General features: G+C 56.3%; 16 protein-coding genes, 2 long non-coding RNA genes and 2 other non-coding genes across 60 annotated transcripts in view; 10 read left to right on the forward strand and 10 right to left on the reverse strand.

Annotated features, from left to right (window-relative positions):
* The first annotated feature begins 36,635 nt into the window (after positions 1-36,635).
* On the forward strand, positions 36,636-46,058 carry LOC132252126 (uncharacterized). The gene is made up of 2 exons (XR_009463905.1): positions 36,636-39,726; positions 45,350-46,058. It is a non-coding gene; the product is annotated as an uncharacterized LOC132252126 (long non-coding RNA).
* Positions 46,059-48,654: 2,596 nt separating this feature from the next.
* On the reverse strand, positions 48,655-68,017 carry MBD1 (methyl-CpG binding domain protein 1). 8 transcript variants are annotated; one of them, XM_059732511.1, is made up of 17 exons: positions 67,597-68,014; positions 63,230-63,360; positions 62,021-62,135; positions 60,997-61,283; positions 60,425-60,510; positions 58,582-58,622; positions 58,252-58,413; positions 57,896-58,030; positions 57,527-57,577; positions 56,575-56,631; positions 55,995-56,069; positions 54,651-54,815; positions 53,210-53,419; positions 51,431-51,637; positions 51,059-51,178; positions 50,639-50,734; positions 48,655-50,191 (listed from the first exon to the last, which is right to left on the reverse strand). In XM_059732511.1, exons 1-17 carry the CDS (start codon positions 67,642-67,644, stop codon positions 49,718-49,720), a joined length of 2,460 nt encoding a protein of 819 aa, XP_059588494.1. In that variant the 5' UTR covers positions 67,645-68,014; the 3' UTR covers positions 48,655-49,717. The 8 variants fall into 8 exon arrangements, with proteins under 8 accessions (XP_059588494.1, XP_059588497.1, XP_059588498.1 ...); XM_059732514.1 differs by having other exon boundaries at positions 63,230-63,363; XM_059732515.1 differs by having other exon boundaries at positions 63,230-63,433.
* Positions 68,018-68,217: 200 nt separating this feature from the next.
* On the reverse strand, positions 68,218-80,642 carry CXXC1 (CXXC finger protein 1). The gene is made up of 16 exons (XM_059732998.1): positions 80,626-80,642; positions 80,181-80,393; positions 79,606-79,706; positions 79,035-79,177; positions 77,203-77,364; positions 74,934-74,960; positions 74,551-74,700; positions 73,701-73,808; positions 72,904-73,088; positions 72,507-72,714; positions 72,180-72,290; positions 71,403-71,452; positions 71,033-71,129; positions 70,432-70,584; positions 69,596-69,744; positions 68,218-68,668 (listed from the first exon to the last, which is right to left on the reverse strand). The coding sequence occupies exons 1-15, from the start codon at positions 80,640-80,642 to the stop codon at positions 69,598-69,600; spliced, it is 1,872 nt and encodes a 623-aa protein (XP_059588981.1). The 3' UTR covers positions 68,218-68,668; positions 69,596-69,597.
* Positions 80,643-82,619: 1,977 nt separating this feature from the next.
* Positions 82,620-91,841, reverse strand: LOC102561901 (synaptonemal complex central element protein 1). Of its 4 annotated transcripts, none has more exons than XM_059732532.1 (11): positions 89,170-91,841; positions 88,559-88,612; positions 87,974-88,033; positions 87,243-87,317; positions 86,958-87,005; positions 86,257-86,311; positions 85,424-85,513; positions 84,281-84,344; positions 83,941-84,007; positions 83,652-83,770; positions 82,622-83,072 (listed from the first exon to the last, which is right to left on the reverse strand). In XM_059732532.1, the coding sequence occupies exons 1-10, from the start codon at positions 89,186-89,188 to the stop codon at positions 83,694-83,696; spliced, it is 609 nt and encodes a 202-aa protein (XP_059588515.1). In that variant the 5' UTR covers positions 89,189-91,841; the 3' UTR covers positions 82,622-83,072; positions 83,652-83,693. The 4 variants fall into 4 exon arrangements, with proteins under 4 accessions (XP_059588517.1, XP_059588515.1, XP_059588516.1 ...); XM_059732533.1 differs by having other exon boundaries at positions 82,623-83,076; positions 89,572-91,841; XM_059732531.1 differs by having other exon boundaries at positions 82,623-83,076.
* Positions 91,842-91,925: 84 nt separating this feature from the next.
* MON1B (MON1 homolog B, secretory trafficking associated) lies at positions 91,926-107,194 on the reverse strand. 7 transcript variants are annotated; one of them, XM_059732522.1, is made up of 6 exons: positions 107,109-107,194; positions 99,981-100,034; positions 98,831-99,097; positions 96,704-98,144; positions 94,256-94,403; positions 91,926-93,229 (listed from the first exon to the last, which is right to left on the reverse strand). In XM_059732522.1, exons 2-6 carry the CDS (start codon positions 100,018-100,020, stop codon positions 93,011-93,013), a joined length of 2,115 nt encoding a protein of 704 aa, XP_059588505.1. In that variant the 5' UTR covers positions 100,021-100,034; positions 107,109-107,194; the 3' UTR covers positions 91,926-93,010. The 7 variants fall into 7 exon arrangements, with proteins under 7 accessions (XP_059588505.1, XP_059588506.1, XP_059588509.1 ...); XM_059732523.1 differs by lacking the exon at positions 107,109-107,194 and adding an exon at positions 102,139-102,221; XM_059732526.1 differs by lacking the exon at positions 107,109-107,194 and adding an exon at positions 101,864-102,081.
* On the forward strand, positions 104,322-120,194 carry PTPN18 (protein tyrosine phosphatase non-receptor type 18). 8 transcript variants are annotated; one of them, XR_002092469.2, is made up of 17 exons: positions 104,325-104,496; positions 105,896-106,004; positions 107,130-107,206; positions 107,301-107,396; positions 107,515-107,553; positions 107,665-107,733; positions 108,234-108,296; positions 108,792-108,934; positions 109,212-109,278; positions 109,429-109,506; positions 109,664-109,753; positions 116,787-116,860; positions 117,933-118,011; positions 118,505-118,575; positions 118,812-118,839; positions 119,161-119,259; positions 119,787-119,876. XR_002092469.2 is itself a non-coding variant. In XM_014597843.3 (17 exons), the coding sequence occupies exons 1-17, from the start codon at positions 104,413-104,415 to the stop codon at positions 119,852-119,854; spliced, it is 1,482 nt and encodes a 493-aa protein (XP_014453329.1). In that variant the 5' UTR covers positions 104,327-104,412; the 3' UTR covers positions 119,855-119,935. The 8 variants fall into 8 exon arrangements, 6 of the variants coding, with proteins under 6 accessions (XP_059588513.1, XP_059588510.1, XP_019350063.1 ...); XM_014597843.3 differs by having other exon boundaries at positions 104,327-104,496; positions 117,933-118,159; positions 119,787-119,935; XR_002092468.2 differs by lacking the exon at positions 118,505-118,575 and having other exon boundaries at positions 104,323-104,496; positions 117,933-118,159.
* A 2-nt stretch (positions 120,195-120,196) lies between these two features.
* Positions 120,197-124,518, reverse strand: IMP4 (IMP U3 small nucleolar ribonucleoprotein 4). 2 transcript variants are annotated; one of them, XM_019494517.2, is made up of 9 exons: positions 124,444-124,518; positions 124,221-124,329; positions 123,988-124,071; positions 123,688-123,797; positions 123,173-123,305; positions 122,210-122,394; positions 121,975-122,069; positions 120,740-120,813; positions 120,197-120,649 (listed from the first exon to the last, which is right to left on the reverse strand). In XM_019494517.2, exons 1-9 carry the CDS (start codon positions 124,444-124,446, stop codon positions 120,537-120,539), a joined length of 906 nt encoding a protein of 301 aa, XP_019350062.1. In that variant the 5' UTR covers positions 124,447-124,518; the 3' UTR covers positions 120,197-120,536. The 2 variants fall into 2 exon arrangements, with proteins under 2 accessions (XP_019350062.1, XP_014453330.1); XM_014597844.3 differs by having other exon boundaries at positions 120,201-120,649; positions 122,240-122,394.
* Positions 124,519-124,835: 317 nt separating this feature from the next.
* On the forward strand, positions 124,836-140,578 carry LOC102559449 (adiponectin receptor protein 1). Of its 3 annotated transcripts, XM_019494515.2 has the most exons (8): positions 124,836-125,160; positions 125,248-125,351; positions 125,438-125,559; positions 125,670-125,822; positions 138,064-138,244; positions 138,625-138,812; positions 139,499-139,674; positions 139,796-140,578. In XM_019494515.2, the coding sequence occupies exons 1-8, from the start codon at positions 124,975-124,977 to the stop codon at positions 139,922-139,924; spliced, it is 1,239 nt and encodes a 412-aa protein (XP_019350060.1). In that variant the 5' UTR covers positions 124,836-124,974; the 3' UTR covers positions 139,925-140,578. The 3 variants fall into 3 exon arrangements, with proteins under 3 accessions (XP_019350060.1, XP_019350061.1, XP_019350059.1); XM_019494516.2 differs by lacking the exon at positions 139,499-139,674 and having other exon boundaries at positions 124,878-125,160; XM_019494514.2 differs by having other exon boundaries at positions 124,965-125,160; positions 139,499-140,578.
* TRNAE-UUC (transfer RNA glutamic acid (anticodon UUC)) lies at positions 134,300-134,371 on the reverse strand. The gene has a single exon. It is a non-coding gene; the product is annotated as a tRNA-Glu (tRNA).
* Positions 134,836-134,907, reverse strand: TRNAE-UUC (transfer RNA glutamic acid (anticodon UUC)). The gene has a single exon. It is a non-coding gene; the product is annotated as a tRNA-Glu (tRNA).
* Positions 140,579-142,195: 1,617 nt separating the features above from the next.
* RBM10 (RNA binding motif protein 10) lies at positions 142,196-165,318 on the reverse strand. 2 transcript variants are annotated; one of them, XM_059732520.1, is made up of 24 exons: positions 165,211-165,318; positions 164,855-164,971; positions 164,400-164,589; positions 162,291-162,479; positions 161,547-161,616; positions 159,692-159,765; positions 157,876-157,962; positions 157,476-157,536; positions 156,984-157,145; positions 155,998-156,158; positions 155,169-155,266; positions 154,933-155,020; positions 154,120-154,321; positions 152,103-152,251; positions 151,473-151,596; positions 150,349-150,440; positions 149,868-150,038; positions 148,785-148,934; positions 147,681-147,746; positions 147,283-147,468; positions 145,717-145,791; positions 145,529-145,632; positions 143,468-143,597; positions 142,196-142,385 (listed from the first exon to the last, which is right to left on the reverse strand). In XM_059732520.1, exons 2-24 carry the CDS (start codon positions 164,869-164,871, stop codon positions 142,260-142,262), a joined length of 2,772 nt encoding a protein of 923 aa, XP_059588503.1. In that variant the 5' UTR covers positions 164,872-164,971; positions 165,211-165,318; the 3' UTR covers positions 142,196-142,259. The 2 variants fall into 2 exon arrangements, with proteins under 2 accessions (XP_059588503.1, XP_059588502.1); XM_059732519.1 differs by having other exon boundaries at positions 145,529-145,635; positions 165,211-165,317.
* Positions 165,319-166,537: 1,219 nt separating this feature from the next.
* NDUFB11 (NADH:ubiquinone oxidoreductase subunit B11) lies at positions 166,538-169,380 on the forward strand. Its single transcript, XM_014604344.3, has 3 exons — positions 166,538-167,327; positions 168,878-169,008; positions 169,207-169,380. The coding sequence occupies exons 1-3, from the start codon at positions 167,115-167,117 to the stop codon at positions 169,334-169,336; spliced, it is 474 nt and encodes a 157-aa protein (XP_014459830.1). The 5' UTR covers positions 166,538-167,114; the 3' UTR covers positions 169,337-169,380.
* A 2,591-nt stretch (positions 169,381-171,971) lies between these two features.
* Positions 171,972-193,080, forward strand: UBA1 (ubiquitin like modifier activating enzyme 1). The gene is made up of 26 exons (XM_059732535.1): positions 171,972-172,079; positions 174,309-174,428; positions 175,558-175,616; positions 177,631-177,799; positions 178,262-178,396; positions 178,887-178,993; positions 179,077-179,167; positions 179,561-179,693; positions 180,189-180,286; positions 180,717-180,863; positions 181,538-181,708; positions 182,263-182,373; positions 182,482-182,562; positions 183,655-183,810; positions 184,192-184,357; positions 185,429-185,625; positions 185,877-185,941; positions 186,275-186,470; positions 186,856-186,930; positions 187,765-187,954; positions 188,262-188,350; positions 189,733-189,825; positions 189,927-190,118; positions 191,491-191,592; positions 191,964-192,064; positions 192,575-193,080. Exons 2-26 carry the CDS (start codon positions 174,309-174,311, stop codon positions 192,708-192,710), a joined length of 3,180 nt encoding a protein of 1,059 aa, XP_059588518.1. The 5' UTR covers positions 171,972-172,079; the 3' UTR covers positions 192,711-193,080.
* A 9,402-nt stretch (positions 193,081-202,482) lies between these two features.
* On the forward strand, positions 202,483-208,624 carry LOC102560127 (transforming protein RhoA). Of its 3 annotated transcripts, none has more exons than XM_059732540.1 (5): positions 202,483-202,574; positions 205,189-205,346; positions 205,856-205,976; positions 206,521-206,651; positions 207,786-208,624. In XM_059732540.1, the coding sequence occupies exons 2-5, from the start codon at positions 205,191-205,193 to the stop codon at positions 207,957-207,959; spliced, it is 582 nt and encodes a 193-aa protein (XP_059588523.1). In that variant the 5' UTR covers positions 202,483-202,574; positions 205,189-205,190; the 3' UTR covers positions 207,960-208,624. The 3 variants fall into 3 exon arrangements, with proteins under 3 accessions (XP_059588523.1, XP_059588522.1, XP_059588525.1); XM_059732539.1 differs by lacking the exon at positions 202,483-202,574 and adding an exon at positions 202,857-202,881; XM_059732542.1 differs by lacking the exon at positions 202,483-202,574 and adding an exon at positions 203,304-203,376.
* Positions 208,625-213,159: 4,535 nt separating this feature from the next.
* Positions 213,160-227,898, forward strand: CDK16 (cyclin dependent kinase 16). 6 transcript variants are annotated; one of them, XM_019485668.2, is made up of 17 exons: positions 213,160-213,393; positions 216,439-216,578; positions 218,610-218,723; positions 219,154-219,287; positions 219,571-219,696; positions 220,044-220,100; positions 220,439-220,553; positions 221,025-221,119; positions 221,431-221,538; positions 221,776-221,899; positions 222,432-222,552; positions 223,857-223,954; positions 224,150-224,255; positions 224,442-224,484; positions 224,884-224,974; positions 225,348-225,425; positions 226,483-227,898. In XM_019485668.2, the coding sequence occupies exons 2-17, from the start codon at positions 216,461-216,463 to the stop codon at positions 226,518-226,520; spliced, it is 1,566 nt and encodes a 521-aa protein (XP_019341213.1). In that variant the 5' UTR covers positions 213,160-213,393; positions 216,439-216,460; the 3' UTR covers positions 226,521-227,898. The 6 variants fall into 6 exon arrangements, with proteins under 6 accessions (XP_019341213.1, XP_019341215.1, XP_019341216.1 ...); XM_019485670.2 differs by having other exon boundaries at positions 221,449-221,538; XM_019485671.2 differs by having other exon boundaries at positions 221,452-221,538.
* Positions 227,899-228,925: 1,027 nt separating this feature from the next.
* On the reverse strand, positions 228,926-229,702 carry LOC109282739 (uncharacterized). The gene is made up of 2 exons (XR_002089761.2): positions 229,324-229,702; positions 228,926-229,023 (listed from the first exon to the last, which is right to left on the reverse strand). It is a non-coding gene; the product is annotated as an uncharacterized LOC109282739 (long non-coding RNA).
* A 136-nt stretch (positions 229,703-229,838) lies between these two features.
* Positions 229,839-233,623, forward strand: UXT (ubiquitously expressed prefoldin like chaperone). Of its 2 annotated transcripts, XM_059732544.1 has the most exons (6): positions 229,856-230,027; positions 230,326-230,407; positions 230,712-230,776; positions 230,849-230,956; positions 233,118-233,181; positions 233,333-233,623. In XM_059732544.1, exons 1-6 carry the CDS (start codon positions 229,960-229,962, stop codon positions 233,396-233,398), a joined length of 453 nt encoding a protein of 150 aa, XP_059588527.1. In that variant the 5' UTR covers positions 229,856-229,959; the 3' UTR covers positions 233,399-233,623. The 2 variants fall into 2 exon arrangements, with proteins under 2 accessions (XP_059588526.1, XP_059588527.1); XM_059732543.1 differs by lacking the exon at positions 233,118-233,181 and having other exon boundaries at positions 229,839-230,027.
* Positions 233,624-233,781: 158 nt separating this feature from the next.
* On the forward strand, positions 233,782-251,026 carry CFP (complement factor properdin). 4 transcript variants are annotated; one of them, XM_014606765.3, is made up of 11 exons: positions 244,989-245,173; positions 245,720-245,864; positions 246,611-246,774; positions 248,165-248,338; positions 248,502-248,699; positions 248,987-249,160; positions 249,589-249,786; positions 250,045-250,156; positions 250,406-250,557; positions 250,692-250,775; positions 250,853-251,026. In XM_014606765.3, the coding sequence occupies exons 1-11, from the start codon at positions 245,101-245,103 to the stop codon at positions 250,861-250,863; spliced, it is 1,485 nt and encodes a 494-aa protein (XP_014462251.1). In that variant the 5' UTR covers positions 244,989-245,100; the 3' UTR covers positions 250,864-251,026. The 4 variants fall into 4 exon arrangements, with proteins under 4 accessions (XP_019351118.1, XP_006278671.1, XP_014462252.1 ...); XM_019495573.2 differs by lacking the exons at positions 244,989-245,173; positions 246,611-246,774; positions 248,165-248,338; ... (5 more) ...; positions 250,692-250,775; positions 250,853-251,026 and adding exons at positions 233,782-234,690; positions 234,990-235,198; positions 235,515-235,898; positions 236,235-236,585; positions 237,091-237,192 and having other exon boundaries at positions 245,720-245,829; XM_014606766.3 differs by lacking the exons at positions 244,989-245,173; positions 245,720-245,864; positions 246,611-246,774; ... (6 more) ...; positions 250,692-250,775; positions 250,853-251,026 and adding exons at positions 233,783-234,690; positions 234,990-235,198; positions 235,515-235,898; ... (1 more) ...; positions 237,091-237,192; positions 237,419-241,495.
* SYN1 (synapsin I) overlaps positions 250,913-273,106 on the forward strand; it is a 22,282-nt gene continuing 88 nt past the window's right edge. The window contains exons 1-16 of one of the 3 annotated variants that reach the window (XM_059732536.1): positions 250,913-250,994; positions 251,582-251,702; positions 252,233-252,583; positions 254,093-254,150; positions 254,520-254,611; positions 256,009-256,165; positions 256,452-256,541; positions 261,843-261,998; positions 263,325-263,387; positions 264,316-264,458; positions 264,863-264,937; positions 265,400-265,502; positions 265,916-266,056; positions 270,074-270,134; positions 270,724-271,231; positions 271,498-273,106. The exon at positions 271,498-273,106 is cut by the window's right edge and continues 88 nt beyond it. In XM_059732536.1, the coding sequence (XP_059588519.1) occupies positions 252,252-252,583; positions 254,093-254,150; positions 254,520-254,611; positions 256,009-256,165; positions 256,452-256,541; positions 261,843-261,998; positions 263,325-263,387; positions 264,316-264,458; positions 264,863-264,937; positions 265,400-265,502; positions 265,916-266,056; positions 270,074-270,134; positions 270,724-271,231; positions 271,498-271,522 (2,004 nt within the window). In that variant the 5' untranslated portion in view covers positions 250,913-250,994; positions 251,582-251,702; positions 252,233-252,251 and the 3' untranslated portion in view covers positions 271,523-273,106. Of the gene's footprint in view, positions 250,995-251,581; positions 251,703-251,846; positions 252,584-254,092; positions 254,151-254,519; positions 254,612-256,008; positions 256,166-256,451; positions 256,542-261,842; positions 261,999-263,324; positions 263,388-264,315; positions 264,459-264,862; positions 264,938-265,399; positions 265,503-265,915; positions 266,057-270,073; positions 270,135-270,723; positions 271,232-271,497 lie in introns of those variants that run through there. The other 2 variants (XM_059732538.1, XM_059732537.1) reach the window with 2 other exon arrangements.
* On the reverse strand, positions 256,959-261,119 carry TIMP1 (TIMP metallopeptidase inhibitor 1). The gene is made up of 5 exons (XM_006278610.4): positions 260,822-261,119; positions 259,707-259,792; positions 258,911-259,028; positions 257,795-257,916; positions 256,959-257,229 (listed from the first exon to the last, which is right to left on the reverse strand). The coding sequence occupies exons 1-5, from the start codon at positions 260,955-260,957 to the stop codon at positions 257,017-257,019; spliced, it is 675 nt and encodes a 224-aa protein (XP_006278672.1). The 5' UTR covers positions 260,958-261,119; the 3' UTR covers positions 256,959-257,016.

A 273,106-nucleotide genomic window follows, 5' to 3' on the forward strand; every position in this document is an offset into this window, starting at 1 on the left:
GCAGATGCATGACAAATAGATCCAAAGAGGTGATACTTCCCCTCTATCGGGCGCTGGTCAGACCGCAGTTGGAGTACTGCGTGCAATTCTGGGCACCGCACTTCAAGAGAGATGCAGATAACCTGGAGAGGGTCCAGAGAAGGGCCACTCATATGGTTAAGGGCTTGCAGACCAAGCCCTATGAGGAGAGACTGGGGCACCTGGACCTCTTCAGCCTCCGCAAGAGAAGGTTGAGAGGCGACCTTGTGGCTGCCTATAAGTTCATCACGGGGGCACAGAAGGGAATTGGTGAGGTTTTATTCACCAAGGCGCCCCCAGGGGTTACAAGAAATAATGGCCACAAGCTAGCAGAGAGCAGATTTAGATTGGACATTAGGAATAACTTCTTCACAGTTAGAGTGGCCAAGGTCTGGAATGGGCTCCCAAGGGAGGTGGTGCTCTCCCCTACCCTGGGGGTCTTCAAGAGGAGGTTGGATATGCATCTAGCTGGGGTCATCTAGACCCAGCACTCTTTCCTGCTTATGCAGGGGGTCGGACTCGATGATCTATTGAGGTCCCTTCTGACCCTAACATCTATGAATCTATAAGCCTAGAAGGCACCTATACACAAGGACAGAAGTTGCTCCAACATGCTGGAATTCCAGCACATCAGAGCATACTCGATTAACTGAGTCTGCTAGAGTGTGGTAATTGCCACTCATGTATCAGCATCCCCGCACTTAAAAATGTCAAACGAGCTTGAGTTCAAGTGCGTCCTCCTCCATTTTTAAGCACAGAGACGCTGATAGAGGAGACACAGTGGTGTTTTAATTAGAGTGGCTCTCAGACCAGAGCACATGTAAAAGTGCCCCAGGGCATTTATACACATACTTTTTTGTTCAGCAATGTGCTGGAGATCCACCACTTCTGAGCAAATGCGATTAATCGTGTCTGCTCCACATGCAAGCTGATGCGCACTGTGCTGAGCCACCTGCAGTTGTAGAAGAGGCAAAATGCGTGTCAGTGCACAGAAAATGGCAGCAGTGCACTTTTGAACTAAAGCACTTCTGAGGTGTTTTAATTCAAAAGCACACACCCACCACTTTCTCAGCACTAACACGCATTTTGCCAACTGCATATGGCTCAGCATAGTGCTCATCAGCTTGCATGCACCGGGCGTTTTTAAAAGCACCTGGCGCTGTGGCACTTGCAAATGTAAAAATGCCCCTAGGTACTAGACTTAATGTGCATTAACTAAAGCATGTTAAGGCAAGTGTAGACGCACCCAGTGTCAGGTAGAATTGAGACCATAAGAACCTTTGCCCTCCCAGATGGGAACACAATGTTTTTGTGTGACCATCTTTGGCTCCCACACAGTAGCCATATGTCTATTTCCCTCCCTCCTTGCCCAGGATTTAGCTCCTGCTGGTAAGGTTTCACCCTGTTCTCCTCACAGCACATGTCATTAATTTTCCATGTAATTTTTTTTCATGCCCCCTCTGAGAGAAATGGTTTATTTTCCCTCCACACAATGGAAAATGCCTGTTTTTGTGCAAAAATGTTGGAGGTTGCATTTAAACCCTTCCCACCCTAGAAAATTGGCCGTATAGTGGAAACACTATAGGGCTTGTGTTTCCTCCCCTTCACCCCACCTACAGAGCTGCATGTGCTCCCCCAACCCCTATTTGTGGCTCTGTCTTATCCTTCCCTCTAGTGTTGCCTCATCCCCTTCCCTGCCTGAGGGGACAGCAAGCAAGGAACTCCCATTCTAGGTATGGGACAGGTAGGATGACCACCCATCCCTAAGTGGGCAGGATAGTACTATAATTGGAACCTCAAGTCCCAGTCTTGGGCTGCATGACTCCAGGACAGCATATGTCATAGATTCACAGCATCTCCAAGGATCAGGAAAGGACAAGTTTTCACCCCCCACCTCCCCATACTTCCCCCTCCCCACATATATCCCTAAAGGTATATACCTAAATCATAGTGAGACAAAGAGATTTTTGCAAGCCATGCGCAGAGCCTATTTCAGGGTCTTTTTGTGGAGAGCTGCACATGCCACTGATTGGCTGAGAGGCCCCAGAGGCCTCGCCCCTCACCACTGATTGGCAGAGAGGCAAAAACCACAACATTCTAATATAATAAAAGGCTTAGTCTGTCTGTGTGTCTGTCTGTCAATAACATTTTTAGCTGGCGATTGGCTGGGCTGCCCGAGCTGTGGGCCCAAGTTTGCACTACTGCCAGGAAAGTTTGGCAGCAGGGAACATGCCCCAGCTGCCCGAGCAGCAGGGCTTCTTCTCCCCCGCCCCTCCCTGCCAGAGGGCAAAGGGAGGGATCACGGTGGCGGCACCCCCCACCAGCCCCAATGCCTCCCAGAACAGCTGGCAGGGAGGGGGAGGCAGTGGCCAGAGAGGTAGGAAGGGGAGCAGGGAGGCAAGCAGATGTAGGCCAGGCAAACGCAAAGCAGTGGTGGGGGCACAACCCCTCCAAATTCACCTTAGCCCCCCATAGACACCCCTCCCAGCACTAGCACCTGCATGCAGAGGCACAGCATGGGGTTCCTGGCCTGAGCCAGCCCAGCCCCATGCACAGCCACAGGTACAGCGCAGCAGCAGCTCCCTACCAGTCAGTGCAACAGGGGCTGGGAGGGAGTGAGATGGAGCAGCAGACAGCTGGGGGGAAAGGGGGAGGGGCTGCCTCAGCATGATGGAGAGTGGGGGAGGGGAGAGGTTCTGTGAGGAGAAGGTATGTGGCTGGGGGGGTGCGCACACATGCACGTGCATCTCTATGCATGCATCTGTGTGTGCATGCACATGTCTGTGTGTGCCTGAGTACGTGTGTGCATCTCTGTGTGTGGGTGTATCTGCGTGTGCAGTGCATCTGTGCACATGGGCTCATCTGTGTGCGTGTGCACATATCTGCACTTGTGTGCATCTGTGTCTGCATCTGTGTGCATGCATCTGTGTCTGTGTGCACGTCTATGCACCTGTATGTCTGCTTCTGTGTGTGCACATCTGTGTGTGTGTTTGCACACGTCTGTGTGCGTGCATGCATCTCTGTTCATAGCAGGTAGAGTGTATTTATCTGTGTCCATGTGCAGACAATGAGTAGAGTGTGTGCCCGTCTGTGTATGTACTTGTGTGTCTGTGTGCATGTGTCTGTGCGTACGTGCATGTGTGCATGTGTCTGTGTTCATGGCAGGAAAAGTGTGTTTGTGTGTCCACATGCACAGAGTGGGTGAGTAGAGAGCGCACCTGTGTGTGTGTGTGTGCGTGTGTGTGCGCGCGCACGTGCACGCACGCGCCCTCATGATTGCATGTGTCTGTGTTCATGGCAGGAGGGAGAGTGTGTTTGTCTCTGTGCCCATGTGCAGAGAGTGAGTAAGTAGAGTGCTCGTCCATCTGCATGTCTGTGTGTGTTCATGCATGTGTCTGAGTGCATGCATAACTGTCTGTGTGTGCATGTGTCCATCTGTGCATGTGTTGGTGTCTGCATATGTGTCTGTGAGTGTGTGCATCTGTGAGTGCATGTGTCTCTGTTCATGGCAAGGAGAGTATGTTTGTATCTCTGTCCATGTGCAGAGAGTGAGTGAGAGTAGAGTGCGTGTCCATCTGTGCGCATGCCTGTGCGTATATATGTTTGGCCATAGCAGGGGAAGAGGGGTGGCTAGCAGGGAGAAGAGGGGGCCATGTACCCCCCCATCCCCAGCCCGGCAGGATCCACCCAGCCTCCCCCACCAGCACCAGGAGGGGAAGGGCCCCTCCCCCACCCCCCTGTAGCCCAGCTCCCATGGGGACACGAGGCCTCCAATTTTGTGTTTCTCCAAGGCCCCAGTACACATTAATCTGCCTCAGAATGGGGTGGGGGTGTGGAGCGGGGCTGGACCCAAAGCAGGGCCAGACCTAGAGCTGTTGCCACATTATTATAAATCTAAGTTTTAAATTTAAATCTAAATTAAAATATATTACTAGGTGTGTACCAATAAAGATTTTTGGAGCCTATACCGATAGCCAATTTTTAAGGAGGCATATCGGCTGATACCGATCTGATTTGTGATACACAGCATGACAGCTTGAAGAGCTGTGTCCAGTTGGTAAGTCTGTTGTGGTGGAAGGGGAGGGGGGCATTTATCGGTCACATTATTGGCCACATCAGGCCGATTTCTGATGCAGTCAATTTTCTTTATATCGATGCTGATCCAATATTGGACCAATGTATCAGTGCACCTCTATATAGTACAAATATAAATTTATACACAACATGAATTGTAATTTATATAATCATAATTTATTATTAGCATTCTACAAAAAGTTTAGTAATACTAAATAACGCTAACCTTTATATAAACAATTCATGTTAAACACTAGCATGTAGCATCCAATGGCAGTTGCAGCTGACATCTTGTCTCTGTCATGTGAACACTGAGATTAGCAGACAAGGTTCCTTGTGTGAATTTGATATCTTTTATTAGACCAACCCAAATAGTTGGAGCACAGTTATTAAGCAAGCTTTCGGGTTCAAAAACCCTTCGTCAGGCTAAGGAAGTTTCAGCAGTCGGTGTGTGCTCTTCCTGGATGGAATGAAAAGTAAAGAAGCCAGGGGCTGGGCTGGGGAGTCAGTTGCCAGGCAGATTATAATGTATCAAAAATCCAATGTCTATGTTTAGTCCATGATCTCTAGTACCCAGGAGGTTGATGAAATGGAGCTCATAGGCTCGTCTCTGGGAAGTGTTGTGTAAGTTTCCCTTGAGGATCAGGACTGAGAGATTGGAGAGAGAGTGGCCCTCCTGTGAGAAATGTGCCCCCACCGGTAATTGGGTATTTCTGTCTTTGATAGATTTCCGGTGTGCATTCATTCTGGTGCACAGTTGTTGTTTGGTCTCTCCTACGTATTTTCCATCAGGGCATTTGGTGCATTGGATGAGATATATTACATTTCTGGAGGTGCAGCTGTAAGATCCTGGGATGCTGATGGCTCTGTTGTGGGGTGTAGTAATAGTGGGGGTGGTGGAGATGTGTTGGCAGGTTTTGCATTTCTTGTCATGGCACGGTCTGGATCCTTTTGGTGTGTTCTGGGCTTGAGGAAGTTTGCTTCTAGTGATGAGGTTGGCGAGGTTCGGTGCTTGTTTCAAGGCTAGGATGGGTGGCTCTGGGAAGATCTTTTTAAGAATAGGGTTGTCGTGGGAGAAAACTCCCTGGAGTTCGTTATCTAGCCGCATAGGAACCAGGTAACATGGGTAAAGGCTTTGTTGCAGTTTATTTGCTTGAGCAAATGACCATAAACCAGCAAAGAGGCAAAACGGCCCCAACTGAAGGGTGGGGCATTCTTTTACACTTTTACAACAAGGCAAGATGACAGGGTTAACAAATAAGCAATACTTGTGGTGATCATTTCTTTATCAGCATTTTTTTTGTTTTAGCTGAATTAGTACTTTCTCAAAAGCAAAAGTTAAGCAACAGTTACATTATGATACGTTAGCAAAAACTGCACAGCAACAGACATTTCCTGAGTACGTGATCACTGTACTTTAGAACAATGGCTTCTTTGTCTTATGTGAACTATTTTATTTCAGGGTAATAGCTTCTTTTCCCATCACAGTCCCCCCCTTTGTTCCAAACTTCCAGAGGGAGTTTTGGAACACATTTTTAAGTATTCAAATTCCCGTGGGGTTAGGTTTTGATGATTGTTGCTGAATATTTGTACAAACTGACCATACATTTTTACTTGTCTTTGCATAAATTGTTGTCCTAAAGAACATAAACACTGGAAACAGCACAACAGGCAGACTACAGTTATAACAATTCCAATTATACTTAATACAAAAGGTTTAAGCCATCCCGTAGGGGAAGGGAACCAATCAGCAAGCCAGCTAAGAGAAGTGTCTTTGGGAATTTTAGCTATATCTTCGGCGTTTTGGATATGGACAGCCGCATCATTGAGGTGTGTTTGAACTATGGTAAAAGAGCTGTTAATCCATACACAACATTCTGGTCCGATGACTGCGCGTGCACCTCCTTGGGCGGCGAGGAGGAAATCAAGGGCTATACGATTTTGAGTTACCATTTGTCGGAGTTCTTCTTGGGTGTCAGCCAAGGCTGCGACGGCCTTTGAAAGTTCTTTGTGACCTTTGCTGAATTCGTTAGCCATGATTTCTATTATGGCTTGGAGGCATAATGTACATCTTCCAAGACACACAGTGCCTACTCCTGGGAGAATACCTGCAAGGGAACATCCAAGTAATACTTCTTTGGTAAGTGGAGTTGTTTGATATTTGTTTACTATATCACGGCTTCCTTGCAAATCCCTTTTGTTTCACCACCTGCCCCGTGGAAGGTGCGTGGCGAAGGACATAGAGGGCTTTAGCATTGCCAGATAGCAGATACCTTTTCCTTTAGCAGGGATTTTGTAGTAGGCGTAGGAGCCACAGACCCAGTATTGCCCTTCTAAAGCAGTGAGGTCTGAATACTTGGGAGGTATACGGCCACCATTTCCCAATCCTAGCACTCCTCACTTACCTTTTGATTTAAAGGAAGGGTTTGCAGTTCTGTTGAAGAAGCATTGTCCCAAGGAGGTATTATGGTACAAACAATACCACAGGGTATTCTTTAAATTGGGGGCAGGTTTGCATTCAGGATTAATGCCATTGGTTAAGTTTTCTTTGCTGTAAAAATCATTGTAAGAGTTGCAAAAAGTAGGAGTTCATGTATGATTATTACGCCAATCTCCCCCAGTAGAATCAGTATAATAATGAAGACATGTGCTCATACCTAAGTTTAGGCAGGAACTTTCTGAACAGTTTACGTAGAAGCACCAATCTCCAACGACTGGCACAACTAAGTAGTACTCTCGTTTATTTTGTTCCCAAGTTTTGTTAGGGAGATTGGGGTCACAAGATGGATTTAGGAGTGATTCTACTGGTCCCAAGGGGATAGGAATCATAGGGATCCTTCCTTGAGCATGGAGAGGGAGATGGCTACATGCCTAGCAGTTACTTCGGTTTTCTGCTTTAGCAGCTTGTGTGATATACTGAAGGTAAATGTTGTTATTACACTGGAGATAAAGGTTGCTTCTAGTTGTAGATAGGCTAGGGCTGGTAGGTGTAAAGGGTTGTGGGCTTAAAGGCCAGTCTTTGAGGAGCGCAGACCAGAGTTTGGGGTCCGGCTTTACACACATCTCTGCTATACCAGCACTGAGCCTATACTCTATTATAATTTCTTGATGCAAACAGCATAAAGAGGTGGGGTGCAGTTGGACATTGTTTACGGTGGATTTAGAGGCCTCGTAGCTAGTTTTCTCAAGGGTTGCGAGCTGGTTTTGGGGACAAATACAACAGGTGGATATAGCTGCTGAGCTTGATATGCTTAAAGGAGAAAGGAGCAAAAGTAATACTAATATAAGAGCCATAGTGACCATTTGTTAAGTATTTCGGGTAAGTTTAAGTTTTATGCCCGAAAGTGGTAAAAAAGCAGTAAAATGTGATCCTTGATTGCTTTCAATGATACGTGGTGGACCAAACCTGGGTATAATTTCGTTAAGGAGTATTTTTACTACTTGTTGTGCTGTAGCTCTTCTGGTGGGGAAGGCTTCTACCCACCCCGTGAGTTGGTCAACAATTACTAGGAGGTTTTTGTACCCATTGTCTTTAGGCATATTAGCAAAATCTATTTGTAGTCTTTCAAAGGGGGTATAAGCCCAGGGGCGGGCTCTGGGGGGTCCTGATTTTTCTCCTTTGATATTTGCATATACTGCAGTGTTCTAAAACCCTTTTTGCTTCCTGGTAGACTCCGGGTGCGTAGCACAGCCTATTAGTGATAGCAGCAAGTTTTTCGCACCCTAAATGCTCGCTTTGATGGAGTTGTTGTAGATAAGGTCTAAGGGCTGCTTTAGGTAGCACTATCCTTCCGTCCGGCAATCGCCATATTCCATCTTTTTCACAGGTGGCTCCCACCGCTTTCCATCTTTGTTGTTCTAAAGGCAGTGCAGACACGTACATTTTTGGCTCTAGCTATACTCCCAAATACGCCTTTGACCGAGGAATTTGAGTTTGGAAGGCTAGTGCGGATAATGGCTGTAGGGCCGCTACATCGGCCAGGGCATTGCCTTTTGAGACTTGATCTCCCTTTTTGGTGTGGGCTGGACAATCCATTACAGCTATGGCCTTGGGCGACATTATAGCGTGTAGGAGATCATGGATTTGTTTGGCATTTGGTATTTTAGTTCCAAAGGCTGTCATAAATCCTCTTTGTTTCCACAATTGTCCAGTGGCATGACAGATTCCGAAGGCATACTTAGAATCAGCCCAAATATTTACAGAGTGGCCCAATGCTAATTGACAAGCTCATGTAAGGGCACTAAGTTCGGCTGCCTGCGTGCTCAACTGCCCAGGCAGTGGTTCAGCTTCAAGTACTTCAAATGGAGTTACTACTGCATAACCCGTTTTTCTAACTCCATTGACTATTTTTGAAGAGCCATCTACATAAAAAATCAAGTCAGGGTTGTCTAAGGGTAAGTCACTGAGATCTGTCCTGGGTTTGTCTGAAAATGCTGCAACTTGAAGGCAATCGTGGGAGTCTGGTTCACCCTCGCTGGGTAGAGGTAATAGGGTAGCCGGATTCAGGGTATTAAATCTTTCTATGACCAGGTTTGTGGCCATTAAAAGTGTGGTTTCATATTTGTTCATTCTTTGATGAGAAAAATGTTGAGTATTTTTCTGGAGGAGGAGGAGGACCACCGAGTGTGGGGCTTTTAGGATAAGTGGGTATCCGAGGACTAATTCCTGGGCTTTCTCGACTATTGTTGCAGCTGTGGCCACTGCACGAAGGCATCCCACTCCCCCCTTTGCTACCAGATCCAACTGCGCGGAAAAGTAAGCTATTGGGCATTGGGTGGTGCCTAAGGGTTGAGTAAGTACCCCAGAGGCTACTCCTAGTCACTCATGGACAAAGAGTGTGAAGGGTTTTCAATAATCTGGTAGCCCTAGGGCAGGAGCAGAGACTAGAGCTGTTTTTATATTGCTGAAGCTGCGGGTGGCTTCATGATCCCAAAAGACTTGTTCTTCTGCATCTTTTGTGGTAAGCTGTACAAGTGGCTTGGGTTAACTCTCCAAAGGCTGGGATCCAAGAACGACAGAACCCTACCATTCCCAGCAGACCCCTAACCTGACGCTTTGTTATAGGTTTGGGAATATTTAGAATGGCTTGGATTCTGTCATCACTAAGGCGTCATTGGCCTGGCTCTAAAACGTGTCCTAAGTATTTAACAGTGGATTTACAGAACTGAAGCTTGTTTGGTGCCACCTTGTGACCCTTGGCGGCTAGTGCAGTGAGTAAGACGATGGTGTCCTGGGTAGATGCCTCGGATGAGGTAGAGCATAAGAGTAAATCATCCACGTATATTAGGAGGGATGAGGAGTTAGGAAAGGTAACATCTTGCAAATCTTTGTGGAGAATCTGAGAAAAAATGCTGGGAGATTCTACATATCCTTGGGGTAACCTTGTCCAGGTCAGTTGAGAAGAACCCCAGGTGAAGGCAAAAAGATATTGGGATTCAGGGTGGATGGGGATGCTGAAGAAAGCAGAACAGAGGTCTACTACTGTATAAACAGCAGTGTCAGGGGGTATTGCAGTTAAAATAGTATTGGGGTTAGGAACAACAGGGTGTCGAGGGATGACATACTTATTAATTTGTCTGAGGTCTTGAACAAAATGATAGACAGGTTTCCCATCCGGGCCAGGCTTAGGCTTTTTCACTGGAACTATAGGTGTGTTACAGGGGGACTGGCAGGGAATCAAAATTCCTTGTTTAGAAAAATCTTCAATTAAAGGCTTGAGTCCCTCAATTGCCTCGGCTTTTAAAGGGTATTGGGGTACTCTAGGTGGTTCGACAGTGGTGCGAATTAGAATTTTGACAGGATCTGCAGATTTTAGGAGTCCCACCGAGCTGGAGGTGAGGCCCCAAAGTTCTGGGGGTACCTTTTCTTTTAGAACAAGGGGAAGAGACTGCAAGCTCGAGTTTTCCGTAACTGCAAGCGCTGTGGCTAGCATTGGGATCAGGGAGGACGGAAATGTTAGAATAATTCCGTCAGGTGAGCACTGTATGGTGGCTTGTAGTTTGCAAAGAAGATCCCGTCCAAGAAGGTTTACAGGACCAGTTGCTAGAAGAAAAGAGTGTTCTGCTGAAAGGGGGCCAATTTTGACGTTCGTGGGTTGAGAAAATGAGCAATGGAAGGGTTTTCCTTCAATTCCCATAACTGTGACTTGTCTTTCACTTGGTGAAAGATGTCCTTTGGAGATACTGGAAAAAGTTGCCCCTGTGTCCAGCAGGCACTTGTAGATGTGTCCTCCTATTTCTAAGGGTATCAGGGGATCTTGAGCACTGCAGTTTAGGGTGACTTCTTTGGGTTGGACAGAGGATAGTTGCAAAAGATGGCATGCAGAATCTCCCTCATTGCATCAGTCATCTAATTGGTCTTGAGCAAGATCCAGGGTAACAGTGGTGAACAGAGGGTTCTTGAATTTTTGGTTTTCAGGGTTATCACTTGGAGATCTTTTTGGTCTTAATTTACACTCTCTCTTCCAGTGTCCTTCCTGTTTACAGTAATGGCATACGTTGGGCCCATACGGTTGCTGGGTACAGCCCGGTGGCCTAGGTGGAAAGGGCCTCAGGCCACGGGGCAGGCTGGTTCTATAGGGATTTGGCGGCTGAATTACCGCTGCCAACATGCGAATGTTGGATTGGTCTTCTCTTTGTTTTTCTTTTTTCTTTTTTTCTTCTCTTCCATTAAAGGTTTTGGTAGCAATAGCTAAGATTTCGGCCATGGATTTTCCCTCAATGCCCTCGGTGTCATGTTGTAGTTTCTTTCTAATATCTTCTCTAGCCTAACTTATAAATACAAGTCTTAACACAGGCAAAGTGGCAGGTGACTCGGGGTCCATGTTTCCATATTGGCATATAGCTTTACAGAGTCTTTCAAAGTAGTCTGAAGGGTGCTCTTCTGGACCCTGAACAGCAGCTATCACTTTGGACCAGTTTGATCTCCTGCCTTTTTTAGTCCTTCTAAGATACTTTCTTTCAGCATTTGTATTGCGTTTTGTCCCCCCTCCTGGTTGTAATTCCAATTTGGATCCTGCCTAGGTATGCCATTAGGCATGGGGTGGTTTTGATGCTGCTGATCGGCTAGAAATTGGTCAGCATGGCGTACTACTTGGGTTTTCTCATCTGAGGTTAAGAGGCTTTTGAGAAGTTGCATGATGTCTAACCACAAGGGATGATGGGTCATGAAGATAGTTTTAAAACGCCTTAGGACTATTTCTGGATCATCTCTAAGTCTGGGAGTATTTTCTTGCCAGTTTAAGAGGTCAGTGGTGGTGAATGGAGTATGTATCCAGTGACTGATAACTTCTCCACCCTCACCAGGCACAGGGTATTCTCTTAGAGGTAACTGAAGCCTAGGCTTGGGCATTTGTTGACGGGTGCGATTAGCTATCGGGGTGGAACTGGAATCTGGAGAGGGATCTCTGGATCCCTCTCCAGTTCCGGGACTCGGGGATTCCAAGAGAGACAATCGAGGTGATGCCTCTCGAAGATTTCCCAGTCCCTCGGCCGGCCCAGGGGCAACATTTTGGGGTTCAAGTATTTGAGGTGGAACTAGTGGTGGGTTAGGGGGCCTGGGCATGGGTCTATAATCATCTTCTGAATATGAAGGTGGCGCGGAAGGTTTTGGACATTGAAGGGGAGCTAATAAATTTGAGGAAAGTACAGGGGTCGGGGTGGCTAAAGGTTTTGATCGCTTACTAGCAACACTGTCCCATAAACACCAATAATTCATTTGGCCAGGGCAGAGGTCCTCCAAGATCTTTCATAAGGCAGTTAAGCGATTTGGGTCAAATGATCCATTCTCTGGCCATTGTCTCCCCAAATCTAACTGGGACGTATAAGACGTCCAATTAGTTAAACAGAACTCTGCCATACGAGACTTGGACAGTCCTGCCCGTCCCTCCAAATGTTTCCAATTCCTGATCATATAATCAAGGGGTAAATCGGGAATAGCTTTTCCTTGGCCGGAACCCATGATTATATCTAAGTACCAGCAGTCTTATTTCCCTAAGTTCTACCTGGCTAGAGGCTGTTTCATCTACATACAACAACCGGTGTTCTCGGACCCCACTGGCTTTCTCCGTCAGGAGGGGTGTCTTGAGTCCGACACCCTAGTTGTTGGCCGTTATAACAGCACTCCTACCTCATATCCGTGTCTTTCGCCTTTTGGCCAGGCTGCCGCTCTAACAGCTTTTAAAGTGGCAGACGGATACCCTCAAAGACTGCTTCCAGAGACCTCTAGAGGTTAAACCAGAAACCCAGAAAGTAGATAGAAACCAAAAACATACCTGACCTGAGGTACCCGCCGGTACCGTCCCTTTACCTGATTTGAGGATCCCGCCTTATTGGTCCCGAGGGGACCGTCCACCTCCCGAGACTAACCCAATAGGTGAACTCACCTGGTGCATGCTGGGGTGTCAGGGGATGGAGGTCTCCAAAGGCACCAAGCTAGACGGGTCCCATCTGGGTTGCCAAATTGTCATGGGAGAAAACTCCCTGGAGTTCGTTGTCTAGCCGCATAGGAACCAGGCAACACGGGTAAAGGCTTTGTTGCAGTTTATTTGCTCAAGCAAATGACCATAAGCCAGCAAAGAGGCAAAACGGCCCCGACTGAAGGGTGGGGCGTTCTTTTATACTTTTACAACAAGGCAAGATGACAGGGTTAACAAATAAGCAATACTTGTGGTGATCATTTCTTTATCAGCATTTTTTTTGTTTTAGCTGAATTAGTACTTTCTCAAAAGCAAAAGTTAAGCAACAGTTACATTATGATACATTAGCAAAAACTGCACAGCAACAGACATTTCCTGAGTACGTGATCACTGTACTTTAGAACAATGGCTTCTTTGTCTTATGTGAACTATTTTATTTCAGGGTAATAGCTTCTTTGCCCATCACAGGGTCTCTTTCTAGTATGGGTTGCAATTTTTTGAGGATTTTCTGTACAGGTTCAAGGGAGGGGTGATACGTCATAACCAGCGGTGTGCAATTTGTGGGGGGTTTTCTTCTGTACTGCAGCAGTTCTTCACGTGGTATCCGGGTGGCTCTTTCAAACATGCGATCTACCTCTCTGGAGCAGTGTCCTTGCTGGGTGAAAGCCTTTTTAAGATTGGTGAGGTGGCAATCCCGGGTGTTCTCTTCAGTACAAATGCAGTGGTATCTGAAGGCTTGGCTGTATATCACAGCTTTTTTGGTGTGTTTAGGGTGATTGCTGGTTCTGTGCAAATATGTATGTTGGTCTGTGGGTTTCTTGTATACTGTGGTCTGTATTTTACCCTTCTGGATACTGATCATTGTGTCTAAAAAGGAGATGTTGGTGCTGGAGTATTCTAAAGAAAGTCGGATGGAGGGATGGTGATTATTGAATTTCTAATGGAACTCAATCAGAGATTGTAGGTTTTCAGTCCAAATGATGAAGATGTCATCGATGTATCTTAAGTATAGCAAGGGTTTGATGGTGCAGTTCTTGAGGAAGTCTTCTTCCAGGTGGCTCATAAAAAGGTTAGCATACTGTGGGGCCATTTTAGTGCCCATAGCTGTTCCCATCATCTGGAGGAAGTGTTGATTATTAAAAGTGAAATTGTTGTGTGTGAGGATGAAGTGTATAAGGTCAGTAATATCTTTGGGCCTGTATTCTGAGTTGTAATCTTGCTCCTGTAGATATGTAAGGCAGGCCTGGATGCCATCCTGGTGTGGGATGTTGGTATATAGGCTGGTAATGTCCATGGTGGCTAGGAGTGTGTTGCTGGGCAGGTGGTCTATGTTTTTAAGTTTCCATAGAAAGTCTGTAGTGTCTTGTACAAAACTTGCTCTGTGGGTGACAAGCGGTTTTAGGATTGATTCAACGAAACCTGATATTTCCTCAGTTAGGGTCCCATGTTTGGATATGATAGGTCTGCCATGGACTAAACATAGACATTGGATTTTTGATACATTATAATCTGCCTGGCAACTGACTCCCCAGCCCAGCCCAGCCCCTGGCTTCTTTACTTTTCATTCCATCCAGGAAGAGCACACCCCAACTGCTGAAACTTCCTTAGCCTGACGAAGGGTTTTTGAACTCGAAAGCTTGCTTAATAACTATTCTCCAACTATTTAGGTTGGTCTAATAAAAGATATCAAATTCACCCAAGGAACCTTGTCTGCCTATGTCCTTAGACCAACACGGCTACAACCTACACCCCCTGCAACACTGAGATTGCACATTCTGCATCCACTGAATTGTTTGGAATGGTAAAGCAACATTTTGCCAAGTTGTAGAGATATGGAAACCAATCAGAAACAGACTCCCAAAACACAATCACAGGCATCTGGCACACTTTGACAAAGTTCATGTAAGCACCACATTCCTTGGCATGCTCTTTCTGCCATCCAGGGGTGGAATTCAGTAGCTGAGGATCAAAACTCAGAAAAGGCACCAGATTGGGGTAAAAAATCCAAACAGCACTGAAAAAGGAGGCAGATGGTTGTTTAAACCACAGTGGTAGTGATTGATCATACTTGTAGCAGTGAGTCAATTTTGCAGCTGCTACCTTAAAGTTCTTGTCTTTCTGTCACACTGACAGTTTGAACATTATTGTGACGCCAATGTCTTTGAGCCAGCTTATCAAATCCATCAGCTTGTTCTGTCCTTGGTGGGTCATGGCCTACCGACTTTCAAACCACATTAGAAGTTCCATGAACTGGATTTCATTTTCAGCCACAAACTTAACTTGATTTTCAATGCCACTCTGTCACATAGGGATCACATAGTTTAAGCATGTACTATGTGCCAGGTGTGATTTCAAGCTCCTTGCAAACAAATTGCTGGTAGTACTTCATATTCTTTACATCGCAACAAACTGTGTTAAATCATAAATTCCACCTTGTAAGCACTGGCTCTGGTGGAAGTGACAGTCTCATGTAGACCCCCTCTTTGTTTCATGATGGACTCATAGTTTCATAGTAGTTAGGGGTCAGAAGGGACCTAAATAGATCATCTAGTCTGACCCCCCGGCCACTGGCCAGAGCACATGCTGGGATCACATGACCCAGACAGGTGTTCATCCAACCTCTTTTTGAATTTACCCAAGGTAGGAGCGAGGACCACTTCCTTAGGAAGTTGGTTCCAGATCCTAGCCACCCTAACAGTGAAATAGTGCCTCCTAATCTCTAACCTGAACCTATTCTCCAGCAGCTTCTGGCCATTGCTCCTCGACACCCCAGGTGCTGCTGGGGGAAATAGGACCCTTCCTATTTGCTGCTAATCTCCCCAAACGAGTTTGTAGGCAGCCACCAAATCTCCCCTCAGCCTCCATTTGCTGAGGCTGAACTGGTTCAGGTCCCTCAGCCTCTCCTCATAGAGCCTGCCCCGTTGCCCATCAACCAAGCAGGTGGCCCTCCTCTGAAACCTCTCAAGGCAGGCCACATCCTTCTTAAAGTGTGGTGCCCAGAACTGGACACAGTACTCCAATTGAGGCCAGACCAATGTTGCGTAGACGGGGAGTATCACCTCTCTAGACCAGCTTGAGATGCATCTTTGGATGCACGACTAGGTGCAGTTGGCTTTGCCGGCTGTGGTCTGGCATTGGCGGCTCATGTTCATCTTGGAGTCAGTAATGACTCCAAGATCACTTTCCGCCTCTGTACTCTCAAGGGGGAAGCTCCCCAGCTTGTATGTATGCTGTGGATTCCTTCTCCCCAGGTGCAGCACCCTGCACTTACCCACATTGAAGCCCATCCTATTACCATCCTCCCACTTCTGTAGTCTGTCTAAATCTAATTGCAGCCTCTCTCTCCCTTCGAGGGTGCCTGCCTCTCCCCATATCTTGGTGTCATTGTTAAACTTGGACAATGTGTTTTCCACCCCCTTGTCCAAGTCGCTGATGAAGATGTTGAACAGTGTAGGCCCCAGGACCGAGCCCTGGGGGACCCCACTATTCACATCCCGCCAGGTCAAATACAACCTGTCCACCACCATTCTCTGGGTGCACTCCATCAGCCAATTTCTGACCCATCCAACTGTGTAGGCATCAATGCCACAGTTGCTCAATTTATTGAGAATGGGGTAAGAGACAGTGTCAAAGGCCTTCTTAAAGTCCAGAAAGACCATGTCCATGGCGACACCATCATCCAGGGATTTAGTTACCTGGTCATAAAAGACCATCAGGTTAGTCTGGCAGGACCTGTCTTTGATGAACCCATGTTGATTTCCCCTGGGCATGATCTCCCCTGCTGGCCCTTCACAGATGTGATCCTCGATAATTTTTTCAAGGATTTTCCCCAAGACCGATGTGAGGCTTATGGGCTTATAGTTTCCTGGGTCCTCCTTTCTCCCTTTCTTATAAATGGGGACCACATTAGCTAGTTTACAGACTCCCTGTATCGAAGCTTATGGCCTAGACAATATTTGAACACTTTTTTAAAAGAGGAAACCAGGTTATCCACATCAGAAAAATATGTGCAGCAGATGTAACTAAAGAACAGATATGTTAATTGCAAGTGACATGAATTGCATGGGCATCATTCCAGGGAGCACACGAAAGCAAGCTTTGCACATATACATTGCATTATCACCAGGGATCCTGGTTTTCTCTGATTAAAAATTGCAAATTCTCTGATTAAAAACCCAAAATCCGTGATAAAATTAAAGGCCCCCCACAGCCCCTCCCAGTGCTGCTGGTAGCCCTGCACTCCCCACCACAGTCTCAACAGCCCTCCTGATGCCCCTCGCAACAGCCCCCCAGACCTGCAGACATGGACACTGACATCCACCCCAGCAGGTAAGTGTGTGTGGAAGGAAGGGGCAAGCGAGGAGAAAGGGAAGGTGCTGGAGGGGGTAGGTCAAGAAGTGGGGGTGTGTGCCCCTGTGCCCACTCCCAGGAGCAGAGCCAGGGGCGAGGGCAGGGGTGCCTCTCTGTGGGCCACACACATGCTGCTCAGCCTGACAGGAGGTTCGCACAGAGAGGCTGCCACTGCAACTCTGCCATTGCGCCCTGTACTACCATCCCACAGCCACCTGCATGGCTTTGTGGGCAAGTGGCACAGGGCGTGGCAGCAGCAGCGTGGTGGCAGTCACCATGTGCAGACCACATAGGTGCTGCCCGGCCACGGGGTGAAACGGGGGGCTTGCATGCAGCGGTATGCCCTGCAACCAGCTGCACAGCGCCACAGCGGTGCAGGGTGGTGGCGGTTGCATTCAGGGTGGGGGGGTTTTGTGGGCAAGTGCTGCCACCGTGGAGCCATGCCCTTCACCCCTGGATCCTAGAAGTAAGTGGGGCTTGGGAGCTGTGGGGCAGGGCTGGGGAAGATGGTTGGGGGCTGAGGGAATGGAGGGTGCTGACGGCCCCAGGTAGCACATCACAACTGGAAGCAGGGCCAGGGGGTGAGGGCAAGGGTGCCCCTCTGCAGGGGAACTTTGCAGGCAAGCGATGTGGGGCACAGTGTGGTGGTGCCTGCCATGTGCAGGCTGTACACATGCTGCCTGGCTGCCTACCCAGAAGAGGAGGAGAGGGAGAATGGCATGCAGCCAGAGCACAGCTCCGTGGCCGATTCTGCAGCCACGGTGAGGGATGTGGGTGCGGGGGCTCACATGCAGCGGCTGCTGCCGCTTACCTGGAGGCCCATGACAGCAGTGATGGCCGCTGCCTACAAAACCTCCTGCTGCTGCCGTGGAGCCATACCTGGAGCTGTGCAGCTGGCTGCTGGGCAGCAGTGGCAGCATGGTGGTGACCAGGTGGCACACAGCCATCCCTAACACCACCCCACGCCACGCTGCATCGCTGCTGCCAGCCGCACAGCTCCAGGCATGGCTCTGCAGCAGCAGCAGGAGGTTTTGTAGGCAGCAGCCATCACTGCTGTCACGGGCCTCCAGGTAAGCAGCAGCAGCCACAGCATGCAAGCCCAAGCCCCTGCTCCCCACCCCCAATCCCTCGCTGTGGCTGCAATCGGCCACAGAGCTGTGCTCCAGCCGCATGTCAGCCTCCCTCTCCTGGGCAGCTGGCCAGGTTGCATGTGTGCGGCCCACATATGGCAGGCACCACCACACTGCACCCTGAATCGCTTTTCCGCAAACCCCCCCCACTGAGGGGTACCCTTGCCCTCACCCCCTGGCCCTGCTCCTAGCTGTGATGTGCTGCCTGGGGCCGGCAGCACCCCCCACTCCCTCAGCCCCCAACCATCTTCCCCAGACCTGCCCCACAGCCCCTCTTACCTCCATACTCCAGGGGCAAAGGGCAAGTCTGAGCCTGAGCCCAGCCTTAGCTGCCTCAGAGGCTCAGGCCCCGCCCTCCCCCTTCCCCCTCCCCCTCCAGCCAGGGCTAGGGGTTTCCCACCCTTTTTGTAATCAGCTCTTTCAGGCTGGAGCTGTGCCAGCCTGCAAGAGCTCTTTGCAAAAGCAGAGAATCCACGGATTTCTCTGCTAAAAAGAGAAATCCGTGTTTTCTCCGATAAAAACAAGGAATCCATGGTTTTCTCCATTTTTCCATGGGAAATGGAAAACTCAGATCCCTGATTATCGCTGATCAGGCAGAAATGCTGAGATCTTGCTAAATTCTAAGCTGTAGTCTACAACCTCCCTCACTAGAGCTTTTGCCACAGTAGAAAAATTGACAGACATGAGGTGAGCCAGCTCTGTTTGAAAAACAGGCAGGTTGCAGTCTGTCCATCTCCCAGGTACAAATAAAATGTGCAGAAAATAGTAATCTTAAGTATCTGTTGCTTCATCTGCTACACTCAAGATTGATTCATATTCTGCCAGTGCAGATTTTGAAGACTGAACATTTGAAGCAATTACTCCTGGTAGATAATCTTGGCGAAGCTTGTTTACACATGGGAAAGTGCTAGCATTTGGCACATGTTTGTTCAAGTAGTGCCTTAACTTAGGGTTATCAATCTTCTCCAGAAGAATGGTGGCGACTGTGAATGCCTCCAGTAGTAGAAATGTAACCTCTCTTCTTGTAAAACAGGTTTTAGTGGTCCTTTTAAAAATTGAGGACATAGTCGCTTGTTTCTCGCTCTGACCTTCAGCCTCTGCAGCAGCCTTTTGCTATGTGATTCAGACTCTAAATGTCGATCAATGCTGTTTTTCCTCAACACATCCAGGTCTGAAGGGCACCAGGTCTGTGGAGAGTGGCCTGAGAGAATCAAATCTAAGATGAGGCACCAGGTGTGGGAGACCTTTGAAACAAAAGGGGTTCCCCTTCATTGGATTCTGTCACCTCATGGGTTTAGATCAGGGACAGGCAATATATGGCCCACAGGCTAGATCTGGCCCACCAGGCCATTCTATCTGGCCTGCGGGGTCCCTAAAAAATTTAGAAAATATTTATCTGCTCCTGACTGCCTGTCAAAGATAACAGGACCCAGAGACAGTAGGACCCAGGGGGAGCCGGCAGCACGAGGCAGGCACCCAACCCCACCCATCCCCAGCCATTTCCCTGCTTCCTGCCCCAGCATTGCTCCAGCACCACGTGGCTCCCAGCTGCATGGCCAGATGGGGAGCACATGGCCCCACCAGTACATGTGTGTGCGCAGATAGGGGCAGTGTGTGTGTGCGAGCACACGCATATGTGCACATATATGCACGTGTGTGTGTATGTGTGTGCGCACGCGCGCACACACGCATGTGCGTATGTGTGTGTGTTTGTAGGGTGAGTCCCACAGGCACACTCCACCATACACATGCACCCACACCCACCTTGCACTGCCATACACACAGACCTCCACACCCACACCTCCTCACACACCCCAGCCACCCTTCCCCACAAAGCCCATACCCCCACACACACCCACATATCCATACCCACATGCTCCCTCATCCCACATACCCACATCCCCCCACAAACCTATACCCCCCACACAATATACAAGCATAAGACTCCATTTTAAGCTATTGTGCAATCACCTCTACATACACTACTGTCATGACCCAAAGGGTATGATTTTGTGTGTGCTTCGGCACTGCAGAATTATTTCCCGCCACGAGGAGCTTTCTTTGCACGGTGCAATTCTCAGTTACATAGAGAAAACCCCAGTGCAAAGGAGTTCCCGCCATTCGCATGCAAATTTGTTTCCCACTATTGGCTGTTTCTAAATTATTCCCACGTGGCGGCTAGCAATTGGCTTGCTAGCCGTATAAGAGGCTTGAGCAGTTTCCACCCAAGTTGGAGGAGGAGGACTCCACAACCATCTCGTGGAGGAGGAGAAGGAGGACTTCATATCTCGTGAAGAACTCTAAGCGCACTGTGGAGCTTAACAAACCCAGCGTGTGCCTTAAGAAGGATATAGGGGCCTGATCAACCTCTAGCCTCTCCCCGTCGCTGCCTGATCCCTCGACACACCCTTCCCTGCGTTCTCATGGAGAGTCACCTTTTGGACTCTCATCGTGGTATCCAGAGCTCTGTCCGGGTTTAAGAGGCTCGAGTTTTCTACGGGTCTTGATCGTGCGAGTTTTCTTTTCGTTTGTAACTGCAACGCAAGCAAGTTTTCCTGCCTGCACCGTGACCATCTACGGTGTAAGTAAAATAATCTTTAATCAACCACTACGCGTCCGTGCCTAATTCTAGTCCGCTGTGCAGACCCTTTTCCCCGGCCCACGTGCCAGAGCTGCTGGCCACAGCCCGCCGCGTGCCCCCGAAAGCCTCGGACCACTCCCGGCCCACACAACTACAAAAACACATGTAAACCAGGTCAAAATATTTTTTTTAATCACATTAATGAATGTTTTAGATGTTCACTTTTTAGAATATAATTTGGTATTTTTCTGGTTTGAAGATGTACCCCTTGCTGAAAGGAGTACTTCCGGGGACAGGGGGAGGGACTTCTGGTGGCAAAGGTCAGGGGTTTTGGGACAGGACCTCTGGTCACAAGATGATGGTCAGGGGGCGGGGGCACCCATGAAGCCCTCAACAGCTTGCCAAAACTCGGTAAGCAGTCCTCCACCCAAAATAATTGCCTGCGTCTGGTTTAGAGCAAATGTAATGAGGGGAAAGCCTGAGAATTGTTCTGAGAAAACACCTTCTCCAGGGAGCATGTGGAGAGATAGGGAACTCACTGAAATAGGGTGACCCAGAGGCCAAGAACTTCTTGAGAGCTAGAAAGAGTACTGATTCATAGATTCATAGATGTTAGGGTCGGAAGGGACCTCAATAGATCATCGAGTCCGACCCCCTGCATAGGCAGGAAAGAGTGCTGGGTCTAGATGACCCCAGCTAGATGCATATCTGTATGGACAACAATAGTCCCCAGTGGAACCTTCAAGCAAGAGAAAGATGCCATATTTTCTTGTATACCACATACCACCAAACGAGACCTTTGCCTTGCTTTTACAAAGCAGAAAGTAGAAAGATTTTTCCAGTCAGCGCCAACTTTTTCCATAGACACAAAGGTTCCACTCTGTGCAACATGAGGAGTCCTGACTCGCTTGTCCCAAGCCAAGAGCTTCCTCCAGGCCCTCCTAAGTACCACCATCACCTCCTTGTTCCTCAGACTGTAGATGAGGGGGTTCAGGACAGGGGCCACCACTGTGTACAAAAGAGCCACCTGTAGAAAAGCTCATGTCCACCAGGCCAGCTGGCTTAAGAGAAAGTACAGGGGCTGTGGAGCTGGGTGTCAAAGCATACCACTACCAGCAAGAGGGCATTGCTGACCACATTCACCCGTTATGTGGCCAGAAGCCCTGTGAAAAATCAGCGGCTGCAGGTCTTGGCACTCAGAGAGACCCAGGAGGAGAAACTTGAAGATAGATGTCCCACTGATTCCTTCCATGACAACAGAATCATGAACACCTGCATGGGGAAGAGAAGGGTGTCCACAATTGTAGGGAACATGGGAATTAGTGCAGGGTTTTTGTGAGCTGTAGGCATGACCACATTCATCCTCTCATCTTTCCCATAAAAGGAGCATTTTCTTCACCCAAAACAAGAGGATAAGGCATGGAGAATGGATATTGTGCCACTATTTAGGGTGGCAAGGATGTGCTACCAAGAGCCATCAACAACCGGACATATGAATAGGGTCAACCCGTGGCTGTCAGAACCACCAAACAGAAGTAGAACCAAGGTACTTGAATGGTGGGTATAATGTCGTGGTAGACCAGGAGCAGGCAATTATTTTGGGCAGAGGGTAGCTTACTGGTTTTTGGCAAGCCATCAAGGGCTGCATGACAGGTAGCCCAGGGCAGATAAATATAAATTTTCTAAATTTTTTAGGGGCCCCGCAGGCTGGATAGAATGGCCTGGCAGGCCACATCTGGCCCCCAGGCTGCATTTTGCCCATCCCTGTGGTAGACTGTTCCCTGTGGCCATAGGGGACAGGATAAGAAGTAATGGTCTTGCCATAATTGTGTACCATCCACATCCTTTTCCCAAAATAATAGATTCCAAAATTGGCAGGGGGGTTCTCAACCAGGGACACTAATTTTCTGCTCTGAAATAGAGGAATGAAAATATGGGTGGCAGCTAAAATGGCTGCCTTACTTCTCCTCCTGCTGCCCCTAAGGAGGCAGGGGTGAAGTTCCCTGTTTGGCATCAGACCTCAGAGATTTTGCCTGAGCAACCAAGAGCTGCTGTCAATTCAGCAGCATCTGAGAGAGAGGGAAAAAACTTGCTCTTGCAGACCTTGTGGTCTGAACCCAGCCATGACTTTGGAACAATCCTTTGTTCTCTATTCTTCCTTCCCAAAACAAGTTGCATGTCTTATCTGAGGGGGAGTGTGGTAGGTAAAAACAATATGGTAAATTACAGCCAGGGGCATTCAGATTGGATATTAAAAAGGAACTTTCTACCTAGGAGGATAGTCAAGCATGGGAACAGATTCTCTAGGGACAGGCTGAAATCTCCATCCTTGGAAATTCCAAGAGCAGGAGAGATAGAAACTAGACTGGCCTGGTATAGGCAAGAATGAGGGGTCCAAGGCATGGACCCTTGGCTTTATGAGACTGGGAAGATACCCTCAGAGAGCTGTTGAGACAAGATGGATGCCAGAAGAACATGTCACGTTGGTCACTAACTCTGGCATCTCCTAAAGCAGGGGTCAGCAACCCCCAGCACGTGTGCCGAGCATGGCACACAAGGCCATTTTGCTTGGCACACCACCACCAGCCCAGGCTCTAAGCAGCTGCTGCCATCCACGGAGCCCAGGCTGCTCCCAGCAGGCAGCTGGGAGGCTGGAAGCCCTGCTGCAAGGAGACTGGGCTCCATGGGCCAGCTGCAGCCGGGAGGCTGCAAACAACTGCTCCACACTCCAGCATGTCAGCACTCTGGAACCTTCCAAGATAAACATTACGGTTTTTTCGGCACTCTGGCCAAAAAACATTGCCTACCCCTGTCCTAAAGTCTGTGTCGGACCCTCCCTGCTGTGTCCTGATTGGCTCAGAAATGGTGACTCACAGTGGAAACACCAATGGCATTGCTTCCATTACCAAGGAAGGATCTGTGAGGAGCTGCAATACTGTGGGCTCAGCGGTGGGGCTGGAGGGGCCGTCCCAATCCCCACTGCTGTAGCCATTACACCCTACTCAACTCCTTGCCCAACAGCCATTACCTACAACCAGTCTTAAATACAACCACCACACGCCCATATCTAACAACCACAAGCCACAATCAGACCTAACTACAACCCTACCTAACTACCATCACTACACCCCCTACCCAACACCACTTTTTAGAGGCATACCTAACTACAACCATTCCACACCCCCACCCAACAACCAATTACTACAATGGGACCTAACTACAAGCAGTCCTAACTACAACCCCCATCTAACAACTACTAACCATAACCAGACCTAAGTACAATCAGTCCTAAGTAGAGCCACTACAGCCCACACCCAAAAACCACTAAGTACATCCCAACCTACTTACAACAATTACAATCTGCAGCCACACTAACTACAACCAGTAGTAACTAAACCAAGTCCTAACTATAACCACTATAACCCCCCCACCCAAAAACCACTACTTACATAGATTTCATAGACATTAGGGCTGGAAGGGACTTCGGAAGATCATCGAGTCCAGCCCCCTGCCCAAAGGGCAGGAAGTCAGCTGGGGTCATAGGATCCCAGCAAGATAAGCATCCAGTTTGCTCTTGAAGGTGTTCAATGCAGGCACTTGAACCACCTCTGGTGGCAGGCTGTTCCAGACCTTGGGGGCTCGGACAGTAAAGAAATTCTTCCTTATGTCCAGCCTGAAACCGTCTTGTAGTAGTTTATGACCGTTTGACCTAGTCGTCATCCCTTGGGGCGCTCTGGTGAACAAATGTTCCCCCAGATACTGGTGGTCACCCCTGATAAACTTATAGGTGGCCATCAGATCACCCCTGAGCCCGCGCTTTTCTGGGCTAAAGAGCCCCATGGCTCTCAGCCTGTCATCATAGGGTCTGCTTCCCTGACCTCTGGTCATGCGCGTGGCTCTTCTCTGGACTCTCTCAAGCTTCTCCACATCCTTTTTGAATTGTGGAGCCCAAAACTGGACGCAGTACTCCAGCTGCGGCCTCACCAAGGCCAAGTACAAGGGGAGAATGACGTCCCAGGATCTGCTTGAGAAGCATCTATGGATGCAAGCCAGCGTTTTGGTCACTTTACTAGCCACAGCATCGCATTGCAGTCTCATGTTCATCTTGTGGTCAATGATGACCCCCAAGTCTCTTTCTTCCATAGTGCTAGCCAGCGTAGCACTGCCGAGCCTATAAGGATGCTGCGGGTGTTTCTTCCCAAGGTGGAGAACCTTGCATTTATCGGCATTGAACACCATCAGATTCTCATCCGCCCACTTGCTGAGCCTGTCCAGGTCAGCCTGGATCACCCGCCTGTCTTCTGGTGTGGATGCTTTGCCCCAAAGTTTTGTGTCATCGGCGAACTTGGCCAGTCCGCTTCTGACTCCAGTGTCCACATCATTAATGAAGATGTTGAACAATATGGGTCCAAGGACAGAGCCTTGGGGGACCCCACTGGTCACAGGGCACCAGGATGAGTGACTTCCATCAATTACTACCCTCTGGGTCCAACCACGGAGCCAATTTTCCAGCCAGTGGATCGTGGTGGACCCAAGGCGACAATTGGCCAGTTTCACCAAGAGGTGATCATGGGATATAAACAGACCTAACTACAACCAATCCTAATTATAACTATAACCCCACACAACAACCACTAAATATGACCAGACTTTATCTACAAACAGTCCTACCTACAATCACTATAACTGCCACCCAACAACCACTAGCTACACCCAGTCCTAAGTACAACCACTACTACCCCCACATAAAAAATACTAACCACCAGCAGACTGACACATAACCAGGTCTCACTGTACCCACTACCACCCACATCCAACAACCACTAACAACCTGACCTAAATACAACTAGTCATAACTACCACTGCTACACCTGCCACAGCTCTGATCTGCACTATGGTCAGGCGACGATTGGCTGGACTGGAGACCAGAATGGTACATCATTTGTTTCCATTGCCTTCCTCCATCAGGTCACCTGGTGTCCTCTGGATACCATTTTCCCCCTCCATCCATAGACTTCTCTGCACCAGAGAACTGGAGGTAGAAATTCTACCTGGCCAGGATTAGGCCATATTACACCCAGGGAGAAATGACCGTGTCAGAAGTAACAAATACCCAGGCAGGATTTAGCATGCTCTAACTCTGTCCTCTTTGATAACATTACATGAAGGACTCCATCCTACAACTTCCTTTGTTATGAAACATTAGAGGATTTTGATCAAAAACAAAAACACAAAAGTGGTGGAAAACCTCCAAAAACAAAAGTTAATTTTCTTATCATAGGACAGTCAGTCTGGATGGGATCTCATGGGGTCATCTAGTCCAACTCATGGCTTAGAACAGGATCATCCCTGCCTAAACTATCCCAGCCAAGTGTCCATCCAGCTTGCTCTTGGACATTTTCAGGGATGGAGACTACACAGTGTCTACAGAAAGCCTGTTCCAATTCTTGACCAGCCTCAGAGTCAGAAAGTTCCTTCTCATCTCCAGCCTGTGTCCCCTAGAAAAGATATAAGAACAGCCATTCACTGGATCAGATCAAAGGCCATAGAATCATAGAAAATGAGGGTTGGAAGGCACCTCAGGATGTTATTTAGTCCAACTCCCTGCTCAAAGCAAGATGATCCCCAACTAGACCATCCCAGCCAAGGCTTTGTGTAGCCATTTCTTAAACCCCCAAGGATAGAGATTCCACAACCTCTTTGGGTAGCCTGTTCCAGTGCTTTACTACCCCCCTAGTGAGAAAGTTTTTTCCTAATATCTAAACTAAACTTCCCTTACTGCAACTTGAGACTATTGTTTCTTGTTCTGTCATCTGCCATCACTGAAAATACTCTAGCTCTATCTTCTTTGGAATGCCCCTTCAGATAATTAAAGGCTGCTATCAAATCCCCCCTCAGTCTTCTCTTCTCCAGACTAAGTAAGCCCAGTTTGCTCAGCCTCTCTTCACAAGTCATATGTCCCAGCCCCCTTACCATTTTTGTTGCCCTGCACTGGACTGTCTCCAATATGTCCACATCCTTTCTGTGTATAGGAACCCAAAACTGGACACAGTACTCTGGATGTGGCCTCAACAGTGCCAAATAGAGGGGAAGAATCACTTCCCTCAATCTGCTGGTAATGCTCCTATTAATGCAGCCAAGTATGTCGTTAGTCTTCTTGGCAATTAGAGCATGCTGTTGGCTCATCTTCAGCTTATTGTCCACTGTAACCCCCAAGTCCTTTTCTGAAGAACTGCTGCTTAGCCAGCTGTTCCCCTGGCTGTTCTGATGCATGGGATTTTTCTGCCCTAAGTGCAGAACTTTGCACTTGCTCTTACTGAACCTCATGAGATTTGTTTTAGTTCAATCCTCCAATTTCTCAAGGTCTCTCTGAATCTTAGCCCTCCCCCTCCAGCCTATCTACTACTCTGCCCTGTTTGATGTCATCTGCAAATCTGCTGAGGGTGCACTCCATCCCATTTTTCAGGTCATTGAAAAAAACGGCCCCAGAACTGGGGCACTCCACTTGATACTGGCTGCCAACTCGACTTTGAGCCATTGATTACTACCTTTTGAGCCTGATGACCTAAGCCAGTTTTCTATCCACCTCACATTCCATTCGTCCAACCCAGACTTCCTTATCTTACTTCATCCTAGAAGGCAATCAGGTTGGTCAGGCATGATGTGCCCTTGGTGAATCCATGCTATTTTTAACCACCACCTTCTCCTCCAAGTGTTTAGAAATGGATTCCTTGAAGACCTGCTCCATGATTTTTCCAGGGACTGATCAGTCTGTAGTTCCCTGGATCCTTCTTCTCCCCTATCTTAAAGATGAGCACTATATTTGCCCTTTTCCAATCATCTGGAACCTCCCAATCACCATGAGTTTTCCAAGATAATGGCCACTGGCTCTGCAATCACATCAGCCAACTCCCTCAGAATGCAGAGTCTATTACAGACCTCCCACCCAAAGTCCTGAGCTTGACCAGGAGTTTGCCCAGGAACTGGCTGAGGCAGCTTGCTCCAGGACCATGGTTGTCATGGGTGACTTCAATTACCCGGACATCTCGTGGGAGGATCGCTCAGCAAAACCTGAGCGGTCGCAGAGCTTCCTCTTGTGCGTGGATGACCTCTACCTGACTCAAGAAGTCTATGGGCCAATGAGAGGCAAAGCGCTGCTCGACCTGGTACTGGCTACTGGGGATGACCTAGTCGGCGACCTAGTGATTGATGGGAAGCTGGGTGACAGCGACCACGAGCTGATCACCTTCACCATCCACCGAAAAGCTGGCAAGTCGGTCAGCAACACGGAAGTCCTTGACTTCAGGAAAGCTGACTTTGACAAGCTCAGGAGGCTTGTCAGTGAGGCCCTAAGGGACTGTGACCACAGGGAGAGGGGAGTTCAAGAAGAGTGGTTGCTCCTCAAGGGAGCGATCCTCAATGCACAAACTAAGTCTATTCCATCTCAGAGGAAAGGCAGCAAGAGGGCACAGCAGCCCCCCTGGCTCTCCAGGGACCTAGCAGACCTCCTGAGGCTAAAAAGAAAGGCCTACAAAGGATGGAGGATGGGAGTCACCTCCAAGGAGGATTATTCTGCACTGGTCCGGTCCTGTAGGGAGCTGACCAGGAAAGCCAAGGCTGCAACTGAACTCCAGCTAGCTTTGAGCATCAAGGACAATAAAAAGTCCTTTTTCAGATATGTGGGGAGCCGGAGGAAAAGCAGGGGCAACGTTGGACCCCTGCTGAACCAGATGGGGCAACTGACAACTGACGCCCAGGAAAAAGCCAACCTATTAAATAGGTACTTTGCATCGGTCTTTCATCAGCCCCATGGGACGCCCATGCCCACTACAGGGCCGGGAAGTCTGGGTGAGGGTGATCCCCTGCCCTCCATTAATGCTGACTTCGTGAAGGAACATCTTGAGAAGCTGGATACCTTCAAGTCAGCTGGCTCTGACAATCTTCACCCCAGGGTACTCAAGGAGCTGGCAAGCATCATAGCCCAGCCTCTAGCGCGGATCTTTGAAAACTCTTGGTGCTCTGGTGTAGTGCCCAAAGACTGGAAGAAGGCCAATGTGGTGCCTATCTTCAAGAAAGGGAGGAAAGTGGATCCGGCTAACTATAGGCCCATCAGCCTGACTTCTATCCCGGGGAAGATCTTAGAAAAGTTTATTAAGGAGGCCATCCTTAATGGACTGGCCAACGCCAACATCTTAAGGGATAGCCAGCATGGGTTTGTTGCGGGTAGGTCTTGCTTAACCAATTTCATTTCCTTCTACGACCAGGTGACCTATCACCTGGACAAGGGAGATGAGATTGATGTCATATATCTTGACTTCAAAAAAGCCTTCGATCTGGTGTCCCACGATCGTCTCTTGGAGAAACTGGCCAACTGTCGCCTTGGGTCCTTCATGATCCACTGGCTGGAAAATTGGCTCCGGGGTCGGACCCAGAGGGTAGCAATTGATGGAAGTCACTCATCGTGGTGTCCTGTGACCAGTGGGGTCCCCCAGGGCTCTGTGCTTGGACCCATACTGTTCAACATCTTCATTAATGATGTGGACACTGGAGTCAGAAGCGGACTGGCCAAGTTCGCCGATGACACAAAACTTTGGGGCAAAGCATCCACACCAGAAGACAGGCAGATGATCCAGGCTGACCTGGACAGGCTCAGCAAGTGGGCGGACGAGAATCTGATGGTGTTCAACGCCGATAAATGCAAGGTTCTCCACCTTGGGAAGAAAAACCCGCAGCATCCTTATAGGCTCGGCAGTGCTATGTTGGCTAGCACTATGGAAGAAAGAGACTTGGGGGTCATCATTGACCACAAGATGAACATGAGCCTGCAGTGCAATGCTGCGGCTAGTAAAGTGACCAAAATGCTGGCTTGCATCCATAGATGCTTCTCAAGCAAATCCCGGAATGACATTCTCCCCCTGTACTCGGCCTTAGTGAGGCCGCAGCTGGAGTACTGCGTCCAGTTTTGGGCTCCACAATTCAAAAAGGATGTGGAGAAGCTTGAGAGAATCCAGAGAAGAGCCACGCGCATGATCAGAGGTCAGGGAAGCAGACCCTACAATGACAGGCTGAGAGCCCTGGGGCTCTTTAGCCTGGAAAAGCGCAGGCTCAGGGGTGATCTGATGGCCACCTACAAGTTTATCAGGGGTGACCACCAGTATCTGGGGGAACGTTTGTTCACCAGCGCGCCCCAAGGGATGACGAGGTCGAATGGTCACAAACTACTACAAGGTCGTTTCAGGCTGGACATAAGGAAGAATTTCTTTACTGTCCGAGCCCCCAAGGTCTGGAACAGCCTGCCACCGGAGGTTGTTCAAGTGCCTTCATTGAACACCTTCAAGATGAAACTGGATGCTTATCTTGCTGGGATCCTATGACCCCAGCTGACTTCCTGCCCTTTGGGCAGGGGGCTGGACTCGATGATCTTCCGAGGTCCCTTCCAGCCCTAATGTCTATGAAGTCTATGAAATCTATGAGATAGATTTACTGATCAAAGAAGGATAGGGTGAGGAAGGGATATAAAGCAAGAGAATATAGAAAGAAAGCCACCTTGAGCAAAACAGTATAAGCTGGTTAGCCTTTTGATACATGACTAGAACACTTAAATCTACGTTCCTAGCTAGATTTAAGGTAAGTTACTCACATCCACATCCAGAGAATTCTGGAGGCCCATAGCTTGATTCAGTAACCAGAAGATGTTGCTCCCTCCCAAGATGGAGGGACCCTTCAAATAACCTCTGATCTCATCACCTGGACCCAACCAAAATGAGGTACTGTCTGAGCACCTCTGGGGCTGACCAGTCAATTTGAAAAACATCAGCCCTCACCTTGAGGAGTGACCACTGCCTTAGGAATGCCCCCCAAAGCAGTGACAGGAAGTTTAACAAAAGGGGGCCTGAACAGAGGAGGAGTGGGTTCCCCCTCCCTCTGGAATGGGAGTGGCAAACTAGTGACAGAAGATGCAGAAAAGGCTGAAATGCTCAATGCCTTTTTCACCTCAGTCTTCACAGGCAAGGCCAGCACCCAGACTGGCAGCCCAGTCTGCCGAGGAGATGAGCAGCCAACCATGTCAAAATAACAGGTTAGGGACTGTTTAGAAAAACTGGATGTGTACAAATCCATGGACTGGTCCTCATCCTGGTGCTGTTCTTGGTAAGTTTTTTTAATGCAGATTTCACGGATTGTGCGGGCACTGCCAGATTTCAAAGAATCTGAAAAATCCATGATATTGCAAATTCAGTCCCTACTGATGAGGAGAGGTTGAGGGAACTGATTTTATTTAGTCTGGGGAAGAGAAGATTGAAAGGGGAATTAATAGCAGCCTTCAACTACCTGAAGGGAGGTTCTGAAGAGAATGGAGCTAGACTGATTTTAGTGGTGGCTAGGGTGGCCATCACTGAGGACATTCTGGTTTTCTGCTACTCTGTTGATATGGAACCCAATGCCTTTATGCCCTCTATTTTTCTCTTCAAGAAAAATACATTTTCATATCAATAGAGGATGGAGGACAACCGGACTGTCCTCTATGATGGACCTACATTTTCCTTGATCTTCCTCTTATTATTGGCATTGTAGCAAACTGGGTATCCCTGCTAGCCACAGCTAGCTCCTTACCTGCCTCTGGGCATGCTGCCCGCCTGTCTCACCCACCACACCTTGTTGGTAAATAATATGCTGTTAAATAAGGTGGGAGGTTGCCCATTACTGCACACCCATATTTGGGGGTGTCCACGGCTCCATACCACCCGTACATCACGGTCCAAGCCTTGCAGATGGCACCCAGATGTTACAGTGCCCCCAGCCAGAACATGCTTAGGCCACGCCATCAGGCCTCAGTCATACACCCATTCATACCGCCGACCTCTCACTCAGGCCTCACTCACTCCACCCTCTCTCACAGGGTCTCTTTCTCACATCAACAATTTATGCTACCTTGCTCCTTCTTGGACTGGGAACCCTTTGGCCATAGGCTAAGCTAGTCCATTCCTTGGGTGGCAGACGTACCATCTGTTGGGCCTCTCCTGCAACCCTCACCAGGGTAGTGGCCAGCCAATTACCTGACTGGGTCTAAGCACACTCAGACCCCTTTCAGGGTAACACTCAGGGTCTGTATGTGTACTGGGCCCTCAGCCCTCTATTTCTTCTCCTCCTCTACTCGGGGCTCTACACCGACCCCTCTACTCAGAGTCTCAGGGCTTCCCTCCTCAGGTGGGCTCAGGTGGCCATAGTCCCCTCTACCTCCTGTGTCACCTGACCCACCTGAAGGTGTGAGCTGGGGTTAAGGCACCCCAACCTGCCTTTCACTGGGGTGGTAACTGCTCTGGCATTTTCTGGGGGCTCCCACACCACTGAGAGCCCCATCAGGCCACCCATACCCAGCAGGGTGAAGTTTTAGGTCATGCCCAGGACCAGGAGCCTCCTAACCATCCCCTACAGCTCCTCCCTTACTTCTAGATGATACCAGCAGCCTTGCAGCCAGGCAATGTTGTTGCCTGGCCTTCCAGCAGCAAAATGCCCTGTTTATATGGGCAGCCCTAGATCCAAAATGGCTGCCCTCATCAGGCACCTGCCAGCTGCTGGCTTCAGGCCCTTAAAGTGGCCGGCACCAACATTGCCCTGCCATAGACATACTTGTAGAAACCCTTCCTGTTACCCTTCACATCCCTTGCGAACTGCAACTCCAGTTGCACTTTGGCCTTCCTGATTTCATCCCTGAATGCCTGAGCAATATAATTATACTCCTCCCTAGTTGCTTGCCCAAGTTTCCACTTATTAATTTACTTTTTGTGTTCTAGCTTACTTGAGTTCCCTGCTAAGCCAAGCTGGTTTTCCACCATATTTGCTTGTGTTCCTTCACATCCAGATGGTTTGTTCCCGCAGCCTCCATTTCTTTAAAGTACAGCCAACTCTCCTGGACTCCTCTCCCCCTCAAACTGGCCCCCCAGGGGATCCTGCCCACGAGTTCCCAGAATGAGTCAAAGTCTGGTTTTCTGAAGTCCCGGATCCTTACTCCACTACTCTCCTTCCTTTCTTTCCTCAGCACCCTGAACTCACTTATCTCATGGTCAAAGCTGCCCAAGTTGCCATCTACTACTACATTCCCCACCAATTCTTCCCTGTTTGTGAGCAGCAGGTCAAGAAGAGCACAGCCCCTAGTTGGCTGCTCCAACACTTGCACCAGGAAGTTGTGCCCAACACTCTCCAAAAACTTCCTGGATTACCTGTGAACTGCTCTATTGTCCTCCCAGAAGACATCAGGGTGATTGAAGTCCCCCGTGAGAACCAGGGCCTGTGATCAGGAAACTTCTCCTAGCTGTTTGAAGTCTCATCCACCACTTCCTCCTGATCTGGTGTTCTATAGCAGACCCCCATCACAGCATCACCCCTGTTGCTCTCCCCTCTGACCCTGACCCAGAGACTTTCAACAGGCCTATCTCCAGCTTCATACTGGAGCACTGAGCAATCATATAGATTTTTACATAAAGTGCAACTTTCTCCTCTTCTCTCCTGCCTGTCATTCCTGAATAGTTTGTACCCATCCATGACAGTGCTCCAGTCATGTGAGCTATCCCACCAAATCGTTATTATTCCAACCATGTCATAGTTCCATGACTGCGAGAACTTCCAATTCTTTCTGCTTGTTTGCCATGCTCTGTTCACTTGTGTACAGACACTGGAGGTAACTAGCCGATTGCCCTACTTTCTCAGAAAGAATAAGCAGGCCTCCCCTGTTGGCCCCTCCTGCTTGTGCTTCCTCCAGGTCACCCACTTCCCTGATTACCTCAGGGATTTGGTCTCCATCCCTCAGCAAACATAATTGAAAGCCCTCCTCACTAGGTTAGCAACCCTGTCTGTGAAATGCTCTTTCCTCTCTTCATTAGATGCATGCCATCTCTCCCTAGCAATCCTTCTTCTTGGAACTACATCCTGTTCTTGAAGAAGCCAAAGCCCTGCTAGTTCAGCCAGGCATTGATCTTCAGGATACAACCATTCCTGCCCAGTCCCTTCCCTTGACTGGAAGGATCAAAGAGAACAAACACCACCTGAGCCCCTCTCCCCTTCACCCTTGCACCCAGAGCCCTCTAGTCACATTTGGGAAGCCAGCATCTGGCAGGTGCCTGATGATTTGAATGAAACTTTCAGGGATGGTAGCCTCTGCTGAGATTATGAAACCTTTCAAGTTTCAAAAAGATTGGTGCAGGGGTTTGGGAGGAACTGTACCCCAAATTCTTGAAAGCCAAACTCATGTCACGGCTATGTGTTACTGCCCACGGCTGGGCAGTTCCCCCAACCCCTGCACTGATCTTCTTGAAACTTGGCAGGCTTTGTGGTCTCAGTACAAGCTACCAGACCTGCAGTTTTGACCCCACCCCACCATGTTGTAACACATAGATGTGACAGGAGCTTTGCTTTCAATAATTTGGGGTACAGTTGCCCCCAAACCCCTGTACCTATCTTCTTGAAATTTGGCAGGCTTTGTGGTCTCAGCATAGGCTACCACCCCTGCAGTTTTCACCCAGATATGTTGTACCGCCTAGACGTGACATGAGTTTTGCTTTCAAGAATTTGTGGTGCTGTTACCCCCAAACTCCTGCACTGATTTTCTTGAAATTTGGCACACTTCATCCTCTCTGCAGTCTACCATCCCTAAAAAATTCATACAAATAGAACAAAAAACAACAAAGTTATAGATATTTTATTTTTTCCCTATTATACCCTATGGCCAGAGCTCCAAAGCTCTTTGGAAGCTCTGAAACACTTCAGGAAGCCGAACGAGGCCAGCACTTTGACCCAGATGTGCTGAAGCTTCTCCGGATCTGAAGCTCTGTCCAAAGCCTCGCACAGCCCTACTGTTTACTGTCCTTCATCCTGAAAGTTTCCTTTATCCCTGCTTCCTCTCACCAAGCTTAAAGTCTCCCCTTCAAAGAGGGGGGCAGAAAACTGACCTGCAAACTGCTTCCCTGTTTGCTGCCCCTGTTCATTTGCCAAAAGAGATGATGTGCACTCAATGTGGGACTCAAACCCATGACACTGAGATTAAGTCTTATACTCACATTCATACTAGATGAGCAATCCAGGCCTGTGCTTTCTGTAGAGAGGCACTATCTCCACACATTTTTTTCCAGTTAAAAAGAAACTAGAGGCTTTCTTCATCTGCTAGGAGGGCCAAGGTAGGTTATCCAGTTTAAGATTAAAACAGAAACAAATATGTTATAGGAATGAGCATGAATCTGCTTTATCATCTGTTGTATATAAAAAACTGCAACCAAGTAGGCAAAAATAATCAAAATATGTGGGTTCCTTCCAGCCCAGCTTCTCTATGATTCTATGACAAGGGAGAGATGGACATTCACATCTATGAAGTAATGAGATTAACAGGAATCAGGTAGATGATAATGAGCCATGAAGCCAAGTGATTCCCTCACTGCAGCCTGAATAGAAATGCCAATGCCACTGCCAAGCAGTTGGTTTTAAACTTTGCATGGACAAAGAATCCAAGGGGAGGAGCCAATCACACCACTACACCACTCTGGATTTGCCCCACCTATGAATATTCATTAGAGGAATCACTCTTTGGAATGTTTCTGTATAGTTTGCTTTATTTAGGAAGCTTTGGGCTATTCTTGCCAAGTTAGAGTATAAAGAATAATCCAGGTTCATCTCACAGTCTTGGGGATCTGCCCCATCTATGATTATTCATGAAAGGAACTCCTATTTGGAATGCTTCTGAACATCTGGATTATTTTAGGCAAATAACAGAGTATAAACAAGTCTGGGCTCATCTCACAATCTTGGCTCTTCTGCCTTGAACTCTTGTTCTTCCTTAACAACCCAGAGCCATTTTCTTTAGAAACCTAGGTGAGAAATTCTTTCCCCTACTGGACTGCCTTACCAGGCTTTGAAGCCTGCTAGGCATAGAAACATGAAGTTGAAATTATGTTCAATTTGCAGTAAGATTATTTGGCATTTAGAGAACTGGGACCTTGACAAATGTTTAATCCAGGGATACAAGTGTGTCTGGGCCCACTGGCCAGATGAGATGTACAGTACTGTCCCATGAGCCAGAAGGGGCCCACAGCCCCTGTGACAGATGCAGCACCAGCCCTGTGGGGTCTGGGGCCTAGTGGAAAGGGGCCTGGCATTCAAGGTGCTTAGCTACAGCCATGGGAAGGTTCCCTCATGGCAGCTACAGCTTGGGCAAAAGTCTGTGGGTCAGATGTGGCCTGTGGGCCTGATGTTGAGCACCCCTGATTAATCAGCTATTTTCTAGACTTTACCTGTACCAGGTAGTCATCTATAGCTTTATTGTATTTCGGTACTTAATGTAGTAGCTTATTTGATGAATGTATTAGTGATGAATAGTAAATGAATTGAAGAATTATTGAATTATAATTCAATAATTATTGCATTTCATTAGGAATGTGTGCAATACATTATATATTATACATAATATATAATATAGTTACATATTACATTGCATCATATATTATAATGATATGATGCCATACAGGATTATATTATACACATATTATATAGTTATTAGGACTGTGCAAAGCTTTGGGTGGTGATTCGATTTGGAGGAGATTCAGCCTAATACAGTGGCAGAATCTCCAAATCCGAATCGAATCAGGGGACCAATTTAAAGGTTCGAATCGATTCAAAGCTCTCTGAATCTTGAGAAAAGATGATTCCTGGTGCTCACCGGGTGCTGCTGGGCGGGGGGGAGGCGATCCCCGCTGCCCCACGCTGCATAGAGGGCTCTGCATGAGCCCCCCCAAACCCCCCCGCCCCCCTCCCCCGCTCCTGCAGCCGCCCCGCCTACCGGTGCTCTGGCCCTTTAAGAAAAAACAGCACAGAAAAACCCCAGGACTCGCCGCTCCTGGTGCAGCCTCGGGGCTTTGGGGGTTTGTGCAGCGCCCCTCACATGGCGGCGGGCAGCGGGGATCACCCCCCCCGCCTGCAGAAGCGGTGAGTCCTGGGGTTTCTTCAGGTTTGTTTGTTTTTTTAAGGGCTGGAGCTGGCCTGTGCAGGGCACCCATGGGCGGCGGGGTTGGGGAAGCCGGGGGGGGGGAGCGGGAGTGAGGGCTCGTGCAGAGCCCCCCCACACAGCGTGGGGCAATGGTGGGCAGCGAGGAGCAGCAGGGATCGTCCCCTGCATGGCAGCACCTGCTGAGCCAGGGCTTTTTTTCCCCACAAGTGCTGGGAGCTGGGGCAGGCGGGGCAGCCATTACCGGGCTGGGAGAGGGGCGGGGGATGGGCCTGGCCTGGCTGATTCAGAGATTCAGATTCAGCTCCTGCTGAATTTCTGAATCAGATTTGGCCGAATCGAATCACTGTCCCCCGAATTGTCCAAATCCAAAGCGAATACTAGCCACTTCACACAGGCCTTATAGCTATAGCTGACTGCTTATTATTTTATGACTTTATTTACAGATAAAGTAATTGAACTATAATAATTTACTATTACAGTGCATTCGATTATGCTATATTCAACTATTAATAATTTATATTATATTATATAGTGATGTCTGCATATTTATTTACATATTGATATAATTTATTATATGGCTTACATATAGTTGTGTTTAATTGTATTCTATTTTTATATTAGATTGCTATCATAATGTATTAATTATTATTTGATGGATTTATTATTGATGAATAATAAATGAATTGATGAATTATTGAATTATTAAAACTCAGCATTATCATTGTATGCAATGATTATATTCAATTACAGTAAAAGTTCTGTTAACCAGAACCTTAAAAGCCAGCATGCTCAATTAACCAGAATGCCAGCTTGTAAGATAAAGTGAAGCCGGAAGTGCCCACTGTGGCACTTCTGGTTTCTCTGAGCCCCCACGGCCCAGTGGTATAACAAGCTGTGTGGGGCTGTGCGGGTCCCACCTTCCTGTCCCACAGTGCCTACATGAGGGGTGGTGATGCCATGGGAGGGGCGGCGGGGTTACCCAGATGTGGCAGGAGAAGCGGTGGCCCGGGCTGCTCAGTTAACTGGCATATTTTGTTATCCAGCATCCCCCATTCCTGGGGAATGTTGGATAATAGAGATTTTACTGTAATATAATGTATACAGAACATATAGAATATAAATGTACAATGTATTATATATACAGACAGACAGACAGACACATTATATTGTGCATCTTAATGATTCTCAATCAGGGTGCCACAGCACCCTACGATGCCTTGAGATCCTTTCCAGGGTGCCACACAATGTCAGCACTGTTAAATGTGCAGATATGATTCACAAGATAAACCCAGAGATTTCAAAGAGGAACCCACACTGTTAAAAAAATAATAATAAAAAACGCCAAACTATCTGCCCTGTTGTGATCTTCCTAAGTTCTCTGAAACAGAAAACCTGCTCTACTATGCGTTTCTATAGTCAAAAAATTAGTGGAAAACAGTTAAGGCACCCATCAGAAATGTCAGAAGTCTCAAGAGGTCAAGAACCATTAGTATACATATATTACAGTGTATGGTATATATATGTTGCATCATAAAAGTATATATGATTAGATATTATCGTTACAATTGCTGAATTATTATTTGATTAATGCATTTTTTTTATTTTATGTATGTATTCTAATAGGGGATAGATCACTCTAGATATATCCAGTGCAATGCTTCCCCTCTATAGTATCCACCCCGGCACTGTCAGGGACAGGATACTGGGCTAGATGGACCACTGGTCTAACCTAGTCTGGCCCTTTTTAACAGGTGTTGGTGCCACCCAGAAGCTACAGGGTTAAAAAACTTTTTTATTATCAAATTAAAGGGGGGGGGAGGGGAGTCAATGCATTAACCCAAGGAGAGAGGGAATGAGGCTAGGCTGTAGCAGGTAAGTGGTGAGAATTGTGTCAGTGGGGAGTAGGGAGAGAGGAAAGAGTGACCAAAGAGCAAGGAGAAGACAACCAAAGGATGAGAAACCAGTGAGTCGATTAAGAGGGATGAGGACAGGGTGAATAGGGAGTCAATACAGTTGAGAAGGGTCCAATCATAGTTAAGTCATGGCTGGGATGGAAGCCTAGAGCAAGGGGTGGAATAAGGCATGAGTAAGGGGTGAGGTTGAGTAGAGAATGAGGAAGGAGTGAGTAGGAGTAAAGAAAGGCTAGACTGGAGTTGGAAAATGGTGAGGTGGCAAACAAACAGGGAGGAGGGAACAAGGAAAGGACAAATGAGGAGAGGGTAGAAGACGACTAAAGGGTAAGTGGAAAGGGGTAGATGGAGAGCAACTTGTGGGAACAGGGCAAGGGAAAAAGAAAAAAAGGGGAGTGAGGAGTAATCATCCCTCATTTTGCAGACTTAGTGGTGCCTTTGACCAAAATAGTAAAGGCAGCAGCTCAAAAGGTGAGGGATGCACTATGTACGCAGCCACTACTATATACACCAGACTTCAATAAACCATTTGTGGTATTGACAGATGCGTCCAACTGGGCTATTGGTGTGCTGTTGTTCCAAATGGAGGAAGGAGAAGAATGTCCAATAGCATACATCAGTAGAAAGTTACACCCTCCGGAAAGAAATTATACTATAATAGAAAAGGACTGTTTGGCCATCAAATGGGCCATAGAAACACTCCGATATTATCTGTTAGGTCGGAAATTTACGTTAATCGTGGGCCACGCTCCGCTGTGATGGCTACAGGGTATGAAGACTGATAACGCTAGGCTGATGAGATGGGGCATTAGTCTCCAACCATACTGCTTTGAGGTGGAGCATTGTCCCAGGACTAAGAATGTAAGTGCTGATTTTTTGTCAAGACAATATGAAGAGGAAAAGGGTCCAGAGGAGAAGGGAAGACCCCAGACAAAAGAGAAGAGGGGGGGGTGTAACAGGGGACCCTAGCCCTGTCACCAGAAGGCATGTCTGCCCCTTTAAGGCCAGAACTTAAACTCTAACGGAGTGCTGGGAAAGAAGGGGTTAAATGATGAGCCTGGCCAGCTAGTCAGCTGACTAGAAGGGGTAGGACTATAAAAACCCTGGGCAGAGTGGCAGTTTGTGGGGAGTAGCTGAAGAGAAAGGAGTGGTCTAAAGACAGGAAGAGGGGAACCATGGAAGCCCCGGAGAGACAGCAGCCACATCACAGCAAGGATGTGAGCTGATGGCAGGGAGCTGAAGCACAGACCCTGTGAATGTAAGCTGACATGCTGCTTTTCTTTATCACATTAGCTGGTGGCAGTTATTACCCACGGACAGGACCTTTTATTTCTTTTTCGTTTTGATTAATGAATAAGAGCAGTGGTTTGAGTGAGGCTATTAGGGGAAGGAGAAGGCCTCATTTTGGGGACCCACTATGGAGTGGGGGCACCAGCGAGGGCGCAGCTTTTGGGGCACAGACCCCGGTGCCTGCAGGCACAATCTTAAAAAGTGTGGGGAGGTCTGGTACACCTGGGGTGCAGTTTTATTTGGGGGGGGGGTTGGACTGGGAGGGTGTGAATTTGGGGTCATCCCCTGGTTTTGAACTTGCAGCCCCCTAGCTATGGGGCCAGCACCTGGACCGCTGGGCCAGGGGGACCAGGTTCCAGATTAGGGAAGGAAAGGGGGCCATGAGCGTCAAGACACGGGAAAAGGCTAGAGCCTCAGAGTCAAACTCTGTTTAGTAGGTTTAGATGGGGAGGCCTAGCTAGAGAAAAACAGGGGTCAGGCCCACATAGGTGAAAGGCCCCAACATACACAATACAATAGGCAGTCTCCGGCTCGCAAGAACATCATCGTAATTTCCATCAAGACGTGGCAGGAAAGTATAGGGTAGGACATAAGAACTCCAAAGAAGACTCCAAGGGTGCCCCACTTAAGGTGCGGATTACCAGGAAGATGGTGCTGGGGAGGGCAACATGTTACACTTCCCCACTGGGATTCCAGATGGACTCAAGATTCCGGACGGACCGCCAGGCCTACAGTCAGGGAGGACCTAGTTAAGGAACTTCTGGTGGGGCTGGACATTTTTAAATCAGCAGGTCCAGATGATCTCCACCCCAGGATGCTGAGGGAATTGACAGGGGTCATTGCAGGACCCCTGGCATGGCTTTATGAGCGCTCATGGTGCTCTGACCACGTGCCTGAGGACTGGAAAAGGGCCAATGTGGTCCCCCCCTTTTCAAAAAAGGGAGGAAGGAGGACCCAGGAAATTATAGGCCCATTAGTCTTACCTCGGTCCTGGGGAAGCTCTTTGAGAAAATTATCCAGGAGCACATCTGTGAGGGCCCGGCAAGGGAGATTATGCTTAGGGGCAACCAACATGGGTTCATTAGGAGCCGGTCCTGTCAGACCAACCTGGTTGCCTTTTACGACCAAGTCACAAAATCCTTAGACAGGTGTTGTGGTAGACGTAGTCTTTCTGGACTTTAGGAAGGCCTTTGACACTGTTTCTCACCCCATTCTCATTAAAAAAATTAGGCGACTGTGGCACTGATGCTTACACAGTCAGATGGGTCGCAAATTGGCTAAAGGGCCACACCCAGAGAATGGTGGTGGACAGGTCATTTTTGACCTGGAGAGATGAGGGCAGTGGAGTCCCCCAGGGCTCAGTCCTTGGGCCACACTGTTCAACATCTTCATCAGTGACTTGGACGAGGAAGTGAAAAGCACCTTGTTCAAATTTCCGGATGACTAAGATGTGGGCAGAGGTGAGCACAATAGAAGGAAGGGACAAGCTACAACTAGATCTGGACAGGTTACAGGGGTGGCTGGATGAGAATAGGATGAGCTTCAATACTGACAAGTGCAAGGTGCTGCACCTAGGGAGAAAGAACCAGCAGCATACCTATAGTTTGGGGAACTCCCCTCTCGTCAGCACAGAGGCAGAAAAGGATCTTGGAGTCATTATTGATTCCAAGATGAACATGGGCCACCACTGTGAGGACATGGTCAGTAAAGCTAACCGCACTTTGTCATGCATCCGCAGATGCATCACAAGCAGGTCCAAGGAGGTGATCCTCCCCCTCTATGCGACATTGGTAAGGCCGCAGTTGGAGTACTGCGTCCAGTTCTGGGCGCCGCACTTCAGGAGGGATGTGGACAGCATTGAGAAGGTCCAAAGTAGGGCTACTCGCATGGTCAGGAGGCAGTAGGGCTGGGCCTATGAAGAGAGGCTACAGGACCTGAACCTGTTCAGCCTCTACAAGAGAAGGCTGAGAGGGGATCTGGTGGCCATCTATAAGCTTACCAGGGGGGACCAGTGGGGAATGGGAGAGTCCCTGTCCCCCCCCAAGCACTACCAGGAATAACTAGGAATAACAGCCACAAGTTGATTGAGAGTAGGTTCAGGCTAGACATCAGGAAGCACTGCTTCACAGTTAGGGTGGCTAGGATCTAGAACCAACTTCCAAGGGAAGTGGTACTCACTCCTATCCTGAGGGTCTTCAAAAGGAGGCTAGATAGACATCTAGCCAGGGTCGTTTGACCCCAGCATTCTTTCCTGCCCATGACAGGGGGCTGGACTTGATGATCTGCTCAGGTCCCTTCTGACCCTACCAACTATGAAACTATGAGGGGGTGGGGCTAGGGAAGCATAGAAACAGGAGTGCTTCCCTGCTGAAAATCTAGGCATCCAGGCTTCCAGTTCTTATTCACCAGCCTCTACTGCCCTTCCCAGACCTGGAAAGAACCCAGGTGTCTGGGCTCGCAGCTGCTGTGTTCTGACCCCGCAAGCCCCACTCTCTCCTCCCTGCTGAGGAGAGAGAACCCAGACTTCCAGAAGCCACCCTAGTGATAGTAGCCATGGGAGCTCTTTCTCTACCCATTTCCCTATAACCTTTGGTACCCAAGCCTAGCCAAAACTGTGGGGCAGAGAAAGGCATCCAACTCTGGGATAAGGCAACTGGGGAACAGTATAATTGGGGAACAGCATAACGTGGCCTGGGAGGCTTGGGTGACACCCAGCACCCCTGATCCCAGCCTGGGGGGGTTGTACAGCTCCCAGTGCCCCCATGGGGAATGGAGGGCAGATGGGGCAGGAGCATTTATGGACAAGTAATGTGGAGGGAGGTCCCCATTGAGAACCCAGGCATCTGGGCTCCCCCTCCCCTTTTACTCTAACCCACTAGCCTTCACTCCCTTCCCAGTGAACTCAGGCAGCCCAACTCCCAGCCCCTTCCTGCTTCAACCCCTTGAACTGGGGAAAGAACAAAGCAGACTCCCAGTTCTCCCCTTCTTTTAACTCACAAAACTCCATTCCCCTCCCACGAGCTGGGAAAAAACCCAGGCATCCAGGCTCCCAGTGCTCCTCTTCTAACCTATTTGATCCTCCTGCAGGACTGGCAGAGAACCCAGGCCTCCAGACTCCCCATTCTAACTTATCAGACCCTACCCTTATGGAGCAGGGCAAGAACCTAGGCAGTCAGGCCCCACCCCCCTACCTGAGCAGAGTCTGGCAGATGTTCAACTGTCTATTCGTCCTTAATTTGGGGAGTAGGGGTTTACAGCTTCTATTCAGGTTCCCCTAGGACCAGGGGGCAGGTGGTGGAGACAACAGCCCTATGGGAGCTCCCAGTCACCCCTTGTTCCCCTCACTCATTAACAACCTCATGCTAATTGCCCTTCCAGAAATCCACCCCCCACAGCTAATTACCCTAGTCAGTAACCAGGGGGAAATTTCCACCAGGAAACAATTCTTTTCACCCTGGTATTTGAGCCCTTAAAGGGAAGGGAGAAAGATCACTACCATATTTCCATGTATATAACGTGCTCACCAAAGCCCCATATCTTGCCACACTCCCTTCCCAGTGTTCACAGCTCCCTCCCAGTCCTGTCCTGCCCCTCCCCAGTGTCAAATTCCTGTCCATGCCGCCCCTCACCAGGGCCCTCCAACCCCAATCACATCTGAGCCCCTCCAACCTGGTAGCTGCCTTGTTCTGCCCAGGAACTTGTGACGTAGGGCAAGGAGAAGCAGGTGAGGGGGGGGTCAAGTGGAGTTGGAGGTCAAGGTTGGGTTAGGGTACAAGTCAGAGGTTAGTGCCACTGCCCTCCTTTCCCCTGCCCTATCAGTTGCTCTGCTTTCTGCCCGGTTGCCTGACCCACTGTTCTGTTATCTTCTCCCTGCCCCATCCATTGCTCCATGGGATGTTCTGCTTTCTGCTCCCTGTCCTGCTGCTCCATTTTCTTCTCCCTGTCCATCTTCTGTTCTGTTTTCCCTGCCCTGTGCCTCCTGCTCCATCAGATGCTCTGCTTTCTGCTCCCTGCCCTATACTCCCTGGCCAATCTGCCACATAACACAGGCAGTCTGTGTGAGTTATGTGCAGTGCACATACCACAGAGTTAGCATTAGAGGGATTGGGTTAGGTTGCGTTTCAGAGTGTGAATGGGAGTCAAGGCTCAGGTTAGAGGTTGGTTGGGGGGTAGGGGTTTGACTAGGGATTATGGTTCCTGTGGATTAGGAGTGGGGTTGAGGTTAAAATTAGTTAGGGTGGAGATTGGGTTGGGTGTAGTTTGGAGTTATGGCTTAAAGGTTTTTTTTATGGAGGTAGGAATTAGGATTAATGGCTCTGGTTGGGTCAGGTCCGAAGTTTGGGTTAAGGCTGGTTGGAGATCGGGGTAAGAATGAGTTGTGCTAGGATGAGGCTCCACGTGTGGATTGGGGTCGGCTTGGATTCAAATTCATGTTGGGAGTAGCGTCTGAGATTAGGGGTTTTAGTTTCCTTGGATTAGAGGTAGGGTTGAGGTTGGGATTAGAGTTTAGCATTAAAATTAGGAGTTAGGGTGGAGGTTGGGTTGGATTAAGGTAAAGTTCAGAGTGTGAACTGGGGTTAGAGTTTAGGATTAGGGGGAGATCATGGTTTGGGTATGTCCAAAAATTAGGATTAGTGTTGGTCGGGTATGGGGACCAGGCTGGCTTGTGTTAGGGTGAGGATCCAAGTGCAGACTGGGGTCATCTTAGATTTAGGGTTGGATTGGGGGGTAGGGGCTAGAATTAAGGAATATGGTGCCCGTGGATTAGGGGTGGGGTTGATGTTAGGATTAGGATCAAAGTTGATGTTGGGTTGGGTTAAGGGGAAACAACTTCTTGCATGTTTGGGGGTTAGGGTTAGGTTTTGATTTAGAGTTGGGATTGAGATTAAGGCCTTTGGTTGGGTCTGGTCATGTCCAAAAATCAGGATTAGGGGTGCTTGGGGATAGAGGTTACTTTAGGGGTTGAGTTGAAATTAGTGGTCAGATTGGGTTGTGTTAGGATGGGAGTGTGGATTGGAATTGGGTTGTATTTAGGGTTAAATTGGGGGTGAGTTAAATCCAAAATTAGGATTATGGTTGATTGGAGTTAGGTCAGGACAAGGGTCAGGGGTAAATTTGGATTTTAGTAGGGTGTGATAGGAATTGTGGACATGGGTTAGGGTTTAGGTTGCCCTTGGATTATGGGTGGGGCTGAGATTGGGATTAGGTTTGAGGTTGAATTGTGTTGGGGTAAGATTTTTAGGCTTTAGGATTAGGACCGAGTTGAGGGACAGGTATTGGGATTAGGATTAAGGGCTCTAGTTGACTCTGGTCCATATTTCTCTTTAGGGATTGGGGATGGGGGTGTGACAGCCAGAACCAGAGGGATTAATAAGCAATAAATATGTGCTTCTTGGAGGCATTTGGTATTTTGCCTAACAGGTAACATTAGCTAATATAAAGCTTGTAAATTCATAACCCGCAAATGTAACTTGTCTGTCATAAGTTTAACCAAAATGATAAAACTAACTTTGTATTAATCGTGGAACTGACTGGGCCCCAAAGGCGAAACTGTAGCTGCAAGATTAGCTGACCTAATGGTTTTTCCTCAGGGTTCAGCCTTGACGATAAAAACTGGATCCAACTGCCTGGCACACCCAACACATTCCAGGAAAGCACGTCCCAAGAAGCATATTCAGAGAAACCTAAAAGGGTTGGGTTTAGGTGGATTAATGTCAATTTCAAACCTAAAGGTGCTGCATTGTAATTTGCTTATTGGATAAACCCGAGTCTAGGTAGTAACCTTTTATAATAATTTTTAACACCTTTCAATCCCATAGGGTAACACCTATAGGGCAAGATTGTGAGTGGCTCCAAAACCAACAGATTAGCATAAAACTAGGTATAAAAAAAGTGCGTGCGTCAGGTGACTAGCAGGAAGGAGGGAACAGAACGGTCATTGCTGTTCCAAGCCCGGACTCCCGGCGTGAGTGAGGATCGGATCCTGATCAAGGGATCTTCCCCGGTAATCCCTCCCACAGCGTCGAGGGGGACTCCTGACTTTGCTGGAATCACTTGGTGCACACCTGGCATCAAGGGACTGTTGATAAATTGCCAACCCATGTCTGTCTATCTGTTGTTTTGAACAGCCCAGTGGCTGATACCTTCGCAGTGCCCAATTGGCCTGTGACAGAATTGATCCATCTATCTGTTGTTATTATTTACTATTGGCTCTTTAATACTGCATTATCTGCTTATCGCATTTATCTTTCTGTTAACTGTTGTGCGCGTGTAAGCTATAATAAATTTGCCTTCACTTCACTCCCAATTTTTGTTTCAGATCGAGGAGGCAACCAAGAAGCCCGGTGTCTGATAATCTCGCAGCACCCAGTTGGCTTGCGATAGAATTGATACGTTTACAGTGCCCAGCTAGTCTGTGACATGGGGGCTGGGTCAGGGGTTGGGTTGGGATCAGGGCTGAAACTGGGTTGTACCAGGGTGAGGTTCCAATTGTAGATTAAGGGTGACTTTGTGGGTTGGGATTAGGGGGTTATGGGTCCCTTGGATTAGGGGTAGGGTTGAAATTGGGATTAGTGTTGAGGTTGGGATTAAGACTACAGTTCAGGGTCAGGGTGGAAGTCAGGCTAGGATGAGGTTCAAAGGGTAGTTGGGGGTGAGTGTTTGGGTAGGGATGAGTTTGGCACAAGGACTAAAGGCTCTGGTTTGGTCAGGTCCAAAAATTGGGATTAGATCAAAAGTGAGATTAATTTGACTCTTTCCAATGTCCCCCCTCAGCACTGTCAAGGGGAAATCCTCCATTATCAACCAGGCCAGAAACATGCAACCACCAACCTCAAAGCCAAAGACATGAGGCCCAGCCCAAAACAAGGCCCCCAGACTCCAATAGCCACTGCCCCAGAGGAAGCAATTGCAGAGTTTCAACTCACTAGTGATGTCCCCTGTTCACCAGAAGCCTGAGAGGCTCCCATGGGGGGTGATGGGGTGGGGTAGGGTAGGAGTAGGAGTTAGGGTTGGGTTGGGTAGGGATTAGGAATGGGATTATAATTGGGTAAGGATTACAATCAGGATTTGGGTTGGGTTGGGGATTAAGTGTGGGAATGTGGGGCAGGCATTAGGGGTGGGTTAGACTGGTATTTTGGATTAGAATTAGGAAGGGAACTGGGATTAGGGATTAAGTGTGGGAATGGGGGGGTAGGGGTTAAGTGTGGGTTGGGTTGGGCTGGTATTAACGATCAAATGGGAGTTAGGGTCACTGGATCCAAGTGGTCTGGGATTGGGGTTGGGTGAGGGGTCGTGCCATTTAGTCTTTGTCAGGTTCAGATCTTGAATTAGGATTAGGGTCTGAAGGTAAAACTGGGTTGGGGGAGGAATCAATTCAGAATCATGATTGGGAGTGGTTGAGGATTAGGGTTTAATAGGGATTGTTTTGGGGTTAAAACTAGGTTTGGTTCAGAGTTAGCATTAGGGTCTGGATTGGGATAGTATTAGGTTTAGGCCTTGGATTGGGACTGGTTTGGGTTTAGGTTTAAAGTTAGGATTGGGTCCAAATTAGAACATCCTGTATTGTAATTAGGGTGAGGGGTAGAGCCAGGTTTGGATTGGGATTGGTTTGAGGTTAAGATTAGGATTAGGTTTTGGACAGGGACAGGGATGGGGATAGGCATGAGGGTTAGGATCAGGTTTGAGGTTAGGTTTAGGGTTAGGATTAGGACTTGGATTGGGATAGGTTTGGGGTGAGGGTTAGGGATTGCATTAGGGTAGTGTCGGGTTCAGATTAGGTTCAGGGTTTAGATTGCAACTGGTTATGGGTGATTGCTGGATTAGGGCTACATTCACCATTGAGATCAGTCATGGGCAAGCCCCGGGGTCCAGTTGGAGGTAAAAGGGAAACTGCAGCACTGGCCATACATAGAGACTGAAGAACCATGGTATCTGGGCACCAGAGAACCACAGAGGCTCAGACTGACCCTGCTTCCCCCTCCCCCCCTCAGTTCAGAGTTCTTGCTTAGCTCATCTTCCCCAACTTGAAGCCAATTAAACCACAGCCCCATCCCTGGAGCACCCTGCAGAGCTCCCTCATCCACCAGGGGCTTGTTAACAACTGTCTCACCTGGGGACCTGGTGGTTTTTGACAAGCAAAAAAGCAGGAGCCAGGGGGAGTGGTGATGCATGACAGGGCCCCAGAGAGGCCTGAGACCACCACCCTGGAAGGGCTGGGCTCAGCTGGCAGAGCCAAGGCCAGCCCCAGACCACTGTTTACCTCAGCCTAGTAGGCCTCAAAGCCTGCCTGGGCATTGCCCCCACAACTTGGCCATCTCTATGGAAGCACCCCAGATCGCAGCAGGCCTCAGAAGCCTACCTTGGAGCTGTCCACACAGCGTGAACGTCTCTGTGGAACCATCCCACACGTAGGGTGGCCTGTAGGCTTTAAAACTTGTCAGAGTTGTCCACACAGCTTGGATGCCCCCATGGAAATGCCCTATACCCAGCTTGACCCTATAGGCCTCAAAACCTGCTTAGAAGTTGTTTCCTCTAGCTGGGTTGTCTCCATGGAAACACCCCTCACCCAGTCAGGCTCAAAGCCTGCCTAGGAATCATCTTCCATAGCTTGGCCACATCCATAGAAACACTCCAGGACTAGCATAGTAGGCCTCAAAGCCAGCCAGGAAGTTCTCCCCACAGCTTGGCCACAGAAACACAGCCTGGGGAGAGAGATGGATAGAGGAACAACAGATGGGTGCCCTGCTCTGCCCCTGCCCTGATCCCCAGGCAGAGACAGTACACAATGGACAGCCCCACGTACCCACCCCCAACAGTCAATGGCTGGGCAGAGGTAAGACATAAAGCCCTGTGTTTCCACTTGGGGCTGGGCACAACACATGACACAAAACTCACCTACTCCTTAAAACTTTTAATACATAAAAAAAATAGAGACCAGTTTGTGGGGGGGGGGCAACCCCCCCCCCATTCTCATCTTTTGGGGGAAGGGCAAGGAACCAACAGAACCTGGGCAAGGGAGGGAGGGAAATCTGTGCTTGGTACCCCCCTGCCCCCTCCCCCATGAACCAGGGGGATACAAGGGGGGTGGGGGAGAGGGAAATGGGGGGGTTGGATATGGCTTCGGTGGGCAAAAAAAAACTCCCTGAATTACACACCCCAGGGAGGGGGGTGGGGCTTGGCTCCCCTCTCCCACACAGGCCCTGCCCCTCCCCTTCCCAGCCCCTCCCCAAACAGCCACCGAGATGCCAGGGATTCAAGTTTCAAACAAAGAATCACAAAACCCAAAGCAGGGAGGGGGGCCCAAGGGGGGTGGGGCCTATTGCTTTGCCATGGGGGCAGGCCTATCTGTCTGTCCAGCCCCACCCACCCAAGCCTAGGCCTGGAAGACAGGGGGAAGGGGCAGCTATGGGGGATGGGGGGCTGCTCCCCCCACTCAAAATAGGCCATGGGGGACAGGGCCAGACTGGGGGATGTGGGAGTGGCCAGTACAAACCTTGCCTTGCCCTGCCCTCCCCCTCCAGCCTAAAACAGGACAGGAAGTGGTGCTCCAAACCAGGAAGCAAGGCCTTCTGTACTCTTAGACCTTTCATGCCAATCCTACCAGCCAGAAAGATAAAGCACTGGACAGGGGGCTGCCCCTCCCCTAAGCACAGCAAAGGAGCAGGGCCACCCCAAGTCCCTCCCATACATTCAACAAGGGGTGGGGTCACCTCAAGCTCCTCCCATATGTCCAGCAAGGGGTAGGGCCACCCCACACCCCTCCCCACTTAAGCACAAGGGGTGGGAAGGGGAAGCAGGACCAGTACAAACAGAACCCTGCTCCCCTCCAACCACGACACAGGAAGTGGCACTGCCAAGACAGGATGTCCCTTCCCCCCCCCACCCCCTTTTATTCCAGTGTCACAAAAATAGAAAGCTCTGTTCGGGGTGGGGCTGACAAGGCAGAGGGCAGGGCAGGGCTAGCTGGGGGGAGGCCCAGCCCCTGAGGGCCAGGGCTCCAGGCTGCGGCAACGGGGGCAGGGCCCGGCATAGACCAGCACGGCGCAGGCCGGGGAGCGGGGACCGGCAGGGCAGCCGGGGCAGAGGCGATAGGCCTCCAGGTCACAGATGAGCTCCACCACCTCATCCACAGTGGTGAGGCGAGGCGGGTGCCCAGCATAGAGCTGGTGCTCAGGAGGCACAGGCAGGTCACACGCCACCACCTGGAAGAAGAGGCCTGGGCGAATACGGATGACAGCTGAAGCCACAGTAGAGCGAGCTGAACGCTGCACCAAGCGCAGGTCAGGCTCCCCACGAGGCGGCACCACCTCCCAGTGTGCTGGCAGTGGGATCTCCTGCAGCTCGGCCAGGAAGCGCCGCAGCGCTGCGTCCTCAGGCGGGGGCGGGCGCCGGGCCCCCAGTGCCAGCGTGCCCAGGCTCAGCACCTCCATGATCTAAGGAGGAGACAGATGGAGGCATGAGGGCAGAATGGGACCCCCCCATCCTGAACACAGATACCCCCACCCTCCCATGGGCTCAGGCTCAGCACCTTCACGATCTGATAAGAGAGAATACCTATGCCCCCCTCAAATACCCACTCACAGCCCCCCCTCACCCACCACCAGCCCCCATGGCCAGCCAACTCCCTCACCGCAACAGAAATCCACTGCTGTCCCCATCACAGTCAGACCTCCCCGGCCAAGTACCCCAGCACAGCCAGGCCCCCTGGTTCCCCCAACCACTGCTCCCATAGCCAAGCCCTGTCATACCGAGGCAGAGCCCTACAGCTGCCCCCTGCAAAGCCAGCTCCCCACCCTGTACACAGCCAGGCAACCCCCACCACATTTTTCCCTCCACCCCCAGGCCATACAAGCAACCCCCTCCAAGGCCCCAGCCCTCACCACAGGCGTGGGCTCCTCCTCCTCATCCTCCTCTGTTTCGTCCAACACCACCACGTCCCCGCCTGGCCCCCGGCCCTCGGCCTGCGGCGATGGCACCTGCAAAAGGCAGCACTCAGGCTCCGAATACTGAGGGGGCCAGACACCTGGGTTCTTTCTAGCTACTGGATGGGGAGCAGGGCCTGGGAGTCCAGACACCTGGGCTCACTCTTGGGTTTGGGAAAGGAGTAGGGGCTCAGTGGTGAAAACGAGGAGTCTGGACACCTGGGTCCTATCCCCGCTCTTGGAGAGGAGTGGGACTAGGGGTTTAGAACAGGGGGGCTGGAAGCCCGGATGCCACATCCTCTCCCCTCTCACAACAGAGCCCATGACTGTCAGACAGGGGACTCAGGCATCTGTCCAAGGGTGAAGGGGGAGACTTACCGAGACGAGGGTTGCCGGCGAGTGCTCCCCAGGGCTGGGCTCTACCTTCTCCTGCTTGACACGAGGTGCCGAGGCAATGAGGAAGCCCAGGTCGGGCAGGCTGGCACTGGGCTCTGGGACCTGGGGGGGGGGAGGGGGGGGGGGGGGGGCCGAGCAGCAGCCTGTGAGGGTCACCTCCTATACACACCTGGCAGCAAGGCAGGCCCCCTGCCTGCCTTATAAATCACCCCTCCCCCAAAAGGGCTAAGATCCCCTTCCTCCCACGGGAACTCAATGCCCCATGAGGCTCAGACCCTCTCCCACCCCCCCAGGGGGGCTCAGATTCCTTCTACCCCTTGTCAGGCATCCATCTCCCATGGGGGGTGGTCTCACCTCAGCAAGTGGGGGGGCTGGAGCAGGCTCCTCTTTGACACGCTGCAGCAGGAGGGGGAAGGCGCGGGGGGGCACAGGGGGGAGCAGCACCAGGTCGCGCCCCGGCCGCTCTGTCACCAGTGCCAGGGGCCCAGGCGGCTCTGCCCCCCCCGATCCCCGCTTCTCAGCCCCCAGTAGTACATCCACCCCTGCCGGGGCCTCCTTGTCCTGTGGAAGGAGGGGAGGGACAGGTTAGTGGGAGGGCACATTCAGCCCACTCCCCCGTCTCTTTAAAGTGGCACAGAACCCAGGCATCCACTGGGCTCCCAGTCCCCTGCTTTAACTCCCCAGCACCCACACCCCTCCCAGAGAACCCAGGCATCTGGGCTCCCAGCCACCCGACTCTGCTCTAAGCCCACTCCCGTCCTGGGACAACCCAGGCATTTGGGCTCTCAGCACCTTCTGTTCTGATCCACCATCTCCAACTCCCCTCCCAGAGCTGGAAAGGACCCAGGTGTCTGGGCTCCCAGCCTCACCCACTTTTCTTCCAGAGCTGGAGAGAACCTAGGCGTCCCAACAAATCAGATCAGGGCTGAGGCAGGTCACAGGGGGGCATGGCTGCCCTGGAATAAGTGGCATTAACCTGTCACCTCCCAGCCCTGGCCACAATCCAGCCCCCCACTCCAGAAGACCATGTGGGGGGGCAGAGACCCATGTGACTGGCACAGCCCCCCACACCCCACCCCTTCCAGCAACAGAATGGAAACTGAGGCATATGTGGCCCCTGTGAGTCACTACCACAGAGAACCCAAGAGTTCAGGCTGCAGCTTTAATCCCCCACATTCAACCCCACCAAGCAGCAAGGGAGAATCCAGAAACCTGAGCTCGCAGTACTAATCTGCCACACGCTACCACCCACCCAGGCACCCCTCCCTCTAACCACTACTCCCACTCCCCTCCCAGAGGCATCTGGACCCTTTAACATACAGACTCTCTGGCCACAGAACCCAGGCATCCAGAACTCCCAGCAATGTGCCAGTAACCTCCCCTCTCCTCAAAACAACCGCAGAACTGACCCCCTGCCCTCTAAATACAACTCGAGAATGCAGGTGTCTAGGCTTCTCGCCCCCTCCCTGCTCCCAACAACCAGCCCCCTGCCCTCTCAGTACAAGCATGGAACCAAGGCATCTGGGCTCTCAGCCCCCTCCCCTCTCAATACAGCCATGGAACCCAGGCATTCAAGCTCTTGTCCCTGCCCCTGCTACAAACAACCAGGAACCAGGCATCTGGGCTCCCAGCCCTTCCCCTCTCAAAATAAAGGGTGTCTAGGCAGGCTCCCCACCTCCCCCACTCCCACAACAACTAGGCAACCCAGGTGTCCAGGACCTTTTACGCCCCACAACACAAGGCCCGAAGTATGCAGAAGTCTGGCAGAAGGTGACAGAGAAAGGAGAAACAGGGGTGAGGCCAGAGCTGGCTGTAGTTGTGTGATGGGTGTGGGTGCAGGTAGTTGAGAGTAGAGGACAGCAGGGAACTGTCCAGGATGGAGTGATGTAGGAATCTGGCAGGGTAGAACCAAAGCTAGGAGACAGGGAGCTGCCCAAGGCAGTGAGGTAGGGGCAGGGCCAAAGGCAGATGTTGGGGGGGGGGGGGGGGGGGGCCGGCGGCGCAGCAGCACACAGGACAAGGTGCTGCTGGTGGAGGGGCAGGTCCAAGGTAGTTACCTGGGGTGGGGTGGGGTGGGGCAGGGTGGGCAGTGCCAGGGGGCAGGGTGGTGCTAAAGGGCGGGGCGGTAGTTACCTGGGGCGGGGTGGTGCCGGGGGCCCAGCGGCGCCGCCCGGGCTGCGCGATGGGGGCCGGCCTGCGCCCACAGGCGCTGCTCCTCCTCCGCCGCCGCCTCCTCCAGGCCCTGCGGGGCCCTGGGCCGCCCACGCCCCCGCTCCGCCCCGGCCCTGGCACCAGCCCTGGCACTGGCCCCGCCACCGCCACCGGCCCTGGCAGCAGCCGCTTCTGGGGAGGGAGAGACAAGAAGGGAGAGAGCGCGGGGGACCCCAACCCTACCCCAACCCCACACTACCCCATGACCCAGGGCCCTGCCAGTCCACAGCACATCCCAGCCCTGGCACTCACCATCAGGCCCCACTGCTCTCCTAAAGCAGAGAGAGAACACATGCGGCCAAGCTCCAGGCCCCACCATTCTAATCCCTCAGCCCCCACCCTCCACCCAGAGAACCTAGGCAACCAGGCTTCCAGTTCTACCCCCCAGGCCTCACTACCCTCCTGAAGAACCCAGGCATCCAGGCTCCCAGCAACCCCCCAATTCCAACCCCAAAAAGACTCACTGCCCTCCCAGAGCTGAAGAGAACCCAGGCCCCCACCCCTGCCAGATCAGAGAATGAACCCAGTTCATCTGGACTCCCAAATCCTCTCTTACTGCCCCAATCCCCTTCTCCCTCTCAAACTCAGGTGTCCAGGCTCCCAACTCACACCTGTTCCCTGCCTGCTCTCTCCCCACCACACACCCTGATCCCCCTCTAGGATATAACCCAGGCATCCGGGTCCCGAATCTCCCCACCCCCTGCAACACACAAGTAGCTCCAAGACTGGGAGGACAAGGCTGCTGCCTCCCTGACCCGGGGGGTTGGGGCCCTACTGGGCTCTACCCCCATGGCGGTGCCAGGAGCTGTACAGTGTGTCCAGCTCTGCCCTGTCTCCCTCATTACCAAGACGGAACGGCAGTCATAACAGGCAGTGCCCGCCCCCCCACCACGAAACCAAAGCAACTCCCAGTACAGGCCCAGCACCCAAATGGTTCCAACTGGGGCCTCAGTCCAGGACTGGGTTCCCTGCCAGCTCCTATCACATCCACCAGGCCCTGCGCTACCCTGCCTTAGCCCGCAGGGGGTGCCTGGCCCCAAGAGACCCCAGGGGGAGGGAGGGAAGGGGGGAGGGAGGGAGGGGGCTGGGGGACAGGGCTAGGTGCCCACCATGGGGAAGAACAAGACTGTCTCCTGTGGGGGCAGAGCCTGGCACCCAGCATGATGGAACACAGGCACGGTCTCCTGTGGGAGGAAGGGCTTCAGCAGGAGGTGGGTCCTGGGCTGAGGGTGTGGTAGATGGGGACTGGCACCCACCGCAGTGAGGTCCATGGACCACCTCCCATGGGGTGCAGGGTGAGGTGCAGGCACTGTCTCCTGCAGGAGGGGCAGGGCCGGGGCAGGGAACGGGGCCAGGCACCCACCATGGCAAGGCGCAGGCACTGTCTCCAGCGGCACTTCTGGCGCTTGAGGTTGTCGCCACCGAACTTGGGCTTGTCGCGGCAGAAGTCGCAGCACCCGCAGTCGACCCTGCGCACGCAGGCCTCGCACACCCCGCACCGCCGCCGCCGCCGCCGGCCCCCCGAGCCCTGCCCCAGAGATGCCCATCAGTGCCACCAGCCAGGGCAGGGGAGGCAGCATCAAGTGGCACACGCCAGGGCATCAAGCACCTGCCATCACCATGGGCTGAGGGGATCCTTCCACCAGGGAGGCTTGGCCCCGCTGCCTCCCACAGGGCTGTGACATCTGCACCACTGGAGGGCTTGGCCCTTCCTGCTTCCTATGGATTGGGGGGAGGGGGGAAAGAGTATCTTTGCACTAGGAAGGGTTTTGGCCCCCACTGCCACCGTGGAGTTAAAGTTATGTTTACACAAGAGGGTCTGGCCCCAATGCCTCATGAGGTTGCCACATCTTACAACACTTTGGAACTTGGCCTTTCCTGTTCCGTGTTGGCTGGATGGGGAAGGGGTCCTTTATTCCAGGGAGGGCTCTGGCCCAAGTACCTCCCACAAGACTGCAACACTTTACACGGCTGAAAGGTTAGGCCCCCTCCTGCCTCTTATGGGTGGGGAGGCAGTTCTTTACACCAGGGAAGGGTTTGGCTCCCACTGCCATCATGGGCTAAGGGGGATCTTTTCAGCAGGGAGGGGTTCAGCTCAGGAAGCCCCTTCCACAACAGAGGCATTTGTCCCAGCTACTTCCCATGGGACTGAAGCACTTGACACCAGTGCAGGTTTTGGCCCCTTCTGCCATAGAGGTTTGACCCTTAATGCCATCATGGGCTAAGTAAGCATATCTTTACACTAAAGAGGTCTGGCCCCTCCTGCCTCCTACAGGCTGTGGAGTTGTTACACCAAGGAGAGGTTTGGCCCAGGGAGCCACTTCTACCATGGAGGGATTTGGCACATCTCCCCCAGAAGGGGAACCTTTGTACCACAGATGCATTTGACCCCTGCTAGGGGGGGAGAATCTTTACACCAGGGAAGGGTGGGCCTCTGCTGTCTCTCATGGGCTGAGGGAATCTGCACCCACTCTGCCCGCCCCAACAGGGCAGAGGCTCAGCTACCTCATATGGGGCTGGAGACACGTTACGTCGCACACTGACTTGGCCCCATAGAATAGGAGATCACATCACAGAAAACAGGATACGGTGGTACCAGATCACAGATGCACTAGCCACAGGGAACCCAGGCCCCTGCTGCAACTCCCCGAGACCCCACCCCTGCCCAAGCTGGGGAGAAGCCTGGCATCTAGATGACCTCACTCACCGCACTGGCCCGGGCGCTGGGGTGCTTGGGGGGCCGGCCCAGCTTCTTCTTATCCTTCACCTTGTTGAGCTGCTTCTGGGATGGGGAGGAAGGTGTGAGGGTACCCTGATGTCCAGCTGCCCCCCGCCCACTCCCCCCGGTCTGAGGTGGGGACAATGGGGAAGGAGCCCAGACATCTGGGTTCCCATCCCCCTACCTCTAGAATCCCCATCTGGGGACAGAATCCAGCTGTCCTGGCCATCAGCTCCCCCAGTCTCTAACCCCACCTTGCAGATATTCCCAAACCCTATATAAAACCCAGGCATCTGGGCTCCTACCCTGCAGTCCCCTTCCAGAGAATCCAGGCACCCTGACTCCCAGCCCTGACCCACCAGATCCTATTCACCACTCAGGGGAGAAGATAAACCCATGTGTCTAGGCCAGGACCCCCAGCCCCAGGCTGGAACCCAGGTGACAGCCCCCTCCAGCTGACTAAACCCCATTAGCCTCCCAGAATCAGGAGAGAACCCAGGCCTGTCTGCTCCACCATCACCCCACCCCTTCAAGTGCCGAAACTCAGAGATCTGGCCCCGTCACTCACCATATGCCCCGCTGCAAAAGCGGTACTGGGGTCTCTCTCTAGCACTGGCTTCCACTTCTGCAGAGATTGGAGGAAGGGAGGTGAGGGGACAGAGGAGGAGCCAGGGGGACCCAGACCCAGGTCCCTCTCCTGAGTGCCAAGCCTCCTCCCAGTACCTCCCTGACAAGCAGCTTCAAAGGGGATGGCATAGGGTTTCAGCCCTAGCTCCTTTCCCAGAGCAGAGAGAACCCAGGCATCCAGGATCCCAGCACCCTGTTCTCACACCCCTGCCTGGCTGGGGTTAACCCTTTAGCTGCCATTGCACTGCGCCCTCCCAACCCCAAGTTGGCACTCACAGAGGTGGGCGTGGCCGGGGGCAGCCTCTTACGGCGCCGGGCCTCCTGGCAGGGGCGAACGGATAGAGCACATCCAGAGAGAGGTGAGAGCAGACAGATGGAAGGGCGGATAGGCAGCCAAACAAAGAGATCCCCAAGGCAGGGAGAGAGGTAGAAAAGTAGAGTGGGGAAACTAAGACACAGAGGCAAAAGGAACTGCAGAGGCAGGAGCCTGCACAGCATGGTAGACTGTGCCCAGGCATGAAGTGCTGGTGCTACCCTCATCTAATCTATGGGCACCCCCCACAGCCAGGAACAGAATCTAGGCACCCAGGCTCCCAGCTCTCCCCTTCAAACCTCCCACTGCTCTTTCCAAAAAACCCAGGTATCTGGGCTCCCAGCACTCCCTGCTCTTGCCCCCTAGCCCACAGAACCCAGGTGTCTGGGCTGCTCTCACCCCCCAGCCCCAGAGAACCCAGGTGTCCAGACTCCCAACCCCTATTGCTCTAACCCCCACCCCAGTTCCATTCCCCTCCCAGATGTTTGGCCTCCTAGCCCCTCTAACCTTTCTAGACATGGGGGGATGGAATCAAGCTAGGTTCCCCCCCCCGCCGCCTTCCCCCTACGGCTGCACTCACCACCATCAGTTTGCGGGAGCCATAGCCGCCCTTCTTGGCCACCACTGACTTCTGCAAGGGGAGAGTAGCAATTAGGGGTAGGCAAATGCCCAGAGGGGCAATAGGGGGGCACCTACTGGCTCCAGTACTCCCGAGAGGCACCTGCTGGCTGCAGTACCCCTAAGGTAGTGGTTTTCAACCTGTGGCCTGCAGACTATGTCTAAGGAGACCATGAAATATAACAAAGATCAATCAGAAGTATGCGAATACCCACTTAAAATTCAAAAGGATCCTCACCTCCATTCCAAATTTTTTAACAGTCCACAAAACAAAAAAGGCAGAATCCAGGAATCCAGGCTCCATAGCACACCCTCCCCCCCCCCAATTTACCTTTCTCTTGAGACAGCGACGCTGGAGACACCTCCACTGGCGCTTGAGCCCTGGCTTGAGGCGCCGCAGGCAGATGTAGCAGGTGCCACAGTCCTCTGTGTTCTGGCAGCCCTGGCATGCACCACAGCCAAAGCCCTGTGGACACATGGGGGTATGGGGTGGGAGTGAGAGGCCCCATGGGGTGATGGAAGAGGCTGAAGATCACGAGTGAGGGGCACAATATGGCGGGACTAAGGACTGGGAATCAAGGGCACTATGGATGGGAAGAACTGCGGGTTGGGAGGGAGCAGCATGGCAGGGGGATAGGGGGTCTATAGGTTGAGAGTAAGGGACACTGCTAGGAGGAACTCCAGTACCTTCTTGACAATCTTGAGGCAGCGGCGCAGCAGGCACTTGAGGCCAGGCCGGGTGGCAGGGCCTGAGGCAGGGCCAGGGCCACGGCCCCGCCCTGTGCAGGCAGTGCAGATCCCACAGTCCTCAGGAATCTGGCAGGCCTGGCACAGCCCGCATCCCACCCGCTGCAAGAGCAAGAGCATTAATACAAGCCTGCTCCCATCCCCAGGAACCCAGCATTCAGACCAGCTCCTGCCAGGAGAACCCTGGCATCCAGACCCCCTGACCTCCTGCTGCCCAACCCCCTAGTCCCATCCTGAATAGCCCCGGTGTCCAGGCTCCCCTGCACTCACCTTAAAGAACCGCTGCTCCCTGTTGAAGTCCCTTCTCTGGGCTGCAAGGAAAAAGAAACCATTTCAGTGCAGAGCGGGGCACCCAATGCAGCCAGCTCTGGGGGTAAATGGCTGGGAATGGCCACACTACATGGGGGGAAGATATGGGACCAAGATGGGCCCAGTGCAGAGGGATGGGCTGCCAGGGAACAGCCAAGTGTAACCTTAGATGGTGTTAATCTGTCCAGAGATGCAGTCACCTATGGGAGGGTGGGGAGGTGGTGAACAGTCACACAACATAAGGGAGGGGGGCATTGGGGCTGAGATGTGGCCTGCTCTGGGGAGAGGTGGCAGAGAATGGCCAAGCGTAACACCACACGGGATTAACCTGTCCAGAGATACAGCCAGCTCTGGGCAGGGCTGCTGAAGAACAGCTGCACAGAACACTGCTTAGGGAGAGTTCCCTTGGCACTGAAGCAAGCAGTCTAAGGAAGAGCAGCTGAGAAACAGATGAGTTTAATACCATGCTGGGGTTATCCGGAATATTAATCTAACCCAGAAATGCAGCCAGTTCTGAGACAAAACAGCTAAACAGTGCCAGTATGACACCAGGCAAAAACTGTCCTGGCTAGAAATGCAGCCAGCTCTGCAGTGGAGCAGCCAGAAAAAGGCTGAATATAACACTGCTCAAGGTTATCTGAGGCATTAATCTGACTCAAAAATGCAGCCAGTCTGGGGTGGAGTGACTGAGTACAACATTGGGCAGAAGGATGAAGCTGAGCTGGAAATGCAGCCGCTCTGGGGCAGAAAGGGGAATAATTGAGCACAAATCCACAAAGACCAGGAGTTCAAGCGAGATGCAGCCAGCTCCTCAGCTGAGCAGCATCTCACCTGAAGAGCAGCTGAGTAGAATGCCACATGGTGCAAGTCAGGCTGAGATTGCTCCACCCCAGAGTTGTTCCTCTGTTATACTCAGCCATCCCACTCCAGAGCTGGCCACATCTCAGTGCTCAATGAGCTGCCTCAAACATTGTGTTATACTCACCTGCTCCCCAGCTGTTCCACCCCAAAGCTGGCCACATTCAAGCTGAAAGAGCTGCTCCGAACATGGTATTATACTCAGCTGTCCTACCCCAGGCTTGACTGCTTTCTGGTGATGGAAGAGCCATTCTGAGCATGGTGGATCAGCTGAGTATAGTACCTGGAAGCAGAAAGCTCTGGGGTGTTAGATGATCTGTCTAAAGTGTGGTGTTATACTCAGTCATTCCACTCCAGAGATGGCCACAGCCCAGTGCTGAAGAAGCTGCCTCAAACATGGTGTTCTCAGCTGTTCCCTAGCTGTTCCACCCCAAAACTGGCTGCTTCCTGGTGCTATAAGAGCTGCCCCAAGCATGGTGGAACAGCTGAGAACAACACCCCAGAGCTGGCTGCATCCAAGTGTTAGGTGAGCAGTCCCAAGCATGATATTATACTGATCTGTTCCAACCCAGAACTAGCTGTATCCTCGCACTGGATGAGCTGCCTGGGGCATGGTGTTACACTCAGTTGTTTCAACAGCCATTTTGCTCCAGAATTGGCTGCAATGTGGTGCTAGATGAGCTGCCCCAAACATGGTATTATACTTGGCTGTTCCCCAGCTGTTTCACTCCAGAGCTGGATGCAACATAATGGTAAATGCACCACCACACATGTGCTGTTATACTCAGCCACTCTGCCAAAGAACTGGCCACATCCCAATGCTGGATGAGCTGCCCAGAGCATGGTGTTATACTCGGCCAGTCTCCAGCTGCTCCACCCCAGAGCAGGCCACATCTTAGAGCCAGACCAGCTGCTCCTAGCCCACCTGCCCCCCCAACTCACCCACCTCGGCAGTCGGGGCAGAGCCAGCGGCAGCGTCTCTGAGCGGGCAGTGTCACACCAGGGAAAACAGTCTGGCAGCTGGCACAGCACCTGTGGTAGTGGGGGGCAAGGTCAGGGGGGGTGGGGGAGGACACCGACGACAGACAGCCCCACCCTCTCCGAGACAGCTGGCCTTGGCCAAGCAGGAAGCCTCCCGCACAGCCCCTTATCTCAGCTCAGGCAAGCAGGGGAGGAGAGGAGGCTGGGCTGCCACTCCCCCTTCCCAGCAGGCCTCCCAAATCTGGAGAACCCAGGTGTTTGGGTTCCCAGCCCCCGCTGCTTTAACCCACCAGACTCCATGGCCCTTCCAGAGCAGGGAGAAAACCCAAGAGTCCAGGCTCCCAGCCCCCACTGCTCAAACTCCGCAGCCCATACTCCCCTCCCAAAGAAGGCATCAGGCACCCAGCTCCCCCTTCCCCACCACTCTAACCTCCAGCCCCCACTACCCTCTCAGAGAATGCAAACATCTGTGCTCACAGCCCCACCTCCACTCCCCTACCAGAGAACCCAAGTGTCCAGCTGCCCCCTTGCACTCACGCTACAACGCCATCCAGGGGGGGCTCCAAGGGCTCAGGGGGGACGGGTGGGCGCTTCCTGCTCCTGCGTTCTGGCAGGGGCCATTGCTCTGGCAGGGGCTGGAGCTCTGGCTCCTCATGGGGCTCTGGTGGAGGGGACTCCTGCTTTAAGGGTGGCAGCGGCTCAGGGGGCTCTGGCCCAGGGGGGCTGGGTTCAAGGGGCACCTCCTCTGGGTGGTTCTTGGGCTCTGGGACTGGGAGTTCTGGGGTGTCCGGCAGGGACAGGTGGCGCTTGGTGCCCTTCCGGACCTGTGTTGGGGGGAGAAGGGGGAAGGCAGTTAGCAGTCGGGGGGGGGGGGGGGGGGGGGCCGGCAGCATTTAGCAGTTGGGGGAAAATGAACCCACAAAGGGCAAGGAGGGCTGCAGGGTGCATTCAGGCCACCCCCACCCCCCCACTACCTCCCAAGAGCAGGGAGAAAACCCAAGTGTCTGAGCTTTCAGGCCCCCTGACTCTAACCCACCAACTCCCATCCCTGCCAGAGCTGAGGGACAGAACACAAGTGTCCAAGCTGTCAGCACACCCACCACCTCACATCCCTCACCACAACCCACTCCCCTCCCAGCAAACCCAGGCATCCTGACTCCCAGCCCCCTCTTCTAACTTCCCATTGCCCACTCCCTTCCCAAGGCAGATAAAGAACACAAGTGTCTGGGCTCCCTGGCCCCCACCCATATTCTAATCCACTAGACACCCCCTCCTCCTCCTTGATCTGGGAGAGAACTCAGGCGTTCGGGCTTACAACCTCCCCTGCTCTAGCCCATTATCCCCCACCATATTCTTGTGGCCTAGGAGAGAACCCAGACAGCCTGGCTCTGACCCCCTGCTCTAACCCCTCAGCCCCAACTCCCTTCCTGGTGGAAGGATAGGGGCAATAGGCAGCTCCTACCCCAGCCTGAGGGGAGACTGAGTTCAGAGTGAAAAATGTGGTGTTGGACCCACCCCCAGGCTAGGGTAGAAGCACCCCAACAGTGCCCCCCTGGGATACCTGGGGTGTGGGCTCCCAGATAATGCCCTTCTTGAAGTCAAAGTGGGTGAGGTCCTGAGATGTCCCCAAGAACTTGCTCAGCTCAATCTTGCTGCGGAACTTGGCTCCCGTGGGGCTGTGGGGGGGAGAGAAGAGGGGCAGGGTCAGACAAGGGGGTGGGGTTGCGGGAGGAGGGGAAGGGCCATAGGAGCCAGCAATGCTAAAGCTGCTGATCAATAAGGCACAGGAAGTTGGTAGGGCTGGCTCACTAGGGAGAACAAGGTAGGCAGGGTTCTGGGAAAGTGGGTGGAGTCTGTCGGGGACAAGGTAGAAGTTTATCCCACTTGGGCAGCACTATAGCTGATGGTTAATATGGCATAGGGGGGATGATTTTGCTCCACACTAGCACAGTAGTGACCCCCAGAGAGCTGGGGGTCAAAAGCTAGAGCTATCTTGAAAGGCTGGGGTAGAAGAGAAAGGCATATGGGTTGCAGTGGGTTGGGGACAGCATTTAAGGACTAGGTGGGGGCTGAAGCCTCTAAAAGAAGGAAGCTGCCAGGTGCCAGGCAGGTGGGGGGTAGGGCAGGGCAGGGCAGGGCAGGTGCAGGAACAGATTGCAGGGTACCCTGCTCCCAGCTGGGCTGGACTCCTGAGTTCTAAAGGGAATGCCTCCTAGCAGGGCAGGCCACAGGGTGAAAAGAACCCAGGCATCCAGTTTCCCAACATCCCCTCTCCACACCTAACCCACCAGAAGCCAGTACCTTCCCAGCACCAGGAGACACAAGCATCCCAGGTCCATTGTCTTTCCCAACCCCACCACATCCCTCACTGCTCTCCCAAAGTGGGAAAGCACTCAAATGTCTGAATTCCCAGCCCCTCCACCCTCCCCACTCCAACACATCAGCCTCTGCCCTTCTCCCAGAGCAGGAAAAGAACCCAGACATCTGGGCTCCCAGCCCCTCTCTACTATAACCCCTCAGCCCTGACTCACCTCCCAGAGAACCCAGGTGTCCAGGCTCCAGTCCCCTCTGCTCTAACCCTTCAGCCCCACTACCCTCTCAGAGCAAGGAGAGGGAACCCAGGTGACCCAACTGCCCTCTCCCCCATCCACACCAACCAAGACAAGTCTGCCAGTGGGGCAGGGCTTATCTTTGCCTCCAGACACAACTACAGGGGACCCCACCGCACCCCACATGGGAGGAACTCCCACCAGTTTCCCCCCACCCATACCTCTGGTAGTAGGTGTCCGTGCGGCCGCAGGTGGCACCTGACTTGCGGAAGGCTTCGCGCCGCTTCCAACCAGGCCCCAGAGCAGGGCAGTCCACCCAGTCCTGCGCCATGGCGCTGGAGGCACCGCACAGCTACTGCAGGCAGAGACAGTCCTTAGTGCCAGTCCCTGGGCATGGAACCCCAGCATCTGGGCTACCAGCCCCCCTGCACAGAGCAAGACAGACAACCCAGGCATGGTATGGCTGAGTATAACACTGAGCAGCCAGCTCAACAGGTATATCCAGCTCTGGGGTGGAACAGCTATAAAACAGCCAGGTATAATACCCAGCACTGAGATGCAGCTAACTCTGTGGTAGAAGGGCCTAATATAACCCTCAGCAGCGAGATGCAGCCAGCTCTGGAAACCAACATAATGCGCAGCACTGAAATGCAGCCAGCTCTGAGGTGGTATGAGTGAGTATAATACCCAGCACCAAAATACAACCACCTCCGATTTCAAATATAATACCTAACACCACAAGACAGCTAATACTGGAGTAGAACAGCAAGGCAAAACACCCAGAACAGGGATGCAGCCAGCTCTGGGGTGCAACAACCAAGCACAGCGCCCAGCACCAAAATGCAAGCAGCTCCGAGGCAGAAGAGAACACCCAGTACTGAGATGCAGCCAGCTCTGAGCTGGATCAGTGGAATACAATACTAATTACTGGGATGCAGCCAGCTGTGAGGTTAGATATAATGCCCAACATCAAAATGCAGCCAGCTCTGGGGTGGAACAAGTAGGAAACAGCAAAATATAATGCCCAGGATACAGCCAGATTTGGTGTGGAATGCCTGAGTATAACACCCAGCACAGGGCCAGGATGCAGCCAGCTGGAGAGGGTGAAGGTGGTGAGGGGAGTCCAGCCCAGCTCCTGGGGGCAAGGGAGAGGCTGGCTTGCAGCAGAGGGGAAGGATGAGTCATGCAGCTCTGCCCAATGCCAGCCTGTGGGTGGGGCTTCAGGTGCCCAAGGCCCTGGAGCAGGCTGGGGAAGGGAGGGGAATGAGGCACCAAGGTCAAGCTGCCTGCAAGGGATTGGGGAAATGGGGGGACTGGCCAGGTTCCAGCACCAGCCCAGCCCTTACGGCCCAGCTCCACATGGCGTCCACCCCAGAGCTGGCCACATGTCGCACAGATAGTGCTGGAGCCATGTCAAAGGCAGATGTCCCCAGGCAGCTCCACCCCATGGCTGGCTGCACTCCAGCACACAATGTGCCCATCAAGCCACATTCTAGATGCTCCCCAACAGATCCACCCCAGAGCTGGCCACATCCTAGCACACAATGTGACCCTCACCAGGCCGCCAACTCCTCAGCTGGTGAAATCTCAGCCACCCATTCGCTGCTGCAACCAGGGACCACCCCAGAACCTTCCCCCCCCCCCCCCAAAGTCAGGGCAGCTCCCCTCACAATCTGACAACCCCCTCCCAGTGTGGCCCACTCTGACTTGGGAGAGGGGGAAGAGCACCACAGCCAGGCCCAGCACCTTATACCCCCGTCCCAGAGCTGCTGCCCCCTGCTCCCCCTTTCCCTTCCAAAGCCAGCACCCCCCAGGCCCAAAGAGACTGCAGGAAAGCCTCAGGACCCCTTCCCCAGCACCCCTGGGTGCACCCAGCCAGTACACCAGGGCACCACTCTGGCCCAGCCAGCAACAGCAGCAGAAAGTGCCAGGAAGGAGCTGGGCCCCTCCCAGCAGGGGGCTAAAGCTCCCCCTCCAAGCAGCCCAAAGCATAGCCAGACCCTGCCCCTCCAACCCACCCACACCCAGGCAAAACCAGGACTCCAAGGCTCAAGCCCCACCCCTTCAGCAGGGAAGGGAGATAAACAAGGCGGGTAGGGTCACGGGGAAGGATCTGTGGGGGGGGGGGAAATCTGCAGCACTCCCCCATGGAGCCACCCACATACATACCCCCATGCCAGCCCACAGCAGTGCCCCCAGGCCCCAGCCCTTATTCACTGGACAGAAGACAGCCCTAGACAGACTCAGTGGCAGGCACTTCCTGGCCCAGATCAGGGCTGAGCCCAACCCCCCACCACCACCACCACCACCACCACCACCACCACCACGGTGTCCTGCCCCCGAACTCTGCCCTGCCCCCAGGCCCCGAACTGCCACCCCCCTCCCATCCACACACATACCCCACCTAGCACCCCTGGCCCTTGGGCAGACCCCCGCAGCTGTCTGGCCTCAATTCTCCCTCCTCTGTACCTCCCAAACCTTGGTCCCACACCCCACCTTTGTTCCCTCCTTTCTCCCAGGGGTACCAAACACCCTCCAGGCTACCCACTCCCTTCCCTCTTCACCCCAAGGGCTACATGTCCTTGCTCCCACAACCCTCCTGGGATGCCAAACACACACCCATCCCCACCAGGCAACTGCCAGAAACCTACTGCATCTCAGCCTCCGTCCACCCTGACAAGTCTGCACCCCACCCCCCACAACTCCCCACCTCTCACAGCCCCAATTGCCCCCTTCCCCCAGCACAATAGCTCTCCCTACAATTCCCCATGTACCCCCTCCATCCCCCCAAAGGCTCTCCCATAACTACCCCCAGTCCTGTTCCTCACAGCACCTGCCACCACCCCTCCCCCTCACACCCCCCAGCCCTCCCAAACATGCACCCCCTCCCCTAAAAGCCCTCCCCCCCAACCTGCTCCTCACAGCCCCCACCCCCCACACACACACACACACACACACAATTGTGCTTCACATCACATCCCTCCTTCAGGTCCCTCCTCTCCTTCAGGGCTGCCAAATATGAAGCCCCTCCCCCAAGTCCCTCAACCCCTTCACCCTCGGCTGCCCCCCACATCAGACCCCCCACCCCAAGGGCTGTCAAACACATGCTCCTCCTCCAACAGTCCCCCAAACAACTGCCCGTCCTCACAAGGGCTGCTGAACCTGTCCTCCTGCCCCACAGAGCCCTTCCCCGTCAGCCCCAGCCCTCCTCTCCACAGCCCCCCCCTCAGCCTTTCCTGCCCCAAATAACTGCCCTCCAACAGCTCCTCAAGCGACTGTTCCTGCTCTTCCCTCACACACACACACAAAGAGTACCCCCCACAAACCCCCCAGTAAAACTGCACCACCACACCTCTCCCACCAGGGCAGCTAAACCCCCACACACACACCCCCCTCAGCTCCCCAGGGCTGTCAAACCTGCCCTCTCCCCTGGCACTGCCCCCCATTCCTCTCAGCCTCCTTACAACTGCCCCCAAACCTCTCCCCCACACATACACACACACACACAACTGCCCCTTCCCCCTCCGCTGCCCCCCCTCTGCTGCCAAACACACCCCTCCCCTCCAACCAGCCCCCATCTACTTCTCAAGGCCCCCCCCCTTTCCCAGGTTGCCAAACATGCTCCCGCTACCCAAAACAGCCACCCCCACAGCTGCTCCTTACAGCTCCCCTCCCTACACACCTGTCCCCAACCCTCCCCCACACACACACCTGCAGCCCCTCAACCCCCCCCCAGGGCTGCTGAACCTGCCCCCCCCCCAACAACCCTCCAACTACTCCTAACTGCCCCCACCCCTCCCCCCTCATACACCAAGCCCCCAAGGACCAGGAGTGCTAGGAGGTGTGTGTAGGGGGGCAGGTCAGGGCCTGGGGGAGGGGAAGAGTTTAGACACCCTCACACACAGAACTGCCTCTGCTCACTCACAACTTCCCCCAGGCTGCCAGATGTTCACTGCCCCCCCCTCCCCAAGCTTCTCCTTACAGCACCCCCACACAGCAGTCCTGTTTCCCCTCACACCCCCCACATCTGCTGAACCTGCCCCCCTCCCAACAGCCCCTACCTCACTCCTCCCTCAGACAGCTGCCCCCATCATGTCTCCTCCAGAACTGCCAAACACACCCCCAGAGCTGCTCCCCCAGCCCACCAGGGCTGCCAAACATGCGCACCTCCCCCCAAACAGGCCCCCAGCACTGCTCACCAGCCCCCCACTGCCTGCACAGCCCCTAACCTGTCCTCCTTCACAATAACCCTCTATGTACACCTCACAGGTACCCACAACACCTCTTCCCCTGCCCACCCACAGCCCCCAGGGTAGCCAAGCAATTCTTGCCTCCCCCAGTTGCCCATCACACCCCACTCCACAAACAGCGACCCAAGGGCTTCCCCTCCCAGCGCCCCCTCGACATCCGCCTCCTCCATCCCCCTCACAGCCCCCCCCCCCGCTCAATAAGCCTCTATCGACTCTCCACAGGCCCCCACGCACCACCCCGCCCCCCACCTCCTCACGGTTCACAGTTCCCCGCGGCCGCCAGGCGCACCCCAACCGTCCGCCACAACTGCGCCTCCATTGCCCTCACACCCGCTCACCGCTCTGGGGGCCGTCGGCCCGAGCGGCCCCCGCCGCCTCCGCGCCATGGCCGTGCCCACTGTGGTTGAGCCGGGCAGTTAACGGCCGCCGCGCGCGAGCGTTCCCCGGGGAGGGGAGGGGCGGGGCGGGGGGAAGGGAGGGTGCAGAGGCGGCTGCGGAGGCTCGCGCCGGAAGCGGAAGCGGCGCCCGCGCAAGACCGAGGAAGGGGAGCAAGTGGGAAGAGGCGGGTGCGGCCACGTGACCCGCGGAGGAGGAGCCGAGCAAGTGACGTAACGAGAGGCTCAGCGTGAACACCTGACCCGGGGATATGGGGCACGTGACCCTTGGGAGAGGTGGGAATGCACACGGGCCCCGACGGGAAAGGGGCAGGGCTTTCCACCCAGGCCACGCCCACAGCAAAGAGGCGGGCTAGTGGGCGGTAGCAGTGGGCAGGCACCACAGTGCCTTTATGGGAGCATGGGGAGGGCAACCTCCCTTTCCATGTCCCCCTGCCCCCGCCCTCACCAGTGTCCCCTACTCCCCAGTATAATCCCCATACATTCCAGTGCTCCCCTACACACACCCCTCTCCCCAGGGGGTCACTACCCCCAGACCCCAACACACAGACCCAAGGCAGCTCGTTAACTGGCCAACTTTATTAACTAGGGTCACCCCCTGCCTCTCCCCCCCCCCCAATGCCAGGAGGAGGACAGGAGGGCACTTAGAAACAGCACGGACCCAGAGATCCACTCCCCCCAAAGTGCAGGTGATGGGGGCATATACCTGCCCCTGTCCCCTGGGCTAGGAATCAGCCCCCTCATAACAGGGGGGAACAGGGGCCCAGCTCAGGCTCTTCCTATGGCAGAGACAAGGATAGGGCTGCAGTAGTCATTCATGCCTCTCCCCAGTTAGGCCAGGGGTAGGGATGGGGGAAATACCTTGCTCCCCCCTCAGACCCCACCACCACTTCCTTTTTTTTATTATTCAAAATTTGTAAGAAAGAGGAAGAGAAAAAAAAGTATAAAGAAAAACTGAGTTAAAAAAATAAAGGATCAGAGCTGTTCGAGCACCCGGCATCACCTCACAGGGACCCTGAGGGGAGAAAGAAAGAGGGGTGTCAGAGGGGGCTTGGGACTGGAATACAGCCAGCTCTGGGGTGGAAGAGCTAGGAAACAGCCAAGTATAATACTGCATGGGGAGAACCGAGATGCAGGCAGCTCTGGAGTGCAGATGGGAATGGATGGGTTTAATGCCCCAGATGGAGGGCTGAGACACCACTGGCTCTGGGGTAAAACAGCTGGGGACTGGCAGAGCATAACACTGCATGGAGATGGACAGGATGCAGTGAAGCTCTAGGGTGCAGCATCTGAGGAATGCCTAGACATAATGCTGCATAGCAAGGGCCTAGATGCAGCTAGCCCCGGGGTGCAGCAATTTGCAAACGGCTCAGTACAACACTACATAGCAAGAACTGAGATGCGGCCAGCTTTGGGGTGGAGCAGCTTGGGAACAGTGGAGTATAACACTGTATAGCAAAGCTTGAGACGTGGCTGACTCTGAGGTTAAGCAGCCAAGTGTAACAACACGTGTGGGAAGGAAAGATGCAACCAGCTCTGGGGTAGGACAGCTGAGCGTAACACCAAAAGGGAAAGGTAAGTCACAGCTGGCTCTGGCATAAAACAGCCAAGAATGGCCAGGTAGAATGCTGCATAACAAGGGCCAAGATGTAGCCAAGCTCTGGGGAGGAACTGCTGGGAAATGGATGAATATAATACTGCATAGCAAGAGCCGAGATGCTGCCAGCTCTGGGGTGGAATGGCTAATTATAACACTGCATACAAAGGCCCCAGATCTGGGTTGGCAGTGGTGCATGGGGGGGGGGGCAGGGGCCTGTGGGGAGTTGGCAGAGGCTTATTGGTGGAGGGTGGGAGTGGGCAGCCCTGGGTAGCTATGAGGGGAATAGAGAAGGCAAGTTTTCAGTGCCCCCCCTCCTGTGCCCAGCCCCCGCCCCAAGCTCACAGTCAGCGGCGGGCAGCACTGCGCAGGTCAGTGGTGAGCGGGTCATGCTGGATGGTCTGGTGCAGCATGAGTGCCAGCAGCCCTGCCCGGTTCGTCATGGCTGCCCGCACATTGCGCTCCTGCTCAAACAGCTCGTCCAACTTGTACCACTGTGAGGGGAGGAGGGAGGGTGAATGCCCATGATCCTGCTCTCCTGCCCCATGGGCTGTACCAAGTGTGTATAGTCTAGCCCCTACTGTGGGATGTACCACCTAGTCGACATCCAGGCCCTGCCCCCCCAGCCAAGACAAAGTGGCTACACCAGACCTGACCCTCTGCGGGCTGTACCACATGCATGCCTCATATGGGCCATACCACATGGCCCTGGCCATACCAAGCAACCATAATCTGGGCCACACCCTCTGTTGGGCCCATAAACCAAAGCCCCATCCCCCCAGGCAGGCTGTACCCTGAGCACCCCCACCATGGGCAGTACCATATGGCTGTACCACATGACCATCCTCAGCCCCTGCCCTTAGGTGTGAACCATACCCCAAAGCTGTGCCCTTGGCCCCACCCTCCATGTAGGCCATACCATACAGACATCCCCACACCAGCCCTGCTAACCCTGTGGGCTGCACCACAAAGCCATATCCCAGGCCCACCCCATGGACTGTATCATAGATCTATCCCCCAGACCTCCCCGACCCCATGTGGGCTCTACCAAGTAGCCAATCCAAGGCCCCACCCCTCCATTTGGGCTATACCACCTGAATCTCAGGCCAGGCCCCGCAAGTGGTCCATACCACACAGTCACTCCCAAAGCCCTGCCCCTCCCCCACTCCAGTGGGCCGTACCACACGGACACGCTCCAGGTCAACTTCTGCGCGCCGCAGCTTCTCCCAGCAGTAGTGCCGGTTGCACTTGCGCTTGGGCACACGGCAGAAATCGCCTGTCAGCTCGAAGACGTCCCGCACCAGTGGGCACCCGCACACCTCGTCCGCGGGCACCTGGGGGGAGCAGGAAGGGGGACAAAGGAGAGGGTCAGGGAACTGCTGGCCCCACCTACCACCTCCAGGCCCCACCAATGATCCCCATCCCTCCCTCCTTCCCAGCCCACCTCAGGCCCTGCCTACAGGTTTGCAACAGCCCCACTCCTCTATACCCAATCTATTAAGCCCCACCCACACCCTTGGCCCCACCCACAACCCCTCCAGTGTCACCCCCTCCCCCCCAACCACAACTATAGTCTCTACTGCTCACCTTTCAACCAGTGCTGCACCCCACACAGGCCTCTACTGCCCCCAGCCCCATGGTGGCCACCTCACTCCTGACCCCCCCTCCAAGGCTCTGCAGTGGCCCTCACTACCAACCCACAGCACCCCCCACACACACACACTCACCACCCCCCCCCCCATGGTGCCCCTCACTTTCAACCTTCAGCTCCCCATCCTCTACCTTGGGGTCACGGGAGTGCTCGGGACACAACACCTGCAGCCGCTTGCAGTACGTCTTGCTTTGGGGGTTGTAGACGTCACAGAACAGGCGGGTGGCCCTAGGGACATGGAGAGAGGGGACAGATGGATGAGGGGTTCCATGGGACCAGCAAGCTCCCAGCTCATACCTCCCAGCCCCTGTTCCCCTCCCAGAGAACCCCCAGGCATCTGAAAGGAAATGAGAAGCAGTAGAGAGGGGAACACTGTAATGTAGGTAGGAACCAAAGTTTGGGCTTGGTGGGATGGGGGCAGTTGGGGAAGACAAACAACCAGAATTCACATAGCCCTTGGGAAAAGAATATGCTGGACACACCCCAGTGGTCCCAACTCACCCCTCGATGCGGGTGGGGTACATGGATCCAAAGGACGTCTGGCTCTCATACTGCAGAGAAGGGTGAGCAAAGAGTGGGGGTTACAGTGGAAGGGACACCTTACAGGGGCCTTGCCAAGTGCCAAGATGCAACCAGCTCTGGGGTGTAGGACAGCTAGGAAACAGCTGAGCATAACACCGTGTAGGGAGGGCTAAGATGCAACTGACTCTGGGGTGGAATGGCTGAGGATAGGCCGAATGCAGCACTACACAGGGATGGCTAAAATTTGGCCATCTCTGGGACTGGATGGCTGGGGAATAGCTGAATATAACAATGCACTGGGAAGGCCAAGTGCCCAGCTCTGGGCTGGAACACTTGCGTATAACACTGCATGGGAAGGGCTGAGATGTGCCCAGCTCTGGGCTGGGATGGCTAGGGAACAGCAGAGTTTAACACTGAACTGGCAAGGCTGAGATGCAGCCAGCTCTGGGATGGAACATCCAGAGAACAGCTAAGAATAATAATACTGTATACAGAGGGCTGAGATGCAGCCAACTCTGGGGTGGGACAGCTTGGGAACAACAGGAGTATAATGCTGTATAGGAAAGGCTGACATATGGCCAGCTGTGGGGTGGAACTGCTGAGAACACTGCATAGGGATGGCTGAGATGCTCCCAGGTCTGGGCTGGAATGGATGGGAAATGGCCAGGTATAACGCTGCACAGGGAGGGCCGAGATGCGGCCAGCTCTGGGGTGCAGCACCCGGACCAGCCAAGTATAATGCAGAAGACAGAGTACCTTGGCATAGCACCGCTCCATGTGACGCAGAGCCACCTTGGGGTTGATGGGGTGCCCACAGGAGACGCAAAAGATCTGCAGGTCCGTGTCCTCACTGTCCCCCTCGTTGCTCTGGGGGAGATGGGGAGGGAGGGAAAAATGGAAGGTGAACCCAAGCATCTGAGATCCCAGCCCCACCTGATCAAAGGTCCCAGGCTCCTCCTCCCTTCCCAGAGAACTCACATGTTTGGGCTCCCAGGACCTCCTGCTCTCACCCTACAGCCTCCACTCCCCCCCCACCCCCACCTATCCTGGGCAAGGGACCCTGGTGTCCAGGCATACACCCACCTCCTCATCCTCCTTGATAGCCTGCTGCTTAGCCCGAGCAATGACAGCCTCCAGCTCATGGAAGCGGCGCTCCATATCCTGCAACCGCAGCCGGGCGCCCTGCTGCTCCCGCCGGATGCGCTCCAGCAGCTTCTTGCCGTGCTCCTCAGCCACGCATGGGCTCTGCTGCCACTGCTGGATGCGCTGCGGCAAGATCTCATAGATTCGGCTGAGGGAGAAGGAGCAGGGGGAAGCATCAGGAGCTGGACACTGGGCTAGCTAATGGAGGGGGATCCAAGGGATCCTCAAAGCCAGGTGGACCCCCCACCTCCCCTACAGAGGGAAGGGGCAAGAGATAGACATAAAAAGGGGAGCCCAGGGGCGTGGGGACTTCTCTAAGGGGGGGGGCAGGGCTTACTTGGCAGCTAGCTTCATGCCACACTGGTCAGAGCAGTACTTGGAGGCAGGCCGGGCAGGCTGGACACAGCCAGGCCCCAAGCACTGAGCAAGGGCAGCTGGGTCTTTGGTGTCCGGACGTTCCAGGTGCCGTGCCCGGTCCCGGTGCTTTTGCTTCTGCTTGTGCCGCTTGTACTTCTCCTCCTTCTGTGGTGGGGATAGAGTCAGTATGAAGCCCCTCCCTCTGGCCTCACCCCCCCCCACCTCTGCCAAGACACTAGGGAACCTGGCATCCAGACTTCCCCCATAGCCCCAAACCCAAGCCAATGACCCTACAGCATATCCCAGAAGCAGGGAACCCAGGCACCTGGGTCCTTCCCATGCTCCAGCCCAATCCCAGAGTCGAGATAGAACCCAGGTGTCTGGGCTCTCCCAACTTTTCCTCCCACTTCAACTCACCAGCTCCTACTCCCCTCCCAAAGGTGGGAAAGAACACAGGAGTCTGGGCTCCCTCCCTCCTCTAACTCTGAGCCTCCACTCCCCTCTCCCCTCCCAGAGCAGGGAAAGAACCCAGGTGTCCAGCCTCCCAACCCCCCCTGCTCTAACCAGTCCCCCTCACTTTCCTACAGCTGAGATGAGACACAGTGTTTGGGCTCCCAGCCCCACCCTTGCTGTTCTAACTCTCCAGACTCTCCCCCGCACCATTCCCCTCTCAGAGATGGGAAAGAACCCAGGCTTCCAGTCCCCCTACTCTAACTACCCCCACAACCTCCATTCCCCCCCAGATAAGGGATGGGACCCAGGCATCTAGATCCCAACCTTTTTCTCCGACTTCTTCTCCCGCCGCTTGACATGCTTGACCTTCACTGCTCGTTTGCGCAGGACAGGGTCTAAGAAGGGGGCATCCTCAGGGTCGCTCAGCCATGGCTGGGGAGGGGCGGGGAGGGGCAGACAAAAGCAGGGATTCAGGCCTCCCAGCAGCCTAGAGAAGCCAATGGAGACTCTGGGAGGCAGTACTGGGGGGTTACAATAAAGTTAACTTCCAGCTGCCTAGAGAGGCCCATGGAGCCCTCAAGAGGAAGCAGTGGTAGCCCAACCACAGCACTGACTCTTCCCAGTGGCCTAGAAAAGCCCTTGTACCACAGAAGTGCTCGGGGGGGCAACCACAGTTACACCCCCCCCCCCCCCCCCAACAGCAGCCTAGAGGCCCACAATGTTCCTGGCAGGCAGAAATGGGGGTCCAACCAGGTCAAGATTCAGAAGCTCTGGGGTGGAACAGCTGAGAAACAGCCATATATAACACCACTCAGCCTGAAATGCAACCGGCTCTCTGGTAGAATACCTGAAAAACACCCAGACATGCCACTGCCCCAGCCAGTGGCAACTGTATTGGTGTGAAATTGGCCGTGGGGGGATTCCCCCTGGTCGCTGACTGGTTGCGGAGGGGACATGTGCCTGCCTCCCCCCCCACCAACTAAGGCAGCACCAGTTGCCCACAACCCCAGTCAAGATGCAGCCAGCTCTGGGGTGGAATGATACAGAAACAGCCATCACCTTGGCTCAAATGCAACCAGCTCTGGGGTAGAACAACTGAGAGCTAGCCACATATGCCACCACTCCGGGTGACAGCAACCAGCTTTGGAGTGGAACAGGGCAAAAGAGGACTCACCAGACCATGGTCATCGAAGGCACCGGCACACAGCTCCTGGTACAGCTCAGGGTCAATGGGCAGCTCCTCGTCTGACAGTGGCTCAGGGGTGGTGGCCGCCTCCAGCTGCTCCTTCAGCAGGTGCAGGTTGTCGTCCCGGCCCCGCAGTAGCTGCCGGCCCCGCGCGCGGGGAGAGCCAGGGAGCAGGCCACAGTCAGGGGCGGGACCCAGGCATCTGAGCTCCCAGGCCTTTTCATTACAACCCCCCCAGCTCCCACTCCCCTCTCAGAGAACCCAGACATCCAGGCTCCCAGCCCTACCTGCTCTCACCTCTACAGCCTCCACTCCCCTGACAGAGAACCCAGGTAACTGGGCCCCTTCAAAGAGTGGCGAGACAAACTTACCGATGCTGGAAAGTACTTGTAAGATTCCTGGGAAAAGAGAGAAAGGCCTGGATGAGAGATGCTACTGCTGGGATACAGCCAGCTGTGGGCAGAGCTCTGAGGAAAGGCTACATATAACACCCACAGCCAAAATACAGCCAGGTCTGGGGTGGAACAGCTGCATGTAATACCCAGATACAGCCAGATCGTGGGCGGAACCCTGATGAATGCATGCCTATAACACCTAGACCCCAGATGCAGCCAAGTCTGGGACAGGGGAATGACTAACTGTAACACCCCAATGCAGTTAGCTCTGGAACAAAGCCCTAAGAAATGGCCATATATAATGCTTGAGGCTGAGATGCAGCCAGCTTTGGGGCAGAGCCCTAAAAATGGCTGCATGCAACTCCCAGGGTCAAACTTAACAGGGAACCAGAAGGCTCCTGTTACTTTAAGAGGAAACTGTAGCAGACGGAGCTGGATGAAGGAGGGCTGGCAACCAGGAAGCGAGGTAGCTGCTAATGAGCTGGCTGCCAGGGGGACATCAACAAACCCAGGGAGTGAAGACAGAATAGCAAACTGTGCCAAGGTAGACAGGGAGGCAGCTCCTGAGTAAAGGGCTGCAGGCAGCTGGGCTAATCCCCATCAGGGAGAGCAGGAGATTCATTCAGCAGGGAAAGGGAACACCTGTGTCTGCAGAATCACATGACCAGAAGAGGCAAGGCTTAGGGAGCATATAAACTCAGGGCTTGAGGCCGGAGGTCAGTTTGGTACTGCAGGCTACCGAGGAAGGAGCTCTACACTGCAGTGATTGTGGCTGAGACTGCTGGGGACCCCACTACCAAGCAGACCATGAGTAAAGAATTAAGAGCTTGCAAAAAGCCAAACTTCGTTATGCAGCCAGGATGTTTCTAGTTTTAGCCTGAGGGCTTACCTTTTTCCATTACAGTTTATACCAGTGGCTTAACTTGGGCCCATCGAGGGAGGCTGGAGGTCCCAGTTGTGCCTGAGGGGCATGGGGTTGTGGTTGAGCCCCTGCCAGGGGCCAGGCTCAAACTGCAGGTAGACAGCAGCCAAGAGGGCCAAAGCTGAGTGCTGGTAATGGCCTGAAGCCAAGGGAGCTCATACCCAGTGCCTGAGCAGGCTGGAGTAAGGGCAAGAGGACCCAGTGCCCAAGCAGGATGGAGACATGGCCAGAGAACCCCATGCCTGAACAAGGTGAAGACTAGAGCCTAGGACCCACAGCCCTTGAGAAGCAGAACTGGAGCCAGGGGCCCATAGCCTCAAGGGCTGGAATCAGCACTCAAGAGGGGTGAGACCAGAGCCAGAGCCCAAGGTCATGAAGGACAACACAAGGGCTGGAGCCTAAAAGCCAGATTCAGCATGGCAGGCCCAGGCTAGAAGGCCCAGTAAGAACAAAAGGGGTAGGGGCCAGGCAGGCTGAGGCCCCAGAAAAGGAGAGCAACTAAGCTACAAACACCTGCAAGGTATGGGTATGGCTGTAGGGAAGGTCAGGGACCATAAAATGAGCTCTTAAGGCAATTAGTACACTAGTGTATAGACTGGTAGCAAGTAAGAGCCCATTCTAGGGCCCTGAGGCAGCTTCTTTTTCCCAGTTTAAATAATTACATCAAGGTGTGGCAGGCGAGAGGTAAAGGGAGACCCAGAGAGTCAGAGCAAAGCAGAAGCTGTACTGCCACCAGGGGCATCACAGCCACTCCCAGGGCCCAGACCTGCTATACTGACATATTTAGGGCTCCATCCCAGAGCTGGCTGTAAGTCACGTATGACACACAAATTAAGTCAGCTCTGGGGCAGAGCCCTCAAAATGGCCAATATAACACTTGGGACTGAGATGCAGTCAGCTCTGGTGCAGAGCTGTCACACATGGCAACCAGATGCAGCCAGCTCTGGGGTGAAACAGCTGCACGTAAAACCTAGATGCAGCCAGCTCTGGGGAAGACCCTTGAGCAACAGCCACATATAATACCCAGATGCAGCCAGCTGTGGAAAAAAGCCTTGAGAAAAAGCTGCATAACATCCACAGCCAAGACGCAGCCAGCTCTGGGGTGGAACAGCCACATATAACCCCTAGATGCAGCCAGCTCTAGAAAGGAGCCCTGAGCATCAGTCACACATAGCCCTCAGATACAGCTGGCTCTGGGGAAGAGCCCTGAGAAGCAGTGGTCTATAACACCTGGGGCCAACACGCAGCCAGCTCTGAGGTGGAACGGCCACACAATCCCCAGAATGTACCCCCTTCCCCCCCAACTGCCCCCATGATGCTCACCCGGGCACGCAACTGGCACTGGCGCAGTCGGCACTTTTGGCGGATCTTGTTGGGGCCCCCAAACTTCTTCATGTCACGGCAGAAGTCACAGTGGCCACAATCTTCGGGGCGCCGGCAGGCCTCGCATTCCCCGCACATGCGGGCTGACCGCTTGATTTGCTGCTGAAGGGCGGGGGAAGGAGAGGGGCCATATGTGGGAACCAAGGGCATCCCCCAACCACATCCCCTTCCCCCATCAGCTTGCAGGGGAGCTGGAATAGAGATCTGACATAACCCCAGGGCTTAGTCTTAACTCTGACCCATCATTTCACACCTGATTTGGTAGGCAATCAGAGAGGCTAGCCAAGGTTTGCCCTTAAATCCACCCACCAATTAGATGAGAGATAAGGGAGCCAATCAGAAAAGCTGGCCAAGGTTTATCCTTAACACTGCCCAATCTGATGCAAAATAAGGGAGCATGCAGAGACCCGACCCTAGGATTTACCCTTAACTCTGTCCACCAATCAAGTGAAAGAGAAGGGAGCCAATCAGAGATGCTGACCAAGGTCTGCCCTTAACGCTGCCTGCCAATTAGGAATGAGATAAGGGAGCCAGAGAAGCTGGCCAGGGTTTGCCCTTAACGCTGCCTGATGTTCAGATGTGAAATAAGGTACCAGAGACTGAAACCCCACAGTTTACCCTTAACTGTGCTGACCAATTACATGAGGAATAATGGGCCAGAGACACTGGCCAGGGCTTACCCTTAACTCCACCAATGGAGTGACACATAAGGGACCGTTTAAAGAGGCTGGCCAAGGCTTGCCCTTAACTTTGGCTTGTTATCTCACATCCGATTGGTGGGCAGAGTTAAAGGTAAATCCCAGGGTTGGCCGAGTGGTCCCTTATCTTGACTCTGATTGGGCTAAATTAAGGGTAAGCCCTGGACAGTGTTGTTGATTCCTTTATCTCACATCTGATTGGTGGCAGAGTTAAGGGAAAACCATGGGGGTGGCTCTCTGATTGTCCACCAACTGAACGAGATAATGAAACCAATCAATCAATTAGAGAGGCCAGCAAAGGTTTACCCTTACTCTACCCAGCAATCAGACATGAGATAAGGAAATTAGAGTCACTAGCCAGGGATTAACCATAACTGTCCAACCAATAACAAAATAAGGGCCCAAACAGAGAGCCATCCCCAAGGCTTACCCTTAACTCTGCCCACCAATATGATGCCAGACAAGAGGACCAATCAGAGACCCAAGCCCAGGATTTACCCTTAACGCTGGCCAATTACCGCATATCCACTCAGAAAGGCTGGCCAGAGCTTCTCCTTGACTCTGCCCACAAATTAGATGGGACCAGAGACCCAAGCCCAGGGTTTACCCTTAAATCCACTCAATCACATGACAGCTAAAGGGACCAATCGGAGGCTGACCAGGGCTCACTCTACCTCTGTCCACTAACCAGATGCCAGATAAGGCAGCCAATCAAGGACACAACCTCAGTTTCCCCCTTAACTCTGCCCACCAGTCCAATGCCAGATAAGGCAATGAATCAAAGAGTCAATGCCAGGGCTTACCCTTAGCTTTTATGTAGTTGAGGAGAGTGAAGTTAAGGGCTGGCCAGGGCTTACCCCCTTAACTCCACCCACCAACCAGGGCCTGGATGGCAGTTGGAGCCAGTTGTTGGTTCCTGTCCAGACATGGAACGGGGGGGGGGGGGGGGGGGGGGGGTGGGGGGGGGGGGGGGCAGAAAGTTCCATAGCAAGCACCTAGAAGATGCTGTGAGGTCATTCCCTGCCTGACCTCACCTCCACAGGCCAGGCTGCACCTCTAGCCCTGCCCCCTCACCTTGGATCCACGGGCCTGGTCTATGCCCAGCTCCTGGGCCTTCTTACGCAGATCATCCTTATCAGGTCGGTCACGCTCATGGTCCCTCTCCTTCTCCTTTGACTTCTTGTGACGGTACCGGATCTCCAGTGATGGATCCTTCTCTAGGGAGAAAAAGAGACCCAGCAGTCTGGGCCGGCCCTCGCTGCTCTGCTCCACCCAGCTCCCCCAGAGAGAGCCCAGGCATCAAGCTCCTAGCACCTCCTGCTCTAACACTCCCAGCCCTCACTCTCCTCTCAGAGAACAAAAAAGCATCTGGGCTTCCAGCAGCCAATATTCTCAAGGGCCAGGCCCAACTCTCCTCCTCTACCTGGGGAGAACCCAGGCCTCTGGCTTTCAGCCCTACCTACTCTCACCCTCCAGTTCCCAGTCACCTCCTAGAGAATCCAGGTGTCTAGGCGCCAAGGCCCCTTACCCCACTACTCTCACTCCCCCCGCCCAAAAGAATCCAGGCATCCAGTTCCCAACCCCCCTGGTCTAACCCACGAGCCCCCACTGCCCTCCCAACGAACCCAGGCATCCAGTCCCTCACCACGGCACTGTAGGCAGTACCACTCCCGAATGGCCTTGGCCATCTTCTCCGTGATATTGATGCAGTCACCATGGAACCACTCATTGCAGTTGTCACACCCACTATGGGGGGGCGGGGAAATAGAGGAGCAGGAGGTGAGACCCTGCCAAGGCCATGCCCCCCACCCCAAATCCCTGGCCCCATCCTAATCCTTGGTTTACACCCAACCCCACAGTCTTCCTGCAATGGCACAGACCCCAACCCCATAGTCTATCCTTGTGGAACAGGCTGACCCCCCCCCCGCCCATTTCCAACATCTCTGGCCCAATCCTATGGCTCCAGCCCTGCCCCCCACCCCCACCAGCCAAGGGCACAAGCCCCACCTCCATGGCTCAGGCCCCGCCCCCAAAGCCCACCTCTGGGCAACAGGCTCCCCTCAAAGCAGAGATTGCCCCCAATCCTCATGCTCCCCCCACACACAGGCTCAGACCCCGTCCCCACCCTCACGGCCCTCCTCCTTTCACTCAGACCCTGTCCCCAGGCTCAAGGTCCGCTCCCTACTGCCCCACGTGGCTCAGGCCCCGCCCCCCGCGCACATCATGAAGCAGTTGATGTCGGGCTTGCGGCAGATGCAGTAAACGGCGCGTTTCTCCCCATTTTCCGAGCGCGTCTCCTCGCTCGCCCCGGCCGGCTCCGCGTCCGAGAACTCGCTGTCCTGGGGGCGAGGCAGGGTCAGGGAACCCCGGTGTCCAGGATTCCCCTGCTCCGACCCCCCGCCCCCGAGAACCCAGATGTCCGACACACCCCTCCTCTCAAGAACTCAGGCGCACGGTCTCCTAGCGCCCCCCTTCACGGGAATCCAGGTGTCCGAGATGCCCCCCCAACTCCCAGAAAACCCAGGCATCCAAGCCCCAGCCCTTCCCCCCACCCACACAACACAGGTGTCCGGGACCCCTCACCATAGCTGCCGCTGAGGGTCCCTTGTTTTGCGAGGAACCAACAAAACAAGGGACTCGAAAGAATCTCTGACTTCCGCGGTACTTCCGCTTCCGGGTCATCCTGCCTGCCTCGAACCCCTCCACTGATCATCACCCAGCGCCTAGTCGCTCCTCTGCCCTCTTCAAACATGGCCGAGGTCTAAGAGCGGCGAAGGGACCGGACTCAAGGTGGCCGAGGGTGCCCGCCTTCAAAATGGCCCCTCCTTCCAGCAGAAGCGCTCCGCTTCTCCACCCGCACCAAACATGGCCGCCACCGCTTCTACTATGTGGCCGTCTGACTTATGACACTGCGGTGTGGCCATCTTTGATTGTGTCAAGTACCAGACACGTTGAATCGAACGCCACCCAACGGATTGGACGGATTGAGTCAAAGAAAGAATGATTTGAGGGAGAGATGGATTCAGAGGTGTCTACAGGGAAGGATAGATGGATGGGTAAATAGAGGGAGGGATAGAACGGGTGTAGCGATGGAGAGATGGATCGGGGTTGAGTATGGGAATGGATGGAGATATGGGGTATATATGGGGAAGGACAGATGGCTAGAGATGCAAAGGTATGGGGGGAGGGGCATGTTTAGGGATTGATGAAGAGATGGTTCCAGGCACGGCTGTCCTTAGGCAGCGGGCAAGCTGGGGCAGCCACCCCCAACCCGGCACTTTGGGACCCCCACAGAACTGGGCAGAGCGGCCACGGCAACTGAGTGCTGCTGCTGCCGGCTTCATGTCTGGCTGCTCGGAAATCCCCGACCCCCCAAATCCACCACCAGCTTCTTTGGGTCTAGGGCGTGCAGGGGCAGGGCCCTGCACAGGCTGCACCCTGCTTGGGTCATCTCTGGTTCCAGGGATATGATGTGGATGAAGGGAGGGATGGATATGGATCTAAAGGAGTGTATGGGGATGGATGCTCAACCCCCACTCCCCTCCCTAAGAACCCAGGTGTCCAAGCTCCCAACCCTGCCAGCTCTCCCTCCCCAGTACCACCACTCCCCTCCCAGAGCAGGAAGAGAACCCAGGTGTCAGGGCTATCCACCCTTCCCATTCCTGCCCCCAACAGCAGTGAGAAGATGCTGGGTGGGTGATGGCTTTATTGGTACCAAGCTGGAGGGAGGACGAATGCCCAGACAATAGGGGTTCACTCCAACATAGGGTGCCATCCTGGTGTCACGCAGCCACCTTCTGGTCCCTGGTGCCAGCTGTGGGCAGATTGGGGGGGGGGGGGGGGGGGGGGGGGGACAAGCAGGGTACAGGCACCCAGCTCAATGGGGGCCCAGCACTGGACTTGCCCTCCTTGGTGGTCTGCGACAGAGAAGGTCCTGCCCCCCACAGTTCCATCCACCTGCACCCTCATCCATCCATCCCTCCCTCCCTCCCTCCCCATGCACACCCGTGTCCAGGCATCCCCTCATCCCATACATACTCCTGTGTCCATCCCTCCCTGTCCATCCCTATACATACTCTTGTGTATCCATCCATCCATCCCTCTTCCTCCCTCCCCTCATCCCCCACTCATCCATACCTTCCAAACATCACCCCCCCACATCCATCCCTCTACACCCCATCCATCCCCATACACACCCTGTATCCATCCCTCCCTCTCTATATCCATATAAAACACCCCTATAGCCTTCTATCCATCAATCCCTATACACACACACACACCTGTATCCATCCATCTGTCCTTGTACACACACCTGTAACCATCCCTCTACCTGCCCTATAAACATCATTCCTCCATTCCCCCCCATACACACCCTTGTATCCTTCCCTCCATCACCTCATCCACCCATCCATCCCTATACACATCCCCCCACCCTATGCCTCCATCTCTCTGCCCATCCCCATACACATCTTGGATCTACTCTTCCATCCCCACCCTAATCCTCAGCCCACATGCCTGCTGGTGCTGCTCCTCCACCCCTGGCCCTCCAGCTCCACCTTCAGCCTGGAAGGAGGAGGGGGGCGAGTATTAGAGAATGCATCCACCTCTGGAGAGGAGCCAATCCCACCTCACCCCACCCTAGCTGGGATGCGGCAAGAGAGGCTGCCAGGCTTGGCCACCAGGGCTGCAGCCTGATCTTGCCAGGAGACCCCAGCTCTCACAGCTGGAAGGGAACCCAGGTGTCCAGCTGCCCAGGCCCCTCTGCTCTCCGACTCCCCTCCTAAAACTCAGACAGAACACCGGTGGCATCTGGGCTCCAGCCCCAGGTCTCCAACCCACCAAGCCTACACTCCTTTCCTGGAGCTAGGGAGAACCCAGGTGTCCCAGCTCCAAGTCCCCCTGCTCAAACCTACCAGGCTCAACTTCCCTCCCAGAGCTGAAAAGGACCCAGGCACCTTCCAGCCCCATTCTAACTTTCCAGGTCACACTCCCCTCCCAGAACTGGACAGAACCCAGGCATCCCTCACGGTTGCATCGCTGCAGCCCCTGGCAGTGGCGTTGGGTGGCAACCTCCAACTGGGAATGGGCACCTTGGTTCTCCTGCTGCAGCAGCTGTCTGGGGAAGGGCAGAGGGTGAGCACCAGACATCCTCCCACCCCACGCCAGGGTGCCACATCTGGCATTGTATATGGGGGGCCGGAACTGCCTTCTAGTCAAGCCACAGAGCAGAACCTAGGCATCCAGACCACCTGCTTTCAACCCCAAGCTCACACACCCATCCCAGAGAAGCCAGATGTCCTGGCTCCCAGTCCCCGCTGTTCTCACCCACAACCCCCACTCCCCTCCCAGAGAACCCAAGCATTCGGGCTCCTAGTCCCCCCTTCTCTCACTGCCCAGTGAACCTAGGCATCCAGGCTCCCATCCCCTGCCCATTCCCAGCCCCCACTTCTGCCTCCAAGATGCAGTGGGAATCAAGGAGTCCTGGCTCCTACCCTCCCTGTAAAACACAAGACTCCACACCCAGTCAAAGACAGAATCCAGGTGTCTGGGATCTAGGCTGGGGGGCAAAATGACCCTCAACCTTCCCACTTCTGATACCTATTGGGAGAGAACCCAAGCATCTGGGCTCCCAGACCCACCTGCTCTAATCCCGCCAGTCCCTCTTCTCTCCCAGGGAACCCAGGCACTCACAGGGCAGCACTGGCCTCCGGGCTCTTCAGGAACCTCCTCTCTTCACGGCGCCAGCCCCAGCCTGGGCCAGCACATACAACTTTGCTTCAACTGCATCAGCTTGGCCTGGATCAGTTCATCTGGGCCAGTGGGGAGGGTGTCACAGGACATGCCAGGTGCTGTACAGACCCCCCCCAGCTGGTATCAGGGGTACCATGCACTGTACAGACACCCCAGGCCAGGATCAGGAGGCATCAAGTGCTGTACAGACCCCTCAGGCCAACATCATGCCAAGTGCCCCTTTGCTCACCTTCTCTCAGCAGCCGCTCCCAGCTGTCTGACATGTTCTGGATCTCAACAGCTAGCTTATCCATGGTCTGAGGAGAGGGGGAATTAATTAACTCTGGGTTAATTACCCAGGGAACTCACGTGACTGACTCCCTGTCTTCTCAGAATGGGGAGAGAACCCAGGTGTCCAGGCTTCCAGCACCCTGTTCTAACCTACCAGACCCCACTCTATTCCCAAAGCTGTTAGAGAACCCAGGTGTCCTGGCTCCCAACCAACTAACTGGGCCTCACTCCCTTCCTGGTGCTGGGAGAAAATCCAGGCATCCGGGCTCCCCATGAGGAGACCCTCCCATGTCTCTTACATGCCCTTCCTGCAGGGTCTTGTGCTTCTCCATCAGTTCATCCAGCTGCTGCTCAAACTCCAGCCTGAAAGCAGAAGAGGGGGTGGCTGTGGGGTACAGGAATTGTACCCAGCCACGGCCAGAGATGCCCTGGAGTGTGTGGTATGGCAGGAAGTGAGGGGTCAGCTGGGTGGGGGCACACACATACATGCACATACACTCAGAACCTAGGTGTCTGGGTCACACACGTGTGCACATGCACAAAATGAGCCCAAGGCATCCAAGCATATCACATACACACACACTGACCCAGGTATCTGTGTCTCACATACACATGCAGAACCCAGGCATCTGGGTCACAAACACATACACAAATGAATCCAGGTCAAATACACACACAACTGAGGTGTCTGTGACACACAGAGAACCCAGGCATCTGGGTCACATGCACTCACACAGGACCCAAGGATCTGGGTGTCTCACACACACACACAAATGAACCCAGGTGTCCAGGTCTCTCTCTCTCTCCGTCTCATATACACACACGCATGATCCACATGTTCAGGTCACACACACACACACGCACGCACAGAACCCAGGCACCTGAGTCTCTCTCTCATGCACACACACTAGACTCAAGCACCTGCCACACGTGCGTGCGTGCGCGCACACACACACACACCCCCCGCCACTCATGCAGAAAAGACCCAGGCATCTGGGTCTCTCTCTCACATGCACACACAAATAAACCCAGTGTCCAGGTTTATCACACATACACATGCATGCACAAGCCAGGCATCCAGGTCACACACACACACACACACACACACCCACCCACCCCCAGGCATCTGGGACATACCCATGTGTGCACTCACACACTGAAGTGTGTGTAGGAATGCAAGACTGACTAGAGCTGGGACAGAACCCAGGCATCCAAGCTTCCAGCTCTAACCCACCCATCCCAAGTGCACTCCCAGAGCCGAATAGTACACGTGTCCTGGCTCCCAGCCCCTCTGCTCTAACCCACCAGGCTTCAAGCCAGGAAAGAACCCAGGCATCCGGGCTCCTGACCACCCCCCACACTAGCCCTCCCAGTGCTGGGGAGACAGATTTCTGCCCCTAGCTTCCTTGTTAGCTAATGACCCGTGCCTCCAGGGGTAGCACCTCTGCTTTCTCTGCTTGAGGGTCTCCTCCTGGATGCCCATGGTGAGGTCCTGGATGCGCTGCTGCACCTCCTGCAAGAGGCCATGCTGGCTGCAGTGTGGGGAAGGAAGGAAGATCAGAACCCAGAACAGGACCCTACCAAGGGTCTGAGCTGACCATGACGTGGGAAGAACCCAGGAGTCTGGGGCCCCAGTCAGCTGCTTTAATTTAGCAGGCCCTGTGCCTCTCCCAGAGTGGGGCTAGAACACAGAGTCCTGGCTCCTTCCATCACTCCTACTATTTATGCTCTGTTTGTAGAGCTGGGGAGAGAACCCAGGTGTACCAGTGCCCAGGCCCTCCTTGCACTGACCCACCAGACCCCTCCCTTCCCAGGGCAGGGAAAAAACCCAAGCTTCCAGGGAATCAGTACCCACACACCACTGGTAAAACACACTCCCATCTCAGAGATGAAGCAGAACCCAGGAGTCCTGGAGCCTACCATCCCTGTAAACACAAGACTCCACACCGAGTCAAGGACACAACTTACATGTCCTGGCACCAAGCGTGACAGCTATGTTTGACCCTCAAGCTTCCCCACTTCCAGTCCCTACTGGAAAAGTACCCAGGTGTCTAGGCTCCCAGACCTCCCTGCTCTCATCCCCCAGCCCCAACTCCCCTCCCACAGAACCCAGGCATCAAGGCTCCCAGCACCCCCCTGCTCTAACCTCCCATCTCCCTCCCCAAGAATCCAAGCATCTGGGCTCCCCCCTGCTCAAATTCCCCATTCCCCTAAAGGTCCCCCATCTGTCCATCCATCCATCAATCCATTCCTCTTTCCTCCCCTGCCAACTCACCGATGGGACTCTGACTCAGCCTCCTGGCACTGCACCTGTGCCACCCTCAAGGCCTCTGGAAGACAAACCCCCGGCTGCAGCACCTCACGCGCCTCAAAACGTGCTCTGAATCCCAAGCCATGGTGGGGGGGGGGGGGGTCCATGTTCTAACCCATCCCAACCACAGCTAGAGGACAGAACCCAGGTGTCCAGGCTCCCAGCCCACCTTGCTCTAACCCCAAGACCCCACTTACTTCCCAGACCAAGGAAAGTACCTAGGTGTCTGTGCTCACAGCTCCCCTGACTTCAACCCACCAGTTCCCATCCCTGCCAGAGCTTGGAAAGAGAACCCAGGCAGCATCAGGACTCCCAGCCTCCTGCTCCAAACCCCAGAATCCCCACCCACAGCTGGGGAAGAACCCAGGCAGGCAAGCTCTCATCACCTTGCTCTAACCCCAGGCCCAACTTGCCCACCCAGCACTGGGGGAGAACCCAGGTGTCTGGGCTCCCAGCTCCCCCTGTTCTAAACTATCAGCCCCCACTCCTTCCCAGGGAACCCAGGCATATGGGCTTCCAGCCTACATTACTCTAACCCCCAGATCCCACTTTCCTCACAGTGCTAGGGAAAAACCCAGGCATCCTAGCCCCCACTGCTGTAACACTTCCCCCCCGGCCCATACTTATCCCAGAGAACCCAGGCCAGGCATCTGGGCTGGTCTCACCTTCTTTCTGCCAGTGGATGTCCTCCAGGTTTGTCTGCTCCTTGGTCACTATAGGAGAGGACACAGAAATCCCTGTCCTGAGCCACTGGATCAGAAACTGGAGGGGCGGGGGGCACTGTGGGGGCAGGGGACAGCCCCAGGGGCATGGCTTGGAGCACTATGCAGGCAGGAGACAGCCCTGGGGCAGGGTGAAGAGCACTGTGGGGGGAGGGAGGGCACCATGAGGCTACCAGGGAGCCCCAGAGCAGGCCAGGGGGGCACTTTGGGGGCAGGGCAGGGGCTCACACTCCTCCAGCTCCATCCACAGGTCTTCACTGCGCTCCCGGGCTTCACCCAGCTCCGTGCTCAGTGTCTGCTTGGCTGGGGAAAGAGTGAAGGGTGAGGGGGTGGGGTGTAGGGTGAGGGGGAGTAAGAGAGGGATGGATGGAATGGCAGCGTGTGCACAGGGGTGGATGGATGGGTGAATGGATGGATGCAGAGAGAACAAGATGTGTATAAGGGTGGATAAATGGATGGGTGCAGAGAGAATGAGATGCATGATGGATGGATGATGTAATGTGTTATGGAAGGATGGACAGATGGATGGAGGGATGCAGAGAGAATGAAGTATGTGTAGAGGAGGAGGGCTGGAAGGAGAAAGAGAATGAAGGGAAGGAGGGAAGGAAGGAAGTGCAGGGGTGGATGGATGGAGATGGAGAGATGTGTGTGCAGAGCTAAATGAACAGATGCAGAAACAATGAGATGGAGGGAAGGAAGAAGGCAGAGAGGTGTGTGCATAAAGGTGGACAGATAAAGATGAGTGCAGCGGGACAGATCAACCCAAATGGGATGGATGAGAGGGGCTGCAGGGGGGTAGGATAGAGGGAGCATCTGGGGATGGACAGACAGACAGCTGGATGTGAAGGAAGGGGCACACATACGTGCCTGGGGATGGTCGTAAGCAAAAGGAAGAGGGAACATATGGGGATGAAGAGATGGATTGCGGGGTGGATGGACAGACAGACAGCCAAGCTCACCCTGCTGTAGTTTATTGATCCTGCTGACCAGGTCCTCGATCCTGGGCTCCAGGTCCCCTGCTGCAGAAAAGGAGGGGACAGTCAGTACGTGCCCCATGGGGCTCAAGCCATCCATCTCCCCTGAGGTCAACCATCCATCTGCCTCTCCGTCTAGGAACTCTCAGGAGTGGGGCCCATATGTCTGCCTCCACACTACATGCAGGAAGTAGCCACATCCCTCTACTCCATTTCACAGGACAGCATCCCTCTTCCAGAGCTGGGGGAGAACCCAGCATCAGGGTTCCCAGCTCCCTGCTCTGCCCCATCAGGCACTACCTCCATCCCAGAGCTAAGAAAGAACCCAGGCATCCTGGCTCCCCCCAGTTCTACCCCTACTCCTTTTCCAGAGCTGGAAGAGAACACAGGTACCTGGGCATCCAGGCCTCCCACTGTAACCTCTCAGACCACAGACCCCTCCCAGAATAGAGCCCAGGCATCCAGGCTCCCAGCCCCCCCACTACAATCACTCAGACCCTACTTCCATCCCAAACCTGGGAGAAAACCCAGGCACCCAGCCCCTCTAGCCCCCCCTCCCCCTTCTTGTACCTTTCTGCAGTTGCTTCACCAACAACAGCAGCTCCTCTGCCTTGGGCCCCAGGTCTTTGAGCAATGGAAAAAGAAAAAAACCCACTGGATGAGACTGGCTAGCAGGAGGCCCATAGCCACCCTCTGTGGCCTCTACCTACTCCACAGAAAAGTAGGAGGAAGGATGGGGTGGGGTGGGTGTAAATAGGATTTATCCATCCCCAAGCATAGGACACAGGGCATTGTGGGGTGGTCAGGGATGTGGTTAATCTCCAGGGTAAAAGGCACTGTGGTATAGCAATGGTTTTATAAGCCTGATTGGGTAATAGGCATTATGGAGTGCCCATTGGACGCATCTGGCTCATGAGATGAAGGGCATTATGGGAGTACTGTGGGTGTATCTGCCCTGTGAGGAGCAGGGCATTATGGGATTGACATGGGCATACTTGCCCCATGACCCAAGGGGGCATTATGGGATTGCCATGCATGTATCTGCCCCATGAGGTGAAAATGAGACTGTCATCTGTGTATCTGCCCTATGAGGTGAAGGGCACTATGCGATTGCCACGAGTGTATCTGCCCCATGAGCTGCATGGTATTATGGGACTGTGGTGGATGTATCTGCCCCTCACCCTCCCCCTTCTTCGCCATGGCCCTGCTGCCCCCTAGGCTGCTGTAGGGGAGTGGGCTTGAAGCTGCCTCCTCCTCAGCCCCTCCCCGCTCCAATTGCTTTTCCCGCCTTTTCCCAACAGCCGCTCTGGCCTCACTTCACCCCACACCCTGAGCATGTGGGGGCGGGTAGCCCTCTTAAGTGGACCAGGAGTCAGTGGAAGGGGGACTTGGGCCCAGGACTCCTGGGTTTCTTCCTTAGCTCTTGGGAGTGGGGGAGCCAGCTGGGAGCCAGGAGGCCTAGGTTCTGTCCCCAAGGCTGAGGGAAGAGGGGCCAGGACATTTGGGTTCCATCCTCAGGAGAGATTAGGGGATCAGGACAGATCTGTGGGGAGGGTGTTGTGGGGGAAAGGGAGTCAGGACACCTCGGTTCATGCTGGGAGCCAAGCGGGGTCTGGTGAATGGGAAGCCAGGATGCCTGGGCTCGGTCAGGGAGTGGGATGCCTATTGGTTGGAGTAGGGGGGCTGGGGCTGGGAGCCAGGATACCTAGGTTCCGTCCTCACTCTGGTAGTTGGGGCTGGCAGGTTATGGTAGGGGACAATGGGAGCCTAGACACCATCCCCACCTTCAGGGGTAGGTGGGGTACAGCCTTTTGCCCCTACTGAAATCAGAGCAAAGATTTGGACCTTTGCCTGGGTGTAAACAGCCCTTGAGGACAGCAATGTCTGGGCTCTGTGTTCTCATGATTTTCTGGAAGGTTGATTTGTTGTTAGTAGAATTCACAGTTAACACTCAACCCCTCAAAATGGATTCTTTGGCCTCTTTTCAAGGTTTCCTGTCAGGTCAGAGTTGTTATCGGTAGGCTTCAGAGTCAACATGCGTGCCCTCAAAAACAGGTTCTTTATGCCTTATCCCATGATTTCCCAGCAGGTCAGATTAGTTGTCAGTAGGTTTCAGAGTTAGCACATATCCCCCTTGAAACAGGTTCTTTGTAACTTTTTCCACAATCTCCTGGCAGGTTGGTTTTCTCATCAGCAAGTTTTAGTGTCAATGTCCACCCCCTCAAAACAGGGTTTCTTTCCATGATTTTCTGGCAGGTAAAGATTTGGTGTCAGTACCAGTCCCTGCCACCCTCATCTCCTAGCCAAAAAGATGCCCTTGCCTTTAGCTAGGCCTCTGCACAGCTAGAGCAGGGACTGGGTGTGCCTGAAAGGCAGCAGTTAGTATGAGGCAAGCGGGTTGCCTGGCTAATGGGTCCCCAGGCCTCTGCAAACCGAGGTGCTGCAACAGGTGGCCCCCGCAAACTAAAATAACCTGCTTCAGGGGCTAGCAAAGGCTGTCTCCATGCGTCTTACGCTTCTATTTCCAGCTCCTTGTAAGCCTGCTTGTGGCCAGCGACTTCCTTTCTTCATTCGCTCTATTGCCGACAAAGAGGTGCAACCCCTTTTTTGGGAGCACAGGCATCCAATCAGGGCCTGTAGAGCTGAGAAACCACAGCCAAAAAGGCACGAAAACTGCTTGCAAAATAGCTTTTTAACCTTGCAAACTACCCCACCCTCTCCATCCCCCCTTCCTCAAGAACAGCATAGCTTATTCTTCCCTCCAGGCCTCAAGTGATCTAAGCCCAAGCTAATCACGGGGCCCTGCTACACATTCCAATTAAAGCTAGATAGAAACCAGCTATACAGTCGTTACGCATTTTCAAGCACTAACTTCATAGCATGTTGGCTGTTTTTATACCTGGATAGACATGTGGCCAGACAAAATATATTGCATAATTAACCAGTTAAGTGTATAATGTATGTAATATATAGCAGGAGTAGTAGAAGGGACCCTGGCAGCTGCCAGGTTTATTAGTGCTGGGTTAATTTAGGATCAGCTAAGGCCAGGGAATCTTAAGGAGCCTTTGTGATCCCAGCCAGCAGAGGGAATCTCCCCTGGTCAGATGGGGGCAAAGAGGAGGTTGGCTTCCACTGTAGCAGGGGCAAGGCCTCTGCCTGAAGTCTGTCGAGCGTATATTAACAACCTTTTGCAGCAGCAAGACTCTGGGCTGCCATGGTCCCGCTGCTTTACCTGTGTCAAGGCTGACAGTTGTTTTACAAAGAGGTTTGATGATGTGTCTGGGATAGTTTGGACAAGGCTGATTCTGCCTCAGGCAGGGGGATGGACTAAATGTGACCTCTAGATCCAGCCCCACTTCTTTTACGATGTCCATGAAGGGGTCAAGTGATATCCGCTGATATTTGAACAGGAAGGAAAGTGACAGAAAAACATGTTGAAGAAGCCATTTTGGGGCCCAAATTCTCCCCAGGGAGAGGCAGCAGCAATGAGAGAAAGAGAGGGCAAGTGTGTGGGATAGAAGCAAGTCTCACCCAGGCACCCACCACTAACCCAGGAGAGAATTCAACTTCAGAGAGAATTCAAGCAAGTACAGACATTCGCTCTCCCATTCTCCTGGGAGAGATTTAAGTTTGGTTGTTCTAAGTTATTTTCCTCCTGGAGCCACCATTTTTACTCTGGGAGAAAAACCCTGAACATCTGCCACATTTGGGGTTTCTCCTGGGAGAGCGATGACTCACCCAGGAGAAACCGAACGTCTGTAATAAGGCCCTGGAGATAACTGAACCTGAGAGAGAATTAAAACTGGAGACTTCAACCCCAGGACAGAATTCAAAACTAGCAGAAAGTCGACATCAATCTAGGTCTAAATCTGGCTTTTCACCATACATGTCTCAAGCCATGGGTCTAGCACATGACGGCTACCTCAAAACAACTCAATTTGGATTTTTTTTTCCTTTTTAATAAGATATTTGGATTCTCAGTACACCAGTCTGACCCGAAGGAAACCCCAGCATGATATGCCATGCATGGAAATCCACTCCCCCCCTGCCCCACCCTACCCTACCAACGCCAACCCAAAGCAAGGGATAGGAGGAGGGGAAGGGCTGCCAGGGCTCCCAGGAGGGAGACATGAGCAATGGGAGTAAAAAGGGGGACAAAAAACACCCAAAGGAGACTGCCTCAGCCACGCTGGCAGTCCTTAGGGGATTCAAGTGCAGTTTAGAGGCCAGTAGTTTGCATGTGCAAAGGATTCTGGGCTGTCCAACATGCCCCCCCCCCCTCCCCCCCCCGGGACACAAGTGCAAAAGATGGACAGACACCTGGACGCCACAGAGGGGGGAGGGTAACAAACACAGGGAGGAGCCAGGGTGTGTTGGAGGAACCAATGTCATTCTAGTTTCTCCCAGGAGGTGGCTGCATTTCTGGCCTCAAAAGCAGCAGGGAACCCCAAACTCAACAGCAGGGTGGAGGCGGGGGTGACTGGCCTACCCACAGTGGGTGGGGGACACACCAAAACCACAGGCTCCACTGGTTAAACACCCATTTAGAAGGAACTGGAGAATGCTAGGAAGGGGGAGGAATGCCCCTGAATCCCTCTGAAGCAGAGGGAAAAATGCCTCATGGCCCCATGTTCAAGAAAGCCATGGCTAACTTGGTGCCCAAGGAAACATGGAAAGAAGACAAACTTGTTGCTCTCAGCACGCCCCCTCCCCCCCATCACCTTGAGAAGCAAGCTGGGGATTTATTGCCCCAGGCCAGGGCAAATAAACACCCTGCAAATGCCTGATACCCCCACCACCCTGATACCCTGGCTCCAGGCTTAGCCACTCCCCTCCCCCCAGCCCATACAATAAATAACACAGGTCACCGTGGCATGGAGATAATTTCTCCTCAAGACAAGTCCAAACCCCCTCTGGAAGAGGACAGGGGACCTAAAATTAGCTACTTGCCCCCAAAACACAGGGCGGAAGGGGGTGTTACTCTCCCCTAGCACCCCCTTCTTCCAAAGCTGTGGGAGAGGCCTAGAGCCCAGAGAAGAAGCCGTTTTCAGCCCCATCAGGCCGGGCTGCCTTAGTGCCCTTGGCAGAGTGAGGTGTGGTAGAGTACTTGGGCGGGTAGCGGATAAAGAGCCGGTCTTCCTCCTTCTTGATCCAGCGTAGCAGCTTGGTGAGGATGTTGATAGCACCAGCCTTGGTCACCAGTGGGCTGAAGCAGGTGTAGAGCTCGAACTTGCTGGTGACCTGCGGGATAGAAAGGATGGAGAATGAGTAGCTACGCCCATCTGCTTTGAAGTGAGGTGTGTTAACGCTTGAACCTACTGATTACGAACACAACCTCCCAGAACATCATAGGAAATGGCACAAAGAGCCTGCTTTGAGGGGGTGGGTGTTGATTCTGAAACCTACTGACAACTAATCCAACCTGCCAGAAAATCCTGAGGAAAGGCACAAAGAGCCTGTTTTGAGAGGATGAGCATTGACTCTGAAACCTACTGACAACAGACCTGACCTGCCAGGGAATTGTGGGAAGAGGCACCAATGGCAGTGGAATTTATTCTGGAACCTAATGACAACCTCAACTGGCAGGTAATCACAGAGGAAAGCACAAAACCCCCTTCAATGGGACAGGTGTTCACTCTAGAACCTACTAACAGAAACCCAGCCTGTCACGGAAAAAGGCACAACAAACACATTTCCATGGCTTTGAAACCTACTGGTAACAACCCAATATGTCAAGAAATAAGTGACAAAAGCAGAGAGAACTTATTTCAACAGGGCGTCTGTTGAATCTAAAACCTACTGACAGCAACCAGACTGATCAATCACACAGAACAGCACACAAAAACTCATCTCTATGAGGAGATGTATGTTTAACTTTGAAAACTACCAACATCAACAAGACAGAGAAATGCACAAGCAACCCTTCCATGGAACAGGTGTTTACTCTGAAACCTACTGACAACTGCCCGATCTGCCAGAAAAGTAATGAGAACCTGTTTCAAGGGGACACATGTCAACTCTGAAACCTACTGACAGCAACCAGCCCATCAGGAAATCAAAGAGAAAAGCAGGATCCACTTCAGTGAAAGACCTATTGACTCAGAAACCTACTGATAGCAATTAGGCTGCCAGGAAACCAGTGAAAAAGACAAAATGAATACACCTTCAGGAAGATGAGGGTTAACCCTGAGACCTACTAATAACCCCAGCCCCAAACAATTCTGCCCATTGCTTTCTCAGATGCCCTCCTAGACCTGCCCCACTCACCCAGGCCAACAGCGTTTCCCTCTCAGCCACATGGTAGATGAGGCGCAGGGGCCGTGAGGAGCTGTGGATGCGGCTGTGTAGGTAATGGTAGAGGTCAAACAGGCGGTACCGCTCCTCCTCGCTGGAGTAGGGCTCCTCTAGCTCTGGGCTGCAGGAGTCAAAGGGTGTCAGAGCCCCTGGGAGAAACCAACCCCGCAACCACACGATCCTCCCACATAAGGCCCCATCTGGAACCAGGTTAGAGCAGGGGAGGCCAGACACTGGAAGCCGGGACACCTGTGGTCCCCCCACAGGGCTGGCACTAGCCTGGGGCCTAAGAGGTAAGAGCAGGGGCTGGAACCCAGGATGCCTGGATTCCCTCTTAGTGCTGCTACAGGACTGGAACCTAGTGAGCGAGAGTGGAAGAAGAGGGCTGAAAGCCCCAACACCTAGGTTCTCCTTCAAAAGGGGAGTGGAGGCTGGGGGGGGTGAGAGCAGGGTGTTTGGAGACCAGATGCATGGGTTCTTCAGGAGGGAAGTGGAGGCTGGGAACCCAAATGCCTGGGTGAAAACATGCCAATCCCCTTCCAGCTCTGGGAGGGGATTGGCATCTCAGGGTAAGAAACAGGGGCCCAGATGCCTGGGTTCTCTGAGAGACAACAGGATCTAGAGAGGAGTAGAGGGGGAGGAGAGCCCAGACACTTGGGTTCTCTCCCAGCTCTCTCCAACTGGCATCTTGGGGTGGGGGTTAGAGCAGAGGGCACCACGAGCCCAGACACCTGGGTTCTCCGGAAGAAGAGTGTGGTCTGGAGAGAAGGAGCCCAGATACCTAGATTCCAAGCCTTCTAGACTCCCAAGTCACCATCCTAGGCCTCAGTTTTCCCAGTTCAAGGTCAAGGCTCATAACCCTGTCTTATTCAGAACTGTAATCAAATCAAGCTGGCTTAGTGCCAGGGCAGGGTGCATCTGTTTATTCAGCCAGCTGGCAGATCCCACATCCCACCAGAGCTGGGGGGAAAACAGGCATCCAGGCTTCCAGCACCTCCCTTTCTACTCCCCTCAGTGCCCTCCAAGAGCTGGAAGAGAACCCAGGTATCCAGGCTCCCCAACTCTAACCCACCAGGCCCCACAATCCTCCCAGAGCCAGGAGAGAATGCAGGCATCCAGGTTCCCCTGCTCTAACCCACCAGGTGCCACCACCCCCCACCCCTGCCACAGTCATCATTCTTAGGGAGCTGGTAGCCAGGAAACTTGGGTCCCTCCTACCCCCAGCTGCCATAAGTCTCCATACTGGGAGCTCCCCGATGCCACCCCCCGATCACCCCTGCAATCCCAGTTCCCTCATTCTCTGAAGAACTGGATTAGCTGGCAATAGCTCTTGGAATTATAGAGCTAGAAGCCAGGACATCTGGCTCACCCCATCCCCAGTTCATCAGGTAACAAGGGGGGGAGGATGGGGGGAAACTGAAGCAGCTGGAGGTAGTTCTTGGAGTAGGGAGCTAGGACTCCTGAGTCCTTCCCATCCCCAGCTTCCCCCTGACACCCATACTGCCAGCTCCCCAGTCCCCACCCCCAAACCTCGTTCCCTAGCAGCCAAGATACCTGGGTCCCTCCCACCCCCACCTCTCCCCAGCATCCATATTGGTATCTCCCCAGTGCCCCGCCCCTCCCCCAAACCCCAGTTTATCAGCAAACTGGGGAAACTGAGGCAGCAAGGCAGGCCCTACAAGGGGAGGCTACAGAACCTGAACCTGTTCAGCCTCCACAAGAGAAGGTTGAGAGGTGATCTAGTGGTCGTCTATAAACTGACCGAGGGGGACCAGCAGGCAATGGGAGAGTCCCTGTTTCCCCGAGCACTACCGGGAGTAACAAGGAATAATGGCCATAAATTGATGGAGAGTAGATTCAGGCTAGACATCAGGAGGCGCTACTTCACAGTTAGGGTGTCTAGGATCTGGAACCAACTTCCAAGACAAGTGGTGCTCACTCCTACCCTTGGCGTTTTCAAAAGGAGGCTAGGTAGACATCTATCTGGGAACCCAACATTCTTTCCTGCCCATGGCAGGGGGTCGGACTTGATGATCTGCTCAGGTCCCTTCCGACCCTACCTACTATGAAACTATGAGGCAGCTGAAGGTCATTCTTGGGGCCTAGGGAGCTAGAAGCCAGGACATCTAGGTCCCTCCCATCCCCAGCTACCCCCACTCTCCATACTGGGAGTTCCCCAGTGCCCCCCAAAACCCCAATTCAACAGGGAACAGGAAAAAATAAGGCAGCTGGTGGTAGATCCCAGTGGGCAGGGAGCCAGGACACTTGGGTCCCTCCCACCCCCAGCTGCCCCCAGCTTCCATGCTGGGAGCTTCCTAGTCTCCCTACAACCCCAGTACATCAGGGAACAAGGGTACTTCTTGAGGAATGGGAAGCTAGGAGCCAAGACACCTAGGTCTCCCCCCACCTCATCCTAGTTACCTGGTGAACTGGGGCAGCTGGCGGTAGTTGTCAGGGATGTCAAGGGGCTTGTAGATGAAGTGGCGCAACTCAGGCAGCCCTACGGCGCCCACCCCATAGGCAGGTGTCCGCAGTGCCCCCACTAGGCCGGGCAGGCAGCCGTGGGCCCGCAGCCCCTCCTCAATGCGGCGGCGGCAGGCAGCAGCCGCATAGAAGGCCTCACGGTCGGTGGACAGCAGAGTCAGGCAGACGCGGCCCTCAGCCTCCAGCCGTGCCACGTAGGCGTAGAAGTAGCCATCAGGGTTGAAGCGGGGCAGACACACAGGCGTCCACATCTCACCTGCCTGCCCACCCGCACTCGCCCCCACCAGGTTCAGCAGTAGCTGCAGGTCACTGGGGTGCAGGCGACACTCCTCTAGCACTGCTCGCTCCTGTGCTGCAGCCACCAGCTGCAGCTGCCCCGGCGGCGCCCCCCGACTACGAGGACCTTCCCTTGGCCGCCCCAGATGAGAATCTAGCCTCAGGGGTCCTGGCTGTAAGCCCTCCCTAGGAGCCCCTGGCTGAGGATCCTGCCTTGGGAGCCCTGGCTGAGAGCCCTCCTTAGGATCCCCCAGCTGAGAATCCTGCCTTTGTAGCCCAAGCTGAAAGCCCTCTCTAGGTACCCCCAGCTGAGAGCCCTCACTCACTTCCCCCTGCCTGGACACCTCCTGTTGACCCCCCTCTCTTTGCACAAGCTGAGGCTCCTCCCTCAGCACCCCCTGCTGGACCCTCTTCCCTAGGGCCCCCTGCTGAGTCCACTTGCTGAACCCCCCCTCCTGAACCCCCTCACTCAGCACTCCCACTTGGAGCCCTTCCCTAGCTACCCCCTGTTGAGGCTCCTCCTTCAGCTTCCCCTCCCTAGGTATCCCCTGTTGAGACTCCTCCCTAGACCCCTGTCGGACCCCCTCTCTCAGCTCCCCATCCCTAGACCCACCCTGTAGAACTGGCTCTCTATGCCCCTCCTGTTGAATCCCTCCCTCCTTGTCCTGCCCTGCCTGCCTCTCCATCACCCCCTGCCCCCCCTTGCCCTCTACCACCCCAGTCTCTCCCCAGCCAGGCCCAGCCAGCAGCAGCGAGAGGACGAGATTGGGGGCAGTGGCCTTTTGGAGCAGGGCACCAAGAGCATCACGGAGGCCGGGGGCCAGGGGCAGGCAGCGCACAGCACCTAGCAGGAAGCCAGCATCGCTTTCTAACTGACCCAGTAGCCCGTCCAGCAGGCGCTCTGAGCCAGCCAACAGGCGCCGCAAGTCATAGCCCTGGCGGCGCTGGAAGAGGCGGGCGATAGCACCACGTGTCAGCACACTCAGGATCTGCCCATGCACGGCCAGCAGCTCCCGGCGCAGCTGCCCCTCCGACTGTCGCGTGCGTGACACCGACACCAGCACCAGTGGGCCTTGCTGCTCAAACACCAGTTTCCGGTCCTCTGTGGAAAGGCAGAGACATAGATTTGCCCCAGCTGGATCAAGGCCTTTCACTGCCCCAAGAGCCATCCAGGGGACAGGATCGAGGCCCTTGAGTCTCAGGGACAGGATCAAGGCCCTCAGCTCCCTCCCCAAGAACCACCCAGGCAGGGTCCCAGGGGACAGGATTGGGGCCTCTCAGGTCTCTGGGGACAGGATCAGGGCCCTTAGCCCCCTCCCCAAGAGCCAGCCAGGGTCTAGAGGACAGGATTGGTTCCCCCAAGCTAGACACCCAGGGTTCTGGGGATGAGCTCAGGGTCTCTCAGGTTCCAGGGACAGGATTGGGGCCCTCAGTTTCCTCCTCCACCCTAGCCAGCCAGCCAGGGTCATAGGGACAAGATTGGGGCCTCTTCTTGTCCCCTGTCCCCTGTCCTGCTGGCTCCACCCTGCTTCCCTCTCCTACTCCCTCCATCAGTGCCCCTCCAGCCTCCCCACCTGTCACCACAGTTCCCCACCCTTCCCAGGGCCCCCCAGCCCATACCCTACCCCCACCTCAGCGCCCCCAGCCCAGTGCCTCCTACCCTGCTCCCCATCCCATACCCCACACCCCCAGTGCCCCCTGTCCCCCAGTCCATATACCACACACCACCCTAGTGCCCCCAGGCCAGACTCCAGTCCAGTGTCCTCTACCCTGCCCCCCAGCCAATACCAGAGCAGATGGAACGGATAGCATCATGGCCACTCTCCACGAAGGAGACGAGGGCCGTCATGACACCCATGGTGGCCGAGAGTGCCTCCTCGCTGCCATAGCGTGAGTAGATGGGCTTCCCTGCCTCACTCAACACAAACACGTGCTTGCGCCGTGCCCGCCAGCCCGGGCCCCCAGCCTCCTCCACCCCACGAGAGGCTCCAGGGCTGGGGCTGGGAATGGAGCCAGGAGCTGCTTCCTCCAGGCCAGCACTTAGTTCCTCAGGACCTGTGTGGGGGGAGAGAGAGACAGGTGAGGGGGGACCCAGGCATCCAGGCTTCCTACACACTGCTCTAAAAAACCAGGCCCCACTGCCATCTCAGGGCAGGGGAAGAAGCTAGGTGCCTGGGCTTCCAACCTCCACCTGCCCTAAGTAACCAGACCTGAGCCGAGAGAGAACTCGGGCATCCCGGCTCCCAGTCCCCCTGAGGCCCCACTTCCCTCCTAAAGAATCCAGGCTCCCAGCATCCTTCCCCGCCACTGTAAGTAGCCAGGCCCCATTCTCATCACAGATCCAGGACAGAACCTGGATAGCCATCCCACCAGGCTCCACTCCCCAGAGCGGAGAGAGAACCCAGGTATCCGGACTCCCAGTACCCCCTGCTCCAACTAACCAGGCCTCATTTCCCACTAGGAACAGGAAAGAGAACATAGAAGTCCAGGCTCCCAGGCCGCACAGGCAACCCAGGCCTCATTCCTATCACAGAACAGGGAGAGAACTCGGGCATTGGGGTTCCCAATCCCAGCTCTAGGTAGTTGGGCCCCATTTCCATCTCAGAGGAAGGAGGGAACCCAGGTGTCCAGGAAGCCAGCCCACCAGGCCCTGCTCCTTTCCCCAAGCGTAAACAGTACCCAGGTGTCTGGCCTCCCAACCCCCATGCTTGCTGGGACCCACCAAACCCAAACTGAAAAATAACCCAGGCATCCAGGCTCCCAGTCCCCTCTCCCCCAGAGAAGAAAGAGACCCCAGGTATCCAGGCTGGTAAAAGTCCCCCCCCACCAGAGTGTCTCCCCCAGACACCCCTGCCCCCCCACAGGGCAAGCTCCTGCCCCCACCACCACCCCAGAGTCCTGCTCCCTCCCCACACCTCCCATGGGAGCAGAGCCTCACCTAGGGTTGGGGCCATCTCCTCCCCGGTTGCCATCCCCATATGCCAGGCAGCACCTGTGGGAGAGACAGAGGGTGGTGCTTAGTCCCAGGCTCTGCAGAGCACCCATACATCCTGGCTCCCAGCACTCCCTACTCTCACCCCCTAGCTGTCCCTCCCTTCTCAGAGAAACCAGGCATCAGGATAGGGCAAAAAGAAGCTGGCTGGACCAGCCCGCCCACATGGCAGTGGTCCTAGTCACAGGGCAAATGCTGTCCCAGGGCCCAGAGCCACACTTCCTGTCCCAAACCACATCACCGCCCGGGGAGTTTATCAGGGATAGGTGGGCATTATATGTGGCTGTTCCCACCTCAGAGCTGACTGCATCTTGGCCTTCCCCCAGCAGGGTTGTATTCAGATGTTTGCCAGATACTGTGCCCCAGAGCTGGCTGCAACTCAGCCTTCCCTGCAGTGTTATATTCAGCTGTTCCCCAGATGCTCCACTCCAGAGCTGACTGCATCCTGACACTGGGTGCAGTCTCTGCATATAGTGTTACACTCAGCCTGTTCTACCCCAGAGCTGGCCACATCTCAGTCCTCCCATGCAGTACCATACTCAGACTTTCCCCAGATACAGAACCCCAGAGCTGGCTGCAACTCAGCTCTCCCTCTACAGCATGTCAGCTATTCCCCAGCAGCTCCACCTCAGAACTGATTACAACCTTACACTGGGTACAGCCTCTGTATAGTGTTATACTCGAGCGGTTCCACCCCAGAGCTAGCTGCATCTTGGCACAGCCTGCATCTGTGGCATTACACTCACCTGTTCCACCCAAGAGCTGAATGCATCTCTGTGCTGGGCAAGGCATTATACTCAGCTGCTCCATCCCAGAGATGGCCACATCTTAACACCAGAGAAGCCCTCCTGGTGCAAAGGCTAATCCAGGACTTTCCTCTGTTTTAGAGCCCCTAAAGGGAGCGCAGAGATGCGGCCAGCTCTGGGTTGGGGCAGTTACAGAATGGCCAAGTAGAACTGCACATAAGGGACCCCTCAACACCAAAATGCAGGCAGCTCTGGGATTGTGGTGGCTGCAGACTGCTGAGTATATGAGCACATGAGGAAGCTGAGATGTGGCAGGCTCTGGGATTCAGGAGCTGGGGAATGACCAAGTATAACATGGCATGGAGAAGACTGAGATGTGCCTAGCTCTGGGGTGGGAAGCCTGGGAATAGCCAAGTCTAACACTGCATAAGAAGGGACCCTTCGATGCCAGGATGCAGCCTGCTCTGGGGTTGTGGCGGTTGTGTGTAACAGTATATGGGGGAGGCAGACATGCAGCCAGCTCTGGGGTGGAATGGCCAAGTATAACACCCAGCACTGAGATACAGCCAGCTCTGGGGTGGGGCCCAGCTGACAGCCCTTACAGCCTAGCACCACCAGTCCCTGCCCCTCAAAAGATCAGGGGAGGGCAGGCCCCCTCCACTATAGGACCATATGGATATGCCCCACATCTACAGGTGTCCCTCTCCCATCCTGGGGGCACCACAGTTACCCTCCCCCCCCAGTAAGCCCCTCCCACACCATCATCGCTGGGATTCCCTCCCTGGGGTGGGTCCCCCATTATATCACCCCAGAGGTAACCACCAGCCCTTACACCTCTCTTCCTACCTAGGGCCTGGGATACCCCCATATCAGTCACTACCTGGGCTCTCCTTAAATTAGCAGTGTTTCCCTGCCCAGGAGGTCCCCCCCTTGCCTCACCCTCGCCCCCCCCAACCCCCACGTGACCCTCCCACAGAAGCGGCCCTCCCACCCCAACATGGCCCCGGGGTACCTTCCACGTGGGTCACCCCTTACGTCAGTCCCAGGTCCCCCCTCGCCACGTGACCCTGTCCCTCACCCTACCCCAACTCCAGCCTCCCAGGCAGCGCTTCCGGGTCCACTCACAGGCAGCAACAGCCAGCCAAGGGGGCGCGGTGCGGCGCCCAGAGCCAATCAGGCGCGCCGAACCAGAAGGGGGCGGGACTTGGGTAATGTTACGGCCAATGGAGGCGCGGAGGGCGTGGCGGACGGCGGCCAATGGTGGACGGCTCGGTCCCCTCAGCTCCCGCCAATCGGAAGTCTGGGCCTAGAGGAGGGAGCCAATGGGGAGGAGGTGGGGAGTGACTGCGCCAGCTGACCTCTGAGCGGTGCGGTGACGTCATCCAGTCACGGTGTTGCGTTGTCACTTGGGTTCCTAGCCCCCTGCAGTCTTGTCTCTGCCCTTCTTTGTGACGTCGCTGTGGCACGTGATGGCATCACTCGCCCCACCCCCCCATACGCTACCCTGTGACATCATCTGTGGCCCCGTGACATCACTCTCTGGGCTGTGCCCCCAACCCCCACGAGGCCCTCTTAACTACGTGGCCTTGTGGGGTCATCACCGCACACCGTGACAGCATGGGGACACCTTAGGGTGGGGCCGTAAGGTGGCCGCACGGTGACATCATTGCCTGACCCCCCACTGACTAGCAGGATCATGTCCCCACTGTTGCCATGACAACAACAGGCCTTGGTGGCCCTGGGTGGCTGCATCTCCCACATAAGAAGGCCCCCTCCTTTCTTGGAGAACCCAAGCATCCCAGTTTCCAGTGGCACCACTCCCCTTTCACATGTGTCACCCTCTCTCATTCATCTCTCATTCATCTTTCCAGTTCCTTCCTGTAGACTCAGGGCCCCGTGACCTCCCCACAGGCTGGGGTGGAGGGGCAGGTTCACCTTTTCCATCCTACCCTGACCCCCTCCCTCAGCACCTCAGGTTTCCCCAGCTGCCCCAGAGCTGGCTGCACTTGGCCTCCTGCAGGCACTGTTCAAGCAAGGAGAGGAGGTGGGGCAGCAAGGGAACCAAGTAGGGAGAGCTGCTCTGGGACCAAGATACACCCAGCTCTGTGGTGGGTTGGCTTGCACACAGCTGCATATAAGGCCATGTAGTCAGGGCTCATCTGGGACTGGGTTTCAGCCAGCTCTGAGGTGAGGTAGGTGGGAATGGCTGAGTGTAACAGTACAAAGGGAAAGAAGCAATGCAACTAGCTCTGGAGTGGAGCAGAAAAGAACAGCCAAGTATAACAGGGCACAGGGAAGGCCTAGATGCAGCCAGCTTTGAGGTCAAGTAGCTGGGGAGCAGCTCAGTATAAAAGGGTACAGAGGTGGTCTAGATGCAGCCAGCTCTGGGGCCAGGTAGCTGGGAATGGCTGTGTATAACAGTGCAAAGGGAAGGCTGAGTTGCACCCAACATTGGAGTGGAACAGCTGGGTAATGGCTGAGAACAAGAGGACACTGGGGAGGCTGCAATGTGGACAGCTCTGGGGTGGAGCAGATGAGAAACAGCTGAGTATAACATATAGGGAGATGCAGTCAGCTCTGGGGTGGCATGGCTGGGGAGCAGCTGAGTATAACAGGGCACAGGGAAGGCCAAGATGCAGCTAGTTCTGGAGTGAAGCAACTGGGAATAGCTGACTATAACAATGCAAAGGGAAGCCCAAGATGCAGCCTGCTCTGGGGTGGGGTGGCTGGGAAACGGCCAAGTATAACATTGCCTGGGCAGGGCCACCTACAGCCAAGATGCAACTAGCTCTGAAAGAGATCAGCCACAATGAACAGCATGCAGGGAGGGGTGGTCTGCTACTGAGATGCAGCCAGCTCTGGGGTGGAACAGTGGGAAAAACCTAAGTATAACAGGGAAGGCCGAGATGCAGCCAGCTCTGGGGTGGAATAGCTGAGGAATGGCTGTGTATAATGCATATGGAGATGCAGCCAGCTTGGGGTAGAGAAGCAGGAAAAGCAACTGATTATAACAGCACATATGGAGGCTTAGAGGCAGCCAGCTCTAGGGTGGACCAGATAAGAATGACTGAATATAACCCTGCATTGGGAAGGCTGAGATCATCCCAGGTCTGGGGTGGAACAGCTGGGGAACGGCCAAGTATAACCACACACAGAGAAGGCCTAGATGCAGCCAGCTCTGGGGTTGGGGCAGCTAGCCTTGCAGAGTATGACATATGGGGAGATGCAGCCAGCTCTGGGGTGGAACTGATGACAACAGCCAAATATAACACTACATGGTGAAGGCCAAGATGCAGCCAACTCTAGGTTGGAACAGCTGGGGAACAGTCGTATAAGGGGAAACTTAGCCAGCTCTGGGTGAGGGGTGGCTGGGACTGGTGCAGTATAACAGGGCACAGGGAAGGCTGAAATGCACCTAGCTCTAAGGTGGGGCAGCTTGATGGGGGGGAGGTGAGTGACACCCCCCTCCTCCCCCGCCCTGACACCAGGGTTCCCGCCCTCCTGGCAGGCTGCCAGGCCATGCTCGGGCCCATCCCAGCAGGGCGGGGAGCAGGACTTCCTCATCGCTGTGCTGGGCGTCTACCGGTCTGTCCATCTGTCCAGGCAGCCCCAGAGCCTCCCCAACTCCAGCCATGGCCTCCCCTGTGGGGCCCCTCCAGGCCTTCCTGCAGTGCCGGGTGTGCCCTAATCCTGGGCTGCTCGAAAAGGAGTTCCAGGTGAGGCAGAAGGGGTGGAGAGGGAAGAGGAGGGGCTGGGAACCTGGGACACCTGGGTTCCCAAGCTGCTCTAGGAGGCTCTGGGAGTGGGGTTGGGGGGAAGGATTAGAGTCTGGGGGAACTAACAGCCCATTCACCTGGGTTCTGTCTCTAGATGGGACTTCTGCTAGGTTAGAGCTAGGGGGTTGGGAGACCAGGCACCTGGGTTTCCTGGGAGATGATTGGGGGCTGGAGGGTACAAGCAGGGGGACTGGGAGCCCGGACATCTGGGTTCTCTCCCTGTTCTAAGGGGAGTGGGGTTTGGGGAGGTGAGAGCCATGCCCCACCTAAAGTGCAGCCCGGCAGAATACTAGAGGATGCTGGGTTGTGTGTATGGTGAGGGGGGCACTATACTCAGCTGTTGGCCCCACTGCCCCACACAAAGCACATATTAGCCTTCCCATTGGGGTGTTATATGCAGCTGTTCCACCCCAGCACTGGATGCATCTTGGCCTTCCCAGTGCCCTGTTACACTTGGCTGTTTCTCAGCCATGCCACCCCAGAGCTGGCTGCATCTCCAGGCGAGCACTGCCCCAGGGTCTCCCCCACCAAGCCAGGGCTTCAACACCAAGCCCGAGGCCCCAGCTGAAACCATTGCAGAGAGAACGCAGAACCCACAGCCCAGCCCCCCACTCTCAGTTCTGCATTCACAGCCTGCCAGGGACTCAGGCATCTGGGCACACAACCTCCACCCCCCATTCTTACGCCCTATCCCCCAGCCTTCTTCCCACCAAGAGAACCCAAGCATCTGAGTTCCCTGCCCATAGGTGGCAGAAGGCAGCAGAGGTTCCTACCCTTTATGCAAATATATAATCTGGCTCCTCCTATATGTAAAATAGTCCTCCAAGCCACACCCCCTTATACAGATACCTCCCTTATCATTACCTGCCCTGTAACCTGCAGAACAATGGCTGCCTTTGTGTCAGGGATGCAGCCATCTCTGGGGTAGAGCCCAGCGGTGGGGGAATGGACAAAGCCTGGGAGCCTGGATTTTTTTTCCTGCTCTGGGAGGGCAATGGGGCTGGGGAGGGGGGTGCTGTGTGGTGATATACACAACTTTTCCATCATAGAGCTGGTTGCATCTGCCCAGACATTATATTCAACCATTCCCCAGCTGTTCCACCCCAGAGCTGGGTGCATCTCACCTTATGTTCTACTCAGCTGTTCCCCACCCCAGAGCTGGCTGTATCTCCCCATGGATTATGCTCAGTTGTTCCAACTCAGAGCTGGGTGCTTCTACCCACATTATATACTCAGCCATTCCATTGCAGAGCTGGCTGCATCTTGAGCCTGGCTACCCTGCCCCATTAACCCCATCCACTCTAGGGCCCGCTAACTACTCCCCTTCTTCCCCCCACAGGAGATCAAGGAGCGGGCCTGGGCCTTCCGGCAGCAAGCAGGATACAGCACAGATGCCGGCGCTGCACGGGACAACATCAAAAAGAACCGCTACAAGGACATTCTGCCCTGTGAGTGGTAGGGGGACCCAAGCATCTGGGCTGGGGTCCAACCCCCCCCTCAGAGGAGGGGCTGTCTGTTATAAGTGGCTGTTCCCCAGGGTGCTGCCTCACAAAGCCAGGCCAGCTGTTCCACCTCAGTGCTGACAGCATTTCAGTCTTCCCCATGTTGCGCTATATGTACTCAGCCATTCCCATCTGTTCCACTCCAGAGCTGGCTACATCTTGGGCCTCCTAGTGCTATGTTTTACTCAGCCGGTTCTACTTGTCCCATCACAGAGCTGGCTGCCTCTCAGCTTCCCCATGTGTTGTTTTACTCGGCTGTCTGCAGTCACTCCACCCCAGGGCTGGCTGCATCTTGGCACCAAGCAAGCTTTTCCCATGGAGCATTATACTTAGCTGTTCCCCAGCCATCCCACCCCCAGAGCTGGCTTTCTTTTGTCCCTCCCAGTGTTGTTATACTCAGCTAGTTCCACCTGTCCCACCCCACAGCTAGCTGCAGCTCAGCCCTCCCAGTGCTGTGTTATACTCAGCCAGTTTCAGCTGCCCCACTCCAGAGCTGGTCACAGCTTGGCCTCTCCATGTGCTGTTGTACTCAGCTGTTACCCAGCTGCTCCACCCCAGATCTGGGCGCACATGGAGTGTTATACTCAGTTGTCCCAGGCCACCCCATCCCAGAGCCAGCCGCATCTTAATCTTCCCTGGGCTGTATTTTACTTGGCTGTTCCCATCAGTTCCACCCCAGAGCTGGCTGCCTCTCAGCCTCCCCATGTGTTGTTATACTGCATCTTGACACCAAGCGAGATCTTCCCATGCTACTCCCATCCCAGCGAGATCATTCCCAGCTACTCCCATCCCAGAGCTAGCTGTATCTCAGCCCTCCCAGTGCTGTTATACTAAGTCATTCCCATCTGCTCATACCCAGAGCTAGCTGCATTTTTGCCTCCCCCTGTACTATTATACTTGTCCATCCTCACCCGCCCCTCCCCAGAGCTGCCTGCATTTCAGTCTTTGCTGTGCTGTTATACTTGGCTGTTCCCAGCTGTGCCACCCCAGAGCAGCCACCTCTTGACCTCCCCATGTGCCTCACAGTGCCCCAGAAATGAGCACACTCACCCCTCTGTTCCTCACTCCCAGATGACCAGACACGGGTGGTGCTGACGCTGGTGACAGAGGAGGGGCAGGGCGACTACATCAACGCCAACTTCATCAAGGTACCCCTGGGGATGGGAGGGAGGCAGATGGGGGCAAGAGGGAGGGGCTGAAGAACAAGAGACACTCATTCTATCCCCCGTCTATCCCCAACAGGGGGCTGGGACCCAGAGGTGCTACATTGCTACACAGGGGCCACTACCTCACACCCTGCTGGACTTCTGGAGGATGGTGTGGCAGTACCGGGTGAAGGTAGTGGGACCGGGACACCTAGTTTCTCTGGGAGGCAAGTGGGGCCTAGTGGGTAAGAGAGTGAAGGCTGGAAGCCTAGATGCCTGGGTTCCACCCACTGCTGTTCCTTCCTCTCCAGGTGATCATCATGGCCTGCCGGGAGGTGGAGATGGGCCGGGTGAGTTGTGGGGCTCTGGGGAGATCCCCTTCCTCCCCCTGCTCTCCCTCTTCTCCAAGGGGTTGTGAGGGGCATCTCCCCTCTCCTGGTGACTGATGTTCCCCCCCACAGAAAAAGTGTGAGCGCTACTGGCCTCTGGAGAATGAGCCACTGCAGCTGGGGCCCTTCTGCATCACCCAGGTACTCCCCAGCCATTTCCTGCCCAAACAGTGCCCTTCCCCTGAGCCAGCCACCTCTCAGCCTTCTTGGAGTGGCCTTATACTCCGCTGCTCCCCAGTGCTTCACCCCAGGGCTGGCTACATCTCAGCACCATTAGGCCCTTGTTATACTCGGGCATTCCCCAGTGGTTGCACCCCAGAGCCAACTGCATCTTAGCCCTCCCTATGTACTGTTATATATCCCAACCACCCCCCTCAGAGCTGTCTGCATCTCAGCCCTCTTGGAGTGGCATTATGCTCAGCCATTCTCCAGCCTCTCTCCCCAGAACTGACTATATTTCAGCCCTCCAAATGCAATGTTACACTCAGCCATACCCCAGCTACCCCATCTTAGGGTTGGACACATCTTAGCCTTCTCTGAATGGCATTATACTCATCCATTCCCTAGTCGTTCCACCCCAGAGCTGGCTGCATCTCCCCATTTCCTCCCCCATCTCATACCTGCTCCTGTCTCCCCTCCAGACCCAGGAGCAGCAGTTGAATCCAGACATCATGACTCGGTTCCTCTGCATCACCTTCCAGAAGGTCCCTGCCCCTCCCTTCAGCCAGCATTCTTGTTGGGGGGCATTGTGATAGCTGTAATACCCCAGGGGGGCAGCAAGGGCCTTACAGGTCTGGGTAGAGGGGGGCCCGGTGGTGGGCACTAGTCTGGCTGTAATACCCACAGCAAGGAGGCACAGTATTACCAACTCTCATGATTTTTGGCATTGTTCTTCAAGTCTACACTTCAGGAATGTGAAAAACGAGCTCTTTCTTTATATAAGAGTTGGCAGTACTGGGGAGAGGGCAGCAGGGGAGGGGGCACTTGGGAGTTCAGGGCGGGTCACTGGCCTGGTAATGTCCCCGGGGGTGGCAGCAGGGCCCTACACAAGGCAGGTGGGACGCCGGCAGAGGACGCTTTACTCGCTGGCTACAGTACCCGTAGGCGCCACTGGGGGCGCTGTGGTGCCGAGAGTGCTCCAGCTACAGCACAGCCCGCTGCCGCCAGAGGCTGCTGAGCGTTCATCTTCCGTCCCGCAGGAGTCGCGGAGGGTGACGCATGCGCAGTACCTGGCATGGCCTGACCGCGGCATCCCCGACAGCTGCGGGCCGCTACTGGCGCTGGTGGAGCGCATGCGCAGTGAGCAGGGCGCGGACCCCTCCCCGCTCTGCGTCCACTGCAGGTAGGGGCGGGGCATCAGGAAGGGGTGGGGTTATTTTAGGAAGAGGGCGTGAGTGGGCGTGGCTTCAAAGCTTTGTGGGTGGGAGTTAGTAGAGCGGGACTTGGTACAAGGTGGGAGTGGGCGTGCCTTGGGGGCGGGGCCTCGAGTGACCAGGAGGGCAGGGCTAGACTGTGCAGGCGGGGCGGGGCTTGGTGGGGGCGGAGCACGTGGATGTTGTTTGCTGGAAGGGCGGGGCCTGGTGGAAGGGGCGGGGCTCAGGTGTCTCCGTGTGCCTTAGCGCGGGCTGCGGCCGGACCGGGGTGATCTGCGCGGCGGAACTGGTTCGAGACCTGCTGGTGCAACGGGTGAGTGCGCATGTCCGGGTGTGAGCACGTGTACACGTGACTGCCTGCCTGCCTGCGTGCGGGTGAACCACCGCACACGTGTGCACGTGTATGCCAGGCGCCTGGGTTCCCCTTCCTCTACCTTCACTCTCCCGTGCCTCCTTTCCCCAGAGAATCCCCCCGAATTTCAGCCTCTTCGACCTTGTCCTGGAGATACGGAAGCAGCGCCCGGCGGCCGTGCAGACCCTGGTGAGCTCCTGCCTCCACCCTGCCCCTACAGCCACCCCCTCCCCTGCCTGCCCCCCTCCAGCTCCCACAACCCCCCCAATCCTTCCTGCTTCTTAGCCCCCGCACCCTCTCCTGCCCCCCAACCTCACCTCCTAGCAGCACGTGTCCACCCGTGCAGGAGCAGTACGAATTCCTGCACCGCACCGTGGCCGAGATGTTCCAGGGAGCGCTGGCTGATGACCCGACTGGCTATGAGAACCTCAAGGAGGTGAGGCAGGGACCCGGGTGCCTGGGGAGAGGGGACAGGCCTAGGAGACACACATGTAAGGAACCCAGGCATCTGGGGGACACACACAGGAGGAACCCAGGCATCTAGGACACACGCATGCGTGTGACGAACCCAAGCATCCAGGGCACAGACACATGCGTGTGCAAGGAACCCAGGCTTCCAGGACACACACACACACACACACGCACACACAACTGTGCGTGTGAAGCCAGGCATCGGACATGCACACAGAAAACAAAACCCAAACATCTGGACACACACACACAGAGGAGAAACCCAGGCATCCAGGACGGACATACACACAAGGAACCCAGGCATCTAGGGGACACGTGCACACACACGCGAGGAACCCAGGCATCCAGGACACACACATGACAAACCCAGGCATCCAGGGGACGGAAATACACACAAGGAACCCAGGCTTCCAGGACATTTCCCCCTGCGCCGAACTCAGGCATATCCCGGACAGACATACACAAGGAACCTAGCCATCTGGGGGCACAGATGAGGAACCCAGGCATCCAGGACACACACACACACTTGCACACGCAAGGAACCCAGGCATGCAGGACACACACACACAGAATCCAGGCATCCGGGATACATACATACACACACGAGGAACCCAGGCATATCCAGGACATGGATACATGAGGAACCCAGGTGTATCCGCAGAACAGATACACACATGTACAAGGAATCCACGCAGCCAGGGGAAGGACACACACGCGCAAGGAACCTAGGCTTCCAGGACATATACACATGTGTGCGCAAGGTACCCAGGCATCGGGGACACACACACACACACACATATGAGGAACCAAATATCCAGGACACACGCACACAAAAAACAACCCAAGCATCCAAGACACACTCATGGAACCTGGGAATCCGGGACAGATACACATGCACAAGGAACCCGGGCATCTGAGGCGCATGCGCGCACACACACGAGGAACCCAGGCATCCAGGACGCACGCGCGCATACACGAGGAACCCAGGCATCCAGGACACGCGCGCACACACGAACCCAGGCATACAGGACGTGCGCGCACAAACAAGGAACCCAGGCATCCAGGATGCGACACACACAAGAGGAACCCAGGCATCCGCGATGCACGCACACACACACACACGAGCAACCCAGGCATCCAGGACGCGTGCACACACACGAGCAACCCAGGCATCCAGGACGCGCACACACACACACGAGGAATCCAGGCATCCAGGATGTGCGCACACACACGAGGAATCCAGGCATCCAGGATGTGCGCACACACGCAAGGAACCCAGGCATCCATGATGCGCGTGCGCACACACACGAAGCCAGGCATCCAGGATGCGCACACACACGCATGCACACACGAGGAAGCCAGGCATCCAGGATGCGCGCGCACACACACACGCGCACACACACAAAAGGAACCCAGGCATCCAGGATGCACGCACACACACACACAAAAGGAACCCGGGCATCCAGGATGTGCACACACACACACACGAGGAGCCCAGACATCCAGGATGCGCACACACACGAGGAACCCAGGCATCCAGGATGCGCACGCACACACACACACACACACACGAGCAACCCAGGCATCCAGGATGCGCGCGCGCACACACACGAGCAACCCAGGCATCCAGGACACGCGTGCACACACACACATGGAACCCAGGTATCTAGGATGCGTGCGCACACACACACGAGCCCAAGAATCCAGGATGCACACACATACACGCACGAGGAACCCAGGCATCCAGGATGCGCGCGCACGCACACACACAAACACACACGAGCAACCCAGGCATCCAGGATGTGCGCGCGCGTGCACACACACACACATGAGCAACCCAGGCATCCAGGATGCGCGCACACACACACACGAGCAACCCAGGCATCCAGGATGCGCGCACACACACACACACGAGCAACCCAGGCATCCAGGATGCGCGCACACACACACACAAGAGGAACCCAAGCATCCAGGATACGCACGCATACACACACACGAGGAACCCAGGTACCCAGGATGCGCGCGCGTGCACACACACACGAGGAACCCAGGCATCCAAGATGCGCGTGCACACGCCCGCACACACGAGAAACCCAGGCATCCAGGATGCGCGCACGCACACACACGAGAAACCCAGGCATCCAGGATGCACACATACACACACACACGCACGCACACACACACGAGGAACCCAGGCATCCAGGATGCGTGCACACACACGAGGAACCCAGGCATCCAGGATGCACACACACACGAGAAACCCAGGCATCTAGGATGCGCGCACACACACACGCGCGAGAAACCCAGGCATCCAGGATTCGCGCGTGCACACACACAAGAAACCCAGGCATCCAGGATGCGTGCGCGCGCACACACACACACACGACAAACCCAGGCATCCAGGATGCGTGCATGCACACACACACACGTGCGCGCGTGAGAAACCCAGGTATCCAGGATGCGCGTGCACACGCCCACACACACTAGGAACCCAGGCATCCAGGATGCGCGTGCACACGCCCACACACACTAGGAACCCAGGCATCCAGGATGCGCACACGCACGAGAAACCCAGGCATCCAGGATGCGCGCACGCACACACACACACGAGAAACCCAGGCATCCAGGATGCGCGCACGCACACACACGAGAAACCCAGGCATCCAGGATGTGCAGGAGCACACACACGCACACACACACACAAGGAACCCAGGCATCCAGGATGTGCGCACACACACACACGAAGAACCCAGGCATCTAGGACGCACACGCACGCACACACACGAGGAACCCAGGCATCCAGGATGCGCGCACGCACACACACGAGAAACCCAGGCATCCAGGATGTGCAGGAGCACACACACACACAAGGAACCCAGGCATCCAGGATGTGCAGGAGCACACACACACACAAGGAACCCAGGCATCCAGGATGCACACACACACACGAGGAACCCAGGCATCTAGGACGCGCACGCATGCACGCACACACACGAGGAACCCAGGCATCCAGGATGCTCACACACGAGGAACCCAGGCATCCAGGATGCGCGCGCACACACACACGAGGAACCCAGGAATCCAGGATGCGCACACACGAGGAACCCAGGCATCTAGGATGCGCGCACACACACACACACACACACACGCGATGAACCCAGGCATCCAGGATGCGCGCGCGCGCACACACACACGAGGAACCCAGGCATCCAGGATGCGCGCGCACACACACACACGAGGAACGCAGGCATCCAAGATGCGCGCGCGCGCACACACGAGAAACCCAGGCATCCAAGATGCGCGCGCGCGCACACACACACAAGAAACCGAGGCATCCAGGATGCGCGTGCACACACACACGAGGAATCCAGGATGCGTGCACACACATGCGCGCGCGCACACACACACGAGAAACCCAGGCATCCAGGATGTGCACGCGCACACACGAGAAACTCAGGCATCCAGGATGTGCATGCACACACACACACACACGAGGAACCCAGGCATCCAGGATGCGCGCATGCACACACACACGAGAAACGCAGGCATCCAGGATGTGCGCATGCACACATGAGAAACCCAGACATCCAGGATGCGCGCGCGCACACACACGCACACACACACGAGGAACCCAGGCATCCAGGATGCGCGCACGCACACACGACGAATCCAGGCATCCAGGATGCGTGCATGCACACACACGCGTGCGCGAGAAATCCAGGATGCGTGCGCACACACACACGAGAAACCCAGGCATCTAGGATGCACACGCCCACACACACTAGGAACCCAGGCATCCAGGATGTGCGCACGCACACACACGAGAAACCCAGGCATCCAGGATGCGCGCACACACACACACGAGGAATCCAGGCATCCAGGATGCGCACACAAACATGCGCGAGAAACCCAGGCATCCAGGATGCGCGTGCGCACACACACAAGAAACCCAGGCATCCAGGATGCGCGTGCACACAGAAACACACACGATGAACCCAGGCATCCAGGATGCGCGCATGCACACATGAGAAACCCAGGCATCCAGGATGCGCGCGCGCACACACACGAGAAACCCAGGCATCCAGGATGTGCATGCACACAGAAACACACACAACGAACCCAGGCATCCAGGATGCATGCGCACACGCACACACACATGACGAATGCAGGCATCCAGGATGCATGCACACACACACACACACAGATGACGAACCCAGGCATCCAGGATGCGTGCACACACACACACTACGAACCCAGGCATCCAGGATGCGCACGCACATACATGAGAAACCCAGGCATCCAGGATGCACACACGCACACACACACGACGAACCCAGGCATCCAGGATGCACACACACACACACACACACACACACACACACACACACACACACACACACAGACAAGGAACCCAGGCATCTAGGATGCGTGCGCACACACACACACACATGAACCCAAGCATCCAGGATGCGCACACACACACATGAGAAACCCAGGCATCCAGGATGCGCGCACACACACGAGAAACCCAGGCATCCAGGATGCACTCACACACAGACACACGAGGAACCCAGGCATCCAGGATGCGCGCGCGCACACACACACACACAAGGAACCCAGGCATCCAGGATGCGCACGCACACACACGAGAAACCCAGGCATCCAGGATGCACACATACACGCACACACACGAGAAACCCAGGCATCCAGGATGCACACACACACACGCGCGAGAAACCCAGGCATTCAGGATGCGCGCGCGCACACACACGAGAAACCCAGGCATCCAGGATGCGCGCACGCGCACACTCACATGACGAACCCAGGCATCCAGGATGCGTGCATGCACAGACGCACGCGCGTGAGAAACCCAGGCATCCAGGATGCGCGCGCACGCACACACACACACACGAGGAACCCAGGCATCCAGGATGCGCGTGCACACGCCCACACACATGAGGAACCCAGGCATCCAGGATGCGCGCGCGCACACACACACACACACACACAAGGAACCCAGGCATGCAGGATGCACATGCACACAGACACACACGATGAACCCAGGCATGCAGGATGCACACACACACACGAGGAACCCAGGCATCCAGGATGCGCACACACACACCCACCCACGAAGAACCCAGGCATCCAGGATGCGCGCGCACACACACACACACACGCACACGGAACCCAGGCATCCAGGATGCACACACACACACGAGGAACCCAGGCATCCAGGATGCACGCACACACACACACGAGGAACCCAGGCATCCAGGATGCACGCACACACACACACAGACACACACGGAACCCAGGCATCCAGGATACACACACACAAGGAACCCAGGCATCCAGGATGCACACACACACAAGGAACCCAGGCATTCAGGATGCATGCGCGCACACACACACGCGAGGAACCCAGGCATCCAGGATGCACACACACACATGCGTGAGGAACCCAGGCATCCAGGATGTGCGCACACACACACACGCAAGGAACCCAGGCATCCAGGATGCACACACACACAAGGAACCCAGGCTTCCGGGACACACGCACACACCTAAGGAACCCAGGCATATCCAGGGGACACACATACGTGTGCACACATAAGGAACCCAGGTATCTGGGACGTACATACTCTGGAACACACACACGAGGAACCCAGGCATTGGGGGAACGGACACACGCATGCAAGGAAACCAGGCATTGGGGACACACACACACATACGTGAGGAACCAAGCATCCAGGACACACACACACAAAACAGAACCCAAGCGTCTGGGTCACACACACATACATAGAACCCGGGCATGCTGGACGTGCACACACACACACACACGAGGAACCCAGGCATTTGAGGGACACACACACGAAGAACCCAGGCATGCAGGACACACATGCACACAAGGAACCCAGGTTTTGGGGCACACGCACACACATACACACATACAGAACCCAGGCATTTGTGGAACATGCAACAAACCCAGGCATCTGGGACACACATGCACACACGAGGAACCCAGGTGTCTGGGACCCAGGCATCTGGCGAACATGGCTACATACACATGCATGCATACACGTATGGGGTCTAGATGTCTCAGATGGACACATGACCCAGGTGTCTGGGTTTCTCCCCCCGGCCCCCCACCATGATCCCAGGCCCAGAGGCCCAGAACCAGTGGCACTCAGGCATCATGTGAGCAGGGCAGGAAACATGGGCTACAGATAGGGGGAGCACAACAAACAGACAGATGGGAGGCACAGGCAGTTGTGGGGGTGGGGATGGAGGGAGGTGCCCCACACCCTGTCCATCTGCCCCCTTCACCCCCACTCTTGTGTCTCATTCTCTGCATCTGTTCCCCCATCTATCAAGCTGTACATCAGTCCATCCCATCTAGTCCCATCCCCAAGCACCCTCTCTCACCATCTAGCTATTCTATCCCTCCATCGGGGGGCTGGACCCAATGATCTGCGAGGTCTCTTCCAGCCCCTAACAATCTATGAATCCCTCCACCACCATCTATCATCCAACCCCCATCCCCAACTCTCCTGTATTACTATCTATGCCTCCACCCCTTTCAATCCATCCCTCCTCCCTTCTGTCCAAATATCTATTCATTCCTCCATCTATCCATCCATGCCCACACCCCCAACCCTGATCCATCTCTATTTATTCCTCTGTTCCCAAGCCCCCTCTTTTCATCAGTCCATTCCCCCATCCATCCTCAGACGCATGGATGAATACAGAAGGAATGAGATGTGTATGTAAGAGTGGAGAGACTGACAGATGGAGTGATGGGATGGGTGGGGGGGGTGCCAGGTGCTCTGACCCAGGCCCTGCCCCCCACTCTGGGTTGAGACATCTCCTTGAGCAACTTCCTGGCAGAGGAAGTGAAACCAGGGCAGGGCTGGAGGTGGGGCTTCTGGGAGGAGGTGGGGCCCTGCCACCCCCGCCCCCACAGCCTCAGCTGCCACCACCGCTGCCCGCAGAATCAGCTGCCACTGTACGACGACGCTGTGGCCATTCGGCACCCCCCAGCTCCACCCCGCATCCACGTGCTCCGGTGAGTGCAGGATCCCTGCATCTGGCCCTGGGCACTGCACCTGCCTCTGCCCCTGCCCCACCCAGAGTACCCAGGCCCCACCCCTCTCATCACCAGCCCGTTCCCACCCAGAGAACCCAGGCATCCTGGCTCCCAGCTCATCATGCTCCCAGCCCATAGCCCCCACTCACCTTTCAGAGAACCCAAGTATTCTGGCCTAGCCCCTGACCCCACCCCTACCCTCAGACAACCCAGACGTCCGGGCTCCCAGCTCTCCCTGCTCTCACCACCCCCAGCCTCTGATTCCCCCCCCCCCCCCCCCCCCACACACACACACACACTGTCACCCTATAGGCTTCACTTCCCCTTTCAGAGCTGGGAGAGAACCCAGGCATCCGGGTACCTACCCCTCACCCTAGCATGGCTGATCTAACCTGATCAAGGATCAAATCCAGAGGGATCCCAAATTCCTTGGGGAGGGGGAAAAGGGATGGTATGTTTTACCCCAAAAGCAGGGGTTATCCCATGGGATCCTTCCTCTGTGGATGTGACCAGCTCTGAGGCAGAGTCAGTGGGGAATGGACAAGTATAGCAGCACAGGGTGGGCAGGATTAAATGCAGCCAGCTCTGGGGCAGAACAGCCGAGCCATCATGTAACATCATTAAAGGGCTGAAGTGCAGCCAGCTCTGGGCTGGAGCAGGTGGGAACGGCCAGCTAGAACTACACAAGGGTGGCTGAGGTGCATACAGATTTACTTAGCTCTGGTGTGGGATGAGTAGGTAACAGCCTAGTATAGCATTCAAGGAGATAAGCCCAGCTGGGAGGCAGAACAGCCGCACAGAACAGTATGACAAGCAGCTGAGCTACACCCAGCTCTGGGGTGGTGCTATTGAATAGAACAGCATAGGGGGGGAGGGTAAATGCAGTCAGCCAGCAGCACAGCTGAGTGTAACAGCACATGAGATGCACCCAGCTCTGGGGTGGAGCCACTGGGAAACAGCCAAGTAAAATGGCAAGGGAAATGTGCCCAGATCTGGGGTGCAGCAGCCCATTTCAATGCCCCCATCTCCCCCCTCCCCTCCCCTTCCACAGGAGCATCTCGGTGCCAGCTGAACCATCTCCCCCTGAGCAGCCACCCAAGATGAATGACACCTATGCTGTGGTCAATAAGGTGCGGGGGCGTGGGGCAGCCCCTGCCCGCCCGCCCCCAGCCCTAGAGTCCAGTGCCTTCCAGGCCAGCTGCTCCTTGCCGGGCAGCCCGGTGCGACGGTCCAGCCCCGCCCCTGAGTATGCCCAGCTCAGCCCCCTTCCTGCCGCAGGTAACAGACCCAGGCATTTGGGAAGAAGGGTGAGGGACCCAGAAGTCTCGTATTTGGGACCCAAGCATCTAGGTCAAGGAGGTGGGGTACCCAGGTGTCTATGGCAGGGGATGGGATGGGATGGGATGGACCCAGGCACCCAGTGTCAGGGACAGAGGTTGGGTAACTTGAGTGTCTAAGGTCAGGAGGCCTGGGAGAGACTGATGACCTAGGCATCCAAGGTCAAGACCCAGGTGTTCAGGAGAGGAATGGGGAACCCAGAAGGTGGGAGGTAGACCCACGTGTCTGGTGCTGGGATACAAGCCTCCAGGGACCAGGGAGTTCTGACCCACTGTCCCCTCACAGGCGACTCCAGCCCTCGTGGCTGTCCCTCCCCAGCATGTGGAGCCCTACCATCGCATGGCCTCAACCCCCTGGTGAGTGACCCCAAGGACCTCCCACCCCCAAGCATGACCCAGGCATCTGGGGTGGGCAGTCAGGGACCCAGGTGGCCAGGAAAAGGGTAGGGGAGAATCAGGGATCCCAGCAAACCCCACTGGGGACACCCCAGACACCCAGGTTCTTTCCCACCTCAGGAGGGGGAGTGAGGTGCTTTCTGGGGGCCTAGACTCCTGGGTTCTGTTGCTTAGCTTATCTTTCCTCGTCTCTCCAGGGCTTCAACTCATCTCCTGCATGGAGGGGTGAGTGTTTTGCGGAAAAGGAGACTTATTCCAGCAGGACCCAGACATCTGGGGTGGAAGGGGGGGGTAGCTGGGGACCCAGGCATATGGGGGGGGGGGGGTTGAATGGGGGACCCAGGCATTTGGGAGCAGAAATCAGTGACCCAAGTTTGCAGGGTTGGAAACCCAGGTGTCTAAGGGAGAGGGCTGGGACCCAGACAGCCAGAGTAGGGGTGTGGGGGTCAGAAATCAGGGACCTAGCTGTCCAAAGGTTGCAGCCAAGCACATGGGGTCAGCAACTGTACTCAATGCCAGCTCCTCCCACTTCACTCCCCCTTGCAGGCTCAGGCCCAACCCAGCCTGCCTCCACTGAGGACTACGAGGATCTGAGCAACGAGGGCCCCCAGAGGGGCTCGAGCCCTGCCCCTCCCCCCGCCCTCGGTAGGAACACAGCTGGGGGGTGAGGACAGGGACCCAGGCATCAAGGCCAGGATAGAACAGATGATTTGGGGGGGCGGGGGTGCTGGGGACCCTGGCACTCAGGCCTCTGGGAACAAGCTAGGGATCCAGGGGGCTGCAAGGCAGAAATTATGGGGGGGACCAGGGAACCAGGCCTCCAGGATGGGGGAGGGGGAAGTCAGGCACACAGGTGACCAAGGGGTGAGCTGGGGACCCAGGTATCCTGAGAAGAGGTCGGGACCCAGGTGGCGGGGGGGGGAAAGGTACAGAAATCGGGGCCCCAGGTGCCCAGGACAGAGAGAGTGGAGGGCAAAGATCAGGGCCCCAGGTGTCCCAGATGTAAAGGGGGGGGGGTAGAAGAGGGAGAATTCTGGGACCCAGCCATGGTGGGGGGGGGGGCAGGGAGAAATCAGGAACCCAGGCATCCAAGACAGCCTGAAGAGCAGGGACCCAGGTTTCTTTAAGGGGGACCTTTCCCCCCTTACCCCAACTTTCTCCCCCACCTCCAGGCTTTAACTTCCGTGTGGGGAAGCCAAGGGGGCCACGGCCACCCCCTGCTGAATGGACCCGGCTGTGAGGGGGAGGAGGGGACACCCCTGCAGGCCAGGAGTGAAGTTTCCCCTCACACACACAGTGCCCCCCCCCCCCCCCCCCCCCCCCCCCCCCCAGGATGTCTGGGTTCTCTTCAGCTCTGCAGGGGACCCAAATGCCTGGCTTCAAGGACAGGGTGGAGCTGCAGGAACCAAAAAGAGCCATTTATTGTACCAGGCCCTGTGGAAATAAAGGGCCAGATGTGCAGCTCTGAATCTCACCTGCGTCACTTCGGGTGGAGGGGAACCCAGGTGTCTGGGACCTTAATCCAGGCCCCAGGAACTCCCACACCTGGCAAGGGACCCAGGCATCCAGAAGCCTGATCCCAGACCCCCAAAATATCCCACACTGGACAGGGTACCCAGGCATCTGTGACCCTGATCCCAGGCCCGAAGCCCCACCCCCCCACGGGGCAAGAGACCCAGATCTCAGAATACCCCACACCAAGCAGGGAACTCGAGCATCCAAAAGCCTGATCCTAGAGCCAGAGCCCCCCCACACTGGGCAGGGAACCCAAGCATCCAGGCTCCAAATTGTGGATCCAGAACTACCACCATTAGGAAGGAACCCTGGTGTCCACTCATGGACCAAGCCCCACCATGGGGCAGCAAACCCAAGCATCCAAGCCCCCAGCAGCCCCCGGCAGGAGAGAACCTAGGTATCTGGGCCTAGGGAGCACTAAGCAGGCGGCGCTTGGGGGCAGTGCGGGTGTAGGGGTGCCAGCGCCACTCCACATCAGCCACTGGCTCCTGGTCCAGTGGTCCCAGCTTGATCATGTACGCTGCGGAGAGAAGGGCAAGTCAGGGGGGGCCCCCACAGTCTGGAACCACCCCCAGCCAGGGCAAGGAATCCAGATGGGCGCAGGGCTTACGCTTCATTTCAAACCGGGGCCCGATCTCAGTGAGCTCGATGTTGTGCTGGTCCAGCTTCTTGTACACATGATGCCTAAACGGGGGAGGGAGGGGAGGTTGAAAATCTAGGCATCTGGGCTCCCAGTCCCCTGCTCTCACGCTCAGCTCCCACTCCCCTCCAAGAGAACCCAGGCATTCAGGCTTGCATTCCCCCCCTGCTCTCACCCCCTAGCAAGCCCAGGTTCCTTTCTACACCTGCAGAGAGTACTGCATTGCTCCCATTACCAGCCGCATCCCCACCCCCTCCACCTGAGCTGGCTTCATCTCAAGCTCTCTAGAGCAGCACTTCCCAACAGGTGTGCCATGGCATTTTGGGCTGGAGCCACGCCCCCTGCCTGCTACCACTGTGGATATAGACAGACAAGGAGCATGGCTCCAGCACAAAATGCCGTCCAGCTAGCCACGCATGGCCCCCTGCCCCCCAATCGGTATCTAGCTAGCCATGTCCCTCCATGTCCAGCATGCCACAGTGCTTTTTTATTTAGGTAAGTATGCTGTGGGGCAAAAAAGTTGGGAAATGCTGCTTGAGTGTTATACCCAGCCATTCCCCAGCTGCTCTCTCTCAGAGCTGGCTGCCTCTTGAGCCCTCCCCCATATGCTGTTATACTCATCTATTCTACCCCAGAGCTGTCTGCATCTTACTTCCTCTCTACAGCACTATACTCGGCAGTTCCCCACCCCAGAGCTGGCTGCTTCTCAGCACCCCCCACACCATGTGCTGTTATATTTCGGTTCCACTCCAGAGCTAGCCACATCGTCACATTATACTCAGCCAATCCCAGCTACCCCACCCTAAAACTGGCTCCACCTCAGGCTTCCTCATGGGGCATCATAGTCAACCATTCCCCAACTGTTCCCCACAAGAGCTTGCTGCATCTCAGCTTCTTTCTGTGGTGTTATACTTGGCTGTTTGACATCCCAGACCTGGCTGCATCTCAGCCCTCACTGTGTGATGTTATACTTGGCTGTTCCCTAGTCGTTTCACTCCACAGCTGGCTGCAGCTCGGCCTCTCTCTAGTATTATGCTCAGCTGTTTTCCAGGCACCCCAGCCCAGATCTGGCCATATCTCAGTCTTCCCCGTACAGCATTATACTCAGCCATTCCTACAGGCTGCACCCTGGAGCTAGCCACATCCCAGCTCCCTTTCCCCATTACACTTGGCCGTTCCCAGCTGCCCCCCACAGCTGGACCCACCGGAAGGAGATGTAGTCATCCTGGTTGGCAAAGGTGACCACGCGCTTGCTGTCCTCTTTGGGCACTGGGAACAGGTACTTGAGGATGCTCGTCACCTGGGGAGGGGAGGGGAGGGACAGAGTGGGGGAATAATTTAGATATGGCAGCCCCCACAGGTGCATCCCACCATAAATCCCACCCCAAACCCAAGCTCTGCCCTTTCAGCTCAAGCCCCTTCCCTTCCCTTCGGCCACACCTGTTCCTCAGAGGCCCCACCCAAACTCACACGCTGGCCCAGGCGAGAGGTGAGGCCATGGAAGATGAGATGAGGGGCAGCTTGGGGCGCAGGGCCGATCCCAGGTACGTCATGGCGCATCACCACGTTGGCCAGTGTAAAGTAGGCTGTAGGGCCCAGTGGCAGGTGTGACACAATCAGCCCATCTGGGGAAAAAGCCAGGGGTTGGGGGTGGTGTCAGCAAGGAGGGAGGAGCGGGATCTTGCCAGCAGGCCGTATGCCCCCAGCATGCACTGCTTCCCACCCACAGCCCCCTCCCAACAGGCACTGCTCTGCATTAGCCCTGGCTATATCCTTGGCTCCACCCCTTCCTAGCCTGCCCTACTAGGCTCTGCCCACCACCCCTTCCCAGCATGCACTACACTGTGTCACCCCTTGCCAGATCAGTCTATCTGGGGATGGAGCCAGGGGAGATCAGAGGGGCCTTGCCAGCAAGCCCAATCCCTTCCAACAGGCACTGCCCTCCTCTTATCACCCCCTCAGCTCTGGAGGAGCGCCCACACACACACTCTGGTGTGCTCTGTGCCACACCTTGCAATCCTTGGCTCCACCCCATTCTCAGCATGCACCACTAGGCTCTATCCACCAGCCCTTCCCAACATGCATGTGAGAGAAGCATCTCCCAGCATCCCCTAGGGCAGGAGGCGGTCCAGGAGGATGGGGCTTGGCCAAGAGGGGCATGGTAAGGGACAGAAGAGGTGTAGCCAAGACAGTATGGCCAGAGCCAGGGGGGCCGGAGCATGGCCAGCAGGCAGAGGGGGTGTGGCCAAGCCACTGGCTAAGAGGGCAGGGCCAGGGAGCAGAAGGAGCAGAGCCAGGACAATGGGTGGGGCCAGAAGGGGCATGACCAAGCCAATGTCCAGGGAAGCAGGATATAGCTAAGAGAGCAGGGACATGGTGGGGGCAGAAGGGGTAAGGCCTCACCAGGGACACCACGATGCTCATGAAGCAGCAGCAGGTCAGTGAGGCCATTGGCGCGGCAGGCGTGGAGCAGTGTCCCCAGCTCTGCCCGGCCCCGGTTCATCCGCTGTGCTCCCGGGAACACCAGCTTCAGCTCCTGCGGAGGGGGAGGGATTATCCTTAAACCCCACCCCGTACTGCCCAAGCCTCGCCCCTCCCAGCTCCCAGGACCACCATGGCTACAGCTCTGCCCTGTCCCACTAGAGGGGCCTCCTGAAGCCCAGTCTCCAAAGCAGAAGCCCCGATTAGCCCAGCCAGCTCCATGCCCTTATATAGGTCGGGTCCCTGTAACCTTTGACAAGCTACAAACCCTGCTCCTTCTGCCCGTCCCCAGAAACACCCCGCCCCACCCCACCCGGCCGGGAGTATATACCCCACCCCCTCCATTTACAAACCATGCAGCCACTTGAAGCCCCATTCCCCTCCCTGGGATAGGCCCCTCTAAACCGCACCCCCTCCCCAGCACTCGCCCCTCGCACCTTCACAAACATTTTGAGGCGCGCGCTGGGGTCTCGCGAGGTTGTCACCATGACGCGGGGGTCTTCGGCCCCTGCCCAGCGGTACTCGTCATCCTCAGCCACCTGCAGGCCTGGACGGCAAGCACGGGTTAGCCTCGCCCCTAGCCACACCCCCTCCCGTATTCCGCCCCTACTGCCTGTCTGGTCCCGCCCCGCCCCTACCCTACCCCCTCTTAAGTCTAGGCCCGCTTAACCCCGCCCACACACACACACACGGGTTCGAGTCCTAGGGGGACAAGGACCCCACCCCACTCCACTCACCGTCAGCACCAGGCCCGTCAAACTCGAGGGCGCGCTGCAGGGTCAGGGCCTCGCGGCGGAGCTCGGTGGGCAGGAGCCGGTTTTCTGCGGGGGGAGACAGGACGTCACGGGGGGCGGGGGACGCAGGTCGGAAGGGAGAGGTACCACGGGCCAAGTGGGGTGCACTCCGAGCAGGGGGAAGGGGCATCAATTTGGCGGGAGTGAGGGGTAGTGTGGGGCCGTGGGGGTGGTACCGTCCAGCGCCGCCCGCAGCTGCTCCTTGCGCTCGCTGCTGGCCCGAACCCGCTCCTCCTGTGCTCGGCGCTGTAGGTATTCGCGGCGCTGTCGGGCCTCGCGACGCAGCTGGGGAAGCAAAGAACCAGGCGGGTGTCACCCGTGGACTGGGGGAGACAGATCATCCCCTGGCCCTGGCCCCCACCCTCAGGTGTGACCCTACAATAACCAACAGACCCTTACCATGGTGCTGGCTTTGCCTCTCCGGCTCTTTTCCTCCACGTGGGAGCCCAACACCGCTGCCTCCGATTGATCGAGCTCTTGGGACCAATCAGAGAGCAGAAGGCTACCTAGCGGCGCCAACAGCCAAGCAGGGCCATGGTGTGCCCTGAACAAAGATGGCGGATAGGAAATGTGAATGATGGAGAGGATTCAGGGCAGTGTGCCCTAAACAAAGATGGCAGAAAGGGAACAGACTGACGAACCCCTCACAAGAATGGTGGCCTTTGCCCTCGGCTAAGATGGTCGCCAACGGGGACCCAATTGGGCTCGTTTCGCTCCTCCTGGCCCGCCCCACCCCCAAGAAGGAGGCAGTGGATTCGAACCCGCCAAGAGCAACTGGCCAATGAGAGCTGGCAGTGCTACTCGCTATGCGCCTTGATTGGTGGGGCCCCGCTACAGCTGGTTTCTGGCTGGCTACAGCTGGGGAACCCCCAGTCCGACCTGAAGCCGTGCCGGGATGGATTTCCGGGATTCAGTCCGGGTGCGGGGACGATGTCGGAGGCGGCGGTGGAGGAGGGGCGATGCTCGGCGGGGCTGAGGCCTGGGCCTGGGCCGGGGCCTGGGCCTGGGCCTATCCTGGGTCTGCGGTGGGAGCTGGATGCGCTCGTGCTGGAGCTTCTGGACACTCTGGAGGCGCTTCGGGAGCGGCGGGAGGCGCTGAGCGGCCGCGTGGAGCAGGTAGGACCGAGACCACCCCTCCCCCCCCTTTCCGGTGCCTCTCACTCTCGACCTGCCCTTCCTCTAACCCCTATCTGTCCCCGTCAGGGCTGGTTCTCGCTGTCCAAGGCGCGGTTCTCCATGGGCTGCAAGTCGGTGTCGGCCCTGCAGTACGGAGCCCAGATGGAGCCGCACGTTCGCGTGTGTGTCAGGTGGGTCGGGAGCGAGGGGCACTGATGCCCGGGTTTTCTGCCAGGGTGCTGCTCCCTATCTCCCTCAACGCCCCCTCCCTCCCCAGCGAGGGGCCAGATGGGCACCTCAACTTCCAGATCGTTCGTGATGATTTGGGTGCCCCCAAAGTGGCTGCGGAGCCACGGCATGTGGAGGAGATTGGACCCCAGGATCAGGAGGAGGTGACAGGTAACGGGGGGGAGGGTTGTGGGTCAGGGGTGAGGAGCACCACGAGAGGATGGGGGGGTGCTGTGAGTTGGGAGTGAGGGGCACCATGATCCTGTCATATCCTTCCCCAGGGCTGCGGCACCGAGGGAGGCGACCAGCGGGGGAGGCTGAGGTCCTCCAAAGGCCGGGGCCAGTGAAGGGGCCTGGAGGCCGTGACCCCCTCACCTGGTTCGGGATCCTGGTGCCTCAGAGCTTGCGGCAGGCACAGCGCAGCTTCCAGGAGGGTGAGTGACCACCCCCAGCAGCATTCAGCCTCTCTTAGGACAGGATTAAGCCCCTCTTTCCCTCTGTGGGGTCAGGGTGCCCCCCCTGGCTTTAGCCTTCTGACTCCTGACATTTGCCTTGAGGACAGGATCAGGTGCCCTGGCAGAATCGGGGCTCCCTGGTCTCTGTACCACCTAGGGCAGGATTTGTCACCACTCAGAGTGGGTTCAGGACCCTCTCACACCTCTAGTGCAGGAAATTTTCCCCTGATCTTTACCCCAAGGGCCTTCTCTTTCCTCCCCCACCCCCAAGGGGCATGGCTGACCCCTCATCTTTGCCACCCCAACCTTTGGTCGGTCACCCTTGCCCCCGATCTCTACTACTGAAGACGGGTTTGGGACCCCTGCCTCCATCCCCACCCCCCCCGAATACCACCACTGACCCCTGACCTTAGCCTTCTAGTATTTGACTTATGCTCCTGAAGACAAGATGGAAACTGTACCCCGCCTCATGCACACCCACATGCTCACGCGCACACACGATTAGCCCAAATCCATGATCTTTCACCCTTTGACTTTTTCGCTCAATCCCCAGGGCTGGCACTAGCAGGGGAGGTAGCAGCGCTACAGAACCGGGTGAAGGCAATACGGACTCAGTATTGTGCCCTGCTGAACCAGGCCCATGTGGGCTGAGCCCTGCTTTCCCCTCTGTATTGCTGGGACAACGGCCCCTGGGGACAATAAATTAGGAGCTCTGCACAGCCAGTGTCCCAGATACCTGGGTTCCTTTGTGTGTGTGTTTTGAGGGGACCCAGATGCCTGCCTTCTCTGTATGTGTTGCCCGGGAGGCTCAGAAGCCGTGTGTGTGTGTGTGCGTGTGTGTGTGTGTGTGTGTGTGTGAGAGAGAGAGAGAGAGAGAGATCCTGAACACCTGGGTCATGTTGTTGGTGGGGGGGAGTCTTGGATGCCTCGGCTTCTTGTATGTTTGTATAGAAAGGATCCTGGGTGCCGGGTGTGTGTAGAGGGGGGGTCCCAGATGCCTAGTTCTCTGTATGGGGAGCGGCACGGAGCAGAGAGGCCTGGGTGCATGTGTTCTCTGTGCATGGGGGTCCAAGATACCTGGGTTCCCTGTGTGTGTTGGGGGAGGGGGGTAAGGCCTGGGTGCCTGGTCAATCTCATGTGGGGCACCCTGTAAATGTACTTATCTGGCAGGGGAGACACCATGATCACCCAGGTAGTTTTTCTACTGCCTGGGGAAAACCACAAATGTGGCAGGGGGCAATACCCTGACTGAGGTAATGCATAGTTAGCCTCTCACTTTCATGTCAAGTGGGAAGATCTCGGCTATTCGCCGACTTTATAGAAATGGGAGATTCCTCCCTAGCTTGCTCCTGCAACCATACCGCTGAGGGCAGGCAAAACTCAAGGGTATCCGAACCCCAGGTCTCTGGGCTTGGGCCTGCACGTAGGATGCCTGCCAAAGGATTTGGAAGTACCTGAAGCCCCAGCTGGCTGGGGTGGGATGCTTGACAGTAGCAGGGCCACATATGGTTCTTGAATGACACACGGATTTGGATTTGATTTGCCTGATTTGACTTGGGACATGGAAATTTTCCTTAAAAAAGTCTGTTGGAGGGGGAAGCCCGGCACCTAGGTGATTCTCTGTATGTACAGGGGATCCTCGTGGGACCATAAAAGCTACCTGTGCCTGCTCCCGCAAGGTGTTACATATGGGGTGTTACACAGCCCTCGACCTGGCCAGAAAACCACTTGTTTGTTAAAGCCAAGCAAAGCAGGTGCAGGTTTTGTCCCAGGAAAAAAAAACCTTGTCCCAGACAGTGAGAAGATGATGCTAGAAAGAGAGACAAAGTGATGAAAAAGATCTGCCAGGCTGGGGGTGCTTATCAATTATGCAAATAACCTCTAAATGGCCAGTAGCCATAGTGATAGTCATGGAGGGGGTGGAGAAATAACTATACGAGTCACAAAAGGCATAGAAAAAGTTGGAACTAAGGGATTGTTGGATGGCTAGACTATACCCCAGAGGCTCCTGACACGCATTACATTTACGCACTTGACCAGTGAATGGTGTGAGATAAGTAGATTGGCCACACAAGCAAAGGAATTATCATGCCATTCACTAGTCAATCACCCAATGCATTTAGGGAAGCCATAAATGAAAATAAATTGTCACACACTGAACTATTCAGTAACGCAATAACTAGATGGGCCAAACATGCAAAGAAGTTCTTGCAATCAACTGGTCAAGCATGCAATAAATGGAGACTGGCCACAAGCACAAAGTAATTACCACGTTATAAAAATCACCGTCCAGCTATGAAGAGAGCCAAGCAGGTACAAAGTTAGTGCTTGAAAATACGTCACAACTTTATGACTAGTTTCTAGCCAGCTTTCATTTGAATGTGTAGCAGGGCCCTGAATGTCTGAGTGAGACCCTGACCTGTCTGATCCACAAGATAGGGAGCAAGACTCACTTGCAAGGTAGCTAGTGCAGTTCTAGGTAGGGGAGTGTGCACTGTCTGCTGAATAAACTCATATGAGTAGAGGGGGAACTCCTGTCTCTCTAGCATCCTGTCTCTCAACAACCCGCTGGTACCCCAAACCCTTGGACTGAGGTAATAGAAGGTTTTGAAGGTTTTTGGGGGCACCATGGTGACCTGCACAACCACATAGCTGTGAATAACTGTGTGTTTTTGATTGTGTGTGTGTGTACACACAAAATTAATTAAATGTGTGTGTGTGTGTGTGTGTATATAAAATAGATGTATGTGTAGTGTGTGTCTGCATGGATATGTGCGCACATGCATATGTATAATATGTATATATAAAATGAGTGTGTATGTGTGTAAAGTGCATGTGCACATGTTGAGACATAAAATGAATATATGTGCATGTGTGCATACACAACATTAGTGTGTGTGTCTATCAGATGGATAGATAGATGCATAGATAGATATCCAAAGCCACAGTACTATAGTTAGCTTACGTAACTCCTCTGGTGATCAGAGACTGTAGTCCAACCTGGCCCCTAAGGCAGGATTAGCCCTACCCAAACCATCCCAGACAAAGCCATTGTCTGAGCTCTTTGTAAAACAACTGTCAGTCATGACACAACACCGGACTTCGCACCCAAACCTGCCATGGGAAAAGCCAGACCACCACAGGAGTCAACATCCTGCTGATGTTAAAGATGGTTAATAAATGCTTCAGACATTTCAGGCAGAGGCCATGCCCATGCTAGGAAGGCAGGAAAACCTACCTGGTCTGTATTAATCTGACCTTGGGGGCGGGGGGGAAGGGATTCCTTCCTTGCCCCAAATATGGCATCAGTCTGATCCTGACCAGAGGAGCAAGACCCTGCAGCCAGGCCCTTCCAGGGCTGAATCCCAGCAGAAGCATTGTTACAGCCCAGTCACATTCCCAGCTTGGGCTGCAGCCAACTCCCAATGTCTCTGAGAGGGGCTTAAAAACACCCTGACATGTAGCAGAAGGGGGCAGGGGCAACCAGTAAATCCCAGAAGCCTGGGAAATCCCCATAGCACAACATGGATAACACTATGCCTAGATCATCCCCAGCCAGTGGCTGTCTCCTTGAACCCCTACAGTGATGGAGACTCCATGCCTTCCCTAGGTGTCTATTCCCCTGCCTCCCTGCTCTAACAGTGAAGTTTTCCCCGAGATCTAACTGGAACCTCTGCTGCCACATCAAGGCATGGGGCCACATCCTGCTCTCTGCAGCAAGAGGAAATGTGCTTTCTTTCTAGTGATGAGGGGTAACACATCTGGATGGATATTTAATCCTTAGGGAACTTGCCCTGGGGCCCTGAAGTGGGCCTCAGTTTACCACTTTACCATCCAGCATGCCCAGCTGGCATCATTCTTGCCTCTATCCTTCCCTATAGCCATACTCATGGCATCACTCTGTCCTCATTTGCCTTCCTGTATAATCTGCCACTGCTTTGGCATTAGCCCACAGGGGACACTAGCACTTCTGCTACATATTACATACATTATACAATTGATAGACTTATTGCATGATTCATGTAGACTGGCCTCATATGAAAAGGAACTGTCCAGGCAAGAAACTGTCCAGTCATGCAATAAGTGTAGGCTGGCCATGCATGCAAAGTAATGATCATGCCATAATAATGGGCACCCAGCTACGAAGTTAGTGCTTGACAACGGATACCAACTCTATAGATGGTTTGTACCCAGCTTTAATTTGAACATCTGGCAGGGTCCTGGCTGTTGACATGTGGCCTGGGCCCATTTGTTCTGGCCCAGCTTCACCATCTCAGCCTTGCATCAGACTCAGCCTGTCTGTTTCACCCACACTGGGCTCTGGCCCTCTTGACCTCAACCCATCTAGGTTGTTACAGGTAGGATGTCAGCGGGGGTGGGGCTTTCATTTTATCTGGAAAGGGGCAAGAGACAACAAAACAAGTTCCTCTGAACTACCACTGGTTTACTGGGATGTTATTATCATTTAGGCAACATGAGCAAGACCAACTGTGTCCAGTAGAGAATACACAGACATGTTCACTGCAAGGTGGCAGGTCTCAGCCCCTTGGACTCCAGCTTCCTGGTTTCATAGTTTCATAGTACTTAGGGTGGGAAGGGACCTAAACGCATCATCAGATCCAACCCCCTGCCCCAGGCAGGAACGAGTACTGGGGTTATAACACCCCAGCCAAATATCTGTCCAGCCTCCTCTTGAAGACCCCCAAGGTAGGAGAGGGCACCACCTCCCTTGGGAGTCCATTCCACAGCCTGGCAGCCCTAACCATAAAATAATGTCTCCTAATGTCCAGTCTGAACCTTCTCTCTAACAATTTGTGGCCATTATTCCTAGTAATCCCCATTGGTGCCCGGGAGAACAGAGTCTCCCCCAATTCCCGCTGGTCCCTGCTAGTGAGTTTGTAAATAGCCACCAGATCCTGTCTCAGCCTTCTCTTGAGGAGGCTAAATAGATTCAGGCCCTTCAGCCTCTCTTCGTAGGGCCTGACCTGCTGCCCTTGACCATGCGAGTGGCCCTCCTCTGGACCCTCTCAATGCTGTCCACATCCCTCCTGAAGTGCGGTGCCCAGAACTGGACACAGTACTCCAACTGTGGCCTGACCAACGCTGCATAAAGGGGAAGGATCACCTCCCTGGACCTGCTTGTGATGCATCTGTAGATGCACGACAAGGTGTGGTTGGCCTTACTAACCACTTCCTCACATTGGTGGCTCATGTTCATCCTGGAGTCAACAGTGACTCCAAGATCCCTTTCTGCCACTGTTTTGACCAGAGCGGTGTTCCCAGCCTATAGGTGTGTTGCTGGTTCCTTCTCCCTAGATGCAGCACCCTGCACTTGTCTGTGTTGAATTCCATCCTATTCTCATCCACCCACCTCTGTAACCTGTCTAGATCTAGCTGGATTCTGTCCCTTCCCTCCAGCATGCCCACCTCGCCCCACATCTTGGTGTCATCAGTTAATCTGGACAGCGTGCTTTCCACACCCACATCCAGATTGCTGATAAAGATGTTGAACAGTACAGGCCCCAGGACCGAGCCCTGGGGGACTCCACTGCTCACATCCCTCCAGGTTGAAAACAACCCATCCACCACCACTCTCTGGGTGCGACCATTGAGCCAATATGCCACCCATCAATGCTGCAGACACCTAGTTTTTTAAAGAGAATTTGGTGGGAAACAGTGTCAAAGGCCTTCTTAAGGTCCAGGAAGACGACATCCACCTCAACGCCCTTGTCCAGGGACTTTGTGACCTGATCATAAAAGGACACCAGGTTAGTCAGGCAGCATCTGCCCTCAGTGAATCCATGTTGGTTGCCCCTGAGCATTACCTCCGCTGCTGGGCCCTTGCAGATGTGCTCCTTGATAATTTTCTCAAAGGTCTTCCCAAGGACCGAGGTGAAACTAACTGGTTTATAGTTACCCAGGTTTCCTTTCTCCCCTTCTTGTAAATGAGGACCACATTGGGCTTTTTCCAATCTTCAGGTATCTGCCCAGAGCCCCGCAACCACTTGTAAAGCCATGTTGGGGCACTGCTATGACCCCCACCAATTCCCTCAGCACCCTTGGGTTAAACCCTGCTGATTTAAACACATCCAGCACCTCCAAAAGTTCCCTAACTAGGTCATCCCTGACCCTAGGCATGGTGGTGCCTGCCCTGGGTCTGTCTGTAATCCTAGTGGGGGAAATGTCCCGGTCCCTGTTCAGAAATATGGAGGCAAAGAATTCGTTAAAGAGGTCAGCTTTTTTGTTTGCTGCAATCACCAGATTGCCAAACCTGTCCTGTAAGGGCCCCACGCTACCTGGTGCCTTCTTCTTACTCCCTATGTATTTGAAAAAGGACTTTTTGTTATCCCTAATTCTGGTCACTAGTCCTATCTCCATCACTGCCTTGGCCTTCCTAACCGCCTCCCTGCAGTCCTGAGCAACGGAGGTGTAATCCTCCTTGGTGATAGCCCCTTGCTTGCACTATTTGTACACCTCCTTTTTTTGAGGCAAGTTGCAGACTCCCACCCCTCTGCACTGGTGTGGGGGAAGATTGATACAGCACAAGTTCAAATCTCTGTATTCCCACCCATTTCTCTAAGACAACGATCCCTTGGCCAGTCAATCAGGGACACTGATGACCTGTGACCACTGCTTTTTCCTGGGGTTGCCCCTACAGCCCCGCCCCTTGGTCCAACTGGAAAAGAAATGGAGCAACTGCTTCTAACTAAAACCCCCAAAGCTCTCTGGGTCATCATCCTGTTGCCCAAGCCCCATCCTCACCCGTTGGCTCTCTTAGCTCCTGGGATATTTGGCTTAGGCTTCTCTTCCAGCCAGGTGTGCTCCTGACTGGCACAGGTATATCCTTTCGGCTTAATGCACAGTCTATTTCTTCTTTCTCTGGCCAAGCTTCAGTTGCTCCCTTGCTGCTTTCCCAGGGCTCTGACCTGACCCTAGTGTCTCATTGCTTGGCTGCTAACTGCAAAAAAGCACTTTTTGGTCCCTGGCTGCCTACTCCTCACAGCTGGCCCAGGTTCAGCTGGTCTGCCACCTGGGGACATATCTGTGGTACTTTCTCTTCAAACTAACAGGAACCCCTGGCTCCCTGATACACCTAGTGTCATTATGAATGTATGTTACCCCCTGTTGTAACAGCGTGAATAGTGATTACATTTGTTCTAAGCTTTAAGCAATCACATCAGTGTGTGTGTGTACACATGGACACATCAATACACATGACAATGATGCACATGTTAATATAGCCATGTCTATTAGCTTCTAATTACTATTTTATACAGGTATGGCATTCATATATTATAGAGCTATGTATAGATATACTGCCATTATATATGTGTGTGTATACATATACATATACCTATACCTATACATATACACATACATATATATATATATATGTCTGTGTGTGTACATGCATATACACACATATACACACACATATACACATTTGTCTATATCTACACGCATGATAAAATAAGAACATGGCTATATTGCACTACAGCAGATAACTGTATATTAGAATGTTATAATTGGGTATTATTTTAAAGACCATGAATGATATAATGATGTGAAATAACATGTTATTATATACACCATGCTTGTATCTATAGAGAGAAAGCAAGAGAGTGAGCATTCAAGCTATCTATACCTTGGTGTCTGTGTGAGAGAGAGTGGACTATAAATAGGATTAGCTATTCCAGTGCATAAATTATGCTCCTGAAACTGCTCCCCTTCTCTCTGAGAAGCAGAAACCAGGCCTCCGGATTCACAAGGCAACAACCAGCAAAGCATTGTTTGATCTTTCCCACATGGTCTAGCGGTTAGGATTTCTGGTTTTTCACCCAGGTGGCCTGGGTTTGACTCCCGGTGTGGAAACAACATCTCTTTTGGTCCTGGTGAAAGAACGAACCTCGGCTCTTTCCCCACTGACGGTGAGGGGGAGAACCTTGGGATCTAGTAGCCAAACCTCAACCCCCAGCCCCTGGTGGGAGGCAAAGCCTAGATTTCCCCCGCCCCCCCCCGCTGACAGAGAGAGCCTCCTCCCCATCCAGAGCTGGGGGGGGGGACATGGGCATCCAGGTACCCAGACCCCAGCACTCCTTCAGCACAGAGCAAAAGACCCCAGGTGTCCCCGCTTAGCTAAAATACAAGGGATTGCTACACTGGGAGTCAAACCCGGGCTGCTCAGGTGAAAAACAAGAATTCTCACCGCTAGACTATGTGAGAGTCACAAGGAAGCTCTCACCCTGGACACCTGAGTGCTTCAGGAGGGGAAGGGAGGCTGTGGGTTCAGGGAGGCTGAGAGGAGAGGGGGCTGGAACAGCTCTAAGCAAAGAAGGCATGCGACCAGGACCCAGAACCTCTGATCTGTCTGCCAGTGCCTGGGGGCAGGTCCCTGGAGTGAGAGCAAGGGATTCCAGCTCCCTTTTCTTACCCCCAGGACTAAAAGGGACTGTTTGTTCCCACACCGGGAGTCGAACCCGGGCCGCCTGGGTGAAAACCAGGAATCCTAACCGCTAGACCATGTGGGAGTGGGTGCCTACAGTCTCCGTGCTGCACATAGAAGGAGGGGACAGGGTGGAGACAGTGTTTGCAAAGTCTTTGGGCTCCGTGCTTTCCGGGTCAAAACTCCACCGCCCTCAGCCGAGGACAGCCCACTTCCTGGGTTCCCTGCGGGGAGGAGGGGATTTCTAGAGTGGGATAAGTGACCACCTGGCTCTTCATTTGGGGGGGTGGGAACGACGACACCGACACGCCTGGGTTCTCTGGGAGGAGGACGGGGTCTATAGTGGAGGCTGGGGAGGCTGGGTTCCTTGGGAAGGGGGAGCCCCAACACCTGGGTTTTCTAGTACGGGAGGGGTAGGTGTTACATTGGTGCAGCGGGGCAGGTGGATGCCTGGGTCCTCCAGGAGGGGAGTGGGGGCTGCAGCAGTTAAAAAGTTAAAGGGGTGCTGGCAACTGGGATTCGCCTAGCCCAGGGCCAAAACAGAAAGCATTCCCACACCGGGAGTCGAACCCGGGCCGCCTGGGTGAAAACCAGGAATCCTAACCGCTAGACCATGTGGGAACTACTCTAATGCTTCTTCTGGTGCTGGCCCCTCTGTTTCCTTTCCCGGCTTGGATTGATGATTCTATCACCTGCCCCTAGTGTTTTTTGCCAGGCTTTGTTTTTGTGCCCCACACCAACAATATCCTGAATGACTGAGTTCTCTCCCGCACTCCGCCCCCCGACTCCTGGGTCCCCTCCCTAGCTGTCTCCCTCCACCCCCTTGCCTTCCCAGATTCTTGGGTCCCCTCCCCTTGTCCCCAGCGCAATGTTCCTGACTCAGTTTCTGCACCACGGGGCAGGGCTGCGGCCTCGTTCTATCTCTTGCCCCTGTCGACCTCGGAGCAGATTCAGGGTGAAGAAGGCCCTTGGACCTCTTCATCCCCATCTTCTCCTTCTGGCCATTTCAGGTTGCCATGGAGATAGATGGGGAAGAATTAGGAGCCAGTGCCCAAAGTCCTCTTCGAGGCCTCACCAGCAGTGGGGCAACAGTCATCCTGCCCTGATGGGCAGGCATTGGGGCCAATTAGGGAGCGCAGCTGGGTGCAAGGGTGGGGCCTCGACGATGCTTATGGGGCTATTGCGATGCCTGGGTTCTCTCCAAGCTCTGGGAGGAGCTGGAGGTCCATGGGGCTAGAGGCACTTGGGAGGGGGGAGGGGGCTGAAGGAGGGGGGCGGTCTGGGGGGGTCCCTGGGGTATGAGGGCTGGGATGTGGGGCTGGAGTCTCTGGGGGAGATCTAGGGAGTATGGGGGCTGGGAGCGGGAGTGTGGGGAGATGGGGGTTCTGGGGGTCCCTGGGGAAGATCTCATGGGGGGGCTCTGGGGTATATGAAGGGGCTGGGAGATGGCATGGGGGTCTTTGGGGTGGGCCTGAGGTATGGAGGCTGGGATCTATGGGGGGCTGGGGTTTATGGGCCTTGGGGGGTCTGGATGAGGGTCTTTGGGATGCAGAGGGCTGGGATCAGGGGCTGGGCTGCGGTGCTTTCTGGTGCTGGGTTGAGATGCAGGGCCTGCTGGGAGATTCTGGGGTCAGAGGGGCTGGGGGGCACCAAACTGTGCCCAGCTCTGGGGTGCAGCTGGTGTCTCCATCTCTCTAGTCCCTGGGTTCCTTCTTGCTTTGGGAGGGGACTGGGGTCAGGTAGGGGGAGCAGGTGGGGCTGGGAGTCGGATGCCTGGGTTCTCTGGGAGTGGAGAGGGGGGCCTGTAGGGTTAAAGGAGACCAGATACCTGCATTCCCTCCCCACCCAGTGATGTCACAGTAGGACACTGTGATGTCAGCAGCCCTCTCTGCCCAGGCACCCTTTGCTGGCTGAGCAGGGAGTGGCGCTGGGCAGCAGGGAGGCCACACTCACGGGCAGGCAGGGATCAGGCCCACCCCCACCATGAGGCCCCCCGCCCACCAGGCCAATGTCACCAGCAATGAGGATGGGGGGCCCAGCAAGGCAAGGCCCTGGACCCCTGGGTTCTCTGGGGGGGGTCAGTGGGGGGCAGGGGGCTGAGAGCAGGGAAGCTAGGGGCACAGATACCCGGGTTCTGCAGGTGGGGATTGGAGTCTTGGGTGTTAGAGCAAGGGGCCCTGGCAGGCTGGACACCTTGGTTCTCTGGGAGGGGAATGGGGGCTGGGAGATGAGAGCAGGTGGTAGGGAGGCTGGTGCCCAGATGCCTGGGTTTGAGAGCAGAGTGGGTAGAAGTCCAGATGCCTGGGTCCCTGACCTCCCCCTTGCCTTCACAGTGGGAGGGGCGCTGGCGGGTGCTGCCCCATGCCAGACTGCCTGTGTGGCTGCAGGACAATGAGTTCCTGGTGCATGGGCACCGCCCACCCCTGCCCTCGGTAGGCGCTTGCCTGCGCAGTGTCTTCCGCCTGCACACTGAAACGGCCAACATCTGGACACACCTGCTCGGTCAGCCGGGGCGGGGGGGGGCGGGTGTTACACTGGTCTGGGGCTACTCATCTCATCCCAAAACTGCCTACATCTCAACCTTCTCCTGTGCAGTTATACTCAGCTATTCCCCAGACAGTTCCATCCCAGAGCTGGATGCATCTCTGCAGCCATTCTGCTCAGCCATTCTCACCCTGTTCTACCCCAGAGCTGGCTGCATTTTGTCCTTCTCCAGGGGGTGTTATTCCCTTCTGTTTCACCACAGAGTTGGCCATATCTCAGCCCTCCCATGGAGGTGGTATACCCAGTCCTTCCTTTGCTGCACCATCTAGAGCTGACTGCATCTCAAGCCCTCACTGGACCAGGTTATACTCAGCTGTTGCCGGCTCCTCTACCCCAGAACTAGCTACATCTTAGCTGTTCCACTCAGCCAGTCCCCAGCCACTCCACCCCAGAGCTTGGCACATCTCAGCCTTCCCCAGGGGATGTTATATGTGCCGGTACCCATGCATTCCACCTCAGAGCTGACTGAATCTCTGCAGCCATTATACTCAGCCATTCTCATCCTGTTCCACTCCAGAGCTGGCTCCATCCCAGCCTCCCGGTGAGATGTTATATTCAGCCATCCTCAGCTACTCCATCCCAGAACTGGCTACACCTCACCTTCCTCCAAGCTCTCTCTGTGTGGTATTATACTCAGCCTTTCTCTGACAGCCCCACCCCCAGAACTGTCTGCATCTCAACCATCACTGGACAGTTACACTCCACTATTGCTGGCTCCTCTACTCAGTCATTCCTCAGTCACCCCATGATAGAGTAGGATGCTTCCCAGATCCCCCATGGGGCATTATATTTGGCTGTTCCTGGCTTCCCTGCCTGAGACCTGATTGCTTCTCAGCCTCTCCCTGTGGTATTGAGCTCAGCCATTCCCCACCTACTCCACCCCAGAGCCTGCATCATCCCAGTCTTCCACAGTGGTGTTATGCATAGCCATTGTTGGTTCCTCCACCCCACAACTAGCTGCATCTCAGCCATTACACTCAGCCACGCCCAGCTGCCTCACCCCAGGGCTGAGTGAATCCCAGCCTCCTCAGAGGCATTCCCCACATGCACCATGCCAGAGCTACCAGCATCTTGGCTGTTACACTGAGCCATTCCCCAGATGTCCCACCCCAGAGCTGGCTGCATCCCAGCCTCCCGCAGCAGTATTATATTTGACTGTTTCCCCAGCTCTTCCACCCCAGAGCTGCCTGCATCTCTGCCTTTATACTCAACCATTCCCCACTGTGCCTGCAGGCTTCGTGCTGTTCGTGGTGCTGGGTCTGGGCTGGCTGGGGGGGGTCCCGGGTGCAGCCCCGCTACCTGAGCGCCTGGCCCTGACTGCCTTCTTCGTGGGTGCCCTGCTCTGTCTCGCCTTCTCTTGCCTCTTCCACATACTGCACTGCCACTCTGAGCGCCTGGCCCGGGCCTTCTCCAGGTACTAACCACACGCCAGGGTTCTTCCTGGGGAAGGGAGCCCAGACGCCTGGGTTCTCTGGGCAGGGAGTAAGGTCTCAGGGGTTAGAGCAGGGCAGGGGGGAATTGAAGTCTAGATACCTGGATTCCCTGGCAGCGGACAGGAGGGCGTCTAGGGTGTGAGAGCAGGAGGGGCTGAGCACCAGGACACCTGGGTTCTTTGGGAAGGAAATGGGGCCCTGGGAGCCCGGATGCCTGGGTTCTTTCTGGAGCCTGTTGAGTGGGGGGGAGTTGGGAGCCCAGAAATCTGAAGCTGGGTGGGAGGGTAGGATATGGCAGGTTGGGGGTGGAAGGGGTGGTCCCCCTGGACACCTGGGTTCACCCCCTCCCCTGCATTCCCAGGCTGGACTACTGGGGCATCACACTGCTGACAGTGGGCAGCCTAGTACCGTGGCTGCACTACGCCTTTGAGTGTGCCCCGTGCCCTCGTCGCCTCTATCAGGGGCTGGTCTGTGCTCTGGGCCTGGCTGCTGCCCGCACCGCCCATGGGCCCTGCTTCTCCACACCGCCATACCGCGCAGTGCGCACTGGTGAGTCAGGGCGAGGCCTGGGGGACAGGGTGGGTGTTGGGTGGGCCTGGGCTTGCGGGAATGAGGTGGGGGTTCAGGGACTGGAGGGGGGCCGAGATGGAGCTGCGGGCAGGGCCTGGTGAGGGGGTGGGGCCTGGTGAGGGGGGCAGGGCCTAGATGGGGTTGGGGTGGGGCCTGGTGGGATGAGGTTTGAGGGTCTGGGGGCGGGGCCTAAACGGCCATAGGGCGGGGTCTGCAAGAGGCAGGGCCTGGAATGGGGGGCAGGCCCTGGGGAGGGAGTGGAGCCTGATAGGAGGGGGCGGGGCCTAGGTGGGACAGACAGTGAAGCCTGAGGAGGCAGAGAGGACTTTACAGGTCAGGAATGGAGATGGGGCCTGGCTGGAACTGGAGGCAGCGCATCATAGCCCTGGGGGCAGTGGCTGGGCAGGGAGCAGAGACCCGGGGGCGGGGGCAGGGAACTGTAGGATGGGGGCGAGGCCTGGATGGGGATGGGGGCGCGGCTGGTGGGCTGGGCAGGCCTGTGGGCGTGGCAGGTGGCAGGGATTCAGGGTGGGGCGGGGCCTAAAGGGATGGAGCGGGGCAATGTACGTGGAGGGCAGGCGGGAGGGCGGAGCCGACGCAAGGGAGGGGGTGGGCGGAGCTAGTGGAACACGGGGGCGAGGCTAGCGCTGACCCCGCCCCCCCAGGTGTGTTCGCGGCGCTGGGGCTGAGCGCGCTGGCGCCGGCCCTGCACTTGGCAGCGGAGGGGGGCGCAGCGCGGCTGGGCGGGCTGGTGGCGCCGGCGCTGCTCTACGCATTGGGGGCGGCACTGTACGCGGCCCGCGTGCCCGAGCGCTTCTGCCCCGGCCGCTGCGACATTTGGGTGAGGCCCCTCCCCCCGGGCGCCTGGGTTCTTAATCCCGGGGGGCGGTGTGAACCCGGACACTTGACAGGGTTCCTGCCCCGGGGTGAGGGGAACCCTTTAACCCCGTCCCTTCCCCCAGTTCCACTCGCACCAGCTGTTCCACGTGCTCGTCGTGGCTGCCGCCGTGGCGCATCTGCAAGGCTTGTTCCACTTGCGCGGTCTCAGCGCCACGCCGGGGGGCACCTGCGCGCCGGACCCCGCCCGCTGATCACCCTCCCAGCCCCGCCTACCAGTGGTGGCGCGTAGGCCGCCACCGGGAGCCAGTAGTCCTGCGGGGGGGTGGGGCCTCTCTTAAAGGGGGCGCCCCTCCCTGTGATTACGGATTTACGGGGGTGTGATGTTGTTTAAAAGCTTTCTCGTTGAACCTCGCTGTCTAAGGTTCATTTTACACCACCCGACACCGAGTGACTGACCCTTCAAGAGGCCGGTTTCCTGACCCACCCACCAATTCTTGGGGTCCTGGTCCTTTAAGACCCGGTTTGAAATGACCCCCCCCTCCCCCCCCCAAGGACCTGAAGGAAGTGAGGGGGGTCCTGTTTTGGAAAGCTTACCTCCAACCCGGTCATTGTCTTTGGAGGACCTGGCCAGAGTGCATTTGTCTGTAGAAAGGACGTGCCCCCTTTAAGAGCCCAGTGTGAGGAGTTTAGATCCTCCTGTTAACTCCAGGATGCCTGTTTTCTTTTCCAGCTCCGAAAGAGCTCGGAGCCTGGACTCCTGGGTTCTCTGGAGGGGGTGGTGGTTGAGGGCTGAGAGCGGGGGCAGGGAGCCTAGACTCCCCCCTGCCCCCCGCCCGTTTTAATGGCTGTTGTATTTTTCCATTGCTTACTGTAATAAACGGGAAGCCAAAAGCTTCTGGTCTGTCTGCATGGCCCCATCCCTTGTCAGGCTCCACCTGTATGTGGGTGGGGTAGGAGGTCAGGGGTCAGAACTGGGGCTCTGCCACCCCTCCCCATGGAAAAAGGCTGATCCCCATCCCACCCACCCCTCACATACACCTGGCTTCCAACCCCACCAGCACTGGGAGGCAGCCAGGGCACCCCTACATAGCCTTCACTTCCCCTGCTGCCCAGATTCCTGGGCTCTGCACCTGCTGAAGGCCCACAGCTCTCTGCCCCATGGCTGAAGACTTACCCTACCCCCCCCCCCCCCCAAGATATCTTGGTTCCACACTGGAGCCAGCTGCAGGGGACTCCGTGTTGGGAGGGCAGGCCATTGAGCTACCCCTCAAGGCATCTATGGGAAGTTTTATGGTGTGCACAGAATTGTGCATCAAGATACGGTTGAAGTGTCTCTGGGGGAGGGAGTCTGGGTGTCTATGGGGGAGTCAGTCTGTCTAGTGGGGCCTGCCTGGGGGGGAGGGGGGGGGTTGGTCTATAGGGAAGGGTAGTGGTGTGTGTGGGGTCTGTCCAGTTGTGTAGCAATTTGTGTCTTGAGGGTTGGAGGCATTGCGGTTGAGCTCTGTAGGTAGGGTCTGGCTGTCTGGGGATGTGTGTGTCAGAGGGGGAGGTCTGTGGATGTGTGTGTGGGGGGGGTAGGTGGAATCTTTTTCCAGTGAAGGGAACATGGAGATGTGCTGGGGAGGTCTTGGCATCTGCAAGTGGGAAATCTGTGTGCATCTATGGGGTGGGAAGCTGCAGGGGGGCTGTCCGACACAAGGGGGGATTTGGGTGCGTGGTGTGTAGTGCAGTTGTGTGGTAAGGGGGGTGTTGATGTGTGTATGCATGGAGGGGTTGTATGAGGGGACAAGGTGATCCGCATGGATGTTGAGGGGGGGTGATCAGTTTGGGGGGGGAAATGTCCCTTGCAGCCCCCCCCACTGATTCCCTCCCAGCCCCCTATGTCCCCTCACTCCAATACTGCACCCCCCCCCAGGGGTTTGTGTCCTAGGGGGAGGTTCCAAGGTGGGAGGGCACATGGGGGGAGGAAGGGATTTGGAGACAGAGCTTAGGCTGTTCCCGACAAGCCTGGGGAGGGGCAGGGGGTGGGTCTCCGTGGCAACCATGGGGAATAAGGCTTAAAAGGATAGCTGGCTTAAGGGAAGGGTGAGGGGAATGCCTTCTGAGAAAAAAAAAAAAAAGTCTGGCAAAAGCAAAAGTCACCACTACCACCATTTAACTTAAAAGGCAGTCAGGGAACCAAGCCAGTATCCCTTTTACTCTTAAAGGCATCCTAAGAGGAGGCTTTTAAGGGAACCCCAGCCTTAAAGGAGCAGGGCAGGAATCTGCAAGGGAGCAACCACACCTTTAAGAATTAAAGGGGAGAAGAAACCTTGGCTTCCCTTAGGAGCAGGCAAGGAGCTTGCTCAAAAGTGGTTGTGGGGGTAAGTGGCTAGGGTGAGGGAGGGGTTTCAGCTGAGTAGCTTTTTTTTGTGGGGTGGGGGGCTAGAGTTCTCTGGGAGGGTTATGGGGAGCTTGGACAGGCAGGTTCTCTCCAGCTCTGGGGTGAGGAGAGCAGCACCTCTCACAGCCAACCATGCAGCTCATTTTTCCTGTTTTAATTATAAAAAAGAACATTGTAGGGAGCAGGGGAAGGGGGGTACGGTGTCACTCGGCCTCATGGAAGCGGGTCAGCATGGCCTTGTGCAAGGACTCACGGTACGACTCGGCTGCTGTTGCCCCATATGAACTGCCGCGGGCACCCAGGCCTGAGCCCCGCACCCGTGTCTGTGCCTAAGGTGGGGAGGGGGGAAGAGATGTAAGGGAGGGCCCAGGATATCCCCCAATTGCCTGGAGGGACCCACACAGCCCTGCCCAGACTCCTGAGTCCCTCACAACCACTTTGAACCCACCAACAAGCCCAGACTCCTGGTTCCCTCCCCTACTTGGACCTATCCCAACCTACTGCCCCTGCTAGGAACCCTCTTCCACCTGCCTTGATAGCCCTGCTCCACCCGCAGCGCCTCCCATCTGCCTCTGTTGTCCTAGATGCCTGGGGTACCCCGAGCCCCGCCTTCCCCTCAGTACCAATCCCACCCATTTCAACATCCCTCCCAAGACCCCTCCCCACCCCACCTAGACCTCCCTCCTGGATTCCTGGGTCCCTCCCCATTTGGAACTCCCCAACTCCCCCTCCCCACCCCCCAAAACATTTCCATCTGTCTCTGTAGTCCCAGATGCCTGGGTTCCTCTGAGGCATTTCCTGCCTGTTCAGAACCCCACTCCCCACAGCACCAATCCCACCCAGGCCCCCCTTCAGACTCCTGGGTCCCATCCCCTCTTGGGCCTGCCCAGCTGCCCCCACCCCCTTCTAACCACTCCCACCTGCCTCTGGCATCCTGAATGCCTGGGTTCCCCGAGACACCTCCTACCTGCACCTGGCCAGTACCCCCCCCCCCCAATCCCACCCACCTGAACTACCCTCATCTGCCTAGACCTTCCCCCCTCTACAAACTGCCTGGACTGCCCTGAACTCCTGGGTCCCTCTCCCAATTAGACCCCCCTATCCCCCCATGACCTTCTCCCAATTTCCTTGATATATTCCCCACCCCCAGCCCACACAGCCCTGGCAAATGCCCTTTGCTGGCCCAGACCCTGCTCCACCTCTCCAAGATCCCACACAACCCACCTTGACCCCCCCCCACCCATTCCCATTTGCCTCCCATTTTCCCAAATGCCTGGGTCCCCCCCAAGGTACCTCCCCACCTGCCCAGTATCAGTACTTCCTGCAGTACCAATCCCACCCACTTGGAGCAGATCCCCAGACCCCATGCAGCAGCCCAACTCTTCCAACCCACAGGGGGACATCAGCACACCTCAATGGGGGCAATGATGCCCTGTTTCTTGCGGCCCAGACCACTGCCCTCACGCCAGCCCATGGCCTGCAGCATGCGGCTGCCAATGTTGTCACTACCCAGGCCATCCCGTGTCGGCTGCTCAAAATCCCTGTAGGGAGCAAAGTGTTAAAAGGAGGCTCCTTTCACCCCCAAGATGTGCCCAGCTCTGGGGTAAAGCAGCTGGGGAACAGCTGAATATAATGTTGTACAGGGAAAGATTGGATGCAGCCAGCTCTGTGGTGAAGTGGCTGTGTATAACAGGCCAAAGCAAAGGCAGAGCTGCAGCCAGTTCTGGGGTGGGACACCTAGGGAACAGCTGAGTATATCCAGTGAAGGATCACATATGGCCAGCTCTGAGATGGAGCAGCTGGGAATGGCCGAGTATAAGAGGGCACAGGTAAAGGCCTAGATACAGTCAGCTCTAGGTGGAACAGCTGGGCAATATGCAAGTATAACAGGGTACAGGGAAGGCCAAAGTGCAGCCAGTTCTGGGGCAGGGCACCTAGGGAACAGCTGAGTATAACACTGTCCAGGGAAAGATCAGATGCAGCTAGCTCTGGGGTGATGCATCTGTGAGAATAACTGAGTATACCAGTGCACAGGTAGAGGCTTAGAGACAGCCAGCTCCAGGATGGAACAGCCGGGCAACCACCAAGTATAACTAGACACAGGGGGAGCAGCTACATGAGAGACTTTACTGTGCAGTTGACTAATCTACTGCACAGCAAAGCGTCACCACCTACATATGCTCACATTTACTGCACAATAAATTAGTCTACTGTGCAGTTAGTTACTACTCATAAATAATAGTAAAATAACTGTGCAGTAGATACTGTGCAAAAGCATATGTGTAGACACTAGCTAGGAGCAAATTTGTTCCTGGTCAGCCCCTACACTAGGGGACAAGAGACGGGGAACTCCCCAGGTCCTGGCACTACTCAGCTCCTAGCTCCCCACGGCAGCTGGGAGCTGAGCAGCACTAAGATCAAGTAGCTCTCTGCTGCTCCCCCCGTCCTACTGTTGCTCAGCTCCTGGCTCCCAGGGACAAACTTGGGAGCTCTGTGCTTCCCCACCCAACGTGGAGCTGTCCAGGAATTGTCCTGCTTCTAGGGCAGGTCCCAACCAGCTTCAGGCTGCACAAGGAGTTCCCTGCCCAGCCCAGAAACAGGACAGTTCCCAGCCAGCTCCAGGCTGGGCAGGGAACTCCTCATGCAGCCTGGAGCTAGCTGGGACCTGCCCAAGAACAGCACAGTTCCCAGCCAGCCCCGGGTTGCAGGAGAAAGCCCTGCTGGGCACAGAGCTTGTCCCCCCATATGCACAGGGTGGGAGAGCTCCAAGCCCCAATGCACATCAGGATCCCTTCCAATGCATACAGAGCCAGGAACCACAGCTGCTGCTGCAGGTGGCAGAGCTCTCCAGGCCCTCTGTGCATAGGGACCCACCCATGCTCCTTGACAGCCCATGGGACAGCACCCGGGGGAGCCTGCAGCTCCCCCTGGCTGCTGTGGGGGTGGGCAGAGCAGGGCAGAAGCAGCCCTGTACCAGGCTACTCCCACAGAGCAAATCTGCTTTCAAGAGGGAGCACCTGTAGTAAGCCTACTTCAAATTAATAGCATGTGTAGACCTACCCAGGAAAGGCCAGGTGCAGCCAGTTCTGGAGCAGGGTAGCTGGGGAAACAACTGATTATATAACTGTACAGACAAGGATCATATGCAGCCAGCTCTAGGGAGGGGCAGCTAAGGAACAACTGATATCATACATGGAAAGACTAGATGCAGCTAACTCTGGGTGGGCAGCAGAGTACAGTAGGGTACAGGGAAGGCTAAGATACAGCTAACCCTCAGTTAGGGCAGTTGGGGAACAGTCGAGTATAACACTGCACAGGGAAAGCTAAGATGCAGCCAGCACTGAACTGCAACAGCTGGAGAACAGCTATGTATACCAGAGCACAGGAAGACCGAGATGTGCTCAGCTCTGGAGCAGGACAGCTGGGCTGGCCACATGGAACACTATGGGAGCTGGTGGTAGGGGACACTCACACAGTGGCCGGGGCAATGCCCCCATACTTCCTCTTCTTGGGCTCCGGGGGTTCAGGGACCCCATACTTCTCCCTCCGCTCAGCTGCCCGGTCACGGTACTTCATCTGCTGTAGAGGGAGAAGGGGCAGGGGCTGAGCCCCAGCTCCTGGCTCTGCCCACAGCCCCAAGTGCCCTATGCCCTCACCCACCTCCATGTCTGTCTTCTCCAGTGCCTCCAGCTCTGACTCAGACAGATGGGCCCGGCGATGGATCTCCAAATTTTGCTGTGAGAGAGAAGGGACAGAGTGAGGCAGCAGGGAAGGCAAAGATGTGGCCAGCTCAAGGGAGGAGTGGCTGAATATAATGGCAAGAGGGTGGGGGTGTAGCCAGCTCTGGGATGGAGCAGCTGGAAAATGGCTGAATATAATAGTTGAGGGGCAGAGGGCAGGGGGGGACATGCAGCCAGCTCTGGGACACAGCTGATGCAAACGGCCACATTTAACACTGTGGAAGGACAGCGAAGATGCAGCCAGTTCTTGTAGGTAGGAAGAAAAATAGCTGGATATAATAGCCCATGAGGAGATCTTGCCCAGGGCAAACATGAGGCCAGCTCTGGGCACGGGCTACCTGGGAAATGGCCAAGTATAATGGAAGATGGGGAGGCCAAGATGCAGCCAGATCTGGGGTGAAAGGGCTGGGGATGGCTGTATATACTGCCACAGAGGGAAGGCCAAGATGTGCCCAGCTCTGGCATGGAACCACTGGAAAACCCCCAAGTTTAACACCATCCAAGGAGGGCCAAGATGCAGCCAACTCCAGGACAAGGCAGCTAGGAAACAACTGAGTATAATTAGCCCAGGGGAAAGGGAGATGCAACCATCTCAGAGGTGGACCAGATGGGAAAGGCTGAACATAACTCCACATAGTGAAGGCTCTTCTGGCCTCCATGTAGTGAGGGCAGAACAGCTGAGTATAACAGCCCATAAGGAGGTCTTGCCTGGGACCAAGATGTAGCCAGCTCTGGAGTGCAGCAGCTGGGGAAGGTGAAGTACAATGGCACATGAAAGCCACAATGCAGCAAGCTCTGCAGTGGAATACATGGAAAGGGCCAAGATGCAGTCAGCTCTGGAGTGGAGCATATAACACCACAGGAGGATGGCTCTTTTGGCAGAGATTAAGCCATTTCCAAAGCACAACAATAAGAGGTGCTGACTATGGTTATATATAAGGTCTTGCCCAGGCCAAAGATGCAGCTGGTTCTGGGGTGGGGCAATTATAAAGGCACAGGAGAAAGGGGAGATGCAACCAGCTCTGGGGTGGAGCAGATGGGAATGGTTGAGCCAAATGCTACCTCGGGAGGGTCGAGATGTGGCCAGCTCTGGGGAGAGCACCCAAGTATAACAGCAAATAAAGAGGTCTTGCCTAGGGCTGAAATGTGGCCAGCTCTGGGATGGGACAACTTGGAACCATCTGAGTCTAATGCTGCCCAAGGAGGACCAAGATGCAACTGATTCTGGTGGGGAACAGCTAAGTATAACAGCCCACAAGGAGGCCATTCCTGGGGCCAAAATGCAGCCAGCTTTGTGGAGGAAGAGATGGGCATGACTGTATACAACACCACAGAGAGGACAGAGATGCAGCCAGTTGGGAAGGCAGGAGGGAGCACAGCTTAACAGCCCATAAGGAGGTCTTGTCCAGGGCCAAGATGCAGCTGGCTCTGGGGTTGGGATGGTTAGATCCCGGGTGAATAGGATGGAATGGAATGGAATGCCCACCTTGTGCAGGCCTGAGAGCTGCTGGTGCCGGATGAGTGCCTCCTTGCTGGGGAACTGGCGGCGGCAGAGCAGGCAGGCCAGTTTATGCCAGTCTGTCAGCTTCTCCTCGCGCTCCACTGCCCGCTCTGGCTCCTCCTCACTGTCGCTCTCCCCACTGTATGCGGCCACCAGCCCCCGGGGTGGGCTCTGCAGGAGAGACCCAAGAGTCCAGAAGCAGGCACCCTTCCCCAGGAGCCCACTCCCCTCCCAGGTAACCCAGATGTCCAGGCTCCCAGCTCCACTGCTTTCACCCCCCAGCCCTCACTCTCCTCTCAGAGAACACAGGTGTCTGGACTCCCAGCACCAGGGTGCTTGGACCACCCAGTCCCCCCACCCTCCAGGCATCCAGGAGCTCTTACCAGCCGGTCTTCAGCAGACAGCTTGGGCAGGTCCATAGCCATGTGCTGCCTCTCAGCCAGTGCCCCCTGGGGCAGATATATGAGGGGAGTGTCAGTTGGGGCAGAGGCAACAGGGCTGGCTGGGTGGGACAGGAGGGATCCCAAAAGCCTGTCTGAGCTCCCAGCTCAGCCCCACTCTCCAAGCCCCACAGCACCCCCCACTAGAGAAAAAATAAAGGGAGATGTGATAAGGGAACCCAGGCATCCAGGCTGGAGGCAGAGAGGGGGCATGGAGCCGGCTGAGCCTGATGGGGGTCATGGCAGGGGGGGGAACGGACGGATGGACGGACGGACAGACAGAGTGGCTGAGTTCAGGGTAGGGGGCTGGGGAGAGGTCCTGGGACTAGCTGGGTCCAGGACAGAGTGAGGGGAACTGGACAGGGCATAGTAGAGGCTGAGGGGCAGCATGGGACAAACTGGAGTCAAGGGGAGGCAGTGGGGGTCAGAGGAGAGGGGAGAGGTATGGTTGAGGGGTGGTCCTGAGGTGGATAGGAAGTGAGAACTGGGGGGATAGAATGGGGGAATAAGAGGGGCAGAATGGAGCACGCTAGTATGGGGCGGAGGGGGGGGGGGGGCAGTGGGGCTAGCAGGTTCCTGGGATGTCCAGGGGGACTGAGAAGGGGGTCCTGGGGCTGTAGAAGGTTTAAGGGTTGGCTGGGCCTGGAGCAGGTGGGATAAGGTGGGCTGGGGCAAGGGGATGAAAACTGGCTAGGACCTGAGGCAGGTGGGTCCTGGGAGATCACCGGGGGGGAGTGGGGGGGTGCCGCGCACGCTGCGGCTAAGAGTGGTTGGAAGGTCCAGGAGTCCTGATGGGGTTCCGCAGGTGGTTGGAGTTCCTAGGGGGGATCCCAGAATAGGTTGTGAGAACCTGAGGGTATCCAGGGGTTCCAGGTATGAGGAGGTTAGGGGGCCTAGGGGATCTTGGGATGGGTTTAGAGGCCTGGGAGAGGTCCCAGGGATTTGGGTGAGAATTGCTGGGGGGTCTCAGGGGAGTTTGGCAGGTCCCAGGGAGTCTAGGCGTTCTTGGGGGGGTTCTGGCAGGGTCCCACAGGGGTCGGAGGACACCTTTTTCTCGAGGATGGCGTAGCCGGCATCGGCAGTGGCTGACTCGCGCCGCTCGTCCTCACGCAGGGCACTGACGGGCTGGAAGCTGTTTTTGAAGTTTTCCTTCTGCTTATTGAGGCTGCGTGCCCAGCGTTCCATGTCCTTGGCAATCTGCACCCATATTGGGGGGTGGGGAGTTGTACTCAGCTGGGTCTGCCCCAGAGCAGGGTGCATTACTGCCTTCCCCACATAACATTCTACCCAGCCGCTTCCTATCTGTTCCACCCCAGAGCTGGCTACATCTCATCTTCTTCACGCGTTCTACTCAGCTGTTCCCTAGCCACCCCACCCAAGCTGGACACATGGCAGCCTTCCCTGTGCAGCATTTTCCTTAGCCATTCCCTTGCTGTTCCACCCCAGAACTGGCTGTATCTTGTTTACTTCATGTAATGTTATATTCAGCCATTCCCCACACCCCAGAGCTGGCTGCATCTCAGCCTTCTCCATGCTGTTTTACTCAGCCATTCCCAAGCTGCCCCACCCCAGAGCTGACTACATTTCACCCCTCCCTGGGCAGTGTTATACTTTATACTTTACTGTTCCCACCGACTGTGTCCCAGAGCCAGCCACATCACAGTTCTTTAGGGTGGTGTTATACACAGCCATTCCCCAGCTGTCCACCCCAGAGCTGGCTGCATCCCAGTCCTTCTCAATTACTGTTATACTCAGCTGTTCCCCAGCTCACTCCAGAACTGGCTGTATCTTGAGTTCCCCATGCACTGTTACACTCAGCTGCTGCCAACCGCCCCACTCCAGAACTAGCTAAAGTCCACGCAGTGCTATACTCAGCCACCCCTAACAATTCCACCCTAGAGTTGGCCACATCTCAGCTCTGCCCATACAGTGCTCTAACTCAGCTATTCCTCAGCTGTTTGACCCCAGAATTGGCTGCATCTCCAGTTCCCCATGCAATGCACTGTTATATTCAGTCATTCTCCAGCCATCCCACACACAGCTGGCCACATCGTGGTCTTCTTCATGCCACATTATATACTCAGCTGCTCCCAAGCGGCCCCATCCCAGAGCTGGCTGCATCTCACCTACCTGCTGGGCTGTCTTCGTTTTGTGCTTCTCTTTCTTCTCTTTGCCCTCTTTGGTGCCTCCTGCACCTGCCCCATCCTTGTGGGCATCGGTGCCAGGCTCAGAGGCAGGTACATAGGTACGGCGCTCCCCATCCCAGTATAGGTACTGCTGTGTGCCAGGGTTGTAGTAGTACTGGGGGGAGGGGAGGAGGATCAGCCTGGCAGGGACCACACCTTCAAGACCCTAGCCCTGTCCTCAGCATCCCACCCCTGCCTGCTAGGACCCCCCCCAGAGATCCCAGGTATCTGGCATCTGCAGCCCAATCCCATCCTTTCCTCCCTGCCCCGCCCTCCCCCCCTCCTTAGCTCTAACCCCACAACCCTCAACTCCCCTGCCAGAGCTGGAGAGAAACCAGGCATCTGGGTTCCCACCCCCTTGCTCTCACCCCCCAGCCCCCACTCCCCTGACAGAGAACCCAGGCATCCAGGCACCCTGCCCTCACCTGGGAGTTGGGGTCATAGTAGAGACCAGTGAGGGGGTCGTAGTAATAGCCCGAGGTCTCATCGTACTGGTAGGTGGAGACATCAGGGATGGCTGAGCGGGGGGGAGAAGAGGGAGGGGGTGAAATGAGGGAGCAAGGGCAAAGGCCCCCAACCAACAGCCAGTCCTGGGTGGTATTATACTCTGCTATTCCCACCCCAGAGCTGGACACAGCTCAGCTCTTGCCCTGCTGTGTTATACCCAGCCATTCCACTCCAGAGCTGGCTGTATCTCAGCCCCAAGCAAAATCTTCTTATAAGCTGTTATACTCAGCTGTCCTTCCCCAGAGCTAGCTGTATTTCAGTGCCATAAGAGCCCTCCCTCTGTGGCACCATATGCAGCCATTCGCAAGTGTTCCACCCCAGAGCTGGCCACATCTCATCCCCAACCCTGGCTGTTGTACTCAGCCTACCCTAATGGATCCACTCCAAAGCTGACTGCATCTCGACCCCTCACTGTGGTATCATATATAGCCATCTCCATCATCCCAAAGCTAGCTGCATTTCAGCTTTGTGTGCTGTTATACTTGGCTGTTCCCTAGCTGGCCCACCCCAGAGCTGGCTGCATCTCAGCCTCAAGCAAGGTGCATCTTTGTCCCTCAGCCTTGCTTATTATGTTCAGCTGTTCTGCATCAGAGTTGGCTACATTATGGCCCCGGCTGGCCACATCTCAACCCTCCCTCTGTGGTGTTGTATGTAGCTGTCCCCCTCTCCCCAAGAGCTAGCTGTACCTTTGTCTTCTTGCGTGCTGTTATACTCAGGTGTTCCCCAGCCGCCCTACCCAGTACCGGCCAGATCTTGGCTCTAAGCAAGACTTCCTCATGGGATGTTATACTCAGCTGCTCACACCTCAGAGCTGGTAGCATCTCCCTGTCTGGTGTTATACTCAGCCATTCTGCTCCCCTATGCTAGAGCTGATCATATCACACCCTTCCCAATACCATGTTCAGCCATTCTACCTCAGAACTAGCTACGTTTCAGCCTTTTCTGTACAATGTTATACTCAGCCAAACCCATCTGTTCCATCCCAGAGTTGGGCATAGCTGGGATCCCCAACCCACTGCCCCAGCCCCACCCATGCACTCACGGTACTGGCCGTAGGGGTCGGGGCCACTAGGCAGGGTGCTAGGGGCGGAGGCAGGGGCTGGCTGGGCAGGGGCTGCAACCTCAGGCTTCAGCACTGCCGGGGAGACAATAGTGTAGGGCTGGGCCTGGGGTGAGGGGGGGAAAGGAGGTGCACAGTTGGGGTGGAGGAGAGAAAAATACCCCTGCCCCACACAGATCTCAGCCCCTGCCCCCCCAAGTCCCATGACAAGGACCCTCCAACCTCAACATTACAGCAGGAACCCCTGCTAATCCACCAGATCCATGGCAGGGCCTTCGCTGACCCCAGCTTCAGGTCAGAGACATCTCTCAACCCTAAGCATCCCCCAAAACTCCCAGCCCCATGGCAAGGACCACCCATAGCCCCTCACTGCCCTGCAATCCTATGACCAAGATCTCCCCACAGTCACACACCCTCCAACCTATGGTAAAGACCCTCTCAGATCTCAGCCCCATGGCAGGCACCTGCCCCAGCCCTGAGTAGGAGAGGAAGCACAACCCTCCCCCACCCTGTGGCACAGACCCTCAACCCCATGGCTGACACCCCCGTCCCATCAGCCCCATAGCAAGACCCTCCCACACCCCCCTCCTCCCCACAATGGCATAGGGGTACCTGGGTGGCAGCAGCAGTGGCACCAGGGGCCTCAGGGGGCTGCGGGTACAAGCCAGGCAGGGCTGGGGGTTGGCCAGGCCGGGTATAGGTCTGCAGAGCAGGCAGAGGCTCTACACCAGGCACTCCTGGCTCCAGCGATGTTTCTGCCCCTGCAGGCACAAGGCACTGTGGGTAGGACCTGGGCTCTAGCCATGGAAGGTGGGGGTTGGGGACCAGGGGCTACAGCTGAGATCCCAGGCACCTGGGTTTCATCTCTTTGAGAGAAAGTGAGGCTGGGAGACTAAAGCTGGGAGTCCAGATACCTGGATTCCATCCCCTCTTGGGAGAAAAGTGGGGGCTGGGAAGCTAGAGCTGGAGGCCTGGGTTCTCCACTTTGGCGGTGGAAGGGAAGGGGGCCTGGAGATGGGTACCCAATCACCTGGGTTCCAGCCACACTTGGGGAGATTGGGAATGGACAACTGGGAAGAAGGAGTTAGAGCTAGAAACCCAGATGCCTGCATTCTCCACCTGTTTGGGAGCTGCAGGGGGGGGGGGGGGGAGGCTAGGAGTAGGAGGGAATTCAAACACCTGGGTTCCACCTGCTTTTGAAGGAAAAAAGAGACAGCTAAGAGGCTGCAGCTGAGAGCCTGGATGATTGGTTCCCCATTCAAGGAGGAAAGAAAAAGGGAAATTAGAGCAGGAGGGGGGGCTGGAAGTCCTAGATGCCTGGGTTCCCACAATGAGGGCTGGGACCCTGGACATCTGGGTTCTCTCCTGTAGTGTAAGAAAACCGGGGTCTAGGTAGTCTTAAAGAAGAGCAGAGCAGAGGGGGCTGAGAGCCCAGACCCCTGGGTTCCAGTACTTCTTGGGTAAGGGTGCACCAATAAAGATTTTTTGGGCCGATACCAGTAGCCAATTTTTAAGGAGATATTTGGCTGATACCGATTCAATTTCCGATACACAGGTCAACAGCTTGAAAAGCAGCATCCAGCTGATAAGTCTGTTGTGGTGGAAGGGGAGGGGGAAGGGAAGGGAAAGGAAAAGAAGGGGCATGCAGGGTACAGATCGGGGGAAGGGAAGGGAAAGGAAAGGAAGGGGCATGCAGGGTGCAGATCGAGGCACTTGTGGTAAAGTAGGGAGTGGGAGTGAGGCTGGGCCTGCCCAGCCAGGGCAGGGCACAGGATGCAGCTGCAGCTTGTCTGGGGAGCGCAGAGAAGGAGTGGGGTGGGCTCCTGCCACTGTGCGCACTCCGGAAGGGCATGGGGGATGTGTGTCCCCAGATCTGCATGCAGGGCAAGGGCAGGCTACTGCTGGGCTCTTCCCATTGGGGACTGGGCTGGGCTGTGCTCAGGTCAGGCAGTGGCAGCAGTGCTGGGAGGGTTATGGGGGGAGGGGCTGCAGCCACCCCAAAATTCGCCGTAGCCCCCCACCCCCACCTGCCCCACCCCAAGTACAGCCCAGCCCCCTACCAGGAACAGCTCGGCACAGCCCTGGCCCCAGCCCACAACAGCAGCCCACCCCATCCCCATGCAGATCCAGGGACAAATGCCCCCCATCCCCTCCAGGGGTGCGCGCAGCAGCAGGAGCCGCCGCCTCGGCCCCCGCACCTTCCCCGGACAAGCCGCAGCTCGGTCCCATGCCCCACCCTGCCCCAGCTTGGCAATGCCTATCCCAGCCCCACACCCTTCCTCACCACGAGGACCTCAATTTGCACCCCACCCCATGCGCCTTCCCTCCTCCCTTGCCTTCCACCACAACAGACTTACCGGGCTATGCTCCTTGGCTGCGCGCATGCACGGGGTATTTATCAACCACGTTAGGCAAAAAAAGCCGATTTCCGATACAGTCAATTTTCTTTATATCGGTGCCAATCCAATAATCGGACCGATGTATCAGTGCACCTCTACTCTTGGACGCAGGGGGGAGCTGGGGCCTAAACACCTGGGTTCCCTCTGGCTGTGGGAAAGCAGCAGGACTGAGGGGTGGCAGTTTGGGTCCCAGATGCCTGGGTTCCCCCCTGCTCTGGGGAAGCACTTACCTGCAGGTGTGGCCTCACCCTTCGGGGTGGGGGCATGGGCAGGGCCAGGTGCCGGCGGGGCTGGGGCACCTTTCAGGTAGGTGTGGGGGTAGAGCGCAGCCTCAGCCCCGGGTGCTGTGTAGGCCTCATCCTGCTGGTAGTAACCGTAGTCCACAGCCGGCTCCTCAGCAGCAGCCCATGCCCCTTCCCCACCCTGCGACGCCTGTGAGGGAGCAAAGGAGTCAGGGAGAACAGCCCCCCCCCGTACCTCATACCTATCACACACAAGTCCTGCATGCCACATAGAGGCCCCACTCACCTTGTAACCATCAGAGCCAGGCCCTGCCCACTTCACGTCCGAAGGGACCAGGCCCTGCCCACCATGGGCCCCATGTGGCCAAACCACCCACCACCAGAGATCCCACCCACCTCATGCCTAAGGCGGCCAGGCCCTGCCCACCATACACAGACCTCACCCACTTTGTCCATCATAGCCAGGCCCTGCTTAGACAGGCCCACCCACCTCACCACCTTCAGGCCCACACCCCCTCCCACCTATTGCTCCTACAGAGTCAGACAAACCCCACATCATGATACTGGGGAGGTGGGGAAGACACTGGGAAAACATAAACCCCAACCCCTCCAGCCCACCCACATGCAGGCACCTCCCTCTGCCTCAACAGGCTCCACCCCTTGCAGGCTCAGGCACAAGCCCCACCCTCTCCTGCCTGCCTTTCTGACATAGGCCCCAACCCAACACCATGAAAAGCTCCCTTCCCTTACTCTAAAGGGCCTGCAGGTTACCCACAATGTCTGGCAATGGGTGGGACCTACCTGGGAGATGGCCCATTGGGCAGCAGCAATGGCAGTGCTGGCCACTGAGGCAGCGCTGATGCGGTTCCCATCTGATGAACCCATGTCACTGAAGGGGAAAGGAGGGGATTTAATAGAGGTCTCCCAGCTCCTCCCCAACAAATAGGGCAAGAACCCAGGCATCCAGGCTCCCAGACCCCCCTGCTCTCACCCCCAGTCCCACACCCCTCCCAGAGAATCCAGGTGTCTAGGCTCACCGCTTCGAACCCTTGGCAAACTCCACGTTGATGGTCTTGCCGTCGATGTGCAGTGGGGGGTGTAGGGCCTGCAGGATCTGCAGCAGCTGGGCTGCCTCCTGTAGGCACTATCCAGTGAGGGTGGCAGGGGCCATGGGACCCAGGTGTCCAGGTTCCCAACCCCCCTACCCTCCCAGAAAACCCAGGCATCCCAGAGCCCCCTGTTCTAACCCAGTATCCCTCAGGCCTCTTCCAAACATCAGGAAAAGCCCAGGAGCCTGAGCTCTCCCACTACTGTCCTCAAGTCCAGCATCTGGGCTCTCCCCGTCATCCCAAGGGGGGGCCCAAAAGCCAGGTGTCTGGGCCCCAACCATACCCCTGAGAAACCTGGCATCTGGGCCCCACCTTGCCCTACAGAGAACCCTGCATCTGGGCACCCCTAGACACTGGAAAATCCCAGTGCCTGGGCCCCCCTGCCCTGCAGAAAACCCTGGCATCTGGGGGCCCCCTGACCCTGGAAAACTTTGGTGCCTCGGCCCTGCCCTAAGGCCAACCCCCACCCCTTTCCCTACAGAGAACCTCAGGATCCAGACACCCATGAGACCCTGCAGAATCCTGGTGTCTGAGCACCCCTGGCCTTAACCTGCGGAGAATCCCAGCATCCTGGTGCCCCCTCCCCTACAAAGAACCCTGAAGTCCAGGCACACCTGACCCCAGAGAACCCTGGTATCTGGGCTCTCCCACCCTTGCCCTGCAAAGAACCCTCATGTCTTGGGTCCCCTGACCCTAGAGAAACCCAGCACCTGGACACCCCGCCCCGCCAGGGTCCGGGGCTTGGGGGGGCACTGACCACAATGGTGGCAAGCTGCACAAAGGCGAAGCCGCGATTGAGCTGCGTCTGCTTGTCCTTGATAACACGCACATTGGAAGCAGCTAGCACTGCGTAGGGAGCCAACGCTGCCAGGATGGACTCCAGTGTGGACTGCGGTGCCAGGTTGCGCAGGATGATGGCTGCCGGCATAGGGGACGGGGAGTCAGGGCATAGGTCCCAGAGCCCCCCTGAGATCCCCCCATGGCCCCCCACAACCCCAGCATGGACTGCAATGCCAGGATGATGGTTCCGGCGCGCCGGGGGGTGTCAGTGCACAGGGCTCATAGAAGCCCCAACAAGCTTTCCAAGATCCCCCACAGCCCCTGCCTGGGGACCCCAAAACCCCACCTCTCCCCTGAGGACCCCCCCCAACCTGACTCCTAGATCCTGCCTGGCCCCCCAAGATCCTGACAGCCAGCCACAAGCCCCTGGATGGATTCTGGTGTGCACTGGGCGACAAGCTGCACAGGATGATGGCTGCCAATAGGACAGTGGTAGGGAGCAACACATGGGCCTCACGGATCCCTAGAGCCCTGCTCAGATTCCCCACCAGCCCCTGCATGAGCACCCCAGATGACATCCACCCCCCTCCAGATTCCCCCAGCTCTGAGACCCCTACCCCATGCCCCCAAGATTCCCCTCAACCCCAACAGACCCCTACCTGTAGTCCCTTGAGATGCCCCCAGCTCCCACAGACCCATGCCTGACTCCCCCCTCAGGTCCCTGCCATCTCCCAGGCATGCACTGTCCCTGTAATGCATGCCCAACCCCAACCAAGATGCTCCAGCTCCAAAAGACCCCAACCTGGCCCCTTGAGATCTTCTAAATCCCACCCCCAGACTCTGGTATAGATTGTGGGGACAGGATGATAGCTGTTAAGGGGAGACAGGGATAGTTCATAACTATCCAGCCTCCTTCCCCTCCCTGGCCACAGCCCCAGCCCATGCTCCTCTACAGGCACTCACTGTCATTGGCATTGTCAGCACTGGGCTCAGGTGGTGCCAGGGGCTGGGCCAGCACAGCTGGGTAGGGCTGGGGCAAGGGCAGGAGCCCCCCCTGGCTAAGCTCCCGGCCCCCCAGTGCCAGCACCTCCAGCCGGCCCCCAGGGGGCAGCTTCTGTTCCGCCTCTAGAAGGGAGAGGGAGAACATGACATTAGACCCTAGGCCTTCCTTACTACTCCAACCCCCTAAAGCACATCCAAGCCCTGGCACCCCCAGCCCCCCTGGAATCCCATCCACAGGAATAGTCAGCCCAGGACCCTGTTCCCAGGGTCTGTTCCCCCACCCCAGCCCCCTTCTTGGGACCCTGCCAGCCCCCATAAATCCACAAGGGCCAGCCCACCCCCACACCCATCTATAGGATCCCTGAGGGCCCAGCAAGCCCAGGCCCCTCTGGAGCCTCCCCACAGACTCCCAGAAACCCACAGCCCCTGCAGAACCCCCAAGCCCCCACGCACCAGCCTTAGGCACACCGCATTTGAAGCACTTCTCCCGACGCTTGAAGTTCTGGACGCCGCACTGTGAGGGACATGAAGGGGAAAAGTTGTGAGACCTCATTTCCCCCCCACCTCATGACAATCCCCCACCATCCCTGAGCCAGCTCCATGCCCCCTTTCTTCTCCGCCAATGTCCCAGGCCAGCCCCCAAGCTTCTGGCCTCCCAGCCTCCTCTGCTCTCAACCCACCTCCTCCCTCCAGCCTCTCCTAAGCACTTTTCCCTGCCCCTTTCACTTCCCCTGCCCTCAGAGCAAACCATCCCTCCCCCCCAGTCGCCATAGTCCCACTCAGCCCCTACCTCCTGGCCCCAGAATCCTGCCTGCCTCCCCCATGTCCTCCCCCAACCCCCAGTCCCCCGCACCTTGCTGCAAAGCCAGTCCTCATTTATCTTGGGCTTGGGGTCACTGTAGTGCATGGAAACCTTGTGGCCCAGGATGGTGAGGGTACGCTGCAGGAGGGAAAGGGGTGTCAGGCTAGGGGGCTAGGGGGGGCACCCGTCACGGCCGCAGCTTGGAGAGAGAGAGGCAGGGACCCTTCTGCTGAGCGGAGAGCGGGAGGGGAGGATGGGGGGGCAGGGGGGGGCCAGGCCGGACCCCCAGGCGGCAGCGACGGAGGGAGAGAGAGAAAAAGGGAGAGAGACAGAGAGAGACAGAGAAGGCAGCCGCTGGGCTGCCCCCGATCGCCCCCCCAGCCCTGCTAAAAGCCCCCACCCCCCCGGCCCACCGGGGCCGGGCCCCCCTGTGGGGGGAGGGGGGCACCAGAGAGAGGCCTCCCCCTCCCTCCAACATGCCTCTGAGTGCTGATGAGTCCACTGGTGGGGGAAGGGGGCACTGCTGGGAGGAAGTTTACAGGGGGTGGGGGAACGGAGGAGGTGGGGATGCAGAGGACCCAGGTGTCCGGGCTCCTGCCTCCAAGTCCCTGGGCAAGGAGGGGACCCAGGCATCTGCCTCCGAGCCGCCAGGCACAGAGAACCCAGGTGTCCAAGGCGGGGAGGGAAGGAGGGGGGTCCTGCAGATTCTGCCTCCAAGCCCCTGGACATGGAGAGAACCCGGGTGTCTGGGCTCCTGTCTCCAAGCCCCTGGGCACAGAGGGGACCAAGGCATCCAGGCACCCACCTCTGATTCAGTGGGCACAGAGAACCCAAGCACCTGGGTGAGTGTGGTCCTACAGATCCTGCGTCTATGCCTCTAGGTGCGGAGAGAACCCAGGCATCAGGGCTCCCATCTCCAAGCTGCTGGGCACAGCAAATCCAGGTACTCGGGGGAGGGGGGCTATGGTTCCCACAGATCCTGTCTCTATGCTTCCAGATATTTAGGGAACCCAGGAGTCTGGGTGCCCAGTCCTCAGGTGCCAACTGCCTGAGAGTCAGCACTTGACCCCATCTGCTCTGACCCCCACCCCTCCCTGGGCTAGAAAGAGAACCCAAGTGTCCGAGACCTTGGTCCTCCTCCCCCATTCCTGCCTCTTCATGTTACGTACCAGTCCCTTGACAGAGCCACAGAGAGAACCCAGAGAGAACCCAGGAGTCCAGGCTCCCAGTATCCCATGCTCTGAGCACTGCCCCCTTCTTGCCCTGGAGCTGCAAAAAGAACACAAGCATCTGGGCTCCCAGCACCTTCATTCTAAAGCACTGGGCCTCCTGGAGCCAGGAACAGAACCCAAGCATCTGGGCTCCCTTTCCTACTCTCTGGCTCTTACACAAAGAGTCCAAGCATCTGGGCTCCTTACCACTCTCCTCTCAAAAGCCTAGGACCAAGCAAAGAACCCAGGCATCCAGCTCTCAAATAATGAACCCTGGTATCCAGGCTTCCCTGCCACCCTCTGACTTAGACAAAGAACCCAGGTATCCAGGCCCCTTGCCACTCTCCTACTCTTGAAAGTCTGGAACCAAGCAAAGAAGCCAGGAGTCAGGTTCTTAAATAATAGAATTCAGGCCTCCAGTCTCCCCTACCACCCTTAGACAAAGAACCCAGGCATCCAGGCTCCCCTGCCACCCTCAGACTCTTAGGTGAAGAACCCAAGTGTCCAGGCTCCCCGCTTCCTCCTCCAAGTGCTGGAACCGAACCTAGCCCCCCTCCCCTGGCGTCCGGGCTCGCTCTGCCCCTGCGGCGGAACCCAGGCGTCCTGGGGTGGGGGAGGGGGCAATATGTGGGGGGGTGCGAGGGCAGCAAAGCAACCTGATTGGCTTCCATCCATCGGGTAGCGTCCTGCAAGTGATTAAACTCGACGAAGGCGAAGCCGCGGCTCTGACCTGGAGACAGCAGCGACAGACGCAGGCGTTAGTCACGGCCCGGCCCCACCGCGCCACCGCTGGGCATGGGGGAGGGCAGCAAGGACCCAGATGTCTAGGCCCCCAGCCCCCCAATTCCTGCTCAGAGCCAGCAGGCCCCCCGTGACTTTCTAGGAGGGGACAGAACCCAGGTGTCTGGGGCCCCTGCTCTGAGCTACTGGGCCCTCAGTGTCCTTCTGAAGCTACAATAAAACCCAGGCATCCAGGCACCCAGATCCATTGACGCTTGCTCTGAATGTGAAGGGAGGACCCAGGCATCTGGGCCTCCAGCTGCCCAACCACTGCTTTGAGTCAACAGATCCCTGCTGGATTCTGGGAGTGAAAAGAGAACCCAGTCACTCGGGCTCCCATCCTCCCGACCCCTGCTTTGAACATGGAAGTAACAGGAAAGACCCAGGTGTCCAGGCACCTAACTAAGAACCAGCAGGGCCCCACAGCCTTCTGCAAGTGGAAATGGAATCCAGGCATCCAGGCTCCCAGATCCAGCTCTAAGCCTCCTGGGAATGGAGAAAGAACCCAGGGCTCCAGGTTCCCAGCCCCACCAACCCTACTCTAAGCTATCAGGCCCCCAATACACTAAGGCTAAAACAGAATCCATGTGTTCGGACTCTGAATTCCCCCGACCTGAGTCAACAGGCCCCGGTTGGCTTCTGGGAGTTGAAAGAGAACCCAGGCATTCAGGTTCTGAGCCCCACAACCCCTACTCTAAGCTATCAGGACCCTGTGGCTGCCCTGATGCTGAAGTAGAACCCAAGATTCCAAACTCCCAGCTGTGCCACCCCCACCCCACCCCTGCTGTATGCCATCAGGACCCCAAATGCCTTTCTGAAGCTAAAATAGTGTCCAAGTATCAAGGCACACAGCCCCCTGATCCCTGCTCTGAGCCAATAGGCCCCCACTGCCTTCTGAGAGTGGGGGAAAAACCCAGGCATCTGGGCTCTGAGCCACCTGACCCCCACTTTAATCCTCATGGAAGTAGAGAGAGGTGTCCAGGGTCTGCCCCCATCTCTGAGTCAGCAAGTCCCCATTCAATTAGGGGAGCAGAAAAAGAACCCAGGTGTCCAGACCTCAGTCCTGTGCTCTCCCAGACTCCTGGGGAAAGAACCCAGGTGTCCAGGCTCTATTTGCATATGGACGTACAGTCTCAGTAGCTAATGCCAGCGAGGCACTCCTGGGTTCCTAAATCCCCTGGGGTGCTATGGCAAATTGCTAAGGAGATGCTGTGACCCTGCCCCCCTTCCAACTCGCAGAATGCGTTGGGCCTTGCATGGCACGGTGGAAGATCCCACCCCACCCCCTGGGAACCTGTGAAAGCCAGTGGTCCCCTGCCCAAATGGAGGAGGGCGAGGGAGAGGGAAGGGGGACACAAGGCTAATGTAGCCCTTGTGCAAAGTTATACCCATGCGAGGTGGGGTGAGAAAAGCAGGTGCCTCCCTCCCCACCCCAGGAATTAGCCCCTCACATGAAGGAGGAGTGGAGATGAGCTAGACTTACCTGGGCAGTTCCGGCCTCGTGCCCCTGGCAGGGCAATAAGGACCCCCCATGGGGGGTAGAAAGCCCCCTCTATGGTGGAGGAGGGAGCAGAAATGTGTGTGCAAGGAGGCAGAGAGAGTCCAAGAGAGACGAAGAGAGACAGACAGGCCTCACACAGACCCACCAGGGCAGCCTCTGCACCCCTCCTCTAGCTGTGGGGGGCAGGAAGGGGGGGCAGAAGGGGGAGGGGGGGGCCACCGGGAGCTCACCTGAAGTTTTGTTGCGCATCAGCCGGACCTCGCGGGGCTGGATCCCATGTGACTGCAACTGGGCCCGGATCTGGGGGCAGGGAGGGAAAAATAAGACACGCGGCTGGAGGGAACCCAGGCTACCAGGGGCCCTGTGGTCTCCTGCTTGCCTCCTACTCCCCTCCCAAAGAACCCAGGTGCCCAGGCTCCCAGCAACACCTCCCCCGCAGCCCCCGCTCCTCTCCCAGATAACTCAGAGGTCCAAGCTCCCAATCAAGAAATCCCCAAGACAAGCCCTAAAGGATGGAGCAACCAATCAGAAAGGAGCAAGTCCAACTCTCCAAAGCAGCCAGGTCTCAACAGCACCAGGACAGCAGGAAGCAGATTGCCAATATTTAAAGGGACAGCAGCCATTTTTTTTCCCATGGCAACCTAGGGCTGCAAGAACAGGCCCAGGGCAGCTGTTGACCTTCTGGGGCAGAGCTTGTTTTTAAAGAGGTAGTGCCCGTCTTTCTCAATGACACACTATGAGCATGTCACTGCCCTCCTGAAGCTGGCATTGGGTGCGCCCTTCAACCCAGGTCAGGGTGGGAGGGGGAGACAGAAGGGGTGAAGCCTGCATTTAAAGAGACAGTGCGTCATTCTCCATGGTAAAGCATGAGGATGCTGTTGGCCTCCAGCACTAGGGCAGGAGATGGGACCTCTACCCCAGAAGAGGGGGGGCTGACAGAAGAGGCAGGGTCTGGATTTAAAGGGGCAACATACATCATTCTCTGTGGCAGCCTGGGGCAGCATGCGCAGCATAATAATGCTGCTGGCTTTCTGCTCATCCTCCTCAGGCTCAGGCCGGTAGTCCTGATCCCGGTAGTCACCGTCTCCAGGAAAGCCCAGCACCTCACTTGGGCTGTCCCGCTTCCGCGGTGGCTCTGAACCTGATGATGCCTCATAGGAGTCCTAGAAGGAGAGATTAGGGGGGTGGGGGGAGGAGTCAGAGATTCAGTGAGGGCAGGGCTTCTAATCCCCCCTCAGAACAAGGCAGGCTGGAGGCAGGCTTACATCCCAGGCAGAGAGTGGGATCTCACCCACAAAGAAGAGCTTCTGCCCTGAACTGGACAAGGGGGAAGAGGGCTCTGTCCCCAAGGGCAGGGTAGGCAGGAGGAGCCTATGGTGGAGGTAGGGCCAGGGGCAGCAAGAAGCAGTGGAGAAGCCTCTACCAGGGCAGGCAATTATTTCGGCTAGAGGGCCACTTAACGAGTTTTGCTGAGCTATCGAGGGCCACATGTATAGCCCCATCCCCTGAAAGTATATTTTTGCCTTGATTTGTGTGCGTTTGCACAGCATATCTAGAGACGATAGCATAACAGCTCAAAATACGCTCTTACTGTGTGTGGCATGTAAAGGGGTACATGTAGGGGGTTGTGTGGTTTGGGAGTGGGTGTGTAGGATAATATGGGTGTGGGTATGAAGGGGGGGGGAAACTGCGTGGGGGCTGTTGGAGGTTGTGGGTGGGAGGTGGAGAGCTAGCCCCACCCATCCCATTCTGGCTACAAGGCTGTGACCCACATGGCACAGAATGTGGCCAGCCCAGTCCAACACAGTTCTGTCTGCAAGGCCAGGGATCTCATGGTACAGCAGGGAGACAGCCCGGCCCCTCCACACCTCACTGCATGGGTCCTGGCCTTGCAGCCAGGAACAGCATGCCACAGCTGAGACAAGCCAGGCCAGGTTGGTTCCATGCTACACCATTCGGGTCCCAGCCTTGCAGTCATAACTGCATACTGCCCGGAGGGCACAGGACAGGCTGAACTGGCTCTGTGTTCTGCTGCATGGCTCCTGGCTGCAAGGCTGGGTCCCACACAGCACAGTATGGAGCCAGCCCAGCTTATTCTAGCTACAATGTGCAGTTCCCAGATACATGACTGGGACCACAGGACACAGCAGGAGCCAGCTGGGAACTGCTGGGCCCACACTGTGCAGTCCCGGCCTTGCAGCTGGGAACAGTAGGCGCCAGCCAGACTGGCGCCTGATGTGCATGCTGCCAGAGCCATCCCAGCCCCCATGATTCCTGGCTGCAAGGCCAGGACCACACAGTATGCCATGGAGCCAGCCCAGCTCGGCCCCTGGATGACTCCTGCTGCATCTTACAGTCCTGGCTATGCAGCTGGGAACCATGTGCTGCCAGGCTCAGTTGAGCCAGGACAGGCCAAGTTGGGCTGGGTCTGGCATCATGCAGCTCTCAGCTGCATGGCCAAGACAGCAGAGCGCAGCACTGTGCCAGCCCAACCCGGTGCCATGTTAGTGTGCCAGGAGCCACAAGAAGTCCTGTGTCATGAGGCTGGGCCCACTCCATGCCTCCATGTGGTGTTCCTGACGCTCTAGCCAGGACCCGCACATGGAGGCACGGAGCCAGAGTCCTGCGCGGCAATCACAGGCGGTCCTCTCCAATCCAAACCTGTTCTTACCTGAGTTTCCACTCTCAGACAGAAGGAGGCTGAGGACAGGGTCACAGGCCAGAAGCCACTACTAGCCAGAAGCTTTGGGTTGAGGGCTGGGGGTGAAGTGGGGCTGGGAGTGGAGCAGGGCCAGGTGGGCCTTGCTGCTGCTGCCAGCTCCTCCTGCCACTAGTGCCTCCTCAGTTTTTAGACAGGCAACCACTAGCAGGTAATAATTTTCTAAGTTTTAGAGGGGCCCCATGGGCCCAATAAAATTGCCTGAAGGACCAGATCCAGCCTGCAGGCCATATTTTGCCTGTCCCTGCTCTATCCCCAGAGATAAGGTGAAGAAGGGGACAGGGTCTGACCCCAGATATGGGAGGGAATACACAAGGGGACTAGGGCCTCCACTTGGCATGCTGGAGGGCACCCGAACACCCACCTCTGCACTGTGCTCCCCCGAAGAGTCGTCATAGTCTGTGGGGGGCTCGGGTCCCCCAAAATCCCGGGGATAGGAGCGGTAGTCCATGTCCCGATAATCGTGATCCCGCTGGCTGCGCCCCTCGCTGCCACCTTCGTCCAGGGGTCGCTCTGCTGTGCCGTAGCGCCCTGTCCGGTCACCACGCCCACCTCTGGGGAAATGGGACAGCGGTGGGAAGGATCAGGGGGCTTTCAGAACCATTCCCACACTCCAGTCTGGTGGCTTCCCCCCTCCCTCTAACCCAGCACTGGCTCTACCCCCACGCAGAGGCCAGTACCCACTGTGATCCCTCCAGGGTACTCCTGGGAAGCCTCCCATCCCCTGCAGACCTTGACCCTGCCAAGCCAGACCCCCAGGGCAAGTCCCTGGGCTAAGGGTGTGGGGAACAGTTTGCAAGGCTCTATGGGGCTGATTACCTTCTCTCGTACTCCATGTCCTCCAAAACAGGTGCAGTGCCTCTGAGCTCGCCGGGCCCCGGGGAGAGTGGGGCGTTGCCACGCACCTAGATGCCCCCAAAACTGCTGCCACGGGACCTGGGAACAGACAAGGAGAAAGGGCTCAGGGCAGGGTCTCCCCCAGCTCTGAGGGCAGCGGGGGCGACGCCTGTGTTCTCTGGGGTTGTGGGGAGGGAGCGCGGATGCCTCGACTCTCCGGGAGGGCCCCCTCCCTCAGGCCCCGCCCCCTCGCTGCCAGTGCCCCACTGCTGCCCCAAGCCCCGCCCCCTCCCGTGAAGCCCCGCCCTTCCCCTTCTGCGCGCCGTCCCGGCACTGACCTGTCCCGCGCGGCGCTGCGGGCGGCGCCTGCCGGGCTGGACGCACTCCCCGTGCACCCGCCGCCCGCCGCCCGCCTGCCCGACGCGCAAGATGGCGGCGCCAGCGGCCGAGTCCTGAAGGCAGCGGGAAGAGCGACCACGCCCCCCGGCCCCGTGCTTCCATTGGTCCGCAGGTCTCGCCGCGCCGGTAGACCACTGGCCCGTCGCGCCGCCGCTCAGGGGAAGGCCCACCCTTCCGCGCGGATTGGTTCGTCCGCGCCAGGCCTCGCCTCCTGCTTCCTGTGATTGGTTGAGGGGATTGAAGTGGTCGCCTCCTCCCGGCGAGTAGAGGGTGATGGGGCTCCTCGTGAAATTCCGCCTACGTTCTGTTGTCATTGGTGGAGCTCCTGGGCTGGGCGGGGATGGAAATGGATCCCGCCTCCCTCTGTTTGTGATTGGGTGGAAGCGGCCACAGCACCACCTCGGGTCCCCTGCATGCTGAGGGCTCCTCCCCCGGACGGAAAGCTGGTCTACGTTGGGACTGCAGCAGATAGGTCGCTCCGTATACTAGTCCCGCCTTCACTGCTACATGATTGGAGAAGTCAGCAGCCGCTCGCAGGTGATTGGTAGAGCTTTCCCATGGCCTCTACAGATCGCAATTGATTGGCAGGGACAACGCAGAGCTCGCTAGCACGTGAGGTGCTGCAGTGACTTTATGATCTAACGCCGCAGCCTGCGGGAGGTAGTCATCAGCGTTCTTTTACAACGTCATCAGAACCAGACCACCCGTTGGTGGAGAAGGACGATGATGCTCCCCGGTAGCAGCGATGTGCTTCGTCAGTGACACCATCAATCAGCGGTCTGGTTTAGTTACCGAGTGACGTCATTGCACTAAGATACCGAACTATTATGTCCCGTCGGGTCTTGCAGACACCGCACTCCTGGTCGTCCAGCCCCCGGTATCATCCATGTGTGTCAGTGTGTCACAGTGGGATCCGAGGGTCGGGCAGGGAGAAGTAGCTGGGAGACACGGAATGGATTCTAGGCAGAAAGGTGGGCTGGGAGGGAAGAGCCTGCTGAGTTGGTGTCGTGCGTCTGCCCTAGTTCAGCTTCCAGCTCCCGGAGGGGACACTCTCTGCACGTCCCCAGGCCCAGGGGAGGGAGAGAAACCCCAGGATGCAGGCCCAGCAGGGGCTGGGAATTAACCTGGGAGTCCCCTGGCTTGGGGTCTGTGCAAGGCTACGGCTCGGTCCTGGGGTACTTGGGAGGGTCCAGGAAACGAGCTGGGACGCGAGTATGGAAGGTGGGGAAGGTTGTAGAGGGCTGGGGTGGGAAGTACGAGGTACAGTCGGAGGGAGTACTATTTAAAAGGATAGAAGGAACAAACGTGGTACAGTCCAGGTGTACCGAGTAGACCCGGTCCAGGGGACGGGAAGAGAAAATATGGCACAGTCCAGGGGTACCAAATGCACAGTACAGTCCAGGGGGCAGGAAAGAGGGAAGATGAAAATCCAGGTGGGGGGAGAGCCGATGAGGATGAAGATTGTGCAGTCTCGGGGAAACAAAAAAATACGTGGTGCAGGCCGGAAGAGGTTATACAGGGAAGAAAGATAGTACGGTCTTGGGGGATGTTACTAAGACCCTGGAGGGGATATGGTACAGTCCTAGTGGGTAGATGGAAAAAACGGAACAGTCCAGGGAGGGGCATAAATAAAAAAGTACCTACATGATACAGTTCCATAGGACTGAGTAACAAAGGCAGCATTTGGATGCCCCTTTAAGGACCCCATTTTAAAGTCGGCAGTATTTAACTCCACCCCCACCGCCAGTTCTTTATTTAGTCCCACTATAGCCCACCTGCACGTAAGCAAACTCTCTGGAAGTGCTCCGCCTCTTCCGGCTCCGGCTAGGAGCCCGGGGTTGTTATGGCGGCGCTGAGGCGCGGCGGGCACACGTTACGTCTGGGTGGCCAGGCACTTCTGGCATTACGGGTGCCCGCGGGACCCCGCCGAGCCGTGGCCGCGGGCAGCGTGAGAGGCGACGCCGTCGTGACCCCGGGGGCTCCGCCACCGCCGCCCCCCACCCCCGTGCAGGCTCTCGAGGACAGGGAGGATCACATGACAGCAATGCTGCGCAAGGTGACGGCGAAGAGGCGGGGCCAAGGCTTGGGGGAGGACCAATGGTATAGAGGCGAGACAAAGCAATTGGGGAGAGGCCAAGGGGCAGTGGAGGGCAGAAAAGTGTTTGGGGGCAATGGGGGCGGGGCAGGCTCACAGAACAGTACAGGGAGGGAAAGGGTGGGGTCAAAGAATAAGGAGGGGCAATGGGGGCGGGGGCAGGGGCAGCTGGACCTAGGAGAACTGGGTTCAATTCCTCCCTCACCCAGGGGCTCCCTGGTCTGGCACATCCCCATAAGATGTGTGTGGGGGTCTGGGAACCTGAACCCCTGGGTTCTCCAGCCCTGTGAAGGGCTGGGGCCTAAGAACAGTGGGATGCCAGGTGCCTGGGTTCTCTTCCCTTCCTCTCTGCCCCTGTCCAGGGTTGGCAGAGGGCATTGCCAAGGTCAGCCAGACTTAGCCTCACCTCTTAAAGAAGCAGGCACAACTCTTCTCCCAGGACCTACCTCCCAGGGTGGGAACTCCTACTCCCTGCTGCCCTCTCAGACTGGGAAATGGAACCCAGGCATCTGGGCTCCCCCTACTCTCATACACTCCCCTCACTGAGAAAACAGGTGCCCAGGGTCCCAGCTTCCCCTGCTTGCACCTACACTGTTCTCCCAAAGCTCAGAGAATCCAGGTGTCTGGGCCCTAGGGCCTGGCAGTGGGTCTCTGTCTCTATCACCTTGGCTCCAGTTCCCAAGTGCTTGGTGGCAAGCTACTGCATCTGGTTTTTATTATACTCAGCTGCCTCCCAGCCCCCCCCACTCCACCCCAGAGCTGAGTGCATCCAGGCACTGTTTTGCTTTGTTATGTTCTGCTGCCCACTTGTTCAATACCCAGGTGTGCCCAGCTCTGGGGTGGGGCCAAGACATCTCCATACCCTATTAAATTCAGCCATCTTCCAGCCACACCACTGCAGAGCTGGATGCATCTGGGCACTGAACAACCTCTTTCCATACCCTGTTATATCAAGCTGTCCCCTTCTGTCCCAGCCCAGAACTGGACTCATCCAGGCACTGAACAAGGTGTCTCCATGCTTTGTTCAATGCAGTTGCCCCCTTTCCCCCAACCTCAGAATTGGGTGCACGTGCTTATTGAATAACCTGTCTCTCTGCCTCAGTCGGACTCACTCCAGAGCTGGGTGCATCTGGACACTGAACAAGCTGACTCCATACCCTGTTATATTCAGCCATCTCCCAGCCACTCCACCCCAGAGTTCAGTGAATCTGGACACCGAACAAGCTGTCTCCACGCTTTGTTCTATGCAGGCATCTCCCTTCCCCAAGCCCAAAGCTGGATGTACTTGGACACCGAATAAGCAGTCTCCAGGGTTTATTATACTCTGCCATCTCTTAGCCACCCCATCCCAGAGCTCAGCGCATCTGGGCATTAAACAAGTAGACTCCATGCCCTGTTATACTCAGCCACCCTGCCCCAAAGCTAGATGCAGACTGGGCACTGAGCAGGGAGCGGGGGGAGGAATGTGGTGCCCCCCAGCCACTGATGCCACCTCTCCCCTTGTGCCCCAGAACCCAGATTACCATGGCTTTCATGATGACCCAGTTGTGGACTTGTGGAACATGCGCATTGTCTTCTTCTTTAGCGTCTCCGTCTGCATCGTCATAGGCTTCACCCTGATGCACTACATGCCGGATAACGGGTTAGCAGGGTTGGGGGGGGAGGGAACTCAGGACATCTGGGTTATCTGGGAGAGAAGTGGGAGCTAGAGAGTGAGAACAGGGAGAGGTGGGAGCCCAGATGCTTGGGTTCTCTGCCAGAGGGTTGAGGGGGGTGAAGGCAGGGGGAGCTGGGAGCCTGGATCCTTTTTGACTTTCTCCCCTTCCCCTCCCTCCCACAGGATGCAGGAGTGGGCCCGGCGTGAGGCAGAGCGGCTGGTGCGGCAGCGAGAGGCACAGGGGCTGCCTGTGCTGGACCCCAATTACTACGACCCTAAGACACTGGTGTTCCCCCCTCAGGATGAGGACTGATAGCCCCCCCCCCGTTTCCCAATAAACCTGTGTGATCTGCCTGACTCCTAGCTGGCTGTGTTTGTGGGGGTGCCAAACATCAGGAAGGGGGTTGGGGGCCCAGATGCCTTGCTTCTGTGGGAGGTGGGGGGAGGGAGGTGGGAGCCTGGATGCCTGGGTTCTCTGGGAGGGGAGCGTGGTGTGTGGGGGTCAGAGTCAGGGAGGCTATGACCCTAGGGACCTGGGTTCCCTTGGAGGGGGTTAGCATGGAGAAAGAGTTAGTCACCCTCCATCCTACAGAATCTAGCTGCTTTGGGCTCTACAGCAGTCCTTTATGTACCGTATTGTCTCATATGACATGTCGTCCTCCCTGCACCCCAGAAGGCAATATGGCTACTGCTTAGCTGTTTCTGCTTCCTCTTCCCCTCCTCCCCACCCTTGCTAGGGGTTGGGACCTCACCTTGTATGCCATAGAGCAAGTGTTCCAGGAAATGCAATGTCCAGAAAGAAGGGAACTTCAGGAGACAGAAAGTTCCTGCCCCAGTGCTACTCTGTGTTTGGCACCCTGCCTGTGCCCCCTACCCCACCCACTGCTCTGGTCTCTGTTCCATGCCCCAATTGCTGTTCTACTTCCTACTCCCTGACCTATGCCCACTGCCCATCCGCTGCTCTGTTCTCTGCTTCCTGTCCTGCACCCCCTTCCCCTGAGCTCATGTCCTTGAACACCCTAGTTCCCCCAGGCAGTGCTTCTGTTTCCCCTGGGATCCAAAAAGCCCCTAGTCCCTCTGACAGAGGAGTGGGGGTGGGGGTTGGAGCTGGGAGCCCAGATGCTAGGGTTCAGAGTGAGGTGTGACTGGGAGGGTGGGAGCAGGGGGTGCTGGTAACCTGGAGTGCTAGAGGGGGCCCAGAAATGGGAGGTGGGAGTCTGGCCATCAGCTGTGGGGGGTGGCTGAGAGCCTGGATGAGATCAGAGTTACTGTCACTTACAGCTTTCCCAGAGACTGCCTGGGGCAGCAACTGCTGTGCTTCCTGGCCACTCTGTGCCCCACTGTATGACCCTGGCACATGGCTGGCTGTGATGCCCCACAACGGGGAGCTTCCAGGCTTAGTGTGCAGGGTCCAAGTGAGGAACATGTGGTAGGCGAGGAGTTATGGTAATGCCCAGAGCAGGTGGCTCAACTCCTCTGGCATCTGGAGGGTGGGGCTTCCCCCTTCCCCTCCCTCTTTTTCCCCTCCCCAAAGGCAGGAGGCTTCACCCTGCAACAGGATGGCAGCCCTGGATGCAAGTGAGTGGGAGACACCCCCACCTTGGACTTGGGGCCCAGAGAATCAGCAGCTGCACATGAAGAACCCAGGTCTCCAGAAGGTGCTGCACACTGGTGAAAGTCCTAAGTGTCAGGGAGGGGCTGCACTTACAGACAGGACCTAGCCAGTCAGGTGGCACTGCATGTACATGGGTGGGATCTATGCCAGGAACAAAGGCATCTGAGTGGGGCTACACACACCCTCCGTCGGGTGGTGGAGCAGATGCAGTGGGGTACTGGGGAGGCCTTGGGGTAGAAGTGGGGATTAGGGTGTCTGGGTCTGGGCTATGCCCCAGAGATGACTGTATTTCCCCCCCTGTCTCCAACCACAGGTGTTCTACTCAGTCCTTCCCTCTGCCCCCCCCCCCCCAGCTGGCTGTATCTCAAGAGCCAGACAACCCCCCACTGTACCACAGATGGCTGCATCTCAGTGCCATTCAAAGGGTATGTTATATTTGGCTTTCTGGTTTCACACCTCTCAGAGCTGGCTGCATTGGTTGACTCCTTCTCATGTTATACTCAGCCTTTCTCCAGGTCTGCCTGAATTCATCCCATCCCAGAGCTGGCTGCATCCCAATGCCACTGGCAGTCCTGTCCAGGAGGATGTTATACTGAACTGTCTAGGTTCTCCCCACCCCAGAACTGGCCGCATCTCAGAGCCATACAAATCCTGCAAGCCCTGTTCTACTCAGCTTTCCCAGTTGTCCCACCCCTGAGCTGGCTGCACTGTCACCCCGGGTGACCCCACCCATTATACTCGGCCCTTCACCACCCATGAGCTGGCTGCATCTTGGTGTCATGGGAGCCCTGCACACCCCTCAGCCCCCCCAGCTGGCTGCAGCGGCCCCTTTCCCGCCCCGCGTACACGTGCTTGGAAGGTCCGTGGTGCTGTGTCACGAGGCTCCGCCCGATCCTGCATTATTCACCACGGCGGTGGGTGGGGCCTATGTCCACCCGGGTCCTCCCCTCCCGCTTCCCTTTACAGCCGGGTCCTGCTGAGACATAAAAAGGGAGGAGGGCCTAGACGCTAGGAGGCCCCGCCCCTTCTAGCAACGCAACCCAATAGCGAAGTGCCTGGTGGGGCAGCGGGCCAATAGGATGGCAAGTAGGCGGGGCGGTCTGTATCCGGGTCCTTAGCGTCATCCGGGTCCGCTATGTGTCGTGGGGAAAGGGGTGGGCTCAGGGTCACTGAGAGGCGGGTCCGCTTCTAGCCCCGCCCCCTAGCGAGAGTGTGGACTAATGGGAGGCGGGTGGCGGGTGCGGCGGGCCATTGAGAGGGTGAGAGGAAGCTAGTCTGTGGCCAATGAACGCGCGGCGGGAGCGAGGGGGCGGGGCCGATAGGCGCCGTGAGCTGGGGGTTTTGTTCCGGGCCCGGCGGCCGCCGCCATCTTGTGCGGAGCGGAGCGGAGCGGAGCGGCGAGAGCGGCACCGACCCGGCCGCACCGGCCCCAGCCTCATTGGTATTAGTTTCGGATCGGGTCCCCTCCCCCGGGTCGCGCCCCTTCTGGTCAGGATCAGGACCCCATTCATCGGAGCTGGGATCGGGCCCTGCCCCCTCGACCCGGGGTCGCCCCAGAATCAGGCCCCTGGTCCCCAGGATCGCCTCCACCCCCCAAGCACCAGAACCCTCCAGACGTAGGGCCAGGGCCTTTCCCCCCTTACCCAGCACCGCGCTCTGTCCCCTCCCCGCCCTCCCTCCCCTTACCGCTCGTTTTAGGATTGGGACCCACCAGACCTGCGTCGGGGCCACCTCGCCAGGATTATGCCCTCCTGACGGCTAAGGTCGGGCCTCCTAGGATTGGGGCAGCAACCCCCACCCCCCCCTTCCTCCTCGGCATCGAAGGAGTCCCCAAGAACTTTCAGGATCAGGCCCAGCCTGCCCCTCCCTGTAACCTTTCCTTTGGTATTTTCCCCAAACTTCTCAGGATAAGGCCCCTTATGATCCAAAACAGACCTGCATCCCCCTCCCCACAGGAGTGGGTCTCTCTTCCTCCTCCATGTAACTGGGAAACAGGCTCCTCCACAGGATGCGCCCCCCCCATCCCAGAATTTGCCTTTTCCTTGGGTCTAGCTCCTTCCTCCCCTCCCCCCGGATATGGACCCCAGGATCAGGCCCTGCTTCCTCCCCAGTGGCACAGAATGATCCCCCTCAAAGGACCCAGCCCCTCCCCATCTCATCCTTGGGCCTGTCCATGGATCGCAAGACTTCCTAAGTTGGGATTCCCAGACCTGACTCAGCCCCACCCCTACCTTGGCAGCCTGGGGGAGAATCTGGGGGGCAGCAGACTAGGGGCTATGGGACAGGACCTAGTTCTTTAGGTTCACAGGGCAGCTGGCAGCCCAGATGCCAGGATACTCTGGGAGGAGATTAGGGGCTGGAAGTGAGAGCAGGAGGGGCTGGGAGCTGGATGCCTGGGTTCTCCCCCAGCTCAGGAAGAGAGCAAGGACCAGTGTGGTCCTGACTTGGGGTGGAAGAGGCCTGGGGTCTTGGATGGTTTGTTTCTGGTCTCTGCCTAGAAACCTGGGGGCCAGGGCAGGACCCCAGATACCTGGGTTTTATCTATGTTCCTGTCACTGCCTTCCCCAGTCCCTCAGGAGGTTCTCTGAATCCATGGCCCCAGCTGCTCCCCCCTCCCCCGCCAGGTGACTGGGGGGTTGGGGCCTGTGGATGCTGTCCCTTTCCTAAATACCAGGCAGAACCCAGGCATCTGCATTTCTAGTTTGCCGCCCTAGTCCAGTTCTAGAAACAAGTGTAGTCGGATGAGTCAGAACCCAGGCGTGCAGGCTCCAAGTTCCCCTCAGCACCCACCACGGTCCCAGAGAACCCAGGGGTCTGGGCTCCTAGCCCCCTCCCAGAATGGCCAGCAAACTCAGGCACCTGGGCAATCCCCCCTAATACCAGGTATTCTTCATGTGCAGATAGTCACCCCCCTGGGGAAATGCTGTTGTTACTCCCTGCCTCCACCCTGGGCTCCTCCTGCTCCCCCTGGGTCCTTCCTGCCCCTACCAGGCCCCAAATGCAGTGGGTTCTAGGTGGGGAGCATCAGTGCCAGCCTCCAAAAATACACACTCCCCTGTGGGTGTGGCCATAGAGAGGCCCCACCCCCTCAGTGCAGGTGGCCATAAATGAGACCTGCTTCCTGTGCTGGGTTTGGCCATCCCAGGATAAGCCCTGCCCCCCTCCTTGGGTGTGGCTTTACTGTCCTGGACAAGCCCTGCCCCCTGCAGTGGTTGTGGCTGCATTATCCTGGGATAAGCTCCACCCCTCAGTGGGTGTCTACCAGTGGTAGCCCAGTGGGTTGTAGAGGTCCAACTAGTTTAAGGCAGAACCTGGTACTGGGGTGCACTCTGTTGGTGGATGACAGCAAGGGAGGCTGGGTCCCCAGACTCCTGGGTTCTCTGGGAGGAAAGAAGGCTCAGGGGTGGAATCCACATGCCTGGGTTGTCTAGCTTTGGCAGGGGCCCTGGGCCCCACCCTGGTACCTGCCTGGGGGCAAGCTGCTTTGGCCTCATCCACTGGGACTGGGCTGAATCACTGGCCCTGACTCATGGGGGTGGGGACTGGACAGGACATACCCACCTCTGGGTAAAGCTTGGTGGAGGAGCAAGCCACGCACAGTACAGTTGGGGGAGTTGGGAGAGATGCCAGCTGCACTGATCCCCTATCCCTGCCGCCCCTCCCCCCCCAGATGTCCAGCTCGCCGCTGTCCAAGAAGCGCCGTGTGTCTGGGTCCGAGCCGAAGACGGGCAGCACTTGCGCCCCCGGCACTGACGCCCGCAGCCCCCCGTGCCCCCCTGCGCCCCCTAACGTGAGTATCACCCCCCTGTGCCCTGCAGTGTGAGTATGGTTCCGCTCCTGCCCTTCCTCATGCCATCAATGTCAGTGCAGCTCCCATGAACCCCCCCACCCCTCAGTGTGAGTACAAACCCCCCCAGCTCCTCCAAACCTCCTCAGTGTGAGTATTGTGCAGCCCTCACACATGACCCCTCCTTACACCCTACAGCCCCCCCCCCGCCCCAGACCTCCACATGGCTCCCCTAATATGAGTACAGCCTCCCCACAAACCCTCTGCAAGGCTCCCCCACATCCCCCAACATTAGTATAGCCTCCACAGGCCCCCCACCCACCTGGTATCCTCTCCCTGCCCCCCACATCCCCCAACATGATTACAGACTCCCCAAACCCCTTAATATGAATAGGGTTCCTCCAGACCCCCCATGACCCCCGTGTTTGTATGGTCCCCACTTCCCACCCAGTACCCAGCCCCCTGCAATTTAGGCATGGCACCTGGGGCTCCCCAGAAGTTGCCACAGCCTTCATTAGCCTGTCCCTCCCCGTGCCTAGGACTGGCATCAACATCTCCTGTGGTATGAGCCTGTCCCCCAAAGCTCTGCCACCCCCACACACCTGCAGCAGAGCCCTGTCCCCCAACAAGCCATCAGCATGGCTTTGCTCCCCACAGCTCCCTCACAGCCTCTACCAGTACAGTCAGGCCCCACACAGCTTTGCCATTCCCCACAGCCCCCAGCATGCCTGTGTCCCCCCACAGTTCTGCACTTGTCACAGCTCTTTCTCCCACCACAAAGCCCCCCAGCAGAACCCTGCCCCCCACAGCCTCCCCAGCACAGCCCTGCACCCCAAAGCTTTGCCATCTCTATAGCACTCCAGCATGCCATGTCCCACAGCTGCTGCCCACAGCTTTGTGCCCTCTCCACAGCTCCTACCACCCCCTTAGTCCCCCCCAGTCCAGCCCCTCCCCAAGCCCCTTACCATTGGGATTTATGCCAGTAGGCCTCCAGTGTCCTTTCCCCATAATTTCTGATATCTGCCTCTGCACATGTGGGCCCCCCCCATGCTCCTGCTACCCCCCATGTGTGTCCCCCTCCACTGCCCAGATCTTGGCCCCCAGCTCAGTTCCCTCTTCTGTCCTCCCCCAGGGAATGGCCAGGAATGGAAGTGATGCGGATATCGACGAGGGCCTTTACTCCAGGCAGCTGTGAGTGCCTGATGCGGCCAGCTCTTGGGTGGGGCGGGGAGGGGGCAGCCCGATACAACAGCACGCAGGAAGGCCTGGGACATAGCCAGCTTTGGGGTGGGTTACAACTGAGTATGATGTTGTCAAGGGAGGGCTCAGATGCAGCCAGCTGTGGTTCAGGAGGCAGCTGAGTATAACAGTGTGTAGGGAGGTCTGGGATGTGGCTAGCTCTGTGGTAGGGCAGCAAAAGAGTATCTGAGTATAGCACAGCACATGGGGAGCTGAGATGCAGCCAGCTCTGGAGTAGAGTGCCAGGGGAGAACTGCTGAGTATGACGCCACCTGAGCATAGCTCTACAGCCAGCTCTGGGGTAGAGCATAAGGAAAATGACTGAGAATAATGCCACACAGGGGGAGGGCCAAGATGCAGCCAGCACTGGGGTAGAACAGACCAGACCGCAGCCATACAGAACATCTTCCAGGAAAGATGCCCCATTGTAGCCACATTACACTGCAAAGGGAAGATTTCCTGGGCTTGGAGAGGCAGCCAGCTCTGGGGTGCAGCAGTGGGGGATGGCTGAGTATAACACTCTAGTGGGAGGGCTGCAATGCAACCAGATCTGGGGTGGAACAGCAGGAGAGAAGGTGAGTACAACAGCATGGGGCAGGGGGGGAGGTTGAAATGTAGCTAGCTGTGGAGTGGAACAGCCACATATAGTACAGTGTGGGAAGGGTTGGGATGCACCTAGTTTTGGGTCCAGGATAGTGGGACAGAGCCAAATAGACATCCCTGGGAGGATGAATTCGTTGCCACAACGTGGCCAGCTATGGGGTGGGACAGCAGGGTATGGCTGAGTGTAATGCTGTGCTAGGGAAGGCTGAGATGCAGCCAGCTCTAGGGTGGAGCAGCCCAGACCACAGCTGCATATAACAGTCCTCAGGAAACAGACCCCCAAAGCAGCAACCTTGGGCAGAGTGGCTGTGAAACAGCGAGGGAAGGCCTGAAGGGCCTTGAGGAAGGCTGGGGAAGGCTTTCTGGGCCTTGAGACACAGTCAGCTCTGGGGTGGGACAGCAGAGAAAAAGTCCAGTATAACACGCCACGAGGAAGCCTGAAATGTGGCCAGCTGTGGGGAGGAGTAGTTGGGGGATGGCTGAGTGTAACAGCTCAGGGAGGGCTGAGATGCTCCTAGTTTTTGTGAGGGAACTTGGAACCAGCCGAGTATAATGCCAGACAAAAAAGCCCGTGATGCAGCCAGCTGTGGGTGGAGCAGCTGACTATAATACTGCATGGGGCCTGAGATGCACCCAGCTCTGGGGTGGATCAGCATAGCATAATGCCACATGGGGAGAGCTGAGATGCAGCCAGCTCTGTGGGGAAGGAGTGGGCACTACCTGAGTATATCACCACACAAGGAAACCTGAGATGTGGCCAGCTTTGGGGTGGAACAGCCCAGCATAACACTGCGTGGGGAGGGCTGAGTTGTGACCAGCTCTCAGGCGGAGCTGGCGTAGTTGAGTATAACACTACACAAGTAAACATAAGATGCACCTAGTTCTGTGGTGGAATTTCCTAGTATAACATTGAATGGGAAGAGTTGAGATGCAGTCAGCTGGAGGGGAGGGGGCAGGGCAGTGGAGACTGGCCAGGTATAATGCCACACAAGGAAGCTTTAGGCATAGCCATTCTGGGGTGGAATGGCCCAATAGAATGATACATGGGTAGGGCTAACATGCATCCAGTTCTGGAGTCAAACAGCCCAGTATAACTCTGCTTGGGAAATGTAGAGCTACACCTAGCTTTGGAGCGGAGCTGGCCTGGCCGAGCATAACACTCCACAAATAAGCCTGAGATGCAGCTGCTCTGGGGTGGAATGGCCCTGTAGAACACTGCCTGAGGTGGGCTGAGATGCACCCAGCTCTGGGGTGGAACAGCCCAGTCTAACACTGCCTGGGGAGGGTCCAAGATGCATCCAGCTCTGGGGCAGAGCTGCCCAGGCCATGTATAATGGCATCCCCTCCCTCCCCATATACACAGGTATGTACTGGGCCATGAGGCCATGCGACGGATGCAGGGTGCAGCTGTGCTGGTTTCCGGGCTCCGTGGCCTGGGGCTGGAGGTGGCCAAGAACCTGGTGCTGGGTGGAGTCAAGGCTGTGACCCTGCATGACCCTGAGCCTGCCCAATGGGCTGACCTCTCTGCGCAGGTAGGGCCCGTCCCCCATGTGGGGTAGGGTGGGGTGTGAGAGAGACCCTGGGCTTTGTGGGGTGGGGGGTGCCAGTTGCCTGGCTTGTTTGTGTTTCTGTTTGTGTGTGTGTGTGTCCCCTATATTCCTTGGTTCTGGTGTGTGTCCTAAATGCCGTGATTGTGTGTGCCTTGGATGCCTAGGTTATATGCTCATGTGCATGTCTCTGTGTGCGCATTTGTGTGTCCTGGATGCCTATGTTCCATGTGTGTCTCCTTCCAGCCCATGTCTGTGTCGTCCCCATTCCCCCCTTTGTCTGTTACTCCCACCCCTATAGTGCACCCAGCTCTGGGATGGGGCCATTGGGGGAGTGGTGAAACAGAACACCACCTGGACAGTTGCCCTGAGCCCCACAATCCTGCCTTGGGGCTGCCCCCCCACCCTTGGACCAGGCCCCTGACTCTTGTCTTCCCTCTCCACAAGTTCTACCTGCATGAAGAAGATGTGGGGCGGAACCGGGCAGAGGTGTCACTGCCACGTCTGGCCGAGCTCAACTCCTACGTGGCCGTCAGCGCCAACACGGGGCCCCTCACTGAGGACCTACTGGCTGCCTTTCAGGTGCACTTGAGTGCCAGGGTTCTTGCGGGGGGGAGCCTGGACACCTGAGTTCCTTGGTAGGGGATGTGGAGTTTGGGGGGGGGGGGGTGTTAGACCAGGGATGGCTGGAAGCTCAGACACCTGTGTTCTCGCAGGGTTGGGGAGCTAGAAGCCTTTGCTCTCTGGGAGAGGGGTGGGGCTGGGAATCCAGACACTTGGGTCCTCTCTCACCCCAGGTGACCAGGGGTGACTGGCAGCCCAGACACCTGGGTTCTCTCTCAGCTGTGGGAAAACAGTGGGGACTGGAGAGTTAGAGTGAGGGTGGCTGGGGACCCTGCCATTCTCTATAGTGTTCTTGGGAAAGGGTGCCTTTGGAGTTATATCAGTGGAGCTCAGGAAGTGGGATGCCTGGAACTGGGATGCCTAGGTTCTCTCCCACTCCTGGAAGGCACTGGGCAGCTGGGAACGGTGATGGGTTCTCACATTTCCTGGATGCCTGGGTTCTTGGCAGATAGTGGTTCTGACCAACTCCCCCCTGGAGGAGCAGCTGTGGGTGGGTGACTTCTGCCATACCCGGGGCATCAAGCTGGTGGTGGCCGACACCCGGGGACTCTTTGGGTGAGTACAGCCCCCCCCACCCCTGCCATGGGACCCAGGCATTAGGACTGGCCTCACCCCCCCTCCCCCCCTTTTCCCCACAGGCAGCTTTTCTGTGACTTTGGGGATGAGATGATCGTGACAGACACCAATGGCGAGCAGCCTCTGAGCACCATGGTCTCTATGGTGACCAAGGTACTGAGTACCAGGGTTCTTAGGGGCAGGGGGTAGGAGCCTGGATTGGATGCCCATGTTCTTTTGGATGGGCGTGAGGGCTGGAAGGTGAGAGCAAGGGAGGCTGGAAGCCCAGATGCCTGGGTTCTCTCCTGGCTCTCAAGGTGAGGGGTTAGGGGCCCAGACAGTTGGAGTTTCTCCTTATCTCTTGGGGTGGGGACCTAGATGCCTGGTTTGTGTCCTGGCTGTGGGGGTCGGGGCCCAGATGCCTGGATTTTCTCTTATTTCTCGGGGTGGGGGCCCAGATGCCTAGGTTCCCCCCTAGCCTCTTAGAGTGTGGGCAGGGGCCCAGATTCCTGGGTCTCGATGCTAGCATCACCCCCCCCTCCCACCCCCCACCCCCCATTCCCTCAGGGCTGCCCTGGGGAGGTAACATGCCTGGACGAGGCTCGCCACGGGTTCGAGAGTGGGGACTTCGTCACCTTCACTGAGGTGGAAGGCATGGAGGAGCTCAACCACTGCCCCCCCATGGAGATCCAGGTCCTTGGTGAGCTGGGAGCAGGGTCGAGGGCAGGAAGTGGGACATGGGTGGGGTATGGGGGCAGGGATTGGTCCAAAGTGGGTTGTGGAAGTGGGTTTTGAGACAGGAAGTGGGATGCAGAGGTGGAGCTTGGAACAGGAAGTAAGTTGCAGGGCTGGGGCTTAAAACAGAAAGTGGGAGCAGGGGTAAGGCCTGGGCAGGAAGTAGGATATAGATGTGGGACCTAAGGCAGGAAGTGGGATGCAGGGTGGGTATAGGGCCAGGGCCTGGGAAAGAAAGTGGGGTATAGGGGTACAGCTTTGGGTTGGGGGCACCTCCGGCTTGTGACATCTCAAGTCCAGGGGCATCCTGGGGGGCTTGGTGGGGGAATCCCTGGGCATTGGGGCCTGGGTTCCATTGGGGGAGGGGGGGTGTCTGTTGTTGGCAGCCCTGGTGTGGGATGGGGGGTGATCTCTGTGGCTTGCCCCTGCCCTGATTCTACACCCCCCCCCCCCCCCCCAGGCCCTTACACTTTCAGTATCGGGGACACAAGCGGATTTGGGGACTATGTGCGTGGTGGCATTGTTGCTCAGGTCAAGATGCCCAAGAAGATCAGTTTTGTGAGTGCTGGGCTAGAGGGGGCATAACTGCCTCAGGAGGGGAGATTGCTGCCCTGAGGGGAGTCGGGGATGAGATTACTGGCCCAAGGGATGGGAAGGAAGAATGATTGCCTTTTGGGCGAAGGATAATGCTCCAAGGGGTTGGGATTTTCTGCTCGGAGGGCGAATTACTGCCCCAGAGAATGGGGGCAGGCCTAGGAGTTTCCTCTGCCCTGGGGGTGGGGCTAGAGAGGCCCTTGGGGGTGAGGACCTGGCTCAAGGGCACAGTTAAGGAGCCCTGGGGCAGGGGCAGAAGGTGTTTGGGGGTAAAGTTAAAGATACCTGGGTACAGGTGGGTGGGGCCCTGGCATTGGGGCAGGACTAAAGGTGTCTGAGGGTGTGGGTGGGGCCCTGAAACCTAACCCCCACCCCCTTCTGGCTGCGCCCATAGAAGCGGCTGAGGGAGTCACTGGCAACGCCCGAGTTTGTGGTGACTGACTTTGGGAAATGGGAGCGCCCAGCCCAGCTGCACCTTGGCTTCCAGGCATTGCATGGCTTCCAGCAGCGCCACTCCCGCCTGCCCCGTCCCCGCAGCCAGGTAAAGTGGGCTTACCGTTGGGGGCAGGGTTATGAGGGGAGAGCTTGTGGTATGGGCAGGTGCAGCTGGGGGCAGCGTTTGAGAGTGGGGGGCCAAAGGTACTAGGGAAGAGGTGGGGCTTGGGGAAATGGTTGTCAGGCAAGAAATGCAGCTTAGAGAATGGGCAGGGCTATCAGGGAAGGGGCGTGGCCCAGGGTAGTCCGCAGGTACTGATAAAGATGCGGCCTGGGACAGGAGCTCTGGCTACCACAAAATGGGGCAGGACTTAGGGTAGAGGCATTTCTATCAGGAGTGGAGCAGGGCTTAATGTGGGATGGGGTTATTGGAGAGGGGGTGGAGCTTTGGGGCAGGGGTGGGGCTTGGGATAGGGGCAGGGCTGTTTGCAAAGGGGTGGGGCTTGGGGTTGGGTGTTGGATATCAAGGGAGGAGTGGGGCTTAGAGGGGCAGCACCACAGATGGGGAACTTGGCTGTGGGTGTGGTCATGGGGTCAGTCAGATGGGGCTTGAAGCTGGGGGTGGGGCCTTAGCTGTATGGCAAGGCATTGGTGGGGCCTGTGGCTAAGCGTGTGAGGCCTCAGCCTTAAGACTGGGGAAGTTGGGCGCTGGTGGGGGGCAGAGCATGGGCCACACAGGGCAGGGCTGACCTCTGGGACCCTCCCAATCCCTGCTGGCAGGAGGACGCGGCTGAGGTGTTGGGGCTAGCACAGGAACTGCTGGAGGCACAGGCAGGGCCGCGCCCAGAGCTGGATGAGGGGCTGATCCGGGAGCTGGCCTGCCAGTCTGCTGGACACCTGGCCCCTCTGGCTGCCTTCATTGGGGGGCTGGCTGCCCAGGAGGTCATGAAGGTACCACCATCACCTGGGTCTCTTCTACATGGGGGGTGGAACACCCTGATGCCTGGGTTCCACCCTGGGTGGTATGGAGGACCCAAACACCTGTATTCCACTGTGGCTGGAAAGGGGGCACTTAAACACCTGGGTTCCATTCTGAGCTGAGGGCAGAAATGGGGGACTGGACCTGGGTGCCTGGGTTTCAGCCTGGGCTGGGGGGCGGGGGCCCAGATACCTAGGTTTTACCTCATTGCAGGGAGGGGAGAGGGTCAGGTTAGCAGGACGCATGGAATCAACTCCGGCTCTTGGCAAGGGAAGGGCAGGAGACTTGGACAGCTGAGTTCCATCCCAGTGCCATGAAGAAAACTGGATGCTGGATTCCCAGCCCAGCACTTGGAAAGGAGAGGGTCTGGACAACTAAGTTCTCTGGAAGGGGAGTAGGGACTGGGGGCTGAAAGTGGGGGCTGGGTGTGTGGGGATTTGGGCAGACAGTGAATTATGGGGGGCAAGAGAAGGTGGAGTTGGAGCCTGGACACTAGGGCTCCCTACTAATCTTCCCCCTCCCCCAGGCCTGCTCAGGGAAGTTTATGCCCATCACACAGTGGCTCTACTTTGATGCATTAGAGTGTCTGCCTGAGGAGGGCAAAGAGGAGCAGCTCACCGAAGAGCAGTGCCGCCCTGTGAGTCTGGGTCAGGAGTGAGGGGCATCATGGATAGATTTGCGGGGCTCCGGATTGGGAGTGAGGAGCTCTGCAGGGCAGGTGCTGATGGGTGTTTACCTCCCCCAGAGGAACTGCCGCTACGACGGGCAGATTGCTGTGTTTGGGGCTGACCTGCAGGAGAAACTTGGCCGGCAAAAGTACTTTGTGGTGAGTGACAGCTGCCGAGCCTGCCCTCTCCCCCACTGAAATGAGTCTCTTGCCCCAGCCCCACTAATATGTCTGCAGCTCCTTCCCTAGTGTGCATGGGGCAAAGTAGAAGGCAGGGTCTGGTCTTTATTACAGAGGAAGTCACTGATAACATAACAATTGATTCTTTAGGATAAATAAAAGAAAAATGGAGAAAGGAGTGGGGGTTATAGATTTGTAATAAGTGTACTGAGTGGGGAAAACAAGCAGAGCATACTGGACAGCACCCACTGGTCTTCAAATGAGTGTAAGGAGTCAGTGGACACTGCCCAGTGAAACTTCCCAGAGATGTAAATGGAGAAAGAACAGGAAAACAGTCCTGCAGTCACTTGGGGTCCTCCCGGCCAGAGCCGCCGCCTTGGTCAGATAGATAACAAGCTTAGCCAGGAGCAGGTTGACCAGGAGGTCCCAGGACCCTGGTGGGGCTGTGGGTGGGGAGTGCAAAAATGAAAATCTGGGGGGAGAAGCGCAGCCAGGACCTCAGCAGGAGGTTCTGCAGGAGGCAGTGAAGGGGCTGCAGCCTGGTGTACTCCAGGTAGATGTGTGCCAGGGTCTCCCTTTGCTCACAGAAGGGGCAGGTATTTGTGATGTGAGCCAGATACACACCCCTGGCAATGGCTCCATGGAGGAGCTGCCAGCTGAGGTCTCCAGTGGCTTGCAGAATCAAGGTGGAACATAATGCTTGTCCACCTGGGACTGGGAATAGAACAGGAAGTGATGTGGGGCCTGGCACCAGGGGAAATGGGGGTGGGGAATTGGAATAGGATAGGAAACGGGGGTAGGGATTGGGGTAGAACAGAAAGTGAGGAGTAAGTCTTGGGGTGAGGCCTGGGAACAGGACAGGAAGTGGGTGGGTGAGTCCTTGGAACCAGTAGGGGCCACACCTGGAACTAGGCAGAAAGTAGATGGGGAGACTTCGTTGCAGACAGCAAGGAAGAGCAGGGCCTTGGAGCCTGACGGGAAGCCCTGGGAACAGGACTGGAAGCAGCAGGGGCAGGGCTTGCCTTGGCCCTGCCCCGCTGAGGTGGCCCCTCCCTCCCCTATGTGTGGCAGGTGGGGGCTGGGGCCATTGGCTGCGAGCTGCTCAAGAACTTTGCAGTGCTGGGGCTGGGCTGCGGTGCAGGTGGTGGCATCACTGTCACCGACATGGACACCATTGAGAAATCCAACCTCAACCGCCAGTTCCTCTTCCGGCCCTGGGATGTCTCGGTGAGCTGGGAGTGGGAACTGGGCACCGGGTGGGGTGTGGGGCCTGGGAGTCGGATAGGAAGTTGGGGCAGAGCCTGGGAGCTGAGCAGGAAGTGAGGGGGTGGGGCATTGGGCAAGAAGTGACTGGAGCTCAGGGTTAGTCTGGAGGGTGGGGAAAGGGCCTGTAAACAGGGAATGGGATGAGCCTGGGAGGGGAGGGGTCAAGGGTGGGCTTTCCCCCACTTAGTGGGTGCCGCCAGTCTTTCAGGCAAAGCAATTTGAGCTGTTCTTGGGGGGGAGGGGTATGCTGGCTAGGATTCTGGACTCCTTGGTCCTCTGGGAAGGAAGTGGGGTGGGGGCCCAGACCCTTCCGTTTCAATTGGCCTGTCCTGGCCCCTGCAGAAAATGAAGTCGGAGACAGCAGCAGTAGCTGTGCGAGAGATGAACCCGCAGCTACACATCACGAGCCAGCAGGAGCGCGTGGGACCTGACACAGAGCGTGTCTACGACGACGACTTCTTTGAGGCACTGGATGGGGTTGCCAATGCCCTTGACAATGTTGATGCCCGTGCGTGTCCTGCGTTTCTCCCTCTTCCTTCCCACCCCAAGCGGGCTGCATCCTAGCCTCTCTGATATGTTATACTCAGCCATTCCCCAGCTGTCCCATCCCAGAGCTGGGTATGTCTTGGTTGTTATACCTGGCCATTTCCTAGGTGCTCTTTCCCAGAGCTGGTTGCATCCTATATAGTGTTATAGTCAGCTGTGCCCCACCCCAGAAGTAACTGCATTCTGTGCAGTATTATGCTTGGCCATTCCACCTCAGAACTAGCTGCAGCCTGTGTGTTACATTCAGTCGCCCACCTCAGAGCTGGCTGAATTCCATATAGTGTTATACTTAGCTGTTTTCTAGCACGTACCCCAGAATTAGCTGCATTCTGCAGAATGTTAATACTGCGCTCTCCCACCCCAGAACTGTGGCTGAATCTCAGGTAGCATTATATTCAACTCCCCCCCCCCCCCCCCATCCTGCCCCAGACCTAGTTTTATTTTGTACGACATTACATTCAGAGACGCTCCACCCCAGAGCTGGCTACATCACTTGCACTGTTATGCTTGACCATGCCTCACTGTAAAACTAGCAGCATTCTCTATAGTGTTATACTCAAATCTGCTGCACCTCAGAACTTCCTGCCTCCTGTGCAGCACTATACTCTGTATTCCATATAGTTACACTCAGCTGCACGTAACTCCAGAACCAGCCGCATCCCATGCAGTGTTATGTTTACTTGTGCCCACCCCTGAACTAGCTGCAACTTGTGGAGTCTCAGTCATGCCTCACCCTAGAACTAGTCGCATCCTGTGCAGTGTTACACTCAGCTGTGTCATGCCCCAAAGTTAGCTGCATTCTGTCCAGTATCAATCATATTTAGCTCCCTCACCTCAGAATTAGTTGCATCCCATATGGCATGTTAACTTGCCCCACCCCAAAGTTAACTGCATCCTGTGGAGTGTTACACTTAGCCGTGCCCCACCCCAGAACCAGCCACATCCTCTGCAGTCTTAGACAGCCACCCCACAGCAGACCTAACTACATCCTGTGCAGCATTATATTCCATTTTCTCTCTCCCCGCTCGTGCAGGCATGTACATGGACCGGCGCTGTGTGTACTACCGGAAGCCCCTGCTGGAGTCGGGCACACTGGGTACCAAGGGCAATGTGCAGGTGGTGATCCCCTTTCTCACAGAGTCCTACAGCTCCAGCCAGGACCCGCCTGAGAAGTCCATCCCCATCTGCACCCTCAAAAACTTCCCCAATGCCATTGAGCACACACTGCAGGTGCCCTGGGGGATGCCTGGGTTCTCTGGGGGGGAGGGGCTGGGAGCCTGAGGTTCTACTTCAGTCTAGGGAGGGGAGTGGGGTCTAGTAGGTGGGAACAAGAAGGTTTGGTAATCTGGATTGACTGGGTTCTCTGGCTGAGGAGTACGGGATGAGAGCCCAGATACTTGGGTTCCTTGCCTGCCTAGGCCTGGGGTGGGGGGGGCCTGGACTCCTGGCTTCTTTAGTGACTGTGCCATGGGTCCCTGCAGTGGGCGCGTGATGAATTCGAAGGCCTCTTCAAGCAGCCAGCAGAGAACGTCAACCAGTATATCACGTGAGTGGGGGCAGTTTTGGCAACAGGGCGGCTTGGCAGAGGGCAGGGATTGTGCACTCTTGTGGTGGAGTGCTTGGGGACAGAGCCTGGCTCCTGGTAAGCAGTGATGTCTCTGGGGCTTGGTTACAGGTGGGGTAGGGTAGGTGTACCTGGGAATGGGGGTAGGGTTTGGGTACAGTTGAGGGCAGGGCTTGGCTGCATATGGGGGTGGGGCTTTGGTGAGGGTGGGCCAGGCCAGGGTCAGGGTCAAGAGCTTGGGTCCAGCCAGGCCAGCAGTAAGGGGTGTGGCTGCAGGCTGAGGGCAGGTCCTGGCTAACAGGCAGGTCCCCACAGAGACCCCAAGTTCCTGGAGCGGACACTGCGGCTGCCGGGTACGCAGCCACTGGAGGTGCTGGAGGCCGTGCACCGCAGCCTGGTGAGCGAGCGCCCGCGCTCCTGGGCAGACTGTGTGGCTTGGGCCTGCCACCACTGGCATGCGCAATACCGCAATGGCATCCGCCAGCTGCTGCACAACTTCCCACCCAACCAGGTGAGAGCCCTGCCCCGCTCCCTTAGGACCTAGCCCCACCTCCGGGTACACCCAGTACCGCAGTGATAGATGCTGCAGGACTTCCTACCCAAACAGATGAGCCCTGGCCCTGCCCCTGCCCCTTTAGGTCCTAGCCCCATTCCCCACTGTATAGCCCTGCTTATGAGAACATCTAGTACAATGAAGTTCACCTGCTCTGTATTTGCATAGTCTTAGCTCCTGGACACGGGCCACTCCCCAAGCATGGGCAGTGCCACCATGGAATTTACCAGCCAATTCCAGCCGTTATACAAACCCCACTCCCCCTGGGCACATGCAAGTACTACAGCAGGTGGGAGAGGGTGGAACCATCAGGTTTAACTCTTCCCTGCTCTGGACATTGCAGAAGACCAACTCGGGGACACTGTTCTGGTCGGGACCCAAGCGTTGTCCCCACCCCCTCACCTTTGACGTGGACAATGTGAGTGTCCTGGAGATACTTGGGGGCACTGATGGTACTAGTGGGACACCGGGAATACTGGGGGTGGGACTGGGGTGCACCGGGGATACTGGAAGGGCATTGGGAGGGTATTGGTGAGGCACTGAGGATTCTGGGTAGGCACATGTACTGGGGGGAGATGTAAGGGGTGGGGGGTCACTGGGGATCCTGGCTGGTCTGCAGAGGTTCTGAGGGATTCATTGTGGGGGGCTGTTGAAATGCCCTGGGCTGCTGAAGGCCTGGGTTCTGGAGAGTGGGGTTGGCTGTAGGGGTTCAGGGACTCTACAAGGGGTGCTGGGGGCTTGGGGGGAGTCTTGGGAGGTCCCTGGGGGGTGTGGACTGCCCTGGAATCTGTTGGGGAGTCCTGGGGGATCCATGGGGTGCTGAGCATCTGTGGAGCAGTCCTTAGGGCTCCATGGGAAGTGTTGGGGGTCTGTAGAGGTCCCTGGGGGTCTGTGTGGGTTGATGGGAGGGCCTGTGATTGGACTGCCCTGAGTTCCATAAGTAGGTGAGGATCTTGGGGCTGTGGGGGCTGGGGGTATATTGGGCAGTGGGGGCAGGTGCTGGAGGCTTGTGGGAGGACCCAGGGGCCTGTAGGGGTCCATGAAGGGTGCTGGGAGGTCTGTGTGGAGTGATGTGGCGCATACCAGGCAAGCTATGGGGGGGAGGGTCTGTAGGGGTCCTGGGTTGGTTATTGGGTCTGTGTGGGGTGCTCTGGGTCATAGAGGGTCTGTGGGGGGGTGGAGGTAGTGCTGGTGCTCCATGGGGCTGTCTGCCTCCCCCAGTGACACCCCCCGCCTTTCCCTCCTGCTGCAGCTGCTGCACCTGTCCTATGTGGTGGCAGCAGCCAACCTGCTGGCACAGAGCTATGGACTGACTGGGTCACAGGATACGGGGGCTGTGGCCACACTATTGCGCCAGGTGCAGGTGCCCGACTTCACCCCCAAGGCCGGTGTCCGCATTCACGTCTCCGACCAGGAGCTGCAGAGTGCCAGCCCCGCCCTCGGTACTGCCCAATAGGGGGCTGTGGCAGGAGGGTATGGAGCGGGGGGAAGGGGCAACAGGCAAGAGCAGGAAGATTTGGGGGAGGGGGGAGGCTGGGGCAGGAGTGTAGGTGGGGTTACGGGGTGGGGGCTGGGACCAAAGCATGGATCTGGGGATTGGACAGGAGTGGAGGAGTAGGGATGGCTGGGGCAGGAGCAGAGGGGTACATCAGGGGTCTGGGGACAGTACCAGAGGGTGCGGGATAGGAGGAAGGGTATATAGTGGGTTGGAGAGCAGGTAGGCCCCACTTACTTCTTCCCTGGTTCCAGATGACAGCCGGCTGGAGGAGCTGAAGGCAGCACTGCCCAGCCCTGAGGAGCTGCAAGGCTTCCGCATGTTCCCCATCGACTTCGAGAAGGTGAGTGCCCCCAGAGCCAGCCACCAGCTAACCTCCTCCATTCCACTTGGCTGTCTGCTTGTGCTAGCAAACTGCATCCCGGCCCTCTCAGGGCAACGCTATACTCAGCTGTCCCCCAGCCATTCCATCTGAGAGCTGGCTGCTTTCCTGTGTCTGAGGATACCTCCCACCACTGTGTGGTGTTGTACTCAGTTGTTTCACTCCACTTCAGACCTAGCCTCTGCCCCACCCCAGAGCTGGTTACATCCCTATGCCAGCTGCAGCCTCCCTACATGGCATTTTACTCAGGTGTTCCCTCTGCCCCACCCCAGATCTGGTTGCATCTTGGTGTGAGCTGTATCCTTCTCTTGGGGCATTATATTTGGGCCATCCCTAGCTGCTCCACCCCAGAGCTGGCAGTGCCTCAGCCCTCCCTAGGGAGCATTATGCTTAGCCATTCCATAGCCACCTCACTCTAGAGTTGGCTGCATCTTGGCCATCCTGGGTCAGTGTTATACTCAGCTGTTTCCTAGCTGCCTCACCTCAGAGCTGGGTGCATCTCAGCCCTCCCCATCCAGTGTTATAGTCAGCTGTTCCCCAGTTGTTCCACCCCAGAGCTGGCCAGATCTCAGTCCTCCCTGTGCAGCCTTATACTCAGCTGGTCCCCTGGGTGATCCAACCCAAAGCTAGCCACATTTCAGCCCTCCCTTTCCAGTGTTATACTTAGCTATTACACACGAGAGCTGGCTGCATCTCCGCTTTCTTGAGTTGAGCACTACATTCAGCTGTTACTCAGGTACCTCACCCCAGAGCTAGCTGCATAGAATCGTAAAAAACGAGGGCTGGAACGGACCTCAGGAGGTCATCTAGTCCAAACCCCTGCTGTCAAAGCAGGACCATCCCCAATTATCTCATCCCAGCTGAGGCTTTGTCTAGTTAGGCCTTAAATACCTTCAAGGATGGAGATTCCACAACCTTTCTGGGGAGTTTCACTTCCATTATTTTACTGTTCCACTATTTTACTACCCTCCTGGTAAGAGTTTTCCTGGTATCTAACCTAAATTTCCCTTGCTGAAACTTGAAACCACTGCTCCTTGTTGTGTCATCTGCCATCACTGAGACCAGTCTAGCTCCATCATCTTTGGAACACCCCCCACCCCCACCTCCCCTCAGTCTTCTCTGACTGAGACTAAATAATCCCAGTTCCCTCAGCCTCTCCTCAGGAGTTGTATGCCCCTGCTCCCTAGAGGACATTTCAGCCCTCCTGTAGCATTATACTATCCCAGAGCCGACCCACATCTCGGCCCTCCTAGTTCAACATTACACTTAACTGTTCTCTGCTGCTCTGCCCCAGAGCTGACCGCATTCTGGCTGCCCCTCTCTGACCTCCTCCCTTCTCTCAGGACGATGACACCAACTTCCACATGGATTTCATCGTGGCTGCCTCCAACTTGCGGGCCGAGAACTACGACATCCCCCCGGCCGACCGGCACAAGGTGAGTTTGGAGCCAGTGGAGGGGGGGGTAGTATCAGGGTGGGAGGTAGAGGGCGGTTTCCAAGCACTGACCCCCTTCCCTTCTCACTTCCCCTGCCCCAGAGCAAGCTGATTGCAGGGAAGATCATTCCAGCTATTGCCACAACAACAGCAGCTGTGGTGGGACTGGCATGCCTGGAGCTGTACAAGGTGGTACAGGGGCACCGGCTCCTGGCCTCATACAAAAATGGCTTCCTTAACCTGGCCCTGCCCTTCGTTGGCTTCTCTGAGCCCGTTGCCTGCCCCCGCAACAAGGTGGGTGTCTCCCCCAGAGCTTGGGTGCATTTTGGGCCCTCTTTGGGATGTATTATACTCAGTTGTTCCAGCCCAGAACTAGGTGCATCCCAGCCCTCTCTGGGACGTGTTATACTTGGCTGTTCCTTAGTTGGGTTGTTATATACCAGAGCTGGGCACATCTCACCTCTGTGATGCATTATATTTAGCTGTTCCACCCCAGAGCTGGGTGCATTTCAGCCCTTTTTGGACGTGTTGCACTCATTTATTCCCCAGCTATTAACTATACCAGAGCTGGGTGCATATCAGTCCTCTTTGCCACATGGTATACTTAGCTGTCCCCAGCTGCTCCACCCCAAAAACTGTCTGTATATTGGCCCTCCCTAGGCGGTGTTGTACTCAGCCATTTCCTGGCTGTTCCACCATAGATATGGCTGCATCTTGGCTCTCTCTTCAGTGTGTTGTCCCCAGAGCTGGCTGCATCTCGGCCCTCCCCAGGCAGCATTATACTCAGCTGTTCCCCAGCTGTTCTACCCCAGAGCTGGCTGCATCTCAGCACAGCTTCCCCACTTCATCCCCTGCTATCACTTGCCCACAGTCAGGGGCCTGCCTCCTTCCAAGCCCCCATGACTCCACAGCCCAGCCAACCCCACCCTCTTTCCTTCTCTCTCTCTTCCCCCACCTCCCCCCATTCTTCCAGGCTGGTGGTGGCCTGTCCAGGTACAGCATTACCTGGAAATAGCATGTTGGCAGTTTGGAGGACCAGAGGCCTGGGGAAGGGGGGGGTGCTGACTAGGTTGGGGAAGGGAGGGGCTGACTGGACTGTGGCAGGAGGGGGGCGAACTGGATTCGGGGTGGGGGAGCCCTGTCTGGGTCAGGGATTTTTATCTGGGCTCTTGGGTGGGCGTCACAGCCAGGCATGGAGGCAGGGTTCTGGTTGAGCCTGGGGATTTCAGCCAGGCTATGGTCTGGCTGTGTTGGAGGGGTCCCAGCTGGGCTGTGGTGGGGTCTAACTGGGTTGAGAGTCACAGCTGGGTCACAGGGGGTCCTGGCCAGGCCACTGGTGAAGGGGTCCATCTGTTGGGGGGTCATGGCCCAGCCATTGAGAGGGCATCTCAGCCAGGTACAAGCGGGTCTCGGCTAATGTGTGGGGGTCCCCAGCCAGGTTTCCTGGGGTGGGGAGGTCTAGAAGAGGTGGGAGATCTTGACTAGGCCATAGGGGTCTGTCTGGGTTGTGGGGCTCTGGGTCAGGTGCTGGGTGTGTCTGACCAAGATAAGTGTCCTGGCTTGGTTATGGGGATTCTGATTAAGCAGGTGAGTGGGTCACAGCTGGGCTGTGTGGGGGTCTTAGCTGTCCCCTGACCTCCCCTCCCCCTGCTGCTTCCTTTCCCAGTACTATGATGTGGAGTGGACACTGTGGGACCGGTTTGAGGTGCAGGGGGTGCAACCTAATGGCGAGGAGATGACTCTGCGGCAGTTCCTCAACTACTTCAAGGTGTGCCGTGGCACGGAGCAGGGGGGTATGGGATGTGGGTTGCAATGCAGGGGGCTGGGAGCCCAGACACCTGGGTTCTCTGGGAGGGGAGTGGGGGTCAGGAGATGGAGGGGGCTGGGAGCCTGGATGTCTAGGCTTTCTGGGAAGGGAGTTTTGGGCTAGGGTATGAGAGCAGGGGAGATCTGGGAGGGAGCCTGGATGCCTGGGCCCTCTCCCCAGGTCTGGGAAGGCAGTGGGGCTTGGGACAGTGGGTAGAGGCTTGGGTATAAGTGGAGTTTCAGCCTGTCCAGGATGGTGGGGGTTGAAACCAGGTCTAGGGGTCACCCTGGCCATGGCTGACCCTCTCTACCCCTTCCGTTTGCTGCCCCCAGACGGAGCACAGGCTGGAGATTACGATGCTGTCACAGGGTGTCTCCATGCTCTACTCCTTCTTCATGCCAGCCGCCAAGCTACGGGAGCGCCAGGACCAGTCGTCAGTTCGGGGGGGGGGCCCCATTTCCCTTGGGGGAGGGGCTGATGTGGCGGAGGGGCTCTCCTTGGGGGCTGGGGAGTGTCCCCCTTTCCCAATTGTGAGTCCCCAGGGCTAGTCAGGCAGGGACACCCCTGTGGCTCTAGGGATCTGGCATGTCTTGAACTGGGGGTCCCCGGGGTGCGGGACCCAGGTGGGGGCCAGGGCCAGGTGGGTTTCCACAGGGCGTGGAGTCGTATAGAGATTGAGGGTCGGGGTCAGGTGGAGGTGGTGGTTGGGCTCATGGGTCAGGTCACGTGAAGGTCCCCGTAAGGGTGGGGTCAGGTGAAGTTGGGGTGGGGGTTGCTGGGTGGGCAGGGCCAGATGAGGGTCTTTGGTGGGGAGGGCCAGGCAGAGGTGGGGGGGGGTCAAGTGGAGTTTCCCCTAGGGGGTGGGAACAGGTGTAGGGTGTCCCTGAGGGCCAGAGCCAGGGGTTCCTGGCTGGGCACTGACCTGGCCCCACCCCCTCTGCAGAATGACGGAGATCGTGGCCAAGGTGTCTAAGAAGCGGGTGGGTCGCCATGTCAAGGCCCTCGTCTTCGAGCTCTGCTGCAACGACGAGAACGACTGCGACATTGAAGTCCCCTATGTTCGTTATACCATTCGCTAGGGTGGGGCTGAGCCCCCTGGCCCCACCTCCTCCCTGGGGCCCCATTGCATTGTGTTCTCATTTTGTGAGGGGGTGGGGCCTTGTGCGGCCCTGCTCTCTGCCCTGTCCCCGCCAACATGGTGATGTCACATCCTCCAGGCGCCTTAACCCCCCCTCCATCACCGTTTAGTCGTGTTGTGTCTTGGCTCTGCCCCCCCTCTCCAGTGGGGGAGGGGACGCTGTTGTTCCTGGGGGCCCAGGGGGTGCTGCTCCCACCCCCCTTATCTCCTTCACAGAGCCCCTCCCACACCCCTGGGGCACAGGCTGGGTAGGGGACGTAGTTCAGAACTGTTACTGGGAGTTAACGAATAAATAGACGTTTGCAAAAGGCGCCTGCGCCCTTCCCCCACTGCCTGGTCTGTTTCGGGGGGCACTTGGCAAAGTGGTGTGTTGGTGTAACCAAGATGGCCACTGCTAAGGGGGAGGGGGCTCCAAAATGGCTGCCAGTGGGAGGAAAAGCACTCCAAGATGGCACCTGCTGAGGAAGAACAGGTTCCAAGATGGCCACTACTGAGGAAGAAGGGGTTCCAAGGTAGCTGCTGCTGAGGGTTTCAGGCTCCAAGATGGCTGCAAGGGAAGTGAAAGGTGTTCCAACATGGTTATTCCTGAGGGGAAAGGGGATCCAAGATGGCTACTGGGCAATGCTGGGGTGGTGGGGCATGATGACCACCAGTTTACTTCAGTTTTATCTCTGCACGAGGTGCCTCACAAACTTGGGAACCCTGAAAAAGAAGTAGTTTGGGTTAATCTGAAGATGACGTTTTTAGAGCTGGGGGAGGGGTAAGAACCTTTTTTTTTTTAGTGGGGTCTTAGGTTTTTCAGGGTATTTGGGGGTTGTTTGGTGTATTTTATGAGCATTTGAGGGTTTTTCAGGGTACTTTTGGGGTTTTTAAAGTTTTTGCTTGTTTGGGTTTTCTCAGGATTATATGAAGTTTTATTTAAAGGGCATTTTGGAGTCAGGCTTTTAAGGGTATTTTAGAGTATAGCATTTTTATGGTATTTGGGAGTTGTTAGATGTTTTTGGTTGTTTTGTGTTTTTCCAGGGTACTTGGTTATTTGGGGGGTTTTAAAGGGCCTTTTTCGGTTATTTTGGGGCTTTTCAGGGCATTTTGGGTTTACAGCTTTGAGGTTTCCAGGGTGTTTTTAAAAGTAGTTTAGGGTTTTCTGGGGTGTTTTAGAGTCAGTTCAGGGGGTTTTAAGGGTGTCTTGGAGTTATTTGGGGAGGGTTAATGGTGCTTTTTGGTGTATTTTATGTGGGATGGAGGGTATTTTGTGTTGTGTTTTAGAGTTTGCACACATGCACCACAGCCCCATACATGTGTTACATTTAACTGATTAATTGCACCTTAAGGTGTGACCCAGCTACATGTTCAACCAGTAAATGGCTTTGATAAACCAAGCAATAAGCTACCACAGTTATTACACATTTTTTGTGGAATAACATTGTAGGTTGTCTTAATCACACCATAAATTGAAGGTGTGGTCAGGGGCTCCCCTGTGGCTGGGAACCTCAACTGAGGGGCTCCCAACCACAGGGGTGCACCACTCACTGCCAGCCCTGCAGCTTACCAGGCTCTCAATGATGGGTGTTCCCGGCGCTGCCCCTGCCCTGAGCTGTATCAGCTGCAGGGCTCACAGAGGAGAGAACTCTGCCACCCTTGCAAGCCTTGATCCCAGACTGCCCCTGCACTGGCAGTAAAACACAGTAGGATCTAACACGAGACCCCAGAATCACGGAGGCATGATTGTATGAATCGCACATTAGATCCCATTGTACTGTGTGTGTACACACACACAGATTTTTCTTCTTTTATTTTCTTTGAAGTTGTTTCATTGAAAAATATGTCCTTTTTATTTGATTTTTATTGAGTTTTGCAAGTTTTCTGGGTTGAGATTCAGGTTTCACACTTTGAGAGGGGTTTTTTTTGTTTTGTTTTTCTGGGTTTTAATGAATGTTTAGGCTTTTTAGATTGCATTACTTTAGTAACTACTTATTAATAATTTGTTTAGATGCCAGTTATGCAGTTATACATACAGTTTAGGCATTATTGATTACTTTTATACATATAATTTGGGCATTGTTGATTATTTTAATGGAAACAGTAAGCGAATTGAAAGTATTAATGGTTTTTGTTAACTCATTTAGATCTCTTATTTAATTTAGTACTCTTGAGGTTCTTTTTTGTTCTTTATTTGGCAAGGGATTTGGAAAATCCTTTGCAAGAGTATGATAGTCTGCAAATATGCTATGGTTGTGTTCAAGCATATGCAAAGCAATTGGGTAGCCACAGCAGAATAACGTATTTAATCACATAGCAGCCACCCCTAAATTGGACCAGTGCCCTGGCAAAGGAAGGGGGGAAACAATGATATTTTCCTTAAAAATAAGGCGTTTCAATAAGTTAGAAAATCCAAACAACCATACTTTTTCACTCATAACCAGGTGTAAACCAAGCTCAGCCAATGAGGAGGTATAATGGCATAGGCATGCCACTAGGCATTATGATACCCCTAATTCAGTCTCCTCTCAATATGCCCAAACCTATTTTAACAAAATCATTTGGAAATCTTCTCAATTTTTGAGTGCTGATTTAGGAGGAAAAGAGGGGTGTGATATACAGATAAATACATTATTTAGCAAGATGTACAGTAGTCCGACCACAGCTGCTACCAAGAACAAGAAACCATCCCTGGGCTGGTTGTAACCAGCTCTGGGGCTGAATGGCTGGGAAATGACCACTTAGAACAGCCCAGAGGGGGCCTACATGTGCCTGCAGCAGCCAGCTTTGGGGGGAGCAGCTGAGAAACAGTTGCGAAACAGCTGCATATAACACCTCACAAATGCCATCACTTTTCTGGAGGAAGAAACTAAATGGTTTCTTCCAAGAAGCCAATTCCTTGTGATTTGAACCTATTTGGATATTTAAAGACCATTATTAGTTATGGTTTTTAAATTTTAATTTGCATTGAAATTGAGCAAGAAATGTTTGAAATGATACTCATTTTAATTTTCCCTTGGGCCACTTTGAGGTGGTAGATGTGGAATCAGAGCAGTCCAGCAGAAATAAACAGTTGATCTCAGTCCTGACATGACACCAGACATCACACATTACCCTGCCACAGGGAAAGCAGGAAGACAACAGCAGCCAACATCCTGCTGTCATAAAAGGTTAATATATGCTCTAGAGATCCCAAGTAGAGGCCATGTCCCTACTACAGGGGAAGAGGCAAACAGCACTGCTTCCCACTCCCCACCAGTCCATACCAATTTGGCCCTGAGTGGAGGGGCACAGGTCTGTAGCCAGTAATCTGCAGGGTTGAGGACCAGCAGGAATGTTAGCACAGCCCATTTGCCACCCCCAGGCTTGGCCACAGCCATCACCCAATGCCTCTAAGGAAGGCTTCAAAACACCCTGACCTAGCAGAAAGGTGAGGAGGGGGCAATCAGTAAAACCCAAAAGCCTAGGAAAAGACATTGCTACACCTAGATCATCCCAAAGTAGTGCTCATCCAGCCTCTTGAACATCTTCAGTGATAAAGACTCCCCACATTCCCTACGCATCTATTCCACTGCCTCCTGGCTCTAAGTGAAAAAGGTTTCCCTAAGATCCAACTGAAATTTCCTTTGCTGCTACTTCAAAGCATTGGTCCACATCCTACTCTGCAATGAGAGGAAACGGGTTCTCCCTCCTTTATTGCAGCCCTATTTCAATGGGTTTCCACTGGTTCCTGCATCTTGGTGAACATCAGTTCCTAGTCACTTGGTCTGCACCCTCCATTCCTATATAGACCTCCACATGGACGGATCTAGGTTTCTGAAAAGAGGGGGTTGCAGATGATGTGTTGATTCATCACATCTAACACAGCACAGTTTTATTCTGGTAAAAAGAAACTAGAGGTGTCACTAGTAAGGTAGAAGCCTAGAGCTATAGTGATCAATTTAAGGTTCACAGAATCATAGAGGAGTAGGGATGGAAGGGAGGTCATCTAGTTCAGTGATTCTCAACCTTTTTTGTACCAGGACCCATTTGTGTAAACATTGCTAGCCAGTTTCAACTCAGAGCTCCTAACTCCCAATCCATTGCCCCCAGGTCCCAGCCCCCACAGTGTGTGGGGCAGGGGGGGCTCCAAGCAGCCCTCTGCAGATTGGAATTCTGCCAACGTGCAAGGGAAGAACCATGGTTTCCCATGGTTTTTTTCCTTTAAATTTGTTCATGATCCCTTCATATATTTTTGTGACCCACAAGTTGAGAGATGTCAATCTAGTCCAACCCCTTGCTTGAGGTGGGATCATCTCTATCCAAACCATCCCAGACATCATCTAAACCCTACATAAGATAGTGAAAAACCCCAGACCTTTATTGGAATGTGAACTGATTTGCATTATCTTCTATAAAAACCCAATGCACTGGGCAAAAAATAATTGCAGATATTGTTTCATTAGTCCTGAATGGTTGGGCTCAAATGGTAGTAATCATCAATGATTTGTTTTGTTCAATATTTTCATCAATGACCTGGCAAATGGGATGGAGAGCACCCTCAGCAAGTTTGCAGATGCCACTGAGTGGAGCGGAGCAGCAGATAAGCTTGATGGTAAGGCAAGGATTCAAAAAGGCCCAGATACATTGGAGGATTTGGACCAAAAGAAATCTCATGAACTTCAATAAGGACAAGTGCAAAGTCCTGTACTTAGGATGGAATAATCCAAAGCACTGGCAGAGGCTGAGGACTGGCTGACTTAACAACAGCTATGTAGAAAAAGGGGGGGGGGGGGGGGGGGGGCAGCTACAGTAGTCCAGTCAGTAACCTGAATATGAGCCAACGGTGTGACCTTGTGAAGAAGGCTAACAGCATACTGGGCTGCATTAGTAAGAATGTTGCTGGCAGAATTAGGGAAGGATTCTTCTCTATTTGGCACTGGTAAGGCTACATGTGGAGTATTGTGTCCTGTTTTGGCTCCCCCCACTGCAGAAAGCATGTCAATAAATTGGAGAGAGTCCAGTAGAGGACAACAAAAATGGTTTGAGGGCTGGGGAACATATGTTGACTGATAAGGAAAGGCTGAGGGAACAGCTTATTTAATCTGGAGAAGAGAAGATTGAGGGAGGGAGGATTTAATAACAACCTTCAACTACCTGAAGAGTGGTTTCGAAGAGGATGGAAATAGACTTCTCAATGAGATAACAGAACAAGAAGCAATGGTCTCCAGTTTCAACAAGGGAAGTTTAGGTTGGATATGAGGAAATATTTTCACACTAGGAGGGCAGTAAAACACGAACAGGTTACCCAGAGTGGTTGTGGAATCTCCATCCTTACAGATGTTTAAGGCCTGGCTAGACAAAGCCTTGGTTGGGATGTCAATTTGGGGATGGTCCTGCTTTGAAACGGAGGTTGGACTAGATGACCTGAGGTCCCTTCCAAGCCTCATTTTCTGTTGTTCTAGTTAAATGTACATTTCTTTCAGATTTGTAAAGCAAAAATTAGTTTGCTTGAGTATCTTGACAGTGTCTCCAGTGCTTCATGGAAAGTGATTTCCACCCCTGAGTTAAATGCATTTCCCCACCTCAGTTAATGTTTCTAGCTAGTGTTAAAAACCAGCCTGCAGTGCTGTGAAATGTGAGCTATGTTACCAGGAGCAAATAACAGACTCAGAGAAGGATAGCTGGCATAGTAGAACCATTTAAATACCATTTCAAAGGGAAGAGGGTCATTAAGACCTATGGAATGAGTTTAGGAAGAATCAAGTGAGATGATAATGAGCCATGAAGTCAAGCAACTCTCTCACTGCTGCCTGACTAAATGCTTTTGTGGCTGCCAGGCAGTTGGCTTTAAACTTTGGATGGATGAGGAGGAATCACTAGTGAATCCCACCCTGGATCTGCACCTGGACTTCCACCCTTTCCTCCCTCAGCCTTTTCCTCTCCAGACTGAAGTGTCTTAGCCTTTATAGTTGTCTTCTGGCCTGGCCACTGCTCCAGGCCCCTTGATCATCTGGGATGTCCTTCTCTGCACCTTTTCTAATTTGACTCCATCCTTTTAGAAACACGGGGAGCAGACCTGTACACAGGATTCAAGCTTTGGCACCCTGTGGCTTTGCATCATGGCACAATGATGTTCCCTCATTTGGTTTTCAATTCTGTTCTTAATGGTGCCTAATATTTGATTGGCCCTTTTGGTGGCTATCGCACACAGAGTTAGCATTTGAAGTCTAGGAAGTTCTAATTCAGAGGCTATGTCCCTAACTCTCATGCTGTATTTATGCCCCTTTCCTTCAAGCATGTGTCCAATCCCTTTTTGGATCTGGCTAAACTCTCAGCTTCTGCAACTGGTGGCAATGAGTCCAGTCTTTAATGACACACTCAGGAGAGAGAACTTCCTTGTGTGCATTTTAAAGTGGCTACCTACCTGGCAGCTTCATGTGGTGACCCCTACTTCTTGTTTGGTGAGAGACAGTCAATAATAAATTCCCATTGACTTTCTCTTTGCCATTTTAGGGCACTGACAGACACAAGGGTAGGGGGCAACGGCATTTTACCAGAGGAGGAAGCATTGTTAGTTTGACCCAGCTTCCCAGCATCTGTAGCGGCAGCATCGGGTGCTTCAGGGGGGGATTTTGTCACTTTTATCTAATAGCTGATTCAATCAGCTAGTAGTTAAAAGTGCCAAAAAGCCTTGCTGAAGCACCTGATCTATGCAGATGTTGGGCAAGCTGGGTCAATCTAATGCAATGCCTCTTCTGGACAAGTGCTGCACTTGGTGTGGGGGTGCGTCAAGCTGGAAGGAAAGCCCCCTTAGTGTTTTGTAAACCATCGTGGAAAGATCTAGGATTCTGACTAGGCAAGTGCACGTAGTGAGATGCACTATCCCATATGAAATGCAGATGAATTGTCATCCCAAATGAACACAGTTTATTTTTAAATAGAAGCTGTACTAGTACGCTAAGGGCCTAGGGCTGTATTATTCAGGTTAACACTGAAGCACGAACAAATATAACTTAATTGGAATGAGTCAAAACAATCTAGGAGCTACATTACCAAGAGCAGCTAACAGACAGCAGTGTTGCAGAAGAAAGGATAGCTTGATTGGTGGAAAAATGAGTGTGAGATAGCCGCACCTGCAGAATTAAGAGTTTAGAAGGGATCAGGTAAATTGGCCTTCAACCTTTTTTAACAAGTGTACCCTTTCTGTCTCAAAGTTTCAGCTCATATACCCCTCTATATCTTTTTAAATTGTTTTTAATGTTACCAATTATGTGATATAAGACAGGCTACACTAATTAACATTAAATGCATTATTAATATATAAATTACTAATAAGGGGGGGTGGCCTGCAGCCACCTTAGAATTCCAGCACTGCTTCTGCCTTCCCTGAGCACAGCTCCAGCCTACCCCCACCCCCTCCGCTGGAAAGAGCCTGGCACTTCCCTGGCCCCAGCCTGCTGCAGCAGCCCGCCCTCGCCTTGTGCACAGATCCAGGGGCATGTGCCCCCATGTCCTCCTGGGGTGTGTGCAGTGGTAGGAGTTGCCCCCCCCAGCCACACAAGCCACTCATGGTTCTGTCCCCTGCTCTGCCCCACTCCTTCCCTCACCATGGGGGCTTTCATCTGCTCCCTCCCCCGCCCCTTCCCTCACAACAGACTTACCAGTTGGACCCTGCTGCTCACTGCAGTGCTGTGCTCTTGGCCGCCTATGCCTATGCGCTGTGCCTGCGTGCATGCAACAGGGCATTTATCAGCCACATTATTAGCCACATCAGCCAAAAAGAGCCGATTGCAGAATACAGTAAATTTTCCTTATATCGGTGTTGATCCGCTATGGGACTGGTGTATCAGTGCACCCCTAGTAATTTTTCTCATTCATTCTGCATACCCCTTCCAATCTTTTAAAGGATCCCTAGGGGTACGTGTACCCCTGGTTGACATCCACTGAGGTAGATGATAACAAGCCATGTAGTTAAGTGATTCCCTCAGCACTGTCCGACTAGAAATGCTACTGCCACTGCCAGACAGTTGGTTTTAAAAGTTGGGTGGAGCAGGGAGCAAGTGCACCCCTCTGGATCTGCCTCTTACACTTATGTACCTCCTCAAGCATTTTTCTCAACTGAATAGGCCTGTTTATCTCTCCACACCCATTCTATCCATCTATTCACCCCATACTCTGTTCATCCAGCTGTCCACCCCACACACTCTCGTCTCTTTAGTTTCTCCTCTGAAAGCCCCTCCATACCACCCCATCATCCTTTATCCTTCTCTGCATCTTTAGTCCTTCTCTTTCCTTTTGGAGGTGTAGGGACTAGAACTGGGTAGTCTTCAAGGTCTGGATGCTTGTAGAGAATAGTCTCCAATGACCCCAAGCTCTGTTTTCCAAGTGGTAACAGTTCATCACACAGTGCAATATAGCTAGAGTTGAGATTATTTTTCCCCCTGGGTGGGTCACCTTGGTTATTTATGTTGAAATCTATCTGCCACATCTTTGCCTCGCTCAGCTTGGTGAGATTTTTCTCTAGTTCCTTTATCTGCTTGGGTTGTGACTATCCTCCCCTTTGACATCTCACTTTGGAGAAATTAGGTCAAATTCAGGTAGATATGGTGGTGTTTTTTCTCCCTTTATTGAAGGGGCTGGGTAGACTCCTGGGAAAGCCTGGCTTGAGTGTAGTTGGGAGGGCAGGTCCAGGGGTCTGTCCTGGGCTATTATGATTTGGAGTTGAGGACAAAGTGATTGGGGTGAGATGAGACAGGGCCTGGATCTAGGAGGACAAGGAGACATGGCAAGGTGCTGCACAAATTTAGCCTGGGGAAGGGGTGAGGCAGAGCATGGAAGAGGGGCTGAGTTTAGAAGTGCCCTGAAGAGGGACACCTTTGGATTGAGGTCAGCCAGTGGCTGCTCTGTAACCGATGGGCTATAACTGTTTGTGATGATGCTCCCTGTCTCCGAGGGTTCCAACATGGCCGTAAAGGGTCGCTGCGAGTCGATGCAAGCATGGCCGCTACAGGGCAAGTTCTACTGACTTAGAAACCATGAGTCCCGCATAGGCGGGAGACCAGCCCACTGGCTCTGGAAACTGTAAATCATCTACGGAGGTGTGACCTAGAGTGGCGTTGGCCTCGCCCACCTTGAGGGAGTGCTCCTGTGGCTCCCTCTTTAATGCTAATTGGTCGCGTCTCGACCAAGCACCTCTCTGATTCGTGCACTGCAGCTGCCAGATAACCCCACATCTTCGCCCCGCCCCAAAGTGCGAATTGGCTTGGAAGTGCTACGCCTCTCTCCGATTGGCTGCGGCCCGCCGTCAGTCAGAATCGACGCGCGGCTTCTTGACTTGTTAACCCCGCTTCTCCAGGCTTCTTTTCCATTGAGCAAGTTCCCCTGTCACTCAGCGCTTGATGTGGGCCTTCGGAGAGTATTCCGCTTTGGGGCAACGCTCTTTGGCTCAAACCTACGGTAGAAAACTCCATTGGACAGACTGCTGCCTGTCAGGAAGCGGGTGTCGCGGCCTAGCCTTTCCTGTACACCACTTTGAGTGGACCGCCGACCCTATCAATCAAGGAGCGTGGGCAGGGCATCACTTGTCCCGCGACCCCGCTCTCCGACGGCGATTGGACAAAGAGGGCAGAACCCTATGTGGCTATTGGCGGTTCGTCGCGGAGGTGGGCGAGCTCAACTGCTGGTCCGGGCCCCGCCCTCCGACGGGGATTGGCCGAGGCTCCTCTATATAGCCTCCTCCATTAGATATTTTGTCTTGTCTGTCAAGGTGGATGGGTGGAGCTTCCTTGAGGAGGCGGCTGGAGTGTTCGGGCGGAGCCGGCAGCGGAGGTGGCCGAGGGACTCGGTGAGCTGCAGGAGCGGGTCCGGGCTGGGGAGGGAACTGCTCGGAGCTAGTGGCGGCTCTCTGCTGAGAGAACTGGGCAGCTCCTGGCACAGGGAGGCGTTAGGGCGGGTGTGCTCTGCGCACGCGCCGCGGAGGGTCGCTGGGCGGCTGTCTGGAGGGGAGGCCGGCCAGGGGGCTGGGGCGGGTCACGTGGCTCCCGGGGCGCGCGGCGGGCAAGGGAGCGGCCGTGGATTGGCTGGTGCGGGCCGGGAGGGGGCGGGGGCGCTGCTTGGGTGTGGTCTCCGCGGCCTCGCGCGCATGCTCGAAGGTGGGGGTTAGGCCGACTCCCTTCCGGGCTGGGCCAGCGGGGGGAGGGGGGCGGGTCTATGTGGCAGTGCGCGGGGGGGAACGACATAAAACTATGGGGGGGATTAGTGCTGCTGGGGTGGGGTGGGATCTGGCTGTGAGGAGTAGCAGGTCCAGGGGGGCAAGCTTAGTTCAGCCTTGGGAAGAGGGGGGCACTCTAGGGTGGCTTGGTGCTTCCCTGAGAGGCTGAGCTGGTTTGGGAGAGAGACTATTTAGTTCTGTCCTGGCTGGGGCGGGGCTGTGGAGGAGGCTTGGTTCTAACCTGGGGGGAGGAGACACTTGAGGCTAGGGGGCTGCCCTGGGGGGACTGGAACAAGTTATGGGGTGAGGGAGAGCAGGCATTTGCTTACTTCCAGTGGGGAAGCTTGGTTCTGTCCTTTGTAGGTGGGCATAATTTTGCGGGGGAGTGAGTGGACTTGGTGCTGCCCAGGTGACCACAAGATGGGCCATTGAGGGGGTGAGGTACTTGGTTCTTTCTGTCTGAGTGGGCGGGGGGCCTTCTTGGTTCTGCCTAGGATGGGTTGGGCAACGCACAGGGAGACTTGGCACTAAACTATTGCAGCCAGAATGTGGGGGGGGGGGGGAGAATGGGACCTTGGTTCTGCCTTGAGGGCAAGCTGAATCATGGAGGGGTCATAAACTGGAGGGTTTTGGTTTTCCCATTGGGCTGTGAGGAGGGGAAATCTGGGGGCTGGAGCTTGATTCAGTTGTCAGGATGGCAGGGGACTAATTCTGACTAGGGGAGTCAAGGGAGGAGTAAGGGCAGTTCCTGGTGGGGTGGGGTCCAGCGCAGCTTAGCCCTAGCTTGAGCTGGGTGGTGTCATGCCTGGGAAGTATCAGGGAAGAGTCGGAGGGGAGGGGGTGTAAAGGAGAAGTGCAGGGGTGGGGGGGCAGCATCTGTTGCTAAAGGAGGCATTGTGAGTTGGAGCCTGTTGAGAAGGTTTGTCTGGCTCACTTGCAGGGCAGAAAGGTGGCTTCTGGCTAGTTGGCATGGAGGGGGTGGCATTCAGTGGCAATGTGCTTCTGGCTGGGGACAATTCCTGGTTTGAGAGAGCTGGTGTGGGGGCCAATGCAAGAGCGCTTGCCTCAGGATAAAGCTGCTCCAGGCCAAGTTGGCAGGGGAAGTGGGTGGCATGGCTGTCCTGGAGGGGGGTGGAAACAGGCCACTGCTGTGTTCTTCCCTGTCCTGGTTTCCCTACATGGCTCCCTTCAGAGCTGGGAGAGAAGCCAGGTGTCCAGATTCCCAGCCCCTGCTGCTCTAGAGCCTTAACCCACAGGTTGAGAAATGGTGGTCTGTGACCCACTTTTGGGTCACAACAGTATATTAAAGGGTTGTGAACAAACTTAAAAAATGAATCAACAAAGTTAAAAAATGAATTCTTCTTTAAAGGAGAGACATGGAGAACTGTGTCTTTTCCCTTGCAGGTTGGAGTTCCAATCTGTGAGCCCCTACCCCATGTACTGGGAGGCTGGGGCCTGGGAGTGGGGCACAACAGGTTGGGAGTGAGGGGCACTGAATTGGGACTGGCCATTGATGTTTACAAGTGGGTCCTGATACGAAAAAGGCTGAGAACCAAAGCCCTAGAGCTAGGAGAGAACCCAAGTGTCTGGGCCCCCAGCTTCTTCTGCTCTTAATTTCACCCACCCCTGGCTGGAGAGAGCCTGGGTATCCAGCTTCTCAAATCCCTCTGCTTTAACCCACCAGCCCCTGGAGCTGGGAGAGAACCCAAGGTTCATTAATCTCAGCCCCACTCTTAACTCCTGAGTCTGGAGCTTGATGGCCCTGGTGTTACTTGTATGGCTGGAGAGAGGAGGGTGGCTGCTATTAACCCAACTGTCCCTTATTGGTGCCCTCCCAACCCCTAGCTGGAGGCTTGGTCTGTGAGCCACAGACTGCTGGTTCAGATCCTGGTTCAAATCCTGATCTGGGTGGTAAATAGAGGCATGGGGCAGGGCCCAGGGAGGGTTTAGTCTCCCTAGAGTTATTCAGAAGCCATGGTAGTATGGCCTTCCCCTTCCTGGCAGTGGCTGGTACTTTAAACCCTGACCCAGGGCAGGACTGGGGGGTGAGATTCTGGGAGCTCCCCCTCCCCCTCTGCTGGCCATGGGCGTGACAAACCCAGGGTAGTGACTTCCTCTGGCTCTTGGCCCCAGGTGGTTAGTCAGCCAGTGCCTTGCCCCTCCCCTTCCCTCCCTTCTCCTGGTGCTCCTGGGCACTGCCTCTCCAGGCCAGGGCCCTGATGGGCACATTCCACTCCCTCCTTCCCAGACATGGCCGCTATACGGAAGAAGCTGGTGATTGTGGGGGATGGGGCCTGTGGCAAGACCTGCCTTCTTATAGTCTTCAGCAAGGACCAGTTTCCTGAGGTCTATGTCCCCACTGTCTTTGAGAACTATGTGGCTGACATTGAAGTCGATGGCAAGCAGGTATGTTTTTGGGGGGGAAGGCGGGGCAGGAGGGGAGGGTGGCAAATGGGTGTGAGGGGGGGCAAGGGGTGGCAAGCGGGTCATGGGAGAAGGTGAAGGCCATTGGCTTTTTCTAGCCACTGGAGGGCAGGGATGCTCTGACATATGTCCAACTAATTGAACCATGTTGTGGCGGTGTCCTGTTCCTGGGTTGGGACCCTATTGGCTGAGTTTTTTTGTTTTTTGGTGGGTTGGGAGCTCTCAACTATGAAGGTGACTGGGGGTTAGAGGTACAGTGCATTATTGACATGGTCCTGGCATGGGAGACTTTGGGGGGCATATGGGCTTGGGAGAAGCTAACTGGTATCGGGTTGTGATGTTCATGCTGAAGCCTAATGATGACTGAGTGGCTGCACTGTTTGACTGCATGGCAATCTGGGGTGGGCAGGCAGCTGTTGGTTCCAGGGTGCTGCAGCTGCCTCCTGACACCGAGGGGTGGTTGTGCACTGAGCTCAAACCCTCACTTGAAGGTGGAGCTGGCACTGTGGGACACAGCTGGGCAGGAGGACTACGACCGCCTGAGACCGCTGTCTTACCCAGACACAGATGTCATCCTCATGTGCTTTTCTATTGACAGCCCTGACAGCCTGGGTAAGTCCCACCCTTGCCTACCTCACAAATCCCTTGGGCTGTAGGGGCACCAGGCCCAAGCAATACCTACTCCAGGGTTCTGGTCAGGATGGATAGCCAGAATGCCAACTTCCCCTCAGGTGGGACAGGACCCAAGAGTCTGGGCTCCACCCCACTGGACCCCAGTCCCATTCCAGACCTGGAAGAGCACCCAGGTGTCTGGTGGGTTGAAACAAGGACCCTAGGCCTTGCCAAAGCTGGGAGTAACCCCAGGTGTCCTAGTTTGGCCCTCTAACTACTCTGTAAGCTGGGTGAGAATCCCTAAGTTCTGGCTCCCAAACTTAGGGGAGAACCCAGGTGTCCTGGCATCCACACCAAACCTACTCCCCTCCCAAGCCTAGGGGAGAACCCAGGCATCTATGTACCCAACTTCTCGTCTTTTTACCTGGATTTCAGCCTTGCTCAGGAGTCTGAACTACCCCCAAACTCTTTCCCCCAGCTGTGTGGAACCCGAGTGTCCTGATACTCTTTTTTTTTTTTTCTCCACCCCCCCCCCCCCCCGCAGAGAACATCCCTGAGAAGTGGACCCCTGAGGTAAAGCACTTCTGCCCCAATGTGCCCATCATCCTGGTGGGCAACAAGAAGGACCTGCGCAATGATGACCACACACGCCGTGAACTTGCCAAGATGAAGCAGGTGAACTCGGGCATCTGGGCCAGGCCACCCCCTGTCCCCACCCAGCAGGGGACATGTAACCCAAATGCTCAGGGCTGTCCCCTGTTCCCATCTGGCACAGGGCAGCCTCTCCCACTCTACTGTCCCTGCCCAGTGTTGGGTAACGAACTGGGGTTGCCCACTACCACCTCTTTTCTTTTTTCTTCCCCCTTCCTGGATCGTGTCCAGGCTCCCTCTGCCCTAACCCACTAGTCACCAGAGCAGGAATAGAACCCAGGCATTCAGGTTCCCACCTACCACTATCTTTCCAGAGCTGGGGGAGAACCCAGGCATCTGCATTTCCCACTTCCTACTTTCTAACCCCACCCTGTCCAAACCCCAAGAACAGGACTAGAACCCAAGGGTCTTGGCTCACTGCTCTATACTTTAGCTTTCCTACCCACCCAAAGAATAGAGCCCAGATGTCCAGGCTCTCAGCCCCCAGTCTCCTTCTTTGCCACCTCCTAGAACCCAAGCATCCAGGCCTCTAACTCCTTTCTCTCTGCTTTTAATATGTGTCCCCACCCCCCAAATGGGAATAGAACCCAGGCTCCTTGTTCCCAGTCCCTGCTTCCTCCAGATTGGGAATAGAAGTCAGGTGTCTGGGCTCCCAGCTCCTACTTTTTCTTTTCCTCTTCCAGAGCTGGGAGAGAACCCATGTTAGGACTCCAAGCTTTTAAGGGTTTTGATGTTTGTGTTGTGTTGTTTTTGTTCTTGTTGGGGTTTTTTTTTTCCCTGCTGCCTGCCTTCCCCCACCAGCAAAGGAGGAGGAATAGAATCCAGGCTACCAGTTCCCACTTTAACTGCCCAGAACAGGAAGCCCAGAGACCTTGGTTCTATTCCTGCTTTAACAACAGTTTGTCCATCTACCCCCTGCCCCACCCCAAACCGAAATAGAACCCAAGTGTCTGGGTTCCCAGCTCCCACTGCCTGCTTTAACCCAACCCTCAAACCCCAAGAATGGGAGTAGTACCCACGTGTCTGGGCTCCCTGCTTTAACCCACCCCACCTCTGGGCCCCCTCCCTGGAATGGAAATAGAACCTAGATGTCTGGGGTCCCTCTCCATGTGAGTGGAGAACATGGGTGTCCTGATGTGCCCTTCCCCTGCCCTGCAGGAGCCAGTGAAGCCAGAGGAGGGCCGGGACATGGCAAACCGCATTGGAGCCTTCGGCTACCTGGAGTGTTCGGCCAAGACCAAGGATGGTGTGCGGGAGGTCTTCGAGATGGCCACACGTGCTGCCCTGCAGGCCAAGCGAGGCCGCAAGAAGGCCTCCTGTGGGCTCCTGTAGCCCTGCCCCCAGGCCTCAGTGTGGGCCTGGGCCCTGCTGGCCCTGGCCCTGCCCCCAGCCCTACCTGCTGGGGCTCAGGGCAGGGCATGGCCCTTCCTCTCTCTTACCATGGCTCAAGGCCTTTTGGCCCTGTCCCCTTCTCCCCCTATAATGCCTCAGAGTGGGGTGTGGCCTTAGCACCACAAACTGTGGCCTAAGGCTGGGTGTGGCAACACCCCTGCTTGCCATGCCTCAGGCTGGGGGTACACTGGCCCCACCCACCATGGCTCTGGGCTGAGTAAAGCCCTGCTGGCCCTGTCCCTCTTCCATTCATTTTGCCTCAGGGTGGGACCTGGCCTTGGCCCCACCCACCATGGCTGGGTGCAGGCCCCACCCCTGCTGGCATCAGGCCTTAACCCCTTTCCCCCCCATGCCATGCCCTGCCCCTGCTGTACAGACCCCCCTGCCCCCCTTATTTATCTCTTGCCAAGTGGGGGTGGGGGGCTGCCCTGCCCCCACCCAGAGAGCTCTATATTTTTAAGCCAGGGCCCCTCCTTTTTTGGCCCTGGGCGGGGGGCACTTGCTGGCCCCTTCTCCCATGGCAGGGCCAGACCCCCTCTACCCACCCCTTCACATGTACTTGAACAACACGCGCGTATGTAATAAATTTGTAGCCATGTTTAGTAGTGGGGGCTCCTGTCTCTTCCTGGCCCCCTGTGATTAGTGCCTCTGACTACTGGTTAAACATGTGCCTGCCCCTCAACAAACCCCTTGTGTCCCCAGGGCCTAGGGCTGTACTTGTGATTTAGTGTTCCTGGTTGTCAGTAATGCAGGCATCTACCCCACCACTCTGGGTACCCCCTGTTATCCCTAAGCCCTAGTGTTATATTTGATCTGTGACTTATGCCTCTGGTTGCCTTCACTGGCTATGCCTTCCTCACCCTTTGGGCTGAGACTCTATCCTGCAACTGGTGGCTGTGGCTGTCAGTTAAGTAAATCCCCCTGGGTGCCCCCAGTCCTGGTGCTGGGTCCCTGTTATGTGATTTAGGGTGTTTTCTAAGCTGTTAGTCAAACAAGAACTATACCCCCTACACTTGACACTTGCTTTGGGTCTGTGCTTTGCAATTTGGTGCTTCTGGCTGTCTGTACAGCTTTCTCCCACCCCTCCACTGCCAGTAGGCCACAGCTCTGTGCTTCTGTGTGGGGAAACTAGAAAGGGGAGTTAGAGGCAGGAAGGGGCTAGTTTGTCCTGCCTTTGCTGAGTGGATGCTACCATGACTTCGTTGCTGCAGTGCAGCCAGCTCGGGTGGAGCAGCTAGGGAACAGCCATATATAATGACCCTATGAGGGCAGCCAGCTCCGAGGTGCAGCATTTGGGAGGGCCTATTGCCCTTGTCTGCCACTCAAAAGCTGGCTGCATAAGCAGGGACATGGAACACCACCTGGACTGGACTCACAGTGAACAGATGCAGCCATTTCTGGGGTGTAGTATCCAGGAAATTGCTATATCAGTATCTAGGAGAGTTCATTGGCTGTTAAGCTGCAGCCAGCTCTGGGGTGTGTAGCAGCATGGGACTGGCCACATCAAACACCATCCTAGCAAGGCTCATTGGACACCAAGATGGGGCCAGCTCTGGGATGCAGCAGTGGGGAAACAGTCACATATAGTGCTGCCCTGCCAGGGCTCACTCCTGCCATGCAGCGTGCCCCACTCGGGCTAGTTAGCTAGGGAATGGCTACATGTAGCACCGCAGGTTGAGGGCTGGCTGATGTGTCAGCTGGGCAGGGACAGCCAGGGAACAGCCATATGCAACAGCTTAGGGCAGGCTTCCTCAGGCCTTGAGAAGCAGGCAGGTCTGAGGTGAAGCACTGGGGCATAGCCAAATACAGTTCCCTGCTGGGTACTGTACAGACCTCCCCAGATGTACAGTGCTCAGTGCCCCATGATCCAGACCCACCAGGCTGGGATTGGGGTGTGCTGGGGCTAGATGGATCCCCCAATCTAGGGGCTGAGTGGGCTAGTAGGGGATATACCCTCAGCCAGCATTGAAGGAGTTGGTAGCTGCCTCCTTGGCTCTCTCTTGAATCCAGGTGTCCAGACTCATTGCCTAGCTGGCAGCTCCTACATGGCCTAGTGATTAGGATTTCTGGTCTTTGCCCAGGTGGCCTGGTATGGGAAGAGCTCAGTTCTTTTAGGCCCAGGGACCTGGGGGGAGAACCCCCCACCCCTTCCACCAGCATTCCTACACTCCCCACAGCTGGAGAGGACCAAGGCTTTGGGGCTCCCAGCCCCTCCCATTCCAGCAGTGTGCAACATGAATCCCTGTGTTATACTGGGCTGTTCCCACTCCAGAGCTGGCTGCATTGCAGGTTGAGTGGGGCAGCAGCTAGGTGCCAGTGGGACCCAGCCTGATGCCCACTCAGAGCTAGGGGCTGGCAGGGACTGCTACTGTGGGGATGGAAGGGTAGGGGAGAAGGGGGTGGGAGGCAGCCCTGGCTAAGAACCCAGGAATTGCATTCACCCACACATGCACAGAGAACATGCATAGAACCTGGGCATCCAAGACATGCATAGAACTGCAGGATGTTTATACATGGGGTGGGGGGGTGGAGGCTTTAATTAGAGCGGCTTTGAGAGCTACTGTAATTAAAACACCTGAAGCATCGCATGTATCAGTATCCTGGGGCTGAAAATGGCAGTGGGGGCGCTTTATTTAAAGGTGATCGAATGAGCTTCAATTAAAGTGTCCCTGCTGCCATTTTTCAGCACGGGGATGCTGATACACAAGACCCAGGAGTTGACTAACAGTCTACTCTGACATGCTGTAATTACAGCACATTGAAATAGCCTCACTACACATCTATAAGCTTACATCACCCTTCCCCTGCCAGCATTGAGGACATACACATGGAATCCAGTTGCCCAGGACACACACACAACCCAAATCATCTTGGCCCAGTGTGCCTTTGGCAGGAGCTGGAGGGAGAAGGAAGGGAATATTTGTGCTGGCAACTTGCTCCCTCAGAACTGGGGCTTTTTGAGCCCAGCCATTTTCCCCTGCTCTACCCTGGTGGCTCCCACTTCCAGGTTCCTTTTTCACATCCCACCCCGCTCTCTCCCTGCCCTGCTCCTCCAGCAGAGGGTGCTCTGGGTCCTCAGTTGACCCCAGACCCCTTACCCTGGGCTGGTCAGGGGGTGCAAGGTGCTGTCTAGACCCGAGGCCCCCTCCCCTGGGCCCATCTACCCACAACAGACTGCCCTGGGTGGGGGGGCGCTTCTTCCTCATCTGCCCCAGGGAGGGCAGGGGGAAGGAGCAGGTACTGCCTGGGTTGTGCCAGTCCCCTGCAAGCAACCAGGCTCCAGGTCCAGCCGGTGGCAGATGGCTCAGGGGCTGCTCTGGGGCAGGGCCAGCGAGAGCAGAGGGCTCCATAGCCACGGAGCAGGCATGGAGGAGGCCAACTGTAGGTAAGTGCTAGGGGAGGCAGGGGCAGGATGCCTGGATTCTTCTCACAGGGGCAGATGTAGCTGTGGCAGGCACTGTGGGGATCCAGGCAGGGATCGGGGTGACTCCAGGTGCTGTACAGACCCTGCCAAAGCCAGGTTCAAGGGGTGCCAGGTGCTACCTAGAGATTCTAGACTGGGATTGGGAAGTGCCAGGTACTGTAGAGACCCCGCAGACCGAGACTGAGAGGTGCCAGGCGCTGTGCAAACCTCCCAGGCTAAGCAATAGGTGGGTGGATAGGTGTTAGGCTGGAGATACAAATGAGAACTACAATGTGGGGCCGGTGCGGGGGGGAGGCTCATCCTCCCCGGTCCTAACTGTGAGCCAAACCATTACTCAGCCCTTCAGGGGGGGCAGGGAGCTATTCCCCTCCTCTCTCCCTTCCCCCATTCTCACTCTGCCTCGCAGTGGTTCGGGAGCTCAAACATACTCTCCCCTTCTTCCCTTTCCTCCCAGGTTCTGTTCCTTCTAGTTCGAAGTTATGTCGCTTACTAATTACGGTTTCCTACCCCCGTTTTGGGACGTGGTTGCGCCCAAGAATGGCAGGGCCCTGCCTGTGAATCAAACCATTCCCCATCTCTTGGGGGGGGGCGTGTTTTCCACCCCCCCCCACACCATCCCTGATGGTTACTTAACGGCATTTATTATTTAACCTTCTCAAAACATGACGTCAGATTTTATTTTTGTTTGTCTGGTTAGAAATACAGGTGTTCAGCTCCATCCCTCCCCCAAGGAGCTTGCTCTGTGGTAGCGCCTAACGGCTCTTGGCCCCCTCGGTGGTCCAAACCATTTAACTCTCTCCCTTAGCATGAAGAAAGGAGCCCCCCCCTCACATCTGTAAGCCTTTATTAACGACATAAAAAAATTCTCAGACCCTAATTACTACGTGGGGTTAATTGACTGACGTGTTGCAGTCGAAATTCCTTCGGAGTTATGGCCTTTTAGAATGAGATGGAGACTCACCCCTACTTGTAACGATATAACCCACCCCGTTCGCTTGGAAAGAGCGTAGTCGGGCGAGTTTACTCTAGATTGCGGGAGGGAGAGTGAATGGAGCCGCCGGGGTTGTGGTTTCGCCCCATTTCCCGCACTATATTGGGCGTGTCGTGGCCCACAGACGGGGCTATGACGAGAAATCATGGCTCGGCCTCTCTGCGGAGGGCGCCCGCAGCCAAATGCTCATTTCATTTCCCCCCCCCCCCCCTTCCCCTGCGGGTGACGACGGTACCTTCCGCGCCGGGGTGGGAGAGGCGGGCCGTTGGAGCCGTTCCATTGAGGCGACTGTTTGGAACATACTGTTATCAGAATCGGCTCGGAGCTGGGAGTTTAAGGCCCCGAGACATAAGGAGGCCTTTATTTCCATGATCATGACGAAATAATCCCGTCATTAATGACATCTCCTGTGAATCAGGGAAATGAAAGCTACCCCCCCCCCAGTGAGCTCAGCAATGGACGCGCTCGGGCGCTTCCATCTTGGACCGCACTAAGTCCCCTAAAGGGGAGCATTATTCTGTCTTTTTTAGAGGCGAAGTAACCATATCAACAGTACCTTCTTTAGTCTATGAAGACAATGTGTTCCTACCCCTTTAAAACACGGTGGAAAGGGGTAGAGAGATGCTTGGGCGGGGTTCCAGATAGGGGAACCTGGCAGTGTCCCCCCGCTTGGGGGCCGGAATGGTACGTTCCGCCAGGGGCCGGGTGGAAAGGCCCGGCCGGGGGCTGGTGCTGGGCAGTCGTTGGGTGGGAGGTAGTGGGGTTGTGGGGGGTGGTGTTACTCGTTCGCTGCCCGCAGGGAGGAGTCGTGCGGACCCCGCCGTTCCCTGGGGTGCCCATGGGCTGTTGAGCGGAGCCGAACTCGGGGCGGCCAAGCCGGGGGCCATGGCTGAGGATTATTGGGACCAGCCGCGTTGAACCACCCCCCCCCCCAGCCCCCTGCAGCCGCCGCCGCCGGGGTAAGCGCGAGGGGTCCGGCCCACCGTGACCTTTGATCCCTGACCCCATATTCTGGGGGTGGTCTGACTCCACTGTGACCTCTGATCCATCTCCTATGCTGTGAACATTGATCTTTGGGGGTCCCTCCTCCTTGGGGGGCCTCTGACCCTGGGTGGCCCCGCTCCTCTTGGGCTGGTGGTGACCTCTGCTCTTTAGGGGCCTGCCCCTTGTTGAGCCTAGATGGGGAGAATCTGCTGTGATGTTTGATCCCTGGAGAATTCTCCCTCCCCCCCAGCCCCTGGGTGGGGAAATGCCTCTTGACTTCTAATCCCTGGGGACTCCAGTATGATCTCAGGGCCTAGGGGGTCCTTTCTCTGCAACTGGGATCTCCCTCAGTGCCTGGGATTGGCTGGTTGTGATGCACTCTTCATCCTGGTGATCCCTGTAGCTGAAGTAGATCCTCAAGGGATTTCCTCCCTTCCCTGCTGGGATCTAGTGGATCTCCTTCCCAGGACAGGGATCTGTGCTGACACATGCTTCCCCCCTCCACCCTGCCTGGGCTTTGCCTTTTCCTGGATTCCCCTCTCCCTTGCATGGAGCCATGCTGGCCTATGGGATCCTGAATTGATGGGACTTAGTGTGGCCCAGCCCTGGTTGCATCCCCTTTCTCCCTCCCCATTGGTCTGGGCCTTGGCTGACATCTGCCCCTGGGAATCCAGTTCAGAAAGATGGAACCATTCCCCCCTGCCTGTGCCCCCCCCCCCCCCCCCCCCCCATATTCCCTGCAGTGGTGACTGGCTGGATCTTGCTATGTCACTAGATTTCTTCCACACACACGTACCCCTTCTGAGATCCAGGGTTGCCTGGGCGAGTTACCCAGGAGTGTATGGGGGAGCTTTCTGTTCTCCCAGGAAGTAGGTGGGGGGTGGATCTCTGTTGTTTGGGCCCCTCTCCCTCCCCATCTCTGAAGAGGCCAGGTCTCATCTACAGGCCCAACAAGCTAATGGAGGGAGGAACCTTGGGGCTGGGGGAGGGCAATGTTGCATGGCAGATCTGTGTGGGGAGGTTGTGTGGAGTTTGGGGGGTAGACAGCACCTGGTTGGGGGCTTCTGGGGTCCCGCCTTCTCTGGCACTGGGTGTGGGGAAGGGTCCATGCCTCTGGACCTGGAGGATAGCAGCCTGGCTGCAGGGAGTGGGTAAGTTTCTCCCATTCTTGCTCTGTTCCTTCTTGACCCCTCTCTATCCCAAACCCCAGGTATGGGATTGCTTCATGAGGAGGGCAGTGAAAAGGACTGCAGGGGGGGACAGGACGGGGTTCCCCATCACTTCAGGCAGCACCTGGGGACCTTATAGCCTCCATCTAGACTAGCTGTATTAGCTAGGGGGAGGCTTTTGGGGACCCCACCCCCATTCTGTGGGGCTGTGTGGGATCCCCAGATCCCTCCCCCCAGCTATGAGATGTGGGTTGTCCCCTCAACCCTTACCCTCCCACCATGTGTTCCCTGAGGTATTAATAAATCTATGAGTCTGTTATGGGTAAAAGTGGGCCCTGCAGGTTGGGAGTGATAGGCAGCTAGGGGTGGCTGGGGAGGCTGCAGGTTAGGCATGAGGGGAACAACAGGGCTGTAGTGGGTGGCTACAGGCCAGGAATGACCCAGCACAAGGATGTGCCTGACTCTGGGGTAGAGCAGCTGGAGATCTGCTGAATATCAGGCCTCTGGGACAGCATCCCCTGGAGGGGGAAGACCCTGCCTCTTCCTGAGACCTGGGCTCTAACCCTGAGCCTTGGCCTCTTATTCTGTCAGAGCAGTTGGACCTTTCCCAGCCACTCACAATGGGCAGCTGTGCTGGGGAGGCAGAGGGAGTGGGGAGCTGCTGCTCTGTCATCTCTCCCACCCACATGCTTTACCCTACCAGTCTCTGTTCTGCCCCTCTTCCCCACCAGAGTAACCAAGTGAGTGGGCTCCCAGCTCCCTCTGCTCTAACCCCCAGCCTCCACTCCCCTTCCAGAGAACCCAGGTGTCCAGCCCCCATCCACAACTTGCTGCTCAGATCCATCACCTCCTGCTTCCCTCCAAGAGAACCTGGGTTCCCAACACCCTTGCCTCCAGGCTGGTGCCCTGCTGTCCCCTATCCCACACCGCAGGGTCCCCATGGGAGAGGAGGGCAGGAGCTGTCCTTGATGTTGACCGGTCCCTACTGATCCCCCTTGCCTTGCTCCTGGGGGAGGCATAATAGGGCTGTGGGAAGAGGTCTCTCAAGGGGGCAGAGCAGAGCACTATGGGATGCTGGAGGACCTGTAGGCATGGCCCAGACTCACAGGCTTCTCCCACTGATTCCTGCAACCCCACATTTCTGCCCACTAGTTCCTCTCCCTGCCCGCTCTCCCCCACAACCCTTTGGCCTCTCCCCTAATCTCCTAGAGACTCCCCCAGGTACAGCTTTTCCCACAAGTCCTTGTCCCTGCTCCCACCTCCATTGCCCCCCTCTCACCAGCTGAGGCTCCATCCACTTGCCTGAACCCAGGACCTTCCTTCAAGCCCTGCTTACATTTTTGGGGGTGCAGCATGTAGGGAGTATGTCATGGGCTTATAGATCAGACTGGGCTCTCACCTGCATCTCCTGTCCCAGAGCTGGAGAGAAGCCAGGCATCTGGGCCCCAAGCCCAACTCGGGCATCCAGGCTCCCAGTCCCCCCCCAGCCTGCTCTCACCTGCCAGGCTCCACTTGCCTCCCAGAGCGGAGCCAGGTGCTCTTCTATATGCAGCTGCTGTCCACCTGTCCCACCCCAGAGCCAGCTGCACCTGTCCCTAAGTGAGTTCTGCCCTTGCAGTATTATACTCTGCCCTTTCCCACTGCCATACCCCAGAACTGGGTGCATCCTGCCCCTGACTGAGCCTCCCTTTTGGTGTTATATGCGACTGCTCCCCCTCCACTTGTACCACCCCAGAGTTGGGTGCCTCCGGGCCATGCCTGAGCTTCCATTTCAGTTTTATATTTGTACCACCCCAGAGGTGAACGCATCCCAGACCAGCACAGTTTAACCCTCCCTATCTCTCCCTTCAGCGGCCCCTGTCCCGGCCCCACCATGGATCGCATGAAGAAGATCAAGAGGCAGCTGTCAATGACGCTGCGGGGCAGCCGGACAGCTGAGAAGAGCCTCAGCGACCAGATCAACACTGAGGAAAACAACAGCAGTGACAGTGGTGAGGGGGGTGGGGTCTGCTGCAGGACCCCAGTGTCTGGGTGGGAGGCGTTCCCCAGCCTGTATTTTCCAGGTCCCTGCCATCCCTGTGTTAGAGCGGTGGGGACATGGAATCTGGGCTGAGATTATTTTAAAGGAGTTGTCTGGGGATGTTGCTGCCCTTTTAAAAATGAGAACACTCATTTAAGGCTGTGGCTGTTTTTGTCAGGTAGTTTATGGTCATAGTTGCCCCTTTAGGAATGTGGGTGTGTCTTCAAGGTTGTGGCTGTGTGTGTTGGGCAACTTATGGCTGTGGCCACTCTCTTAAGAGGGAATACTCTTTTAGGGTTGTGGGTGTGCTTTTCTTGTGCAATTTATGGCCATGGATGCCCCTTTTAAGAATGTGGGTGTCCTATAAAGTTTTGGTGGATTTCTCTCAGGCAGTTTAGACCTGTGGCTGCCCCTTTAAACGTGCTAGTTCCCCTTTAAGGTGGTCTGTGGTTATGGCTTTCCCTTTAAAGGACCCCCATTTTATAGGCATAAGTTTGAGGTCCTGGGCCACCCCTTTAAAATAATGTGTGGCCATGATCCTCCTTTCAGGCAGGGATTAGTATAGCCATGCCTTTAAAGGGTCCCTGGCTGCCCCTTTGAGACTGCACTGGGTGGAGCCACCCTTCTGTGAAGCCACCCATGGTCACAAATGTCCCTATATGGGCCTCCCCTTAAAGGCATGCAGCCCTTAAAGGGAAGGCCTGTAAAGGCCTCTGTGCCTTAAAGGAGTGGCTGAGGTCCCCTTGAAAGACTGCCTGGAGCTTTGGCTGCCCTCTTAAGGGTTTATGTTTATGTGGTTATGCCTCTAAAATGCTCCTGGCCACCACTTTGTCAGTCTGGGAAAGTGGCTGCCCCTTTAAGCTGGTCCCCCTGTTGGGGGAGGGGTGGTCATTGGAGGTGGAGCTGGCTAGTGGTTGGCTGGGTTCTCTGGACAGCTGCCAGTGGCCAGGTGGGGCATACCATTGGGGGGGGGGGTGTCATATCAGTGTGCCAGAACCAACCATTGCAGAGGGGGTGGGGGGTAAGGAGTCCTCCATTTAGGGGGCAGGCTCGCAGGTCTGTGTGGGGAGCAGGGCCTGGAGGGGTTGGAGCAAGGGGCCTGGATGCCTGGGTTCTCTTTTTGCCCCAGGAGCTGCTGCCCCCACCCCCCCAGGGCATATTTTATTTCTGTTCTGGCTTTATTTTTCTTTTTTCATTTTTTTTTTTTTTGTCTGTGTTTTAATTTTCTCCCCTGCCCCACCCCTTGTCCCTCCCTGTGTATGACCCTGCCCCCTCCCCATGTAACCTTGTCCCCATGTTACTGCCCTCTCCCCTGTGACCCTGCCCCACCTCTTTGCACTTGGTCTCACCCCCACATGTGGCCCTGCCACTTGTCCCTCCCTGTGGCCATCCCCCCTCTTCCATGTGACCCCATGCCCTACCCCTTCTCCATGTAACCCTGTCCCTCTCTGCACATGATCCTACCCCCACATGTGGCCTTGCCCCTTCTCCCTCCCCTGTGTGTGGCCTTGCCCCCTGCCCCCATGTGTGACCCTGCCCTGCCCCCATGGTTGTGACTCCATCCACTCCCCCTCTTTCACATGTGGTCCTGCCCCTTGTCCTTCTTCCACATGTGGCCTCACCCCCTGCCTCATTCCTATGCACTTGACTCTGCCCTATGCCTCCCACACGTGACCTTGCCCCACCCCTTCTCCATCTCCTGCATGTGACACCAAACCCTGCCCTTCTACATGTGACCCTGCCCAATGCATTGGACCCCACATGTGACCCTACCCCTGCACCACCCCTATGGCCCCACCCCTACCACTTGACCCCTCCCCTTGCCTGTCCCTCCACATGTGTCCCTGCCTCTGGTCTTTCCCTTTGCGATCCCACTTCTGGCCCCACTCTTACTCATTTGACCCTGCCCCACATATGTGACCTGACCCAATCCCCTTCTCCTCCATGTGAACTCCTCCCTCCCCCCCCCAACCCCCATGTCTGTGCCGCTCCCCCCCACCAGGCCCCGGGCGGCCCTGGGGCTCCTCCCGCAGCCTCCACTCGCTCCTGCCGCGCCGGCCCCGTCTGGGCATCACTCGCAGCCTCAGCGCCCATGGCCCCCGCAGCGCTCCCCTAGGTGACCCTGGATGCTTGGGCTCCCCCCCCCCCCCCCCCCATGTGGCAGAGCAAGTGGGGCTGGGGGGCAGAGCAAGTGGGGCTGGGGGGCAGAGCAGGTGGGGCTGGGAGCCTGGATTTCCTGGGTGGGGAGTAAGGGCTGGTGGGATTAGAGCAAGGGGAGGTTGGAAGAAACCAGGACACCTGGGAGGAGGGGCAGGGAGTGGTGTCTGGTGCTTATAGCCAGGAGCCGGAACACCTGGGTTCTCCTCCAGCCCTGGGAGAGGGGTGGGGATTGAGGACTAAGAGGAACCTGGACACCTGGGTTCTAATGCTGCATGCCACTGTGGCTGCTGAGGGGGGGTGGCAGGGCTGCCAGCACAGGGTCCTGGAGCCAGGGCTGTGACAGTGTGTCTGTGTGCCTGGTGTGTCTGTGGTGTGTGGCCCCACAGAGATGGTGCAGGAGGACCTGAAGATGGGCTCGGATGGGGAGAGCGACCAGGCCTCAGGAACATCTTCCGACGAGGTGCAGTCGCCTGTACGGCTCCGCCTACGGCCCAGCACTGCCCGCAAGATCTCCACTGAGGTGGGGGTGGGAACAGTGGAGGGGAGGAGAGGTTTGTGGGCAGAATGGGGCATTGGGGTGCCAGGTGAAAGTTGGGGGTAGTGGGGGGCATAGGGGAGGTTGGGGAGCAGCATGGGGGTAGGATGGGGGCACTGAGGGGCTGGAGAGGGTTGGGGATAGGAGAGGGGAAACAGGAGGTTAGGGGTAGGGGTATAGGATGGGGTTGGGATAGGAGGGGGTCCCGGGCACTGGGGTGTTACTGGGGGTTCGAGAACCATCTCCAGTTCCCTTTGTCCTGCCCCAGGACATCAACAAGCGGCTGTCACTGCCGGCTGACATCCGCCTGCCTGAGGGCTACCTGGAGAAGCTGTCGCTCAACAGTCCCCTCTTTGACAAGCCACTCAGCCGGCGACTGCGCCGCGTCTCCCTGGTAACCCCTCCCCCCGACCCTCCTTGGACCCTCCCACAGGGCTGCCCTGCAGACCCCCCTCACCCCTCATGGGGCTTCTTTCTGTGGGACCCCACCAGCCTCCTAATTGGGAACCTCCTGTGGGCAACCCCCTTCAAGAACCCTCTCAGATCCCCTTCCCTCACCTCCCTTTCCCAGGAAACTCGCTCAGTACATCAGACATCTCCTACCCCCCACATCCCAGTAGCAGGGGATCTCTGCTACTGCCCTGACCCTCCCCCAGAGCCCCCCATTGGCCATTGAAACAGTCCCAGGGGCCATGGCCTGCCCCCTTCCCCTCACAGTGTCACTGTCTCTCCCTCCCTCAGTCAGAGATTGGGTTCGGGAAACTGGAGACCTACGTGAAACTGGACAAGCTGGGAGAGGTGAGAGCATGGAGGGGCACTGGGTGGAGAGCATGACTGAAGAGTGACCCCAGGTTAGGAGGGCATGAGCCTGTGCTGACCCCAACTGCAGGAGGGGCATTGCCCCAGATGGGGGCACAACCCTAGGTTGTGGGGGAGATGAGCATAACCCCATGAGGACCCCAGATTGAGGAGCATGACCCAGGATGGGGGAACAGGACTTCAGATTGGGGGGGTGGGATATGCCTTGGGGTGACACCCAGCTAGCAGGGGGGATAGGTGTGACATTGCCTTCCCCACAACCTGTGTATGTTGGGGGTTCCCTGCACCTGACCCCGTCCTCCTTTTTCTCACCCCAGGGCACATATGCCACAGTGTACAAGGGCCGCAGCAAACTGACTGACAACCTGGTGGCACTGAAGGAGATTCGGCTGGAGCACGAGGAAGGGGCACCATGCACTGCGATCCGCGAGGGTATAGGGGGTCCACTGGGGAAATGGGGGATTGGTAGAGTTCTTAAGGGCAGAAGGGGGAAGGTTCCTGAGGGGTGGGGCTGTTCCCAGGGCCTTGGGCAGGTGGGGGCCCAGGGGTGGAGGGAAGGTTCTAGGGGTTTATGAGCGAGTCACAGGCAGAGTGGGGGCATCTTGTGTCCTGGGGAGGTGGGGGGCCCTTGAGGGTACCAGAGGTGGAGGGGGTATTTCTGTGAGGGTCCCAAGGGTGGGGGGGCTTCCTGGGGGGCCAGGCACCTGTGGAGGTGGGGTGGGCAACCTTTGGTATGCCCCAGGGATTTTTGGGGGGGGCTCTGAGAGGTGGGGGTCCCAGGTTTGGAGAGGGCTCTGGGGGCATGGGAGGGGCACAGTAGGTGGGGACTAGGTTTGGGCCTTGGGGAAGTGGGCTGGCAGTGGAGGGAGCCCCTCCAGTGATTCTTCCCATCCTCCTGTGCAGTGTCCCTGCTGAAGGACCTGAAACATGCCAACATTGTGACGCTGCATGACATCATCCACACTGACACCGCCCTCACCCTTGTCTTCGAGTACCTGGTGAGATCCCTCCCAACCCCCTGGGACCCCCAGAAGCCCTTCATCTACCCCTGGAATCCCTAGCCCCATCTGTGACCTTCAGACCTCCCCAAGAAACCTCTGGGATCCCTATAGCTGCCCCGACAATTCTCAGGCCAGTGTGCATTCATGGCTGCTGGGGCCCACCACAAACTACAAAGACCCCCCCCCTTCCCTCCCCCGTCTCAATCTGCCATGGGATGCCTTAGACCCTGGGACCCACAAGTTCTCCCCTGCCTTCCCTCCCCCCCCCAAAAAAAACAAACAAAACAAAACAAAACACATGACCCTAGGCTTGGCCCTGCCCCCAGCAGATGACTTCCTTCCCTCCACCCCAGGACAAGGACCTGAAGCAGTACCTGGATGACTGTGGCAACATCATCAACATGCATAATGTCAAGGTATGGGGGGGAAATGGGCAGCTCTGAGGGGGTCCCTAAGGCTTTGGGGGGAGGGAGTGAATGGAGGGAGGCAAGCCTTGGTGGAGGCTTGGGAGTGGAGCTCCTGAGGCATTCCCAAGTACTGGAGTGCACCCACTCTGGAAAGCCTGAGCACAGCTGTAGCTTGGTGGGAGCAGCAAGAAGAGGGGGAAGGATGCTCCCCCCCCCCAGTCCTGATGCTTGCCTGTCTGGGCACAGCTGTTCCTGTTCCAGCTGCTGCGGGGCCTGGCCTACTGCCACCGCTTGAAGGTGCTGCACCGTGACCTGAAGCCCCAGAATCTGCTCATCAATGAGCGTGGGGAGCTCAAGCTGGCTGACTTTGGTGAGAGCCCCCCCCCCCCCCCCAACCCCTATGGCCCCCAAAAGCCTGCTTTATCAGGGAGCACGGCAAGCTCAAGCTGGCCTGCTTCAGCAGGAGCTCCCCACACTGTCCCCAGCTCCCAACTGCCCCCCAGAACTTGCTCATCAATGAGTACACTAAGCTGAAACTGGCTGACTTCAGTAAGAGCCCCTCTTTGGCCCCCCCACCCTGCCTCTTGGCCCTCATAGCACCCCAGAACCCACCCAGGACCTGTGCACCAATGTGTGTGGCAAGCTCAAGCTGGCCAACTTTTGAGAGGCTTCTCCCAAGCAGTTCATCAGGGAAGGCAGTGAGCTCCAGGTGAGCAACTCTGGGGAGACCCCTCCCGCCCACCATCCTCAGCCTCCCACACCCTGCCCAAACCTGGGTGGGGCTCCCCCAGCTCACCCACAGGCCCCCCCAGGCACTGCAGCCACCCTGCCCCCAGGTTCTTGCCCCAGTAGGCCCCTTGCCTTGGCCTGGCCCTGCTCACACATTCATCTCTGTCCATCAGGCCTGGCACGGGCCAAGTCGATTCCCACCAAGACGTACTCCAACGAGGTGGTGACACTGTGGTACCGGCCCCCGGACATCCTGCTGGGCTCAACTGACTACTCCACTCCCATCGACATGTGGTGAGTACACAGTGTGGGACAAGACCTCCTCATTTCCCCAGACCACCCCCCCCCCATTCTCCTGGGTTCTACCACCTACCCCACCCCATTCCCACACTGAGGATGGGTCAGAGCCCTGGGGGGCTTCCCCCCTTCCCCTCACAACACCACAATGACTCCCTGCAGGGCCCTTACATGCTGCTGAGCTCCACAGAGTGCTCAGCCCCCATCCATGTGTTAGTTGTCGCCCATCCTCCAAAGACCCCTCTGGGAACATCCCCCCCTCCCCCCAACCCATAGCTGCTGTATTTAAGGTTTCCCCCACAGCCTCCTGGAGACCCCATTTTCCCCCTGGACTGTCCATAATCCCCCCCCCCCCCCCCAGTATTGGACTAACATGGCCGGGTGGTGACTGCCCTGGGGGAGGCAGGGATCTGCCCCCCAAGCTCCTGCTGAACACAGTTCCTGTACGGCAAGGGTGGGCAAAATGTGGCCCACCAAGCCATTCTGTCTGGCCCGTGGGGCCCCTAAAAAATTTAGAAAATTAATATTTATCTGCCCCTGGCTGCCTGTCCTGCGGCCCTTGATGGCTTACCAAAACTCAGTAAGTGGCCCTCCACCTGAAATAATTGCCCACCCCTGCTGTCTGGCCTCTGGGCTGGGGGCTAGAGCACAGACCACCCCTCCCCCCAGGAACATGGGGCCTGGCTTCCTTAGTAAGAGACTAGGGGAGCGGTGGGCTGCGATGGGGTGGGGTGCATATACACATGCAGCAAGGCTGCTCTGATGTGTTGAAATTACAATGCATTGGAGCAGACTCAGTGAATTACCACGCTCCAGCAAACTCTAGCACCACCTTGTATCAGTGTCCCTGCGCTGAAAAATGGCAACAGGGATGCTTTAACTAAAGCTCTCGAAGCCACTCTAATTGGAGTGCCCCCGGGCACGTGTATAAATGCTTTTGGGTTCCATGTAGCATGTTGCATCTGTCTCTGTGTACATATGCACATGTGTATGTGTGGGTGTACCTGGGTCCTTCATGTGCATGCCTCTGCCTTCTGAATGCCTTGGTCCTGTGTGTGTGGGTGGGTATTTGAAGGTGTATCCTGGATCCTGCATGGATGTGTGGTGTGTGTCCTGCAATGGGGGTGGGGGCCAGGGTATGTCCCAGATGCCTTGGTTCCCCTGGGGTGTGGGGAGTGCATCTCAGACACCTGTGTCCTGCGTGGGCACATATGGCCTGGATATCTGGTGCTCTGTGGGTGTGTCTCTGCATCCCAGATGCCTGGGTCCCCACAGTGTGCCCTGACCCCAGTGTCCCACAGGGGTGTGGGCTGCATCTTCTATGAGATGTCCACAGGCCGCCCGCTCTTTCCTGGCTCCACTGTTGAGGAGCAGCTGCACTTCATCTTCCGAATGCTCGGTACTGCAGGATGGCAGGGGGTAGGGAATTGTGGGGGCTGTGGAGCGCAGAGTTGGGGAGCTGAGGGAATCTGGGTTGTGGAGGTAGGGGCTGGGGGAATTGGAAGCGGGGCACTGTGAAAGCACAGAAGGGAGGGGCAGGGGGAGTATAGTGGGGGGGGTTGTTCCCTCCCTCCCTCTGACCCTTTCCTCCCAGGGACCCCCACGGAGGAGACATGGCCAGGCATCCTGTCCAATGAGGAGTTCAGGGCCTACAATTACCCCAAGTACCGCCCAGAAGCCCTGCTCAGCCACTCCCCCCGGTGAGTGGGAGCAGAGCCAGGGGGCTGGGAGGAAAGGGGTGGGGCCAGGAGGTGGCAGACTTATTGTGAGGTAGGACCCTATCTCTGGGAGCTGGGGGGGAGGGGAGGGGGGCAGAAAGATGACAGCAGGGGTGGTAGTCTTACCTTTTTCTCCTGCCCTTTGCACTCTGCTCCCTACCCCCCAAGGCTGGACAGTGACGGGGCTGACTTGCTGGGGAAGCTGCTGCAGGTGAGTGGGGGGAGGGCTGGGGGGGTGGCTTGTCTCCCAGAGGATAGGACTTGACCTTGGCTCCCCCTACTTCCAGCAAGCCCATTGGTCTGCCCCTGCCATCAGGGGTGTGGGGGCTGCCCCCTTTTCCCCCATCCCTCAGTAAGTGGGTGTGCCCCAATGACCTGGCTCTGCTCCTTTGACCCCAGAGGCCAGGGCTTGGACCTGGGCCTGCTGGCTCCCCACCTCACATGGCTGTATCAACACCCATAGGCCCTCCTGTAAGGGCTAGAACAAGGGGGAGTAGACTCTGGCCTCTGATCCTGTCCGGTGGGTTGTGTGATATCCTGCCTGGCCCTGCCTCTTCAAAGGGACACCTTTCTTGGCTCCTGATGGCTGGGGTGGGGTTATGTCTTGCAGTTTGAGGGGCGCAAGCGGGTCTCAGCCGATGATGCTATGCGGCACCCCTTCTTCCAGAGCCTGGGCGAGCGTGTCACCAAGCTCCCAGACAGTGAGTGGGGGCAGGGCCTAGGGCAGGGGTTGTGGCTTGGCCTGGGGGGGTACAGCCTAGGGCAGCAGGTAGGGTCTGGGCTAGGGGGGAGGCAGGATGTAGGCCTGGGGGTGAGGTTAATGGGGGTAGAAAGGCCTGGGGCCAGGGCCTAGGATAGTGGGTTGGGTTTCAGCCTGGGGGATGTAGGCCTTGGGGGCAGGATGACCAGAAGGCATGGCCTGGTGGCTGCAGAAGCAGGGCTTAAAGGGGAAGGGGTGTGGCTTGGGGTTAAGGGGTGGGGTTTCAGGCAGGGGCAGGGCTTGGCTGAAGTCAGTGTGTAACAGATGGGGGGTGGGAGTTGCAGTTTCAACCTCTGATGTCTCCTCCCCTGCAGCGACATCAATATTTGCACTAAAAGAGATCCAGCTGCAGAAAGAGACAGGGCTGCGCTCGGCCTCCCTCCCCGACTCCGGTGAGGGCTCGGGGACTGTAGGACCCCCCCTGGACCCCCAGTGATCAGCTAGGACACCCTGGACCCTGTCTTATACCACCTAGCTGGAACACTTTTTATCCCAGCCACATGACCCTGTTAGGCCTCCCCTGCCCAGAAGGGGGACGCCTTTCTGAGGTGGGGCTGTCTCTGTCCCCCTTGCCCCCCTCAGCAAGGAACTTCCTGATTCCCCTCCCATTTAGCCATGTCCACCCCCCCCCGGCCTCGATCAGCTAGGACCCCCTGTACCTCTTCTATGCAGCTGGGACCTGACCCCCTTGCACAAGCCTTCCTAGACCCCTACCCTGCCCCTTAGACTCCACTCCTCCCTCCCCCTCCTCTTTTAGCTTAGCTTCTCAGTACCTCCTAGATGCTCCCTTCCCTGCCTAGGGGGGCACCTGCAGCTAAACAAATTTCCTGCTACCTCCCCTGTCACGTGGGAGCTCCTTGCCACCCCCCTCAGCAGCAGCCCTGCCAAAACCTCCCAGACACCCCCTGACAAAGCTAGGACCCCTGGACAACCCAGCCTCTCTGAGGCCTCTAAACCCCTGCCCTATCCATTTCCTCTTCTCCCCGCCCCCCCCTCCCCCCCCCCCCGGTCTTGTTACCCCAGGGGCCTGGGGGGGGGGGGGGGGGGGCGTGGAATCCATCTAATGTACTGCCTGCAGTGCCCTAACTCCCTACTGCCCCTCCCTCCCTTTGGCCTGGCCTTGCCCCCCTGTAGCCCCAAAGGGTCCGCCCCCTCAGCATAGTCCTGCGCCCCCCCCCAGACCCACAGTGTCTCCTCTCCTGCAGGGGGGGCTGCCCTTCACATGGTGGATACTGAATTTTAGCTGCTGGGTCAGGTACTTGTCGTCATCCCCCATGTACCTGGCATGTCCCCACCGCTCCCACGGCTCTACCTACTCTGGCATGGCTCTGCCCTTTCCCCAGGCAGTTGTGATGGCCCTGTATGACCCCACCCCCTCCAGGGGGGGCACAAGGTGAGGAGCCTGAGGGCGCCCCGCCACTTTTGTGTAACCCCTTGCTCTCCCCGCAGTGAATGGGCAGAACCGCCGGCCCAGCCTGCTGCTGTGACCTTGCCCCCTGGACACTGAGGGAGTGGAGCTGGAATAAAGCCCTCCCCCAGCCTGGCTTTCTCCCCAGCCTGAAGCCTGATCCTTCACACAGGACACTGCATGTACATGGGGCAGGGAAGGGGGTGCAGGGGCTGGTCGGGGGGGGGGGGGGCAGGCTCTGCCCTCCCCCTTGTTCCTTCTCCTAGGTCTTATTTGTTCATGGCAATATTATAAATAGAGACTCCCCCCACATCTGGAAGTGGGCAGGGGCAAATGCAGGTGTCTGGGGTGAAGAGAGGGGCCAGCTGCTGCCCCCCCAACCTGAGGGGGGACCTAGGTGTGGGGGAGGGGCCAGCTGACCCACTCCCAGACACGAAGCCCAGTTGTCTGGGTGAGGGATGGGGCTGTCAGGGGGCTGCTTCCACCCCCAACCCTCATGGGGGAACCCAGGTCCCAGGGGTGTCTTGCTCCTCCAGCTACCTCCTCATCCACAACACCCCCCCCCCCCCAATCAATAGATCCAGGGCTGCTAAGGGATCCCCTGTCTTACGCGGGGTGGGGGGACGTTACTCAGGCTACATAGCTCAGGATCGAGCCCCTCTCCTCCCCCCCTCACACACTTCTAGGCCCTGCCTCCTACTCCAGTACACCCTTTCTGAGGTGGGGGGTCAGCTGCTGCAGGGGATGCCCTACCATATATCTATCTATCTGTATGTATGTAGGTATGGACATGTGTGCGTGTGTATATATGTACATAGGCGCCTTTTTATATGCTGCATGAGCCATTAGCAGGTCCAGAAGTATTTGCCCTATGCCAGAGCCATAAGCGCAGGTGTTCTTGAGAAGAAGCCCCCTCCTCCCATAACAGGCTGTCACCTCTGGGACACCACAGTGGCCTGGCCAATGCAAAAACTGCAGGCCTGGCCCGGAGGTGCCCAGCTCTGGGTGCAGTGGGGCCCAGGGTACATGCAACCAGCTCTTGGGTGGATCAGCAGTGCTGGGAGTGGGTAGAGCAGGGGCTGCCTTGTGCCAAGATGATCCCAGCCCCGGGTGGGGGGGGGCAGCTAAGTATAACACCAATAAAGGCTGCTCTGAGCTGTACCCTGAAGGGGAAGAGCCTCCATTCACCCTCTGTGCTGGGGCCCTGTGTGGGTTAGGGAAGGGGGAAGACTGGAAGGGGCGGGGGGGGGGGGGCACAGTTCTGCCTGGCACAGGAAAAGTTAACTCTTCTTCATTTACATATCCTGCTGGGAGGTTCTAGTCTATGGCTCAGCAGAGCCACCCCCCTCCTCCCACAGCACCTGGGTTCCCCCCAGCCCCACTTCCCCATGCCAGGTATGTCTGGGTGGGAACATGCCGTATCTAATGTATGGACATGAATAAAAGTCTCCACAGAAGCCAGGTAGTGGTGTGGTCATTGGGGTCAGTGCTGTAAACCCACGCTCCTCCCCCCCCAATGCAAACCCTTGCAGCTGCGCTCCCTCCCCCCCTTTCCTGCCACACAAAGCATAGCTGGCTCTAGCTTTGCCCTACCACACTCAAGATGGCAGCCCACCATGGGGGCCAGCCAGCATGCCATGATCCACACCCTACTCAAAATGGTCTCCAGCAGGACCTGCTTTGTTGCACAAGATGCTGGCTCCTGGCACATGTCCATCCCTTAAACACTTTACCCCTGTACTGTCTTTGTGGTTCTGGAAACAACCCTGACTGTGCAGCTTTGGGGCTGACCAGGGTCCCTGCCTCCATCAATCTGGTTGTGGGCAGGAAAGGACAAAGCTCCGCCCCACAAATCTCAAACCTGCCACTGCCCCCAGCTCAGCCAGGTTCTCAAGGCAGTCCCCTCAGGCCTTTACCTGACCACCCCACTCAAGGCAGGGATTCCTTCTACCTTCTTACCCAGAATTACTGTAGGCACAAGCCAAGATGATGCAACTGCCACACCCATCATGGCAGCGTGGAAGACAGCGGCGTGGAGCTTCCCTTAAGGTCCTTAAGCTTCCCTTGAGGACACAGCTTACCATAACCAAGATGGTGCGTCCTTGTGGGAATCATAGGTTGCCACAACCAAGATGGCGCCCGCTGCTGAAGGGCGGGGAGGACCACACCAAATATGGCGTTCCAAGATTGCAGTTGGTTGTAGCCCTGACACAACATCAGGGGTGGACAAAATGTAGCCCGGGGGCTGGATGCGACCCGCCAGGCCATTCTATCTGGCCTGCGGGGCCCCTAAAAATTTTAGGAAATTAATATTCATCTGCCCTGGGGTGCCTGTCATGCAGCCCTCGATTGCTTGCCAAAACTCAGTAAGCAGCCCTCTGACCAAAATAATTGCCTGCCCCTGACCAACATGGCCACTTTCTTTCCCCGCCTCTGAAATCCAACACGGTAGTAGTGCAATGCCACACCCAACACGGCGGCGCCCTCCGTCAAATATTACTTTTATTTCCGCCATGCCACAGTGGAGACGGAAGTACACCCATTATGGATCGGAAGTGTCGCAAGGTGCTTCCTGTTCCCTGCTGGGGAGAGCGGAGGGGGCACATTAGTAATTATCAACTTTTTCTCATCACAGGCGCGCCCTCGGGCCCTCTTCCTTTACCTCAGCTTGACCCCGTGCTGCCCCTGCAAACCCGGTGGCCGGGGGCTGCGCCGTGGTGGATCTGTGATACCTGCCTGTTCCTTAGCTGTTCCACCCCATAGCTGGCTACATATGAGCTCTCTCTAGACACCCTTGTACTCGGCCGCCCCCCGCTCTGCCACCCCAGTGGGTGGCTGCATCTTGTCCCGCCCCATCCGGTGCTGTACCGGCCTCTTCTTACTCTTCCCGCTCCGGAGCTGGTGCCTTGCGGTCCTTTCCAAACAGTCTTATACTCTGCAGCTCTGTATCATTCCTCCCCAGAGCTGGCATTTCGGTCTTGCTCATGTTACGCCGCAGTTCCCCAGCTGCCCGCCCGCAGAGCTGGCTGCGCCTTGGCCGATTGGGAGAGAGGCTTGGCCGGGTTAGGGCAAGGTCTCGGTCTGCTCACACCCAAATTATCCGTGACTAGAAGACAGAGGCCGAGGTGAGGCCCCTGCCACACACGGGGACTCCCAAAAGTCTGGGGGGCAGATCTGAGGACCCTCCTTGGTGACTCACAAGTGCAGGCCTGCTGGGAGGGGACGGGGCCAAGTTCCAAGGGAACGGGCGAGTGCCAGGCCCCACCCTTCACGTCTCCCTCAGCCCTATCGGCACAGTCCGGGGGAGGGAGGGAATAATCGCTTCTTGCCCGGATGTGACGCATAGGAGTTGTACCTGAGGGGAGGTTCCCCCCAAAGCGGAAGTACCCTCCTCTTAATTTCTGGTAGCGGCCCGAAACCGGGCCGCGGTGTCCTCCCTGTGCCGGAAGAGCTGCTCTGAGGGGAAAGGGGGCGTGGCTTGGCAATGACCTTTGATCCCGGGCGATCCCGGAGGAGTGATGGCGCCGGCGGAGAAAGTGCAGCGTTACGAGGCTTTCGTGAGCGACGTCCTGCAGCGAGATCTGCAGTGAGCGCTGGCCCCTTCCCCTGGTGCCCCTCACTCACTCCCGACCCGCAGCCCTCATCCCCACCCCCCCTAGCCTCTCACTCACTCCCGACCCGCAGCCCCCATCGCCCCCCGGTGCCCCTCACTCACTCCTGACCCGCAGCCCTCATCCCCCCCCCCCCCCGTGCCTCTCTCTCACTCCTGACCTGCAGCCCCCTCCCAGTACCCCTCACTCACTCCTGACCCGCAGCCCCCATCCTCCCCCATGCCCCTCACTCACTCCTGACCTACAGCCCCCCTCACTGCCTTGTCTCCCCAGGCACGTCCTGAGGCACCGTGATGCCGTGTTCGAGCAGTTGGCACAGCTGCTGCAGCTCCGCAATGTCCTCGAGCGGCTCCAGGTTGAGGGGAGAACCCAGGCATCTGGGGCTCGTGGGGTGGGGCTTGAGGCAGAACCCATGTGTCTGGGTGCCACGGGTGGGGGGTAGACGGAGAACCCAGGCCTCCGGGAGCTGGGAGGAGGGGAGGGAGAGAAGTTGGGATCCGGGAGCTGGGGTGGGGGGCTCTGGAAGAGCCCAGGAGTCTGGGGGGCAGGGGGGTGTGGAAAAACCCAGGTATCTGGGAGCTGGACCTCAGCCATCCTTGGGGGAGGGGACTGCAGGGTCCCCAAGAGGTCCTGGCCCCGCTGATCCCTCCTCCCTGCAGGATTTATCAGGCCCTCTCCAGACGCAGGTCGACCTGGGCTGCAACGTCTACGTCAGCGCTGAGGTGTGAGTGTCTTCCCTTCCCCTGTCCCCTCAGCACCCTCTGAACTCTGACCCCTGCCCTTTGCTTCCCCCTAGGCCAGACCCATCGCGGGTGTGTGTGGCGCTGGGCTATGGGTTCTTCGCGGAGCTGACGCTGCCTGAGGCTCTGCATTTCATCCACCGCCGCAGCCTCCTGCTCAGCCAGTGAGTGCCTTCCTGGCTGCCCCAGAGCTGGACACCGGCACACCAGGGGGCCCCTGTAGGCTACATTCTTCTCAGCTGGTGCCCAGCTACTCTGTCCCAGAGCAGAGCACATTGTGGCACCAGCAAGCCCCCTTTGTGCTATGTTATGCTTGGCCAGTTCTCAGCCCTCCTACCCCAGAGCTGGGTGCAGCAAAGCACTAGCAAGTCCCCCCACCCTCCAGCTGGGTTCTGCCCAGCTTGTGCCTAGCTGCTCCACTCCAGAACTGGGCACATCACAGCACCAGGGAGCCCCCTCTATGCTCTATTATACTTGGCCAGTGACCAGCTGTTCCACCCCAGTGCTGGGCGCATCATGGCACGGGTAAGCCCCCTTTGTGCTGTGTTTATACTGGGCTGGTGCCTAACCACTCTGCCCCAGAGCTAACTGGAGCTTAGCATCAGTAAGCCTCCACCCTGCAGAGTTGTACTCAGTGTGTTCCATCCCAGAGCTGGCTGTATCCTGGCCCCAGGGAGCCATTTCTGTGAGCTGTTATGCTCAGTCAGTCTTCAGCACTCTCCCAAAGACCTGGCTGCATCATGTTACCAGTGAGCCACCTCTGTGCTGTTACACACAGCTGTTCCACCGTGGATTTGGCTGCATCATGCCACTGACAAGCCTGCCTCCCCCCACCATGTTTGCAGAGTTATACAACGCAGTGTGTTCCACCCCAGAGTTGGTCACAGTGCCACCCTGAGGAGCTTTTTCTCTGGGCTGTTATACTTGGCTGGTCCCCATCTGTTGTATCCCAGATCTGGGCGCATCTTGACATAGACATGCCCCCTGCCTGCAAAGTTATATTCTGGCAGTTCCACCTTGGAGCTGGCTGCATCCTGATGCCAGCAAACCCACTTGCCCACTCATGGTGTGTTTATACTCAGCTGGTGCCCAGCTGCAGCATCTCAGAGCTGGCTGTGTTATAGCACTAAGACCCTCTTTGGAGGGTTCTACTCATCCATATGTTCTGCTCCAGGGCTGGCTGTAGTGGGGCACTGACAAGCCCCCTTATGCTGTATTATATTTGGCCAGTACCCAGTCTTTCTATTCCAGAGTTGGTTGCAACATGGCACCAGCAACTGCCCTCTGCAGGGTTATGCTTGGCCAGTATGTTCTGTCCCAGAGCTGGCTGCAGCACCACCCTGGGGCATCCGGTCCTTGGGCTGTTGTACTTAGCTGGTCCCTAGTGCTCTCCTACATCGTTGGCTGCATTGAGGCACCAAAAGTCAACTCTCCCCTGTAGTGTTACACTCAGTCCTTTTTCATCCGTTCCACCCCAGAACTGACTGCATGATGGCCCTGTTAAGCCCTATCCCTAGGTTGTTATAGTTGGCTAGTGCCTAGCTTCCACACCCCAGACCTGGCTTCAGTGCGGCACCAGCAAGCCTCCCCCACCACCCCTGTAGGGTTATACTTGGCCAGGATGTGCCACCCCAGAGCTGGTTGCATCCTGGACCCAGGGAGCCCTGTTCCTGGGCTGTTCCATCCTAGAGCTGGTTCCATGATGGCAGTGACAAACCCACTCCCTCAGGGTTATACACAACCAGTCCGTGTCTTTTCCACCCCAGAACTAGCTGCATTGTGGCATCAGGGACACCACGCCCCCCCCTTGTCCCCTATAGTGTTATACTTAGTCCACCCTCATCTGGTTCCCCACCCCACAGCTGGCTGCATCTAGGCCTGTGAGGTGTTATACTTGGCTGTTTTCCAGTCATTCCACCCCAAAGCCAGCTAGCTGCATTATGGGAGCAACAAGGCAACACCCCCTCCCCCCACTGTTACATTCAACTAGTTCCTATCTGTTACACCTCAAGAGCTGGCCATGCAGTGTTACACTCAGCTGTTCTCAGCCACTGCTGCATCAGAGCTGGCTGCATCTCAGGGCCCTTATGATCACTGGCCCCTTTGAGGTGTTATATTTGGCAATTCCCACCTCAGAGCTGGGTGTGTTGTGGTGCTAGCTGCCCCCCTCCTGGGGTATTAGACTTGAGTTGTCCAAGCCACCCCCACCAAGAGCTAGCTGTACCCCTTCCCCTGGGCTGTTATACTCATCCGTCCTCAGCCGCTACCCTCCAGAGCTGTGCACATCCCTGATCCGGTGACAGGCACTCTCTCTCTCCCCACCAGGCTCAGTGAGACCCTGACCAAGGACAGCGCAAAGATCAAAGCCAACATCCGCCTAGTGCTGGAAGTGAGGGCAATCAGATGCCTGGGTTCTCTGGGAGGGGATTGGAGCCTGGGGGGTGAGGCCAGAGGGGGTGCAGCTGGTAAAGGGAGCCATTTGAAGGGAGGTTGGCACCCAGACACCTGGTTTCCTGCCTGATGTCTTCTCTCCTGCCCAGGGTCTGCGGGAGCTTCAGGGGCTCAAGGACCTGCCTGAGGAGCTGTGGGGCAATGTCTTGCTCTAGCCCCCCCCACTCCCCCCATGGATGGGGTGCCAGATGCCTGGGTTCTCTTGGAGACGGGTGGGGGGGGGCTGGGAGTGAGGTGGGGAGGGGGCTGGGAGCCCAGATGTCTGGGTTCTCTCCATGCTCTGGATGGGATGGGGGTTGCAACCCAGACGCCTGGGTTCTTTGTCCGGGCTAGAAGCTGATCTCATCTCCGCCCAACTGTGAATAAAGTAATTACTGTCAGCCCCTGTGTCAGTCCCTGTGGGGCTGGGAGCCCGGACTCCTGGGTTCTCTCCAGACGTGAAGGTGGGGGGATGTCCTGGGAGCCCGGCTCCCTGGGTTCCCCAGGAGGCGAGTGTGTTAAGTTGTGGCGGGCGGGCGGGGGGGGGGACGGACGGACGGACTTGCCGGTGGTGCCCTGTGATACACAGCCCCGCCCCCACCCTAGCTGTTTCCATGGAGACGGGGCGCGGCGCGGCTGGTGCGTTCTCTCGCCCCGTCCCCGGGGGAGGAGCCAGGCCTTTGGGCCCCGCCCCTCCCCACGTGATCATCATCATCGCCGCGTCGCCCCCGGAGCTGCCAATGGGAGTAGTGCGGGGGGGGGGGGGGGGGAGTGGGGCTAGTGGGGTCTGGGGACACCAGTGGGACCAGTGGCTGGCTGCTACTGAGACTCGTGAGGGCCTGGATATACCAGTGAAACCAGCAACCAGCTACTATTGGGACTAGTAAGGACCTGGGAAGACCAGTGACACCAGCATCTGGGTGCTATTGGGACCAGTAAGGGGAAGAGCAATGGGACCAGCATCCAACTGCTGCTGGTGCCAGTAAGACCTTGGAAATGCCAATGAGACCCATAACCAGAAGATACTGGGACCAGTAAGAGGCCTATGAAGACCAACAAGACTAATAACCATCAGCTCCTGAGAGCAATAAAAGGCCTGGGAAGACCAATGAGACCAGCAACTGACAGATAATGGGACCAGTGACCAGAAGATATCGGGACCAGTAAGAGCCTGGGGACACCGATAAGACCTGTAATCAGCAGCTACTGGAAGCAGTAAGAGTCCTGGAAATACCAGTGAAACCAGTTACCAGGTGCTGCTGGGACCAGTGACCAGAAGATACTGGGTCCAGTAAGGGGCCTGGGAGAGCTGCTGGGACCTGTGACCTACTCCCACTCTGCCCCCCAGCAGCCCCCAGTCCTTCCAGTCTCCGCCTGGCACTGGGACCAGTCTGGGGCTGCGGGTCTGGTGGCGGGGGGCCCATGGAGACACCTGCACCCGGCACGGAGCCCCCCATTCTGCCAGCAGGTGAGGGGCTGCAGGTTGGGAGCGGCATTGCAGGGTGATGCGGGCTGCAGGTCAGGAGTGAGGGGCACCGTGGGTGTACAGGAGGGTCTATGAGTTGGGAGTGAGGGGCACCACAAGGCTGGGAGGGCTGCAGGTCAGTCGTTAGGGACATTGTGGGGAGATGGGGGGGTTGTGGGCCAGGAATGATGGACATTGTGGGGTGATAGGAGAGGACTGGGGGTTGGGAGTGTGGGGCCTGGGGAGCTGTACTGACGCCACCATGTATTCCCCCCCCCCCCCCCCCCCCCCCCCCCCCCGAGGCTCGGACCCATCAGTGCCACTGTGGCAGTTCTTGCTGCAGCTGCTGGGCCAGCGTGGTGCTGGGCACCTCATTGCCTGGACGTCGCCGGATGGGGAATTCAAGCTATTGGATGCCGAGGAGGTTGCCCGACTCTGGGGGCAGCGGAAGAACAAGCCCAACATGAATTATGACAAGCTTAGCCGTGCCCTGCGCTACTACTACGACAAGGTGGGACCCAGGTGTCCAGGACAGGCCACCTCAAACCCCAAATTGCTGGGAGATCCAGGCATCTGATCAAGGCCTCACCACCCTCCCATCCCTTCAAAGCTGCTGTGGGACCCTGGTGTCTGGGCCAGGCAGGGCCTCCCCCCCCCCCCTCAAAATACTGCCCTCAGACCCAGGAATCCAGGCAGGGTCCCTTCCTACCCTGTGGGACCCAGGTGTCTGGGCCCCAGCCCTGTGGTGGGAACCCAGGGGTCCAAGCCCTGGTCCTGCAGTGGGAGCCCAGGCATCCAGGTACTGATCCCTCCCCATGCTCCCCTAGAACATCATCCGGAAGGTCAGCGGCCAGAAGTTCGTCTACAAGTTCGTCTCGTTCCCAGAACTGGAGGGAGGCGGGGCCGAGGAGGGGGCAGGGCTACGGAGGGTGGAGCTGGAGGCCCAGGGGGTGGGGTCAGGGGAGGTGCCGCCCCCTGGCTCCACCCCTGGTTCCACCCCACTGCCTCGCAGCAGCCGCAACGAGTACATGCGCTCGGGGCTGTACTCAACCTTCACACTCCAGTCGCTGCAGGCCCCACCCCTGCTCCGTGGCCCTGCCCGCCTTGGAACCACACCCACCTCAGCACCACCCCCACCTGCCCGTCCGGCCACCGGTGAAGAGGAACCTCCTGCCCCTGACGCAACAGTCACTGAGACCCTGGAAGTGCAGGTGAGGTTGGGGTAGGGGGACAACCCTATGGTTTGCAGGCCCTGACCCTGCAATGGGAACACAGGTGTCTGGGCCCCGGCCATATGGTGGGACCCAGGTGTATGGGATCAGCCTCTGGTGGGAACCCAGGTGTCCCAGCCCTGATCATATGATAGGAGCCCAGGTGTCTCCCTCAGCCTGTTGTGGAAATCCAGGCATCCAGGGTCAGCCTGACATGGGAACTCGGTTGTCTGGGCCCAGCCCTTGATGGGAGCCTGGGCATCTGATCATGGCCTGCGGTAGGAACCCAGGAGTCTAAGTCCCTCCTGAGCTGGCTGCATCCCCCTCTCCCCACAGGTGGTCGTGGCCCCACCCCCAGCCCTAGAGAGCCCCCTGGAGGAGCTGCTACAACTGGGGCAGGTGGAGCCCAAGCTCGAGGGGGCAGAGCCTATCGTGGCTCTGCTGGACCACACAGCCCCCCCAGAGCTGCTGGAGCCCCTTGGGCGAGGAGAGGAGGAGCCTGAGGAGGCCCCACCCCCTGAACCTGGCCCTGTCTCCGCCCCTGCTGAGGGACAGCCCCCCAAGGGCCGGAAGCCTCGGGACCTGGAGCTGCCAGGGCAGGACAAGGGGGGCAGTGGGGCTCTGCTGGCACCTGGGGGGGCTGGCCCTGCCCTCACTCCCAGCCCTGCTCTCTCTGGACACACCTTGGTGAGCCGGGGAGTGAATGGAGCCTGACTGGAGAGGGGGTGGGGCCAAATACAGGAAGGAGAAGATTGGGGGCCAAGGCCTGCATGGCATGGGTGGGGCCAAAGAGCAGCGGATTGAGCCAGAGAGGGGAGGCTGGGGGTTGGACTGCAAGGATGGATGAGCATAGCTGGGAAGGGGTGGGTGGAGCCTAATGGGTTCAGGGTGAGATGATGGGTGGGGCCAGAGAGGGGAAGGCAGGGCCAGAAGGGGTGGGTGGCGTCAAGGAGGGGAGAGTGGAGCCAGAGATAGGGGTGTGGCCAGAAGATGAGGGTAGAGCCAGAGAGGAGCTGGGTGTGGCAGTGACAGGTTAGGCAGAGCCATGGAAATCACAGGGTGGGGCTCTGACTGGCATGGGGAGGGCTTATGTGGGTTGGAGGGGCAGGGCTAGTGTGGGTTCTGATGGGTAGGGCTGGAAGCCAGGGCATGGGGCTGAGCTGGGCAGAGCCTGACCCCTCTCCCCCTGCAGACCCCGGTGCTGCTGACCCCAAGCTCCCTGCCTCCGACCATCCACTTCTGGAGCACCCTGAGCCCCATCGCACCACGGAGCCCGGCCAGGCTGAGCTTCCAGGTGGGCTGCGGGTCGGAAGTGAGGGGCACCATGGGTAAATGGTGGGACTATGGGTCAGGAGTGGTGAGTGGCACCACTGAGGGGATGGTATGGGGTGCAGGTCAGGAACGAAAGGTGGCATGGGGCTATGGGGAAGCTGTGGGTTGGGAGTGAGGGGCACCACAGAGGTATGGTGGGGCTGCGGGTCAGGAGTGACGGCCATTGGCTGAACCCCTTCCCTCAACAGTTCCCAACCAGTGCAGGGGCCTCGGCACCCACCCCGTCCCTCAGCGTGGACGGCCTCTCCACTCCTGTCGTCCTCTCGCCCGGGCCTCAGAAGCCATGACACCAACATCCGTCCACATATCCATCCACCAGATCTGCTTCCTCAAGGCGCTCCACTACTGCCTCAGGGTCCACCCCTTCCATTTTTGGGGGGGCCTCTGGGACTCCCCCCTTTGGGAGAAGGGGTCTATTTTTCACAGCGTTGGGAAATGTCCTCCCCTTGGCGCCCTGTTAGGGGGCCCCTGGGTGTTTACATGTGGGGAGGGGGCTGGTTTCAGGGGCTCTCCTAGCCCTGTCACCCACAATTGGCCTGGCTGCTAGGCAGCCATCTTTGTTTTTGAGGGTGCAGGGAGTAGCAATGGCAGCCATCTTTGTTTGGACATGGCTAAGGTGGTAGTCATTTTGGTTCGAACCAGACTGAGGCTGCCATCTTGGTTCAGAAATGGCCAGAGTGGTGGCCATTTTGGTTTTGCCAAGGCTGATGCAGCCATCTTGCTTTGGACATGGCTAGGGTGGCCCTTTTGACTTGATGAAAGCCAAAGTATTGGCCATCTTTAGCTCAATATTTGAGGGTAGGGGGAGGATTTTAGTGGGGCATTGACCATTTTTATCATGACTGGATTCGACCTGTCAGCCATCTTGGTTTTGGTTTGGCAGAGGTTGGGGTTGGAGGGGATGGAATCACAGCCATATTTGTTCAGCCAGGGTCAAGGGGAGAGGGGGATTGTTGGCCATGTTGGTTTTGGTCGAAATTTTCAGGCTGGCCCCTTGTTAGCCACGTTGATTTGGGCTGGTATTGGTGGCAGCCATGTTGGTCATGGCTCAACACTGCAGTGGCCATATTTGTTTTGGCTGACATTTCTATTGGCCATGATTTTTGGTTTTGGGAAGAGGTCAGCCATGTTTATTTTGGCTTTGAAGGGTATTGGCTTTGTTTGCTTTGGGTGGTGGCCTCGGCCGTGTTTTTTTTGGCTTGAGGGATGGTGTTGGCCATGTTTGTTTTGGCTTGGGGGGGGTAGCATCAGCCATATTTGTTTTGGCTGGGGAAGATGTCAGCTATGTTTATGGTCAGCATTGACATAAGCCATATTTATTATGGCTGGCCGTTGTGTGTGGCGGCCATGTTTTTTTGATGTGTGTCTGGGGAGAGGGACCTGTTGGCCATGTTTGTTTTGGCTGGGTCAGATGTGCAGCAGCATGTCAGCCATGTTTGTTTTGGCTTTGGAGGGGGCGTCAGCCATGTTTGTTTTGGCTAGGGCCAGGTTGGTCATGTTTTGTTTTGGCTTCAGGAGGGTGTGTCGGTCATGTTTGTTTTGGCTGGCATCGCTATCAACTGTTTATTTTGGGTGGGCAGGTCATGGGCCACCCTTGACTGGAGAGGCTACATAGCATTAGCATCAGCCATGTTGGGAGCAGGGGCGCCTGCCATGTTTCTTTGTGCCCCTGTCCATTGCCGTGTTTACAGCAGATGGAGACATCCAGATCTCCCTATTTTGTCCCTTGATTTCCTTCCTGGGGGGTCAGAAGTTGTCAGGGTGGAAGTCCCACCTCCCCTTACTTTTTTTATTCCTGGAGGTCACCATGGAAACTTTCTATTCCCTGCTTGTCGCTATAGAAACCGTGGAGGAGGAAGCCCCACCCCTTTTTATTGCAAGGGGACCTCTGTGCCAGTGGTTTTGTTGATTTATTTCTTGACAATCAGTTGTTACCATGGAGATGGCCCACCAGGAAATCCTGCCCCCTCCAGCCCCACCTCTTGCCTCCTGGCACCTTTTAGAGCTTGGGTCCCTGTTACTGGCTTCCTGTCTGTTACTGGAGAAACAGCTGAGGCAGAAGTCCTGCCTCAAGGACTCTCGTGCTTCCCACTTGCTTCATTGCTGTGGTAATGGTGAAAGAGGAAGCCTTGCTTTGTTTCCCCCACATTGTCCCCTGCCTGCGGTTTAGGGCAATGCTTTCTGTCACCACAGAAATGGCAAATGAGGAAGTCCTGCCCTCACAAAAGAGGAAGTCTTGCCTTTTCTCCTTCCCCCTTACAGCCTCCCAGGATTGCCCTGAGACTGCAAGATTTATAATACATGAGGATTAGTGGGGAAGAATTTGCCTTGGCTGACTTTCACAACTCTTGGGTAGGTGTCATTCAGGCTTTTCTTTTCCTCCGGCAGACATGCTGAGACTTTCTTCACAGCTCTCACCAGACCAGGAGCTCCTTCTGCCTTTCCAGCAATGGTCAGGGATGCGGCTAACCAAAGCATCAGCCTTTTTCCAGCCTCTCTGGGAATCGCTTTCACCACCTTCACATGGCTCTTGGGATGTCTTTTGGTCCCCACTACTTGTCCTCAGGCTCTTTGCTGGGTGCCTGTGCCAGCTGCGAATCTGCCTCCGATGCCTTTAGCTTCCCTTTTCAATATGCTATGTTTTCTCATTTTGAAGAGAAACTTCCCGCTATCTCTCCTTTTCTCACTCCAAGTTGCTTGATCTTTTCCCTTTCACTTAGAAGGCACCTGGGCCCTTTATGGGGACAGGCTTTGACTTCAATTTCTTTTGCTTTCTCTTGAGGTCAGTAATCCCAGCATTTCTTTTTTCTGGTCTTGCTGCTTTCCCCCTCTTTCTTCTGTCCCACTACTTTTTCTTCTCCATTTTAAGGAGGAAAATCTCCTTGCTTTGAAAGCCTCCGTCCCCTCCTGGCACCGTGGCCCTGCCGGCTTCAGGACCCCACACCTGTCTTGGGTAGAGTGGAGAGATTGTAATCTGTGTTCTCAGCCCAGAGTCACCCGGGGTGCACGTGTGTTGCTCTGTCACCCTTTCGCGGTCTCCTTTCTGTGCTAGACCTGTCCTGGGAAAGGGCTGGAAACCCTTTATTTATTGCTGCCTGTTCCCAGAGTCCTTTTTATTGTGGGGTGGGGGTCCTTGAAGACCCAGCCCCTTAGGCAGCTGCTGGCTGCCTGACTTTTTTGGGCTTTTATATGATATAATATCCATCTATTTTTTAACAAGGGGGGTGGAGCTTAGCCCGGATTAACCCAGCCACTGGCTGGGGGTGTCTTACCCCAGGGTAAGTTGGGGGGAGCAGAGAAAGGTATTTTTCAGTCATAAGAAACTTTGCACTGCCCCATGGGGGCTTTGTTTCTTCTTTTCTGATGCATCAAGCACTTTGGGGGGGGGGGGTTCATATGTGTTCCCAAGGGTCACATGTGTGCCCAAGAGTCACAAGGAGAAATGGAGGGGCAGGGTGGGGGGGGATACATGCGTGGTGCTGGGCTGAGACAGTCCAGGGCGTGCACCATGGGTAAGGCATGGGAGGGGAGCTTTCTCCCTGCATGGGAACTATGTGTCAGCTGCGGACAGGGCATGGTAAAGTGCATCTGACCCGTGGGTGATGGACATGTAAGCTGGGGGGGGAGGGGGACTGCATGGCCCACCCATGTGAGGTGCGGGTAAGATCTGTGTAGCAATCATGGACATGATACGTGTGAGTAAAATACATTTGAGCCTACCTGCTTTGTCAACTGTGAGGAAAACATGAGGCAGACATGTGAGGGGTAAGGAAAATGTTTGTGAAGTGGGGGTATCACATGTGTGAGCCATATATAAGTTGTGGGTACAATGCATGTGAATCATGGGTAAAACACACGCAAACTGTGTTGTAAAACACACATGATCTGTGTATACACTATGGGCAAAATGTATATCAATTGGGAAACATGTCAAACACATGTGAGGGATGGGTGACGCACACACCTGAGCTGTGTGTCAACTGTAGGCATGAAGCTTGAGTAAGATGTGTAAATTGTGTGTGAGCCGTGAGGCCATGTATACATGTAAGCCATGTATAAACTGTGGGTTAAACCCATGTCCATTGTGGGTTTAACATGTAAGCCATGGTTAAACCATGGGGAATGTGTGTGATTTGTGAGGAAAACGTGTCAAACACGCGTGAGCTGTGTGTAACACATGGGTTCAACACATGGGTTGTGGTTAAAACCCATGTCAGTTGTGGGTATGACATGGAAGCCATGAATAAACCATGGGTTAACGTGTGTGTCATGAGTTGAACATGAAGCCATGTGGAAAGCTTGGGTCAAACGCATGTAAGCTGGAAGGTGAATGCATGTTGCCACGTGTTAAAAAGACCCTTCCTCAGACAACTGCAACAAATTCTGAAGCACATGGAAGCCATGAGCAAATATGCCAAGCCATGGGGATATCATGTGTTCTCTGGGAGGAGAACACACTTGGAGCCCAGCTGAAGAACACATGGAGCCCATGTGTGGGCATGAGAAACATGTCACTTCTCTGTGGAGCACACATGTGAACAGTGAGCAGAAACCACATGGGGAACAGTGAGTAAAGAAAGGCATGTAATGTATATACAACCAGGTCACGCCACACACACTACATGGAAACGATTTGCCAGAAACGTGTAGAAACCATGCAGAACCCAGGAGGGTGAAGCACGTGGTGAATAATGAGTAGCATACATGGAACGTGTACAGAATGGATCAAAACATGACAGACAACCCATGGAAACCATGAGGTAAAACGTGTGATACAGAGCATTGCATGCGTCATGAAGCAGAAGACCTGTAACATACATGTGAAATGTGTCATATCCACTTAACCAGGTGTGTGACCCAGGCACAGGGCCTAGTTCGGTTTCCATTGCCATGACAACAGACTAGGCTGCAGCTCCAACCTAGTGGATTTGTGGGCATGGGTGGGGGGAGGGGCTGAAGGGTATCAATGCAGCTGCGGGGGGGCAGTAGGTCTGGGGGGCAATCAGTGGCAACATTGGAACAGAGCCAGGGAGGGGGGCACAGTCAGTCAACACTGCCACCAGGTTGCTAGGGAGGAATCTGTTGTTGCCATGAACACCATGGATGGGCCATTTGCTATGGTGGGCTCCATGCTTGCTACAAAGAGGCTGTTACTGTGGAGACTGGTGGGGCTACATGGTTGCCAGGGAGGAGGATGGGGTTGCCAGGGGGAATTCCATGGTTGCCCCAGAGAAGGTTGATATTGCTAGGGAGAATTCCAAGGGGTTGCTAGCAGGATATGGCTGCTATGCAGCCCGGGGGGGGGAGTTGGGGGGTAGACGCACGAAATTCTGCTGTTAACCGGCATGACGTGATTGTCATGGGATCCCATGGCTGCTGGGGAGGATATAGTTCCTCCGCCCCTGCCCAACCCTCCCTCCAGCTAGCTCTAGGGCTCCTCCCCTTCCTCCCTCTCCCGGCTCCAGATATGGGCAGCTGAACCCAGGCATCCATCTAGGGGCAGCTTTTTCTACTCTTCCCAAGGGCCTAAGGGGAACCTAGAGCAGGGTGCACTGGGTGCCCATACTCCTGGGTTTTCTGGGAGGGGAGTTGGGGGCTGTGGGGTATGGGAACAGGGCTCTGGGAGCCCAGAGACCTGGGTTATATTGTCTGCAGCGCAGCTGCTGAGGAAGGACCCTGTGTGGGGAACCTTTAAGGGGATGAAATCTGATGCCTCCATTTAGGGGAGGAGCGAGTCAATGACATTGTAGGCCTCAAAGTAATATCATAGGGCCTGGGAATGGGAAACCCCCAACCTGGAATCTTACAGCTGGGGGTAGCCCTGGGATGGGGCCCTGGTGGGGGCTGTCAGTTGGAAGTGAGGGGCACCACAGGAAGTGGGGGGTGCAGGTCAGGAGTGAGGGTCACAGTGGAGTTATGAGGGGTCTGCAGGTCCAGAGTGAGGGGCACCACAGAGTTGGGAGGAGGGGTTGTAGGTCAGGAGTGAGGGGCACTGCAGGGCTGGGGGTCAAACACAAAGGACAGTAGGAGGGGATGTGGGTCAGACGTGAGGGGTACTGGGGGGGCTGCAAGTCAAGATTGAGGGGAATGGGGGGGGCTTCAGGACTGGAGTAAGGGACAGTACAGAGTTGAGAGCAGGGCTCCGTGGGACTATGGGGGCAGGCTTCGGGTCAGGCATGAGGGGCTGCATGGGATTTTGGGAGGGCTGTGGGTTGGGAGTGAGGGGCACTGGAGGGGGGCCTGTGGGTCATGATTGAGTCATAATTTACCCCCCATTCACTGTTCCCTTTTCATGGGGGGGCAGTGAATCTCATGCTGGGAGAGGGCAGGGGGTCCCCTAGAACACCAGGGTCCTCAGGGCCTTTGAACATAGATTTGAGACCCCCTCCACCCCCTCCAAGAAGTGCCCATGTCACTAGGTGGCAGGCCCCACACCATTTAACCCCCCTGGCCTGGGGGTCAGTGAGGAACTCCCCTGGGCCTTGCCCCCACCCCATCTCAGCCACAGGAACCCTATCCCCCCAGCCAGATTTGGGCCCAGCTGGTCTGGTACTAGGCTGAACTCAAGCCTGGTCCTGGTGCCATGACAACTCAAGCCTGATGCCCCTGCCATTGCTCCTGTTCAAGGGAGGCACAGCCCAGTCAGACCAGTTGGGGTCCTCTCAGCTTGGCCTAGTCAGACCAGTTTGGCTCCCAGTCCAACCCAGTCTGACCAGTTCAGCCCCCAGCAACCCCCCCTCCCCCACCCAGGTCAGATTTGGGTCTGAGTGGGGACACTAAACTAGACTGAACTTGGACCTGGTCCTGTTGCTATGGAAACTCAAATCTGTTGCACCTAATATTGCTCCCATTGTGGGGAGAAAGGGAGGCAGGGCACAGTCCAGTCAGGCCAGTTTGGCCCACTCCCAACTTGGCCCAGTCACATCAGTTTGGACCCTAGCCTGGCCCAGTCACATCAGTTCACCCTCCCTCACCCACCCACTTGGCGCCTCTCAGCCTGGCCCAGTCAGACCCGTTCACCCACTTCCCCACCCCCGCTTTGGCTGCTGGCACCACAAGATCAAGTTTCTTTTCCTTGGAAGTCACCAACTTCCTCATTTCTGCACCCACCCTCCCCCTCTTGCCCCCACAGTTCCTGTCCCCCTTCCCTTCCCCCCCTCCCAGCTCTTTCTTTCCTCCTTGGGACCACCAGGGGCCTCGCCCTTCCAAGAAAATCATCCCTGCTTCCCTCTCCTTCCTGGGCCTGGCAGGGACAGACATGGGGCTGCCCTGAAACCAACCCCACACCACCCCCTATCCAGCCTGGGCACTGGGACTAGCAAAACTGGATCTGTGGTGCCCCTCACTCCTGACCTGCAGCTCCTCTCCATGGTGCTTCGCACTCCCAACCTACAGCCCCTTCCACAGGCCTACAGTGACCCTTACCCCTGACCCACAAGCCTCATTCCCCCGCTTAATTGTGCCCCTCACTCCTGACCTGCTGCCTTCTCTGTGGTGCCCCTCACTCTTGAGGCACAGCCCCCACTCCACAATGGTGCTTCACTCCCAACCTATAGCACCCACCCTGCAATACCCCTTACTCCCAACCTGCAGCTTCCCCTTGTGGTGCCCCTCACCTGCAGCCCACCCATCACCCCATGGTGCCTCTTACCCCCGCCCTCCCCGTCACCCCATGCTGCCCTTCACTGTTGCCCTTCATGCTCGACCAACAGTTTCCCACATCATGCTGAGTCAGGCTCTTGGCGACGTCCTGGGTGGGGCGGGGCTGGTGCACATTGCCCTTCTCCTCCTCCCCTGACCAGCTCAGAGGCTGTCTTGGGAGTTGTCTGTGTAGCTGCAGCGTTGGCCTGTTGTCTGTCCATCTGGGTCCATGGATGGTCCATGGACCATGCCCCTGCTCCTGACAGCCGCCTGCTTGGCCTGGGGCCTGCTGCCCCCAGCAGGTACCTGCCTGGTTCCTGGGTTCTTTGTTTCTGTGTCTCCCAGATGCCTGGGTTTTGTGTGTGTGTCCCTCCAGACACCTAGGTTCTGTGTTCTCTGGACACCTGGGTTCTCTGTGCCTGTGTCCACCTGGACTCTGGGGTTCTTTGTATCCCTTCAACTTCTGGGTTCTCTGTCTCTCTGTCCCCTGAAGCCTGGCTTCTCTGTGTCTATGTCGTCCGTCCGTCCCCCCGTCCCCCCCCCCCCACCTTGGTTCTCAGGGAGTCTGTTAACCACCCTCCCACCTTCACCCATCCCCAGACACCTGGGTTCTCTGCATGCCTGTGCCCTACCCGAGATGCCTGGGTTTTCAGTGTGCTCACAGCCCACCTGGAGGCTTGGTTTTCCTGTATGTCCACTACCCCCCAGACACCTGGGTTCCCTGCATGTCAGTGGCCCACCTGGACACCTGGGTTTCCCATGTGCCTCCCCACTCTGCCCCCCCCCCCCCCAGGGAACCTGGGTCCCATGCCTCTCTCTCTTCACCCCCGCCAACTGTGTTCCCTCAGGTGCACAGATCGGGCGGTGCTATGTAGACTTTGCGGATGGTGCCTGCCGAGACCTACTGGGCGAGGGGGTGGCTGAGGTCGACTGCTGCCTCAACCCACACTTTGGCTACCGGACCCAGCCTGACGCACCCTGCCAGGCCTGCGGGTTAGTGACCCCTCCCCTGCCAGGAACCCTCACCACCAGAGCTTTGAGGGGGTCCTTTGTTGGGACTCCACAAAGGACCCCCTCACCCCTGAGACCCCCAAAAGCTACCTTGAGACCCCAAGAGACCTCTGGTCCTGGACCCCCCTGAGAGATACCCCTGACCCCAGAGCCCCCTCCCCCCCCGGTATTCCCCCTGAGGCCCCCTACAGAACCCATCCTTGAGGGCCCCCCCACGTAAGTCTCCCAGCCCCAGAGCCCTCAAGACTCCCCCCTGAGGGAACCCAATCCCCAAGTTCCCTCCAAAGTGACCCTCACAGGATCCCCCCATACAGGACCCCCAGATCCCCCCTTGGAGTCCCCCCTGGACTCCCACAAGATGCTTTTCTGAGAGACCCCCATCCCTATGCCTCCCCCTGAGCCCCATGCCCTTGAGAACCCCCACAGCTCCTCCTATGTTACACCCTGAGGGACCCCCCCAGGACACCAGAAACACCCCACACAGAGCCATCCCTGTGGCCCTAGACCCTCCCAGAGCCCTTTCCAGCCTGGAACCCCCTGAGGGATCTCCCCAACCCCCCCAGGGGCCCTTGATCCCCCATGAGATCCTTCCCCCAAGACACCCCACCCAGAGCTTGCCCCACCCTGTGCTCCCCCCCCCGAAGGGCCTCCACCCCTTTGAGACCCCAGGGGGAGGCCCCCTGTCCTGAGGGCCCTAAACCCCCCTGAGGGGAGTGTGGTGCCCGCAGGCCAGCTGTGTGGGGGGCCTGGTCACCATGGGGTGCCTGCTCAGTATCATGTGGGGAAGGGGCCCAACGCCGCCAGCGCATGTGCCAAGGCCGGGAGGGCTGTGCCAGAGGGCTGCGGCGCCAGCGTGAGGTCCAGGCCTGCACCCCCAGCCCCTGCTGCCCTGGTGAGTTTCTGCATCCCACATGGTACCCCCTATATCACCCCGTACTTTCACTCCCTGTAGAACCTCTATAGCCCCCGCCACCTGCACCCCCTGTAACACTCCCCTACCTTCACACCTATAGCACCACGTAACACCCCATAGTATCCCCTCTCATTATAGCACTCCTACAGCACCCCCCTACCTGCACCCCTTATAGCTCCCCCCTACTTACACCCCTGTAGCACCCCCTGTAAGTCTCTGTAACACCCCCTATAGCACCCTCTGTACCACACCCTGTAGCACCCCTATAGCACCCCACATACCTGCACACCCTAGAGCACCCCCAGCCCCTGCTGCCCCAGGAATTCTGTGCACCTAGCATGGCACTCCCAACCCTGGCACCCCATATAGCACCTCTCCAGTAACTGCTGCCCCGGTAACTGTATACACCCCATATAGGACCTCCCCATAGCACCCCTACAGCCCCCCCCTTGCTGCCCCTAAATCACTGGGGAGTGGGGCAGAGGGAGTGGAAGTGGGTGTCTGGGCAGGGAGTGGCTGGGAGGGTCTTAGAGGGCTGAGGGGTCCATGGGGAGTCTCAGGGCTGAGGGCATCTGTGGAGGTGGAGGGGGCCAGTCAGGGGCTGTGTCTCAGGGCTTTGCAAGACTGTGGGAGAACATGGGGGGGGGGGCTGTGGGGGTCCATGGGAGTGGGTGGGGGTCCAGGGCAGTCTCAGGGCTAGGATGTGGTGAGGGAGTCTGGGGAGGGTCATCCCGGAGATTGTCATGGCTGTGGAGTAGGGGAGACCATGGCAGGATTGGGGCTGTGGGAGGTCCATGGGGGGGCCTCAGGGCTTGGAGCAGGGGCCATAGGGGATCTGGGAACATTTTTGAGGGGGATGTTTGGAGGTGGGAGGGAGTGTGGGAGGAGGCCCATGGGAATGGGGAGGGGCCATAGGGGGCCCTGTGGGAGGGTCTCAGGGCTGGGGGGGGGTCTGTGGGGGTGGTGTCGTGGTGGGAGGGGCTGGGACATCTGCAGGGGTGGGGGACTGTGGGGGGCACTAGGGGGAGTTTGGGAGGGGTTGGGGTGTCCTTGTGGGTTGTCTGGGGGGTGGGAGAGTCTTAAAGGTGTAAGGGGGTGGGAGGTTGGAGGGATCTATGAAGGTGGTCACTGGGGATGGAGGGCCATGGGGAGGGTCCATAGTGTGGGGGGTAATGGGGGTCTGGTGGGGGGGTTCAAAGCTGGGAGAGGGTGGGGGTTTCTGTGGGGTCAGGGTATCTGTGTAGGGTCTGTTGGGGGCTTTTGTGGGGGTCTCAGGGCTGGGAGGGTCTGGGGGATCTATGGGGATGGGCGCCTTGTGAGGGTGGTCTCAGGGGTCTGTGCACCAGCGCTGACCCCCAGTCATGGGCAGTGGTGGGGGGTTGGTCACCATGGTCGCCATGGGGCCCCTGCTCGGTGACGTGTGAGAGTGGGGAGCAGCGCCGCACCCGGACCTGTACGGAGCCCCCACCAGCCTGTGGCGGCGTCTGCCCTCCTGGGTCATCCAGCGAGAGCCGCCCCTGCCGTGACCCCCGGCCCTGCCCCAGTGAGTGACCTTTGTGCTGGGAGCTGGGGATAGAGGGATAGATGGGGGATTGGAGGGATGGATAGACCTATGAATGGATGGATGGGGGGATGTGTTGGGGGCTGGGACCAGGTTTGGGGCATGTGGGGCTGCCCCCTCTCCCCTGACCTCTCTTACCCCCCAGCACATGGATCATGGGGCCCCTGGGGGCCGTGGGGCCCCTGTTCCACCACGTGTGCCCCTGACGGCCCTGGCCCACGGCCCAGTCAGCACCGCCAGCGCCTGTGCAACAGCCCTGCACCCTCCCAGGACCCCCCTGGCCAGGCCTGCCCTGGCCCCAGCACCCAGGACCAGTCCTGCACCAACCTGCCCTTCTGCCCAGGTATGGTGCCCCCAGCTCAGGGCAATTACTGAATAGAACACTACTGGGGGAGGCTGGAAGTTGACCAGCTCTGAGGTGGAATGGCGAAGTGTAACTACCCAGGCAGGGCTGAGATGCAGCCAGCTCTGAGGTGGAAGAGTCAGGGAATGGCTGAGTATAATGCTGCATGGGGAGGCCTGGGAGGTGCCCAGCTCTGAGGTACAACAGTCATATATAACAGCCCGCAGAGAGGCCAGGATGCAGCAGACTCTGGGTGGGGGCAGCATGTGATGCCTATGTCTCCACAGTGGATGGTGCGTGGGGTGCATGGACAGCAGCTGCCCCATGCCCCGTGACCTGCGGGCTGGGGAAGGTGACACAACGCCGGGCATGTGACAGCCCTGCACCCCAGCATGGCGGGACCCCTTGCTCTGGCCCCAATACACAGACAAACATCTGCAACACACACCAGCCCTGTCCAGGTACCACATGTGGGCTGGTCCATACGTGAGCCTGAGAGACCCGGTGTGTATGTTCCCTGGATGTCTGGGTTCTACATATGTGCATGAGAGACCCAGACACCTTGGTCGTGTGTGAGACTGGGACAACTGGGCTGTGTGCGCGCGCCCTGGATATGTGGATTTCCTGTGGGTGTTCCTTAAATGCCTGGGGGAAGGGAAGGAACCTGGACACCTGGGTTCTGTATTGGGGGGGGCACCAAATTAACTCCTCAGGTGCTGAATGTGGGGCTGCCCTTACTGAACACCCATTGGGCCCACAGCAGAGGGTGGGGGTATGTGTGTGGGGAAGCCCCCTCTGCCCCCATTAACTCCTCACTGCCTGCCCAGAGGGGCAATGGGGGGGTCCCTCCCCCCCACCCCAGCCCCCATTAACCCTATGCCACCTGCAGTGGATGGGCACTGGTCAGAATGGTCAGCTTGGACACGGTGCTCCCGCCCGGGCTTCACAAGCCGCATCAACTGCCAGGAGATCATAGGGCAGCAGAAGCGCACTCGAGTGTGCGAGGGGCGTGCACACAATGGGCAGCGCTGCCCGGGCTCCACTACCCAGGAGATCCGCTTCTGCTACAATATGCAGCTCTGCAGCTGTGAGCTGGGAGTGGGGACGAGGCCTGAACCCAGGGTCGATGGTCCCAGGGAGGAACTGGGCCTGAGGCTCGGGGAGATGGGCCTGGTGGGGCAGGAGGCTTGAAGCCAGCGTGGGGAGCTAGGGGTTGGGGCAGGAGATGGGTCTGGGGGCAGCAGGACTGAGGCCGGGATAGATGGGCCCAGAGTGGGGTGGGCTTGAGGCTGGGGGAGATGGGGCCGGGTACCTCGGCCCACGCTAACCCCGCCCTCCTCCCCAGTGCCGGGGGCCTGGTCCGACTGGAGCCCCTGGGGGCTCTGTCTCCCGCCCTGCGGCCCCTCCCCCACCCGCACCCGCCTGCGCCAGTGTCTTCCCGTCCTGCCCAAGTACCCGTGAGTGTGGGGTGAAGCCAGGGGGCGGGGCTGCACACCGGGGTGTGGCCTGAGGTGGAGGCGGAGCCGGAAGTGGGAGGGAGGGGGTCTAAAAGGGGTGGGGCCTGAGGTGGGAGGCGAGGTCTAGTGCCTGGGGGCGGGGCCTGACTTTGAGGGGAGGGCCCCATCTATGGGGGTGGGGCCTGGCCTAGCACAGCCTGGGCCTGGCTGCAGGTGTTCTGACCATGGCCCTGTGGCTTCTTCCCCCAGGTTGGTGACGCAAGGGGTGGGCGGGGCTGGCATCGTGAACATCACGTTCTGGGGTCGGACGCTTGCAGCCTGTGAGCCCTTGCAGGGACAGCGCCTGCAACTGGAGGAGGCGGTGCCTTGCAAGCATGTGCCACCCTGCGACGAGGACGCCGGTGAGCGCCCGGATGCCTGGGTTCTCGGAGGTGTTCTTTGGTGGGCAGTGGGGGGCCTTTACCTCGGGCACCAGGGTTCTCTGGAAAGGGCGCTTGGGTTCCGTGGGTCTCAGGTTCCCACCTTCCCCTGCCAGAGGAAGATGAGGGGATCTTGAAGCCGCGGTCGCCTGGCGCCTACGACCCCAATGAGGGGGCCGAGGACCTGGACTTGGGCGTAGGTAAGGGGCTGTGGGGCCTGATTTGGGGTTGGGGGCGACTGGGCCTTGTTTAACCTTTTCCTGGTCTGTCCTTGCAGCCGAACCGTGAAGCCAGCTCTGAACACCCCCCCACCCCGCCCCCCAGTATTAGTGCGGAGGGCGACCAGAGGAGCCCTCGGCCTGGGCCTACTCCTAGCCCCGGCCCCCACCTCGCTGCAGCTCTCAAGCCTCCCCCCTTCTGTGAGCATCACCCCAATAAAGATATCCTCGAACTCTGGTTGCAGTGGGGCTGTGCGGGGGGAATCAGGACGCCTGTGTCCTCCAGGTGGGGCGGGGGCCAGGACACCTGGGTTCTCGGGGCGGGGGAGGGACAGACGCCTGGGTTCCCTGGGAAGGGGAGTTGGGGATGAGAGCCCGAGCGCCTGAGCAATCTCCTGGGGAGGGAGGAGCGGGGCTTTGGCGGGGGTGACGTCAGTGCAGATCTGCGGCTCCGCCCGGGGACAGCAGGGGGCGCTGTCGGCTCCCAGATGCTCACTGCTGCAGGGCTGCGGCTCGGGCTAGGGAGGGCTGCGGCTCAGAAGTGAGGGGAACGAAGGCGTGGGGGGAACCGGGTGAGGAGTGAGGGGCACCATGGGGGGGGTGAGGGCGGGGTTCTTGGGCATGTCTACCCCCCGCCTCGTCCCCAGCGTCTTCTTTCCGGACGCCTGGGTCCCTCAGGATTTGGGGCTGCGGTCGGGCCCCCTCTGACACCTAGGGCCCCTTTTACCGCTCCCCCATCCCTATTTGCCCCCTCTAGTTGCCCCCAACCCTTTTAATTGCCCCTCAAGGTGTCGCAGCCCCAGCACCACGGACAGCGCCTCCCCTCCGGCTCGCACCACCGCGCAAGCGCAGAGAGATATCGAGGCCCGCGGAATGGACCATTCCATTGCCCCCCTCCCGGCTGCCATGGTACAGCCTCCGCCCGGTCTGAGCAGAGCGGGAAACGGGCGAGACCATGTTGGGTCCGGGGAGGTGGGAGGGGCTTGAGCGAGACCATTGGCGTTGGTGGCGAGGGGAGACATATAAGAGCCGGGAGCAGCCCGCATAAGCCCAAATCGAGCTGGGAGCGGGGACGAGGTGGGTTAGGCTCAGCCAGGACCTCCGCCGGCCGGGGAGCAGGGAACCATAGGGACTCTTCCCTACAGAGCCTCCCCATCCCTATAGGGCCCCTAGGGCTGCCGCAGCTTCCAGCAACCCCCATAAGCCCTAAAAGCCTTCCCTATAGCTCCCTAATTTCTTTATAGGCCCCTAGAACTCTCTAGAGTCCCTAGAGCTTCCTACAGCCCCTAGAGCTCCCAAGAGACCCTACAGAGCCCCTTTAGATCCCTCAGCACCCCTATAAACTACTAGAGAGCTCCAGAACCCCTATAGACCCCTACAGTTCCCTAGCCCCTCTCTAGCTCCCTATAGGTTCCTGGACCTCCCTTGATCCCCTCTAGCCCCCGCAGTGCCAGTAGGATGAACTACCTGCGGCGCCGGTTGTCAGACAGCAACTTCATGGCAAACCTGCCCAACGGGTACATGACAGACCTGCAGCGCCCGATGCCACCCCCACCCCCGCCCGGCCCTGCTGTGCCTCCTGCCTCCCCTGGTGACCGGCCCCCCTCGGCCCCTGGGCCAGGTGGGGGTGGGGGAGGGGGTGGGGGCTTCTTCTCCTCACTATCCAATGCTGTCAAGCAGACGACGGCAGCGGCAGCTGCCACCTTCAGTGAGCAGGTGGGTGGGGGCGGGGCTGGGGGTGGGGCCCGTGGGCGCCTCCTGTTGGTCATCGACGAGCCGGGGACAGACTGGTGAGTGCAGGGCCATGGGGGGTGGGGGCACTGGGGTCTGTCCACCCATCCCATTCACCTGTCAAGCCATGCATCCATCTGGCTATCCACCCCATTGGTCTGTTTATCTCTCCATCCCATCCGTGGATTCATCCATCCCTCCTTCCTGTCTGTCTGTTCAACTGTCCACATACCCATCCTTCTCTCTGTTCCCTCCTCTGTGTGTCTGTCCACTGATCCTTCTGCTAAGTCACTGCTGCTAGGGACTGGGCCGTTCACCCACCTCCATCCATGCCCTGCCCCACATCACTCCATCCTTCCCTCCATCCCCATACAACTCTCCAGTCACCCCCATATGTTCCTATCCATCCATCCATGCATCCCTCCATTTCTTTCATCTCTCCATCCATCCCTCCATCCCCATATAACTTGCCATCCACCTTTCCTCTCATCCATTTTCAACCATAGATATCTCTCTCCATCTGCCCATTCATTGGCTTCTTTTCTATCTGTCCATCCATCCATCTCCTCCAACCCTTCCTTCCCCCATCCAACACCCTATCCTTCTCCTTCCCGCCTCCATCCATCCACAAGCACTCCTCCTAGCTACTTATCCACCTATTCATCCATTCACAGATCAGTTGCTCTATTTAGCTAGGCATCCATCCATCCATCCACCACAGAGTCTCTCCATCTGTTCGCCCCCATACTCAGTTCCATCTGTCCCTGCTTCCTGCCTAGTCATGGCCCCCCCATGCCTCATCCATCCCCCCATCCATCCCCCATCTCCTCCATGGGGGGAGGCAATTTTGGGGGGTGTCATGCTTGGAGCAGGGGAGAGGGCAGTCGGATGCCTGGGTCCCCATCTGGCTGCAGGGGGTGTGGGGAATGGACAGTTGGGGGAGGGGCTGTGGGGGACCCCTCCCTTTCTCCTAAAATCTGCCATATGAGGGGATTATAGTGAGGTCTCAGCAGGGAGTGGGGGGCTGTGATGTCACTCACCGGGGTTCTAGGACACCTGGGTTCTCTGGGAGTGGGAGCTGGGGGATGAGAGCGGGGAGGGGGGGGGGGGGGGGGGGGGGCTAGGGCCTGGGTTTCCTCCCTACCAGCTGTTTGGGGGTGGCATGTTGCTGCTGTCCCTTTATTTAGCTGTTCCATCAACAATGCGGGGGTCTGGAGCTCCCTCTTCCTGCCCCCCCCCAGCAGAGCCTGGGGGGGGGGCACTGGGGGTTCTATGGGGAAGGGATGAGGGGGTACATGCTCAGGATGGAGGGCAGAGGGGCCAGGAGCTGGGGGGAGCCCAGATGTCTGGGCTCCCCCTCTGTAGGCCCTACTCCCACCCCCCGCCAAAAAAAAGAAAGAACCCAGATGTCTGGCTCCCTACTCCACCTACTCTCACCCCACAGGACCCTCCATGGAGAGAGAACCCAGGTGTCTTGGCCCTCCCCACCTCCCCCCAGCTTTGTTCCAGGGTTGAGGGAGGGGCATGCTGGGGACCCCACTCACCTCTTTCCTTGCCCCCCACCCCAGGGTGAAGCTCTTCAAAGGCCGCAAGATCCATGGGGACATCGAGGTCCGGGTGGAGCAGGTGGGATTGGGGGGACCTTCCAAACCTGGCCCTCCACCCCTGGGAGACCTCTCCTATGCAGTTCATGGGGGCTGGGGCTGAAATTGGGGGAGCTTGGGACATAGCCTGCCTGCTAGGAGGAAGGGGTGGTGTGGCGGGCCTGGGGTTGATATTGCGGGGCTTGTGGGGGATGGTTGGGGCAGTGGACAAAGGGAGGGAGCCTGGGGGCCCTGGGCCTCGCTGGTTTGCAGGGGCTGGGAGGAGTCTGAGGGATGTGGGGGGGCCTGGCTGGGGTTGCGGGGGCCCCAGAACTGGGCTGGAGGGGGTCGGGGGCCCCAGTATCTGTCCAGCTGCCCCCCTCCCCAGCTCCCTCTGTTTGCTCCCACCCAGGCAGAGTTCTCAGAGCTCAGCCTCGTGGCTCAGGCCAACGGCACTTTCTCAGTGGCCATTGAGGGGCTGCGTGGCGGGACCAAGGTCGTCAGGTGAGCAGAAGTGTCCACCCCCCCCACCTCGCTGCCCATAAAACCTAGGTATCCTGGCTTCCGCTCCATATATGGGTAGGCCTCATGTTGGGGGTTGAGGGTGGCTCCCTGCTGTCTCCTGGATGCCTTGGTCCTCCAGGATCCCAGTGATGCCCTGAGGGAGGGGGGCAGGGCGGAGTCTCTTGGTCTCTCCTGGATACCTGGGCTTCCATAATTTTGGTGGTGGGGCCGAGGACCTCCTCCAGGACTCCTGGGTTCTCATGGGGCGGGGAGGACGCTCTAGGGTCCCGGAGGTGCCTTGAGGAAGTCCGTCTGCCCCTCACTGGATGCTTGCGTTCTCATAGAGTATATGTGTGTGGGGGGGGGGAGGGGGGCAGCAGGGGATTCCCTTCCCCCTCCCCCTCCTAAACTCCTGAGATCTCCTATAGGGTGAGGGGGTAGGGGTCACTCTTGCAGACTCCTGGGTTCCTTATTGGGTGGAAGGATTCTTCTCGGGGACATCTGGATTCTTTATTGTGGGGCCATCGGGGGTGGGGGTGTGCAGGGGTGGCAGCAGGGAAACGCATACACTCCTAGTTCCTCTAGAGTCCCAGTGATACCCTGGTTGGGGGATGGAGGGCCCCCTTTTCCCTCCTGGACTCCTAGGTTCCCATATGGTGATGGAGGGTCATTCTCTTGGACTCTTGGGTTCCATACTGGGGGTGGGGGTGCCATTTTCCCAGACTTCTGAGTACCATACTGGTGGCAGGGGGGGGTGTTATTCTCCTGGACTCATGGGTTTCCCTATGAAGGCAGGATGCTATCCCAGACATCTGGGTCCTCCAGGATCCCAGTGATACCCCAATGTGGGGATAGAGGAGGGGCTTTTCCCTCCCAGACTTCTGGGGAGGGAAAAGCCCCTCCCATATAGTGAGGGGGTCCTTCTCTTAGACTCCTGAGTTCCCACAGTGGTGATGCAGGGGATGCACACAGTCTTCCAGACTCCTGGATCCTCCAGGGTCCCTGTGATGCCCTGATTTGGGGCAGAAGGTCCCCTCTGCTCCTCTCAAACTCCTGGGTTCCCATACAGTGGCTGTGGGGGGGTCCTTCTCCCAGACTCCTGGGTTCCATATTGGGGGCAGGGGGCTGGGTCATTCTCCTGGTTTCCTGGGTTCTCCTATCAGGGCAGGACACTGTCCTGGACTCCTGGGTCCTCCAGGGTGCCAGTGATGCCTTGATGGGGGACTGGGTGGAAGTCCTGTCCCCCTGTCCTGGGCTTCTGGGTGGGGGAGGAGTATTCTCCTGAACTCCTGTATGCTCTGAGATCCTAGCAATGTCCTTGATTGGGAGCGGGGGGTGGGGGGAGTGTTTTCCCCCACCTCCTGCCACCTCTCCTAGATGCCTGGGTTCTCCCACAGGACATTGCGGCCTGACTTCGTGTTGGTGCGACAGCATGCCTACAGCACGGCACGTGGCGGTGATCATCGGGGGCTTGTCATTGGGCTGCAGTATGCTGGGGTCCCAGCCCTCAACTCCCTGCATGCCATCTACAACTTCTGTGACAAGCCCTGGGTTGTGAGTAAGGGGCACTGTGGGGGGTGTGTGTGTGTGTGTGGGGGGGGGGGGGGGGCCTGCAAGTTGGAAGTGAGGGGAACCACTTGGGAGATGGTGGGGGGGACATGGGTCAGGATGGAGGGGCAGTGTGGGGCCATGGCAGGGAGCTGCGCATTGAAGTGAGGGGCACCAGGGAGTGATGGGAGAGCTGCAGGTTGGGAGTAAGGGGCACCATGGGGCCATAGTGGGGTTCTTGGGGAATTCCTAATTCCCCAATTCCTTCTCTCCCCCCCCCCCCCCCCCCCAGTTTGCCCAACTGGTTCGCCTGCGTCGGAAGCTGGGGGCTGATGAGTTCCCACTCATTGACCAGACCTTCTACCCCAACCACAAGCAGATGGTGAGTGCATGAGGGGTTACAAGGGGACTGTGGTCATGGTGGGGAAGGGAGGCCATGCTGTGCTGGTGGGAGGGATGATACTGGCTCTGTCCCAGAGACTGGGTATGCAAGGGGCCCTGTGTCGCATGAGGGGGTGTGCAAGGGGGAGGAAGGTGATACGAGTTACACCTCTCACAAGCGGGTGCAAGAGAGGAAGTGTATGTGTGTGGGGTGGGGGCTTAGTGTGGGCCTGGGCTCACAGCCAGCTGCATCATACAAGTGCCAGAGCCTCACACAAGGATTCCCCCATACCCGCATCTTCCTTGCACAAGGTTTCCTCCCCTTACACAAGCACTTCCCCCACATTGGCCTTGCAAGAGGAGTCCTTACACCTCCACGTGACTTGCATAAGGCCCCCACAGACAAGGGGCAATGGGCCTGGGTCTCGGGGGTCATTTATTGGGGGCTTACCCAGTAGCAGGGCAGAGGTTAGGGATCAATGATGGGCAGGCAGGGCCCCACGGGCCTTCAGGAGCTGCCAGGTGCAGAGGGGCAGGCCAGGGGTGGGGCCTGGCGGGGACCGGGAGTGGGGTAGGCAAGCAAAGCGCTGGGCCTGGGTCCCCTGCCAGCCGTGCCCGCTCAACCTGTCCATCCACAGGCACTGGGAGTCGGAGGTCACTGTGCACGGCAGCGCCTGGCAGGGCAGTACCTGTGAGAGAGGCGAGATCAGCACAGGACAAACCCAAGGCCCCATCCACTGGCCCAGAAGTTGTGCCTCTGTTCTTAAGCCCTGCCCTTCAGGTCTAGGACCTGCCCACCAGCTCAGAAATCCCACCTACCTGCCCTGAGTCCTGCCCCTAGGCCTAAGACCTGCCAGTCAGCCCTAATCCCCACCCCCAAAATCTTAAACCCCACCCCCAACTCTAAGTCCTGCCCCCAACATTTAGACAGGCCACCAGCCTCAAGTCCCACCCACCTGCCCTAAGTTCTGCCTTCCAGGGCTAGGACCTGCAGGTCAGCCCCATCCCACCCCCAGTCCCACCTCTAAATCCTAAACCCTGCCCTCACAATCCTAAATCCCCTCCCCAGAGCTTGGACCACCCCCAATCCCAAGGCAGTGAGGACAGAGGGGGAAGGGGGTGTAGCTAAGGGACACTCCCACCTGCCCCACCCATGAGAGGTCAGGCCCTGCTCTTTAAATGCTCCAAGAGTTGGGGGGGAGGGGCAGGTTTAATCTAGGCTCCACCCCCAGCCCACAGGCCCCACCTACTCACCTGGCAGTGGCAGCCTTTCTCATAGGCCTGGATTAGGCCTCGGTGCTGCCCAAGGCTCAGCTCCGCCCATGGCTGGATGAAGGAGCATGATGTCACTGTGGCCCGGCCATCCTCAAAGGATGCTGGAAAGAGAGGTGGGGTTAGGGGTGGGGCCAGGTGGCCCATGGCTCCACCCCCAAGTCACGCCAGTCCCGTCAGCCCCAGCACCCAAGCTCTGCCCTTAAAGTATGTCAATGCCTCAAGCCTGGCCCCAAGCCACATTGGTGCCTCCTAGCCCCAGGATGCCAGGGTCCTTCCTCCATTCTGTGGTGGTGGAGGAGGGAATGGGGCCTAGATGCCTGGGTCCTTTCTCCATTGTTTTCGGTGGGGGAGTTGCAAATGTGGGTGTGCTGGGGCCCAGACCCTGGATTTTTTTCTGTTGTATGCAGGGGGCAGTGGTGTGTGCTGGGGTCCCGGACACCTGGGTCCTTTCTCTGTAATCTAAGAGAGTGGGGAGCTGAAACACCTGGGTTCCTTTTCCATATGCATGGGAAGTTGGGGTCTGAGGATGTTAGGGCCCTGGATGCCTGGGTCTTTTCTCCATTATATAGGGAGGGTGCAGTGTGGGGTTCAGGGGTCCCAAACACCTGGGCTCTTTTCTCTCTAGCCTGGAACTAGGTGGGGAGCCTGGACACCTGGGTCCTTTCTTCATTATGTGGTGGGGAGAAGGCAATAGGTCTCAGATGTTTTGGGTCTTTTCTTCCTTATGTGGTGGAAGCAACGGGGTTCATTGGGGTCTTGGATGCCTGGGTCCTTTCTCCCTTACGTGGGGGTGGGGGGCAGTGGACACGGGGGCAGGGGGATTGGTTCTTTCTCCATTCTGTAGGCAGGCAGTAGGGTTTGTGGGGGGTGCCGGAAACCTGGGTCTTTTTTCATTATGTGGAGGAGGGAGATGGGGGGACTCTGGAGCCTGATGCCTGGGTTTTTTGCCCATATTCCAGGACAGGGTGGGGAGCCTGGACACCTGGGTTCCTCCCCTCTGTCTGGGGGTATTGGATCCCCAACACCAGGGTCTTTTCTCCATTTTATGGGCGGGCAGTGGGGGTTTGTGGGGGTCCCGGTTGCCTGGATCCTCACCAGCCACAACATATTCCTCCCCCCGCAGGGGGGCTGCATGCTGGTACCCGCACAGGCTCTCCAGGGTTGGGGTCTCCAGATAGCGCAGGTCCTGTCCAGATACTGGGCCTTTGAGCACCTGGGGAGAGAGGGGGTAAGAGCCCAAATGCCTCAGTTCTCTGGGAGAGGAGTGGGGTTGGAGGGTGCGAGCAGGGTGGGGCAGCGGGGGAGGTTTGGGAGGGGGTCACAGGGGTCACCAGGGCCTATTTCAGTAGCACTGTGCGAGTCATTGGGGTAACTATGGGGGTTATAGGGTCCCAGGAGTGACGGGGGGTCACAGTGAGGGGTCAGAAGGGGTCACAGGGGTCAATATGAGGGTAGCAGTGGTCAGATGGATCACAGTGGAGTTATGTCACAGCAGGGTTTCAGTGCAGGGGTCACAGACAGTGTTGTGGTGTATGTACAGAGGTCTTGGGGTGATGGTGGGATCACGGGGAGTGTTATAAGGTCATGATGGGGTGATCACAGCGGGGTTGCACCGGAGGTCATGGTGAGGTGTGGGGGTCACAGTGGGTTGCAGTGGGTGTCATGGGGTCACTATGGGTGTCAGCAGGGGTCATGTCACAGTGGGGGTCATGGTGGGGTCTTGGAGGTCACAGGGTCATGGTGGAGTCACACTGGGGGCTGGGGTCATGACGAGGCTCATGGGGTCACGGTTGCCAGTGGAGTCACAGCGGGGTCATGGGGGGGTCGGGTTCACAGCAGGGTCACAATGGGGGATCATGGGGTTGTGTTGGGTGTCGCAGTAGGGCCCTACCTTGCTGGTCTTGATCTCATAGCGGACATGGGAGGCACTGGCATTGGAGGATGCCTGTGAGAGCCCCATGAACCGGGCCCGGAGCACTGCAGGGGGGAAGGGATGTCAGAACCCCCCAGAGACCCTCCTACCCCCTGCATCTGCCAGGGGGAAGGAGCTCCCTACCCAACCTCTTGTTTTTCTTAGGTTTTGGGGTTAAAGGAAAATCTGGACCAGCCTCTCAGATGCCTGGGTTCTCCCTCCCCTGTGGGGGGGGGGTCCCCATCCCCTGGCTGGAGAGATGGGTTGTTTAGAGGTTGACTAAGGGAATGCACTTGGACTGCTGCAACCACAGAGGCCTTCAATATGCATAGAGCCATCCTTTCCCAAATGCCTATGTTTTCTCAGGGGTGTAGGTTGTAGCCGTGTTGGTCTAAGGACATAGGCAGACAAGGTTCCTTGGGTGAATCCAATAACTTTTATTAGACCAACCCAAATAGTTGGAAAATAATTATTAGGCAAGCTTTTTTTTTTTTTTTGAACCTGAAAGCTTCCCTAATAATTATTTTCCAACTATTTGGGTTGGTCTAATAAAAGATATCAGATTCACCCAAGGAACCTTGTCTGCCTGTTTTCTCATGTCTTGAGGTATCACCATCTCCTCCCCAGACACCTAGGCTCTCCCATGCTTTTTTTGCAGGGGCGGCATGTATTTAACTCCACCTCCAACACTCTGGCAAGTGGCCCCTGTGGTTCACCTGGCAGATTAAAGCACATTTAAAAACCCATTACACAGTTCACACTGCTGTGTACCCCTGCACCCATCTCCATACCTCTGTGGTTTCTCCCATGCTCTTTGGGATGTCCCTGGCCCCTGCCCAGATGCCTGGGTTCTCTCTCACCCTGGTGGGGGGTCCCTGTCACCTTCCTGAATGCATGGGTTCTCATGAGCTGGGCCAGGGCAATCCTCTCGACCTCCTAGGTCCTCAGGGGCCATAGGGAGGAGGCACAGAGCCTTCCCTTCCCCGAAGCCTGGGTTCTCCTCCCTGGTGGGGGATCACCCTCCCCTCCCCGATCCTCTGGGTTCTTCCCCCCCGGGGGGTTCCCCATCCCCCCTGAGCCTTGAATGCACTCACCGAGGTCGGCCTGGCAGTAGGCGCTCTGGGGGTGCTGAGGGGCACAGCTGCAGGCGGAGGTGGGGCCGCCTCGGGCCAGGAGCAGCGCGAGCCCCGCCAGGAGCGGGACCCACCGGGTGGGGGCGTTGGCAGCCATGGGGCAGGCGGGACCAGCAGGCTGGTCGGCAGCGATGGGCGCCGTGAAACGGGGCTGCAGATCCGGAGCGACGGGCACCGCGGGGCTCGCTGTGCCGGTGGGGCTGGTCGCTGCCCGTATATAAGCCGCACCGCCTCCCCCTCTCCTTCCTGTCCCGCTCCCGCTGGGAGGGGCATGGGGAGTGATGCAAACTCGGAGCTGATGTCAGCGCCTGGTGCGGAGGGGGCTCCAGGTCGGGAGTGAGGGGCCCCATAGCGTGACGCGGGGGAAGTGGGGATGGGCTGCAAACAGCCCCTCCTGCTCCTCCGCCCAGGGGCAGAAAGTCCATGTGCTGGGGTTTTGGGGGAAGGTGCCTGGGCTCCCTCACACCAGAGCTGGGCACATCCCAGCCCTCCCCACGAGCTTGTTATGCTGGGCCGTTCCACCCCAGAGCTGAGCGCTTCTTGCTGTTGCTCTGTGGAGCCTTAAACTGGCCTATGCCCCCTGCTCCACCCCGGAGCCAGCTGTGGCTCAGGGCCCTGCTACATGGATAGAAACCAGCTCTAGATTCCTCATGCATTTTCGCTCTATGTAGCTAGACCCCCACACCTCACCATGAGCTGGATACCTGTTTTATGGCGGCATCTGGACATGTGGCTGCTCTAAACACATCATGATTAACCCGATAATAGAAGCAGTGTTATACTTCGCGGTTCCGCCAGCCCAGAGCTGGGCTCATCTCGCTGTAGTTCTGTGGGACCTTAACCTGGGCCATTCGCTGCTGCTCTACCCCAGAGCTAGGTGGATCTCAGTCCTTCTTGGGCAGTGTTATACTCTTTTGTTCCCCAGCCCTACACCCCAAAGCTGCTGCATCCTGACTTCTCCCTGCACTGTTATTCCTCACAGCTGGCTGCATCTCAGCCCTGTTCTACTTGGCCATGTCTCCCTACTACTCCACAAAGGCAGACATCTCCCGGCTCCTGCGTCATCATTTTCCATAAACATTCATCATGCTACATTCTCTGCCTTTCTCATCTGCCTCCTTTAATCCTGGCTGCCAAGGTGGTAACGTCATCACCCAGGCCACCCTGGCGGGTCCAGGAGCCCAGATGCCTGGGTTCTCTGGAAGGGGAGGGGGGCAGGCTAAGAGCTGGGAGCCCAGGTTCCTCAAAAGCAGGGTCAGGCCTGGTGCCAGGTTGGGTGGGGTGGGCCTGGACGCTTGCGTCCATTCAGTTGAACCCGCTGCCCCCGCGTCTGGGTGCGTTTCAGCTTCTGGGAAGCAGTGCTTCGGGCAGCGGGGAAGGGAGGCTTCAGGGCAGGCAGCCAGCCCCGAATGGGAACCAGACGCTTGGGCTGGGAAACGCCCCTGGTGGAGCCGGAACCCACGGCTGGGAGGGGAGGGGGGCTCTGGGTCGGGAGTGAGGGGCGTCCAGTGAGGAGGGGGAGGATGGGGGGGGGTGCAAGTAGGGAGTGAGAATACCACTGAGGGAGATGCAGATCAGGAGTGAGGGGCACTGCAGGGCTGGGGTGGGGGGCAGGGGGTTGGAAGTGGGGCATGGGGGGAATGGAAGGGTTGCAGGTTGGGAGTGAGGGGCACTGCAGGGTCTTAACACAACCCTGCCCCCCCCCCCCCGCCCTTGTATGAAAGTCACCCATTCGTGCGAGGCTGGAGCCCATGTGACCTGGGGGTTGACTCAGACCTCTGGGGGGTCACCCCAGTCATGAGGACCTGGTGGTGGGGACAGCTGGGAGCTGGGACACCTGGGTTCTCTGGGAGGGTAACAGGAACTCAGCTGGGGTCAGGGCAGGGTCGTGGCCCAGATGCCTGGGATGTCCACCCTGTGCCCAGGGGGAAGTGGGTAGGGTGTAGGATGCTGCCCCCTCTCCCCTCCACTCCTGCCAACCACAGGCTCGCGTGCAAGACCAGGGGCACACGTGAGCCTGGGGTGACTCAGGATGCCTGGCTTCTCTGGCCCACACCCACATGAAAGGAGAAGTGGGCTGGTGCTGGGTGGGGGTCAGGGCAGGCAGGAGCCTGGAACCTTCCCACAGGGTCACATTCCCTGCGGCTTTGTGGGGATAAGGCTGGGTCATGGGGGGGGAGGGCAAGGTGGAGGGGCTGTGGGTTGGGAGTGAGGGGCACCACAAAGGGATGGGAGGCAGGCTATGGATCAGGAATGAAGGACACCATTGGACAAGGTTGGGAATGAAGGGTACTGTGGGGTGATATGGGGTCAGCTGCAGTTGGGAGTGAGGCACACCATGGGCAGCAGCTGTGGGTCAGGAGTGACAGATACTGTGACAGCCCCCTTATGTCAGGGGGTGCCGGTCAGGAGTGAAGAGCACTGGGCAGGCTTGACCCCCTCCCCTCTCTTCTCCCTCCCATAGGTGACATCGCTGCGGTTCCCGGTGGTGGTGAAGATGGGCCATGCCCACTCTGGGATGGGCAAGGTAAGGGGGGAGATGTCGGTCATGGGTGGGCAGAGCTCAGATGTAGGAAGGAGACATGACTTCATTAGTTGGCACACACCCCTCCCAGCCATCCAGGAGGCCCCGCCCTTGAGTGGGCAGGGAAAATAGGAGGGGCCTTTCCTGGAGTGGGTGTGGCTAGCCAGGTGTGGGCAGCCGGTGGCGCGTCAACCCAATGAGGCATGCTATTGGCCCTTCAGGGAAGCTGCACATGGAGGCATGGAGCCTGCTCAGGCTGATACCGTGTTGCTTGCAGTCCATATGCCACCAGATGGGCAGGCACAACATGTCTTTCCCTAACACCTTCCTACAGCCAGCTTTCCCCCACATCCAGCTCAGCCCCCAGCCTTGTCTTGCAACCCCCCAGCCCCCTGCAAGCCCCACTTACCTCACAGGCCCCAGGAAGGAAAGTGAGCCTGAGCCAAGCCTTGGATAACTAAGAGCCTCAGGCTTCACCCTTTCCCCATCTTCCTCCCCCTCCAACAAGGTTGGGGGTTTGCGGCCCTTTTTGCAATCAGTACTTGTAGGCTGGAACTCTGCCAGCCTGCAGAGCTCTTTGCAAAATGGGGAAATCCACAGGTTTCTCTGATAAAAGGTAAAATCTGTCCGCCCCCCCCCCCCGATAAAATAAGGAAATCTGTGGTTTTCTCTGTTTTTCTGTGGGAAACAGAAAACCCAAATCCCTGCATCCCTGGCTGGGGATGGGTGGGCGTGGCCAACCCCTTGTGGGCAAGGTCTGTGTGGGCCTGGCTTCATGCTTCTGAATGGCTGGAGCAGGCCTGGCGGGTCCCTCTTGCCTGTGGGCAAGCCCTGCTCCTCATTGGCTTGACATAGGTGAGCATGGCCTCTGTGGGTGGGCTTAGCCACTCGGGGGCATGTTCTGACTTCTCCCCCGCCCCACGCTGGGCAGGTACGAGCAGGTGACTCACAGGCACTGGCGGACCTGGCAGGGTTGGTGGCGTTGACACGGTGCTATGCCACAGCCGAGCCCTTCGTGGAGGCCAAGTACGACGTGCGGGTGCAGAAGATCGGTGCTGCCTACAAAGCCTACATGTGAGCTGGACTCCTGGGTCCCCTGTGCCAGCCCTGCCTCTGGACCCCACCCCCTGCTGGAGTCAGATGTCTTGGTCCTCTCCATGAGACCCACCCCAGCCCCCAACTCCTGTGTGTAAACCGGATGCTTGGATCCCACCCCTAGGACCCCTCCTCTCCAGCCCCCACTGCATGGGAGCTGGACACCTGGGTCCCTTCCATCAAACTCCCCCCTGCCGCATAGCTCCCCCACCCGCATATCCCCCATCTTATCATGAGCCAGAGTGGACACATGAGTCCCGCAGCCTATGGCCCCTCCTTCTGCAGCCCCCAAAGCCACCCAGTCTTCGCCAGCGTCCCCAGTACCTTCAGTAGCGCCCCCCAGTCCCTTCCTGGCACCCCCCGGTGACTCCCAGTCTCCCCAGGCGAACGTCGGTGTCAGGGAACTGGAAGACCAACACCGGCTCGGCCATGCTGGAGCAGATTGCTGTGTCAGACCGGTGAGGAGGCAGGGCTTCTTGGGTGGGCATGCCCCAGGAATCCCCATTGTCTGGAGGGGTGGGGCCTGTTTCTAGCTGGGCAGAGACAGCTATTACAGTGCTGGATGGGGGAAGCCTAGTGATGAGTGGGTGGGGCCTGCTTATATTCTGGCAGGGCCTCCCTAGGGTGGATGGGGTACCTTTCAGCTGTGGGCAGGGACTACCACTGGGTGGGTGGGGCCTCTCGCTGGTGTGGGCGGGTTGTACCGCTAGGTGGGCAGGCCCATCCATGGTGTGGGCGCTGTCTGTCCCTGGGTAGTTGGGGCCTACTCTTAAGTAGGTGGGGCCTTTCCCTGTGATGTGGGCAGGCCTGGGGTGGAGCTTGAGCCCCCTGGCTGGGTTGGTGGCAGTGAGAGTATCCCGAGGGGATGGGGCCTGGCTGGGGGTGTGTCCAGCCCCACCCCTGCTAAGCCCCGCCCCCAGGTACCGGCGCTGGGTGGATGCCTGCTCCGAGCTCTTTGGAGGCCTTGACATCTGTGCTGTGGAGGCTCTGCATGGCAAGGATGGGCGCGACCACATCATTGAGGTGACCGCCCCCCACATCTTCACTGCCTGGGTCCCCCCCAACCCCTCCACGCCTGGGTTTCTCATTCCCTGGACACCTGGGTTCCTCCCCCTAGCAGCTGGATCCCTTCTTTCCTGGAATATCTGGGTCCCTCCACCTGGGTTCCTCCCCCTGGACATGTGAGACACCTGGGTCCTTCCTTCCCCCACCACAGCAGCAGCACCCACTACCACAAGGTCTCATGGCCAGCAGAGGGTGACCACCCACCCTTCCTGCCCTGGATCCCTGTGTCCCTCGATTCACCCAGCCGTCCTCCCCCCCATTCCCCTCCAAGACACCTGGGTCCCCTCATGGATGCCTGGATCCCTCGACACCCCTCCCAGATGCCTGGATCCCTTGACTTACCCCCCCATCTCCCCCTCCTTCCCCTTTAGGTGGTGGGCTCCTCCATGCCACTCATTGGAGATCAGCAGGACGAGGACCGGCAGCAGATTGTGGAGCTGGTGCTGACCCGCATGGCCCAGGCACTGCCCCGCACCCCCAGCCCCTCTCCTGCCCGTGGTGGGCCCCTCCAGGTACTCTTCTGGGCCCCATCCCCTGGTCTCCTAGCTGCTCGCACACCCATGGAGGCTGCCTGAGGTGACCCCAGCCTGCCACAGTTCCCCAGATTTAACACAGTTTAACACAGTTTCAGTTGCCTGTGTCCTCAAGGCTTAATCCAGATTAACTCAACCATGTACATGAGGGTCTCTCAGGCCCCACCCCACCTGGGGAAGCCACCTGAGGTGCCCCCAACCCTGTTCCAGCTTCTTGGATTTAACACACTTTAACTGTAATGCAATTCTTATCAATAATCAATTTTTTAGCGGTGGTGGCTGTGTGGTAGAGTTTCTACCTGCCATGTGGGAGATCTAAATTCAAGTTTTGGGTGAGGCAAGTGACAGGGATGAAATTCTTGTTGGAGTGGAGGAGGTTATTGTATTTTCTCAGTCTTCCCCAGTAGTCTGATGGTAAGGGTATCTACCCTAGGTGGTAAAGGTTGTGGGTTCAAGCCTTAGTCTAGCTGAAGACCTCTGGTTGCTGTGTGAGGGAAAGTTGGGATAGAGGTTGGGTGGGGGAAGGAAAGATTAGGTGTGAACAGGAGAGGGTTTTTTTTAGCTGGGCCCTGTGGTGCAGTGCTGGGCCTTTCATAGTAGCTAGGGTCAGGAGGGACCTGAACAGATCACCTAGCCTGACCCCTGCCACAGGCAGGAATGAATGCTGGGTTCACAAGACCGCAGACAGGTGATCGTCCAACCTCCTCTTGAATATGCCCAAGGTAGGGACGAGGACCACTTCCCTGGGAAGTTGGTTCCAGATTTTGACCACCCTAACTGTAAAATATTGCCTTCTGATCTCAAACCTAAACCTGTTCTCCATCAGCTTATGACCATTGTTCCTTGTCACCCCGGGTGGTGCTGGGGAGAAAAGGGCTCTACCTATTTGCTGTTGATCTCCCCTGATGAGTTTGTAGGCAGCCACCAGGTCCCCCCTCAGCCTCCTCTTGCTGAGGCTGAACAGGTTCAGGTCCTTCAGTCTCTCCTCATAGGGCCTGTCCTGCTGCCCTCTCACCAAGCGGGTGGCCCTCCTCTGAACCCTCTCCAGGCTGGCCACATCCCTTTTGAAGTGCGGCGCCCAGTACTGGACACAGTACTCCAACTGTGGCCTGACCAAAGTCGCATAGAGGGGTAGTATCACCTCTCTGGACGGGCTTGAGATGCACCTTTGGATGCATGACAAGGTATGGCTGGCCTTGCTGGCTGCGGTCTGGCATTGGCGACGCATGTTCCTCTTGGAGTCAATAATGACTCCAAGATCCCTTTCCGCCTCTGTGCTTTCAAGAAGGGAACTCCCCAGCCTGTATGTATGCTGTGGATTCCTTCTCCCAAGGTGCAGCACCCTGCATTTGTCTACATTGAACCCCATCCTATTCTTGTCTGCCCACTTTTGTAGTCTGTCTAAATCTAGTTGCAGCCTCTCTCTCCCTTCAAGTGTGTCCTTGCCCCACATCTTAGTGTCATAAGCAAACTTGGACAGCGTGCTTTTCACCCCCTTGTCCAAGTTGCTGATGAAATGTTAAACAGTGTGGGCCCGAGGACCGAGCCCTGAGGTACCCCACTGCTCACATCTCGCCAGGTTGAGTACAACCTGTCCACCACTATTCTCCGGGTGCGCCCCATCAGCCAATTTTTTACCCATCCAACTGTGCAGGCATCATTGCTGCAGTCACTTAATTTATTGATGAGGATGGGGTGAGAGACAGTGTCAAAGGCCTTCTTAAAGTCTAGAAAGACTATGTCCACAGCAACACCATCATCCAAGGATTTAGTTACTTGGTCATAAAAGGCAATCAGGTTGGTCTGGCAGGACCTTCCTTTGGTGAACCCATGCTGATTGCCCCTGAGCATGATCTCCCCTGCAGGCCCCCCACAGCTGTGCTCCTTGATGATTCTCTCCAAGAGCTTCCCGAGCACCGAGGTGAGGCTTACAGCCTATAATTACTTGGGTCCTCCTTACTCCCCTTCTTAAAAATAGGGACCACATTAGCCAATTTCCAATCCCCTGGCACCTGGCCAGATGATCACGAATGCTCATACAGCCGGGCCAAGGGCTGTGCGATGACCCCTGCCAGCTCCCTCAACACCCTTGGGTGGAGGGCATCTGGACCTGCAGATTTAAAAATGTCTAGCCCTTCCAGAAGATCCCTAACTACATCTGCACTGACTGAAGGCTTGATAGAGCTATCCCCAAGATTGTCCCTACCTCTCAGTCTGGGTGCTGAGGTGCTGGGTTCTGGTGCTGGCCTCTCATTGTTAGCTTTCCTCTCTGGCCCCTTGCTCCTCAGTGAGTCCCTGGTGCCTGTGGCTAGGTGCACACAAGGAGGCTGCGCTGTGTTGTGTGGAGGCAAGTGGGGGAAAGCAGGGATGGAGGCTGGGGGGGCAGGACAGGGAGGGAAAGATGAGGTGTGAATCCTGTGAAAGAAGGGGGTTTTATAGCAGTTGTGTCTGTCTGGTAAGTTTCTGTCTACTAGGTGGGAGATCTGAGTTCAAGTCCTGGCTGGGTCAAGTAGGGTGAGTGAAGTGGCAGGGGAAGAGTTCTTGTTAGAGTGGAGGGGGTCATTGCATGTTGACCTTACTAGCTGCCCTAGTGGTGTGGGTGCTCAAGCTTGGCCCAAAATGTTGAGAGTTCAAGGCTAGGTGTGTACCCAAACCCCTGCTTTGGGGGTCAGACTTGATCTTGATGATCTGCTCAGGTCCCTTCTGACCCTATCAACTATGAAGCAATGTTTTCAAGGTGTAATCTGGATGAAGTCTATTGTGTAACTAGGGGTCTTCCACCTTCAACCCCACCCAGGGAGGTCCCCTGAGGTGCCCCCAGTCTTCCCCGGTCCACTGGATTTAAAGCAGATTAATCCTAATCTGGTTTATCTGGTCTGTGTGTCCAGAAGGCCATGTAAACAGGAGGTCCCCCAGTCACCCTGGGGATCCCCCCATCCATGGAGACCCCCTTAGGTACCCTGACCCCTCTCTCAGCTACCCCAGATTTAAAATGATTTAACTATAACACAGTTCTGTCAGCTGTTTGTCCACATGGTTTAATATGGATTAATTCTGCTTTATAAATGGGGTTTTTTTCTAGGCCTAACGCTACCCAGGGAGGTCCCTTTTGGTGTCCTGACCCCTTTTTCCAAACTCCCTGGATTTAACACAGTTAAACTTTAACATGGTTTTGTTTAGCCATGTATCTGTAAAGATTAATCTGGAATAAAATAGTTGTGTAAAAGGGGGCTCTCCCAGCCCGAGTCCCATTTGGGCAGGTCCCCTGAAGTGCCCTCTGTCTTCCCTTATTCACTGGATTTAATGCAGATTAATTTTAACATGGTTCGTCTGGCCTGTGTGTCCAGAAGGATTAATCCAGATTAACTCTGCTATATAAACAGGGGGTCCCTCAGTCACAACCCCATCCAAGAAGATCCCCTGAGGTGCTCCCAGGCCTTTCCCATCCCCCACAATTTAACTCAGTTTAATGCAGTTTTACTCATCCATGTGTCTGCACATTTTAATCCAGATTAAGGCAACTGTGTATAAAGGAGAGAACTCCCAGCCCCATTCCCACCCTGCCCAAGGAGGCTCCCTGAGTTGCCCCCAGCCTTCCCTTGGCCTCCAGATTTCACCTGGTTTAACCCTAACTTTGTCCAGCCACCCTGTGCACCCAGACTACTCCTGACCGTAATCTGGATTTAGGCCCCTATTCCTCCCCATGTGTGCAGACATCGTGACCCTCACCTGAATTAAGAATTTGGTGTGGTCTTTAATCTGGGTTTGGGCGGGCCCTCCCCTCAATTGCTTTTGGGGCCTGGATTAAGAGCTCAGTGTGACCACACAGTGCTTGATCTTAATCCAGATTACCCCCCTCCCCCTGCTACAGTGCAAGTTGGACATCCAATGGGTAGCAGGTTCTCAAGGGGCAGGGTCCTGGTGGACAGAGTCGGCGGGGTGGAGTCTCAGGGGGGCTTAACTTCCCCACACTGACATCCCGGTTGTCTCCGCCAGGGCCCCCTTGCCAGTGCCCGGCAGGGCCCCCCACCACAGCAGCAGCGCCCACCACCACAGGGTGAGTGACCCCTGATCCCCAACCTCTGACCCCTTTCCTCATTGAACCCTTCAGACCTGCTACCCAGCCTGCCAAGCCTCCCCTATAACAGCTACAGAGTCTGTGACCCCTGCCCTCTGACCTCTTCCCCCTGGCAGCAGGTGGCATAAGCCCTGACCAGTGATTTCCCCCACTTTCGCTATATAACCCTGGTATGCTGTAGGGGACATGATCCCTGACGTGTGAAATCTGACCCTGGCTATGACCCCGCCCACCTATGTTGCAGAGGAGCTGACCTCTGAGCCCTAATCCACCTGCTCTTGACCATGATTTGCCCACAGCCCCCCTGCAGCAGGATGTGTGACCTTTGATACCTGGTTCTCCTGTGACTCTCTGTGCTGACCCCCCACAGCTCCCTCACAGATTGGAGGGAACATGATTTATGACTCCCCCTCACAGCTTTCCTGTGCTGCAGGGACCACGACCCCTGTCCCCCGATCACCCCTACAGCTCACCCAGGCAACCGGGAATGTGACCTCTGATCCCCGCACAGCACCCTCCCATCCTGCCGGGCATGTGACCTCTGACCCTTGACCTCTCTCTCTCACAGGTGCGCCCCCCCAGTCGGCCCCAGCCCCACCAGCCCAGCGACCACTGGTCCAGCCCCGCCCACCCCCACAGGGTCAGCCCCTCCCCGGCCCTGTCCCCACCGTTCCCCGCCAGCCTAGCCCCACAGCCCCATCCCCCTCCACTGGCCCCCAGACACCCCGCCCCAGCCCCCTCCCCCCTCCAGGCCAGGCCCAGTCTCCCCGGCCCAGCCCCCTCCCTCCCACAGGCCAGGCCCAGTCCACCCGCCCCAGCACCCACCCTCCCCCAGGCCAGGGCCAGTCCCCCCGCCCCGGCCCCCTCCCCCCACAGCCCCGCCCCCCTGCTGGGGCCCAGCCCCGCCCCCGTGCCCCCCCCCAGCCCCGCCCTGTTCCACCCCCCACCACTCAGCAACCCAGGCCCAGCATCCCAGGTGGGCAAGGTGGGGGTGGAAGACCCCCTCTGGGGCCCCCCAAGCCCCAGGCAGCCTCGAAGCCTGGCTCGGATCCCCTGGCCCCACAGCCCCAGCTCAAGTAAGTTGGGTTCTATCCTTGGGGTGCGAAGTGTGTGTGTGGGAGGTGGCTGGTTCTCCGGGAGAGGAGGGAGACGTGAGGGATGACAGCAGGGGGGGCTTGGAGCTCAGGCAGCTGAGTTTCAGCCTCATGATGGGGTCCTAGATGCCTGGGTTCTTGCTCCTCGGCTGGGGCCTAAGAACATGGATGCCCAGGTCCTCTCCGCTCTGCTGGGAGCCCAGAGGCCTGGGTTTCCCAGCTGCTGCCCACTGCCTTCCTTGTTGCAGAGCCACTGGTGGTGGACAGCGCTAGGCCAGATGGAGAGCCTTCACCAGCCTCTTTGTCACTGGAGAGTGGGACCCCAAAACCTGGGGGAGACCCTGAGACTGCTGGGGGATTCCTTCCCCATTACCCTGGACCAAGACCTCCTGCCCCTCCCCTTGTTTGGCCTGAGGCCTGGGGTGACCCCCCAAGAGTGCTATGGGGACCCCAAAATCAGTGGTGGCCCCCAAAAGCCAAGGCAACCCCAAAGCTGCCAAAGGACTGCCCCCATTGCCCAGGACCCCCCAACCTCCCTCCACTGGTTCCTGTATTCCTCGTTGCTTGGCATAGCAAATGGAGGACCCCAAAGATTCTTGGGGGACCTCAAAATCAATGGAGAGCCTCCAAAAACCAAGGGCATCCCACGACTGCTGGGAAACAACTCCCACTGCCAAAGACCACTCCCAGTCTCTGTATTCCTCCCCTTGCCTATTCTATGGAATGGGGGAACCCCAAGGGCACTGGGGAGGTCCAAAAACCAAGGGGCCCCCCCATTTCCCAGACCCCCCCACCCCTGGAGACCCCCTGCACCTTACCATGCTTGGCCTGAGGACTGGGGTGACCCCCGTTGCAGGACCCCCAAAATTCAAGGGGACCCGAAGATTGTCAGAGAAACCTCCCCTCTTCACCCAGCCCCTTCTCCCTGTATCCCCATGCTTGGCCTAGTGAATGGAGGGACCTCAACATTGTGGGGGGGCAAAAACAAAGGGGATGCTCCCAGGACTGCTGGGGAAATCCCCCACAGACCCCCCCTCCCTGTATCTCCCACTTACATGGCCTATTGAATGCAGGACCCCCCAAACAATCAGGAAAACCACCCTCAAACCCCTGCTTGGCCTGGTGATTGGGGAACCCCTAAACCTGACCCCCCCCCTTTTTTGCTGATGAGATGCTACCACCCCACGGAGCCCTCTCGCAACACCCTGGAGCCCTGCCCACCCCCAGCTGAGCCCTGCCCCTTGTGCCCAAAGTCCTTCCCTCTCTGAAGCCCCGCCCCTTTTGCACAGATATATGCAAACCTGCTCTGAGCCCCTCCCCTCCTTCTGGCCCTGTCCCCTGGGAGAAAGTGGGGGCGTCCCCCTCGTGCCTGTGTTTGTGCTGCTGATGGTGTCTGTGTTGCTAGGCTGAACCAGTAAGCCCCGCCCCCTCTCGAATAGGCCCCGCCCCCACGCTGGACAGCTCAGAGGTCACCTGTATTTTTTTGAACAGCCCCGCCTCCTCCACGCTGTTGTGATCGCACCTCACGTGCCCCTCGGAAAGCCCATGAGAGCGTGAAGCCTTGCCCCCTCCCTTGTGCGAGGACGTGAGACTCCGCCCATTTCCTCTTGCGTGAGTGTCAATCCGCCCACTTCCTTGTGTGAGAGGCTCCGCCTAGTTCCTCATGCAGGGTTGAGACCACGCCCTCACCAGCTGCTTTGTGCCATGGCACGAGACTCTGTCCCCCTTCCTCGTGCGAGCGGGCATGACCCCCCGCTACATTCCCAGTTGTGCCACAGCCCTGCCGGGCCCCACCCCGTCCCTTAACGCTGGGGGAGGGGCAACCCCAGGTCCCCCCCCTCTTAGCCGTGCCCCTCC

The sequence above is a fragment of the Alligator mississippiensis genome, chromosome 8 (genome assembly GCF_030867095.1).
Source record: "Alligator mississippiensis isolate rAllMis1 chromosome 8, rAllMis1, whole genome shotgun sequence".
Lineage (NCBI taxonomy): Eukaryota > Metazoa > Chordata > Crocodylia > Alligatoridae > Alligator > Alligator mississippiensis.

Coding starts and splice junctions, on each gene's coding strand:
- LOC102560127 (XM_059732539.1), top strand. Junction 205,347..205,855: donor TTGAAGTCGATGGCAAGCAG/GTATGTTTTTGG, acceptor CCTCACTTGAAG/GTGGAGCTGGCACTGTGGGA. Junction 205,977..206,520: donor TGACAGCCCTGACAGCCTGG/GTAAGTCCCACC, acceptor CCCCCCCCGCAG/AGAACATCCCTGAGAAGTGG.
- UXT (XM_059732543.1), top strand. CDS start 229,960: ATGGCGCCGGCGGAGAAAGTGCAGCGTTACGAGGCTTTCGTGAGCGAC. Junction 230,028..230,325: donor GTCCTGCAGCGAGATCTGCA/GTGAGCGCTGGC, acceptor TTGTCTCCCCAG/GCACGTCCTGAGGCACCGTG. Junction 230,777..230,848: donor GTCTACGTCAGCGCTGAGGT/GTGAGTGTCTTC, acceptor GCTTCCCCCTAG/GCCAGACCCATCGCGGGTGT.
- TIMP1 (XM_006278610.4), bottom strand. CDS start 260,957: ATGGCTGCCAACGCCCCCACCCGGTGGGTCCCGCTCCTGGCGGGGCTC. Junction 259,793..260,821: donor CTACTGCCAGGCCGACCTCG/GTGAGTGCATTC, acceptor TCCCCCCTGCAG/TGCTCCGGGCCCGGTTCATG. Junction 259,029..259,706: donor ATGAGATCAAGACCAGCAAG/GTAGGGCCCTAC, acceptor CTCTCTCCCCAG/GTGCTCAAAGGCCCAGTATC.
- NDUFB11 (XM_014604344.3), top strand. CDS start 167,115: ATGGCGGCGCTGAGGCGCGGCGGGCACACGTTACGTCTGGGTGGCCAG. Junction 167,328..168,877: donor TGACAGCAATGCTGCGCAAG/GTGACGGCGAAG, acceptor CTTGTGCCCCAG/AACCCAGATTACCATGGCTT. Junction 169,009..169,206: donor CACTACATGCCGGATAACGG/GTTAGCAGGGTT, acceptor TCCCTCCCACAG/GATGCAGGAGTGGGCCCGGC.
- CXXC1 (XM_059732998.1), bottom strand. Junction 74,701..74,933: donor ACAAGTACTTTCCAGCATCG/GTAAGTTTGTCT, acceptor CGGGGCCGGCAG/CTACTGCGGGGCCGGGACGA. Junction 73,809..74,550: donor CCTTCGATGACCATGGTCTG/GTGAGTCCTCTT, acceptor GCCCCTCCCCAG/CCATGGCTGAGCGACCCTGA.
- LOC102559449 (XM_019494514.2), top strand. CDS start 124,975: ATGTCGGAGGCGGCGGTGGAGGAGGGGCGATGCTCGGCGGGGCTGAGG. Junction 125,161..125,247: donor TGAGCGGCCGCGTGGAGCAG/GTAGGACCGAGA, acceptor TGTCCCCGTCAG/GGCTGGTTCTCGCTGTCCAA. Junction 138,245..138,624: donor CTGGCCCGGGCCTTCTCCAG/GTACTAACCACA, acceptor CTGCATTCCCAG/GCTGGACTACTGGGGCATCA.
- CDK16 (XM_019485668.2), top strand. CDS start 216,461: ATGGATCGCATGAAGAAGATCAAGAGGCAGCTGTCAATGACGCTGCGG. Junction 222,553..223,856: donor TCCACTCCCATCGACATGTG/GTGAGTACACAG, acceptor AGTGTCCCACAG/GGGTGTGGGCTGCATCTTCT. Junction 224,256..224,441: donor CTGCTCAGCCACTCCCCCCG/GTGAGTGGGAGC, acceptor CTACCCCCCAAG/GCTGGACAGTGACGGGGCTG.
- UBA1 (XM_059732535.1), top strand. CDS start 174,309: ATGTCCAGCTCGCCGCTGTCCAAGAAGCGCCGTGTGTCTGGGTCCGAG. Junction 175,617..177,630: donor GGCCTTTACTCCAGGCAGCT/GTGAGTGCCTGA, acceptor CCATATACACAG/GTATGTACTGGGCCATGAGG. Junction 184,358..185,428: donor CCTTGACAATGTTGATGCCC/GTGCGTGTCCTG, acceptor CCGCTCGTGCAG/GCATGTACATGGACCGGCGC.
- IMP4 (XM_019494517.2), bottom strand. Junction 123,798..123,987: donor TGACGGGCCTGGTGCTGACG/GTGAGTGGAGTG, acceptor CTTGCCGTCCAG/GCCTGCAGGTGGCTGAGGAT. Junction 120,814..121,974: donor GATGACTACATCTCCTTCCG/GTGGGTCCAGCT, acceptor TCCCCCGTTTAG/GCATCATGTGTACAAGAAGC.
- RBM10 (XM_059732519.1), bottom strand. Junction 155,267..155,997: donor TGCAGCTTGCCACCATTGTG/GTCAGTGCCCCC, acceptor TAGTGCCTACAG/GAGGCAGCCCAGCTGCTGCA. Junction 142,386..143,467: donor GCATCATTGCCCCCATTGAG/GTGTGCTGATGT, acceptor TCCCCACCTTAG/GCACAGACACGGGTGCGGGG.
- MBD1 (XM_059732511.1), bottom strand. CDS start 67,644: ATGGCGCGGAGGCGGCGGGGGCCGCTCGGGCCGACGGCCCCCAGAGCG. Junction 58,623..60,424: donor GCTCTGCCCCGACTGCCGAG/GTGGGTGAGTTG, acceptor TTTTCCTTGCAG/CCCAGAGAAGGGACTTCAAC. Junction 56,632..57,526: donor GCTCCCGCAAACTGATGGTG/GTGAGTGCAGCC, acceptor CAATCTCTGCAG/AAGTGGAAGCCAGTGCTAGA.
- CFP (XM_014606765.3), top strand. CDS start 245,101: ATGGATGGTCCATGGACCATGCCCCTGCTCCTGACAGCCGCCTGCTTG. Junction 248,339..248,501: donor TGACCCCCGGCCCTGCCCCA/GTGAGTGACCTT, acceptor CTTACCCCCCAG/CACATGGATCATGGGGCCCC. Junction 248,700..248,986: donor CAACCTGCCCTTCTGCCCAG/GTATGGTGCCCC, acceptor ATGTCTCCACAG/TGGATGGTGCGTGGGGTGCA.
- PTPN18 (XM_059732527.1), top strand. CDS start 104,413: ATGGCCTCCCCTGTGGGGCCCCTCCAGGCCTTCCTGCAGTGCCGGGTG. Junction 107,397..107,514: donor TGTGGCAGTACCGGGTGAAG/GTAGTGGGACCG, acceptor CTTCCTCTCCAG/GTGATCATCATGGCCTGCCG. Junction 118,012..118,504: donor CCTATGCTGTGGTCAATAAG/GTGCGGGGGCGT, acceptor GTCCCCTCACAG/GCGACTCCAGCCCTCGTGGC.
- LOC102561901 (XM_059732532.1), bottom strand. Junction 87,006..87,242: donor GTGGATGGAGCTGGAGGAGT/GTGAGCCCCTGC, acceptor CCTCTCCTATAG/TGACCAAGGAGCAGACAAAC. Junction 84,008..84,280: donor AGACCCTGCAGGAAGGGCAT/GTAAGAGACATG, acceptor CCCTCTCCTCAG/ACCATGGATAAGCTAGCTGT.
- MON1B (XM_059732522.1), bottom strand. CDS start 100,020: ATGGGGATGGCAACCGGGGAGGAGATGGCCCCAACCCTAG. Junction 99,098..99,980: donor GGAGATGGCCCCAACCCTAG/GTGAGGCTCTGC, acceptor CCCCCCACACAG/GTCCTGAGGAACTAAGTGCT. Junction 98,145..98,830: donor TATCCGTTCCATCTGCTCTG/GTATTGGCTGGG, acceptor GCCTTTCCACAG/AGGACCGGAAACTGGTGTTT.